This window comes from Triturus cristatus, chromosome 3_1 (genome assembly GCF_964204655.1).
Source record: "Triturus cristatus chromosome 3_1, aTriCri1.1, whole genome shotgun sequence".
NCBI lineage: Eukaryota > Metazoa > Chordata > Amphibia > Caudata > Salamandridae > Triturus > Triturus cristatus.
This window is the reverse complement of record NC_140583.1, coordinates 372,707,517-372,995,874: the sequence shown is the minus strand read 5'-3', so window position 1 is coordinate 372,995,874 and position 288,358 is coordinate 372,707,517. Positions and strand designations below refer to the sequence as shown.

Genomic DNA, 288,358 nt, shown 5'->3' with positions numbered 1-288,358 from the left:
AAGATTTGTATTTAGACACTGCTAATTATATGGAACTATTTTGCTACCAACATTATGGCAATCATTTCCTACATAAAGCCAATACTTTTAGAAATTTTGTAAATTATACGCAATGGGAACATTGTCCAGCACCAATGGAAGGCAGCTCCAGCACATTAGTGAACACATTTACATATTTTACTGATTTCAGTGTTTCTAAGCCTGAGGCCATTTATTTTAAAGTGGTGGCAGAGTCAGCTTCGAGGGTTAGGCTAACCCACACTAAATTATTGTATTCCAAGTCCTTTATGGATGAATTGGCTATCGGGGGTTATGAGCTGTGGAAAGATACTATTGATCTTAAATCTGTTTGGGGTTCTAAGAAATGGCAGGTGCAAGGGACTGAAGCTCTGCAACGTGCTTGCCTTATCCCAAACCATGTTATTTTTGAATTCTACTATTTTTCAAACCACCTGTTTTGGATTGGCTACTACTAAAAAGACAAATTCCCCCTCTGTTCCTGATCTGGGTGCTTATCCTAATTGGGATAATCATACAGATCTGTCCCTTGAAGAGTTGCAGTCGTACATTACTAAAACATCCTTCAACATTTCCGATTTAGATCGTGAAGGATGGTTCATATGGCAGAAGAGTTCAGACTCCTGTCAACATCGGTTTCGGGGTCAACACCCTGGGTATAACCAGGTTCGAGTGGACCCCCGCTTTGAATCTTCCCATTCAGTTACTACCTACTCTGTAGGGAGGTTATGTCAGAACTGGCTGCAACATTCCACCTTGGCATCTGTTAAACTTAATTTATCAAAATTACATGACAAAATAGATTTGAATGATTTTGTTAAGGGTCCTGTGGGGGGCAGGTCCAAAAGGTGGGTGTATGCTATTTATAACGAGGTTTGGAAATTATCGCAAATTGAAGCTGCTTCCAGATTGAGAGCCATTGATCAAGCTAATTTGGAAAAAGTACTAGCTGTTATCGATAATAGCATTAACACCCTTTCTTCCAGAATATACACATTAGATAATATTGTTTCATCTGTTGTGGATATTGTGCAGGATGATCTGTCTGTGTTATATCATGGTCAAAAGCAATTGCGTTCTATAATGCAGTTTGCATAGACTTTGCAAACATTGAAGACTGGGAAAGTTCCCTGGGACTACATGAATACATCTTCTTTATTCCTTCCATTTAATTTGACTGCGAAACAACAGTTCATCTCCATGAAAGATGCAACATATTCATTACTGCATATTGAAAAGTTAGAACCTTTGCCTTTCTCTATGGCCGAGTTGAACTCCACTGTGTGGCTTATCCACGGGTTAATCACATTACCATTTCCTTTGTTTAAGTTCAGTTCGTGCATGAAACATTATGCCCTCTGCAGATATGAGCCGTTGGGTACTGCTTTCCTGCATGAAATTTGGTCACTCCCATTTACATACAGGTGCATGAGAGATGGTAAAGAAGTTTATTTGAAAGGTGAGGAATGCACTTCCACACCAGATCACTCAGTAGTCTGTGGGCACATCCAATTGCATGGCGCATGCAACGTTCATGCACCGAATTTAGCTTGCGTCCTGAAAGGGATTCCAGTGCCAGCTATTACACCCTCTTTTATGTTGTTAGCTAATGGTAGTTATTTGCTTTTAAATAACGAGGCTTGCTGCGGGATGCTAGTGGGAACTCCCTACATTGTGACTGTATCACAACGAGTAGTCTGCTGTAAAAATGTCCTTTTCCCACCCCGCATGGGTGGCTGGATGTCTCCATCCGGCCTTCCATCCCAACCTTGAAAGCAGAGTTCAACAAGATGAGCAGAATAAGGGCTCTATTGTCTCAAAAAGAAGTCGCTCTGACTTTCTCCCATGAAACATTTGTCCTTCACGTAGCAAACACCTGCAACGAGGTGCATGCGCTTTTAAATACTGATCTCCCCCTTCATTTCGGTGCTCTGATTCACACTATATTTAATGCCTTGTCAACAACTGACTTGGCAAATTTTTTCAAAGTTGTGAGCTCCGGCCTCGAGACCTCCTTCCAAACTTTCTTTGGTGTGATACCGGCATTTTTTCATTCCATTTTTTCCAGCGTCTTTGGTGGGCTCCCATTGATTCTTGCCCTCACGGCTGGTGAGCTGCTGTTGGTCTGCTTACTGCGCAATGGCTGCATAATTTGTGTCGCACGACAGCCTGTCCCGGCTGCTCCAACTTCGTAACCGGATGCTTGAATATTATGGAACATTACCACTGGACACCTTAAGCATAGGTATGGCTTGTCCTTCCGGTTTTCCTACTTAACTTGCATGCAACGTGTATTTCATTGCCTAGATTGCCCTTTCGAATGGGCTCTGGATTTGTGCTTGTCGAACTCGGTGTCTCCAGCCCCGGATTATGATCGACTGATGAGTCCCTTAGTGGCTCATGATTTGGACTGTTCTGGAATCAGGATTATGGCCTGTGGGGCAGCACATGGAGTCCTAGGGAATTGGGACAGCTGTACGGCAGCATATGACTTCTTGGCGAGAAGTTATTTTGAAGAACACACCAGTGATTGTGCTAGAGGCTCCGGTTCATGTATGTTCGTTTACCTTGTTAGACTAGATGGTGGAAACCTTTACAGAACATTCTAATGACTTCCTCTTGGAGGCTGTCGCTACCTATTGTGCTTACACTTTGATGGATTAACTTGGATGTCATCCAACTTTCCTTGTACGAACTACACATTTTTTTTTAGTTCGACATTTAGGCTCGGCTGAGCCTTTGCAAGATGTTACATATTTTTCCTTTTTCTTTTTTTCTTTTCATTTTTTACGCTGGTTTCTCGAACTTTCACTCCCATTTATATGGATTTACAATACATGCACTTGGTTCTGTTGCTGTCGAACTTGAACTCTGCGTTCCTCAATTGTATCCCTATTTGTTCGTGGTCCGATCAAGGGAGGGTGTAGTGGAGATGGAGTTTTAGATACACACATTGCTATGTTAGCATAAGCGTCCTAGAAGTTAGGAACGCCATCTTTTGCTGCTTTTGCACATGACACTGAAGATCGATGTTATTATATGAAAACTGCTTGCCTGCCTTTTCTTCACATGAGAACGGTCTGTTGTTCACATCCCAAGACGTGCACCACGACCTTGGTCTGAACATTGTGTGCATAAACAGTCAGGGCCAACAAACAATGTATGCTTTTGAATTCAGGTTGATCGGCCCACGCTCTAGCCATAACACGCACACAGCTGCAAATATTTGAAACTCGAGCGCCTTTAATATTGCAGTTTGCATGCATTAGACACCCATTCTGGAGAAGAACTTTTCCAGGCACAGAGCTAAGCTGATCCTGTGATGTGATTCACCTAGGCTGATATATACGGTATGGGGTTCCCCATTCAAACCTAGAGACCTTCTTTTAGTCTAATAATATTAGCTTACTAGCGAAGGGAGGGTGGTTGTACTCCACTATCATTTGTAATATGATTTCTCCCTTCATTTTCTATGGTATTGTAACAATGCTGATGGCTTTATTTTTAATCATGTGTCTGCTTATGTTAGCCAAAGTACTGCATCTTAGGACACGTAGTTTATAAAATAAACGTTTTAAACTTTACTGTGTCTCTGATTCCCACCATTCCTGAGAATACTCTAAGTCGCATGTTCTGGGTTGTCTAATCATTGGTAGCTTCGAGATGATATGAAGAGCAAATGAGACACTGATGCTAGTCGGATAGGGGTTCTGGGTACTGAGGTGAGTTTTTGGTACACCGCAATTCACTGAGGTCCTGGTTTCCTGCGCATAGTTCTGTGCATGAGCAGAATCCCTGCAACAAGTGTTTGTTAAGTGCGACTACTCACCCGTAAGGGTCTCAAGGTGCTAGGGGGTGGGAGAGTCACAGGTTCCAGTCCATCAAGGAGGGGGCCTGTTGAAGAGCCAGGTTTTGAGGTTTCTTGCAAAGATGGGGAGCAATGTTGTCTGTCTGAGGTGGAGCGGAAGGTCGTTCTGGTTGCGTGGAAGGAGAAGTAGCGGACTTCTGATCTGGTCTTTCTGGTGCGAGGTACCACGGCATAGGAGAGCTGGGCTGATCGTAGGGTCCGTTGGGGTACGTGGAATTTGAGTCGGCTGTTCAGGTATGCTGGTCCGGTGACGTGGAGGGCCTTGTGAGCGTGGGTTAGCATCTTGAAGGTGACTCTAGCTTTGATGGGGAGCCAGTGGAGTGTGAGCAGGTGCTGGGAGATGTAGCAGTGTCTTGGCAGGTTGAGGACCAGTTTTCCAGCGGCGTTTTGGATGTTCTGTAGCTTGCGGGTGAGGTTTTTGTTTATCCCGGCATTTAGTGCGTTGCCATAGTCGAGCCTGCTGGTGACCAGGGCGTGAATGACGGTCTTTCTGTGCTTGAGGGGGATCCATTTGAAGGACTTACATAGGAGGTGGAGGGTGTGGAAGCAGGAGGACGAGACGGAGTTGATCTGGTGGTCCATTTTGAGCTCAGAGTCCAGGATGATTACCAGGTTGCGTGCGTGTTCCGTGGGGGTGGGCGGGCTTCCGAGGGCGGGGGGCCACTAAGTGTTGTTCCAGGCGTCGGGGTTTGGGCCCATGATGAGTACTTCCATTTTGTTGGTGTTTAGTTGTAGGCAGCTGTTTTTCATCCATTTGGCAACAGCTTCCATGCCTTCTCAAAAGTTGTGTCTGGCGGTGTTGGGTTCGTTGGATAGGGAGAGGATGAGTTGGGTGTCGTCTGCATATGACACAATGTTGAGTCCGTAGGTTCTGACGAAGGGGTGAGCGGAGCCTTGTAGATGTTGAAGAGAGTAGGGCTGAGGGAGGACCCCTGTGGGACTCCACAGGTGGTAAGTGTAGGGTCTGAGAGGAAAGGGGGGAGTCTGACCAGCTGCGTTCTGCCAGAGAGGAATGAGCGGATCCAGTCGAGGGCCTTGTCTTCGATCCCTGCGTCGTGGAAACTGCGTATTAGGGTGCGGTGAGAGACTGTGTCGATGCCGCTGAGAGGTCGAGGAGGATGAGGGCTGCTGTTTCCCCTTTGTCCAGTAAGGTGCGGATGTCGTCTGTTGCGGCGAGGAGGGGTGTTTCCGTATTGTGTTTTTTTCTGAAGCCAGATTGGGAGGAGTTGAGGATGTTGTGCTCTTCGATGAATGTGGCGAGTTGGCGGTTGATGGCTTTCTCTATGACTGTAGCTGGGAACAAGAGCAGGGATATGGGTCTGTAGTTTTTGAGGTCGATGGGGTCCGCCGAGGTTTTATTCAGGAGGGGGACGATCTCAGCGTGTTTCCAGTCATTGGGGAACGAGGCAGTTGCCAGGGAGCGGTTGATGGTGTGGCAGAGCATGGGTGCGATGGTATTGGCGGCTCTGTTGAAAATGTGGTGGGGCAGGGGTCCGTGTGGGCCCCAGAGTGGATTGACTTCATTGTCTTCAGTGTGTCTTCGGTGGTGAGGGCTGTCCAGTTGTCGATCGCTGGCTTCAGGGTGTGGGGGGTGGTTGGTGAGGGATCAGTGTGTTGGTTGTTTTCGTCGAAGTTGTCGTAGATGCTCTTGATTTTGTGGTGGAAAAAGGTGCTGAGTTTGTAGCAGAGGTCTTGTGAGGGAGGGATGTCGGTGGACTCTCTGGTGGGTCGGGAGAACTCCTTGATGATGTTGAAGAGTTCTTTGCTGTTGTGTGCATGAGTGGAGATCCTGTCTTTAATCGCTTTTTTCCTCATTTTTCTGATGAGTTGGTGGTGGGCGTTGGTGGCAGCTCTGAAGTTGTTGTGGGCTTCTGTGGATTTGGTGTTTCTCCAAGCCTTTTTGAGGCAGTGGCAACTGCGTCTGGACTCTCGAAGTTCGGTGGTGAGCCATCTAGCTTTCTTGGCGTGGGTGTTGTTGTTTTTCTTTTACGGGGCTATGGTGTTGGCGCTGTCGGAGATCCATCTGTGCAGGGTTCGGGCTGTGGTGTTAGGGTTGTCGTTTTCCACGATGGTTGAGGTGGAGTTGCTGAGTTATGAGGTTAGCTGGTCGTCGGTGATTCTGGTCCAGTTTCTTCATGGGAGCAGGTGCTGGTGTCTGTGGATGGTGGGTGTTCTGAAGGTGAAGTGGACGCATCGATGGTCAGTCCATGTGAGTTTGGTGGTGTGGCTGAAGGTGATGGAGGTTCCTGTTGTGAAGAGGGGGTCGAGGGTGAGTCCTGCTGAGTGTGTGGATTAGGTCACGATCTGGCAGAGTCCAATGTTGTGGAGGTTGTCCAGGAGGGCTGTGGTGTTGGGGTCCAGTTGGTTGTCGAGGTAGAAGTTGAGGTCTCCCAGTAGAGTGTAGTTGGTGGATGCAATGGCATGCAGGAGATGATGTCGAGTTGGCGAAAAGTCTGCGGGGTCCAGAGGGTCAGAAGATGAGGGTTCCTCGGAGGGTTGAGGTAGGGCTGGCCAGTATCTTGAAGTGAAGGTGTTCCATCAGGTCTGTGGGCTCATCGGGGAGTGTGCTCAGGCAGAGGGTGGATTTGTGGATGATGACGATTCCTCCTCCCGGGCAGGTGGGGTGGTCGTTCCTGGAGATCTTGTATCATTGGAGAATGGCAATGGCAATGTCTGGTCCCGAGGTGGTGTTGGTCCAGGTTTTGGTAAATAATGCTACATCTGGGGTGGTGCTGTCGAGGAGGTCCCAGATTTCAGTGGCGTGTTTGTGGAGGGATCGGACGTTGAGGAAGATGTATTTCAGGGTCTTCGGTTCAGTTGTGTTCTTGTGGGCAGGTTGCGCTGGGTCCGTGGCCTTGGTGGTGCTGCAGGTGTGCCAGCAGCGGTGACAGCTGAAGGGTCCGTGAGTGTTGGCTGGTGATGCTAGCTCGCAGTGGCGGGCCAGCAACGGCGGGAAAAAACAGGCTGAAAAAGGCAAAAGGAAAAAGGCAAAAAGAGAGAGAAAAGTGCAAATAAGGCAGCAAAAGTGTAAGAAAGAGTGGAGGAAAGACACAGAGGACACAGAAGGAGAGTGAAAGGGGGAGATTGAGATGAGGGTAAAAAACTAGTAAAAAAAATAAAAAAATAACAATGATAAGCAAGTAATGGAGCAGTAAAATATGCCCAGGAAAGAGGAGATAGTATAGCAAATAAGTTCACCTGACAAATCGAGGCGTAAAGCACAAACCAGCATCATAGACATAGTCAAAAGCATCGGCCCCATACTGACAGTAAGTGACGTCAAACAAGATCTTTCATCCATTGGGCTTTCAGGTCTTTTTTGAATGAAGTCGTAGAGGCAATCAGTCTGTTGTGCGGAGGCAAGGAGTTCCAGTTTATCGGGGCAATTCCTGAGAACGCCCCATTGTGTACGTTTTCTTTTTCTGGAATTTTTGAGGTTTCAGCAGCAGAGTGCTAGAACTCCTAGAAGATCTGATCCCTCCAGTTTTCGGGCTGGGTACAGAGGGGTGTTGAATTGGAGGGCCTTGTGCGTCATGCACGCAATCTTGAGATGAATCCTAGCCTCCAAATGCAGCCAGTTTAAGGATTTCAGTACTGGGGTGATGTGGCTATTTCTTCTGGAACCTGTGATGAACATTGCTGCTGAGTTCAGGGAAGCCCTGAGTAGAACCAACTTGTATCTGGGTAGCCCACAGAGTATTGTGCAGCCATAGTCTAGCCTGGATATTACTAGCGCTTGAACTGCAGACTAGAAGTCGTCTGGGGGAGGAAGGGTTTTATTTTTCTTAGACTACTCAAGTGGAAGTTAGCCCCTTTGGTGGCTGAGCGAATCTGTTCCTGCATGCTCAATGACTTGTCAAATATAATTCCCAGAGACCTAGCAGAGTCAATGATGTGTGGGGTACAGTTGAGAGCTGTTAGGTGGTTCAGGTACTCAGCGATAATGGCAGTCTGTTTGGATGGTGCTATCAGGAGGAATTCCGTTTTGGAGGAGTTGAGCTTAAGATGTTGGGAAGTCAGACAGTGTTGAGATTTAAGAAGGGTAGAGTTGAGTGATATGATGCCGTCAGAGGAGGAGATTTTCAGGTGAAGTTGGGTGTCATGGGCATACATGTGATAGTGAATGTTGGATGAATTTAGTAAATCCGTAAGAGGCTCCACGAACAAGAGCGTGGGAGAAAGTGCAGATCCCTGAGGGATTATAAATATTGGTGAAAATATATACATTTGTACACACTCACCAGTCACTGTCATACACTCATATATGTACTCACAAACTCACTTAGACACTTATACACCCATTCACATACCCACTCACACGTTCATACATTCAGTCACATACCCACTCAGATACTCATGCACCCACTTGCAGACTCATTAGGAGAGTCAGGTACCCATGTACAGACCTACTCAGAGACTCATACTCCCACTTACAGACCCACTTGCCCACTCACGTATGTACTCACAGATCCACTGAGACACTCAGACACTCATATGCCCACTCATATGCCCACTCATACAGTCAATCTCACACTCAGTCACAGACTCACAGAGTCTTATGGACTCATTCACTCACTCATATACTCAGAAACACACACACCCACTCACAAATTCACTCAGATATACATGCACACACTCACTTACTCACTCAAGGCTCATGCATCCACTCACAGACCCACACAGACATTCGCCCTCACAGTCACAGACCCACTGAGACCCCATGCATTCATCCATTCACACACCCACTTAGACACTTACACTCTCAGTCACATACCCATTGAGACACTCATACACCAACTCACAGATCCACTCAGACACCATGTATGGACCCACTCAGACATAGACACACCCATACAGCCACTCACACACCCACTAATAGACCCACTCAGAGACGTATGCACCCAGTCAGTTATACACTCAGAGATTCATTTACTCGCTAACAGTTACACTCAGAGACCCACACACCCACTGACAGAACCACTCAGACATTCACGCTGCCAGTGATAGACCCACTGAGAGGCCTTTGCACTCACTCACAGACACACTTAGACACTCATGCACCCACTGACTCGCCCACTCAGTCACCCACTTAGACACTCATGTATCCATTCACAGATCCAGTCAGACAGTTATATACGTACTTACAATTGAACAAAGGCACTCATGCACCTACTCACAGATTGAGTGAGAGACTTATACAATCAATCACAGACACATTGTGACACTGATGCACTACTCATAGATGCACGGAGGCAGTCACACAGTTCGTTACAGAAGCACTGATAGACTGATGCAGCGTCTTACAGATTCACCAAAATACCTGTACAGTGAATGAGAGACTTAATGATACAGTGATGCATGCATATATAGATTACACTGAAAAAGTTATGGACTGTGTTATAGAGATATTGAGGGAGTTGTACATGCTATTATACAGTCATTTAGATAGTAATGTGTTTAGTCTGTTGGTTATAATCCATTTTGCAGTTATAGGTTTTGAATATGGTGGTGGCTATTGAATGTCTGCATTAATTTTGTCATTTTGCGACATATTCGTGGGGAACGCGGCTACAGATATCATCGCTATGCCCGACGTCACCACAATAATCGGTTTAAATGAATGTTTTTGTACAAACTCCTTCCAAAAATAACCTCTAGTGTCAAAAATACTGTATAATGTATGCATATATGTGTTTTACACCTCTTAAAAAAGGTGCGCTCGTCGCAGTTACAAAAGTGATCATGACTCTTGGCTTCATTATGAAAACAGGAAGTAGAGTTCAAACACAGTTTTTAAAAAAGTTACTACAAATATATGTGTACACACACAGGACAGGTTTTAAGGTGAATATCACAGTTGGTACTATGAAAGACAGTGAATATGCATGTGTGCTGGTGGTTTGAAAAAACCTTGGGATTGGATGAGGGACTATGCAGGTCAATAAAATTAGGTTGCATTATAAAACACCACTATCACACAAACTCAAATACAAACTCTACATTACTAAACAACTTGTGCCGGCTATTAAGTAAAATCTGTCTATATATATGTTTAAGACTTCCTCAAAAAATATGCGCCTTTCACGATGTCACCATGGGTATCGTGACATTGTTGCAAATATAAAGAATGTAAACAGAAAAAAAACTACGCTTATTAATCCACTGAAGAAAATACAAGGTTATAAACATACACATTATAGAGCCATTTTAGATAGAAAATACAATTTAAAAAACCTTAAAAATTCAATTGAAAAATCATAGGTTACCAGGATGTTATAGTTAGGAAAGAGAATTTAAAAAAAATTGAAATTCACTGAACAACTAACTATTACAGGGACATTATAGTTAGAAATTAGTATTTGAAAACCTTAGAAATTTACTGAAAAAACAAAGTTACAGGGACGTTATAGTTATGAAATGGAATAAAAAAACATAGAAATTCATTAAAAACACCAAAGGTTGCAGAGACGTTATAGTTAGGCCTAGGTTTCAATCATACAAAAGCAGTGAAATTCAGCAGTTCTGGTAAGCTGAGCTAACTATAACATGCGCCCCTGCAATACTGCTAATGACCTAACATATTAGATCACTCATGACAAGTTTAGTGACATCACTGATGACATCTCAAATGACATCACTGATGTCATAATCCACAGAATCTCTGACACACCTACTCACACCCCCATGCAACCTTTAATACACCCACTCCAACTTCCATACTAACATTCTCAAAACCATTTAAACACACATACCAGTACTTAGGTCTACACACACATCCACTCAGTTATCCATACAACCATTCATACACCAACTCACTCACTAATACAGCCACTGATATATCCACTCATACACCCATACAGCCACTCACATACTGTCAGTCACTCAAAGAGCTACTCACATAGCTACTCACTCATCTATAGAGTCCATCACACAGCCATGTATTCACCTATGCAGTCATACACACACCCACACATTTATTCATACAGATACAAACACATACTCACTCACCTATATAGTCACTCACAAAAGCACACACTCACACATACAGCCACTATCACAATCACTCACTCACACATACAATCACTCATATACTCCAATACTTACCCATAATGCCTTTCATATATCCAGTTACTCACCCATATACATATCCATTCAGTCACCAACATAGTCATACACACACTCAGTCACCTATACAGCCACTGACTCACCCACTCACTCATCCATGCACGCAGTCACACATGCTCTCACCCACCCATACATACACTCATACACCAATACAGGTACTCAGACAACCAATCAATCACCCTCACAGCCACTCATGTACCCATTCACCAACCCATACAGACACTTAGACACCATATGACAGACTGATACATCACTCAGATAACCTAGTCAGTCAACCATGCATTCACTGAGATGCCCAATCACTCATCTATACAGTCAGTCACACACTCACTAAATCATCCATACAGGCACTCATATGCTCACTGATTTATCAATACACCTTGGTATATATATATTTAACACTCATAACCATTTTAAAAACACTCATAGTCAATGGATTATGTCATCAGTGATGTAATTTGAATTATCATCAGTGATGTCATTAGTGATGTCACTGACCATGTCGTGAGTGATGTGATAAGTGAGGTCAGAAGCAGTGCATTGTGGGGGTGCAAATTATAGTTAGCTCAGCTAACTATAACTACTGATTTTCACTGGTTTTGTACGATTAAAACCTTAGCCTAGCTAGAACGCCTCTGTAACCTTTGTTTTTTTCAGTGAATTTTTAAGGTTTTTTTTAAATTTCATTTCCTAACTATAACATCCCTGTAACCTTTGTTTTTTTTTTAGAATATATATATATATACATATGTATAGGTGTATATATATTATCTACTGGGGTCGCCAGTAGGTAGTTATAGTTAGGACCTTGTTTCTATTTAAAAAGCGTTTTTTCTTTTGCCAATATCTTTGGAGCCGTTTGACGAATCTTTAAGAAATATTCAAAACTAATGGCCCGCTCCAATCAGCTACTGTCTTTAAACTTTGGGGGTGATTTGTCAAGCGGGGTCGAGAAAAAAGGGGGTCCCAAAATGTGTTTTTTCCATGTAAATTTTCATAGGAAATTTTGGAACAGGCTACAGCCCAATCTGCTGAACAGAATAACACCACATTTGGCAAAAAGGTAACTATTGGTTCAGAAAGAGGCCTCTTTTTTAAATGGTGTATATCCGTTTAGTAGTTATAGAGAAATTCAAGAAATAAAAATATCGATTTCTGAGCACCGAGGAGGAGTCGCGACTCCTCCCGAGCACGAGCAGACTTCTGATTGACTGCCAACATTCTAAACCAGAATGTGTTGGCAGCCATCTTGTTACTCGGTAACTGAGTCACAAGAAAACACTGGAAAAAAGGTTAAAAAACAAGAAAAGGGGACAGGGTAGAAAAACCCTGACCCCCTAGGCCTGCTCAGGACGCCCCACAGAAAAAGCAGAATTCACACTGGGTGCGCTAAACGGGCAGAGAAAAACAAAAAAAATGAAGTGCGGTCTCCCACGCTTCGTTTTGTATAAGCCCCCGGGTAGGCCAGATCCCGGGGGCAATGCACAGTTAATTTGAGGGGGGTCTGCCACCTCCCTGGGCCTTTATACATTATGTGCGGGGGTCACTGCTGCAGCGGGGACTGACACCTCCCCAGGGCTTCTAAAAAAATGCATTGGGGGCTCCTGCCCCCCACGCTGCCTTGGGGACCGCCACCTCCCTAGCACATTTACCAATATGGGTGGGAGGACTCATGGGCCCCCTCAAGCCCCGGGGACCATGACCTCCCCGGGGCTTAAATTAAAATAAAAAAGTGGGGGGGCTCTAGCCCCCCACAGTGCCCCAGGTACCCCTGGGGCATACTGGTGGTGGGGTGATGAGGTCCTCTTTTGTCCTGAGTATCTCAGGACACAAGTGGACTTCATCCTCCAAGCAGCAGCACGCCAGGAGCTGCATTTGCAGAGTGGTGTAACAAGGTGTCATGGCCTCGGACCACTCTCAGCAATCCAGCTGTGTGGGGCTTACTGGAGGTACCTGGTGGGCTAGTTGGCCCCCAAGGACCCTCAGGAATGAAGGGGGCTTAATACCCCAACTTAGAACATGCCAGGAGGCACATTTGCAGAGTGGTGGAGAAAGGGAGTATGGCCTGCGTCCACCTCTTGGCAATCCCACTGTGTGGAGCTTACTGGAGGTAAGAGGTAGGCTAATTGGCCCCAAAGGACCCCCAGCAGCAAAGGGAACTTCAATCCCCTTTGAAGAGCATGCCAGGGAGTGCATTTACAGAGTGGTGGGCAAAGGGGGCGTGGCCTGCTATGAGAATTTAGCAATCCTGCTGTGTGGGACTTACTGGAGGTAATAGGAGGGGTAGTTGGCCCCAAGGTTGTCCTTGGGGGCCAACTACCCCTCCTGTTACCTCCAGTAAGTCCCACACAGTGGGATTGCTAAAATGTCTATGGAGGCCACACACCCCCTTTCTCCACCACTCTGCAAATGTGTCTCCTAGCAGACTACGGGATGGGGGATGAAGTCCTCTTTCCTCCTGAGGGACTTTGGGGGTCAAGAAGCCCTCCTGATACCTCCTGTAAGTCCTACACAGCGGAATTCCTGAGCACTGGTGGGAGGCCCAGCACCCTTTCTCCACCACTCTGCAGACGCATCTACTAGTTAAAGAAGTGTTTGCAATGCGATAGCTTTCGCATTTGCGAGAGTTATAGCTATTGGCGTTGTGAATGTTAAAGTTTTTTACTAATGTTTTTGGAGTGGAGTGGATGTACGTTGCGTGTAGTGGAATTATGTGGTAAGTTATGCAGTGAAAATATGCGGATAGAAAGTATGTGGTATATAGTGTGTAGGAATTATGTAGAGTGGGATTATGTGTTATGGAGAGTAATTATGTGGTATGGTAGTCTTTGTTGTGGAGTGGTAACCTCAGGTTTAGTCTTCCTCGTTTCCATAGATGCTCATCTATGAACTCAGTGAGACAAAAAAGAAGGACTCACTGAGGAGCAATTATGGACTTAGTCAGAGGTATGAGCAGGGCCATTGGAATTATGCGATTGTTTGGCTGCAAAGACTTTCGCACAATTATACATTTTACGCATTAGCCACATAATCCATCATCTGCTCCCTAATCTGCAGATTTGAACAAAAGAAGCGAAGGGCCCGATTCACAGAACTAACTTAAGACAAAATCCTAAACTTACTACCATTTTGGTATTCACAGAAGGCACTTACTCATTTTGGTATTCACAGAAGGCACTTACTCATTTCGGTATTCGCAGAAGTTAGGAGTCCTAACTTTAGGACTCCTAAATGCCTTCTGTGAATACCGAAAGTCTTAAAATTAGGATTTTTCTCAGTTTAGTAGTAGTATAGTTAGGACTCCTAACTTTAGGACTCCTAAATGCCTTCTGTGAATACCAAAAGTCTTAAAATTAGGATTTTTCTCAATTTAGTAGTCCAAAAATCCTAATTTTAAGACTTTTGGTATTCACAGAAGGCATTTAGGAGTCCTAAAGTTAGGAGTCCTAACTATACTACTACTAAACTGAGAAAAATCCTAATTTTAAGACTTTCGGTATTCACAGAAGGCATTTAGGAGTCCTAAAGTTAGGACTCCTAACTTCTGTGAATACCGAAATGAGTAAGTGCCTTCTGTGAATACCAAAATGAGTAAGTGCCTTCTGTGAATACCAAAATGGTAGTAAGTTTAGGATTTTGTCTTAAGTTAGTTCTGTGAATCGGGCCCCTTGTTTTTAGCTCAAACGTTACCAAAAATTCAGCGACAAGTGTTACAGCGTGGTAGAAGGCCCTTTGCAAACCTAGAATTTATTGCTAAATGTGGGTGTTAAATTGGTACTAATGGTGTGCAAGCCACTCTTACTTCCTTCTGCACCTCTCTTGCCTCGTTCTGTATTTCTGTTGCTTCTTTCTGCACATTTCTTTCTTTTTCTGCACTTCTCTTGCTTCTTTCTGCAAATCTCTTTTACTTTCTGCACCCTTCTTGCCTCTTTCTGTACCCCTCTTGCCTCTTTGTGCACCTCTCCTAACTCTTTTCTTTTTACACTTCTCTTGCTTCTTTCTGCACATCTTTTGCACATTCCTGTATCTCCTTGCCTCTTTCTGCATACCTATTCCCTCTACTGCACTTTTCCTGCCTGTTTCTGCACCTCTCTTGCCTCTTTCTGCACCTCTGTTTCTTCTTTCTACACTTGTCTTGCCTCTTTCTGCACCCCTCTTGCCTCTTTCAGTGTCTCTGTTTCTTCTGTCTGCACTTCTCTGGCTTCCTTCTGTACCCCTCTTGCCTCTTTCTACACCTCTCCTTCTTCTTTCTGTACCTCTCTTGCCTTTTTCTGCAGTTCTCTTGCCTCTTTCTGCAACTCTTTTGCTTCTTTCTGCACTTCTCTTGCTTCTTTCTGTACCTCTTTTGCAAATTTCTTAATCCCTCTTGCCTCTTTTTGCACCCCTGTTCCCTCTTTTTGCACCTTTCCTGCCTATTTCTGATCTTCTCTTGCCTCTTTCTGCACCTCTGTTGCTTCTTTCAGCAATACTCTTGCCTCTTTCTGCACTTTTCTTGCTTGTTTCTGCACCTCTCTTGCGTCTTTCTGCACCCCACTTGCCACTTTCTGCTCTTCTCTTGCCTCTTTCTGAACCTTACTCCTTTCTTTCTGTACCTCTCTTGCCTCTTTCTGCACCTCTATTGTCTCTTTCTGCAACTCTGTTGCTTCTTTCTGCACTCCTCTTGCCTCTTTCTGCACCCTTCTTGTCTCTCTCAGCACCTCTGTTGCTTCTTTCTGCACTTCTCTTCCTTCTTTCTGTACCCCTCTTGCCTCTTTCTGTACCCGCGGTGCCGCAGCCAGGGCGAGTGACTCCGGAATCTGGGGATCACGGTTCGATCTCCGGAGCCAGTGGCAGATTAGCCCAGCACCATGTGACTCTGGGCAATAGCTTGCTTAATCTTCCTGATGGCCCCCAGCGCCTAGAGACCCTTACGGGTGATTGTTCGCGCTTTACAAATGTGGATTATTATTATTATTTGTGCACCTCTCCTACCTCATTCTGCAACCCTCTTGCCTCTTTCTGCACATCTGTTGGTTCTTTCTGCACTGCTCTTGCTTCTTTCTGCACCTCTTTTGCAAATTTCGGTATCCCTTTTGCCTCTTTCTACACCCCTGTACCCTCTTTCTGTACCTTTCCTGCCTGTTTCTGCACCTCTCTTGCCTCTTTCTGCACCTCTGTTGCTTCATTCTGTATTTCTCTTGCCTCTTTCTATACCTTTCTTGCCTCTTTCAGCACCTCTGGTGCTTCTTTCTGCATTTCTCTTGCTTCCTCCTGCACCCCTCTTGCCTCTTTGTGTACCTCTCCTTCCTCTGCATCTGTCTGCACTTCTTTCCTCTTTCTGCACGTCGCTTGGTTGTTTCTGTACCCCTCTTGCCTCATGCTGCACCCCTCATGTCTCTTTCTGTACCTCTCCTGCCTTTTTCTGCAGTTCTCTTGCCTCTTTCTGCACCTCATTTGCTTCTTTCTGTACTTCTCCTGCCTCTTTCTGTACACCTCTCGCTTCTTTCTGTACCTATTTTGTAAATATCTGTATCCCTCTTGCCTCTTTCTGTACCCCTGTTTCCTCTTGATGTACCTTTTCTGCCTGTTTCTGCACCTCTGTTGCCTCTTTCTGCACTTCACTTGCTTGTTTCTGCACCCCTCTTGCCGCTTTCTGCACCCCTCTCCCCTCTTTCTGCAACTCTAGTGCCTCTTTTTGCACCTCTGTTGCTTCTTTCTGCACTTCTCTTATCTGTTTCTGCACCTCTCTTGCCTCTTTATGCAGTTCTCTTGCCTTTTTCTGTAGTTCTCTTGCCTCTTTCTGCACCTCATGTGCTCCTTTCTGCACTTCTCTTGCCTCTTTCGGTACCCCTCTTGCCTCTTTCTGCACCTCTGTTGATTCTTTCTGCACTGTTCCTGCTTCTTTCTGTGCCTATTTTGCAAATTTCTGTATCCCTCTTGCCGCACCCCGTTCCCTCTTTCTGCACCTTTCCTGTCTGTTTCTGCACCCCTATTGCCTCTTTCTGCACCTCACTTTCTTGTGTCTGCCCCTCTTGCCTCATTCTGCACCCCCCTCCCCCCTTTCTGTATCTCTCTTGCCTTTTTTGCACCTCTCTTGCCTCTTTCTGCCCATCTCTTGACTCTTTATGCACTTTTCTTGACTCTTTCTGCACATTTCTTACTCTTTCTGCACCTCTCTTGTTTTTTTCTGCAATTCTCTTGCTCCTTTCTGTACTTCTCTCACCTGTTTCTATATTAAAATGGGAAGTGCAAGCTGTCAAGTTTAAAGTTCTGCTTCTCTTATAGGTGGTCAAATCTTCTTAGTTCTGCGCTGTCATTCGGTTGCACAGGCAGACATGTCTTATGTATATATGTGTTATAGAGCCCCTCAAATATACCACTGAATACCCTTGTGCCCTGTATTATGAGCAGAAAGAAATGCATGCACCTTTTTTAACACAAATTAACATGTATGCTGTTTTAAACACAGGTATTCAAGTGTTTGTATGTTTATTTTCATTTACCATGTCACGAGGTAAAAGGATAGACACGCATGCATACCTTCACAAACTTGGTCAGACTTACAACAGTGATATGCTTAGGATTGCTGTTTTATATTTGGTAGGCCTAACAATCTAAGCCGTTGATTATTAGTGAAACTTCATGAAAAAAGTGAGGTTTAAGACATCTTTGGAGAAGGATTAGTGATTAGGGTACTTTGTATGAGTCTGTTGTAAGGTACAGTCTAAGTAGGCCTATTTCTGCACCTCTGTTGGTTCTTTTTGCACAACATTCTGCCATCTGATTGGCTGAGGCGTTACGAGCACAAGCTTGCTGCTTATTGGCTGCGAGCGGTGAGAGCAGTTGCAACTAGGAAGTGTTGGCAGCCATTTTGTGATTCAGTTAAAGCGAGTAAGGGGAATAAAGGGTGAAAAGAGCAGGAAAGAGGAGGGTAGGAGCACTGTGAGGTCTGTGGGGTGGTTAGGGTGTGCTACACAGGGAGTGTGAAGCAATGTATTCACCCCTACCAGTGTGAAAGTGCTGTTTTGCCCAGAGTGAGATGGTGCTGAGGTGAGGTGCTGGTACACTCGGGGATGAAACCGTGAGCTGATTGCTGTAAACTGATGTGCTCTGGGTGCTGTAGCATACTGGCCACCGTAGCATAGCTGTGCAAGGGGTGTTAGTATGGGTTTAGACTATAGCGCTGTGAGCTCTGTGGGGTGGTTAGGGTGTGCTATACAGGGAGTGTAAAGCGAAGTATTCACCCCTAGCGGTGTGAAAGTGCTGTTTTGCCCAGAGTGAGATGGTGCTGAGGTGAGGTGCCAGTACACTCGGGGATGAAACCGTGAGCTGATTGCTGTAAACTGATGTGCTCTGGGTGCTGTAGCATACTGGCCGCTGTAGCATAACTGTGCAAGTGGTGTTAGTATGGGTTAAGACTATAGCGGGAGTGGGAAGCAATCTACTCACCCCTACCAGTCTGAAGACTCGAATGGAGTGTTTTCAGCAAGCAGGAATAAAGAAATAATCGTGAAGAATATAATGCAGAATGTGTCAATGCCACAGAAGACAAATGGTGAAATCAGGTGTGTTTAAGAAAGTGGCTGTGTGGGATAAAGCGATGGAGTTTGCCAGTTATATAAAAAGTGTCTTTATTTAAGTGCCATAAAAGGACCCACTGGTGCAAAAGCTAGGGCATCCAGCTGAAGCAAACTCCAACCTTCTGCTTCTGCTGTAGTCAAACCTAAGCTCCTGCATCAGTCAATTCCACATTACATGTTACAGTTCCATGTGACATAAACAATACCTATTAGACTTGAATGACTGTAAATTGTAGAATGAAAATAAAGGTAGGATATGATTACCACACTGTGCCAACCAGTTCCTAAACAATGCCGTGTTTTTTTATCTTGATCGCCAGCTCGTGAGCAGAGGCTGAGGATAAACTGATTTGTGTGAAAGGGCTTCGTGGATAACAGGCAGGCAGAGAGATGTGTGTACAAAGAATAGACATGGTTTCAAAATGGAGGTCGAGTTTAGGCTCATATAGCAAGTAAATAGCGTATTTGCATAGGCCATACATCATCCATCCCTGGTTAGTCTGGAGATGTAAGGGCCAATAATGAAAACAGAGTTCAAATGCCTAAGCATACTTAGAAAGTTATTATATGAAAATAGTTCAATAGAAGTGTATTAAAAAATGTAATAGGAAAAATTCAAAAAAGTTGGAAAAAATCAATCCAATAATAAAAAGAATTTCTTACAAGTCTTGGAGATTGCAGTCCGGAAGTTCTTCAGTGGCTTGAGATGCGTAATGTTCCAAGAGGCGATTGTTGCCATCGTGTGAGAAAAACGAAGCGATCCAATTCATATGCTTGATGGGACAGTAATGTTCCTTGAATGTTGGAGCGGCAATTTGAATTGGCAGGCAATCTGCGATGTTGTCAAATGTTGCACGTTGCAGGAGAACTTTCGCGGCTGCGCAGATTTCCCATTCCACCAGGATACCTTTTTGCGTTGCATCCGCCATTGCTCCACTGCCCGAACAATCAAGTTCATGGTTTTCAAGATACTCCATTACCTGCTGGATATCGGGAGCGTTTGCTGGGATGTTAGAAAGGCATAGATCCATTCGCCAGTCGATTGGGCAAGTTTTGCAATAAAAAGATGGTTGCACGCAGATTGTGTATGTATAAATAAATGTCATGTTGTAGCTGGCTCCGATAATAGATAGAGGCAGGCAGCCGAAAAGTTGTTCCATTTTTTCACGGTATTGATGTAGCTTCACGTAGAGGCGTATTCTGTCGGACATGCTTGTTACCACAGGGAGCGCGGCCATTTTTAACAAGCTAAAATAGTTCCTGTTATTCCAGAGATGATCGAATGAATAAAGTCTGGTATTAGAGTAAAAACAGTTTGAAAACCTGTGACAAGGCCGGAGGAGACAGTGTTAAAAAGTGTGCCAGGCCTTAAATGTCAGATGTGTTGAAAATTGTGTAACAATTCACAAAGTGTAATGGGAGGTTCGTATTTAAAAGGGAGTGTATTTTACTTGAAGTTCGTGCTATCTGCAGTCGATAAATTACTTTTGGAGAAGTGAGGGACACTTCTGTTTGAAACAAAAGCACTTTCAGTTTGCTCCGTTTAATAAAATTTGTTTTCAAAGTAGGTATTGAAGGCCAAGTTGAACTTTGGGAATTACTTTGTGTGGGTGGGAATAGAGATTGCCAGAGGAAGTTATCTGGTTTGAAACAGTAAGGACATACGGTATGCCAGCTCACATTGCGTAGCAGTCCATGTTATTAAGAAGCAGATAACTGCCATTAGAAAGCTGTGTGAATGTTGGTCTGATTGTTGGAGTTGGCATGCTTTTAAGAAAGCATGCAAGACTGGGGCTGTAAGCTTAGAAGCATTGTGCAGTTGGAAATTCTTGCATAGTAATGAATGACTGCCATTGTGGTCCCACTTTTCACCTGTGAGAAAAACTTCTGTATCCTCTTTAAGACAGCGATATGTAAATAGGAGAAACCACTGCTCGTAAATAAACGCGCTACCTTATATAATCACATACAACATGGCAAACAACATGTACACCTAGCAGTCACAACGACACTACGTACTGTGGGAACCGTGGCTAGCCATGTACACAAACCAAACATCGCACCTCTGCCACACAATGCAGAATGCGGGGAGAGATAGGAGCAAAGTATGTGCGAAGGTGGCCAGTGATTCTCGATTATAAAAGTATACAATGCAAAGTGTTGAGGGGATGTGCCGGACAGACTTGAGTATGCAGAGCACAGACATGTACATGTCAACATCCACTGATGGTCTATTGAGTGAAGTAGACAGTGGACGCAACCATGATAGTACAATCAGTAGGGAAGATTATGAAAAAATTGCGTGTACATGCCTCCTCCCCCCCCAAATCTTTAGCGTAGTTGGTTGGCTCGGCATACGCAAGGCTAGCGTAGGGATATGAATAAAAGGCACGTTTCTCTGGGTGTGGTTCTCTTCCAGAATGGCGAACATGTCTGTCAGGTCTGCGCAGCTTACACCGCCACGAGTCTGACGCCGTGAGCGAAGGTGGCTGCGGGAATAATGCTCTCAGCCTGCTGGTACCCAGAAACCATCATGGCAGCTGCGACGCACATATGCCCCACAGTTCACCTTTTGACACCGCCGTATGTGAAAGCTTTTGGGCCGAGGTCTGCGAGCTGGGAAGGCTCATGAGATCAACGCTGGCTACCGTGACACATGCAGACAGCGCCCAGCCTGAGGCCCAGCACCATGGAGTGCTCTGTATACTACTAACACAGCAGTTCAACAGGTACCAACAGTGGAACGGTGTCCTGATCCCACAATGGATGATGTTAGAACTGCATCTGAGAGTGCAGATGAAGGTACTCCTTTCAACCAGGTGTAACCAACTCTAGGTCCCAACAGTGGAACGGTGTCTGGATCCCAGAATAGCCGCTGTCCGATATTACCTGCTTCTTGGTTTTCACAGAACTCCCTCCGTTGAGGTGCATCAGACTCTGTGCTACCGTAGCTAATTGCTGCACATGACTATTGGGTTGGCTGACTGCAGTTGCTGGAGTACACCGCGGTACAGCAGGTCCGAACAGTGGAACGGTGTCTTGATCCCACAATGGACGATGTTAGAACTACGTCTGAGAGTGGAGATGAAGGTACTCCCTTCGACCAGGTGCAAGCAACTCTAGGTCCCAACAGTGGAACGGTGTCTGGATTCCAGAATGGCCGATGTTAGAACTACATCTGAGAGTGGAGATGAAGGTACTCCCTTCGACCATGTGCAAGCAACTCTAGGTCCCAACAGTGGAACGGTGTCTGGATCCCAGAATAGACGATGTCCGATATTACCTGCTGCTTGGTTTTCACAGAACTCCCTCCGTTGAGGTGCATTAGACTCTGCGCTTCCGTAGCTAATTGCTGCACACGATTATTGGGTTGGCTGACTGCAGTTGCTGGAGTACACCGCGGTACAGCAGGTCCGAACAGTGGAACGGTGTCTTGATCCCACAATGGACGATGTTAGAACTACATCTGAAAGTGGAGATGACCAGGTGCAAGCAACTCTAGGTCCCAACAGTGGAACGGTGTCTTGATCCGAGAATGGAGGATGTCCGATATTACCTGCTGCATGGTTTACACAGAACTCCCTCCGTTGAGGTGCATCAGACTCTGTGCTTCTGTAGCTAATTGCTGCACATGATCATTGGGCTTGGCTGACTGCAGTCGCTGGAGTACACCGTGGTACAGCAGGTCCTAACAGTGAAACGGGGTCTTGATCCCACAATGGACACTGTTAGAACTGTATCTGAGAGTGGAGATGAAGGTACTCCCTTCAACCAGGTGCAACCAACTCTAGGTCTCAACAGTGGAACAGTGTCTTGATCCCAGAACGGACGATGTCCGATATTACCTGCTGCTGGGTTCTCACAGAACTCTCTCCGTTGAGGTGCATCACACTCTGTGCTTCCATAGCTAACTGCTGCACATGATTATTGGGCTTGGCTGACTGCAGTCGGTGGAGTACACCGTGGTACAGCAGGTCAGAACAGTGAAACGGGGTCTTGATTCTGTGATTGAGGATGTCAGAAGTTAAAGTCTGTGATGATTTGTGTGTACCCCCTCCGATCAGGTGCAACCAACTCCATGCTTTCGAATCCAACAGCACGTGGCTGTGACACATTAATGACCACTGCCTCTGGCCTACACTGCGGTCAGCAGGGCTCACAATACAGATCGAGTGGTGATTGTTTAATTACAGAATCCAGTACGCAACTAACTACAACGTCTATTGAAATATACACAATAGCCTTTTAGTATACTTGCTTGAAAGAACTTTTTAAAGATGACTTATAGGTCTAGTACAATGACCAAATTCTTCTTGGTAGTGGTAAAGAACACTGAATAACAGTGTACACAGTGGACAGCAGAGATCGCAATTCGAATTGTTTTGATTTATTCATTGCAGAGTTTTGTGTAATTTATGTTGTTGTATTTTGTGAAGAGGAAGTGAGAAAAAGTATTCATGGAAGACTGCTCATTACTGCGATCAATTTACTCTGCAGACAGCAGTTTTCACATTTCAGATCGAGTCGCTATTGTAGATGATGCAGTCCTGTAGGCAAAAGACATTGCTCCAGTGCGCTCTGTCCGCACCACGCATACACATCACCACAGAGTCTGCATCCGGTTTTTGTTGCTTCTTGTACGGCAAACAGGACAGCTCAAGTCAACGCCACATGGCTGTGGGCCCTTGCTGACCACTCTCTGGCCTACACTGCAGACAGCAGTGTTTACAATTCAGATTGAGTCGCTATTGCAGATGATGTAGTGTTGTAGGCAACAGACATTGCTCCTAGTATGGCCCGCCCGCAGCACGCATCATCGCTGGCTGTGCACATGCTGAATGCTTTTGATGTGGCTATCTGAGTGCACTAGACCTGATGGACCCTTTGTGATACAATCTTTTTGTGTATTATTTTAGATCTGCTGCCTGTATCTCAGTATACCACAAGTTATGGTTCTTTTACGATAGAATCTTTTCTGTATTATTTCACATTTAGTGTCCCTAAATTACTGCAGTACAAACTATTGACCCTTTTATTATTGAATCTCTGTGTGTGATCCAATGAATACTGTTTTAGTTGATGCTAGCAGCAACCATTCCCTGAGGGTTGGTTTACACTCACCCCACACGCATTCAGCACAGACATCACTGGATATGTGACCCTGGTGATAGAAAAGAGTCGAGCGCACGTGCCCGTACCCACTTCCACTATCTATCTGTGTCCGTGTGTTCATTATCTATGCATGATACTGCCCCTGGGCTGTACCACATTACATTGTGCTGTGGACAGCGTATGCAACCATGTAACCTCTGGCAGTGGGGAAAAGTTCTGTTATATAGCTTTTAGATGCATGGCTATCACAGGTGGAAGGCTACTTTACAGAGCATGAATATTGATGAAGATGATGGTCGCATGTTGTGTGTAGTGTCAGATATGTGTACATAGCAAAAAGTTTTCAAAACAGCTCTCAAAGCAGAAGAGGAGTCTCTCATCAAACGCTGTAGAGAGAATGACTAAAATGGGTGGGGTCCTCCAACTGTTACAATGGGAAATGTTATAAACCAATCAAATGCTTTTCTTTAAGATCACTTCGCAATTGCGCAGCGAGTGTGCAAGGAGGCCGCACCCGATGCGATTTTGAGAAAATATATTTTATACGTTTATTACAGTTAGAAATATATAAATGTTTAAAATATTTTAGATAATCGCTTGTTCTCATATACACTTTAAACTTATTTCGATATCGTTTTGAGACAAAATAAAAAAATGAGGGAATTGCGTACCCGGCGCGACACCATACGTCTATGATGTAACACAGGGCCTGGCAGCGTGCACTCGTCGCATACGCAACGCGCAGCGGACGTGACCCCATACATACATGACGTAAGGCGCGGCTTGGTACTGCGTACCCGTCGCATACCAAAGTAGCAGCTGGCGCGACCACATACGTATATGAGGTGCGGGATGCGGTGCCACGAAACCGTCGGATACAAAATGCGCCTCCTTTACGAGTTTAGTAATATGGCGGATAGGATTCGCGTGCTGCTGGAGCTTGGTACACTACCGGTAAGGAACTTCAGTTGTCTAAAAAAAAATAATATATACATAGATACTTGTTTTTTGAAGATATAAAACATTACATATTTTTTAAAATTAATTAAAAAAAGGATAATAGAGTTCCAAAATATTACAAAAAAAAATAGAAAAAATATAGGTTTCATAAATATTAAAATATGAAATTCACTGAAAAAAACATAGGTTTTACAGACATTATAGTTAGGAATTAGCATTTAAAAAACCTTTGAAATTCACTGAAAAAACCATAGGTTTCAGGGACGTTATAGTTAGTTGGACATTTGACTCATATAAAACCAAAGAAATTCGCCTTTTATAGTTAGTTGAGCTAACTATAACTCGCGCGCCCGCAATGCACTGGTGATGACATCACATATTACATCACTCATGACATGGTCAATGACATCACTGATGACATCACTGATGACATCTCAAATGACATCACTGATGACATCATCCAGTGAATGTGTGTTTCTGTAAAGTTTAAATATCTTTCATATATATCTATGCCAAGGTGTATTGAAGAAAGAGTGGATTTACAAGTGCCTGAATGGATTATTGACTAGGTGTGTGATTAACTGTATAAGTGAGTGATTGAACATGTGCTACTAAATGTATGGGTAAGTGACTAAACTGTGTGAAAGTCTGTATTAGTGTCTCAGTTGGTGTATAAGCGGCTGCATGGATTGGTAAAGGTAAAGGAGGATTTTTGGTATGTTATCTGGAAGCCTCGCACCAGAAGCACTGACCGCCCTGCCAGGGTTCAGGCTCCCTGCGTGGCAATGGAGTTGGTGATTGATTGTTGAAGCCTGACCTGCTTGCCCCCTGAGAAAATATTCTCGGAGTGTGGAAAGTAAGGAAGCAGAAGGAAGAATTTCCAAGACTGCAGGTTTTTGCTGCTTTCAAAGAGAAAGTGGAAATGTTAATAACGGACTGTGCTGAGAGGGACACTTTATTTTATTTGTGCAAAGGAAAAGACGAATATGAGAAAAGCATGCAGATTATTCAATCAAGGACTCTGTTTTAAAGCAGTACTCTGCATGCATGTAAAGTAGTGAAAGTGTTCCTCTTCGCATTCTGCAACAGAATATGGCCTGCGTGTTTTAAAGGAGAACCACATGGGCAATTCAAATGTCAGAGAGACTGCCTCCCGTGATCAAGGCTATGGTGAGCAGAAACGTTGGGAACAGTGAGCATCTTTGCCTCCGTGTCTTTCCACGAATAAAAAGAATTTGAAAGCAACATTACCAGAGTCAATGCGCCTCTTTCAAAGGTAGATAGATAGATAGATAGATAGATAGATAGATAGATAGATAGATAGATAGATAGATAGATAGATAGATAGATAGATAGATAGATAGATAGATAGATAGATAGATAGATAGATAGATAGATAGATAGATAGATAGATAGATAGATAGATAATTACCTACTGGCGCCGGTTGTCGAATCTTTGTGAAATTTTCCAAACTAATGGCCCGCTCCTTTCAGCTCCTGTCTTAAAAGTTTTGGGGTGATTCGTCAAGCGGAGGCCGAGAAAAAGGGGGGTCCCAAAACGCATTTTGCCCATGTTAATTTCCATAGGAAAAATTAGAACAGGCTACAGCTCGAACTGCTGAATGGAATTACACCAAATTTGCAAAAAGGCAGCTCTCGGTCAGGAAAGCGACCTTTCTTTAAATGGTGTAAATCCGTTGAGTAGTTGCTGAGAAATTCAAAAAATAAAAATATCGATATCTGAGCTCTGAGGAGGATTCGAGAATCCTCCCGAGCTCGAGCTTCATTTAGATCAGCTGTCAACACCAAACCAGGAATTGTTGGCAGCCATTTTGAGACTCTGTAACCGAGTCACAAGAAAAAGGGTGAAAAACCATCAAAAAACAAGAAAAGGGGGCAGGGTACAAACACCCTGACCCCCTAGGCTTGCTCAGGGGGTCCCACAAGGACCTTCTGAAAAGGGTGGTTCCTGCCAGCCTCTACATTGGTAGAGCCCTGGAAGAGGCATGGGTGGCCACTGGGTGGGTGATATCAAATTATTGGTGCGAGAGGTAGATTGTGCTTGGGCAGTTCACTTTTAGAAATGGGACGCGCAGATCACACATCTTGTTTCTTTAGGACACCAGACTCGCAACAAGGTGCTCATTTATGTCTGCTTAATTTATTAAATGTTCGGACATGGCCATGACTCCTGCTCTCACAGTGGGATATGGACACAAACTGTGATCAGCAAGAAGGGCTGGTGCAGTGAATATGTAGCATGCCTACCAATCCGTTCCCGTTGTGGAGATTACAGAACTCCCACGAAGACCCTACCTGAAAAAGTCTGAGATCTTGGCCACCATGATGGAAACGGACCTCTCTAGGTGCAAAAAGACAGGGGGTTCTCCACTGGTGCAGCACACATCCGAGGTGTCTGTCTGTATTAGTGCATGTACAAAGGTGAGTGACTGCTCCAAGGCATGGGTGTCCCGCAAGCACGTGTCTAGCACACGTGCCCCCAGGGTCACGTTGGGGAGCAGGTCCAGATCAGCATCGATTTGGTCCAGTACATAGAGCATGGCCTCCAGGCACTGCACACCAGCCTCTCTTCTGATGTCCCCGCATGGTAAGCCCAGTGTCCCACGCCCATGGACAGGGAAAAGCAAACCAAGGGTGATGTCACCCTCCAGGCGAATGGAGTGTGGTGCATAAAGCTCCTGGGACCTCGCACTGGCCAGCAGGGGGAGCAGGACCAGCAGGGGGACCATGGCCAGGTCCCTGCACGGGCTCGGACTCCCACCCCAGGCACAGCAGGGCCCTAGCATAAATCCATCCTGAAGGCTCTAAAACAGTGTATCCCAAAATCCAATCTCCAACAACAACCTTTGCACAGTTCACAACTCCACTGATGCCTCCACTAGCGTGAGGATAGGAAAATCTGAAATACTTTGTACTGAGGAAGGCGCATTTGCTGAAACACATCTGCAATAAAGATATTAGTATATTGACCCCGTGAGTGCCCCGCATCTTTTTGGAGCTTCATATTCAACACGTGAGTCCTACCCTCACGCTGGTGGAGGCACCCGCCTTTGAGTTCGGCAGCCACCGGTTGGTTTGGGGCTGTTTTATGTGTGTGTGTGTGTGTGTATATATATATATATATACACACACACACACACATATATATTACCTACTGGGGGTCGTCAGTAGGTAGTTATAGTTAGGACCATGTTTCTTATCAAAAAGCATTTTTTCTTTTCCCAATAACTTTGGCGCCGGTTGATGAATCATCGTGAAATGTTTAAAACTACTGGGGCGCTCCGTTCAGCTCCTGTCTTGACAGTTTCGGGGTGATTTGGCAAGCGGGGGCTGAGAAAAAAGGGGGGTCCCAAAACGTGTTTACTCCATGTTAATTCCCATAGGAAACTTTAGACACGGCTACAGCCCAAACTGCTGAATGGAATTACACCAAATTTGGTAAAATTGTAGTCCTTGGTTCAGAAAGAGACCTTTTTTTTAAATGGTGTAAATCTGTTCAGTAGTTGCTGAGAAATCAAAAAATAAAAGTTTTGATATTAAGAGGTGCAGTGGAACCACGCACCCTGCCGATCACGAGCTTTATTCTAATTGGCTGTCAACACTCCAAACCAGGAAGTGTTGGCAGCCATCTTGTGCCTCGGTAATCGCGGCACAAGAAAAGATAAAAAGAAACGTGAAAAACAAGAAAAGGAGGCAGAGTACAAACACCCTGACCCCCTAGGCCTGCTCAAGGGGTCCCACAGGGTCCTCTAGGGCCAAAAAAAGCATTTTCTTTTTTTTAAAAATCGTCCAAATTCACGCTGGGTGCACGTATCTGGCCAAGAAAATAAAATAAAAAAAGCACTTCATTGTCTTGAAGCCCCCGGGTGGGCAGGGTCCCGGGGCAGTAAAAAAAAGTATGGGGGGGACCCAATCCCCCCACACTGCCCCAGGGAGTGACTGTATGGGTGAATGAGTGGATGTGTGTATAGATCTAAGAATTAGTGAGTGGATATGTACTAACTGGTATTGGTGTGTTGATGGTTTCGAAAATGATACTCTGTATTTTAGAGTGGGTGTATAAAGGGTTATATAAGGGTGTGATGAGGTGCATCAGATTTTCACGTGGATGATGTCATTAGTGATGTTATTTGAGATGTTATCAGTGATGTCACTGACCATGTCATGAATGATGTAATATGTGACATCATTAGCAGTGCATTGCGGGGGCGCGAGTTATAGTTAGCTCAACTAACTACAACAGGGGAATTTTTGTGGTTTTGTACGAGTGAAATGTCCAACTAACTATAAATTTTCCTAAAGCCTATGTTTTTTTCAGTGAATATGAAAATATATATATATATAATTCACTGAAAAAACGATAGGTTTCACACATGTTATAGTTAGGAATTAGCATTTAAAAAACCTTGCAAATTCACTGAAAAAAACATAGGTTTCACACACGTTATAGTTAGCCGGACATTTCACTCGTACAAAACCAATGAAATTCCCCCGTTATAGTTAGTTCAGCTAACTATAACTCGCGTGCCCGCAATCCACTGCTGATGACGTCACATATTACATCACTCATGACATGGTCAGTGACATCACTCATGACATCACTGATGACATCTCAAATGACATCACTGATGACATCACTGATGACGTCATCCATTGAGTATGTGTTTCTGAACAGTTTTAATATTTTTAATATATATAGGGAAAGGCCTGTTGAAGAATGAGTGGGTGTACAAGTGTGTGAATGGATGATTTGCTGTGGTGCGTAACAGACTCTATAAGTGAGTCATTAAATGTATCTTACTGCAGACTAGTGACTTAACTGTGTAAATGTCTGTATGTGTCTGTGTGTAGGTGTATAAGTGGCTGCATGGTTTTGTGAGTAGCTATATGAGAGTCTATATAGGTTATTGATTGGTTGTCTGAGTATCTGTATGGGTGTCTGAGTGTTTGTGTGGGTAGGGTGTGTGTTACTCTGTGCATAGATGTGTGAGTGGGTGATTCTATGGGTGCATGGTTTTAAGAGTGCATCTGTGAGGGACTGTATGGTTGGATGAGTGTATGTATGGGTGTGTTAGGGATTGAATGTATATCTCAATGGTACATGTGTGACTAACTACATATGTGAAAGGCAGTATATATGTGTGTAAGAGTATATAAGTGGGTATATGTGAGAGTGTGATTGTGAGAGTGGCTGTATGGATGCGTGTGTGCTTGTATCAATGATTGTATAAGAGCGTAAGAATGTGGTACTATTTTTATGAGTAAGTGAACTTGAGTGTGTTTAACTGTATAGGTGAGTAAATTGGACTGTGTTTAATTACTTGCACGACTGACTAGGTGTGTCAGTACCTCAATGGATGATTGGCGGTGTGTGAGTGTCTATATAGGTGTATAAATGCATATGATAGTCTTGTATTGAGTGACTGTAAGTATGAGTGACTGTACAGGTGAATGAGTGGAGTTGTATGTAGACCTAAGAGTTAATAAGTGAGTATGTAGTTATTGGTATTGGAGTATGTATGGTTTTGAGAATGGAACTCTGAAATTTTCAGTCGGTGTATGAAAGGTTATGTTAGGGTGTGAGAAGATGTGGTAATTTATCACATGGATGACATCATCAGTGATGTCATCAGTGATGTCATTTGAGATGTCATCAGTGATGTCATGAGTGATGTCACTGACCATGTCATGAGTGATGTAATATGTGACGTCATCAGCAGTGGATTGCGGGCGCGCGAGTTATAGTTAACTGAACTAACTATAACGGGGGAATTTCATTGGTTTTGTACGAGTGAAATGTCCAGCTAACTATAACGTGTGTGAAACCTATGGTTTTTTCAGTGAATTTGCAAGGTTTTTTAAATGCTAATTCCTAACTATAACGTGTGTGAAACCTATGGTTTTTTCAGTGAATTTGCAAGGTTTTTTAAATGCTAATTCCTAACTATAACGTGTGTGAAACCTATGGTTTTTTCAGTGAATTTGCAAGGTTTTTTAAATGCTAATTCCTAACTATAACGTGTGTGAAACCTATGGTTTTTTTAGTGAATTTGCAAGGTTTTTTAAATACTAATTCCTAACTATAACGTGAGTGAAACCTATGGTTTTTTCTGTGAATTTCAAAGGTTTTTTAAATGCTAATTTATGAATGTATTATTATATTATTTATTTATTTTTTCAACAATATGCTACCTATGTATATAATTATAGATTTACTGTATCCTGCAATATGGAATGGCTCACCTTTTAAAAAAATTTTTTAGATATAGTTGAACAGCATAGTTAATATCGTCTACAAACCTCTAAACATTGTTTTTTTTTTTTTTTTAAGGGTTTTTGACCGTGCGCGCACCGTAGGCTTACGGTGCGCGCACGGTACGGTACAAGTATGGTGCACGCACGTGGTTTGCATGTGTACGTGCTCCGCGTGCGCATGCGTACATGATTTACATACGCATGCGTACTTCGTCCGCAATGCGTACGCGCGTGCTCCGTACGCGCATGCGCGCGTGTTCTTTTTGCGCATGCGCGCGTGCTCCGTACGCGCATGCGCGCGTCTTACGTACGCGCATGCGTGCTGGTACCGTGCGCGCACCGTAAGCGTACGGTGCGCGCACGGTAATTCATGTGATCAAGAAACAACACTTTTCATTGGTTTAAAGTAGTTTCAGTTCCAGAAACTTCCAACACCACACCCATTCCCCTCATTATTACTTCTGATTCCCTGAGAGAAGGAGCTGAACTGTTTTTGTGATACAATGGCAGAGCAGCAGTCATCTTCTGGGAGTGAGCAGGAGAGCCTTGTCAGACAGAGACAGAGGAAACAGAAAGATTCTTTTATCTGGCAATTTTTTTCATTTCCAGAGGGGCAGAAGAAAGTGAATGCTCCCAAAGTCACCTGCACTCTTTGTAAACGTGTCTTATCTAGAGGAGATCCTAAGAAGAAGTACTCTTTTAGTATCTTCACTATGATCATGCACGTTAGGGATGTACATCCTGTGGCTTATGCTCGAGCTGCTAGAGAAAACCCTCCTGCAGCTCAGCCGAGCACATCCGCAGCAGCTCAGCCGAGTACATCATCGGCAGCTCAGCCGAGCACTTCCTCTGCAGTGGCAGCTTCACCTTCTTCTGCTCCTCTGGACATTCACCCTCTGTTTGAGAGGGTGCATATACGGTGTAATACGTGTAATGCTCTTCTTGTTTTGGGGGAGACCAGCATTCCCCTAATAGATATCAAGATACAGCAGCACACGTGCGACACCCTATAATTCTTGCCATTCTTTCTTTCCTCTGTCCCTCTATTAACACAACGGTTCTTTTTAGAGCCACCTAACATCTAAACATTTATTTATTTTTTTTATCATTTTTTTAAAAAAAATGTCCCTTCAGGGACCTCCTGTCAAAAGTTAGGGGGTCAGGAACTCTGTACCCTGCCCCCTTTTCACGTTCTCCACCTTTTTTTTAAATTGAAACACACATTTTTTTTTGTTGCATATTTTAACCCTTTCTAAATGATTTCTACCCCCAACATGACTTCTGCCTGCTAGCATAGCATTAGATCATGTAACTGTTGTGTGTGCAGAGACGTCAGAATTTCAGTACATAATGTTTCTAATCCAAAGAGCAAGAGTACATTTCACATATGAAGGGAACAGAGTCTTCCTCTTGATCTTTAGACACTGGATCGATACTTACTTATAGGTACCAAAAAACACTCAATTAACACAATGGCTCTTTTTAGAGCCAACCAACACCCAAACACTTAAACTTGTTTTTTAATTCTATTTTTTATACAATTTTTTTGTCGCATCTCTATACTTCCCCTGCGCAGGCTCCCTTGCACCATGGTACAAGGATGCCTGCGTGGTGGAGAGATTGTTCTTGTGCAGTAAGGGACACCTTCCTGCACAAAAACAATCACAAGAGGCTTTTTCCTCTTTCAATGCGTGCTGTAGAATGGAGGACGCACTAAAAGAGGAAAAAACGAGGAGAAATAAAAACATTTCTCCTCGTTGTGCCTCTCAACACCACCTCTAGGGTGGCTTAGCATTCACACACATCTCCAGAGTTACGATTTCTCGTAAACCTGGAGATGTGTCTAGTTCTTTGTGTGTTGCGTGGGAACACCCAAACCAACACCCATGGAATGTCCCTTCAACACACAGTGCTGCGTGTGAAGAGGCTGTATTTATGTGGAGAGGAAAAGTCACGTAGGGTGGCTTTTCCTCTCCTTGTAAATATGAAGGAGCTACCTGCGCCACCAGTACGTTATGAAAAGTGACGTAGTGGTGGCGCAGAGGCCTTGTTAGTCTGCCCCAGAGATGTAATGGAAATTAAGGGTAAGACAGACAAAGGGAGAGAGACAGAATCAGAGACAGAGAGCAAGGAACTGAGAAGGAGTAAGGCAGTTAGATTGACTGAGACACATGGAGACAGGGAGAGATACATGGTTGAAAAAGTAGTGATGGAGGCAGTAAACCTAGGGGAGTAGTAGAGAAGGAGTGAGGGAGTTACGAAATAGCAGTAAAGGAAGAAGACAGAGAGAAGGGGAATGAGAAAAGCAGAGTGAGGAGAAGTGAAAAAAAGGGAGCATGAAAGTGAAGAGGTGAGAAATACAGATATTTCAAACTTACCTGACCAACAAAATAACTTAATTATAAATAAATGTTTTTTTTAATTGCTAGAAAAAAGGATTACATTTCCTAAATTTTCTTTCTTGATCTGAAAAAAAAGAAAAAAAGTATTAATATTTAACAATACATTTTAGAATACAGTACACATATTTTCATATTTAACAAAGTAATTTTTTGCCCTTTTTTTGCTGTTTTCAGAATATATTGAATTTCACTGCAAATTGTGAAACCAATTGCATTCATCACTTAACAGCGGGCAAAAAAATTAACAATCTGAAAGATTGTTTAAAAAAAGCCCTGAATCTCTTCTCAGTAAAACATACCTTGATAGAAATGTAACATATATATTAAAAATATCTTCTAAGAACAATAACTATTTGCAATCAATAACGTCTGTAAATCTTGTTGCTTAAGCACATACACCAAAATAATATCTGTCAAAGAAGCCCACAATAGAAATGTTTACCTTTCCATGAGGCCAAATGGTAATTTTTAAATTCTTTTTTGGTGAAATAACCAATGGTAATCCAATAAAATCGAAATAATGGTTTGTTCAGATGCTGCAATTTGTATCTAAAATTTTGGTTTTAGAAAAATTAAGTAGGAATTTGGTAATTTTGCAGGCAAACGTTGCTTGAAAATCAATTGAGAATCATTACACAGTGTCCAGCCTTTTTCACATTTTAGATAAACTGTGTAATGACCAGAAGTTATAGAAGGTCCATCATGGAAAATTATTGCAACTGCAACAAAAGTTTTTCCAGATATTGATAATTGATGTCCTGTAAACTTCTTTATTAAAGTGTCCAATTTTGTACCATCAGCTCTACAACGTTGCATCATTAAAATTACATACGGTCCATATTTATTTAAAAATAAAGTTGATAACATGTCTGATTTACATTGAGAACATTCCATGTTGTGATTGGCATCTTTAACTAATTTACTAAAAGTCACTGATTTACTCTCTGCTAATGTTAAATATATGAACCTTTCAGAATCAACATTAGAGCTGCATGTGTTCAAACAGTTTTCACAACTATGTTCCCATTTATAAGAGAGACCAAACATATTTTCTATTTCTACCCCTTCATCTTCCAGTACCATAAGCATATACATTAAGAATTCCTGTGCATCTTGCTGGACATTTTGAGTAAACTGTTTACATCCTGAACATACATCTAAAAGATTTCTAACATCAGAAGCACTTTCTATTTTAGTTTTATCATTACTCAGCTTCTCAAAAAGAAAACTCAGCAGAGAACAGAATCTTTTTTCATGATTTAGTATTATCTGCTCTTGTAAACTTTCAAGATAAAATACAACATTCAGCACTACATTAGCGTAGCAGTTGACACCAGAGCTATTTTCAAAATGACAACCAACAACCTCTTCAACATTGTCCTTTTTCTTTTTGCTTGGAATCACATCACTCTCCTTTTGTTTTATATTCTCAATTCTCCTTTTCCGACAAACAACCCGTTTTACAAACACAGGATACTGACCTAAATGAGGAGCATAGCTTCTTCTTAATCTATTATATTCCTTTGCACAGTTTGCATCAGCACTAACTTTTGACTCATCAAAGTCTATCATGAATAAACCAGATATTTTTTTCACGCGTGACAAAGCAACATATGCCATACCTTCTTTAAACACAGTAGATCCAATGTTTACAAAAGCACTATCTACAGTTAATCCTTGAGATTTGTGAATAGTTACAGCATATGCTAGAGAAAATGGAAACTGCTTCCTACGTACATATAAGTCTTTCACAAGCAAGAAACGAACTGAACAACGACAAATGTCTTTAACCTCTTCAATCTGATCAAATTTTATTTTTAAAAATTCTATTCCATCTTTTTTCTGGTAATTAACAAAACCCACAACTTTACCCATAGCTCCATTCACTAAACCTTTTTCTACATCCAAATTACGTCTTAAAATTACTCGACAGTTCAGACATACATAAAGATTTTTTTCTAAACCAGCTGTTTTCGATATGTTTTTCTCTAGAGAATCCAATTTAGTTGTCAATTTGCTCGTCAATATAATAGTTATTCCTTCATGTTGTATTTTATCCACAGCTTCCAGTTTTACAATCTCTTCATTTTCCAATTTCAAAAGTTCTTGATTGAATATAGAGCATTCATGTAGTGTTGGCATTAAGCAGATTACAGTATTTTTTCCAGCAATTTTCTTGTATATTTTCTCTGGAACAATTTGTTCTGTTGGGAACAAATTACATAGCAGTCGACTCTGTAAAGCTTTTCTGCCATGTTCTGTGAGTAGTCCAATTCTGATATCTTTGAGAATACTTGCATAATCATCATCATTTGCTTGCCGCATATTGGTAATGAGTTCTTTATACTCAAAGTATGTCCAAATATTCACATTACCTATACTTCCTAACGACTTTTTCGTGTCTTCATGTGTAAGAGTTTGAAATACTGGTTGTCCTTTAACTGGAGTGAGCTGAAGTAGATCCCCAAAAACTATAACATGTTTTCCTCCAAATAGCAAGTCATAGTTTGTCTTTAGAATTTGTTGCATTCTTAAATGCACAAAGGCAAGCATTAAGTTTGATACCATGCTTACCTCATCAATAATGAGAACTTTCATTTTTTTCAATACTCTTGCAACTTCAAAACATGCTTCTCCTGTTAGCTTGTGGTATTGTATTTTGTTCTCATGCTCTACTGGTAACATTAGCAAACGATGGAGGGTAATTCCTTTTATGTTATATGCTGCTAACCCAGTTGGAGCAGTAACAACACAAGACAAAATTGAATCAGTTTTTTTCTGAAGGTAGCTTCTAATTACTTTAATCAAGAAACTTTTTCCAGTTCCAGCTTGTCCACTCACATACATTCTGATTGGTTCACATGATGTGCATGAGCACTCTTTATTTTCATGTAGTAATCCATGATCAATTTGTTTTGTGACTTCCTCATAAATTTGTTGTTGTTCATCATTCAGTTGCTGTTCTAAACTTGGTAAGTTTATTAAATCTTCCTGAGCTTGATTCATAGCTGTTTCCACTGCAGTCATGGCTATTGCAGCTTCATTTTCTACGATTGGTTGTCCTAGGGGATCTTGACTGAGCGTCCCAGAGCTTTGACTGTCTTGAGAACTGTCTCTAGCTACTTCAGCTGCAATTGTTGCTTCTTGTTCAATTTCTTCATTTAACATTTGTACATAAGTTGTGAAAGTACTGCATTCGATGGTATCTTTGCATGCATTAAAGGAATCTTCATAGCTTTGAAAATGTCCAAGTAATTCATCCTCTGAGCGCCATGGTTTAAACAACTGTAAAAGTGCTAAGTGGTAAAATTCCTTCTTGTCAGTAGTGTCGCAACTCAGCTTTCTGTGATTAATCAAACTTCCTTTTGTTTGTTTTACCAAACATCCTTCTTCACCAATGACTTTATATTTTCCTTTGTTGATGTCTTCTGTGGCATTCCGTTTATAAATGTAGTTCTGCAGCACTTCATAGAGACACATGTTCTCAAGATGATGACTTCTGTTTGGGTAATATGTGTCCAACATGTTTGTTCTTAAAATGTCTGTACTTTCAGGTTCGTACTCTGCTAAATATTCAATTTCTCGAATAGATTTCAGTACCCGATTTTGCATTCCTGCAAGGCCTAAACTTACCCAAATTATTCTTCTGGATTTGGAGTACAGACTTGCAGATGATAACCTATCTGAGCATTCGTAGGATCCAATTTCTCGATGCGATAACATCTTTAAACTGAAACTGTATAGCTTTTTACTGACTGTCTTCTCGTGAGAAATCTCTTCCCACATTTCTTTCAATTTTGTTTTCTCAGATTTAGTGATGTAAGATGTGACATACCGAGCAACAGCAATAGAATTGTCAGCAACATACTGTATATCCATGTTAGCATTCCACATGGATAAAATTACTGGTATGTAGTCATTTATATATTTTGACTCTTCTTTTCTTCTTAGGTTGTAGGTATTCTTAGGCGATTTTCTTGTAATAGTATGTCGCACAGCTGACATAAAACTGTTTACTCTTCCTTTTGAAAGAACAGGTCGTGGAAATCCAAATCGACATTTTGTGTAGAATTTATCTTTACTCTTGTACTTTCTTCGACAGTATTTTCCACACTGATGACTTTGAAAACGTAAAACTTGCTCTTTTAAGTTTTTTTCTTCTGTGCTTTTAGGTATAGCACATGTTGCATATCCTACAATGAAAGATAAAACTGCACCATCAGAATCTGTTCCAAATTTTGGGGCATCCTTGATCCACAACAGCATATGAATATGAGGAGCACCTCTTGCTTGGTACTCTTTTCTCCAAAAGAAATCCACAACTTCTCCAAGAGGTGGATTTTTTTTATTGCAGATGAAGGACATCATAGCTTCAAATCTATGATTGAAATATCTGCAAACATTAACCGGATCCAATGAGCACAATTCTCCTGCTGTCTTGTATTGGATGTTTTCAATATTTGAATTTGTCTCTCGAAGAAAATCCAGTAAATCATCCCAAGCGTACTTTGCACAGCTTAGGGTAAGGAACCATGTAGGAGTTCCTAAATTCCGTAACATACATTTCAATTCTCCATGGCGTCGGTACCAATATTCATTAGTCCCACGCTGACAAGCCATTAGATTAATCAATTGAGATTCCAAATGATCATCTCGCTGTTGCACTTTGTTTAGAAAATCCTTTGCAGACACATTATGTAGATGTACTCCAGTTTTCAAAATGTGATTTACTGCATAAGATAGTGCTGATAAGCCACTTTCAAATAAAAGATGGAACAAATAAGGAATACGTTGACGAAATCTTGGATCTTCTGCATATAATCTTGTAGTCCGATACTCAGAAGCAGGAATCTGTACTGGACGTTCATCATATCATCCACCTTTTCCTGTAGGAAACAGCTGGGGAAAACAACGAGCTTCCAAGCTCTCCTCCCATACACTCACGGGAGTTCCTTTTGCTTTTTTCATCTGAAAGAGATCAATAGTGTCTCCCATAACTTCTTTAGAATGAAGAGGATGTATGCTGAAATGTTCATAAATTTCTTCTTTTGACTTATCCACTTTTTCAATTTGCCCAGTTGGTATTCCTGTGTCTGCTAGTAAATCTTCTTCATCTTTATCCATATAAATTGATTCATACCATTTAATATTTCTTTTTTCAAATATAAATTTGCTCTTTGTACTTTTAGTACATCCACCAGCTCCTGCCAAATTTTCTTATTCTTTGTAAGTACACCATTAACCAGAATAACTAATGATTCAGTTTCCAAACTATCTGCATCAATTGTTTCAATATTTTTTTTCAAATCTAATGGCAAATAGACAACTCTTTGTTTTAAACCTCTTTGTATATCTGTAGGAGGTAATTTGCCTGTTTTGGGCTCCATACGAACTATCGTCTGAAACGGATGCACACATTGAATGAGTATAGACTCATACGTATTTAAATCACTAAGTTCTGCAGGAATATCAAACAATTCTAAATTATTATGTACAGCTCTAGCAGGCATTTTATTTTCTTCTAACTTGTTATAACAGTATTTACAAATACGCTGATCTTCACCTAAATCAAAACAATTTTCCAGAAATAAATATGTAGCAAAATCCTTCCACTTAGAATTATTTTCTTTATCACTTTTTTTATAGAGATCAACCTTCCTTGTTTGATTTTTGTAATGGCTTCTCCGGCAACAAATACAAGTAATATTTGGTCTTTCATTAGAGATGATAGTAAATTTTGTCATTTGATCTTCAAATGTTTTACTAACAGTGGGTTCTATATTCTCTTCCACATTTTCTTCAATAACTGTGTCATTTCCTGCACTTTCTTGCTCTGGACGAAACAAAATTCAATATCCTCACAAACCGTCTTCACATCTGTTACAGATCCACGGAACAGAGCACTATTCAACTCATGTAACTTTAGTGCTGGACTTTTAGCAAAATACAATCTTCTCACAAACTTTCTCATTTCAGTATGATGAACTGCCAACATCCTAAAATGGTGAAAAACACTTTGACAAACTTTCCTAGAAAGACAAGCCATAGAATGTCCTTGCAAACCAGTATTCTCTCTCACTCTGCATGGATCTAGTCTTTGAAGCACCTTAATCTTCTGTTTAACACTTTTTTTACTATATTCTCTTAGAAAGTCACAAAATTTATCAATAGATTCCTGTCGTACACTACAAATACTAATACAATTCCAAGTGTACACTGGGGCTTTAGGACGTCTCCCCATAACCTCATCAGCTAACACTTCTTCCTCATTTCTTGGAACCATTTTCTCCTTTTCCATTTCACAACCATCCTTAACTTCATATGCTCGACCACTGGTGTCAACTGCATGCAGCAAACTATTACTTTGAAGATAACTCTCTTCATTAAAAAATGGTTCAGTACTTGAACTATGCTTCCATTCTCCTAAGAACATTTTACAAAAGTTTTTTTTTCACTTCTCTTTTTCTTTTGCTTTTTGACTTCATTACATTCACTAATTTATCTAATGTACGGATCCCGTTCAAAATTAAAATGAATAGTTTCCTTTTTAACTCCAAAGCCTTGGCAACAATTGTTTCAATATGTTTCTTTTTCTTATAAAATTTGGCTTTCTTCCTATATTTTTTCACAACCTTTAGCAAATTGAACATCACTCTTCTCTCAAACATTTTTCTAAGAATGTTTTTAAAATCTATTTTTCTTTTTAAGTCATTCTTTCTTACTTCTGTTTGTACATTAGCATTTAGTATATTCTGTCGATTGTCTGGTTGTTTTCTACTTGAAACACTATTTCCAGTGGATATATTTGTTACATTTTTTCTTTGCTTGAAGATATTTAAAAAAAAATCCTTAGTCTGCTTACCAGAAGGCTTTTTCTTTTTTCCAACATGAGGTTGTTCAACTAATTTTTTTTGTCCATTTGTCTTCAAATATAGATGTTGTTGCTGTTCTTTTCTCTTTCTTGATTTTATAGGCATCTTTAATTTATTTCAGTCTTGTTCAGCAATACCTGAAAGAAACTAAAAAAAACACCTTTATGTAATTTATATATATTACTATATTTTTATGAGCTTTTCAAAACATATCATATGAGCTATCCCTTTCCTACGACTGCAAGTTTTACACAATAAAAGCTACACAAATTAAATCTCTGACAACAATTCCTGTGTGCACACAGACTCATGGTGTGATTCTAGGCAGAAACCAATATTTGATTGGCAATTTCAAAGCACATTTACTACTGGGGTTGAGCAAGTGATAATTACTGTAGCAGCCTGACACATTTTCCTTATAGTTTAGAGAGGCAGAAAAGAGCACATGTCCTAACAGCTACTTGAGAGCATGAGCATGTGGAACCTGAGTGAGTGATTAGACTAGAGCAAAAGAAATGAGCCTTGGTGATGTTGAATGTCGTAGCGTTATACAGTACAATCTGAAATACCACACAGTGCTGAATACTTAGCATGGGAGTGCAGGAGAAGCAACTGCCTGTGTCCTAAGAGCGTGCTTCTGGAGACTGTGTATTGTCAGGTGCAAGAGAGATCTGCATGGACGCTTGCAGAACTACATGAAGACTGCAGAGTTGTATGTAAGAGTACATGTAGGGTAAGGGTTAATTGCAGTTTTGAACATGTAGGATTGCCTCACCCATGGCAGGAGTGGAAGGAAAATCTACCCTGTTGTTTTCAAATGTGTTAGCATTTGCCTCTCATTTGTCAGATAGTGATTTCTGCTGAATGCAAACCATCACAGTTCAAGAAAACAAGCTGCCCCTTTCCTACGAATGCAAATCTTACAGAACCAGGCCAACACTAATTAAATCTCTGACAACAAATTCCTGTGTGCACACAGACTCATGGCGTGATTCTAGGCAGAAAACGTTTTTTCTTTGGTAATTTCAAAGCACATTTACCGCTGTGGTTTTACAAGTGATAATTACTGTAAGAGCCTGACACATTTTCCTTATAGTTTAGAGAGGCAGAAAAGAGCGCATGTCCTAACAGCTACTTAAGACCATGAGCATGTGGAACCTTGGTGAGTGATTAGACTAGAGCAAAGGAAATGAGCCTTGGTGACATTGAATGTGTTAGCATTACACACTACTATCTGAAATACCACACAGTGCTGAATACTTAGCATGGGAGTGCAGGAGAAGCAGCTGCCTGTGTGCTAAAAGTATGTTTCTGGAGACTGTGTATTGTCAGGTGCAAGAGAGATCAGCATGGATGCTTGCAGAACTGCATGAAGACTGCAGAGATGTATGTAAGAGTACATGTGGGGTAAGGGTTAATTTGAGTTTTGAACATGTAGGTACTACATCACCCCTGGAAGGAGTGGAAGGAAAATCTACCCTGTTATTTTCAAATGTGTTAGCATTTGCTTCTCTTTTGTGAGATATTGATTTGTGCTGAATGCTAGCCGACACAGTTCAAGAAAACAAGCTGCCCCTTTCCTACAAATGCAAGTCTTACAGAACCTGACCAATACGAATTAAATCTCTGACAACAAATTCCTGTGTGCACACAGACTGATGGTGTGATTTTAGGTAGAAAACGATTTTTTATTGGCAATTTCAAAGCACATTTACCGCTTTGGTTTTGCAAGTGATAAATACTGTAACAGCCTGCCATTTTTTCCTTATAGTTTAGAGAGGCAGAAAAGAGCACATGTCCTAACAGCTACTTGAGAGCATGAGCATGTGGAACCTGGGTGAGTGATTAGACTAGAGCAAAGGAAATGAGCCTTGGTTATGTTGAATATGGTAGCGTTACACACTACTATCTAAAATACCACACAGTGCTGAATACTTAGCATGGGAGTGCAGGAGAAGCAACTGCCTGTGTGCTAAGAGCGTGCTTCTGGAGACTGTGTATTGTCAGGTGCAAGAGAGATCTGCATTGACGCTTGCAGAACTGCATGAAGACTGCACAGATATAGGTAAGAGTACATGTGGGGTAAGGGTTAATTGCAGTTTTGAGCATGTAGAATCTACATCACCCATGGCAGGAGTGGAAGGAAAATCTACCATGTTGTTTTCAAATGTGTTAGCATTTGCCTCTCATTTGTGAGATGGTGGTTTCTGCTGAATGCAAACCATCAAAGTTCAAGAAAACAAGCTGCCCCTTTCCTATGAATGCAAGTCTTACAGAACCAGACCAACACGAATTAAATCTCTGACAACAAATTCCTGTGTGCACACAGACTCATGGTGTGATTCTAGGCAGAAAACGATTTTTCATTGGAAATTTCAAAGCACATGTACTGCTGTGGTTTTGCAAGTGATAATTACTATAAGAGCCTGACACATTTTCCTTATAGTTTAGAGAGGCAGAAAAGAGCACATGTCCTAACAGCTACTTGAGAGCATGAGCATGTGGAAACTGGGCGAGTGATTAGACTAGAGCAAAGGAAATGAGCCTGGGTGATGTTGAATGTGGTAGCGTAACACACTACTATCTAAAATACCACACAGTGCTGAATACTTAGCATGAGAGTGCAGGAGAAGCAACTGCCTGTGTGCTAAGAGCGTGCTTCTGGAGACTGTGTATTGTCAGGTGCAAGAGAGATCTGCATGGACGCTTGCAGAACTGCATGAAGACTGCACAGATGTATGTAAGAGTACATGTGGCTTAAGGGATATTTGCAGTTTTGAACATGTAGGATCTACCTCACCCATGGCAGGTGTGGAAGGAAAATCTACCCTGTTGTTTTCAAAAGTGTTAGCATTTGCCTCTCATTTGTGAGATAGTGATTTCTGCTGAATGCAAACCATCACAGTTCAAGAAAACAAGCTGCCCCTTCCCTACGAATGCAAGTCTTACCGAACAAGAGCAACACAAATTAAATCTCTGACAACAAATTTGTGTGTGCACACAGACTCATGGTGTGATTCTAGGCAGAAAACGATTTTTCTTTGGTAATTTCAAAGCACATTTACCGCTGTGGTTTTATAAGTGATAATTACTGTAAGAGCCTGACACATTTTCCTTATAGTTTAGAGAGGCAGAAAAGAGCACATGTCCTAACAGCTACTTGAGAGCATGAGCATGTGGAACCTGGGTGAGTGATTAGACTAGAGCAAAGGAAATGAGCCTTGGTGACATTGAATGTGTTAGTGTTACAAACTGCTATCTGAAAAACCACACAGTGCAAACCATCACAGTTCAAGAAAACAAGCTGCCCCTTTCCTACGAATGCAAGTCTTACAGATCCAGACCACCACAAATTAAATCTCTGACAACAAATTCCTGTGTGCACACAGACTCGTGGTGTGATTCTAGGCAGAAAACGATTTTTCTTTGGTAATTTCAAAGCACACTTACCGCTGTGGTTTTACAAATGATAATTAATGTAAGAACCTGACACATTTTCCTTATAGTTTAGAGAGGCAGAAAAGAGCACATGTCCTAACAGCTACTTGAGAGCATAAGCATGTGGAACCTGGGTGAGTGATTAGACTAGAGCAAAGAAAATGAGCCTTGGTGACATTGAATGTGTTAGCGTTACACACTGCTATCTGAAATTCCACACAGTGCAAACCATCACAGTTAAAGAAAACAAGCTGCCTCTCTCCTACGAATGCAAGTCTTACAGAACCAGACCACCACAAATTAAATCTCTTACAACAAATTCCTGTGTGCACACAGACTCATGGTGTGATTCTAGGCAGAAAACAATATTCCTGGGTGATACCAATACACCTTTACTTATGGTGAAGACATACTCCATAATATCTGACAAGTTCAAGGCAGTTAAATATCTTCCAAAACATAAAATGTAAAACACAACTTTAAAACAAGAATCTCATTTACATTTTTTTTTATCAAAATGCACCACATACATCCCCTCTCAAATTCATAACTCACCTTTAAAAGTAGTTAGTTGAGAAAGAAATGTGGCACTCACACAGCAGATTATAAGAGCCAGAATCTCTGAACTGTACACCTCTCAGCAGAACCAGTAAATGGCAATGTTTCCCTCTCTTTTTTCACACATATACATGTTAACTTCAAATCACAGTGCTTCCCACATTTTTTCAAATGGAAACACACATTTCTATTGGTTCCAAATTTCAACCCTTTCCAAATGATCCCTACCCCCAACATGACTTCTGCCTCCTGCCATAGCAACAGGTCATGGAACACTGGTGTGAGCAGAGAGGTCAGAAGTTCAGCACACAATGTTTCTAATCCAAAGAGCAAGAGTGCTTGACTTTTCAAACCTAACAGCAAATCTAAAGTAATGTTCTGTGGGTACACATTTTTCTGAACCAATAAAAAACATGCTTTTAAAAATGTAAACTTACAGCCTAGTTTTTAGTGTAGAATGATCTCAAACAGCCAATGAGCTCTTTTTATTAAAAAAAAGTTTGTAAGCCTCCATTTTACAACTATCTTTCTTTTCTTATTGCCATTCTACTGAAAGACACCTTCTGAGTGCATCCAGATCTCCTTGAAAGATGTTCACAGTGTGGATTGTAGGTCATAGCTATGTCTTCTGGAGTGAAAAGTATGCAGAAAAAAGAGGTATTTTCAAAGACCTTGCTTTGCCAAATGTAGACATTAAATGGATTGGTCAGAGAGGGTTAAAGTGGCACCAATTAATGCCTTTGGTGAAATCCTTTCTACATCTTCCACAGCCTGACCTTATAATTTTGCACTGTGGTGGAAATGACCTAGGCACTTTAACTGGGGTAGGTCTGGAAATGCTTGTTAAGGACACCTTTGTGCAATTGATGTCACTTTTTCCACAAACTACCTTTGCATATTCTAATATATGCCAAAGGCAAAAGTGGAACTGGTCCAACCAATATTATCCGCAGATTGACAAAGCAAGAAAGCACGTCAATAAGTCTGTTTCTGCTTTCCTCAGAGACTATGGTATGGGGTCTATATACCACAACAACTTGCGTTACAACATGCAAGGCATTTATAGAGGAGACGGTGTCCATTTCACAGATGAAGGCAACAGAGTCTTCCTCTTGAACTTTAGACTCTGCATCGGTACTTACTTGTAGGTACAAAAAAACACTCAATTAACACAACAGTTCTTTTTAGAGCCAACCAACATCTAAACACTTAAACTTGATTTTTTAATCTATTTTTTTAATGTATTTTGCCACCATGCGCGCACCGTGCGCGCACCCCGAGATATATATATTTTTTTTTTTTGGAGACCTAAGAGGTCTTTCATGGTCCCCCTGACAAGGCCTAGGGGGTCAGGGACTCTCTACCCTGCCCCCTTTTAACGTTCTCCACTTGTGTTTTTAGCTCTCTTCTACCTCTAAAACTCAAAATGGCAGCTGGGGGTGTGCGCACCATGCACGCACCCCGCGATTTTTTGAAAAACAAAAATAAATGTTTTTTTCACCCTTCGAGGTCCTTCAGGGACCCCCTGACAAAGGCTAGGGGGTCAGGAACTCTCTACCCTGCCCCATTTTCACGTTCTCCACCCTTCTTTTTCCCTGTCACACACCAAAAACACAAAATGGCGGCCGACACTTCCTGATTTCGACCGATTCGAATGTTGACTGTCATGAATCCACCAATCAGAATTACGCTCGCGCACGTTGGGGTGCGCGCACGGTGCGCGTACGGTGCGCGTACGGTGCGCCGCTATAGATATGTATGTGCTTTTAACTGCAATTTTCTCAGGAACTACTGAACAGATTGACACCATATATGCAAAAGGCACATCCCTGACATGAGGACTACCTCTTTGCCAAATTTCAAGAAATTCTGTTCAGCCGTTCGGGCTGTACCTTCGACTAAAGGTTCTATGGGAAAATGCATGGGGAAAACGCATTTTGGGACCCCCCTTTTTTCTCGGCCCCTGCTTGACGAATCACCCCGAGACTTTTAGGGTAGGAGCTGAGCGGAGCGCCCCATTAGTTTTGAAAATTTCGCGGGGATTCGTCAACCGGCGCCAAAGTTATTCAAAATAGAATTTTCAGATTTCCTATGGAAACACGGTCCTAACTATAACTATCTACTGGCGACCGCCAGTAGATAATATATATATATATAATATAGATATATATCTCTATATATCTATATATATATATATATATATATATAAAATGAACAACAACATCGGTATCTATAGCCGAAATTATTGATTTGACCACAAGTTATCATTATATGCTCTACGGTCTTTATTTTAAATCAATGAAATATAATCACTATTGACTGTGTGATATTGATTAACAACAATAATGAATTGAATTAAGGTTGTTTTGCACATTTAAATATGGCGCCCATGAATTACGGGGCAGTCCTTTTCTGTTTTGATGTACCGTATCTTTATTTACATTCGCCTCAGCGACGCGAGCCAACACTGACGAAGGCTACGGCTGAAACGCGTCTGTTTCTGTAATTATTGTGTACCGAATAAATCCTTGACTGGGTTGACACCAACGAGAGTGCTGGTCCTTTCTGTCGTGTGAACTGCAGTAGAGCGCTAATTTGTAAGTGGCTCGCCACCGCTGGACCGGGCACACGCTCCACCAAGAGTGCGGGTTTCAAACGGCGAGTTTGGAGCAAGGGAAATTTGAGACGAACCCGCACCGCCAGAACAAGCTGTTACTCTACCACCGGGGGAAGCTGAGCAGGGATATCTAGGCTCTATGCGACTCGGAGGTAGGGAGCCATCACTATCACTAGTACTATCAGCTTGTATATTAAGGCACGAGCGAGTTGGGGGTGCGTAAAATGAAAAGTACAAATGTACAGTGAAACGGCACGTCGAGAGGCGGCGACCGGAATTTTCAAGACCCGTCCCAAGGGGGACACACAAGGTGCCAACCAAACGGAGAGTGCTGCCCAAACCAGCACAAGAACAAAGTATCAACAACTAGAGAGACTCCACGAAAGGGAAATCAGGAAGTGGTGGGAAGCTACCTCTTTGGAGAACTATGTCGAAGTGAAGAGGATTCCACGCGGGTTACGGATATATACTGTTCCGGCGTAAGAAAACCCGGACCCTGACGTTCTAAGTGAATGGGCGGAATATACTGCGGAATCTTCACATGGAATGCTCAAGATTTTAATTAAATTTGCTTGGAGAGACCGGGAAAAAGCTCTAAAAGATATAGAGCTTCTTGAAAACAGCATCCTTGAAACTGTAGAAGCGAACAAACATGAGGAAGAAAAACGCATCATAAAAAAACGTCTAACTGCATACGAGCAAAAGATTCAAACAAGAAAGCAACAGAAATTTGAGAGAGACACCCGTGATTACGAACAAGGAAGGGTATTAACCTTCGCGAGGAGGTATGATATACCACGTAGAGATCTGAAACTATCAAAACAGAAGGCATCAGTCACCAGAGATACCTCAGAATCAGAAATCACCAGTGCAGAACAATCTGAGGAGGAGGGAAGCAGTATATACGTGCAAACAAATCAGCCTTCTTTTCACGAGGAGTTCAATCTCATCAGACAGACATGGCTGAGAGGGGGGAAAGGACGACCCCCGGACCAGTCACAAAAAGCAAACGAAGCACAAGAAGAGGTGGCAGGAAGCACTGGAAGAGGAAGGCCTGCGAGATCGCGGAGAGGCCGGACCAACAAGGAATAGAGGACAATCTCACAATTGTCAATCTATCTTCCAGGATACTAACACCAGACGAAGAGAAGGTATTGCAACTTGGTTTGTCATTCTGCCCGACAAACAAATATGAATACACCCAAACACGTATCGATCTTTTCAAATTTATTCGGAAGATCAAGTTGCTAAAGTTCTTTAAATTAAGGACTCTGGGTGATCAATCAATGAGGAACATTAGAGAAGATCGAACGGGAACAAAGGAACCGGAACCATTCACTATCCAAGATTTGAAAACATTAGCAGCTCTTGAGGAATTAAGCAACGAGGGCAGGACACAACCAGTTACCCAAATAGATGACATTATGAGAGCTGCAGAAAAGGGGATAACACAAGTGGGGGAAAAGAGTCCCTTTAAACCAGCTTCACGTTTCTGCCCACAATTACCAACTGATGCAATAGACATTTTTTTGTATGCTGTAATCAAGGAACTACAGGTCCTGAGAAAGGACGAAGAAAACTCAAAAGGACTTACAAAGTGGAATCTAACACACAAACAAAGGAAAGCCTTAGAAAGCCTGGAGCAAGACAACACTATTGTAATAAAACCATCGGACAAAGGGGGCAATATTGTCCTCCAATCCAGAGATGATTATTACAAAGAGGCCATACGACAACTTGAGGATAGAGACAATTATGCCCCCACCACAGAAGAAGAGTACAAAAGAAGTATTCTAGAGTACGCCACCCTGATTAAGAAATGGCATGACAGAGGAATCTTATCTAGCGGAGAACTACTATTCCTACAGAACCGACATCCGCCGCTACCCACCTTCTACCATCTGCCAAAGATTCATAAGGATGCCTCTAGACCACCAGGGAGACCCATTGTGTCGTCGATTGGAGGACTAACGGAGAACATGTCTAAATTTATTGACTATTTTCTGGCACCATTTGTTAAACAACTAAGCTCCTATACTAGAGACACTAAGGATTTTCTGAAACAAATTCAGAACATTGGTTGGGAGGAGGACTTGATTATGATTACATTAGACATCAGTAGTCTCTATACGAGCATCAGACATCAAGACGGTCTGGAGGCTGTTAGGAGCTTTCTAAAACTGTGACCAGCAAAGTATTTGGAACATAGTGAAATGTTATTAGAATTTATTACATTCTGTTTAAATAATAACATTTTCACCTTCCAAGATCAGAAGTACCGGCAAATACAGGGTACGGCGATGGGCACCTGCTTCGCCCCCAGTTACGCGAATTTATTCGTGGGCTGGTGGGAGAAGCACGTGGCCTGGTCCGACAATGAGAATGAGTGGGTGGATAAAATAATCTGTTGGCGGAGGTATATTGATGATCTCTTCATTATTTGGAGAGGGTCATCTGCATCAGCTGAACAATATATCTCCGCCCTCAATATCAACAACTTGAATCTGAAATTCACCAGTGATATAAGCTCAAAAGAAGTGAATTTTTGGGATTTAAGGGTTTTTGTTAATAAAGGCATGATAAAAACGGCCCTGTACCGTAAAAAAAAAGCAGGGAACTCGGTTCTACATGGGCGTAGTAGCCATCCAAGGTCTCTTATAAAGAGCATCCCTTATGGAGAGCTACTCCGTATTAAAAGGAATAGCTCTCAAAGAGTGGACTATGAAGTAGCTGCTATTGATAGCATTAATCGATTTAAAGTAAGAGGCTACTCATGAAAAACACTGCAATTGGCAAAAGAAAAGACTGACATCAAAGAAAGACAAATTTTACTAAATGAAATAACTGTTAGGAAACCAGAAGAGGATATGGGTAACTTGAGATTGATTACTCGTTACTCATCAGCAGCAAATAAATTGAGAATAATTCTCAATAGGAACTGGAAAATCCTGAAATCTGACAATATAGTGGGGAAAGAACTTACGGATTACCCATTAATAACATTTAGAAAGGCAAGGTCTATCAAAGACCGTTTAGTACAAAGCCATCTCCCGAAACAGATTTCTGGCACCAGCTTACATAACCTTCACGGTTCTTTTCCATGTGGAAAGTGTAAAGCTTGTAGCTCCAGTAAAAGAGTCCTTCGCTATGAAATACCTGGATACCAACACAGTAACATAATTTCGAAATTTATGACATGCACCACGACATACGTGGTATATTGTCTAGAATGCCCATGTGGCTACCGCTACGTAGGCAGCACTGTCAAGGCAGTTAAAATGCGGGTACTCGAACATCAAAGGGCGATTGCTAATAAGGATGAGAACTATCCTGTTGCCCGTCATTTTGCCAGCGATCACAATAGCAACAGATCTCTTTTGAAGTACTTCTGTCTAGACTGTGTTTCCAAAGATATCAGAGGGGGAGACAGGGAAAAAAGGCTGCGACGTCTGAAGTCAAGATATATTATTGAACTCCAGACTAAGCACCCTCACGGGCTCAATGCCGGCGAAGAACTGATAACTCACCTTTGAGATGTTTATTAATGAATGCAGCATTACCTAACACCTTGGCACCTAGAAAGAACATAAAACGATAACATCATAACAATGTAAGCCCATCCAGGGCAGTATAACGAACAACAACATCGGTATCTATAGCCGAAATTATTGATTTGACCACAAGTTATCATTATATGCTCTGCGGTCTTTATTTTAAATCAATGAAATATAATCACTATTGACTGAGTGATATTGATTAACAACAATAATGAATTGAATTAAGGTTGTTTTGCACATTTAAATATGGCGCCCATGAATTACGGGGCAGTTCTTTTTCTGTTTTGATGTACCGTATCTTTATTTACATTCGCCTCAGAGACGCAAGCCGACACTGACGAAGGCTACGGCTGAAACGCGTCTGTTTCTGTAATTATTGTGCACCGAATAAATCCTTGACTGGGTTGACACCAACGAGAGTGCTGGTCCTTTCTGTCGTATAAACTGCAGTAGAGCGCTAATATATATATATATATATAGAGATATATCTCTATATATATATATATATATATAGATATATAGATATATATATATATATTTCACAAAGTTTGCCACAATAGAAGAGACCACAGGTAGGTAATTGCCGCAATATTTATTTGAAAGCTGCAACAAATTGAAATGTCCAGTTCTCTTTGATTCTGCTGCCAGACACGTTTCGGATGTTATCTTTCTTCAATGGCAGCAGAGTTGTACCCAATACGGAGTGATGCAGCTCAATTCCTTTTCAATTCGCCTGGTCCCGCCCAAATGGGCGTGGTCCCACTTCTCTCAGCATTCTGGCAATCGTAGTTGCATACTCCCTCCAGTGAGTCCGTTTCAAGATGCACTCAATGTTTCAAATAAAACCACAATGGGGTGAGACAAAGTCCATTAAACAAACAGGTTGCACTTTAGTGCTTACAAATTCGCACTAACCCCGTTCACAGGTGGCACTCGGTGGCTTCTTCAAGGGTCTGCGTTCTCGCGGTGGATTTTCTCCGCGGCTTGGCAAGCCGCTCACATAATTTCACAAAGTTTGCCACAATGGAAGAAACCACAGGTAGGTAATAGCTGCAATATTTATTTGAAAGCTGCAGCAAGTTGAAATGGACAGTTGTCTTTGATCCTGCTGCCAGATGCGTTTCGGATGTTAGTCCTTCTTCAATGGCAATAGAGTTGTACCCAAGACGGAGTGATGCAGCTCGATGTCTTTTCAATTCACCTGGTCCCGCCCAAATGGGCGTGGTCCCACTTCTCTCGTCATTACGGTAATCGTAGTTGCATTTAATACTCCCTCCAGTGAGTCCGTCTCAAGGTGCACTCAATGTTTCAAATAAAACCACAATGGGGTGAGACCAAGTCCATTAAACAAACAGGTTGCACTTTCCAGCTTACAAATGCGCACTAACCCACGTTCACAGGTGGTGCTCGTTGGCGTCTCCACGGGTCCGCGTTCTCGCAGCGGGTTTTCTCCGCGGCTTGGCAAGCCACTAACATCATCTCACAAAGTTTACCACAATGGAAGAAACCACAGGTAGGTAATAGCCGCAATATTTATTTGAAAGCTGCAACAAGTTGAAATGTCCAGTTCTCTTTGATTCTGCTGCCAGACGCGTTTCGGATGCTAATACTTCTTCACTGGCAGTAGAGTTGAACCCAAGACAGAGTGATGCAGCTCAATGTCTTTTCAATTCACCTGGTCCCGCCCAAATGTGCGGGATCCCACTTCTCCCAGCATTCTGGTAATCGTAGTTGCATTTAATAATCCCTCCAGTGAGTCCGTCTCAAGGTGCACTCAATGTTTCAAATAAAACCACAATGGGGTGAGACAAAGTCCATTAAACAAACAGGTTGCACTTTCCTGCTTACAAATGCGCACTAACCCCCGTTCACAGGTGGAGCTCGGTGGCATCTCCACAGGTCCGCGTTCTCGTGGCGGGTTTCCTCCGTGGCTTGGCAAGTTGCTAACATCATATGTATATTACCTACAGGCAATCACCAGTAGGTAGTTATAGTTAGCACCTTGTTTCTATTCAAAATGCGTTTTTTCTTTTGCTAATATCTTTGGCGCCGTTTGATGAATCTTTGCAAAATTTTCAAAACTAAAGGCCCGCTCTAGTCAGCTCCTGTCTTGAAAGTTTTGGGATGCTTCGTCAAGTGGGGGTCGTTTTGCCCATGTTAATTTCAATAGGAAACTTTGGACACGGCTACAGCCTGAACTGCTGAGCGAATTACACCAAATTTGACAAAAAGGTAGCTCTTGGTCCAGAAAGCAACCTTTTTTTAAAATGGTGTAAATCCATTCAGTAGTTGCTGAGAAATTAAAAAAATAAGCGCCACACAGCTGGACTGCTGAGAGGTGGTCCGAGGCCCCGCCCCTTTTTACACCACTCTGGAAACGCTCCTCTTAGCACACTGTTGGTGGGGCGATGAGGTCTTCTTGTGTCCTGAGGACTTCAGGACTAAAGTGGACTTTAGCCGCCAAATAGCAGTGCGTCAGGAGGCTTGTTGGCAGAGTGGTATAAAAAGGAGTTGTGGCCTTGAACCACTCTCAGCAATCGAGCTGTGTGGAACTTACTGGAGGTACTTGGTGGGCTAGTTGGCCCCCAGGGACCCTCAATATCCAAGGGGACTTAATCCCCTAACTTAGAACACACCAGGAGGGGTGTTTGTAGAGTGGTGGAGAAAGGGAGCATGGCCTGTGTCCAGCTTTCAGCAATCCCACTATCTTGGACATACTGGAGGTATCAGGTAGGCTAGTTGGCCCCTAAGGACCCCCAGTAGTGAAGGGGACTTTAATCCCCATGCAAGAGTACGACAGGAAGTGTGTTTGCAGAGTGGTGGGGAAAGGGGGAGTGGCCTGCTATGAAAACTCAACAATCCTGCTGTGTTTTACTTACTGGAGGTAATAGGAGGAGTAGTTGGCCTCAAGGATATCCTTGGCGGCCAACTACCCCTCTTGTTACCTCCAGTAAGTCCCACACAGTGGGATTGCTAAGATGTCTTCGGAGGCCATGCCCCCCTTTCTCCACCACTCTGCAAACGTGCCTCGTGGCAGAGTACGGGATGGGGGATGAAGCCCAATTTACTCCTGAGGGCCAAGAAGCCCTCCTGGTACCTCCTCCTGGTAAGTCCTACGCAGCGGAATTCCTGAGCGCTGGTCGTAGGCCCAGCACTCTTTCTCCACCACTCTGCAAACGCGACTACTAGTTAAAAAAGTATTTGCAATGTAATAGGTTTCGCATTTGCGAGAGTTAGAGTTATGGGCGATGTAAATGTAAACGTTTTTTTAATACTTTTTGGAGTGGAGTGGATGTACGTTGTGTGTAGTGGAATTACATGGCATGTTGTGCAGTGAAATTATGTGGATAGAAAGTATGTTTTCATTATTTTATAGGAATTATGTAGAGTGAGATTATGTGTTATGGAGAGTAATTATGTGGTATGGTTGTCTGTGTTGTGGAGTGGTCACCTCAAGTTTAGTCTTCCTCGTTTCCATAGAAGCCGAACTAAGAACTCAATGAGACAAAAAAAAAGGAATCACGGAGGAGCACTTCTGGACCTAGTCAGAGGTATGAGAAGGGTCACTGGAATTATGCGACTGTTTGGCTGCATCAACTTTTGCACAATTATACATTTTCCCCATTAGCACATAATTCATCATCTGCTGGCTAATCTGCAGATTTGAACAAAAAAAGCCTTGTTTCTAGCTCAAACAGATCAAACGTTACCAAAAATGCAGCGACAAGTGTTACAGCGTGGTGGAAGGTCCTTTGTAAACTTAGAATGGTCACCTGTTGCTTATTGTTAAATGTGGGTGTTAAATTGGTACTAATGGTGTGCAAGCCACTCTTGCTTCTTCCTGCGCCCCTCGTGCCTCTTTTGTCAAGATAAGCACCCACCTGGATCTCCTGCTCTCTGTTGGCGATGAGTGAACCCCAGTCTCCCTGGAAACTTCCCGAGCCACAGAAGCTGGTATTAACTCTGTCACTCAGAAAGGTCCCAGGGGTAAAGGGGGAATGGGAGTGAGAGAAAAGAGATGAAGAATCTTCTGTGCGAATGTGATACCTCTGTTTTCACTGACCGATTTCTTCGGTTCTATCTTGGGGATTGAAGTTCACTCTAATGAATTCTGGCAGATTTCTTTTTATGTCTAAAATGAGATATATAATGATGCCAGTGAAATAACTTAGCTGTTGATATAATAACGCTTAGTAAAATGACACAAGTGATTATTCTTCCAATACCTAATATAACATTCAAGGACTCCTGAATGATTTCTCTCTGAATTTTGGGTTGCTAAATGACTGCGTTATTTGTTCTGTCATTTTAGTCCTGTAGATAAACAAATAAACAATGTCCCAAGGATTCTGATTAATTACATACTAGGTTACAACTGTTGCGCTACAATTGCATTGGGTAAACTCGGAGTTAGTAAACTGTGATACCTGTTTAGAATACTTTAAAACATATCAAAAGTCCAAAAACTTAAAAGTATTTGAGTCCCTTCGAAAGTTCCTTGAGCACTTGCTATGCGCTCTTTATTATCCCTCCATTTAAAGAAATGAATTTGACATCTTAGCAAAAGTTTGTGCGCCCTTCTTTTACTAAAAGCAGTCTTTTCTTGAATGACTTTTTCCTTTTTAGCACTTCCTTAAACAAATAAACAATGTACTCACCGATAGATGCCTTCTATCAGTACAGGGAATTAACTTCACCTTTGTCAATTTACTCTTCCTAGGATCGCGATACCGGAAGGGGAACGAGGAGGGAAAGATCCGGTCTTTGGAGGAGAGGGGAATTCCGGAACCAAGGCCGCCATGGGAGATTGCCTGAACTGAAGATGGGGGTTGGCGGCAAGGAGAGGCAGGAAACAACCGGAAGGTCGCAGAGGATCCAGGAGCTGAACCGGAGCGAAGAATCAGGTAAGTGCTGGATTTGCCGAGACGAAGACGAGACCAAGTGCCTCATGATAGCGCGGGCGGTTAAATACTTCTCTAGCGCTCGTGCTGATTTCCATGAACGCGTGCATCATGTTTCAAAGTTTGCACGTGGAATATTAATAAACATCTGTTTGGGATTAGCGCTCACGTGTACTTCTTTTTTTTGTTGTAAATCTTTTATTAAACAAACTTCAGCTTATTAGTTGCAGTACAGAGGATGCAATGAAGACTGGCATTACGGTGACAATGGGTGCAATCAAACATAGCAATATATCACTTGGAAAGACTATGGGGAGGGGGGTCATCATAATAAACAGTGTGAGGCAGTTGGCATATATCACCACGGTAGGAATACCACAATCCCCACACGCGGGTCCACTTTCTGGAACAGCCTCGAGCCACATATACTGTCTTTTACCTATACATGGACCAATCAAGGTTCTTCTTCCAGGCCTCTACTGTGGGAGGGTGAGATGCTCCCCATAACTGTGCAAGGTTCCCCTTGGCAAGCATTAGCCCCAGAGTGACCCACTGTGTCAAGAAAACATTCAGGTCTGTCGGTTCCCATATATACAAAAGGCATCTACGGGCTTCAAGGAGGAGGTGTGTGGATAGTACCATGTTAATAGTGTCATGTATCTCCCGCCAGTAGGGTCGAATAAGGTCAAATTCCCAAATGAGGTGCATAAAAGTACCCCCTTGTCAGCAACCTCATCTACAGTCCCCCCCGTCAGCTCTTCCCATCTGCACCAGCCGGGGTCCTGTAATGTATATCCTATGGAGGATTTTAAGCTGAACCAGTCTAAGCCATGCTGGGATAGCCACGACTCTTGGTGAGGATACTGCCTCCTGCCATTCCTTGTCGTCCATCTCGATACCATCCCCCGTCCATTTCTCCCGCAATAAATTAAGAGGATCTGGCATGTTGTTTATAATTTTTTTGTAAATCAAGGAGATAGTTTTGTCGGGGAGGTGCTCATCTAGTATTCTATCCTCTAACGTTAGAGACTCTGGAAGGGTGGTGCCCTGCGGCAGAAGGGACCGCAAGGCATGCTGGATCTGTGTATAGCGGAAGTGTTCTGTGTCAGGAAGGTCAAAGTGCTGTTGCATGGTGATAAACGATCTGACAGCCAATTTCTCCCAGAGGACCCTGATGTGTGAAATCCCAGTAAGGTCCCACCGGTCAAACCCCTTTGATCACAAGAGTCTACCCAGTTGTTCGGAATCCCACAGGGGGTTGCCATTGGCATTTAGTGGCGGTATGCCAAACATGCACCGAGTGCTGGGTAGGCCCAGTCAATTTAAAGTGTTGAGGTTTGGAGTAAAGAACTCTGGAGTAGGATATAGGTGCCGTGGTTAATGGCAGCTAGGTGAGCCGCCCAATAGTATTTTTTGATGTCAGGGAGGGTGATGCCTCCATCGTACCAGTTCAGGGTGAGCTTAGTTAAGGCAATACTCGGCTTCCCGTCCCACAGCAGGTAACAATGGAGGCCCTCAACCTCTTTAAAATAGGACACTGGAACTGGATCCATAGAATTCTGCAGGCCGTACAAAAAATGGGGCAAGGACATCATTTTAAAAAGGGCTGCCCTGCCTAGTAGGGAGAGAGGGAGAGACTTCCAGTTAGCTATTTCCCTCCGCAGCCTAGCCAGGGGCGAGAGTAAGTTCCGAGAATACCGAAGTGACGGGTCTAAGGAGAGAAAACCCCCAGGTACTTGAAGCCCTCTGTGTTAATTTGTATAGGGCAGCCCTTTGGTGGAATGGGCGGCTTGCCCGCTAGAACAAACAGCAGGGACTTACCCCAATTAGCAGAGTATCCAGAGAATCTGCCGAAATTCGCCAGGATATCTAAGATCACTATAAGGGACCGTCTCTGAGAGGCCAAATACAATAGGATGTCATCCGTATAGAGTGAAATGTGGTCTTCCCACTCCAGGGACCAGCGTAGCCCTCGTATAACTGGCTCTCGACATATCCATGCCGCCAGAGGTTCCAACGCTAAGGCGGACAAGAGAGGGGAGAGACTCAGTTCAAAAGTGGATGACTTTTTATTGTTCACCACCACTTGCGCCAAAGGTTTAGCGTATAGGAGCTAGCTCTTGGATGACAGATATTCGGACTAATACCCTGTGAACTCTACGCAGATTGAGAGCTGTGTTGCGATGAGGGATAATGCCGGACTAGTCCGGATGGACTAGTTTCCCAATCACCATGACCAGCCGATTGGCCAGGAGCTTGGCCAGAATCTTAGGCTCAGCATTCAAAAGAGAGTTCAGGCGGTACGACGCACAGTCAATTTTGGGTTTCCCTTCCTTGTGAATAGCAACTACGGTGGCCATTCTCTGATCTCTAGGGAGTGGCCCTTTGTCTCTGGATTCTTCAAACATGGACTGCAGATGTGGGCCAGTTTGTCCAGCCGAAGATTGTATAGTTCGATAGGAAGACCATTGGGACCAGAGGCCTCCCCAGCTTTTAAGGATCTAATCGCCTTCGCTATCTCGTCCGGTGAGATTGCGCTCTCTAGAATGTCGCAGTCCCCCACTGAGAGTTTGGGGAGTACAATACCCGCCAACAGCTCACAGGAGCCTTCTACCTAGTAGGGGGCGAAGGCAGAGTAGACAACACTAAAGTGATCAGCAAACATGTCCACAATGCCCTGTGGATCTGTGAGAGGGTCACCTCCTTTTTCGCAGAGTTCAGGCACCAACATGCTCACCCATTTTTTTTTTATCAAGCCAGGCTAATAACTTACCTGCCTTATCCCCTAGGTCGTATTTCCGCCCTTGTTTATTTCTCCCCATGGTTTTGGCCTGTTCAGTTACTAGAGCTATATACTCCTGTTGTCGGAGCTTCAAGTAATGGAGTTTGTCCGGTGTGACCCCCAAATCAAGGTCAGTCTCCAAGCGACTTATCTCGGTCTCATTGTTAGCGATCTCCTTCTGGTTTTTTTCTTCGTTCCGGAGATCAAAGACAAGGCTTGATCACGGATTACCGTCTTAAAAGCCTCCCATAACGTCTGAGTGGAGGCCACAGATCCATCATTCTCCATAAAATAGTTATCGATTGCTCTGGTGAGTTCAGTACGAATTTTGGGATCTTGTAGGTACCATGGGTTGACAGGGGCCACTCTCCCCACCTGCTTATAGTTGAGAACTAGGTGAAGCCAAGCCAGAGATGGATCTGAAATACTACTGGCCAGGTGCCTATTCGCGTGTATGTGTGTGGCCTGAGACGCAGGTACTAAGAAGTAATCTATGCGAGAGAGGCTCCCATGGCCCCCGAGTGAAAGGTGTATTGCATTGTGCTTGGGTAGAAGGTCCGCCATCTGTCTACCAACCCCATGGTGTCAAGGAACTCAGGGAGCCAGTGCAATGACGTTCCCACCTCCCGGGGAGTGCCGGTCGAGGCCGCCCGAGACCACCGAGTTAAAGTCGCCCCCTAGTATTAACAGGCCCTCTGGAAGAGTGAGCAGGATATTTCCGAGGTCTATGAAAGTGGTGGCTTGTAAGCTGGGTGGTACATAGACCGACATGAGTGTAATAGGGTGCCCTCCCACATGCCTGAGACTCCGATGTATCTACCCCTATCGTCTGTCCAAGTGGCATGCGCTGCGAGCAGAAAGGAATTCCTGATCATGATTCCCACCCCTCTCGAACTGGAAGGGAACCCTGCATGAGCCAACATGGTGTATCTCCATCTGTGCATGGTCTTACATGTGTTACCGATCAAGTGGGTTTCTTGAAGCAATATGATATCAGTGGTCTGACGCTTGATGTATTGGAGGACAACGCTGCGTTTGATTTTATCCCCCAGCCCGTTGACATTCCAACTCAGTATCTCAATACCTTTGTCCCATTGTGTAGCCATGATAGGTGAGAAAAAGTCGCCATGTCCTCAGTGTATACTGTCGCATGTTGCTGATGCAGTACTGTAACTAAAACCAAACAAAGTTCCCCCTCCCAACAACGCCCCACCCCACTGCCCTGCACTCTGGGCATAGAACTGCCCATCAGAAAACTTGCAGAGTGCCTGTCGCCCTTGTAGAGAACTAAACATAGAAGAAAAAGAGGGGGTGGAGTATTCCGTCACCCCGTCCGCGGTTGACTTAATTGTACTTCCCCCAATAAAGATGTAGGCACCAACTTCGTAGGAGTCAATAGTTGTAAAAAATCACAATAGCAAAACAACACACCACCCGATCCAACCTCACCCTAGGTGCGAAATGCTCAGTTCTGGTTCAAATGAGGGCTCGGCCTCATAGTCAGTGGAGCAGCGGAGTAACTCCCTCCCTTTCACTGCAGTCGTGCGGGCTTCCGTCTTCTCTGTTTGAGATCCAGTCTGCCGCCTCTTCCTGATGGACGAAAAACCAAACCCTCCCCTCCACCTTGACTCAGGGACGTGCTAGGAATAGCATTGAGTATTTCAGACCCCTCTCTTTTAGATCCCTCTTCACCACAAGGAAAGTGCGTCTCTGCTTTTGCATCCTCTGTGTGAAGTCCGGGAAAAAGGTGATATGTGCATTTTCGTAGCGGACGGGGGCCCCCAATCTGGCATTCTGGAGGATAACATCCCTGTCACGAAAGTTCAGGACTCTAGCCAGCATCGGGCGTGGAGGAGCCCCAGGCCTGGGACGGCTGCCCAGAACCCTGTGGGCCCTTTCGATAACAAAAAATGTGCTGAGGCCTTTAGGTTGCAAATGCTTCAGGATAAGGTCCTCAACAACAAGGTCCGGGGATTGTCCCTCCGCCTTATCAGGAACTCCCAAAAAGCGCAAGTTATTGCGCCAAAGGCACCCTCGTAATCATCCAGCTTTAGTTCTCAAGATTTACGGAAATTCTGAAGGTCCTGGACTTCACCCTGAAGTTGCATGACATCCCCGATCAAGCTGGTCGTGGTGACTTCCACTTGTTTGACCTTTTCATTCAGTTTAGCCAGGTCAGCCCTGATGAGGTTAACGTCTATCGCCATGGTGTCCATTTTGTTCTCCAGGGAGGTCTTGATGCCCGTGATAGCGTCCATAACATCTTTCAGCGATAGTTCCTGATCTGCATCGCCCTGTTCACTTTGGGAGGCGCCTCTGGACTGCAGCATGTCTTTAGGTATGGCGTAGCAGTCCAATTTGTTGGATTGCGACATTTTAGGCCCTCGGGTCCCCGCGGTCTTGCTCTTATCCATTGCTCTGATATGTGTTGATACTGGCGCTTGCAAAGTTCAAGCCAGGCAGATGGAGAGCACTATAAGATGGACCTGGTCTAAATGTGTCCCGCTGGGCTGATAGACACCTGCCCGCCGTGTAGATGATGCCAGGATATGATGCACAACTAAAAGCCGCTGTAGGCCAAAACCTGCTGCGCCTCCTCCTCTAAGGCCGGGATTCTGCGCTTTTGCCTACTCTGGCACCCAGGTCCTGGCAGTGATTGTAGGCTAGGCTCTGTCCCTGGGTGAATGGAAAAGGGGGGGGGGGAGGGTTCCGTCAATATCCCCGCTCCCGTGTGCTGATCGTAGTGGGGAGAGCTCAGATAGCGGAGGGGTTGATCTCCCCTGTGCACCAGTTCAGTGCGGTGCCCCCAGGACCCCTGCTCCTCACTGCACCTTAAACCGTACAATAGCTGGCTGCCTCCGTCAGCGATATCTCAGTCAGGGATGTTGCAGCCCGGTTTCTCACCCTGCACTGGGCACTTGCCGGCCGCCAGCTTCCACCTCTGCTGGTCGTCGAAATGGCGCCCGGACTCGGGGCTCTCCAGCCCGATCCTGGCTCGTTTTGGACCCCCAACAGCACCTGACCCACTCTGCCATCAGTCTGCATGCGGGGATTGTGCACACCCCACACCGCTGCGGCCGGGCCCCGAGTCGACTGCAAGGCCCAATGCCACCACAGGAGGCCAAGGACACCGCCGCATCAGTATCGCGGCACCCAGTGGCACTGTGAGTCCCGGCGTCAACAATGCGGGTAGGCCCCAATCTACGGGCCACCGCAACCTCGGCCACAGACGGCGGTTGGAGTGGGGGTGGTAGGATCGGTGCTGCCGAACCTCCAATTCACCTTTTCAGCCTTGGGGAGTGCAGATACAGGTAACGGATAGATGTGGGGAGAGTCAGGGTGACGGAGCTACTCTCTAAGCGGCCATCTCGGATTGATGCTTGGCCATGCCCCCCTCACGTGTAATTCTTGTTTTCTGACTTGTGAGATGAAACGCTGCAAACTGCACAGAGTCCTCATGATCTTTCCAAGAGTTTTGTCTTTTAAAACAATCATATGCTCTCATTCTATCATGTGCAGTTCTTTCATAATAAGTTTATCTCTATAGCAGAGATACACCATATCAGGGTTACATAAGACATAGCTAAACTGGTACAAGAAAGGAGCTATGCATATAAACATAAACCAATGAAAATAAGAAACATTGGTAAAACAATGAAATAAAGAGTTTGACCAATTGAGCGCCAGGAAGGTTTAGCATGGATTGCAACCTGCTAAGAGGGTTTAGCATGAGTGAGGACTTTGGGGTTCATGACAATTCTCCCCCGCAACGGCCGTCCTACAGGTCGTGGTTTAGCGGGGTTAAGTCAGTCAAAGCGTCTAACTAACCTAGGGGCAATCACATGGGAAGCCGGTTCCTAGGATCATTCAGATTTATCATGCCCTTTCCAATCAATCAGATAGTACAATTTTTTATTTATTCTTTTTGCATCGACAATTCGATTGACTTCATATTTAAGATAATCGCCTATGATGATTGGAGGTGGTGGGTTATCTTTTCTAGTTCCTGGATAGTGAGGTTTCAATAGAGAAACGTGAAATACTGGATGGATTACATACGTATCTGGTAATTTTAGTTTCATAGTAACTGGATTTACAATTTTTTGAATGGGAAATGGCCCTAAAAATCTCGGTTGTAATTTTCTTGGACCATCTAGTTGGATGTTGCGAGTAGACAACCATACTAAATCCCTTACTTGATATGAGGGTTCAGGAGATCGGTGTTTGTCGGCCTGTGTTTTTGTGTTAATTGTTTTCTGAGCCAAGCGTTTCCTAGCTTTTTCTTGTATTGATTGTAATTCCTTTATTTTATCGGATACAGATGGTGCTAGAGTCTGGGTGAATGGAGTATGTGTAGGAATACTACGAGGCTGGTAACCTGTGGAAAAATAGAATGGGGAACAACCCAGAGCTGAATGGATACTGTTGGACTTGGCCCTTCTGGCAGGTTCACCCCTGAACTTTTTTGCTTTTTACTGGTGACTTGGTGTGGTGATTTTTTGGTTTCTGCGCACTTTCCCTGTGTCCCAGGGTAAAGTGCGTGCGCGCTCTGAGTGCATGTGGTGAGATAGGCCTGCCCTCCCATAGGAATGCATGGGGAATGTATGTGTCCCTAGTAGTTCCTGATGCGTGGGGTGTGCAGGCCCGAGTTTGGTATGTGCGGACTCGTGGGAGTGAATGCTGCGCGATGATGTGTGCGGCGTGCATGTACCTAGTATGGAAGTGCCACTTCTAGAAGTGGGCACTTCTGTGTGCAGTGTGTCTGTCGCGTGCTTGGCTGGTCATGTCATGTGACGGGCTAGGGATTCCCCAGAGTCAGGATGAGTCACCCAGTGGTGAATGGGGAGATCAGCAGCTAGATGGGTGGGAGGAGTACACCTGGGTCCTGAATAGGGCAGGGTTTTCCACACACAATGCTGGCTCCGCCCCCTGTGGTGCGACTGACGACCCTAGCCCTGCCAGTGAATAGAGTGAGGGGCTGAGCACATCAAGGGTGCTCCCCAACCAGCTGCGACTGGTTTTCCCCCTCACCCTGAACCAAGAACAAAGACTTTTACTGTATAAAAAGGGGCTGTGTCCCCTTACAAGTTGTTCTCTGCCAGGATCTTACCTGAGGGGGCTGCTGCTGCTGGACCAGAGGACCGCCACTTGGATTACCTCCCTGCCTGGAGGCCCAGTGAGCTGGCTCTGGGTCCAACCTTGCCCCCACCCCTGCCCTGCTGCATGCAGGGGAAAACTTTGCTGGACTTTGTTGGGATCGTCCTTTAAGCGCTGGGAGCGCTTTATTTTCCCCCTAGGGCGCCTGAAAGCGCCTTTCATTCGCTTATAGCGCTAGGAGCGCTTTAATTGGGTCCAGCAGCGCGGCGCTGCAATTATCAGCGAGGGAACCCCCACGTAGGGATTCCCCACTATTTTGCAATATTCGGAGCGGGTGCCCACCCCGCATTGTGTGCTTGTTGTTAAATATTCCTACGGCGGGTGCCCACCCCGCCGTATACTGCATCACGAGGGAGCCTACCCCTCTTATTGCCGAGTTTTGAAATCACCGCCGCGGCAGGGCTCACAGGAAGTCAGGCGGCCGAGGGCGGGCCTCCGGGACACCCAGGACCGGAAGTAGGAGGGCGGGAGCCTACCCCGCCTCCCACCGAGGACTCGCGTTTTTTTGCAAGCCCCGGAGCCGGCAGGAGCCTACCCTGCGCCCCGGGGTACCGAGGAGAGAAGCGCCGTCCGGACCGGGGAGAGAAGCGCCGCCATCCTGAGTCCCCGAGCGGGACTCCACCCTAACGCGGCCGGTGACTGAGACCGGCACCTCCTTCCCAGTGAGTGGGGCTCTGGCCGGGAGGGCGTACGAAGCAGCCAAGGAGGTTGCTGAGCGCGGGGGCGCTCCCACGAGGCACCCAGTGTTTGATAAGAGCCCAGGGAGGCTCTAAGCGAACAGGGGCATTTGGGTTGAAGAGTCCCCCGTGTGGGACTCCAACGTCGGGGGCATTTCTTTCGCACCCAGAGCGGCCCCGGAAGACAGCGGGCCGCTCCCACGCCTACGGGGGCACTTCTTCCGTGTTTTCGAGTGGCCCCAGATGGTAGCGGGCCACTCCCACCTTGCCCCCATTGTTTCTCGAGCCTAGAAGGCTCTAGGAGGCATTTCCTGGTTCACGAGCCCACGAGGCTCCACGGGGGCAGAAGTTGTGTAGAGCACAAAGGCTCCGACGACGGGGGCATTTCTTTGATGATCTTGAGTCCCTGAGCAGGACTCCAACAACGCCGTGGTTGTTTGATTGAAGCCCACAAGGCAGCCCCATTGTCATAGCTCAGAGAGGGCTCCAAAGGCACAGTAGTGCCCTCACTCATTTTGTCCAGCTGCCCAGCACTTAGTGGGCAGCTGCAACGTTTAGGTTGTACATTGTGCGCCTGGCTTGCGCAGTCGCGCCCTGACATTATTGGATTGGTCATTTCTGCACCCCTGAGAGGCCAGTTGGCCTGGGGACAGTTTTTCTGTATTGTGCCCTCCCCTAGGGTACCTGGTGATTTGCATATAGGTACTTTTGCGCCTGCGCAATGTCCTCATGATATTTTCCTTCCTAACTGTGTTTATACATTGGAGATTGTTTTACTAATAGTAGTCATGCTAGTGTGTTCATGTTTCCCTGCGTGATATATTCCTAAAGGTGGTTAGGGTTGCGTAGGTGGTACTTACCCGATGCTAGTGTGATGACGCTGAGGTCATTATTGCGCCAGTAGTTACTGGTTGTGTGCTATATATTCTATCTTTAGTGCTACAGTGATTGTATGTGCTATGTTCTAAAATATTATTCCTACGTTCTAAGTGCTATTTCTACAAGGTGCTAATTCCTGACAGTGGTCCATGTGGCCCTGTCCCCTGTATATATAATCCCTTGTAAATTCTGCCCGTGCCTGTTGGCACATTGTAAAGTGTGTGTTTTTATCTAATGTGTTGTGTATAATACAAAGGTTATTTTTATATAATACCTTGTGTGGAGTTTCCTTTGTGGTGGGCCTTGGGTGTTGTTGCTGGGTGCGCGCTCAAACGCTTTACACATCGCCTCAGAGATAAGCCTGACTGCTCGTGCCAAGCTACCAAGGGGGTGAGCAGGGGTTATCTTTTGCGTGTACCTTCCTTGCCCTGACTAGAGTGGTGGTTTCTGCCTGACTTAGGCGCAAGCCTTAGCCAACCAGAAATCGCCATTTCTAACATTGGTGATCAGCGGTGGGATTTGGACTTGCGTTTGCGCTGTACCGCAGCGGCAACTGGCCGCACTACAAAACTCTGCATTTAGATAAATCACATGGTATAGGGATTATTGTTCTAAGTTTGTTTTTAATTGTCATTTCTTTGGAAATGTGTTTTTGTGCACTGTGAGTTAGGTGTCCCTAGCTCGGGAGGGTAGATCATCCCCCTTAGTGCATTGTGTTTTCTGGATTCACCAGAGGGTGGGATCCAGTGGTGGCAGCGTAATAGTGTCCAGTACATTTGTCCCCCGCCCTGCGCCCAGAGTTGGTACCTGTGTCACGTGGTGGTCAGGTTGAGGAATCAGGGGTGGTAGAAACTGTCTTACCAGTCCGAGGGGAGGGTTGTGTGTGGATGAATGGTGTGTGGCACTAGGCAAGTGAGTGTGAGTTCTCTGGGATAGAGAGCTTGCTGAATCCTTTGTGAATTGTGTACTCCTGTGTTAAACACAGACCCCTAGGTTCCCTGTGTGATCTTTTCTCTAGAACGTCTGCCAGAATGGAGCCTGATTTTGATCCCAGTGATCTAGTTTATTACGGTATGCAGGAGTTGGAAGGGTTCTGTAGGGAGAGAAACATAGGGGTGAGAGAGTCAGACACTGTGTACGAACTGAGGAACCACATGATTAGATGGCAAACAGGTGAATGGGAACGTGAGCGCAGGGAGGAAGAAAGGGCCCGGGCCTCACACCTGGAGGGTGGTGGGTCTGTGGGGAGCCCTGAAGATTCAGAAGGAGATGACAGTACCTGGACGCCAGTAGAGAGTGAGGACCCCGTAGGTAGGGAGTCCCTTGCTGGGTCCAGCGTAGGAGCTAGTGCCTCATTCTTTTCCCTGTCCCCTGAGCACAGTGGTAGTTTTCTGGATTCCCCAGTGAGGGTGGAGTCCAGTGGTGGCAGCAATATAAAGTGCAGTATAGAGAGTCCCAGTCCCAGTTCCCCGAGTATGGTACCTGTTTCCCAAGAGGAGGAGTATAGGTTGAAATTCAGGGGCAGTAGGAAACTGTCTCACCAGTCTTGGGAGGAGTTTTTGGAGGGATGTAATGAGGCACTGTCCGATTGGGTGGAGCAGTACTCGGAACGTACGTATAACAGCCTGTATGATCTGGTTCTCAAAGAACACCTGCTCAGTTGTTGTGTGCCGGGGTTGCGCCAACACCTGTTGGGGTGTGGATTGTCTGAGCCATTTGAGCTTGCAGAAAAGGCAGACCATTGGGAAAGTGCTAGAGGTCCTCTAGTGTCATTAGTGAGTGATTCCAACAATAGTGGGTCAGAGATCCTCCAGCCCAGCGTGGTGGAGGAGGCTCAGTGTAGCCCAGCTAGGTCCCAGGATAGCGAGGAGGGTGTAGGGGCTCACTGCCTGGCTCAGTGGAGCAGGAGTGAGGGGGTGACCGAGGGTCCCCAGACGCCCGAAACCCTGCCTCAGGACTTGGATGGTTTCATGAGGGAACACCAAGTTGGGGACCTAGGCTGTCCTGTTAGTCCACTTGAGGAAGATCTCTTAGTGAGTGGAGGACCTGGAGCGCCTGTAAACAGGGCTCCTGTGGTTCTGGAGTCTGGCAGTACCGCTCCGGTAGGGAGGGTACAGGAGTCCAGCGTGAGTGATTGGAGGATGAGTTCCCCAGTGGAAGAGCCGGTGGGTCAGGGACTTCCCAGTTGGGCTAGGATCCCGTGTAGTGACCAGGGTGACACCACTTCTGTTCTGGGGGATCTCCGTGCACTGTCAGGTGGACAGGGGACGGGAGATCAGTGCCAGACAGACAGTCGCTCGACATATGTGTCATTTGATAGCCTCAGGGGGATGGAGTGTAAATACCCCAAAGTCCTGGAGTGCCAGGCGATTATTCCACCAAAGGTTCTAGGCCGGAGGTTGGAAGGCCAGGTTCGGGATCAGCCTGACCTGAAGGGTGGGACGTCTGTAACCAGCGTCCCGACCGGTTCTTCTTCCAGAGGTACCGCCCCAGTTGGTAGGGAGCAGGGTTCTGGAAGGGGGTGCAGAGGGTGGGAGAGCCCACCTCTGACCCCGGTGCAACCTGAGGGATTAAACCCTGGGTTGGAATGGCGTTCTAGGTGTACCCCTCGCCGGAGGAGGAGGAACCCTAGGAGAAGAGGTAGGGGGAGGAGAGCCTTCCCTGAGACTCCTGGTCCGCCTGAGGGTGTAGACCTTAGGCTGGAGAACCAGTGGCAGTCTAGTCCTGTCTTGCAGAGAGGAAGAGTGGAGAATGGCCGCTATGTGCCAGGGGTTACTACCCCCCTCTCTGTGATTAGGCAAGGACCGGTGGCACCTGGGTGGCCTAGGGCCTGGTCTTGGCCGCGGACGGCCTGGGAGTACCAGTGGGGTAGCCCAGTTGGTCCAGACAGTGGTGTTAGAAAGAATTTCATGGGTTCACCGTGGCGTAGAACCGGAGGGTGTCCCTGCAGTTGCGGGCCCGCGTCCGTGTTCTATCGCCCCAAGCAGGGAAGTCCATCACGGTGGTGATTGGGCTGCCCTGCGTTTTGGCTGGAAGGGGGTTGTGTTGGACTTGGCCCTTCTGGCAGGTTCACCCCTGAACTTTTTTGCTTTTTACTGGTGACTTGGTGTGGTGATTTTTTGGTTTCTGCGCACTTTCCCTGTGTCCCAGGGTAAAGTGCGTGTGCGCTCTGAGTGCATGTGGTGAGATAGGCCTGCCCTCCCATAGGAATGCATGGGGAATGTATGTGTCCCTAGTAGTTCCTGATGCGTGGAGTGTGCAGGCCCGAGTTTGGTATGTGCGGACTCGTGGGAGTGAATGCTGCGCGATGATGTGTGCGGCGTGCATGTACCTAGTATGGAAGTGCCACTTCTAGAAGTGGGCACTTCTGTGTGCAGTGTGTCTGTCACGTGATTGGCTGGTCATGTCATGTGACGGGCTAGGGATTCCCCAGAGTCAGGATGAGTCACCCAGTGGTGAATGGGGAGATCAGCAGCTAGATGGGTGGGAGGAGTACACCTGGGTCCTGAATAGGGCAGGGTTTTCCACACACAATGCTGGCTCCGCCCCCTGTGGTGCGACTGACGACCCTAGCCCTGCCAGTGAATAGAGTGAGGGGCTGAGCACATCAAGGGTGCTCCCCAACCAGCTGCGACTGGTTTTCCCCCTCACCCTGAACCAAGAACAAAGACTTTTGCTGTATAAAAAGGGGCTGTGTCCCCTTACAAGTTGTTCTCTGCCAGGATCTTACCTGAGGGGGCTGCTGCTGCTGGACCAGAGGACTGCCACTTGGATTACCTCCCTGCCTGGAGGCCCAGTGAGCTGGCTCTGGGTCCAACCTTGCCCCCACCCCTGCCCTGCTGCATGCAGGGGAAAACTTTGCTGGACTTTGTTGGGATCGTCCTTTAAGCGCTGGGAGCGCTTTATTTTCCCCCTAGGGCGCCTGAAAGCGCCTTTCATTCGCTTATAGCGCTAGGAGCGCTTTAATTGGGTCCAGCAGCGCGGCGCTGCAATTATCAGCGAGGGAACCCCGACGTAGGGATTCCCCGCTATTTTGCAATATTCGGAGCGGGTGCCCACCCCGCATTGTGTGCTTGTTGGCGGGTGCCCACCCCGCTTATTTAAATATTCCTACGGCGGGTGCCCACCCCGCCGTATACTGCATCACGAGGGAGCCTACCCCTCTTATTGCCGAGTTTTGAAATCACCGCCGCGGCCGGGCTCACAGGAAGTCAGGCGGCCGAGGGCGGGCCTCCGGGACACCCAGGACCGGAAGTAGGAGGGCGGGAGCCTACCCCGCCTCCCACCGAGGACTCGCGTTTTTTTGCAAGCCCCGGAGCCGGCAGGAGCCTACCCTGCGCCCCGGGGTACTGAGGAGAGAAGCTCCGTCCGGACCGGGGAGAGAAGCGCCGCCCTCCTGAGTCCCCGAGCGGGACTCCACCCTAACGCGGCCGGTGACCGAGACCGGCACCTCCTTCCCGGTGAGTGGGGCTCTGGCCGGGAGGGCGTACGAAGCAGCCGAGGAGGTTGCTGAGCGCGGGGGCGCTCCCACGAGGCACCCAGTGTTTGATAAGAGCCCAGGGAGGCTCTAAGCGAACAGGGGCATTTGGATTGAAGAGTCCCCCGTGTGGGACTCCAACGTCGGGGGCATTTCTTTCGCACCCAGAGCGGCCCCGGAAGACAGCGGGCCGCTCCCACGCCTACGGGGGCACTTCTTCCGTGTTTTCGAGTGGCCGCAGATGGCAGCGGGCCCCTCCCACCTTGCCCCCATTGTTTCTCGAGCCTAGAAGGCTCTAGGAGGCATTTCCTGGTTCACAAGCCCACGAGGCTCCACGGGGGCAGAAGTTGTGTAGAGCACAAAGGCTCCGACGACGGGGGCATTTCTTTGATGATCTTGAGTCCCTGAGCAGGACTCCAACAACGCCGTGGTTGTTTGATTGAAGCCCACAAGGCAGCCCCATTGTCATAGCTCAGAGAGGGCTCCAAAGGCACAGTAGTGCCCTCACTCATTTTGTCCAGCTGCCCAGCACTTAGTGGGCAGCTGCAACGTTTAGGTTGTACATTGTGCGCCTGGCTTGCGCAGTCGCGCCCTGACATTATTGGATTGGTCATTTCTGCACCCCTGAGAGGCCAGTTGGCCGGGGGACAGTTTTTCTGTAGTGTGCCCTCCCCTAGGGTACCTGGTGATTTGCATATAGGTACTTTTGCGCCTGCGCAATGTCCTCATGATATTTTCCTTCCTAACTGTGTTTATACATTGGAGATTGTTTTACTAATAGTAGTCATGCTAGTGTGTTCATGTTTCCCTGCGTGATATATTCCTAAAGGTGGTTAGGGTTGCGTAGGTGGTACTTACCCGATGCTAGTGTGATGACGCTGAGGTCATTATTGCGCCAGTAGTTACTGGTTGTGTGCTATATGTTCTATCTTTAGTGCTACAGTGATTGTATGTGCTATGTTCTAAAATATTATTCCTACGTTCTAAGTGCTATTTCTCCAAGGTGCTAATTCCTGACAGTGGTCCATGTGGCCCTGTCCCCTGTATATATAATCCCTTGTAAATTCTGCCCGTGCCTGTTGGCACATTGTAAAGTGTGTGTTTTTATCTAATGTGTTGTGTATAATACAAAGGTTATTTTTATATAATACCTTGTGTGGAGTTTCCTTTGTGGTGGGCCTTGGGTGTTGTTGCTGGGTGCGCGTGCAAACGCTTTACACATCGCCTCAGAGATAAGCCTGACTGCTCGTGCCAAGCTACCAAGGGGGTGAGCAGGGGTTATCTTTTGCGTGTTCCTTCCTTGCCCTGACTAGAGTGGTGGTTTCTGCCTGACTTAGGCGCAAGCCTTAGCCAACCAGAAATCGCCATTTCTAACAGATACTATTATTATAGTAAAATTGGGCTAAGGGAAGAGCTTTATCCAATTGGGAGGTTAGTGTTGCTGCGGAACATCGTAAGGTTTGTTCTACATACTTGTTTACCTTTTCGGTATGTCCATCCGTCTGGGGTTAGAAGGCAGATGATAAAGCCACTTCAATACCCATTTGCCCACAGAGATTTTTCCAAAACTTAAAAATGAATTGTGGGCCTCTGTCTGAAACAATTTTGATCGGCAAGCCATGTAATCTAATTATATGTTTAATGAATATGTTGCTGAAATCTTTTGCTGTGGGTACCTTCTTCAGGGGGATAAAATGACCCATTTTGGATAGTAAATCAAGAAAAATTGCAATGGTTGTAAAAGAATTTGAGGTAGGAAGGTTGGTTATAAAATCGACACTAATAGTATGCCAAGGGATTAATGGAATTGGTAATGGCTGCAAGAGTCCGGCTGGGGCAATGTGCATAGATTTATTAAGGGCACAAATGGGGCACCTTTTTAGATATTCCTGAATGTCTTTTCTTATAGTATCCCACCAGAAATTTTGTTCACATAAGTCCAGAGTTTTTTGGATACAAGGATGTCCTGCGAAACCTGAATCATGATGCCACATTATGATTTGTTCTCTTTTTTCTTTAGATGGAATAAATAGTTTATTTTTATGGAACAGATACCCATCCTTGATTGAATTATGTGCCTTAAGTTTCCAATCGTTCTGATTATTCTTTTGAGATTCAATTTTACCTTTTGTTAGGAAGGAGTCAGATTGAGTCAAAGCCACAATGCGTTCAGTTGGTATAAGTTGTTGAGCTTGACTTCTAAGACCTTTCAAGTCCTTCTCATTTAGTCGGGATAAGGTGTCTGACAATACTTGTTTCTTCTTCAGTTTTTGAAAAAATAAGTATGTCGCCTATGTAGACTATAACACTGATGTCGAGGAGATCATGAAAGACTTCATTTATAAAATTTTGAATTGCCACTGGGGTGTTACATAAACCGAACGGCATTACTGTATATTCAAATAATCCAAACTTTGTTTGAAACACTGTCTTTCATTCATCACCCTCTTTGATGCGTATCAAATGATACGCGCCCCGAAGATCCAATTTAGTTTAGAGTGTTCAACCTCTAGAAGAACAGGAATCAGAGTAGGAGGATAAAATTTTTTACTGTGGCTTTATTCACTGCGCCGTAGTCTTTACATGCTCTAAGATCTCCTGATTTTTTAGACACGAAAAAGAGTGGAGATGACACAGGAGAGGTGGAATGCTGAAGAAATCCTTTTTCAAGAAGATCATCAAGATAGCTTCGTAAATACTGGGTTTCAGGTTCTGTAAGAGCGTATATGCGACTAGAGGGTAAAGGGGCTCCAGGTATTAAATCAATCCTGCAGTCGTAGACCCTATTAGAAGGAAGCTTGGTAGCTTGGACAGGGTCAAAGACATCTGAATATTCTTTATAGATATTAGGTAAGGTGTCTTGCTCTACTTGTGCACTAGCACAGTGTATAGTGTATATAGGATCTTCCTGATAATAATGGCTCCGGCAAAAATTGAATCCAAACTCGTAGTTCTTTGAACCCAGTCTATACTAGGGTTATGTTTTTCTAACCAAGGTATCCCTCGAATAATTCCAAAGGTTGGTGTATCAATCAAATCGAATATTATTTGTTCAGTGTGACCATTTTTGCTTACAATAGTGAAGGGTATTGTATGAAATAGAATCATTCCGGAAGATAGGGCGGAACCATTAATAGCTCTCACTGGCTCTGGTTTGGACTTAGGTATTTGTGTAATGCCTAGTTTCTGTGCTAACTGGATATCAAAAAAGTTTCCAGTAGCACCAGAGTCTAGTAGTATGGGAAAAATGTGTCTTTGTTGAACTGTGATTATTACAGTCATTAACCCGTTCCCCGCTCATGACGGAACCACTCCGTCATGAGCCACGGGTGCCGTGTGCTCATGACGGAGTGGTTTCGTCATGCTGCGGCCGTTGGCGGCCGCTCTTCCCACGCGGCGCTAATTCCCCGCCTGTGCGGGTGATTAGCGCAAGTGGGTGGAGTCATGACGGAACCACTCCGTCATTAGCACAGCTTGCCCGTGACTCATGACGGCGTGATTCCGTCATGAGCATAGCGGCGCCGCAAACCCCCCAAACACCCCCAGCGCTGCAGTGAAGGGGTTAAGAGCATCATGTGTCTTGGGATGTTTTTATTATTGCTTATGATGTGGTTTGAGATCTGTTTATTTCTTTTTCCCGAAGAGACGATCTCCTCCTTCTTCAAGACAATTAGTTTCACGATTCAGATTGTTCTGATTTCAGTGACACTGCAATTTTCTTACTCTGAGGTTTTACTGTGCATTCCTTGGCGAAATGCCCTGCCTTACCACAATAGAGACATAACTTTTTCTTACGTCTCCTTTCTTTCTCTTCAAGAGTCAGTGGACCTCTAATGCCACCTATCTTCATAGGCTCTGGTTCACTACTTTTAAGTTCCTTATCCTTTCTGTCTGACTTAAATACAAAGGGTCAGAAGTCTGTCTGGGTTCTTTCACACTTACTTTCACTCAATATGTGATCTAGTCTGACTACATGAACGATGAATTCTCCATAGTCATCTGGTAAATCAACTATGTGCGCCAGGGAATCTTTTAGATCATCTTTTAAACCTATATAAAACAGTGAGGTACGCTTTTCCTCTGGACAACTTGTTTCGGTAAGAAGTCGATTGAATGTAGTAATATACGTAAGAAAGTCTTTGGTTCCCTGACGGAGATTTAAAAGCTCATTGTCACTGGATTGCACAAAAACATGACGAGAAAATAAACGTGTCATTGCTTCTTTAAATTTATCAACATTTTGCAAAAGGGGGTCATGTAAACCGTTCTGGATTTGCAAAAGGAACTGGGGTAGGTGACACTACTGTTACTTGTATGTTTTGATCAGGCTGTTGTGAATTAGTACTTAAGGAATGTGGAATGAATTTAGGGTGTGTCAAAACTGGTCGTGTGTCTGAATCCTTTGGTTCTCTCCATTGTGTGAACTCTGCCCTACTCTTAGTTAGTTCATCCATGAGAATTTGATTCTCATGTTTAACTTGCTGCATCTCAGCTTGTAATTCTCTAATAACCTCACTGAGTTGTGAAAGTTGTGATTTCTCCCCAGGAAATTCCATGTTTGATCGTCGCCAAAAGGAGCGTAGTGAGGCTTGGTCCTCTGTCAAGATAAGCACCCACCTGAGTCTCCTGCTTTCCGTTGGCGACGAGCGAACCCAAGTCTCCCCAGAAATGTCTGGAGGCACAGAATCTAGTATTAACTCTGTCACTCAGAAAGGTCCCAGGGGGAAAGGGAGTATGGGAGTGAGAGAAAAGAGATGTAGAATCTTCCGTGCGAATGCGATACCTCTGTTTTCATTGACCGATTTCTTCAGTTCTATCTTGGGGATTGAAATTCGCTCTCCTGAATTCTGAAAGATTACTTGTTATGTCTAAAATGAGATATACAATTATGTCAGTGAAATAACTTATCTGTTGATATATTAACACTTAGTAAAATAACACAATTGATTATTCTTCCAATACCTAATATAACATTCAAGGACTCCTGAAGGATTTCTCTCAGATTTTTGGGTTGCTAAATGACTGCGTTATTTGTTCTGTCATTTTAGTCCTGTAGATAAACAAATAAACAATGTCCCAAGGACTCTGATTAATTATATACTAGGTTAAATAAAAACTGTTGTGCTACAATTGCATTGGGTAATCTCGGAGTTAGTCAACTGTGATACCTGTTTAGAATACTTTAAAACATCAAAACGTTCAAAAACAAGTGTCTCTTAAAAGTATTTGAGTCCATTCAAAAGTTCCTTGAGCACTTGCTTCGCGCTCTTTATATTGCTTCCTTTTAAAGAAATTAATTTGACACCTTAGCAAACGTTTGTGCGCCCTACTTTTTTAAAAGCAGTCTTTTCTTGAATTAGTTCTTCAAGAGTTACTTTTTCCTTTTTAGTGCTTCCTTAAATAACTAAACAATGTACTCACCAATAGATGCCTCCTATCAGTACAGGGAATAAACTTCACCTTTGTCCTTTTACTCTTTCTAGGGTCGCGATACCGGAAGGGGAACGGGGAGTGAAAGATCCAGTCTTTGGAGGAGAGGGGAATCCAGGAACCAAGGCCGCCACGGGAGATTGCCTGAAGACGGGGGTTGGCGACAATGATAGGCAGAAAACAACCGGAGGGTTACAGAGGATCCATGAGCTGAACCAGAACGAATAATCAGGTAAGTGCTGGGATTTGCCGAAGACGAGACAAAGCGCGTTATGATAGCACGGGCGGTTTAAATACTTCTCTAGCGCTCGTGCTGATTTCCATGAACGCGTGCATCACGTTTCGCAGTTTGCACATGGAATATTAATGAACATCTGTTTGGGATTAGCGCTCACGTGTAATTCTTGTTTTCTGACTTTTGAGACGACACGCTGCAAACTGCACAGAGTCCTCGTGATGTTTCCAAGAGTTTTGTCTTTTTAATACAAACATATGCTCTCATTCAATCATGTGCAGTTCTTTCATCATAAGTTTATCTCTATATCAGAGCTACATCATATCAGGGTTACATAAGACATAGCTAAACTCTTACAAGAAAGGAGCTATGCATATAAACATATGTCAATGAAAATAAGAAAACAATGGGAAAACAATGAAATAAAGAGCTTGACCAATTGAGCACCAGGAAGGTTTAGAATGGATTGAAACCTGCTAAGAGGGTTTAGCATGAGTGAGGACGTTGGGGTTCATGACATCTTTCTGCATTTCTGTTGTTTCTTCCTGCATCTTTCTTTCTTTTTCTGCACTTCTCTTGCCTCTTTCTGCACATCTCTTCTACTTTCTGCACCCCTCTTGCCTTTTTCTCCACCCCTCTTCTCCCTTTCTGCATGTCTGTTGCTTCTTTGTGCACTTCTCTTGCCTCTATCTCCACCCTTCATCCCTCTTTCTGCATGTCTGTTGCTTTTTTCTGCGATTATCTTGTGTGTTTCTGTACCTCTCTTTCTTATTTCTGTACCCCTTGTGCATCTTTCTGCACCCATCTTCTCTTTCTGCACCCCTCTTGCCTCTTTCTCCATCTCTCTTTCCTCTTTATGCACGTCTAATGCTTATTTCTCATCTCTCTTGTTTATTTCTCCACCCCTCTTCCCTCTTTTTGAACCCCTCTTCCCTCTTTCTGCACACCTGTTCCCTCTTTCTGCATCCCTGCTGCCTCTTTCTGCACCTCTGTGTGAGAAGTTGGCCTGGTATATGCTGTCCACTATTTATAGTGGGCACCCTGTACCAGTCCAAACAACCCCTTCTTGGTTATAGGTAAAAGACAACCTTTATTGAAAGCTATCCTAGTGGTAGCTATGGAGAGCAGCCTTCAGGCTAAGTCTTGAAGGAATGTAAAGCAGCTTGTTTTACCAGTCTATAATCTCTTTAGTGCCTAAATGAAAGACAACCACACCAGGTATATAAATAAAATATATGTATTTATTTCTAAACACACCCTCCTAGACTTTTTATGAGGCTAGAGGTCAAAACACATATGTTACACTTCAAATAGGACAGTAATAAGCACAAATACACGTCAAGGCCTAGGGGCGAGCCAAACCATGTATTAAAATAGTGGTATAAGAACCACGACTTAACTAGACACGAGGCCTAGAGGGATGTATGTCATTACAACGCACACTTTTACAACGCATGCACTTACAACGCATTTTTTACAACGCAACTTCCACTACAACGCATTCCATTACATAGCATGACACTACAATGCATGTTTAAAAACTACCTTTACAACGCATTCCATTACATCGCATACTACCTTTAGAACGCATACCATTACAACGCATAGTATAGGGGTAAAAATTACTATTCTAACTCCAGGGGGTGCAACAGTAGGGTAAGTGTTGGATTGCGTTGTAATGGTATGCGTTGTAAAGGTAGTATGCGATGTATGGAATGCGTTGTAAAGGTAGTTTTTAAACATGCGTTGTAGTGTTATGCTATGTATTGGAATGCGTTGTAGTGGATGTTGCGTTGTAAAAATGTTGTTGTAAGTGTAGTGCGTTGTAACAGTTGCGTTGTAAAGGTTGTTCACCGGCCTAGAGCCTGTAGAATCGCTGGGACCCCAAGGAACCACCCAAGGTAGTGACACAGGGGACCCACGGGGGACGTGTACAGTGTAGGAACACTGCCGCAAGCTCCCGTTAGCTTCTATGGGGAAAGTCGCGGTTCGATTTTTAAAGATTAGGGACACTTAGAGTTGAGTCAGGATCAAACCCTTGGGACTTAGGAAGTTCTAAGGTCCACACCCACGGGAGTACCGAAGTACTCATGTTACTTCACCCAGGGAAGCCGGGTGCATAGATGTCAAATGGTGTCGGGTTGCGTTGTTGATTTCAGTGGGAGCTGGCGAAGAAGTGCTGTTGCCGGGAAGATGCGAAGTGTCCGAAGAGATCCAAGCCTGGATCAAAGATGAGAAGAACCTGAAAGCAGAGGGGACAGAGTCTGGGTCACTAGCCAGTGACCAGGAAAGCGATAGGCAGATGCCCACTGATGTCGGGTGATTTTAGGTGAAGAAGGTGAAGCTTGACTCTTCAGCCATGAGGACCAGGAGGCGTCGAGGACAACCAGGAGCTGGATTCGAGCTGCCCCACAAAGGATGTCGAGTGCTGCAGCATAGGTGCCCGGATTGGGCACAACAAGCCTTGGCAACAGCAACCCATGCAGAAACAAATATACAGCAAAATAGGCAGTTTGGGAAAACAACAGCTGCACTACCCTCCTATACACAAGGTGTAAGTAAATTTCTAGATTCATGTTGCCCACCTCTCTGGTCCACTGCCTTAGGACCATACACATCTAGCACATATAGATAACACAGAGAGAGGCAACACTCCAATATGCAAAGACTGTACACTAGACATTTCAGTCCAAGTTTTTCATTAATACATGATATGTTCTTTAATGTCGCAAGATGATCATATACAGCAGCAGCAATACAGCCAACGCGTTTCCTCAGGGCAAAATGAGAAAATAGTCCAATCTTGTACAGATCAATGATGTGCCACGATCGCTACTTGATTTGCTTCGCAATCATACAACAGTTCTTCTTTAATTTCCAATATTGCAAGAGAAGGAATTCTTCAGTTAATCCCAATTTTGAGGTAAGTGTTCCACCAAAAAGCTGTGACCGTATTTAGTCCACAAATCGCGTTTTAGAATCCAAATGTTTAGGACACTCACGAACGTTCACTACGATTGGTGAATTTTCTGAGCATTAAAAGTTACTCCATAACTGGCCCCGTAAGACGCAGAGTCCCTCGACCCGCCGACAGCCTTCAAACATAAAACGGAGTCCGAGTAACTTTTAATGCTCAGAAAATTCACCAATCGTAGTGAACGTTCGTGAGTGTCCTAAACATTTGGATTCTAAAACAACCCCAGAGAAGAGATTCCGAAGGCTGCAGAGGGCCTCAGCTCATGCTTGGGTACCCTCTCACATATAACCAAGCACTCTGCCTTCAGGATTGTTAAGGCTTGCCATAGGAGTGACTGATAGGTTTATATGTGCATTGATAGCTGAGGTATAGGGAACCTATACCTCAGTAAGGGGTGCATGCACCACCTTACCCAGGCTGCAGTAGCAGACCTGTGGTGTCATTTTGGGTGGCTTTCCAGGGGTGGCATAATACATGCTTCAGCCCCTGGTAGGCCTCTGGGGTACCTATCCCCTGGGTACATAGTGTACCATATACTAGGCACTCACAAGGGTACCTCAGGATCCAATCTGTGGTGTACATGCAATCAATTTAGAGAGGAGGCAGCTAGGATGGGGCCCTGGTTAGCAGGGTCCCACCCAGACTACAGTCAAAAAACAGTGAAACACCAGTACTACTCTCCTACACTCTGTTCCTTCTTTCTGCACCTCTTGTTTCTTTATGTATTCCTCTTGCCTCTTTCTCCACCCCACTCTCCCCTTTCTGCATCTCTGTTGCCTCTTTAGGCACTTCTCTTGCTTCTTTCTGTACAACTGTTGCTTCTTTCTACACTTCTCTTGCTTCTTTCTGTCTCCCTTTTTGCCTCATTCAGCACCAGTGTTGGTTCTTTCTGCACTGCTTGTGCTTCTATCTGCTAATTTTTTCCACATTTCTGCCCCCCTCTTGCCTCTTTCTGCACATCTCTTGCCTCTTTCTGCACCTCATTTGCCTCTTTCTGCACCCCTCTTTTCTCTTTCTGCACCTCTTACCACTTTCTGCACCCCAGTTCCCTCTTTCTGCACCTTTCTTGCATGTTTACGTACCTCTCTTGCCTCTTTCTGTACCTCTGTTGCTTCTTTGTGCACCTCTCCTACCTCTTTCTGCACTTCTCTTGCTTCGGTCTGAACCCTTCATGCCTCTTTCGGCACCTCCATCGGTTCTCTCTGCACTGCTCTTGTTTCTATCTGCTTCTCTCTTGCACATTTCTGCACCCCCTTCCCTCTTTCTGTACCTCTCTTACCTATTTCTGCACCTCACTTGCCTCTTTCTGCACTTTTCTTGCTTGTTTCCACACCTCTGGTGCTTAATTCAGAAATTCTCTTGCCTCTTTCTGCACTTCGCTTGCCTGTTTCTGCACCTCTCTTGCATCTTTCTGTACTTCTTTTGCCTCTTTCTGTACCTCACCTGCTTCTTTCTGCACCCCTCTTGCCTCTTTCTGCACCCCTGTTCCCTCTTTCTGCACCTTTCTTGCCTTTTTCTGCAAGTCTCTTGCCTCTTTCTGTACCTCTATTGCTTCTTTATGTACTTCTCTTCCTTCTTTCTGTACCCCTCCTGCCTCTTTCTGTACCTCTCTTACCTCTTTGTGCACCTCTCCTACCTGTTTCTGCACCCCTCTTTCCTATTTTTGCAACTTTGTTGGTTCTTTCTGCATTGCTCTTGCTTCTATCTGTACCACACTTGCCTCTTTTTGCACTTGTCTTGCTTCTTTCTACACCTCTGTTGCTTCTTTCAGCAATTCTCTTGCCTCTTGCTGCACTTCTATTGCTTGTTTCTGCACCTCTGTTGCTTCTTTCTGTACCTCGCTTGCTTCTTTCTGCATTCCTCTTGCCGTTTCTGTACACCCTTCCCTCTTTCTGCACCTCTCTCGCCTCTCTTTGCACCCCTGTTCCCTCTTTCTGCATATTTCCTGTCAGTTTCTGCACCTTTCTTGCCTCTTTCTCTACCTCTGTTGCTTCTTTCTCGGCGTTTCTTGCCTCTTTCTGCACCCTTCATGCCCCTTTCAGCACCTCTATTGCTTCTTTCTGCACTTCTCCTTCTTTTTTTACACCCTCCTGGCTCTTTCCGTATCTCTTGTACCTCTTTGTGCACCTCCCCTACCTCTATGTGCACCCTTCTTGCCTCTTTTTTCACCCTTGTTAATTCTTTCTGCACTGTTCTTGCTTCTTTCTGTACCTCTGTTGCTACTTTCTGTACCTTTCTTGCCTCTTTCTGCACCTTTTGAGTCTCTTTCAGCACCTCTGTTGCTTATTTATGCACTTTTCTTCCTTTTTTCACCCTCCTGCCTCTTTCTCTACCTCTATTGCCTCTTTGTGCACCTCTCCTTCCTATTTCTGCTACTCTCTTATACATTCCTGCACTCTTCTTGCCTCTTTCTGTACCTCTCGTGTCTCTTTCTGAACCTCTCTTGCCTCCTTTTGCACTTCCCTTGCTACTTTCCATAACTCTGCTGCCTATTTGTGTTCCTCTCTTACCTCTTTCTGTACCCCTCTTGCTTCTTTTTGCACATCTGTTGGTTCATTGTGCACTGCTCTTGCTTCTTTCTGCACCTCTGTTGCTTCATTAAGCAATTCTCTTGCCTCTTTCTGCACTTCTCTTGCTTGTTTCTGCACCTCTCTTGCGTCTTTCTGCACCTCTGTTGCTTCTTTCTGTACCTCATTTTTTTCTTTCTATACTCCTCTTGCCTCTTTCTGTACCCCTCTTCCCTCTTACGGCACCTCTCTTACCTCTTTCTGCACCTTTTCATTCTGTTTTTACACCTCTCTTGCTGTACCTCTGTTGCTTCTTTCTGCACTCTCTTCCCTCTTTCTGTACCACTCTTGCCTCTTTCTGTACCTCTGTTACTTTTTTTCTGCACTTCTCTTGCTCCTTTCTGTCTCCCTTTTTGCCTCATTCAGCACCAGTGTTGGTTCTTTCTGCACTGCTTGTGCTTCTATCTGGCAATCTCTTCCACATTTCTGCCCCCCTCTTGCCTCTTTCTGCACCTCTCTTGCCTCTTTCTGCACCTCATTTGCCTCTTTCTGCACGTCTCTTGCTTCTTTCCACACCTCTGTTGCTTCTTTCAGAAATTCTCTTGCCTCTTTCTGCACTTCTCTTGCTTGTTTCTGCACCTCTCTTGCGTCTTTCTGTACTTCTGTTGCCTCTTTCTGTACCTCACTTGCTTCTATCTGCACCCCTCTTGCCTCTTTCTGCACCCCTCTTTTCTCTTTCTGCACCTCTTACCACTTTCTGCACCCCAGTTCCCTCTTTCTGCACGTTTCTTGCATGTTTACGTACCTCTCTTGCCTCTTTCTGTACCTCTGTTGCTTCTTTGTGCACCTCTCCTACCTCTTTCTGCACTTCTCTTGCTTCTGTCTGCACCCTTCATGCCTCTTTCGGCACCTCCATCGGTTCTTTCTGCACTGCTCTTGTTTCTATCTGCTTCTCTCTTGCACATTTCTGCACCCCCTTCCCTCTTTCTGTACCTCTCTTACCTATTTCTGCACCTCACTTGCCTCTTTCTGCACTTCTCTTGCTTGTTTCCACACCTCTGGTGCTTAATTCAGCAATTCTCTTGCCTCTTTCTGCACTTCGCTTGCCTGTTTCTGCACCTCTCTTGCACCTTTCTGTACTTCTTTTGCCTCTTTCTGTACCTCACCTGCTTCTTTCTGCACCCCTCTTGCCTCTTTCTGCACCCCTGTTCCCTCTTTCTGCACCTTTCTTGCCTTTTTCTGCAAGTCTCTTGCCTCTTTCTGTACCTCTATTGCTTCTTTCTGTACTTCTCTTCCTTCTTTCTGTACCACTCCTGCCTCTTTCTGTACCTCTCTTACCACTTTGTGCACCTCTCCTACCTGTTTCTGCACCCCTCTTTCCTATTTTTGCAACTTTGTTGGTTCTTTCTGCACTGCTCTTGCTTCTATCTGCACCACACTTGCCTCTTTTTGCACTTGTCTTGCTTCTTTCTACACCTCTGTTGCTTCTTTCAGCAATTCTCTTGCCTCTTGCTGCACTTCTATTGCTTGTTTCTGCACCTCTGTTGCTTCTTTCTGTACCTCGCTTGCTTCTTTCTGCATTCCTCTTGCCGTTTCTGTACACCCTTCCCTCTTTCTGCACCTCTCTCGCCTATCTTTGCACCCCTGTTCCCTCTTTCTGCATATTTCCTGTCAGTTTCTGCACCTTTCTTGCCTCTTTCTCTACCTCTGTTGCTTCTTTCTCAATGTTTCTTGCCTCTTTCTGCACCCTTCATGCCTCTTTCAGCACCTCTATTGCTTCTTTCTGCACTTCTCCTTCTTTTTTAACACCCTCCTGGCCCTTTCCGTATCTCTTGTACCTCTTTGTGCACCTCTCCTACCTCTATGTGCACACTTCTTGCCTCTTTTTTCACCCTTGTTAATTCTTTCTGCACTGTTCTTGCTTCTTTCTGTACTTCTGTTGCTACCTTCTGTACCTTTCTTGCCTCTTTCTGCACCTTTTGAGTCTCTTTCAGCACCTCTGTTGCTTATTTATGCACTTTTCTTCCTTTTTTCACCCTCCTGCCTCTTTCTCTACCTCTATTGCCTCTTTGTGCACCTCTCCTTCCTATTTCTGCTACTCTCTTATACATTTCTGCACTCTTCTTGCCTCTTTCTGTACCTCTCTTGTCTCTTTCGGAACCTCACTTGCCTCCTTTTGCACTTCCCTTGCTACTTTCCATAACTCTGCTGCCTATTTGTGTTCCTCTCTTACCTCTTTCTGTAACCCTCTTGCTTCTTTTTGCACCTCTGTTGGTTCATTGTGCACTGCTCTTGCTTCTTTCTGCACCTCTGTTGCTTCATTAAGCAATTCTCTTGCCTCTTTCTGCACTTCTCTTCCTTGTTTCTGCACCTCTATTGCGTCTTTCTGCACCTCTGTTGCTTCTTTCTGTACCTCATTTTTTTCTTTCTATACTCCTCTTGCCTCTTTCTGTACCCCTCTTCCCTCTTACGGCACCTCTCTTACCTCTTTCTGCACCTTTCCATTCTATTTTTACACCTCTCTTGCTGTACCTCTGTTGCTTCTTTCTGCACTCTCTTCCCTCTTTCTGTACCACTCTTGCCTCTTTCTGTACCTCTGTTACTTTTTTCTGCACTTCTCTTTCTCCTTTCTGTCTCCCTTTTTGCCTCATTCAGCACCAGTGTTGGTTCTTTCTGCACTGCTTGTGCTTCTATCTGCTAATCTCTTCCACATTTCTGCCCCCCTCTTGCCTCTTTCTGCACCTCTCTTGCCTCTTTCTGCACCTCATTTGCCTATTTCTGCACGTCTCTTGCTTCTTTCCACACCTCTGTTGCTTCTTTCAGAAATTCTCTTGCCTCTTTCTGCACTTCTCTTGCTTGTTTCTGCACCTCTCTTGCGTCTTTCTGTACTTCTGTTGCCTCTTTCTGTACCTCACTTGCTTCTATCCGCACCCCTCTTGCCTCTTTCTGCACCCCTCTTTTCTCTTTCTGCACCTCTTACCACTTTCTGCACCCTAGTCCCCTCTTTCTGCACCTTTCTTGCATGTTTACGTACCTCTCTTGCCTCTTTCTGTACCTCTGTTGCTTCTTTGTGCACCTCTCCTACCTCTTTCTGCACTTCTCTTGCTTCTGTCTGCACCCTTCATGCCTCTTTCGGCACCTCCATCGGTTCTTTCTGCACTGCTCTTGTTTCTATCTGCTTCTCTCTTGCACATTTCTGCACCCCCTTCCCTCTTTCTGTACCTCTCTTACCTATTTCTGCACCTCACTTGCCTCTTTCTGCACTTCTCTTGCTTGTTTCCACACCTCTGGTGCTTAATTCAGCAATTCTCTTGCCTCTTTCTGCACTTCGCTTGCCTGTTTCTGCACCTCTCTTGCATCTTTCTGTACTTCTTTTGCCTCTTTCTGTACCTCACCTGCTTTTTTCTGCACCCCTCTTGCCTCTTTCTGCACCCCTGTTCCCTCTTTCTGCACCTTTCTTGCCTTTTTCTGCAAGTTTCTTGCCTCTTTCTGTACCTCTATTGCTTCTTTCTGTACTTCTCTTCCTTCTTTCTGTACCACTCCTGCCTCTTTCTGTACCTCTCTTACCTCTTTGTGCACCTCTCCTACCTGTTTCTGCACCCCTCTTTCCTATTTTTGCAACTCTGTTGGTTCTTTCTGCACTGCTCTTGCTTCTTTCTGTACCACACTTCCCTCTTTTTGCACTTGTCTTGCTTCTTTCTTCACCTCGGTTGCTTCTTTCAGCAATTCTCTTGCCTCTTGCTGCACTTCTATTGCTTGTTCCTGCACCTCTGTTGCTTCTTTCTGTACCTCGCTTGCTTCTTTCTGCATTCCTCTTGCCGTTTCTGTATACCCTTCCCTCTTTCTGCACCTCTCTCGCCTCTCTTTGCACCCCTGTTCCCTCTTTCTGCACATTTCCTGTCAGTTTCTGCACCTCTCTTGCCTCTTTCTCTACCTCTGTTGCTTCTTTCTCGACGTTTCTTGCCTCTTTCTGCACCCTTCATGCCTTGTTGGACAGGCCTCACAGACGGCTTGCTCCCTCCCCGCTCGACAGGGCCCGGACTCCGGCCCACCTGGCATAACCCCGCGACAAGCACCTGTACTCCGTCTCCCGACGGACCCTTTGCCCTCGGACCCTTACTCATCACGGGGTCCAGCCCCACCGGCTTCCCCGGCCGGGTCAAGCCGCCATCTTGGGCCCTGCACCACGCGGCCGCCTGGCCTCCCCTCGACCCTAACCCCGGGCCTGGCCGGCCCCGACATCCCGGCACCACCATCCACCCAGGAGGTGAGCGGACCACTTGGCAGGTCAATGGGAGAACGAAGTGTCAAGGGCTCTCCCCCGCCAGGTGCCGATCGCCCCCAGCTCCCCCAGGCACTGGCTCCACCCCCTGCTGGGTGTCTGGACAACTTCATCCCGGACCCTCCGACCTCCAAGTGCGAGGGCCCGGACATCAAAGGGCACCAGCCCTATAACTGAGGCAGCTCCGGAGCAGGAAGGCAGTTGTATCCTGGAGTCGAGAGACACCGAGTGAACTCATCCGTGACGGTCTACTGGCGCTGCCATAGCCCGCTCTTGTGAACCATCGTCCTGCCTGCTGGCGCTGCCGCGGCCTTCTGCAACCTTCATCTTCCTGGGACCTGCTGGCGCTGCCGCGGCCCGTTGTAACGACCATCCTCACCGGGACCTGCTGGCGCTGCCGCGGCCTTCTGCAACAGTCATCTTCCTGGGACCTGCTGGCGCTGCCGCGGCCTTCTGCAACAGTCGTCTTCCTGGGACCTGCTGGCGCTGCCGCGGCCCGTTGTAACGACCATCCTCACCGGGACCTGCTGGCGCTGCCGCGGACCGCATATCCTCCGGGGACCTGCTGGCGCTGCCGCGGCCCGTTGTATCGACCATCCACATCGGGACCTGCTGGCGCTGCCGCGGCCCGTACCACCAAGCTCGAGGATTGTGAGCTCACCATCATCTCATCCGAACTACCTGATTGGTAAATAGACTGTCCCGCTACCCCCTTCCCTACCTTGCGAGACTATAATCGAGGGGACCCCTGAGTCCAGACCTCCTTGTACCATTCAACCGTACCTTAAATAAGTGCTTATAAAGAACACTGAACCTTATCCGTGTGTGATATCTGTCTGTGGGGGGGGAAGTTACTTGTCTGTACGATCACTGGAGACGGCTCTCCCCGGAGACCTCTCCTCCTGACCCCGGCCGACCCTCCCGGTCCGTCTACCTTTTCTAACATTGGTGGCCAGCGGCGCGATCCGAATCAACGCGTAATCGTACAGAGAGTAGCTCACCCCACGACAAAGCACGATGTCGACCAAAGATAGCAGCTCCACCGAGAAGTTCCAAATGGAGAAATTAGAAGAATACAACCACCGCGAACTGAGACAATTTTGCATAGAACTTGGCATTGCTACCACCGGCCTGAGTACCAAGGATGATCTAAAGCGCGCTCTTGAGTCATGGACAGAAACTGGGGTCGCAGGACCCTCCGACCAAAACAGCATCACACCAGAGGGGAACGCCACGGCTCCCGAGGAGCGGGGAACGGGCCTCTCGCAGGAGGAGATACGAGAAAGAGACAGAGTCAGATTACACGAATTAGAGATGGCACGACTCAAGATGGATGGGGAACTCAAGTTAGCTGAACAGAAACTCAACCTCGAGCATATGCGGCTTCGAGAGGAACGAGAGGAAAAGCAGAGACAGAGAGAGCTGGAAGAGAAAAAAATAACGCTCGAGCACGAGCGCCGACTGGCGGAAATAGAACTGCGCAAACAGAATAAGGAACTGGGGGTGCCTGAGCGACCACACACCCCGGGGCCAATTGAGAAAAAAGTTCACATCCCCAAGGATGTGGTCCGCGAGTATGTCCGAGAAGACGACATACAACAGTGGTTTAAAGCCTATGAGATCGCAATGACCTCCCACCGGATCGACCGGAGTGATTGGGGAGCCGGACTTTGGGGGAGATTTATCAACGAGGGTCGCGATGCCCTGCTGCAGCTCCCCGATCACCAAATGTCGTCCTACGACCACATGAAGGCTGCCCTCCTCACCCGCTACGGCCTCACGCCCGAGATGTACCGCCAGAGGTTCAGAGATTGCACCCGGATCCCAGGTACAACTTGGGTAGAGTACGTGAACTATTTCAGCCGGGCCTTCGAGGGTTGGATCAAGGGAAGTCAGGTCACCACCTACGAACAACTCTTCAACCTTATGGTATGGGAGCACCTGTCAAACAACTGTTTCGTCGAGCTCAGGCAGCACCTACTCGACAGTAAGCTGACTGACCCCCGGCAGCTCGCCGCCGAAGCTGACCGATGGGAAAGCACCCGAGTGGGCCGGAGGGGGCCACACGAACAGAACAGAAACAACCAAGGCCAGCACCGTCCTCGGGGAGGAGGAGGGGGCCAGGGGCGAGGGAGAGACGCCTTGCCCGGAACACCCGTGGCCAGCACCCCGGCTCCGGCCGGCCGGGGCAACCCCCCGTTGCGGCCTGGGTACCGAGCCAACGTCACGTGCCACCGGTGCCAGCGACTAGGCCACTACGCCAATGATCCGAACTGCCCGCTAAACCAAACACCCAAGCCCCGCCAGGTAGCTGCCGCTGCCCTAGGGGAAGAGCAATCATCGGAGGGACCCGAAGAGTATGAGCCGGCCCAGCAAGGGTGGGAACCGGCCGCCATGGTCCTGGCATGCTTAGGGGGAAGAGACATGGTTCCGCGGGCCCCCCTACCCGCCAACACCAGAAAATACGGTCAGTGGGTGACCATTAATGGACAGAGAGCCGAGGCCTTGCGTGACACCGGCGCCAGCGTGACGGCCGTCCGCTGTCACCTGGTGAAGCCCGAGCAGATCCTACCGAACATTCTCTGCCCCGTCCGCTCGGCAGACAACTCTGAGAGCATGTGTAAGATGGCCTGCGTCCCGTTTGAATGGGGAGGGGTCTCCGGCCTACTGAAGGTGACGGTCCGGGACGATGCCCCCGTGGACTGCCTCCTGGGGAATGACCTCGAGAGTTCCCCGTGGGCCACCGTCGAGAGAAGAGAGCACTTGGGGATGCTGGGCCTCCCGGACTGGGCCTGCATAACCACCCGATCCATGGCCGCCCGTGCCGCCCCCCGATCAGAAGAAACCGAATGGCCAGCACCTCCGCCCCCGGTTGCCCCTGTAGAGGACAACGGCGAGTCCGACCTACCGGACCCGACTACCGAAGAAGACGCGCCACACCAGGACCTTCCGGATCTGGCTCAGAGGCGGCAAGAAGGGGGGCCCACCCAAGAACAGTTCCGCCAGGAACAAAAGACCTGTCCCTCCCTCGAGGGACTCCGCCAACAAGCCAGCACCCAAAACGCCGGGGACACCACCGGAACCCACTGGGTCTACTGGGATAACGACCTGCTCTACAGCGAGCAAAGAATCGCCGAGCTGGGGGCCGGTCGAGTTCTGGTGGTACCGCTCCGCTTCCGAGACTTTCTGCTCAACCTGGCCCACGATGTCCCCCTGGCTGGACACCTGGGCCAGGACAAAACGTACAGTCGCCTGGTGACCCACTTTTTTTGGCCGAAAATGAGGAATGACGTCCTGAACCACTGCCGATCTTGCCCCACGTGCCAAGCCAGCGGGAAGAGTGGCCGGAAGCTGAAGGCCCCTCTACAACCCTTCCCGGTGGTCACCACCCCGTTCGAGAGGGTGGGGATAGACATTGTGGGACCTCTGGACCCCCGCACAGCACAAGGACACAGGTTCATCTTGGTACTAGTGGACCATGCCACCCGCTACCCCGAGGCGGTGCCCCTACGGACAGTGACCGCTCCGGTGGTTGGCCGGGCCCTGATGGGGATCTACTCCCGGGTAGGCTTCCCCCGAGAAGTCGTCAGCGACCGGGGTACGAATTTCATATCCAAATACATGAAGTCCCTCTGGCAACAATGCGGGGTCACCTACAGATTCACGACCCCCTATCACCCCCAAGGGAACGGACTAGTGGAGCGTTTTAACTGCACTCTCAAAGGGATGATTGGGGGATTGGAAGAGCCTCTCCGTCGCCAGTGGGATGTACTGCTCCCGTGCCTCCTCTTCGCCTACCGGGAAGTTCCCCAGAAGTCCCTCGGTTTTAGCCCCTTCGAACTCCTATACGGGCACCCTGTGCGAGGGCCCCTCAGCCTAGTCAAGGAAGGTTGGGAGATGGCCCCCCTAACGACCCCTCCAGACGTCTTCAAATACATCCTGGCCTTACGAAACCAGACCCGGCGCTTCAGGGAGATGGCCAAGGCGAACCTCGAGGCCAGCCAGGAGGACATGAAGAGGTGGTATGATCACAATGCCTCCTCCGTTGAATTCGAGCCTGGGCAGCAAGTATGGGTGATGTCCCCCACCGAACCATGTGCCCTGCAAGATAAGTGGACGGGGCCCTTCAAAGTGGTCGAGCGCAAAAGCCCCGTCACTTACTTCATCGACATGGGGTCCTCCCGGAACCCCCTTCGGGTCCTCCACACCAACCGGCTCAAACCACACTTTGTGCGCTCCGAACTGAGCCTCTTGATGGCTACAGACAGTGGCACAGAAGAAGACTCCGAGCCCCTCCCGGATCTCCTGAAGACTCAGGAGAAGGACGGCTCCGTGGACGGGGTCCGGCTCTCTGACACCCTCACTTCGGAGCAACACCAGGACTGCCGGGACCTCCTGCTGCAGTTCGCTGCCCTGTTCTCCCTCACCCCCGGGGTCACCCCCTGGTGTTTGCACGACGTAGACACCGGGGACAGTCCCCCTGTCCGGCACCGGGCCTACCGCGTACCAGATCGGGTACGGGCCTGCATACAGGAGGAAGTGGCCAAGATGCTCACGATCGGGGTCATCGAGCCCTCGGACAGTCCCTGGGCCAGTCCGGTTGTATTGGTTCCCAAAGCCGCTGCCCCCGGCACCGCACCTGAACTGAGATTCTGCGTCGACTACCGGGGCTTGAACGCTGTCACCCGGACCGACGCTCATCCCATCCCCCGGGCAGACGAGCTGATCGACCGGCTGGGGGCCGCCCGCTACCTTAGTATCTTCGACCTAACGGCGGGCTACTGGCAGATCGGCCTCACACCCAGGGCTCAAGAACGGTCAGCCTTCTCTACCCCCGATGGCCACTATCAATTTAAGGTCATGCCCTTTGGCATGAAGAATGCCCCCGCCACGTTCCAACGCCTTGTGAACCAGGTCTTGGCGGGGCTTGAAGAATTCAGCGCTGCCTACCTGGACGATATCGCTGTATACAGCCGCCACTGGTCCGACCACCTCCGTCACCTCCAAGAGGTCCTACAAGCCCTCCAGCGGGCCGGCCTCACCATTAAGGCCGGCAAGTGCCAGATTGGCCAAGGGTCTGTGACCTACCTTGGGCACCAAGTGGGGAGCGGGCTGGTGGCCCCACTACAACTTAAGATTGCTGCCATCCAGTCCTGGCAGCCCCCCGTCACCCAGACCGAGGTCCGAGCCTTCTTGGGGCTCACCGGCTACTACCGGCGGTTCGTGAAGGACTACGGCAGCATCGTGGGGCCCCTCACGGGTCTCACATCCAAGAATCAACCGAAGCGGGTCAACTGGACTCCTGATTGTCAAGCGGCCTTCGAGGAGCTGAAGGCCGCCCTGTGCACCGGCCCGGTGCTCCAGGCCCCCGATTACAGTCGGGAATTTGTGGTGCAGACCGACGCCTCCGCCCATGGCATCGGAGCCGTCCTCTCTCAGTTGAACCCCGAAGGTCATGACCAGCCGGTGGCCTTCATCAGTCGACGTCTCCTGGCCCGAGAACAGCGTTGGAGCACCATCGAGAGGGAGGCATTTGCAGTAGTGTGGGCCCTCAAAAAGCTCCGACCCTATCTCTTCGGTACCCACTTCCGGGTACAAACCGACCATCGACCCCTGCAATGGCTGATGCAGATGCGGGGGGAGAACCCAAAACTCTTGCGCTGGTCCATTTCCCTGCAGGGAATGGACTTCACCGTGGAGCACCGACCAGGCCAAGACCACGCCAACGCGGATGGCCTGTCCCGCTTTTTCCGCCTCGACTAAGAGAGTCCCCAAGGAGATGGGTGACTCTCCCCGCCTTCAGCTGGGGGGGACGCATGTTGGACAGGCCTCACAGACGGCTTGCTCCCTCCCCGCTCGACAGGGCCCGGACTCCGGCCCACCTGGCATAACCCCGCGACAAGCACCTGTACTCCGTCTCCCGACGGACCCTTTGCCCTCGGACCCTTACTCATCACGGGGTCCAGCCCCACCGGCTTCCCCGGCCGGGTCAAGCCGCCATCTTGGGCCCTGCACCACGCGGCCGCCTGGCCTCCCCTCGACCCTAACCCCGGGCCTGGCCGGCCCCGACATCCCGGCACCACCATCCACCCAGGAGGTGAGCGGACCACTTGGCAGGTCAATGGGAGAACGAAGTGTCAAGGGCTCTCCCCCGCCAGGTGCCGATCGCCCCCAGCTCCCCCAGGCACTGGCTCCACCCCCTGCTGGGTGTCTGGACACCTTCATCCGGACCCTCCGACCTCCAAGTGCGAGGGCCCGGACATCAAAGGGCACCAGCCCTATAACTGAGGCAGCTCCGGAGCAGGAAGGCAGTTGTATCCTGGAGTCGAGAGACACCGAGTGAACTCATCCGTGACGGTCTACTGGCGCTGCCATAGCCCGCTCTTGTGAACCATCGTCCTGCCTGCTGGCGCTGCCGCGGCCTTCTGCAACCTTCATCTTCCTGGGACCTGCTGGCGCTGCCGCGGCCCGTTGTAACGACCATCCTCACCGGGACCTGCTGGCGCTGCCGCGGCCTTCTGCAACAGTCATCTTCCTGGGACCTGCTGGCGCTGCCGCGGCCTTCTGCAACAGTCATCTTCCTGGGACCTGCTGGCGCTGCCGCGGCCCGTTGTAACGACCATCCTCACCGGGACCTGCTGGCGCTGCCGCGGACCGCATATCCTCCGGGGACCTGCTGGGGCTGCCGCGGCCCGTTGTATCGACCATCCACATCGGGACCTGCTGGCGCTGCCGCGGCCCTACCACCAAGCTCGAGGATTGTGAGCTCACCATCATCTCATCCGAACTACCTGATTGGTAAATAGACTGTCCCGCTACCCCCTTCCCTACCTTGCGAGACTATAATCGAGGGGACCCCTGAGTCCAGACCTCCTTGTACCATTCAACCGTACCTTAAATAAGTGCTTATAAAGAACACTGAACCTTATCCGTGTGTGATATCTGTCTGTGGGGGGGGAAGTTACTTGTCTGTACGATCACTGGAGACGGCTTGTCCCGGAGACCTCTCCTCCTGACCCCGGCCGACCCTCCCGGTCCGTCTACCTTTTCTAACATGCCTCTTTCAGCACCTCTATTGCTTCTTTCTGCACTTCTCCTTCTTTTTTTACACCCTCCTGGCTCTTTCCGTATCTCTTGTACCTCTTTGTGTACCTCTCCTACCTCTATGTGCACCCCTCTTGCCTCTTTTTTCACCCTTGTTAATTTTTTCTGCACTGTTCTTGCTTCTTTCTGTACCTCTGTTGCTACTTTCTGCACCTTTCTTGCCTCTTTCTGCACCTTTTGAGTCTCTTTCAGCACCTCTGTTTCACCCTCCTGCCTCTTTCTCTACCTCTATTGCCTCTTTGTGCACCTCTCCTACCTATTTCTGCTACTCTCTTATACATTTCTGCACCCTTCTTGCCTCTTTCTGTACCTCTCTTGTCTCTTTCTGAACCTCACTTGCCTCCTTCTGCACTTCCTTTGCTACTTTCCATAACTCTGTTGCTTCTTTCAGCAATTCTCTTTCCTCTTTCTTCACTTCTCTTTCTTCTTTCTGCACCTCTCTTGCGTCTTTCTGCACCTCTGTTGCCTCTTTCTGTACCTCACTTACTTCTTTCTGCACCCCTCTTGCCTCTTTCTGCATCCCCTTTTCTCTTTCTGTACCTCTCTTGCCTCTTTCTGCACCCCTGTTCCCTCTTTTTGCACCCTCCCTGCCTGTTTCTGCACCTCTCTTTCCTCTTTCTTTACCTCTGTTGGTTCTTTCTGCATTTCTCTTCCTTCTTTCTGCACCCTCCTGCCTCTTTCTGTACCTCTCTTGCCTCTTTCAGTACCTCTCCTACCTTTTTATGTACCCCTTTTGCCTCTTTTTGCACCTCTGTTGGTTCTTTCTGCACTGCTTTCGCTTCTTTCTGTACCTCACTTACCTCTTTCTGCACTTCTCTTGCTTCTTTCTACACCTCTGTTGCTTCTTTCAGGAATTCTCTTGCCTCTTTTTCTACTTCTCTTCCTTCTTTCTGTATCCCTCATGCCTCTTTCTGTTCCTTTCTTGCCTCTTTGTGTACCTCTCCTACCTCTTTTTGCAGCCCTCTTGCCTCTTTTTGCACCTCTGTTGATTCATTCTACACTGCTCTTGCTTCTTTCTGCACCTCACTTGCCTCTTTCTGCACTTCTATTGCTTCTTTCTATGCCTCTGTTGCCGCTTTCAGCAATTCATTTGCCTCTTTCTGCAGTTCTCTTGCTCGTTCTGCACCTCTCTTGCTGTCTTTCTGTACCCCTGTTCCCTCTTTCTGCACTTTTCCTGTCTGTTTCTGCAGCCTGTTGAGCATCAGTCAGCACCTTTGTTGCCTCTTTCTGCACTTCTCTTCCTTTTTTTGCACCCTATCCTGCCTCCTTCTCTACATATCTTGCCTCTTTGTGCACCTCTCCTACCTCTTTCAGCAATTCTCTTGCCTCTTTCTGCACTTCTCTTGCTTGTTTCTGCACCTCTCTTGCGTCTTTCTGCACCTCTGTTGCTTCTTTCTGTACCTCATTTTTTTCTTGCTATACTCCTCTTGCCTCTTTCTGCACCCCTTTTCCCTCTTACGGCACCTCTCTTGCCTCTTTCTGCACCTTTAAATTCTGTTTTTACACCTCTCTTGCTGTACCTCTGTTGCTTCTTTCTGCACTTTTCTTGCCTCTTTCTGCACTCTTCGAGCCTCTTTCAGCTCCTCTGTTGCTTCTTTCTGTACTTCTCTTCCTTTTTTTGCACCTCTCCTACCTCTTTCTGCACCCCTCTTGCCTTGTTTTGTACCTCTGTTAGATCTTTCTGCACTGCTCTTGCTTCTTTCTTTACCTCACTTACCTCTTTCTGCACTTCTCTTGCTTCTTTCCATAACTCTGTTGCTTCCTTCAGCAATTTTCTTGTCTCTTTCTGCACTTCTCTTGCTTGTTTCTGCACCTCTCGCGTCTTTCTGCACCTCTGTTGCCTCTTTCTGTACCTCACTTGCTTCTTTCTGTACCCCTCTTGCCTCTTTCTTCACCCCTCTTTTCTCTCTCTGTACCACTCTTGTCTGTTTCTGCACCCGTGTTCCCTCTTTTTGCACCTTCCCTCCCTGGTTCTGCATCTCTATTGCTCTGTCTTTACCTCTGTTCCTTATTTCTACACTTTTCTTCCTTCTTTCTGCACCCCCTCCTGCCTCATTCTGTACCACCCTTGCCTCTTTGTGCACCTCTCTTTCTTATTTCTGTACCCCTCTTGCCTCTTTTTGCACCTCAGTTGGTTCTTTCTGCACTGCCCTTGCTTCATTCTGCACCTCACGTGCCTCTTTCTCCACTTCTCTTGCTTCTTTCTGTACATCTGTTGCTCCTCTCAGCAATTCTCTTGCCTCTTTCTGCACTTCTCTTCCTTCTTTCTGCACCCCTGCTGTCTGTTTGTGTACCTCACTTGGTTCTTCCTACAGTCCTCTTGCCTCTTTCTACACCCCTCTTACCTCTTTCTGCACCTCTCTTGCCTCTTTTTGCACCCGGTTACCTCTTTCTGCACCTTTCCTGCCTGTTTCTGCACCTCTCTTGCTGTACCTCTGTTGCTTCTTTCTGCACTTTTCTTGCCTCTTTCTGCACCCTTCGAGCCTCTTTCAGCACCTCTGTTGCTTCTTTCTGCACTTCTCTTCCTTTTTTGCACCCCTCCTTCCTCTTTCTATACCTCTTCTGCCTCTTTGTGCACCTCTCTTGTCTCTTTCTGTACCCCTCTCGCCTCTTTTTGCACCTCTGTTAGTACTTTCTGCACTGCCCTTGCTTCTTTCTTCATCTCACTTACCTCTTTCTGCAACTTCTCTTGCTTCTTTCCATAACTCTGTTGCTACCTTCAGCAATTCTCTTGCCTCTTTCTGCACTTCTCTTGCTTGTTTCTGCACCTCTCTTGTGTCTTTCTGCACCTCTGTTGCCTCTTTCTGTACCTCACTTGCTTCTTTCTGCACCCCTCTTGCCTCTTTCTGTACCCCTCCTTTCTCTTTCTGTACCTCTCTTGCCTCTTTCTGCACCCCTGTTCCCTTTTTTTGTACCTTCCCTGCCTGTTTCTGCACCTCTCTTGCCTCTTTCTGTACCTCTGTTCCTTATTTCTGTACTTTTCTTCCTTCTTCCTGCACCCCCTCCTGCCTCTTTCTGTATCTCGCCTGCCTCGGTCTGCACCTCTCTTTCCTTTTTCTGCACCTTCTTGCCTCTTTTTGCACCTCATTTGGTTCTTTCTGCACTGTTCTTGCTTCTTTCTGCACCTCACTTGCCTTTTTCTGCATTTCTCTTGCTTCTTTCCACATCGCTGTTGCTTCTTTCAGCAATTCTCTTGCATCTTTCTGCACTTCTCTTCCTTCTTTCTGCACCCCTCCTGCCTGTTTGTGTACCTCTCTTGCCTCTTTGTGTACCTCTCCTACCACTTTCTGCATCCCTCTTGCTTCTTTTTGCAACTCTGGTGGTTCATTCTGCACTGCTCTTGCTTCTTCCTGCACCTCACTTACCTCTTTCTGCGCTTCTCTTGCTTCTTTCTACACCTCTTTTGCTACTTTTAGCAATTATCTTGCCTCTTTCTGTACTTTTTTTGCTTGTTTCTGCACCTCTCTTTATCTTTCTATACCTCTGTTGCTTCTTTCTGTACCTCACTTGCTTCTTTCTGCATTCTTCCTGCCTCTTGCTGCACCCCTCTTCCCTCTTTCTGCACCTCTCTTGCCTTTTTCTATACTTCTCCTACCTCTTTCTGCACCCTCTTGCCTCTTTTTGCACCTCTGTTGCTTCTTTCAGCAATTCTCTTGCCTCTTTTTGCACTTCTCTTGCTTGTTTCTGCACCTCTTTTGCAAATGTCTATATCCCTCCTGCCTCTTTCTGTACCTTTCTTGCCTCTTTCTGCACCTCTCCTACCACTTTATGCACCCCTCTTGCCTCTTTTTGCACCTCTGTTAGTTCTTTCTGCACTGCTCTTGCTTCTTTATGCACATCACTTGCTACTTTTTGCACTTCTCTTGCTTCTTTCTTCACCTCTTTTGTTGCTTTCATCAATTCTCTTGCCTCTTTCTGCACTTCTCTTCCTTCTTTCTACACCCCTCCTGCCTCTTTCTGTACCTCTCTTGCCTCTTTCTATACCTCTCCTATCTCTTTCTGCACCCCTCTTGCCTCTTTTTGTACTTCTCTTGCTTGTTTCTGAACCTCTTTTGCCAATTTCTATATCCCTCCTGCCTCTTTCTGCACTCTCTTCCCTATTTCTCCACCTCTCTTGCTTCTTTCTGCACTTCTCTTGCTTCTTTCTGCACTGCTCTGCTTCTTTATGTATCTCTCTTGCAAATTTCTGTATCCCTCTTGCCTGTTTCTGCACCCCTCTTCCCTCTTTCTGCACCTTTCTTGCCTGTTTCTGTACCTCTCTTACCTCTTTCGGCACCTCTGTTGGTTCTTTCTGTACCTCTCTTGCCTCTTTCTGCACTCTCTGACTTAGAGGTAGTTTTAAACCCCTTCCCTATTAAGGGGAGTTCATGCCGATCACAGGGGTACCCCAACCCAGAGTGTACCTTAGTGTATGTAGGTGTTTTCACTGTATTCTAAGTGCCTTTCAGGATAGCACTGGCTCCGGGCCTGGTTAGTCAGAGTCAGTTATCACCAGTACCAGTCAGCAAAAAGTTGGGGGCACAGGATGACTTTGCAACAAGGCCTCTTTCTGCACCTCTGTTGGCTCTTTCTGCATATCTCTTGCTTCTTTCTGCACCTTTGTTCATCTTTCTGGACTTCTGTTACCTCTTTCTACATTTCTCTTGCTTCTTCCTGCACTTTTCTTCCCCTTTTTGCACATGTCCTACCTCTCTAGTAATAGTTAGAAATTAGCTAAGCCTGGACAAAGCACTACGCTACGCTCGTGTAGTTTGCGAAGTTTGCGCTACTTCGCACTACGCAAATTGAACGTAGCACAGTGCGAACACGCGTAGCGTAGTGTTGCGGTCATTTTTTGCTTGCTCGCGGTCCTTAACGTCAAGTTGGTGACCGCGAGCAAGCAAAATGACATCCCGGCGAGACTTTTTCCTTGTTTGCGATCAGCAACATCAAGTTGGCGATCGCGAGCATGGAAAATAAACCTACCGGCGAGATTCCCAACGCGAGGAGGTCAGGTTTCTCATTGCGAGTGGTCGCGTATGCTCGCGACCGCTTGCGATGAGAAACTACCAGTTCGCGTTGAGAAAGCTGCCGCTCGAGTAAAAATCTACTCGAGCAGCAGAAAACTACAGCTCGCACTGTGCAAGATGCCATTTTCAATGATTGCACAGTGCCGGTTGCTTGTCCGCACTGTGCATTCATTGAAAATGACATCTGGCACAGTGTGAACAAGGTACTACGCAGTTCGCGAAGTGCTACGCGTAGCTCGCGTAGTGCGAAGTGCACTTTGCGTAGCTTCGCGAAGTGCTACTTCGCGAACTACGCCCAGGGTTAAAATTAGCATTTAAAAAACCTTCAAAATTAACTCAAAAAACCACAGGTTTCAGGGACGTTACAGTTAGTTGAACATTTCACTTGTGCAAAACCAGAGAAATTTCAACCGTTATAGTTCGTTAAGCTAACTATAACTTGTGACCCTACAATACACTTCTGATGATATCACATATTACATCACTCATGACATGGTCAGTGACATCACTGATGACATCACTGATGACATCTCAAATGACATCACTGATGGCATCATCCACGTGATAATCTGATGCACCTCCTCATACCCTAATAGAATCTTTGATACACCCACTCTAAAATACAGACTACCATTTTCGAAACCATAGACACACTAATATCAGTTACTACATACCCACTCACTGACTCCTGGGTCTACACACGCATCCACTCATTCACCCATACAGTCAGTCATACATGCAGTCACTCACAATACAGAACTATCATATGCACTCATACTCCTATGCAGACAATTACACACCACTACTCACCCATAGAGGTAGTCACACACCTAGTCAGTCATGCAAATAATCAATCACATTCCCATTTACTCACGTATACAGTTATACACAGACCACCTCACTTGTTCATAGAGATACTTACACATACTTACTCTCTTATACAATCAATAACACAAACACGCACTCATCCACACAGTCACTCTCAGAATCACTCACACATATAGTCAGTTATATAATCCAACTCTCTCATATACTGCCTTTCACATATGTAGTTAATCACACATATATCACTGAGACATCCATTCACTCACCAAGATACCAACACACACACTCACCCACCCATACAGCTCTTCACAGATGCACTCTTAAACCCATAAACCCAGTGAATCACCCACTCACACATTTATGCACAGAGCCACACACCCACCACCCACCCACACAGACACTCAGGCACCCATACAGATACTCAGACAACCAATCAATAACCCATATAGATACTCATGTAGCTACTCACCAATGCATGGAGCTGCTTACACACCAACTGACAGACTGATACAGACATTCACATAGTTTATTCACTAACCTATGCATTCAGTAAGAAATGTTTAGTCACTCACTTATACAGTCAGTAACGCACCTACTAAATCATCCATTTAGACACTTAGACACCCACAAATTCTTCAATACACCTTGGCATATATATAGATATATATATAATAGAGATTTTAAATTTCCAGAAACACAGTCACTGGATGATGTCACCAGTGATGTCATCAGTGATGTCATTTGAGATGTCATCAGTGATGTCATCAGTGATGTCATTGACCATGTCATGAGTGATGTGACATCATCAGCAGTGCATTGCGGGGGCGCAAGTTATAGTTAGCTTAATTAACTATAACGGCCAAATTTCTCTGGCTTTGTATGAGTGAAATGTCCAACTAACTATAAAGTCCCTTGAAACCTGTGTTTTTTTCAGTGAATTTCTAAGGTTTTTTAAATGCTAATTTCTAACTATAACATCCCTGAAACCTATGTTTTTTTAGTGAAAATAAAATAAAATATATATATATTTATATATATATATATATATTCCAAACGACATCGCTCTCCCATTCAGGAACAAGCAAAACAAGCCACACCACCGTCCTTCGTGACCAACTTTATTTCGGCAATGACAGGTACCATGCATGACGCGTTTCAACTCTAACGAGTTTTCCTCAGATGCATTCAAACAGAGTGGTAGCTTCAGCTTTTTAAATACAAACACATGAACAGCAGTGATGAGGGTCACGTGACTAACTCAGTCTTTCAAAATTTTTAAAGAGACATAGTTCATAATGGCGGTCCTTTGAGACAAATGTCTAAAATGTACTTGGATTCAGTGCAAAGTTCATTTTTACAATCTTCACATATATATTAGAACAGTTCATTTGATAATATTCACACTTTGTTTGCACTGATTTTCGTTCCACAATGTTAAGGGACCACATTATCCATAATGCATCTGTGATGTTTACACTAGTCCGTGTTCCTTTCTCTCTCTTATTTACGATCCTTGATAGAATATATTATTTTTAGCCTTACTTACTGTTCCTCATTTCTTCCTTTAAGCATTAAATTCCATTTGGAGCTGAATCAACCTGCAAGTAAGCTTCGGTCTTGCCACTCGTTGTGGAACTGTTAACTAGATTTCAAAATCCTTTTGCCTTTCACTCTTTTCCTCAAAGGCACAGCGTGCAAGGATAAAATACCCCCGCAAATCCTGGCTGACATTTTCAAGTTTCCAAAATTCAATAGTGCGGGCCTGCATCGCTACCACTCTGTTTGAATGCATCTGAGGAAAACTCGTTAGAGTTGAAACGCGTCATGCATGGTACCTGTCATTGCCGAAATAAAGTTGGTCACGAAGGACGGTGGTGTGGCTTGTTTTGCTTGTTCCTGAATGGGAGAGCGATGTCGTTTGGAATATTTGGGAAGTAACGCGTCCCTACAAGCCCCGGTCCGACAGGCAGAAGCGTCCTGCAGCGTTGCCGTTCATATTGAGTTTATGTACAGGATGCCCGCCGGCTGAACATCAACGATGTTGACGAGAAACGATTGAAGCTGGGCCAGCAAGAGATGCAGGCCCGCACTATTGAATTTTGGAAACTTGAAAATGTCAGCCAGGATTTGCGGGGGTATTCTATCCTTGCACGCTGTGCCTTTGAGGAAAAGAGTGAAAGGCAAAAGGATTTTGAAATCTAGTTAACAGTTCCACAACGAGTGGCAAGACCGAAGCTTACTTGCAGGTTGATTCAGCTCCAAATGGAATTTAATGCTTAAAGGAAGAAATGAGGAACAGTAAGTAAGGCTAAAAATAATATATTCTATCAAGGATCGTAAATAAGAGAGAGAAAGGAACACGGACTTGTGTAAACATCACAGATGCATTATGGATAATGTGGTCCCTTAACATTGTGGAACGAAAATCAGTGCAAACAAAGTGTGAATATTATCAAATGAACTGTTCTAATATATATGTGAAGATTGTAAAAATGAACTTTGCACTGAATCCAAGTACATTTTAGAAATTTGTCTCAAAGGACCGCCATTATGAACTATGTCTCTTTAAAATTTTGAAAGACTGAGTTAGTCACGTGACCCTCATCACTGCTGTTCATGTGTTTGTATTTAAAAAGCTGAAGCTACCACTCTGTTTGAATGCATCTGAGGAAAACTCGTTAGAGTTGAAACGCGTCATGCATGGTACCTGTCATTGCCGAAATAAAGTTGGTCACGAAGGACGGTGGTGTGGCTTGTTTTCCTTGTTCCTGAATGGGAGAGCGATGTCGTTTGGAATATTTGGGAAGTAACGCGTCCCTACAAGCCCCGGTCCGACAGGCAGAAGCGTCCTGCAGCGTTGCCGTTCATATTGAGTTTATGTACAGGATGCCCGCCGGCTGAACATCAACGATGTTGACGAGAAACGATTGAAGCTGGGCCAGCAAGAGATGCAGGCCCGCACTATTGAATTTTGGAAACTTGAAAATGTCAGCCAGGATTTGCGGGGGTATTTTATCCTTGCACGCTGTGCCTTTGAGGAAAAGAGTGAAAGGCAAAAGGATTTTGAAATCTAGTTAACAGTTCCACAACGAGTGGCAAGACCGAAGCTTACTTGCAGGTTGATTCAGCTCCAAATGGAATTTAATGCTTAAAGGAAGAAATGAGGAACAGTAAGTAAGGCTAAAAATAATATATTCTATCAAGGATCGTAAATAAGAGAGAGAAAGGAACACGGACTAGTGTAAACATCACAGATGCATTATGGATAATGTGGTCCCTTAACATTGTGGAACGAAAATCAGTGCAAACAAAGTGTGAATATTATCAAATGAACTGTTCTAATATATATGTGAAGATTGTAAAAATGAACTTTGCACTGAATCCAAGTACATTTTAGACATTTGTCTCAAAGGACCGCCATTATGAACTATGTCTCTTTAAAATTTTGAAAGACTGAGTTAGTCACGTGACCCTCATCACTGCTGTTCATGTGTTTGTATTTAAAAAGCTGAAGCTACCACTCTGTTTGAATGCATCTGAGGAAAACTCGTTAGAGTTGAAACGCGTCATGCATGGTACCTGTCATTGCCGAAATAAAGTTGGTCACGAAGGACGGTGGTGTGGCTTGTTTTGCTTGTTCCTGAATGGGAGAGCGATGTCGTTTGGAATATTTGGGAAGTAACGCGTCCCTACAAGCCCCGGTCCGACAGGCAGAAGCGTCCTGCAGCGTTGCCGTTCATATTGAGATTATATATATATATATATACATATATAAAACACATATGTATACATGTCAATATAGTTTCAGTTCAGTTTAGTACTTTATTACGATCTCAGAGATCCAAAAAAGTGCATAACAGTACAAATATATAAAACACCAAATTTCATCAAAGTTCCACTACACTTAATACAACAATTCATTTTCGAGTTAGCAGCATATATAAAACCCATGGTTAAGATTCATAAAATCCTAAAAAGTTATAAATCAAACAAAATTCTTCACTACCCAAGTAGCAGCAATTCATTATCAAGTTTGCACAGTCATGCTAACAGAAAAATGGCTAAAGTAAATTCATTGCATTAACTTCCCCCGCCTGATCCACATGGCAAAAAGAAACCGAGTAATACCAAATACTATCAATCTACGTGTATCTGTTGATAATAATCTTAAGATTTCTAAATAATGTCCTGGACAAATGGATCGGCACAGGGGTGTTATCCATTTTTTCCTTAACAATGCACAGTGAGGACAGAAAAAGAGTATGTGGACAATAGATTCAGTGCAGGCTTTGCATGCAGGACATAAATCATCTACCAAAGGACTCGCGATCCATCCTGAACAAAATGCCTTGGTCGGTAAGGTCTTATATCTAAACTGTAAAAAGAGCTTTCTTGCCACTGGAGGAGTAATTTCTTCTATTGATGCTTCAAACAGTGGAATTGTTTTATGCAGCAAAAAAATCTTTTGTGAGCCCTGTGGAATATCCTGTTAGTTCTAGTTGGAATATTGTTTTCCAGTACATTCCTTTCAGCTCTTCCCTCGAAATACCACTCATGGAATCAGGGCTGAACCAAAAGCTGTCCATCTTTAACCTCCCAAGTAAATTGCGTAAGCAAGAGAACCATCTCAAAGTCTCTACCTGGGGAGATCTTAAGAGGTCATTCAAAGCCTCTCGGTATGGGTCCAACTCTGCTACCGTCCAGAGCCTATGCCAGAACGATAACATTTTATAATTTACTTTATGCTTTAATTGTTTATGTGCTGTATCGAGGTAAAGAGGCACCAAGGGAGTACCGGTGGAAAGATCAACCGGTGATCTTAAAAATCGATTTTCTTCTGTAGATAGAGAGGCTATGGTAGTTGTGCCCCACCCAAAACCTTAGTTTTATAAATCTCGAGGGCAGGGGCAATCTGCATAGAAACTGTCTTCCTGTAAATTTTACTTATATGTGCACATTGGCGTATTAAATGTAATTTAGATTTTTCTACCTGTGGGTGCCAATTAATGGACGGAGAAAGCCGAATCCCCAAATAGTCAAATGCCTCCACTTGTTCCAATTTGGTTTTGCCCGCCCACATTGACTACTCTTCTACCCCTATTAACAATCATGATTTTGGTCTTTGTTTCGTTTAGACTAAGCCCTCTTTCCTTGCAATTTTTTTTAAAATCATTTAAAAGTTGATGCAACCCAAGCAGAGACTTGGAAATTAAAAGGGTATAATCAGCAAATAATAATGCCGGAATTCTTCGTAGCCCTATCTTTGTTGCGTCACAACCATCTCTATCTAGAAACTGGACAACCCCATTTATAATAAGAGCAAAAAGGGTCAGTGCCAACGCGCATCCCTGTCTCACTCCGCGTTTGACCGGGAAGGTTTCTGTTACTTGGCTATTAGGAACCCACCTGACCTGTGCTGAATTCTCTGAGTGTAAGCAAATTAAAATGTTTAAAATATTTGTTGGAATGCCCATATCATAGAGAACCCTCCAGAGTATTTCACGTGGTACTAGATCAAATGCTGTACGCAGATTGACAAAAGCCACATAGAGCTTTCCACCCTTAATAGCCACTTCTTTCCATTAGATACAGATTAAGCGAAACACCTGATCCTGTGTACTAATTTTAGGGCGGAAACCCGCCTGAAAATCACTCAGAATGTTAGCCTCCTTTATCCATTTCTGGACTCTTCCTGGTACCTGTTTGCCCAAAAATGTTTGCAGTGAGTCTATAAGGCTGATTGGCCTGTAACTCAGTGGTGAAGATCTACCCCCCTTCTTGAAAATAGGTACTAATTCAGCTATCCTCCAAGAGGGGGGAATAGGGGCACCTTTCAATATCAAATTGGTCACCAAATTTATATACACACCCCATAGCATTCTGTCTTCTCTAAAGAGATCACTAGGTATTCTGTCAGGTCCTGGGGCATTTGCTGGGACGCAAGATACTATTGCCGTTAGTGTTTCTTCTGGTGTAATGACCAGATTACTCTCTTCATGCACCCGGGATAAAGCCATCTCTGCTGATACCTCACTAACTATACAGTGGTCTTCTCCGTAGAGGGAACCAAAATACGCAATCCACCCCTCAGTTTGAACCGTATATTCAAGAGTGGGACGTTCCCCCCTCAACCAGAGTGTAACTTGTCTCCAGAACCCTTTAGGATCTCTATCTGTTAGGGCAGTGTGTAGAGAGGTCCATAAGGAACCCTCCTACTCTTTTTTAGCTCTATCAATAGCCCTTTTATATTCAACTCTGCAGATGGAAGTTTCTACATGGAACCCTTGCTTTAGTGCAGCAATCAGTGCCCCCTTTGCCTTCCTGCATTCTTGGTTAAACCAGGGACACTTAGTATCACACTTTCTGGCAACACATTGGGCCCCTTTACTGCTTGGGTTTTTAGGTTGACTCAATAAAGTTCTAATCTCATTAAAAAAACGATCATGGGTGGACCCTACTGTCAAGACGGCGTTGTTAAAACAAAGAACACTCAGATCCTTGATTAGATGCCTCGCTTTTTACTTCACCATTTCTAGGGCTTCCGGATGGCTTTCTACCCACGACCACTTCAAGGCTTTCTGATTATAAGCCCAAGTAAGTGTACCCATTTCCACTTGTGTCATATTGTTAGATTTCAGCAGACCATCTATAGTCAGCGTAAGGGCATGAGCATGGTGATCACTTTCCGTTCTTTTCACCACTGACATATCGACCACAGAAGGCCAAAGATTTGGGGTAATAAGACAATAGTCAATTTGACTTGTTTTGCCAGGCCTTGCCTATTATACGTATGTTCCCCTTTCAGGTCTGACTTTGCCCTACCATCGGTAGCTCTTAGTTCGTGTTGTAAAGTAAACGTAAGAACCTGTGTGCCTCTCTTTGACCACCTTACTGGTGGAAGGTCTAGAGGAGGAATAGACCATAAACTATCCCAATGCTCCGTTAAATCAAGAGGAGTAGAAATAAGGGGTTCAAAGGTGCAGTTAAAATCTCCTGCCACTAAAGTAGGGATATTATCTGAATATTTCAACAGGGTTTCGTCTAACCTGTGTACTGTGTCTGTTTCCTCCTTTGCACTGTCTACTCTGTTGTAGACATTAAAAATTCTGGCCTTCCACCCTGAGTACAAGGTCACTTCAATGGCCAGGATGTCCAGTGTATCCACATTAAGCAACCTAACTTTGGCCCCTAGTGTAGTTTTCACCCAAATTACAAGGCCTCCAAATGGTCCGTCCTGCTTTTTTCTTTTGGCATCGATTGCATAAACTGAATAGCCACTTCTATAGGGGGTGTCCAGACTCCAGGTTTCCTGAAAGAGGCTAAGATCGTAAGAATCCACAAAACTACACCAATCGGGGTGTGATTGTAATTTCTGAATCCCAGCCACATTCCATTCCAAAACCTGAAAGTCAGAGACAGAGATTATCCCGTCTTCTGACTCCAGATCATTGGCCGTGTCACCTACCACACTGGTCAGATTGCTGTCTAGGACCCGGGGGAACAGTGGCCCTTTAGCCTTATTCAGTATATTTTGATTTGGAATTTGTCTATATAGGATATACATAAATTAGCTTTTTCATATTAAAAAAGTAATTATTTATCTATGTGTGCATATATATTATGTATGCATGTAGCTTACATAGCATACAAAAAACAATTACCTTTTTGTTTATATACACACATTTAATTATATATATATAAAACTAAAACATTCATATTTATAATTTATATTAAATATATATTTGAAATTAATATGCAGATTCATTACATACCAAATATTTTTCTAAAGAGAAAAATAAACAATATATATGTCTATATATACACTCACGCACACACATATAAACTTATTTGTGATGTTATGCTGCCTGAAAAGTAATAAGTATAATATTCAAACGCATTTTTAGAAAACAATCCTTACCTAACCCTGTCACTTCCACTCCCAGCTGGTCTAGCAGGTCCTGCTACGTGTGGATTATGTCAGCCCAGAGGTGCGTCACTTGCTGCTGGGTGCAGGAGAGCCTGGTGTGGTGTTGTATGCAGCACCGCACTCTCCTCCACTTCAGCTGACCCTCTGCTAAACTGTAGCCCGGGACCAGCCTTACACCCACTGTCAACATGAGGGGGGAGGAGGGGTGCTGCCCATAAATACTAGTACTGCCACCTCTGCCTTGCTGGAAATGTGGTGCGTCACACCTGTGCGCCTGTCTTTGCCATATCTAGGGCAAGGTTTATTGGAATGGTGCAAAATACGAAAACATACTAACCAGGGAAAGAACATGTAAAAGAAACACACAGGGCAGTAGGAAACTAATATAAAGTGAAAAATAATTTTTTAAAGGGTGACAAGTAGAGCAGAATTGGGTAGACTGGGTTGGATGGGGGTTACAGAGTAGGAAACACAAGGGGATGACTAGGCAGGAGCAGGCCTTAGAATAAAAAATGGCAGCATGCTTGTGCACAGCGACATGCTGTTCACGCTTATTTTCTTAGTGTGAACAACTTCACTGGGGTCATTGTTCTGATGTGACGTGCACAAGACTCATCTGGGGTAATTCTGTGTAATCTTGCAACATTTCGGGGTATTTCCTCGTGATTTCACTACGCATGATTACACGAGTGATGCCCAGGCCTATTCTACAGTACTATGAAACATGGTATTACTAGATTGTGCAAACATGGAGGATATTTCACAAGACACAGGTTTGGAATTACAATGTACATTGGTACAAAAGCACTATTTTGTATGTGTGATTCCCCATTAAGTAGGGCCCTAAATGGATTAACATGTAATTCCTGGATACCACTTAAACCCACAATTACTGATATCCCAGTGTCAGTAAGACTGAATGCTGTATTAATGCTTCACAATTACCACTTGAAACTTATGCATTCTAAGACTTTTACTTGCTCTCTTTTACTTCTTTTAATTCATAAATGTTGGTGTGAATTGTATGAGTTATTATGTAATGGAATTAACAGGAACCTGCTTCATCAGAGATAGCAATAAGTATGTTCACACTGTTGTTTTGGGGTATTTGTTATGCATTCACTGTACGTTGTTTGCAATTTGACTGGGTGAAGTGTGCAACCTACTCCTGTTTTTCCTGATATTTTTAAAAAATATATGCTAGTTATAAAATACATTTTCCTTAGCTTTCTTTCTTTGTATGTTTATTAGTAGAAATGAAAGCTGATCACAAAACACACTCCCAACTGACTTTTTCTATTTTCTACCCAAATCTGTATTTAAAACAATTAAATTCCGCAACGTAGCTTGAGGGCAAAATGTACTTTAGTTTCTGCAATGCCACATGGATATTTCTCTCCAATTCATATAAGAACGGAAACAATGTGGATTCAGTCGCACATAAGTCCGTCTTCTGGATTGCAGAAAGAGCTGACAGGGCTTTTAGTGTTTTGTGACATTTTTAATCAGGCTCACAATCATATCTCTCCAGTTCCAATTAAAATCTCTATTTCATCTCCCATAATCATTTAAATGCTGTTAATATCCATCTTGGTAATTTACATATTTTCATAAGCTTATTTCATCATTAACTTCAGAGACACCAGGGTCTCCATGGCAAAGAATTGTTCCTGTACTCAATAGCATCGCTCTTTATTTTCCTCTATTATCTTGGCGATTGTTTCAATGTACTTCTAACTAAAACTTACTTCTCTTGTCACTCATAGATCTTAATGGTAAGTGCTGCACCTCTTACACAAGTCATAAATTAGGATACGTGTCCAAAGGAATTAGTAGTTAATAGCAAAACTTCAAAATCACCCATCTTTATAAAGTTCCAGGAATTGCAATACAGGGTGCAACTATTCTGCTTTTTATATGGGGAGGAGCTATCTTCTAGTTGCTATATTGCCAGCACTGGTACATGCCTACTGTTTTCATGCATACTGAAATACTGTTGCGCCTAAGGGGTGGTGATGCCCAGAAGATGCTAATACACTTAGGCATCCCATTAGGCATACCACATTAGCATAAATGCATGCGCCCAGGCATAGAATGAACGCATCCTTGGGAGAACAAGAAAACCTTATGCCTAAGTGTATTAGCATCTTCTGGGCATCATCACCCCTTAGGCGCAACAGTATGCATGAAAACAGTAGGCATGTAACTCCTTACGCATTGTATCAGCATGCGTCACATTGGGTATAAACACATTTGCATAACTCACTTTAGCATGGAGCCTAAACACATTAGGTCAGGCATGAACCACCTGAGATCATCCTAGTATGACATTAGGCCTGAACATTAGCTTAAAGGCATGGACACAGAACCTCATATCAGGCATGCACATTAGGCATGAAAAACACCACAGCATGAAGTGGGCATAAAACCTCATTGGCATAAGTGTCGGGTCCTTAGGCATACATCATGAGCATAGAGGCAACCCCAGCATAAGCAACACATAAGGCGTAACGTCAGATATGAACCTCATTAGCCGTGGGCATGGCACAGCCTGGCATCCCAAACAACAATCCCACTGTGGCCAATTAGTCTTTGGCGCCACCGTGCCTGGGGAGCCATTTTGCTGGGCCTCTGAACACCGACTTGAATAAACGTTGCAACTGCCCACTGTCCAGCGGGGTAGTTGTATGAAGTAGAGTCAGCCCAGGCACTTACAGGGCATTTGGGGAGCCCCGCTCTTGGGCTCTACACACCAGGAATCACGCCCTCATTGCAGCTGCCCGCTTCGACAGTGCAGCCGTGATGCCAAAAAGAAACCCTCCAGACGGCTTTCCCCAAGCAGGGGGAGGCGGACATGGCTTCCACCAGGCTCCGCCCCTAACCGGGCAGACTACCTGGCTTCTTTCCCTCAGCGCTCGGGCCGCGGCGGTGCTTTGCGGTGGTGATTTCTTTGGTTGGCGTCAGTGCGGGGTGGGCACCCGCCTCATTTTCGAAGGCAGGCAAGACGCGGGGTAGGCACCCGCTGTGGGAATAAAATACAAATGCGGCAGAAACATGGGGTGGGCCCCCGCTGTTGAAATAATAATGTGAAGCGCCGCAAAAACGCGGGATAGGCACCCGCGAAGGCTGCAAAATGCGATACAACAGCGGGGTGGGCACCCGCTTGCGAAAACAGTATAAATGCGTTGTGGGCACCCACTCCTTTGGAAAAATGTAGGGGGGAATCCCACATGCCGGGATTCCCTCGCAGCACAGTGCTCCAGGCACCAGCTCCTTCCTCCTCCTGGGCGGCACAGATAAAGTGCTCTCCTCATGCAGGAGTAAAGTTGCAGCGCTAAGTCCAGGAATGCAGGACTAAGAGTCCTGGGGGCTGGAAAACAGTTGTAGCACTTCATGAGGCGCTAGACAGCCAGCAGAGCACAGTCAATACGAATATAGCACTCTGGCAGCACAGCGCTGCAGGACCCACGCACCTTCTTCTTCTGAGAAGGGGCTGGAGGCAGAGCTCACGAGGCGCTAGATGGCTCACAGTCCCAGGGTCCCACCCGAGGGAGTAGCGCCCACGCTCCTCACCTCCTTGGAGTGCATGCAAACAGATGATAGCGCTCCCGAAGCGCTAGGGCAGGAGAGCAGGCAGGCAGTGCTGGGCAAGATCAGCAGTCAGTGTGCACTCATCAATACAGGACAGCAGTTCCTAGGAATGGTCAACCCCCATAAGGTTGCACTCCTCCTGGCAGAGCAGTCTTCACTCCAGCAATGGGCTCTCACTAGCCCTGTGGACAGCAGAGGGGTCCAGATGGGCTCAGGGGCCAGCACACAGGCCCCTGCGGCGGTACCTCCTGGCAGAGAATGTCCCCTCTCAATCAAGTCCACGCTCAGTCTGTCTCATGGAGACACAGCCCCCTATATATACACCCCTCACCCCACCTACCAGAAAGAGCCAGAAGCTTCTAGAAGGCTCCCTGGTAATCCGGTCCCAACTGCTTTTGGAGGAGGTATAGAGCACCTTGCCTGCCAGGCTTCCCTCCAAAAGCTGGGGGTGCTGGGAGACAGACAACTAGACCGCCACCCCACCTTAGACAGGCAGGCACAAAGCACACCAAACAGGGTGACATTTTCAAAGTGACATTTTTAAACAGCGTAAATAAACCTCTGCACATCATTGCGCATCATTCCACCACACACATACAGCAAAAAGGCTAGGGGGAAAGGCGAAAAAGTTTGGGATGAGCTTGCAAGCAGGGCCAAGTCCAACAGGCAGGGACCTTATAAAATATGTTTTATATATCCCTGATGAGGAAAAACTGCCCATTTTATTTTCCCCATTGTAAATACTTAGCCCCAAAGGCTAACTTTGTAATTTTTTATTAGGATATAACTATTGCTAGGAAATGAGTAAATATCATTCAATGACTTAAACAATTGGTATTGATACAGTCAACAACTTGCCCCGGTTGAATCTAACTAGTACAGAAAACAAGTTATAGAACTTTCTTTTCTGTAAGCTAAAATCCAGCTTTCTTGTGGTCTCAGCTGATTGGTCAGTGTTGACAGGCTCAGCCAGGCTGCTTTCATTAGGTAATAAATGACCTGGTCTAAGCAGAGTTTATCTGATGGAGAGAGATCTGAAGCTGAAGAGGATGGGTCCTGCAGAGGGGTCCAGGTAAATAAAAGTGAGCTCAAAGAAAGAGAATATTAGTAAGGAATGCCAGGAGTTCCTACCCCCACATCCTGTGCCCCAGCTAGATGGCAGGCTTAGGATAGGAATATGAAGAGGTCAGGGGGAGGAGAGATAATGGAAATGAGCATCACTGTGGGTTGGTTTAGCTAGCTCTTACTCCTCTGGAAAGATATGCTACCTGCAACTACTTGGAACAGAAGGACTGCCCTGCTGACTGACTGTGCCCTCTGCACAATCTGATACTACAGCCCTGGGCACTGAGCCTTGCTTCAAAAAGGATTAAGGAGTGGACTCCCTGCAAGCTACAGGTTAACAAAGCTCACCTGCATCATCTCCACCAAGGGTCCCCATCCCGGACTGCATTCAGTGGACTTTTAAGGATTTGTCCAGGTGCAGTGTGTGAATTGTGGTCCAGGCATCCCAGTGATCATCTAGAAGATTCCAGAGCTTTGGATTGGTTATTTGAATACTTTGAACCTACAATAGGACCTTCAGGAAGCACCCCTGAAGTTTGGAGCACTTTAGAGAAATTTTGAGAAAAAGCACCATAAGGTGACCGACTCGATGCCGATAGTCAAACCAGCCACCTTCAACTGCGTCCCAGCCAGGATTTCAGGTTTGTCCCAACTGAAAGCTCTGGACTTCCAGGATTCGACTGGGTCCTTGCAGAAAGGCAAGCCGGCGAACCCTCTCTGAATCCAGCCTGCTGTGAAGAGTCGAGCAACGTTGGATCAGGGCTCCATCACGTTGAGCCTCAAATTTTGACTTTGTCCCAGTCAAGCACGATCAGATGTCTCAGTGTGGTGCTACAGGCTTTTAAGCACTATAAAGTGGTTAATATTTAAAAATTCATATCTCCTGTTTTGGTGTCTATTTGTTCATATAAATATTTCCTATTTTTATAAATTAGTGTGGGATTTTTATTGTGCATTGTGTCCTACTTGTTTGATGCATTGGTGTTTTTAAATACTTTATATTCCTGTCTCCTAAGTTAGGCCTAACTGCTTGTTATTAGCTACCAAGGGTAGAGCAAGGGGCTCATTTACTGAGACTTTTACTGGACCCATTACCGTGTTAGTGGCCTTATTACTAGTGGTAGGTGCATTCTTACCCTACCAATATCCCACTTTCCAATAAAAGGACACTGGTGATTTGCCTTTGACACTCCCACACACATGCCCAGCACCCAGAGCCAATTTTTACAGACGCCTTGGACTTTCACCATCTTGAAAATGCTTTGACATATGAGATTTTGCAGTACCACAAATTAGAACAACTGCAAAAGTGGTTAGGGTGAGATCTTTAACCACATTGATTAGACAGTGCCCAGATGTCACCCAATTCATTAGCTGGTGCAACGCCTAAATGTGGTGACTCCAGGCACTCAGTTATTTTTATTTATTTGAAGAGTTTTATAAAGCGCGAACATGACCCAAACAGGTATCAGAGCACTGTACAAAGGAACATATGTTGATGTGAAGTAACAGCATTAGTACAGTACAATATGGAAAATAAGAGGTACCTGAAACATAAAAAGGTCATCGGGGAGCACGGAGGAAACAACATAAAAAAGGTGATCCAAGGCACTCTCTGGTGCTTTGAAGTCCTGCACTGGGGGCACACTTGGTGTCCCTGTGCATAGTCCAGTTCAAACCGGTTGCAGGGGCTAGCTGCCCCTGCTCTGGTGCAAAACTGGACAAAGGAAATGGGTGTAACCACCCCTCTTTCCAAACCCTCCCATCGGTGGGTCCCTAGAGTATGTCCAACCCCCAAACTATGTATAAGTATGGGAACCCAGTCCTTGCGACTTAAGATTACCCTGGACGAAACTCTGCAATATATATCCTGGACTTTCGACGTTCTACTTTGACTAGAAGACTGAGGAAATCTCCTTTGTGGTCAAGGAGTGACTCTCTTGCTTGGCAGGCACCAAAGAAGCAACTGACCGATCTGCATCGCTGAAGCTCCCGCCAGACGCCGAAGTCTTTGCATCACCAGAGGTGAATTTCCAGACTTCCCCGAGGTTAATCTGAGTTCACAGCAAATCTGAGGCCCTTGGCTATCGTGGGTGATGTAGAACCGTGACCCCTGGACACCGTGAACTTTTGCAGCACTATCATCTTCCTGGTCTTGCTTGAAGTTGTGCTTTGGGCTCTGAGTATCCCCAGCCTTGAGCATCTCCTGCACCAAAGATTCCTGGCCTCCACTCCACGAGTGACCCGTGGGCCAGTTTCCAGTGCGACCGCTCGAGGCTCCTTCGCGATCGCTAGCCTGTTGGCCAGTAGGTCCCCAAGAAGGCAACTCCTCTTCTGATTGGGCTTTCCTGGTTGCTCCAGACGTGCCCCGACTTACCCTCACTGGGTGAATCCCCCAGACCTTGCTGGTCTGCACCGACATCCTTTCTCTGCTTTCAAGTAACTTACCGTTGCCGAGGCTTGTTGGGTCCAATCTGGTCGCCGACACCGCAGCACTCAACAGACTTCGTGGGACAGATTGAATCCAGCTCCTGGTAGTCATCGGTGCCTCCTGGACCTCGTGGCTGAAGAGTCAAGACACCTGTCAACTCAACTGAAGCACCTGACATCAGTGGGCATTGGTCCATCCTGCCCTTGGTCACTGGTAAGTGACCCAGACTCTATTCCCTCTGCTTTCAGGTTCCTTCCATCCTAGATCCAGGCTTGGATCGCTTCGGAGGATCTCTCCTTTGCATATCTTAGGGTCTTATGTTCCATTAGGAAGCTGAAGACAGGCAAAAGCCCAACCACCCAGCATCTCATAAAGATACTCAAGCTGGATGATCTCCCAGGACCTAGTGGGTCTGGTGGGGTAGGAAGAGTGGGTGGGGCAGCAGCTGAGGGTGGGCCTAGGTGTGGAAACTCCCCTGAACGTACCTCTAATGCTGACCAGACTGATGACAATGATCAGGATTTGGTGAACCCAGCTCCCCTGGATGAGGATGTCAGCAATGCTCCCCTTTTTGTTCCTCCAGGAAGAGTTGAAAGTAGGGCTAGAAGGGATAGATCTCTCTCAAGGGGATCTGTCCAGTCTAACTCATCTGTAGGGACCTCTGTTTCTTCTCACAGAGGGAGGGAAACCTCCCAGGAGAGGAGAGAGAGACTGCTAAAGTATGAGCAAGATAAATTCAACCTCAGAAAGCAGCAGATGGCCCTAGAGCTCTACAGAGCTAGTAAAAAGGAGGGACTAGAGTCCCTTAGTGGCAGCAATTTCCCTAGAGATAGGGAGAGGTCTTATGACCATAAAAGCCTAAGTAAGATTGTCCCTCCCTACCAGAGTGGGGATGACATCCACAAATGGGTATCTGCCTTGGAGAGAGCCTGTAAAGTACAGAAGGTCCCTCAAGGTCAGTGGGCAGCAATCTTATGGCTCTACTTTGCAGACAAAGGTAGAGATAAGCTCCTCACTTTAAGAGAAGAGGATGCTGATGTTTACCAGGTCTTGAAAAGTGCACTGATAGATGGGCTTGTAAATGTAAATCCAGTATTTGTAAAGTGCACAGCTACCCGTAGGCATCCCGGCGCTGGGGGCCGTCGGGAAGATTAAGCAAGCTATTGCCCAGAGTCACATGGTGCTGGGATGACCTGCCGCCAGTGCCGGGGATCGAACCGTGATCAGAGATACCCAAAAAGCACATAATCAAGACTCGGTTGACTTTGTTGACTGTGCTGTTAAGGCTCTGGAAGGTTGGTTATTGGGCAGTAAAGTGTGTCACTTCATAGGATTGTACAATCTAATAACGAGGGAGCAGATTCTTAATAACTGTCAAAATCAGCTGTTGCATCAGTACCTGGTAGACTCTGATCTGACCTCTCCCCAAGAATTGGGAAAGGAGGCAGACAGAACCTTGTCAGGACCAGGGTGAGGCAGAAGGTACAGAACCGAGGTAGTGACCCAAAGAAGCAAGATGCTAAGAACTCTGACAAGGGTGTGGACAAGGCTAAAGACCAAAAGTCTTCTCAAGGGCCCCAAAAATCTTCTTCAAATGGGGAATCACAGTCTAACAAGGGAAAATGCCAAAAGAAACCTTGGTGCAAAATCTGTAAACAGAAAACTCACTGGACCAGTGACTGCACCAAGTCCAAAGAATCTACTCCAACCACCATTGCCACTAATGCAACGTTCCCCTAGTACAGCTACAATAGGTGGTGGCAATGTCCAGAATAAGGGTGTAGTAGGGTTGACCATGGGTTCTGAGATGGACTCTGGCCTAGTCAGAATTCCAACTCAGACTGTGCTTGTCAGTGATGGGGGCATGGATATGTCCCCCCTTTGTGAGTCCCAGTAACCTGGGCAAATACAGACAACAGCCTTTGATAAATGGAGTAGAGGCTTGGGAATTCAGGGACACAGGAGCAAGTGTCACCATGGTGACAAAAGATCTTGTGGATCCTGGGCAGATTATACTTGGTGAAATGTACCAAGTGACCAATGGTAGCAATGTCAGAACAGACCATTCTCTGGCAGTTGTTAACTTCTCCTGGGGAGGGGTAACTGGCCTTAAGAAGGTTGTGGTAAGTGCAGACCTACCAGTACAGTGCTTGCTTGGCAATGATCTAGAGACTTCAGCTTGGGCTGAAGTGGAGCTCAGGACACATGCAGAAATGTTAGGGATCCCTGCTCAAGTCTTTGCTGTGACTAGGTCAGATGCCAAAATGTCTAAAGCTGGACAGGCCCTGGATTCTGGAAAAATGGACCAGTAGCCTCACAAGAGGAGGAGCAGTAGAGTTAAGGCAGAGCCTTCCCACCTGACTCAGAATGCTGATCAGTCTCCTCAGGGAGATGATCTTGAGCCTAAAGAAGGAACTGTTCCAGAGGAGCTTGAACCTGACCCGGTTGAGTTCTTGGGGACAGGGGGCCCTTCCAGGTCTGATCTGAGCCAGGAGCAGAAGACCTGCCCCTCTCTTGAACCCCTCAGAAAGCAGGCTGCTGATGAGGCTGCTGGGAATGCTAGTGGCACCCATAAAGTGTATTGGGATGATGGACTCCTTTACTCAGAGAGTAGAGACTCCACGCCTGGTGCATCCAGGAGGTTGGTTATACCTCTGAAGTTTAGGGGCTTCCTATTGACACTAGCCCATGATATTCCCCTAGCAGGACACCTGGGCCAGAACAAGACTTGGGACAGAATTGTCCCTCACTTTCACTGGCCCCACATGTCTGAAGACACTAAGGAGTTTTGTCGCTCCTGTGTGACCTGCCAAGCCAGTGGCAAGGCAGGTGGAACCACAAAGGCCCCCCTGATACCACTACCTGTGGTGGGGGTTCTCTTTGAGAGGGTTGGGATTGACATTGTTGGATCCATGGATCCTCTAACAGCATCTGGGCACAGATTTATACTGGTGGTGGTGGATCATGCCACCAGGTAACCAGAGGCAATTCCGCTAAGGACCACTAGAGCACCTGTGGTGGCAAGAGCTCTCTTGGGTGTATTCTCAAGAGTAGGCTTTCCTAAGGAGGTATTATCTGACATGGGTGCAAACTTCATGTCAAGTTACTTGACTGCTGTGGAAGGAGTGTGGAGTGAACTACAAGTTCACCACACCCTATCACCCACAATGCAATGGTTTAGTTGAAAGGTTAAAAAAAAACCTTAAAGGGCATGATTGAAGGACTCCCAGAAAAGCTTAGGCGAAGATGGGACATACTCTTGCCCTGCCTTTTATTTGCATACAGGGAGGTGCCTCAAAAGGGGGTTGGTTACAGCCCTTTTGAACTTTTGTTTGTTCACCCTGTCAGAGGTCCATTGTGTCTGGTTAAGGGAGGATGGGAGTTACCTCTCAAGCCCCCCAAACAGGTCATAGTGGACTATGTACTTGGTCTCCGCTCCAGGATGGCTGAGTATATAAAAAAGGCAACGAAAAACCTTGAGGCTAGCCAGGAATTACAAAGAGCCTGGCATGACCAAAAGGCTGTACTGGCTGTTTACCAGCCAGGGCAGAAAGTGTGGGTGTTGGAGCCTATGGCCCTAGCAGCCCTCCAGGACAAATGGAGTGGCCCCCATACAATAGTTGAACAGAAAGGGGAGGTTACGTACTTGGTAGACATTGGAACCCCTAGGAGTCCCCACAGGGTATTTCATGTCAACAGACTTAAACCATATGTTGACAGGGCAGAAATGGGCTTGCTCATGGCTACTGACAGGAGGAAGAGAGTGACCCACTCTCTGACCTGCTTTTTCAGAACCCTGATGATGGGTCAGTTGATGGTGTAGCCTTGGCAGGCAGCCTCACTGCCCAGCAGCAAACTGACTGCAGAAACCTTCTCAGCCAGTTCAGACATATGTTTTCTTTGACTCCAAGTCAGACCAGCTGGTGCACTCATGAAGTGGACACTGGGGACAGTCTACCTGTGAAGAATAAGATCTACAGGCATTCTGATCATGTCAGGGACTGTATAAGGACCGAAGTCCAAAAGATGTTGGATTTGGGAGTGATTAAACCCTCAGTTAGCCCTTGGGTTAGTCCAGTAGTCCTGGTACCTAAACCTCACACCACAGATGGCAAGAGAGAAAATAGGTTTTGTGTAGACTACAGGGGTCTCAATGGAGTTACTAGGACTGATGCCCATCCCATCCCCAGGGCAGATGAGCTAATAGATACTTTGGCCTCAGCCAAGTTTCTAAGCACATTCAACCTGACAGCTGGCTACTGGCAGATCAGACTAGCTGACTAGCTGATGATGCAAAGACAGCATTTTCTACCCCCATTGGGCACTATCAGTTTGTGGTAATGCCCTTTGGTTTGAGGAATGCACCTGTCACTTTCCAAAGGTTGGTGAATAAAGTCCTTACAGGCCTGGAAGACTTTAGTGCAGCATATCTAGATGATATTGCTGTCTTTATCTCCACCTGAGAGGATCACCTGGTCCACCTGAGGAATGTTTTGGAGGCCCTGCAAATAGGGCAGAGTCAGGTTGTGTACCTGGGCCACCTTGTAGGTGGAGGCCAGGTTCAACCATTACAGAGCAAAATCCAGACCATAATGGACTGGGTTGCTCCAACTACCCACACTCAGGTGAGAGCCTTTTTAGACCTGACTGGGTACTATAGGAGATTTGGCAAGGGGTATGGATCAATAGTGACACCCCTGAATGACTTAACTTCTAAAAAGATGCCCAAAAAGGTTCAGTGGACAGCTAGCTGTCAAAAGGCATTTGATGACCTGAAGCAGGCCATGTGCACTGCTCCCACAGAGTCCTGACTACTCCAAGAAGTTCATTGTTCAAACAGATGCATCTGAATTGGGGGTAGGGGCTGTACTGTCACAATTGAATGATGAAGGTCAGGATCACCCAGTAGCTTTCATAAGCAGACGGCTGACCGCTTGAGAGAAATGTTGGTCAGCCATTGAGAGGGAGGCCTTTGCTGTGGTTTGGGCTCTGAAGAAGTTGAGGCCATACTTGTTTGGTACTCACTTCCTTGTTCAGACAGACCATAAGCCCCTCTTATGGCTAAAACAAATGAAGGGTGAAAACCCCAAACTGCTTAGGTGGTCCAGTTCCCTACAGGGGATGGACTTTACAGTGGAACATAGACCTGGGAGTAACCATGCCAATGCAGATGGACTCTCTAGGTATTTCCACTTAGAACATGAAGACTCTACTGGTCAAGGTTAATTTAATGTCCCTGCTTTTGGGGGGGGGAGGGGGTTGTGTAGGAATATAGGACCTGCTTCACATTTTTGCTGGTGTTTCACTTTTTTTCGACCTTAGTCTGGCTGTGGCCCTGCTAATCAGGACCCCAGCCTAGCTGCTTCCTCTCTAAAATGGTTTCCATGTACATTAGGTACATTTCTAATTGGATTCTGGAGAGTCTTATAAGCCCCTAGTGTATGGTACACTATCTACCTAGGGCATAGGTACCTCAGAGGGCTACCATGGGCTGAAGCATATATTATGCCACCCCGGGGAAGCACTCCAAAATGACACCACAGGTCTGCTACTGCAGCCTGGGTAAGGTGGTGCTTGCACCCCTTACAGTGGTATAGGCTACCTATATCACTACCATTGCCCACACATATAAAACCTATAAGTCACTCCTATGGCAGGCCTTAACAATCCTGAATGCAGAGTGCTTGATTTTTATGTGAAAGGGTGCCCCTGCATGAGCAGAGCCCCTCTGCAGCGTTCGTAGTACCTCCTCTAATGCTGTTTGTGGTGCAGCCTGACCATATACTCTTAAGTGCATTATAACTACGCGGTAAATTCTAACTTTGGGATGGCTGTACGGAAACATGTCGTGTTTGGGGTCAAACGCTTTGGAACATACCCCCCGCCAGTTCTGGTGGCGGGGGTAGCATTCTACCCTTCTAGAGGGAGAGACATGTTCACACTGGTCTAACCCAGTAGGACTTTCTACAGCCCTGGCATCACAAAATGGATGCCTCTGCCACAGACACGGGTCTGGCCTCCTGCTGCTGACTGAAATTCCGGCAGGGGAGGCCTGGACAATAGGTTTCCTGTCCCAGGTGGTTAGACAGGCAGGTAAGTATGGGGCTGGGCGGGAGCACTCTCTGGTGCTTTGAAGTCCTGCACTGGGGGCACACTTGGTGTCCCTGTGCATTGTCCAGTTCAAACCGTTTGCAGGGGCTACCTGCCCCTGCTCTGGTGCAAAACTAGTCAAAGGAAATGGGTGTAACCACCCTCTTTCCAAACCCTCCCATAGGTGGGTCCCTAGAGTATGTCCAACCCGCAAACTTTGTATAAGTATGGGAACCCAGTCCTTGCGACTTTAGATTACCCTGGACGAAACTCTGCAACATAAATCCTGGAACTTCGATGTTCTATTTTGCCTAGAAGACTGAAGAAATATCCCTTGGGGTCAAGGAGTGACTCCCCTGCTTGGCAGGCACCAAAGAAGCAACTGACCGGTCTGCATCGCTGAAGCTAATGCCGGACGCCAAAGTCTTTGCATCACCAGAGGTAGACTTCCAGACTTCCCCGTGGCTACCCTGACTCCACAGCAAAGCTGAGACCCGTGGCTATCGTGGGTAACATGGAACCGTGACCCCTGGACACCGTGAACTTTTGCAGCTCCATCATCTTTCTGGTCTTCCTCGAAGTTGTGCTTTGGGCTCCAAGTAGCCCTAGCCTCAAGACCTTCCTGCACCAAAGATTTCTGGCCTCCACTCCACGAGTGACCCGTGGGCCAGTTTCCAGTGCGACTGCTTGAGGCTCCTTCGCAATTGCTAGCCCGTTGGCTAGTAGGTCCCCACGAAGGCAACTCCTCTTCTAATTGGGCTTTCCTGGTTGCTCCAGAAGTGCCCCGACTTACCTTCGCTGGGTGAGTCCCCCAGACCTTGCTGGTCTGAACCGACATAATTTCTCTGATTCCAAGTGACTTGCTGTTGCCAAGGCTTGTTGGGTCCAATCTGGTTGCCGACACTACAGCACTTGACAGACTTTGTGGGACAGCTGGAATCCAGCTCCTGGTTGTCATCGGTGCCTCCTGGACCTCGTGGCTTAAGAGTCAAGACACCCATCAACTCACCTGAAGCACCCAACATCTGTGGGCATTGGTCTATCGGGCCCTTGGTCACTGGTAAGTGACCCAGACTCTGCCCCCTCTTCCTTTAGGTCCCTTCCATCCTAGATCCAGGCTTTGATCGCTTCGGACACTTCTCCTCTTCACGACAGCAGCACTTCTTCGCCAGCTCCCATTGAAATCGATGACGCGACCCGACACCAAAAGACACCTATGCACCCGGCTTCCCTGGGTGAGGTAACACGAGTGCTCCGGTGCTCCCGTGGGTGCTAGCCCTAGAAATTCCTAAGTCCAAAAGGGTTTGGTCCTGACTCATTTCTAAGTGTCCCTAATCTTTAAATTTCCAACCGCTGCATTGCCCATAGAAGCTAACGGGAACCCGCGGCTGTGTTCACACACTGCACACGGCCTTGTGTCACTACCTTGGGTGGTTCCTTGGGGTCCCAGTGATTCTACAGGCTCTAGGCCTTGTGTCTAGTTCAGTCGTGGTTCTTAAACCACTTTATTGGTATATGGTTTGGTATGGCCCTAGGGCCCAAACGTGTATTTGTGCTATTACTGATGATTGCTAACTTGTAACGTACTTCGAACTCCAGTCTCATAAAGAGACTAGAGGGGTGTGTTTTATCTTAAATACATATATTTTAAATGTATATCTGGTGTGGTTGTCCTTTCATTTGGTCATCCAAGAGATTATAGACTGGTAAAACAAGCTGCTTTACATTCCTTCAAGACTTAGCCTGAAGTCTGCTCTCCATAGCTACCACTAGGATAGCTTTCAATAAAGGTTGTCTTAAACCTATTTACCATAAGGGATTGTTTGGACTGATACAAGGTGCCCACTATAATTAGTGGACAGCATATATCAGGCCAACTTCTCACAACATGCAACCCTACGGCACACCATTGACATGCCTGTCTGCGCATGTCTACAAGCCAGAGTACGAAACAGTGATGATGCTGAACAGAATGTGGCCGGCCACGTGTGTGTCGGCCCGTTGCAAGGAAAGTGCTGACACAGATGTAGATTGTAGAACACCTGCCTGGCTGAACTCGACATGCCGTTGAGGGTACATCTTTGGCTCAGGCTGGTCTAATAGCGACACACACAACAGTTGGCATATGTGATCCTTGACCCTGAGCGGGCATGCCCTCCCCCATGTACCCCTGCAGCCGACCACGCACACCGGGAACATGCCACATAGCAACATTGTCGATTGCATGACGGGTGGCCCAGACACTACAACAGAGACACACGCATCAGCCACATCCTTGGCAAGGCCCACACTGGACCACACCCAGAACCAGTACTGTGTACGCCTGTCCACCCGGCTTACGCTCACATGAAGCTACGACACGGTTACATGTCCCAGCTCTACACCACTGCCTGCAGTGACATGGTTGCGCATGCTGTACAGCACAATGTACTGTGGAATGGCCCCGGTCCCACACGCATATATAATGACCACACAGACACACTGAGTGAGTTTCTGGGACTGGCTATGGGCTTGTGCACCTGGCCCCTTTTATTGCCAGGGTCACATCTCCAGTGAAGTCTGTGCTGGATGGGTGTTGGGTAGTATAAGCCACCACTCAGGGGTTGGTTGGTGCTGGCAAAAACTACAAAAGAGAGCCGACAATGCACAGTGGCCGGCACAGGCACACTGCCACGGGACAGTGACTTGCGGTGCACTGAGGTAGGGCCACGCAAGCTGACTGTGTACTCATCCATGTCCAAGGGGAATGTCGCAGAGGGTAGCAGGGGACAGTGGAAGGTGTCCCTCCAGGGCATGATGCAGAGGGCAGAAGCAAGGAGGAACAGGCAAATTGCGGAGTTGAATGCTACTGACTCCACTTTTCCACCTTGTCAGTATCAGCTACATGTAGAGAAAGACAACCTCCAACCCATGGGCCCTGACGCCACAGACGTACAGTCAGATATCGATCATGAGTTTCAGGGCACACACTCAGGGGCAACAGAGATGGAAGGGGATGCAGTATGCGATGAGGCCTGTACAATGACATGGACTCTGCCATGTAGAGGGCATGACTCTGTTCCAAATGTCTGACCTACTAGTCCACTGTGTATGCCGGTGGAGTACGTCAACGAGAAAGGAGTACTGTGCCCCTGTGTCGCGGAGGCTGTGATGGTCTGAGGAGGCTGCCAAGGTCGCGGGCTTCGGGCTTGGAGCTTGCACCGGCACATGGTGGTCCCTCTTCGACACACGCCGCTATCGGCAGCTGGGCATTGAGGGCTGGGTTTGCAGGGGCAGGCAAGACTGGTTTGGGAAGCAGCTGCCTGGGGTGCATCAGGCCCACAGGATCGCAGGCAACACCACTCACAACGATGGCCTCGTGTCAGGGCGAGAGGCGCCGCCCTGGCAGAGACTTTGGGCATTCTGGAAGAGGACCATGCCCAGAGTTACGTGCCTTTTATTCATACCCCTACGCTGGCCTGGCATACACCGGGCCAGCCCACTCCACTCACGCTTACAGGGGGGACGTCACAAGCTACATTTCCGGGATCTTCCCCACTGGCTGGGGTGACATGGTTGCGTCCACTGTCCACTACACTCACACCGGCGGTGTGTGCCGACATGGATATGTGTGTGGTCTACATACTGCAGTCTGGCCAGCACATCCACGCCACACTTGACATTGTGTACATGCTTATTAATGGGTCACTTGCCTCCTTCGCACATTCCTGGTTCCCACCTCTCCCCACAACCTGCTATTGTGTGGCTGAGGTACCATGCCGTTGATGGCTTGTGTACATGGCCAGCCCAGGTTACCACAGTAAGTTGTGCTGTCATGTCTGGTAGGTGGGCATGTTGTTTTGTTGTAAATTGAAACCACGATGTGATTAAGCATTTACTAAAGACATGAATTCTCCTGCCTTACACATGTCTCTTTCGTTATGTTGACTGAAGTTTGGACTCCATTTTGTATTGTCATGTCTCCACGTGCTCAACACGGGAAGAGTCCTATCTTCGTGTTAGTTGCTCTTGTAATCTGCCTAGTAACAGTCTATAAATAGTTCCTTTGTCCGCCTGGCGCATGCCCAGGCTTGACCACATCTGTTATCAGTTAGTCCTTGCTTGACCATGTTTTCGCGGGCTCAAGGAGTATGTCGGCTCCGCCCACATATTGATCTTGTATCGAAAATGTCCATAAAAGGTAACATTCCTTGCCTCATGCTGTATCCTCCCACTTATGAGCCCCTCTGTTGTGTATAAAAGGGGACTGTGTACGCAAGTTCTTTGTGCTACTCTATGCAATACTGAAGGGTATTGTATGGATTGTAGGACCACCCTTAAGGGTTAATAAACCTTGTCTTTGTACTTTGCAGTTTCCGTGCCAACTTCCTTATAGATTCCATTGCAGGACAGCGAACCCTTGTGTCCTGCGGGCCTAGCTGGGGCCTGTATTCATCAATTGGCGCCCGTCACGTGGGGCTCATCGGCGACTCGGATGCTCGAAGGATTGGTTGCGACGAAGGTGAGGAATTTGGCCGGGGATGTGATCACTGCCAGAGGCATTTTAGTCCTGGCATCCCGAGGTTTTTCTTCCTTCCCTTCCGAGCTGACCATCTGGGTGGCGCCGGTCCTCGACTGAGACCTCTTCTGTCGGTCCTGCCGTGACAGCCGTTTGGGCGAATTTTGGAGCTTGGCAGTTGGAATCTGGACTCTTGATTGGTAAGAACCGTTGTACGGTACTTGCTCCGAGTTTTTGAAGCCTGGTTTGGCTATTTGACTTTGATTTGTGATGACCGGTCATATCTTGTATTGATTATTGTGAGAATATATGCGTTGCAACACATATAGGCAGGTAATGTGGAGATATTTCTCCGGAACTGTGTAATTTTGAACGGCGCAACGTTTAAGTGCCATTTTTTGATAATACTGCATATTTTGCATTATTTCTGAGCATGCCTGCTTTTAGCGCACTCCGTAAGTGGTGCTGCTGCTTTGGAAACCGGTTAAACCTCGAGGAATCTGCTCCAGCTCCCCCAGAGGGGACTCCTAATAGGGATATGTATGTGAAGCATGGTCTTTCTTCCATAATGTACAGCACAGTATGGAGGAAATTTACCAGAAAGGATCCTGAGTTACGGTGGCCGTTGTATGGGTCGTTTGATATGCGTAAGATTGAGTATGTGGAACAGTGTATGTGTAAACGGCGTGCTCGTCAAGACATGTTTGAATGTGTGCGATTATGGGTGAAGGAAGTGCGTGAGCGAGAGAAACGTGAGAAAGCGCTGTTTGATAAAGAGCAACGAAAGAATGATCATGTGAGAGCGCAGGAAGCAAAGCGTCGGGAGGAAAAAGAACAGACGGAGAGGCAAGAGAAAGAGCGTAGGTTACAAGTCTCGGGTCAATATGCTGTTCGTCAGTCACTCTATCCTGTCCTTAATAATCATGACGGTGATTTTTATTTATTAGATCGTTCTCCGCCTCCTTATGTCGGCGCGTCTGCCCCGAGGCCACAAGATTCTGGATCGGGTTCGGGTAAGGTAGACACGCGGTCCATGTTATCGGCTGAGCGAATGGGTGAGCTTCGGCAAGTTTCCTATCGTGAACTTAAGGGCAAGTTATCCCTTGCTGAGTTGTTGGATTCTTGGGAGTTGTGGCAGGATAGAGAAAGGTTGTATTTTTTGGGCCACTTTTCTGAGGAAGTGATTGCTGCTTTCCGGAAATATTCCAGTGTCTTTGAACCTGACGATGTGGTATTAGATGCTAAAGCATTGCGTAATGGTGTTTTCTCTCCCTCTAAGGCGCCTGATGCGGTTCGGCGACTGTTTGCGTTGCGGGATGCGGCGAAAGACCTTAAAGAGAAAGCACGCCAACAAGTCGAGGAGGAGAAGCGGTCGGCTTCGCGTACCGGAGATGGCCATTCATCCACCTCTCAATCAGATAAGAGCGATCTAGTGCATGCTAAACCAATGCGAGAGGCGGCGCCTTTGTATGTTCCTCCTAAAGGAGCGGGGACTAGCTCGGATATTACCTCCGCCGATGCTAAGGGATATTTTGTGTATAATTGGGTTTATACTCCCTGGCACAGGGCTGACGTCATGGCGTTAAAGAATGCGTTGCCTGATCCCCGCAAGAATCCAGCGGCCTTTTACGAAGAAGTCGAGGGGGCCTTGAATTCTTGTACTATGACCTTAGCAGATATAGATTTGTTCTTTGGGCTTATTCTACCACCAGATATGTGGCGATCTGTGCGGAAGGTGGACGATGCTGCCGCTTTTAAGGCTCGATGGTCTGAGCTTGAGGATGAGGATAGGGAGAGAAAGCCCGCGCAGAAACCACCTCAGATTATCTTAGATCTCCCTGCTGCTATTCTGGCTAAGTTGAAGACAATCATTCCCCCTAAAAAGATTGACTGGAATATGCTAGCCTCGTGCAAGCAGAAAGTCGATGAATCAGTTGCAGATTTCTTTACGCGCTTTGAGGAGACGTTTCATGATTTTAGTGGTCAGTCACTTACGGACAATACGGGTCGACACCTCTTTGCTGATAAATATGTGGCGAATTTATTACCGGCGATCGCAGCCCGCCTAAAAGCGAGTGAAAGCTCTTGGTCCACTGCGACCCCGACAGCCCTCCTGACTATAGCTCAGTACTATGAGCGCCAGGAGCAAGAAGCGAAGGGGCAGGAGGAGAAGAAATCGAAGGATTTAAAAACGAAGGTGATGTTAGCACAAGTATATGGTCCGCCCCGACGGGGTGTAAATAGAGGTAGGGGAGGATTTTATGGTCCTCCCTCGGGCCGATCTGATTTGAACAGGAATCAATGTGCGTATTGTAAGCAATCGGGACACTGGGCCAGAGATTGCCCAGCGTTGCATGCTTTGCGTCAGGGACACAATCAGGGTGGTCCGAGAGGTAGAGGGGGTTTCTCGAATTTTAGAAGGAATTCTGACGATCACGCTCGTTTTGACCCTGCCGGGCAGCAACGAGATAGGCCTAATGTTTTCGATCGACAAAACCAGTATCAAGTGTCGGGGATTGACCGTTCTGGGTACCATGATTCTCAGCATGCATAGGAATGCGTTGGATGGGGGTTAGAATCAGTTGAGGTGCCGGTTGATCAGAAGGGTCCTTACGTATCAGCTGAGGTTTTGGGCTCTACTGATCAGTTCCTAGTGGATACAGGAGCGACTCGTAGTGCGCTGTCTAAACAATTGGTTCCGAGGGCTCCCCCATCTGGCTTAATGGTTACATCGGTAGGGTTTGATGGTACACTCTCCCGAAGCCCTCTTTCGCGGCCCCTCACATTTCAGGTTGATTCCTTTTCTGCACCCTGTCCGTTTCTGCTTGCCCCGAACACGCCGGACAATATTATGGGCCTTGATATGTTGAAACACTTCAGGGCTACGATCCGCTGCTCCCCTGCTGGAGTGCGGGTGATATTAAATGACAATTACCCTCTGTCTGAACGGATGTGTGTGGTTGCAGAAGATGCTGTGTTAGCTACCCTCCCTTGTGCTCTGTGGGCCACCTCGGATACTGATGTGGGACAGATGGTGATTCCGCCTGTTCACATTAGTGTCCAGGAGGGGGCGGTGTTACCACGCCTTCCACAGTATTGTATTTCGCAGGAGGGGGAAGAGTCTCTTATACAGATTGTGCAGGATTTGATTAAGGTGGGAGTAGTGGAAGAAGTTCCCTATAACGTCTGTAATAGCCCGATTTTACCCATTCTGAAAAAGGATACGGATGCCAAAGTTTATCGGTTTATAATTGACTTGAGAGAAGTGAACAAGATCGTGATACCTCAGTACCCAGTGGTTTCTGATATCACGACGTTGCTTACTTTGGTCCCGCCTACGGCGACCACGTTTTCAGTTATTGATTTGAAAAATGCCTTCTTTTCAATTCCTATTCATCCCGATAGTCGATACCTCTTTGGTTTCACTTTAAATATTAGGTCTTATCGATTTTGTAGAATCCCTCAGGGCTACACAGAAAGCCCTAGCATTTACAGTCAAGCTTTGAAAAGACAATTGGATTCCTTTGTTCTGCCCGAGGGTGTCGCCCTCATTCAATATGTCGATGACATCTTGCTGGCGGCCGACACTCCGGAGTTGTGTGAAACGAGTACGTTGTCTTTGCTTTCCTTTTTGGCATCCCACAATCACAAAGTATCTCGGAAAAAGTTGCAATTCTGTAGACCAAAGGTGACTTATCTGGGTCACCTTTTGTCTAAGGAGGGGCGTGCACTCACACCAGATCGTGTCCAAGTAATTCTGGACACGCCGACGCCGTCCACACAAAAGGACGTGCGTGCATTTTTGGGTCTTGTTTCGTTTTGTAGGCAATGGATACTAGGGTTTTCACACATAGCTAAGCCATTGTTAGCCCTTTTGACAAAAGACACACCTATTCCGCTTCCTTGGACGAATGAGTGTGACACTGCCTTTCAGAAATTGCGACAGGCCCTCTGTTCAGCACCAGTGTTAGGGACTCCTGATTATACCAAACCTTTTTCGCTGTATGTGCATGAGAAAGATGGATGTGCATTATCAGTTTTAGTTCAGATGCACGGCGACAAGCAGCGCCCTTGTGCATATTTTTCGGCTGTACTTGATCCTGTTGCCCGAGCATTGCCTGGTTGTTTTCGCTCGGTTGCGGCAACAGCTGTGTCAATACGCCAAAGCGAGGGAATTGTGTTATCTCATAAGCTGTTGGTATTAGTCCCCCATGCTGTTGATGCCCTGCTTAATCAGACAAAGACGCAGCATTTGACCAGTGCCCGTTTAACGGGATATGAGCTGACGCGTTTGGCTCCTCATATCACGTTAAAGAGGTGCGTGACGTTAAATCCGGCCACATTGTTGCCATACCCCGAGACTCAGTCTGAGGCACGGAAAGCACATGATTGTATCCTTGTGACTGAGGAACAAACAAAGGGTCGTATTGATCTCCAGGATACGCCCTTTCCAGATGTAGATGGAGAACTGTGGGTGGACGGGTCATGCCTGAAGCTACCAGATGGTATGACTTCAGCAGCGTATGCAATTACCACATTGCAAACAATAGTGGAGACAGCACGCATACCACAGAAATCAGCTCAAGCAGCGGAACTGATAGCATTAACACGAGCATGTGAGCTCAGTACAGGATTGTGTGTGAATGTTTATACAGATAGCCGCTATGCCTTCGGAGTAGCGCACGATTTCGGCCTGCTCTGGAAGGAGAGAGGGTTTTTAACGTCACATGGAGTACAAATAATGCATGGGGAGTTAGTTCATAATCTTTTAACTGCATTGACATATCCGAAGAAAATTGCCATCATTAAATGTAGCGCCCATAGGAAGGTAGTCGATAAAGTTGGAGAAGGGAATGCGTTAGCAGACCGGGTGGCACGGGAGACTGTGATGCAGCCCAGTGCTACTGCCATGTATGTAGTGAAGTCACAAGTAGAGAGATGGCATGATGCGAAGGAAGAAGTGCGAGAAATACAGAGGACCGCTTCTGATAAAGAACGGGAGCAATGGTCCAGTGAAGGAGAATTGGATGATGAGGGTTGCTGGAGAAATAAGCAGATGGATAGATGGAAATTACCCACAGCTTTTGTACAACCTATGGTTCAGATGGCACATGGGCTAGCACATGTTGGAGCTTCCGCAATTGTAAAATTGCTTACTCAAGTCTGGGAGCATCCAGAGATTGCTAGCACGGCAAAGAGGGTGGTGCAGACCTGTATGATCTGCCTGAGGTACAACCCAGGAAAGGGTACTCGAACCCCAGCAGGAGGATTTGTAACACCTACTGCACCCTTTGAGGTTCTGCAGATGGATTACATCCAGCTTGAGCGCTGTAACAATTTGAAGTATGTTCTAGTAGTGGTTTGTGCCTTTAGCAAATGGGTTGAGGCATACCCTACGAAAGACAATACTGCAATGACTACCGCCAAGATGCTGTTGAAGGAGTTCTTCCCTCGATATGGCGTTTGTAGACTTCTGTGGAGTGATAACGGACCCCACTTTATAGCGGATGTTATAAAGTATGTTTTGAAGGGTCTGGGCATCACCCAGAAGTTTCACGCAGTATTTCACCCTCAGTCTGCAGGACTAGTCGAGAAGTATAATGGTACACTGAAGCTCAAGATCGCTAAAATCCAAGCTTCGACGTCTTTGACTTGGCCAGATGCTTTACCGCTGGCGTTATTGTCAATTAGGTCGGTACCGCACTCTCGAACCGGTCTTACACCGTACGAGATTGTCTTTGGACGTCCAATGAATATTTGGGGTCCACCAAAACCTAAGACTGTGTATGATGTACCTTGTGTAATGATGAATGATTATCTGGCACAGTTAACGGATAACTTGGTTTCTATTCATCAACAGGTCCGGGAGGCGCTCCCTGATCGGTCCACCGGTGAAGGACATGGTCTCCGGCCTGGCGACCATGTCATGATAAAAATCTTTGACAGGACGAACAGCCTGGAGCCGAGATGGGTTGGTCCTGAGCAAGTCTTACTGGCAACGAGGACGGCTGTGCGAGTTTCCAACAGAAAGAATTGGATCCATTCCCTGCACTGCCGCAAAGTACCGCCCGGATTGGTGGAGCCTGCTGTATTGACCGATCAACGAGAGATTCTGACCACAGAGAAAGGCCGTGCTGTGGAATCGAACGACGCTGAGGAGCTCTTTCCGGACCACGCGACTCCTGGAGGAAAGCGATATCATCTGAGGCCAAGAAAGTGAATCCTTCAGTATCGGGACATGTTGTCAGAACGGCCCTTGGGTTAGTGAAACAGAGAGCCAATGAGGCAAGGGGGGGGCATCAGCCCTGCATTAGTGTAGCGACACCCGTCTTGGCCCGTTGGTGAAGAAATCGACCGCTGCCTAAGGGGAAGAGTTCTGACAAACCTTTTTAGTTTCAGGAAGATATTGATTCTTTATCTTGACATGGAGAAAAAGAAGATCCTTTGTGCAACAGGTTTTGTGCTCACAGTAGCTATTGTTGGGATAACCACATGGTTTGTGGAGGATGTTATTCCTGCTCGAGAGTTACTTGTGTTGACCACTCCAGTGCCTGAGGAGCACTACTTCTATACCCTTCCGTATCAAGAATTGAAGCATCGTCAGTCTTATTTGAATAACACTTTCATCCAGATGCTGCATCATACCCACGTTGCCACGAATGCTACGAACTGTTGGATATGTGGTATGATGCCAGCTCATCAGAAGAAAGGAGGAACGCCATTCATACCTCTTCCTTTCTCTCATAATGGCTCTTGTAGAGCATGGTACACTTTGCTTTTTGCCACTCGGAAACCCACAGTGGGACGATTACTCTTCAGACTCAATAAAGAATGTCATCAGGATAAAGATGGATATCCGCAAGCGAATGGGACAATTTGGGAATGGGAAGAGTATCGACCAGACAATGAATCGATTCCTTATATTTTCACGAACACCGGAGACACTGTGGGAAAAGACAAATTTGTGATTCAAGTGGCACAAGCTCAAGCGGACCTGTGTGTCCAGAGTGTGGGTTATATTCCTGTTGGTGTTAGCGATTGTATTACCATATTAAACATCGACGGGTTGAATAACAGTACTTTCTTAGCATCCCATAATACATACTTCGTATGCGGGAATAAAGGTTATTACCGTTTGCCAGCCGGTTGGTCCGGAGTATGTTATGTAGCATTTCTATTGCCTCCTGTATTTTTGGCACCTGCATCCTATCATAAGGATTTGAAGTTGTTAAATAATGTGACTGTAAATAGGTATAAGCGTACTCTATCAATTGATGACGTGGATCAGACTGACACCAGTCTGCAGCAGTACATTGATTTTAATTTAGGATTGTTTTTCTTCGTTGGAGCTGCCCTAAATAGTAGGAAAGTTCGAAGGTTAACGAGAGTGGTAGAGGCTGTGACAAACCAAACCGCTGCTGCTCTTGGGAATCTTACGGAAGAATTGCAGATTACCAGAATTGTTGCATTGCAGAATCGTATGGTGTTAGATGTTATGTTAGCTGATCGAGGTGGAGCTTGTAAAATTATCGGGAGTAGTTGCTGTGTGTTTATCCCTGATCACACACCATCAGTCTATAATGCAATCAACAGGTTGCATAAAATTGCAGCTGAAATCCATACAGAAAACGGCACTTGGTCCTTTTCTGGATGGTTTTGGGCATTGATTACTGCTTGGGGTTGGAAGGTTTTAACTGGTCTCTGTATAATTATAGCAGTTCTGTTTTCTTGCTGCATCTGTGTCCAATGTGGTCCTTTGCTCTGTTCCTTATGTGTATCATTCTGTATTCCCGATAAGAAAGCTATTGCCAATGTCACTTATCAGAAACGTTTAGCTAAAGAAGTAGAAGAAATGATGACAATTGACATATACGATGATTATCCTAACAAACCGGATGTCTTCAGTAAATGCTGAAAGGGTCGTCTGTTGTAAATTGAAACCACGATGTAGGAATCATGCACACTGCCTGGGTAGTTGGCGACAACATTGGTGAAGAGTCCCCAGTGGACCACTATTGCCTGCACATTGATGGAATGCATGTGCTTTCTGTTGCAGTAGTTGTGTGCAGTGCCGGCAGGGGGAACAAGTAGGACATGTGTGCAGTCAATTGCCCCAACATGTGAGGGAATGCAGCTTGGTCTCCAGCTGTTCCTGCGCAGTGTGGGGGAAGGCTAGGTACTGGTTTACCAAGCTGATGATGGCATCTAGGACTGGTTTGAGGAACTTTGATAGGGCTGGCTGTGAGACCCCTCTGACTCCGGCGGTTGTTGGCTGGAAGGTAACAGAGGCCAACAGGTGAAGCACAGCCAGCAGCTTTGTCTGAGGTGAGATGTTGGTTATCTGCTGTGTTGGTACCGTCAGCCTGTGGGCAATGATGTTCAGGATGCGGAGGATGGTTGTCCTTTTGAGCCTGTAGTGGGCAATGACATATGCTGTGAGACCGGTGCGTTTTCAGAAGGTCCGCAGTCTGTGTCTGCGCTGCCTCAGTGGTGGTCCGAGGGGGTGGTGCAGGGTGGTCCGGGGGGTGGTGGCAGGCCTGGGGGTGGTAGTGGTGGGTGTTGTGGGCCTGTTGGAGCTCCAAGCTGTATGATGAGTAGCTACTTGACATTCTTCAGGTGTGGGTGTGGGCTGGGCTCCCTTTTCTGGTGGCGGCTGCCATCCAACTTTACACCAGGTCAGAGCAGGTGTTAGTTTCTTGCTGCTAACGCGCATTATCGCATATTTCGTGGTCTTTTCGCAGATGTGGCCGATCATTGAGAATGTTAAGGAGTGGTGTTGTTGCGGCTTTTTGCACGGGAATGCCTACTCTGCATCTCATTAGCGATAGTTTCCAGGGCCATCTGTGGCGTTGTTTTTAGCGCTGCTATGGCGGATAAACTGATGTTATGGGCTGTTGACACCAGCTTGTGAATGGTGTGATAAATTTATCGCAACTTTGGCTGTGATGAAGTGCTGTTAACTCGGCGATAGCTCCTTGAGAATATGGCCCAAAGATCTAGCAGAGTCAACAATATGAGGGGTGCAGTTGAGTGCGGAAAGTTGTTTGATCCAGTCTTGAGTAGGTGCCGAGTGGTTACAGGGGACAATCAGGAGGAATTCTGTTTTGAGGGTATTTAACAAAAGATGATTATCGGTTAGCCATTGTTGAGTTTTTAGGAGCGCACCATTAAGAATTTGTATGTCATCTGGAGAGGAGATCTTCAAATACAGTTGAGTGTCATCAGCATACATATGGTATTGAATGCTAGAACAGTTCAGAATATCAGAGAGAGGTTACATGAAAAGGTTGAAGAGCGTGGGTGAGATTGCCGAACCTTGAGGTACTCCAATAGTGACCAGGGTACTAGCAGCAAGTGATTGGTTAACTTTAATTCTTCGGGTGCGGTTCTGTAGGAAAGAGGCAAACCAATTTAAGACAAGGCCAGATAAACCCATCCTTCATTGAAAGAGCAATCAAGTTATTATGCTTGATCTTGTCAAATGCTGAGGACAAGTCAAGAATGATCAGAAGACAAGGAACATTTTGGTCAATAGATCTCAAAGCGTCATCAACAATGTGCATTAGAGCTGTTTCTGTGCTGTGCCCCACTTTGAAACCTGACTGGTAGAGGTCAAGGAGCTGAAATTTCTCAATGTGGTTGCAGAGCTGTGTGTGAATGCATTTCTCAAACAGTTTAGCTAAAGTCATGATGCTGGTGATCGGACAGAAATAGTTGGGATCCGCTAAGTACGCATTAGGCTTCTTGGGGATGAAAGTGACTTGCCCCATCTTAAGCAGCCAGGAATCCTCCTCTGCAAGAGAGATTCTTGAATGATCCCGGCCCAGAGTGGAAGAATGGCTGAATTGAGATGTTTGAGAAGCTTAGTGGGTAGATGATCGCTGAAGTGATTGGAGGGTTTTACAGAGGCCAAATAATGTATCAGCTCTGCATCATCAGAGAGCAGGAAAGAATTCCAAGAGGCGTTGTTTTTGGGAGAGCAAACTGTAGTGTAGAAAGGTGCACTCGCTGTTGTAGGTACCACAGAAGCAAGGGAGCTCAGAGACCGCATTTTAGGAGCGGCACATTGTAGATCAATTAAAAATGTTCTTGACTTTTCTGAGAAGTGAGCTGAGAAGTCCTCCTCACTGGGGCCAGAGGTCCTGAGTACCGAAATAGGATTAGTAGAGTGGTTAGCTTGTTGTTTTATGATTTCAAACAATTTCTTGGGTCGGTTTTTAGAGCTGCCAAGCTGAGCCTTGAAATGATCTGTTTTAGCACTGTGAATATGTTTGTTATAAGCGCTTCTCATCCTCCTTAACTGTTTGAGACTTGTAATGGAGGTAGAATTTCCTCATAGTTTCCCTGAAAGCCTAAGTTTGCGACGTTCCTCATTAAGAGAACCGTTGAACCAGGGTATGGATTGTTTGATTGGAATCCTTTTGAGTTGCTTTGAAGCAAAAGAGTCGAAAACACTTGACATAGAGTTGATGTAATAATCCGTCAGGTCGTCCACGTTGGTCATGTTAGGGGGAGGTTCAAGAAGATTCTTGCTAATGCTTGTTAGATTATTGATGTTGATGTCTCTCAGATTTGGAACCAGCTGGTTGGTTTTAAGTGGTTGACCTTGTCTGAGAATGACCTTTTCCAAGATGTGAAAGGAGATTTGGTGATGATCCGACCAATCACATGGTATAATGTCATCAAATTGAATGGTGTTGTCTCCAGCTATGATAAGGTCAAGGGTAGTGGCCTTGTTGAGGGTGGGTCCATTACAGGCCTGGATGAAGTTGAGGTTGAAGAGGAAGGCCTTCAAGGAGCAAGCTAATGGATCATATGTGTCATTCCAGTGAAGGTTAAAATAACTGAGGAAGATATGGCAATGGTGAAGGACCGAGCAGGAGGAAATGGACTCCTTTAATTTGCTCTATGAAGCACAGGTTATCCCCGGGTGGATGATATATCATGTGGAGCACACAGACAATCTTGCCATTGTTCCAGATTTCGGTGACTAGGTACTCACAGGAGGACATCAAAGCATTTTGAGCCTGTTTCAACATGAGGCTGGAGCGATGGATGCAGGCAATGCCCCCATCAGTTTTAACATGTCTATCAAGTCTGACAATGTCATAATGAGGAAGGGATTAAGGTGTCGATCATTGGGGAGGAGGATTAATTGAGCCACGTTTCAGTAAGCATCAGGAGGTCCAATTCTTGTGAGATGATGAGTTCAGAGATATCCGCTGCGTGTTTCACTGCTGATCTGCAGTTGAGAAGCATCGATTTGATATGAGAGTTGGTAGTGGCCGCTTCTAGGTGAGACCTGGTAATCTGAAGTAAGTTATTCCTATTCACAGATCTAATGTTAACACTTGGTTCTCTACCAGGGTCAGAGGAGATAGTAGGTATGTTGATTGGAGAGTCAAAGGAGACACACCAAGAGCCATTGTACGACAGCAGCAGTGCGAGCGTGTTATCAACCGACATCTGAGGCAAGAACCTAAGGGGCCTGGACTGGTGGTTAGTTAGAGGCCAAGTAGTCCAGCGTGGGCTGTGTGGGTTAGTGTGAGAAGTCCTTTCTTCCCCGCATTGTTTAATACTTGATGGAAGAGTAGGTAGAGCAGGCCCAAAGGAGGGACAGAGTTTGCAAAACTTCTCCATCTTCAAGGAGCAATGTAGAAGAGTCTGCAAGTTATTCTTTACAGTAAGGAGATCCTGCTTGAGGTCAGCCATGTTCTCCTCAAACAAATGGAGGCTATCATAGCCAAAATCCAGCCCAGAATAAGATAATGGATCGGGCCCCTTACCCTGACAAAGATTGCAGGGGGAGACAGAAACCTGCTTGAGTTCAGTCATATTATCCACTGAGAGTGGAGGATTAGTATAGAGGATGTCCAGACTCTGTGTAGGTGGTTGAAGAGAAAACCTTTGAGGCAGAAAGGTGGAGAGCATGGTGACTATATTCTGTGATATGCGGAGAGAAATAAGAGAGGAGATAGGTAGGAGAGGGTTTGAAGGTAAGGTACTGAGGTACAAAATTGGGTGAAGAGTAGAAGAAGTACTAGGATTGGAGTTACGGGCACTTGGAGATGGAAATTCCGGGGTATCAGGTTTGGAATTGTAATTATTACACTCATTAACCGTAGTCAGAGGAGGTAACAAAGTGGTTAATCGTGATTGAAGGGGAGATGGAGGGGGATGGAAGAAAGTGGGAGGGAGCAGAAGGTTCAGCAGTTGTGGGGAGACTAAAATGATCTAGACTGGCAGGATTAGGGTTGAAGGTAAGGTTGAAGGGGGAGGAGAAAAATTAGGAGGGAGCAGAAGGTTCAGCAGTTGTGGGGAGACTAAAATGATCTAGACTGGCAGGATTACGGTTACTAGGTGTATTTTTAATCCTCATAAAACTTCTGTCAAAGCAATTAAGAATCAGGTCAGAGGCTTGAATAAGGATGTTGCCATTATTGTAGAGAGATATGGCCAGATCAGCATTGAGGACTGGAGAAGGTATGATGATTATACAGAACCCGTGGGGGTTTTTGCCCAGAGCTTTGGAACGGAGCGTAGCAGTTAGGGCTCTTCTCCACTGGGCTCATTTGGTTGTGTAGAAAATAAGGTCCGTAACCACTAAACCCTTTGGCGTGCAAAAATAGGTATCAGAAATAACAGTTTCAGGACAGCGTTTGAGTAGATTGTGTTTAAAAGTCTTTGCTGCTTTCTTCGAGAGGTTGGGAGGGTAGACAGTCTTGAACGGATTGATGCCTACCCGTGCCAGGAAGTTAGAGGAGCGAGTAGTAGGTTGCGCCATGGTGAAGATAGCAAACAGAGTAAAGGGGTGAGGAAAGGACACGGTCCAATATAGTTAAGTCTACTCTAAGCGAGAAGCAGTAAGCCAATTTTTGGGGTGCAATATTCAACTCTTGGGTTTCAAGTTCGACAGAGCAATGTGCAATATTGAACTCTTGGTTTTCAAGTTCAACAGAGCAATGTACAAGGATGCTCTTGTTAGTTGTTAAGATGTCACCAGAGGTTAGTGAACTATTGCACTCCTTGGTACAAAAACAGTGCATAGTGACTTATTGCAATCAGACTATTCCAAGATGGCCACTACACAAGATAGAACAGGAGGTAAGTCCTACCTTTCTTTCTCTGCCCAATCTGATTGGAGTTCAAAGTGCCTTATTGCAGCCAGACCATTCTAAGATGGCCACACCCAAGGTAGAACATGAGAGAAGTCCTACCTTTCTTTAGTTTAGGATTCTTTTTCCACCTGTGGAAGTTCAGAAGAGGAAGGGAACTGCTGCCTGTGACCTCTTGTAGCCAGAACAAAGAAGTGGACTCCAGTGGTCAGTTGACTTACCTCTGGTGTGGCTACAGTGAAACAACAACATGCAAAAGGTGTTTGTGGAAGTACCTACCTAACTGGTGACAACTGGACCCTCCTGTTGGCCTCTGGGGGACTTTAGGAGTGTACTCCTGTGGTTATTCTGGCATCACAGGAAGGGTTGGAAACCTTTTAAAAATCATTCCTCCAGACTAGTGGAACTTAGAAACCTTTTCAGCTTTTTGACTTTCCAGATTTTTATTGTGACTAATCCACTTGTTGTATCTGATACAGACTCCATCATGGTGGGCCTGAAATTGCACAACGGTCCGAGTCTAACTAATTTAAACATTCATATCTCCAGTTCCCCTTATGAGATTTTTGTAATTTTGGCGTTAGTTTCGTATTATTCTTTACTCCATTTTTCTAATTCAGTTTGGGATTTAATTGTTTGCCATTTTGACTTTGTGACTGTTTTGGTACTGCATAAAAACTTTACACATTGCCCTAAATTAATCCTATCTGCTCTGTTGTATAGTTAGTAGGGGATTATGTTTAGGATTAGTTTAGTAAGTTTGAACATCCTGACAAGGGTTGTGAATATTCCTTGAAGTGCGCAGCGACTTACCTCAAATAATATTTCAATGTCTTACAAGAAGTTACAGCTAACTGCATGTTTCCCTACTGCAGGATTCATATTTTGGAGGTGAAGAGAGTGAAATCTCCTCAGACCACTCACAAATCTCTTTAATTAAATGTAATACGTGCTTAGAATGAGGGGAGCACATTTTATGTGTCTGTTTCTTTTGCCACTATTAATTGTCTTGGTTAGCTGAGTGCTGATTTTGTGGTATACTACTAAAGGGTGTCCTAGTAAGTGTGGTAAAACAACATGGCAGCTAGATATGTCAGTGAAGGCAATAGGAAATGTACTAAAAAGATAGTAGTTTGCATGAGGTGGCATGAAAGGATTTGATTATGAGTCTTTTGGAAGAGTTTGTGGTATTCACAACATCCAGTAAATACTGATACCCCCAGGATGAGTAAATGCTGTTCTCTACTCTAAATACTGCACTTATCAGAATCTTTCTGCATTTTTCCTTGATTGATTCCAGCAGGTGTATTTATTTATTTGAGGTTTTGTAGAGTGTGCATTAGAATGAGATCTGTTTGGGCAAATAATAAAGGTTAAAGTCTGAAAGCGGAGATGAATGTAAGGGATCTACATATTAAGTAGCCGGGTCTTGATTTTTTGCTAATTTGGAAAACAACAAGTATGGAACTTATAAGACAGGAAGAAGATTCTACATTTTTGCAGCAAGTTGGGATAAAGATCTACACCTTTAAGCAACTGCACATTTTAGGCATAGCTGCTCAAAACTGTGTGGCACAGTAAGGATAACGAGAAGGAATGTACCAACACAGTTTCTGAAAGATGTCCATAAAGTGCTCTTAAAAGAAGCTTAAAAAAATTTAGCTTTGCTGAATGGGAGACTATTGCAGAACTTGTTGATGTTGTATGATAGTTTACTAGCCAGTAAGATGAGCGTCAATCTGATGGCAACGTCCTGAACTAGCTGGAATTAGCTAGTCAAGTAGCCAAGTATATATCATACGAGGTGGGGATCAAAGCATGGATACCTGCACCAGTCTTAACATCCCTACTTATCTGAGCAAAAAAAGGTGCAAAAAGGGCTTGAGACACAATCCCCTAGGTCTCAATGTGAAGAGACCAAAGACAACCCACTTGGTCTCCCCAATACCATACAAAAACAAACAGCCTGCACACTTATGCGAGGTCAAACATGTATAATACACAGATGATAATTTTTGTCTTCCCAAAGAAAGGTTGATGTCATCTTGTGCTTTTTGATTTTATCCTTTATTCATTTTTCTTAATCGCTTAAAAACGTTTTTTGCAACCGCCAACGCGTTTCGTCCACAATCGGACTTCTTCTTCGCCAAACACTTTTTCAGCCGTGACGGGTACGTGAAGACGAATCGCCGATCTACTGACATATGGTTATCATTGTAAACCTCTGAGTGGATACAACTTTACCGCCCAGAATATTGTTCTAAATTAACTGGCCCTAATACATTGGCATAAGAAAATGAATTATAACATATATTGTGAGCCCTGAAGAAGTCTGATTGTGGACGAAACGCGTTGGCGGTTGCAAAAAACGTTTTTAAGAGATTAAGAAAAATGAATTAAGGATAAAATCAAAAAGCACAAGATGACATCGACCTTTCTTTGGGAAGACAAAACTTATCATCTGTGTATTATACATGTTTGACCTCGCATAAGTGTGCAGGGGTGTTTGTTTAAGTAGCCAAGTATAGCAATGTGCCAAAATCAGGAAAGAAGGAGACAATTGACTGAATCATAGTTTTGCTCACTGTAATAGGGAGCAGGGGTAGACGTTTGTGTAGCAGATGCAACACATACAAGCAGGCCTTGGCCATTTCGTATGAGGAGAAGCTCAGTTTGTTGTTGAAAATATCCTCAAGGTTACCCGCTGAATTTACAGGTGTAGAAGTAGCCCTAGGTTGGAATGGCCAACTGGCTGGGGACCAGAATTTGGAGCCATTACTGAAAATGAGAACCTCAGTTTTATCACTATTTAGTTTGAAAAGGTTAAGACTCGTCCAGGTAGCAACTGCTTCATACAATTGTTGAATATGAACGGTGTAGTGGCAATGTCTTTGGTGATGCAAAAGATGATGTGGGAATCATCTGCATAGGATGATACACAGACACTATGATATTTTACCAATTCTGCCAGAGAGGCCACATTGAGGTCGAATGTAGTTGAGCTTAGAGAGGTTCACTGTCAAAATTCAGAAGATTGAAACTTGATAGAAGGTAACTACTTGGCTTCTGTTGCTAAGAAAGGAGCAGAACCACTTTGGGCCACCTTTTGAATGCGGAATGTTATAAGCCAGGTGAGCAGCGTATGGAGAAAACTGTATCGAGGGCTGTGGAGAGGTCCAGTGGGATCAGGGCTGTGGAACCACCCTGGTCTAAGATACAGCTACTGCCACCAATGACACGGGGCGGAGCAGTTTAAATGCTGTGAGCTTGTCCAACACTAGACTGGGAGATGACAAGGATGTTCTTGTTTTTAATATAGGTAGAAAGCTGGGAGTTAACTGCATTCTCAATGATTTTGGCCAGCAGAAGGAGTAGGGCGATAGGTCTATAATTAGATGGTATCAGGAGGTTGGCAGTGAGTTTCTTGAGTAAAGGAACCACGGGACATATTATCAAGACACAGCGGTAAAATTATCGCCGCTTTAGCGGCAGAAAACTGCCGCTAAAGCGGCGATAATGGGCTTGATAATATGCCCTTGTGAATTCCCATAGAAGCCCATGTTCTGGTGTCAACATGGTCTTCTATGGGAATTCTCTGCGGCATATTATCAAGCCCATTATCGCCGCTTTAGCGATAATTTTAACGCCGTGCTTGATAATATGCCCCCACCATTTTTTTCCAAAGGCTAGGAACAGTAGCAGTGGTCAAATACATATTACAAAGTCCAGCAATACTGGAGTATTTGTGTAATGTGGCAAGCTGAAGAATTTTCAGGGTATCAGGCCTAATAGAAATCTAGATTTAGTACCACTGAGCAGATATAAGGTGCCAGTTTCCATTACAGAAAAGAAAGTATATAAAGATGAAGCCAACCTTGATAAGGTCTCATTTTCAAAAAAAGGACAAACAGAATCACTGTCAGTGGAGAAGTGCAAATAGTAAAAATTCTGGACTTTGTCTGGAAGGAATGAAGCAAGATTATTCCAAAGAATTTGAGAAGGTAGAAAGGAGATGTTTGATACCTTAGAATGAGTGATGTAGGAGAGTAGGATCTGCTTCACATGGTTACCCCCACTTTTTGCTGGTGTTTCACTGTTTTTCGACTTTTGTCTGGCTGGGACCCTGCAATATTCAGGACCCCAGCCTAGCTCCTTCGTCTCTAAATTGATTCCATGTACTTTAGGTACATTCCAGATTGGATTCTGGTGTACCCTTGTCAGTCCCTAGTATATGGTATATTTTGTACCCAAGGCATAGGTACCCCAGATGCCTACCAGGGGCTGAAGCATGTATTATGCCACCCCTGGAAAGGTCTGCTACTGCAGCCTGGGTAAGGTGGTGCATGCACCCCTTACTGAGGTATAGGTTCACTATACCTCACCTATCAATGCACATAGAAATCTATCAGTCACCCCTATGGCAGGCCTTATCAATTCTGAAGGCAGGGTGATTGGTTATATGTGAGAGGATGCCCAGGCATGAGCTGAGCCCCTCTGCAGCATTCAGAATCTCTTCTCCGGGTTTGTCAGTGGTGCAGCCTGACCATATACTCTTTAAGTGCATTATAACCAAACGGTAAATGCTAACTTTGGACTGGCTGCACGGAAACATGTTGTGTTTGGTGTCAAACAACTTGGAATCATACCCCCACACCAGTAACTAGTGTGGGAATATGATCCCACCCTTCTAGAGGGAGAGACATGACAGCATCGGTATACCCGGTACCAACTTAAAAGATTCCTGGCATCACAAAATGGATGCTCCTGCTGCTGACCGAAACTGTGGCAGGGGAGGCCTGTACAATAGGTTTCCTGTCACAGGGTGGTGCAACCACCTCCCAGGCTGATGTGTATTGGGGCTGGGTGGGAGCACTCTCAGAGTGCTTTGAAGTCCTGCACTGGGGGCACATTTGGTGTCACTGTGCATAGTCCAGTTCAAACCGGTTCTGGGGCTTCCATCCCCAGCTCTGGTACAAAACTGGACAAAGGAAATGGGTGTAGCCACCCCTCTTTCCAAACCCTCCCATAGGTGGGTCCCTAGAGTTGGCCAACCCCTTCCTTAGGTGTAAGTAAGGAACCCCTGGCAACAGGACTTTAGATATCCCTGGATGAAACTCTGTAGATGAATCCTGGAACTTCGATGCTCTACTCAAGACTAGAGGACTGAAGAAATCTCCCTTGGGGTCAAGGAGTGACTCCCCTGCTTGGCAGGCACCAACAAAGCATTTTGCCGGTCTACATCTCCGAAGCTCCCGCCGGACTCCGAAGTATTTGCAGCCCAGGAAGAGGATTTCCAGACTTCTCTGAGGCCATCCCATGTCCCCAGCAAAGCTGAGACCTGCAGCCCTCGTGAGTAACTTGGAACCGGAACTCCTGGTCACCGTGCTCATTTGCAAGTGCATTGACTTCCCGATGTTTCCCAAAGTCGTGCTTTGGGTTACTTGTAGCCCGAGCACCGTCTGCACTGAAGATTGGGGGCCTACACTCCACGAGTGTTCCGTGAGCCCGCTTCTTGCATTTCAGTTTGAGGCTCCTTCGCGATCCCTGGTCCATCGACTGGTGGGTCCCTGTGAAGGTAACTTTGATTTTCCTTGGGCTTCCCTGGTTGCTCCAGATGTGCCCTGACTCCCCACTGCATGGTGAGTCCCTCAGACCTTGCTGGTCCGCACCGAAGCATCTTTCTCCTTTCTGTGTGGGTTGCTGTTGCCAAGGCTTGTTGCGTCCAATCCGGGCACTGATGCTGCAGCTCTCGACATCCTTTGTGGAACAGCTCAAATCCAGCTACTGGTAATCCTCGACGGCTCCTGGTCCTTGTGGCTGAAGAGTCAAGCTTCACCTTCTTCACCTGAAATCACCCGACTTTGGTGGGCATTCGCCTATCGTGTCCCTGGTCACTGGCTAGTGACCCAGACTCTGTCCCCTCTGCTTTCAGGTTCTTCTTGACTTTGATCCAGGCTTGTATCTCTTCGGACACTTCGCATATTCCCGGCAGCAGCACTTCCTCGCTGGCTCCCATTGAAAACGATGACGCGACCCGATACCATTTGACACCTATGCACCCGGCTTCCCTGGGTGAGGTACACGAGTACTCCGGTGCTCCTGTGGGTGTTGAACCTAGAACTTCCTAAGTCCCAAAGGGCTTGGTCCTAGCTCACCTCTAAGTGTCCCTAATCTTTAAAAATCTAACCGCGACTTTCCTCATAGAAGCTAACAGGAGCTCGCAGCTGTGTTCTCACACTGCACACGGCCTCTGTGGGTCCCCTGTGCCACTACCTTCGGTGGTTCCTTGGGGTCCCGGCGATTCTATAGGGTCTAGGCGGCCTTGTGTCTAGTTAAGTCGTGGTTCTTATACTACTATTTTAGTATATGGTTTGGCTCGCCTCTAGGGCCTAACGTGTATTTGTGCTATTTTACTGTAATATTTGAAGTGCAACTTATGTGTTTTGACCGCTAGCCTCATAAAGAGACTACTAGGGTGTGTTTAGAAATAAATACATATATTTTATATATATACCTGGTGTGGTTGCCTTTCATTTAGCCATTTAAGAGCTTATAGACTGGTAAAACAAGCTGATTTACATTCCTTCAAGACTTAGCCTGAAGGCTGCGCTCCATAGCTACCACTAGGATAACTTTCAATAAAGGTTGTCTTTAACCTATCATCAATAAGGGGTTGTTTGGACTGGTGCAAGGTGCCCCCTATAATTAGTGGACAGCATATACCAGGCCAACTTCTCTCAAGTGAAGTCACAAATTAAAGAGAATACCGCAGTGTAAGAAATTAGGTAACTAGTTGAGAGGAATGACAGCCCCACTCAAGTAACGATAACAGTCCTTGTCAGTGTGAACCACAACAGTCACTAAATAAACCTGCGCATTAACCTTCTGGTAGCATTGGCAGAAAAGCAGTCAGCCTTAATTAACAGGCAATGTGTATATATTTATGCAGCACTCAAACAGTAATAATGTGATAAACACAACACAAGAAAAATCCCAAATCAATTAGAGGAAATAGATAGTAAATTAATAAATGAATTACACTTGTTAGATCTGGGGGTCCCTAGTTGGCAGAGGTAAGAACCTTTGTCCAAATAGGGACCCTTGCTTCTAGTCAGGGTGAGGGATGCACACTGTTGATAACCCCTGCTCACCCCCTTGGTAGCTTGGCACGAGCAGACAGGCTTATCCCCAAGGCAATGTGTAAAGTATTTGTACCAACACTCACAGTAATATAATGAAACACCACAAAAGGACACTACACACGTTATTTCTAAAAATATAAATCACTTTATATAGATAAAAACAACATAAAAACCACATACACTATGAATTTCTTCTTAAAACTGTTCTCTTGTGGGTAAAATTCACTTTGCCAATGTTCTCTTTGTTAAAAAAATGTATTGGTGTGCACAAACACATGTGTGGGCTCAATATGGCTGTGAGCCTTTCTTTCTAGAGTGTGGAAGTTACTTAAATAATGCAACTAGGGTGCTCCTCAACAATGCCCCGCTTTACTTTCAATCAACAAGAGGACGCTGTCCTTAAACACTGCCTTTCCAATCAATACGAGGTCGCTGTCCTAAAATATTGCCCTGATGTAGCACGGTATGTGCTACCCTCTTTTGTTCACTTTCCATTAAAAGTGCAGGCGCGCGCTGGTCGCAACAATGGACGTGGTCTTTGAATATGGCCTTCAATCACCAAGCTGCCCCTCTCTTTCACTGGGAAGCGGGAGGCCGAGAGAGCTCTACCGGAGACCAGCACTCCACGTCCCCAAAGGTAACACTACTCCACTCCGTCACTTGATCGGAGCTGTTACCTGGGTATGTGGTCTCCTTCTGTCTTGCAACAGCTGATCGCCGGGACACGCCGCTTCCTGGATCTCGGCGTGGCGCTCATAACGGACGAGCCCCTCGCTACTAGGCAACCCACGACGGCTTGCCGTGACGTAGGCGGATGATGGAGGATCAATGCCGACGAAGCTCCCGGGCCGGCGGCGGTGATTTTTCTTTGCACAGCGCTTCGCTTTTGCTCTGTACCAGGCCGGTGGTGGTCATCTTGGCCCCCCTTTGTTCACGGTCTCGAGTAGCGCACAAAGCACACTCACTCCCCCCGGGCGGACGGCAGTAAAATCAATGCACACACAGCAATCTGGGGCAAAGCAGACGCCCCGCAGATCCTCAGCGGCACGCTAGTCTGCATAGAACGCTAAGGGCACGATCCTGGGGCAGATCGCGCTTGAGGCAAAGCAGACCTCACGACAGGCCCCAGCTCTGTGCCGAAGACAACACCGAGTCCAGGGCACAAGGGAAGCTTCAAGAAGGCACAGGCTCAGGAGGCCACAGTCAGGGTACAGAGACACGCACTCAGCGTTGATTAAAATGGTTTCTTCTTGTAAACTTTTGTGTCACTGAGTTTACAACAGGAGGCCAGCACTTCCCAGGCCCTTGGAGATAGGGGGACTTCAGAGGGGGAAAAGCACACAGCACAGCTCCTCTTCAAGTAAGGGGGACACAGCACACAGCAGACAGTCCCTTGGTCCTCTTCCTCAGCAATCACAGCAACTGCAGGGCAGGTCCCAGACACTCAGCAGGGACAGCACTGTTCCTCAGTCTTCCTGGCTGTTCTTCTTTGGCAGGGATTCCTTCTTGATCACAAAGTTTCCTAATCTAATTTTACAGGGGTGTCAGATCTACTTTTAGACCCCAAAAGTCTTTGTTCTTTCTGTGTGAGGGGTCCTGGACCCAGTCCAAACCAGTTCTGGGTGCACTCTGCCAGTGCACACCTTCCTGTGTGAGTGTGGGCCAGGGCTATCAGACGCACCACAGTAGGTGGAGCCAGCATTGTGGAAGGCAGGCACAGCCCTATTCAGACCTAGGTGGTACTCCTCGCCACCACTGTACATGCAGATGGGTCTATTCAGCCTAGCGCTGACTCACCCAGTCTCCTGGAGCCACCCAGCCCCTGTCACTCACAAACCAGACAGTCAATCTACAAACAGGCAGAGGCACACAGAAAGGTTAACAAGAAAATAGCCACTTTCTAAAAGTGCTATTTCCAAACTGAGAATTTAAAAACCATTGTCACTAAAAGATGTGTTATCAAATTCAGGGATACCAGATACCATATGTCTATCTTGCCGTTATGGGAAGATATGCAGGTAAACATGTTACACAGCATTCCCCATGTTATCCTATGGGAAAGATAGCCTTTCAATAGTGAAAAACAAAATTGGCAGTATTTCACTATCAGGACATGTTACCCACACAAGCACATGTTCTACCTTTCACATACACTGCACCCTGCCCAGTGGGGTACCTTGGGCCTACCGTAGGGGTGTCCAATGTGTAAGAAGAGGGAAGGGTCAGGCCAGGCAAGTGTGTACACTGGCCAGGAAAACATGGCAGTTCACAGACTGCGCACAGGCACTGCCATAGTAGGCCTGAGATACCATTTTAGGGCTCCTCATGTGGGTGGCACAATCAGTGATGCAGGCCCACTAGTAGCATTTGAATCACCAGCCCCGGCACACTCAGTGCACTTTACTAGGGACCTACTGGTAAAAAAAATATGCCAATCATGGATAACCAATCGCAATAACAATTTACAGAGAGAGTATATGCAATTTAGCACTGATCAGCAGTGGTAAAGGGCCCAGAGTCCTATAGCCAACAACCACGGGTCAGGAAAAAATAGGAGGAACAAGCAAAAAGTTTGAGGATAACCCTGCAAAAAGGGCCATTTCCAACAACTCTAAAATGACAATAATCCAATCAATAGAAGCAGAGATATGAATTTTTAAAGTTTGAAGTGAAAATAGTGCCAAAAAGCAACAACCACGGTTATCTGGTCACGAACAATGGCTGCAAAGTCAGAATTTATGATTGACTGTGATCGAGTGCGGGTCAAAAACAGGGACCCGGTTTATCCCAGTGGAAAGGTTTGCCTAAGCACTAAGAAACCTTTGGGGAATTAAGTCCTAGTCAACTGGGTCATTGGCAGGTCAGACTGTGGGCTAAATTCAGAGAGTCAACAGCTGGTTGCAGATGCCCTAGTCTTCAGTCAGAAGTTTGCATTGGTTGGCAGCACAGGCAGTTGACTGTTGATGCGAAGAGCTCACTGCATGTGAAGTCTGGGCTCCTTACCCGGGAAGGTCTTATCAGCAGTCGGATGCAGTTTCCGCATTGACCTTGGTGAAGTCCTCCCACATTTGCCAGGCGACTGGGTACAGATCGATGCAAGGACTTCTGTGCAAGACGTCCAAACAGGGGAATCCAATAAGTGATTCGTCGATGGCGGCTGTGGTTTCAACTGCGTCCCTGTATGGACCAATTTTTGGGGGGGCTAATGTTCAGCAAACGTTTTTAAGAGTCCATATTCACAGTTTCTGGACAGGAGGAGTATATTCTAACAATAGTCAATGGTCCAAGACCTTGGGAGGCACCTCTTGCAGGTTTGGACTCACTCCTGCAGAGGCCAGTAGCAAGGAACAGGCCAGTTCCAGTTGAAACTGGTCATCTTGGAAAAGCAGAAAAGTTGCAGAAAATGGTCTCTGGAAGTTTGCCCCCTGTAGTTCACACAGGAAGTTATCCAACTGAACTTTAGTGTAATTTTCTGGGGTCCTGTGTTCAAAGCAAGCAGGCCCATTCTTGTTTCAGGCTTCAGACAGCAGGGAAATCATTCTTTTGAGTCTCCACAGACCCAGAAGTGTTCTGACTTCAGGTTTTGAGTGTGTACCTTTAATACCCAGTGGAAGCCTGTGGATGGGTGTAAGACCTGCCAGCCTCAGGGTGGTCTTTCTCCAAACATTGTGGCTACCTAGCTCCATTTTTCTGCTGAAATTCATTTGTGTTGGGCTTAGGACTCTGTGCACGTTAAAAATGCTAACCGGTGCTAAAAACCCTTTTCAGAGTGAACCATGAAAGTCGCTAAATAAACCTGTGCTCAACCCACTGCACAAAAGCAGTGAGGCTTAATTTACAGGCAATGTGTAATTATTTATGCAGCCCACAAACAGTAATAAAGTGATAAACAGCACAAGAAAAATCCCAAACCAATTAGACAAAATAGAAAGCATTTAGTAAATTACTATGGTTATTTGGTTGCGCTTACTGTGGTTTCAACAGCATCCCTGTATGAGCTTCTTTCCCCTACCTCCATTTTTCTGCAGAAACTCTATGCACTTTATCACTGCTAACTAGTGCTAAAGTGCCTGTGCTCATTTCCTTAAATATGGTTAAATTGGTTTACACCTGATTGACATATTTAATTTAGTCTCTTGTAAGGGTATACTATATAACCAGGGCCTGTAAATAAATGCTATTAGCAGGCCTGCAGCAGATATTGAGTCACCCGCATAAGTAGCCCCTTAAAACATGTCCCAGGTCTTCCAATGCTGCTTAAATGCAGTTTTAAACTGCCAATTCCACTGGGCAATAGAACCCCCTAGTTAAACTCTAAACTTTCCTTTTATTACATCTAACTCATCCCAAGGTACACCCTCGGTAGCTCACATGGCAGGGTGCATTGTAATTGAACGTTTGGGCTTGTACTTTTAAGTTTTACATGTCTTATTAGTGAACGACTCCTTAATTTGTATTTCATTACTGTGAGGACTAACTGTCCCATAGGTTAACATTATGTTGCCTTATTAAATATAATAATTGCTAACATTTGATTGGAACCACGTAAGCATTTCCTGTTTGATATGTATGAAATTGCAGTGAACAATTCTCCTTAATGGTAAAGTCAGATTTTAAATTACAATTTTGAAAATGCCACTTTGAGAAAGTTGACATTTTTCTGCCCTTAACAATTAGGTGATTGCAGCCTCCGCTGGGTCACATAACTGAGGGTAACTGAAAAACTTTGGGAATTCCTTCCAGACAGTTACACAATAGAGGAATTAGGTGTGCCTGAATTGGCCACCTGCTTTTCAGAATAGGGGGACAAAGCTGGGCACAGCCCTACTTGCAACAGAATAGGCTGTGCTCTGCCTTCACACAAAGAGATTGTCACATCCACATTGTCACTTCAGTCTGCTTGGAGCCCGGGCAGAAGAGTCAGGAAATTCCAAGCACTTCAAAGAGAAACCTCTATATATGAATCTAAGGAGTGGCAAGATGGAGGCTGTGTGTTCGCGGCCGCTCGGAGCCCTCCTGCTTGATCCATCCCACAACCGCATTTTCCATCTCTCCTGCATGCATCATGCCACAGAAGACAGCCAGCACGGAGCAAACAGACCGCGGCGGGAGAATTCTCTAACGTCTTTTCACTCACACAGCTCAAGTTTGACACTTTTGGAGTCGCCTTGCCTACCGGCGGGTCTCCTTCGCAAGCGGTACTACTGCTGCTTGAAGAGGGATACTTCTGTTTGGTACTCCAGCAATGCCTCCAGCCAAGGTGGCTAAAGTTGTCAAAAACCACTTGGAGGCTCAGCTGGGAAGAAATCTTCAGTGAAGGCAGACTTGGGCTTCACTACAAAAGGAACAGCGGCATCAGCACCAGAATTGAAAGGAACTTGGCCTGTTTTTTTTAGAAGCCCCCTATGTACTACTATGAGGGAGTCAGGAAAGACGCCCAATAGGAAAGCATCTTTGGTGCCAGATGTCCCTTCCCCCGCCATCTCAGCAAATGCAGCCCCACAAGACGCAAATAATGGAACCAGCAATCTACATTTGACGAACGGCACACCCTCCAAAATAAATCCATAGCTGACCCCCATGGATGTAGAGGTCAGAAAGCCTTGAAGCCTTGAAACTGAAGTGGGACAAGGGGCAATTCAGGCTCCAGTAGGGTCTGGTGGCAAAGGGGAGAACGCCCTCAACAGAATAAAGATGATTTATCTACAGCTGGGGGGTCCGAGCTGTGTCAGGCGCCTGTTCCTATTGATAAGGTAGATGTGGATGGGTCAGGTAGAGAAGTTACGATCACCCGAGGGCATGAAACAGAAGGCGGGGATAAATTCTTCACCCTTTCAGACATCTCAGATTGGTCCGATTCAGATAGTCAGGGCCATGTGTCGGACTCTAGCAATTCAAATGAGGGGCGAGATAAGGCTCCAGATAACACTGCCACGGTCAAGAAGAGGAGGAATCCTCATGATAGAAGCAGCAAAAAAAAAATGAAATAAAGACTTGTGGCCTTCTCTGGGACTATTCTATTTCCCCAGTATTAGAAAGGAATATTTCAGCAACAGGCAATACTACAGGAACAGCCAAAACTGCCTCTTTGGAATCTATATACCAGTGCATCATGTCCCATAGGGATGAAATACACACTGAGAGTCGAAGAGTTTAGACAGCCTGTAGGAAGATGCAGGGAAATATTCGAAAGATCTCTAAGACTTACTCTGTGTTTGTGGAAAGAATGAATGAGGTGGAGAGCAGAGTGAATACGCTAGAAAATGAAGCCTCAACTCATAGAGAAATGACAGTGTCATTTGAAAATCAGATGTCAGATGCCCGGTGGAAACTAGAGGACTTCAAAAACAGAATGAGACGGAATAACTCAAGGATCTTGGGTATCCTGGAGGAGGTGGAGGGGGGCAATACCCTAAAACTTATGGTCGATCTCATTAAGGTGGCTCTCCCTGAGCTAGAAAACTGAGACTGGGCTTGGGAAATACAGCGCACACACAGGTTCCCATTTAAGCAGAAGAAGCCTTCATTGTCAACAGGGAACAAACCCCGGGCTATTCTGATTTATTTAGTGAATTTTCTCCTGCGCCAAGCAATTTATGATCTAGCCCGGCCAGATCAACAGCGTTCTTTCAGTGGGCATACTTTTATTGTAAGGCCAGATTATTGCCATTCCACAGTAAAAGCTGCTGGTGATTTCGCCAACTGATCCAACCTTTTCAAAGCAAGGGGGCTCAGATTTTTTTATTGAACCCAGCCAGGCTTAAAGTAATTTGGAGAGGAAACCCCTCATTTTTTCTCATCAGAAATTCAAGCTAAAGATCTTTTGCAATCTCTTGACTAAATTCTATCTATGCCGGGGGGGTTAATGTTAACCCTGGTGCTGCTCTCTTTCTTTCTTTAGCCATAAAAAGTTCCTTTTTTCTCTCTCTTCTTCTTCTTTGGTAATTAGCGGTAGAATCACGGACGGGGTGGTAATGCGGGAGGGCTACCACTGCATCACCGGACCTGGAAGGTCTAGTCGCTTGTGAGAGGTGGTGTGGGCAGGGGAGGGGAGCGGTGGGTGGAGGTAGGCCATGGGTTGGGGAGGGCAGGGGGAGGAGGTGGAGGGTTAAGCAGGTGTGGGTTGATTTTTTCTTTTTATGTGTCATGTCACTCTTATTCATGTAAGGAGGAATGAAATGACATCTATGATTGTGCATTGTCAAGAGGAACGATCTAATATTAAGAATGTCAAACACAAAGATGACGGGTAAAATTTGTATTTGCTCATTAAATAGATGTTACCTAAATGATAGAAAAAAAGGGGCATGTTGGCTAAGAACCTCCGATTTATGCGGATTGATTTAGTATGCCTTCAAGAGACCCACGTACCCTGGAGCAAACGATGGTGGTTGAGGGATTTTGGGTTTCGATTTGATAGCTTGCACTCTGCAAGGGACAACAACTAAAGGGGTGGCGATTTTAGTAAGACATGGTATGGGAATTTGTAAACAAGTCAAAGAAGACAAGCTGGGGCGTTGGGTCATCGTAGAATATAATTTAGCAATAAATAATGCCCCTGTCTCAATTTGCTCTGTTTATGGAGCTATTTAGATGATCCTGATATATTAAATCACCCAAGTGTAGAATTTTTCCTTATGGCCACACCCTCTGATCCTCTGCGGTGATCTTAACATCCACTTAGATAGTAATTTTAACTTGAATGCTGATCTGCCATACCAGGGAAGGAAAGTTAGAATTATCAAGGCCCTTCAAGGATTGGTAAGGGAACATGGGCTTGCTGACATCTGGTGTAAGCATAGATCAGTCTATCCAGGGTTTACCTTTTATTCGGCCACTCGTAACAAACTAGTCCGGCTGAACTTTTTTTTTATCTCTAATCAATTGGCCGAAATAGCTAAAATTGAGAGCTTCCCAAAGATCATTTCAGACCACAATCCTCTAGTAACTGAAATCCCATTGAAGGGTATTACAAGAGTTCAGAGGTCCTGGACCTTTGAATGAAAGCTTCTCTACGATCAGTCATACTGTGAGCACATGGTTAAGTGGATTGTGCAATTCTTTGATATTAACAGAAACACAGCTTCCGAAGTCACTGTCTGGGATGCTTTCAAAGCAGGAGTTCGAGGCGAGACCCTGAGCTTTTCTATATCTCGACAGAATGTGCTACTGGAGGAAATCCAGATGTAGGTCGAGCAGTTAAGGACAGCCAAGCTTGAACTTCTGAGAAGATTAATGGGGTGTCAAAATATAGAAGATTGACAACAGTTAATTGCTATCACTAAATCTAAAATCCATCAACACTTTGGAGCGGAGCTGGCAGCCAAATATTTGAAGTATAGGTCAGAGCTACATGATCTTGGAGAAAACAATGGGAGGGTTCTGTCTAAATGGCTGCAATAGCAGGAAGTGACCAATCAAATCTGTAAAATTAAAGATCATTTAGATCGGGTTCAGGACTCCCCGGCAGAATTATTTAATGTATTCAAAAACTACTATAAACAACTGAATACTGAGGGAGTGACTTTTCCAGGGGTAGAATTCCCAGAAGATCTTTTTAATGATTTAGAAGCAATTGAGGTCACACATGATAAAAATGAAATCCTTGCAGCTCCGCTAACTTGGGAAGAATTGGGAACTGCCATAACTTCTCTAGCTACGGGCAAAGCCATGGGCCCTGATGGCATCCCTCTGGAGTTCTATAGAGCATTCCTGCAGCCTTTGCGGCAAGATATAATGCAATTATTCCAGCTGGCCCAAAAGGGCTATATCCCCAATTCATGGCTGAAGACAGCTATAGTCGTGTTCAGAAAAAACTAATTCCAGCTTCATATTGACCCATATCACTTATAAACTGTGACAGCAAGATATATTCGAAAATATCTGCAACCAGGTTGGGTAAGATCATCACTCCTCTGGTTTCAATCCGTCAACAAGGGTTCATCCCTGGCAGGGATACGACAGATCATGTACGCTGTGTCATAGCCCTTCTTGACTGGGCCCAAGCCAGGGAAACACTGCTGGGGGTAGTCCTGTTGGACGCCGAGAAAGCGTTCGACAGGGTCTCATGGTGGTTTCTGTAGTCTGTCCTCGAATGGAAGGGGATATGTGGGGTATTTATCCAGGCTGTTAAGGCACTGTACTTATCTCCAAAGGCTGCAATTCGTATTTCAGGGCAGGATTCAAATCTGTTCGATATCAGCAGAGGTACTAGGCAGGGTGCCCGTGCTCTCCTTTGCTCTTCCCTCTCCTCATTGACCCTTTTCTTAAAAAACTAGAGCTGAATGTGAACATCAAGGCGGTGAGGGTTAATGATGTCGATTATAGAGCACTGGCATATGCTGACGACATTACGGTACTTACCACTGATGTCGTCTCAGCACTTCCTGAGGTGAAGGCTCTACCCGAACAGTTTGGTATCCTCTCAGGATATAAACTAAATAAGGAGAAAACCCAGATTCTTTGCTCAGGGAATATGTGCCCCGTAGGACTCCCAGTTGTTCAAGAGGAAACTTATTTGAGGGTCAAAATTACAGCTGTGGTAGACATATTCCTAATAATGGAAAATGTTAATAAAAAATTGGAGAGGCTAGACCACCTGCACCTCTCATTATATGGGTAAACCAATGTTATCAAAATTTCGGTCCTCCCCAAACCTTTATATCTTTTCAGAACTATCCCTCTAGAATTCTCCTCATCTTGCCTAGCAAGGATAGGAAATGCTATAGATTTTTTTGGTGGTAACGCATACCAAGGAGAGCGGCTAAATGGATGACCATCCCAAGACAGCGGGGGAATGTGCCTTACCCAGCTTTCTTCTTTTCCACTGGGCATCTATTTTACAACATATAGGCATTCTGCTAGTGAGGGATAAGGCTGAAATCCTGGTGGAAGCCGGACCGACTATATATGAACTATGGTTGGGGAGCAAAGTTAAGGGCTGTTTGGTCAGGGTATTGGAACTCACTTATTATTAAAAGACCACATTTAAAATATTGAAAGCTGCTTATGAGGTGTGGAGACAGATACAGAAGAAACTGAAGATTCCAAACTTGAATGTATATACTCCACTCTCTGCTCCAGGCACTCTCCCACCAATTTTGCAGGATCAAGTCACCTTTAGATGGGGGAGCAATGGAACTAACTGTCTTGGTGATTTTTTCAGGGAAGGCCAACTTTTATCATTTACGAATCTGCAGGAAGACTTTGGGTTGGGCAAAAGAGATTTCTTCAAATATTTGCAGATACAGAGCTAAATTCAGACCGGCTGTGAATTTATAAAAAATACCTTTAGTGGAGACAGTATGGAGGAAGTCCCAGATTGGGAAAATGTATCAAAATTTGCTTGAAGCTTTCCCATATGATATTGATGCTCAGAATGCAAAATGGGAGAGCAAGCTTGGAGAGGCAGAAATCAACATTGAGGACTCATTGGAATTAGCGACCCACATGCTGTTAATTAGGAGTCTCAGAAGCCAACAATTTATGTCTGTCTTCTACCTTTCTTACACCCCAGCAAAGATAGCTAAATGGGGGGGGGACGAGGGGAGGGAAATGCAATAGATGTGGTTTGCAGGCGGCCAATACTATACACATGTTTTACTTTTCTCCTAAAATGGATGTTTTCTTGCGGGATGTCGAGGCATTTTGAACTACAGTTCTAGGAGTTTCTGTGTCAATTACACCAGCTCTTTTAATCCTGGGATTATTAAATAACACAAAGATAAATAAGAGGGCGAGGTCAGAGATAGGGTTTGTGTTTATTGCAATGGCCATTGCCCACTTATGTATTACCTCTCAATGGATAAGTAGTGACCCCCTCAATTTTCTCTAGCTGGCGGTCGAAGATGCTGGCTATTTACAATATTGAATCCTCGGTATATAAGTCAAGAGGACGAAGGAAAAAGAGGTAGGGTTCCTATTGCAGGATTGGTGAATCAATAATGGTCAGCTAAAACGAATCCGAAATACACAGTCTTTATATATATTTCAGGGGAATGGTAGTAAGGGAGTAGCATGCCAAGACTGTTAGGGACAACGAGACTCTGTTCTTATTCTGCGATGCTCCCTGATCATCATGCTAATCAGCGAATCAGTAAATTCTATATCAGATTACTATATTTATTGCATTGGCATTTTTTCTCTGTAAGCACTAATGGATGGGGTGATATTAGATGCTATTCCTTGTACATATTGAATTACCTGAATGGTTTTAACTTACAGTCTTACATTTGATCTCTTCCTCTTTTATCTACGGACTTTAATGTGTAATTTATTATGTGAAGAAATGCCATGACATGAATTAATTCATTTTTGCAAAGGAAATAAATCAATATTTTTTTTATATATTTATATATATATATATATATCGAATCACACCGTCAGTCAGTAAGCTTCACGCCATAGACGGAGACGGACCACAGGTAGGTGCCAAAAGTGCGTAGTTTATTCGCCTGTACGGTCTTGCCGCGTTTCGGTTCGAAAAGAACCTTGATCACATGAAAGGGGTACAGAGTGACCTTACGCTATTTAAAGTGACAGTGCAATAAGGCAAGCATAAACATAGTAAAAAGACTGTGCATAGCCGACGGCTACTTGCAACATATCTTAATAACAGATACTATAAATCACTGATCGAATCATCATCTTGCTGAACAAATATAGATGCATGTCACGACAATAGATATTATGAATAATAACAATTCTTTCGTTTCAGCAACATTCAGTTGTGTGACAATATTGAGAGTCTTAAACCTTTATGTTTCGCTTCCACACTGTAGTGCAATTTAACAGTAAGGTGCAAGGAAAGTGTCATAATGAATAAAGTGCAAGTGCTAAAAAGTATAAATGTATATATATGTATGATCGGATACATATATTCTTAGATATCTTAAGGTTTCATCTCATATTACATAAATTCATTAGGTCTTAGTTAGAGTATACAGGTATTCATGTTGTTATTGCGTGTATGTATAATACATTTATCAAAACATTTTTCATATGCTGAACATAAGCATTGTCTATAAACAAACTATTGTCGTCTAAGGGAAATCACAGTGTTGATATGTTGTAGAGGTGCATAATATGAATAATCTATCATAATAATAAATATTAATAATAAATAACATGGTATAATAGTTACTCATTTAAAATCTAATAAATTAGTTGTATTAAATATCCTAAAATTCCAACGTAATAAATTTAAATATCATAAAAACCATTCTGATAAAAGTCATTATATATATTGTATGCAATGTTGTACTCCTCATATCAATTATTGTAAACGTGGTGTTATTCTTATATTTGTGGACATTTTAATATGTCTATACAATACTGTGTTACCCGCAACTACTGAGAAGTATAAAGACAGTAACTTTGTGTTGGGAGGAGACTTGTGAAGACAGGTTCCTAGATTGAAATTGTCTTTGTGTATATTGCCAATTAATATCTTTTAAATTGTTAGTACGATTGAATATTTGTTTTTCTAAAGGCAAGTGTACAAGTCGTCCGTGATATTCAAACCATTGGGATGTTTGGTATCCAGCTCGAGGATATAATGCGTTTCCAATCGTCTAAGGGCACTCTCTCTGTTGCCACCTCGTCTACTAGGTGGTATAGCGTCAATGATAAAATATTTAAGTTCTTTGTTATCTGATGAGTGGTACTCTTTGAAGTGGCGTGCAACAGGGTACGTATTATCTTGGTTGTTAATTGCCCTGAGATGTTGCAAAATACGCTTATGGGCAGGAAGTTTGGTACTGCCCACATATGACAGATTGCAAGGACAAGTAAGTACATAAATTGCGTGATCGGTTTTACATGTCAGCAATTTACGTATAACCCGTTTTTTGTCGCTGACAGGGGTTTTGTATTCTGACATATTGACGCCTTGTTGGCATGCCTTGCACGTTTTGCAACGAAAAAAACCCTTATGTTGAGAGAGCCAACTAGAGTTTTCGATTGTTTCTGGGTTAGTTGAGACTAATCGGTCTCTCATGGACAGGCCTCTACTGTATGTTACCAACACTCTAGATGGTAGTTCAGGTCCAATAATTGGATCATTTAATACCAATGGCCAATTCTTCTGTAGAATTGCTTTGATTTGTTTGTGTTGGCTACTATATTGTAGGACAACTCTCAATGTATTAAGTTTAGCTGTTATATTCTCAGTGTCTGATGTAGTGTAGTTCTCGAATGTGTATTTGTTCTTTTCCTTGAGTAATTCAGCTCTCGATTGAAGCATAGATTTGTTAATTGCGGCTTCAATAATTGTGTGGGAATACCCTCTTGCCAAAAATCTCAATCTACTTTCTTCCTGGGCATGTTGTAAATCAGTATCATTACTGTGGAGTCTTCTCATCCGCGGCATCTCACCATATGGAATACTGTTGATGAGGTGCTGCGGATGTGCGCTCCTTGCATGGAGAGTCGAATTCCCTGAGGTAGGTTTCCTGAAGATTTTTGTCTCTATTCTATTTTGGTTGATATATATCTCAGTATCAAGGAAGGTTACAGACTTCTCACTAATAGTGGCAGTGAAGTGTAGATTAAGATCATTGTTGTTGATGTCTGCTACAAATTGAAAAGCCGACTCTTTAGTTCCTCTCCATATAACAAACAAATCATCGATATATCGGAGCCATGATATCACTCCCTTGTTCTTTTGCAGTAGTTGGTTGAGGACCAGCTCCTCCCATCTCCCCATGTGGAGACATGCGTAGCTTGGGGAGAAGCTGGCCCCCATAGCCACACCTCTGATCTGCCGATACAAAACATTATTAAACATAAATATGTTATTGTTAAGACAGAACCTTATCATATCAATTAGCATTTTTTGATGTCTCTTACAATGATCTTGTTCCTTGTTCAAATAATGTTCGATTGCTGTAGTACCATCTTCATGTCTTATACTGGTGTATAGTGAGGACACATCCAATGCCTTCATGATGTAGGTTTGATCCCATTCAATGTTTTGTAGTTTGTTGAGAAAATCACTGGTATCACGTATATAGGAAGGTAGTGATTTTACATGGGGCTGGAGAAAATGATCAACGTATTGAGATGTGTGTTCAAGCAAGCTGTTACGCGCTGAAATGATAGGTCGCCCCGGGGGCTTCACAGGATCCTTGTGTGTTTTAGGAATAAAGTAAATCGATGGTATTACTGGATGTTCATTTCTTAGAAATTTGTATTCCTGGGAAGTTATTAGGTCCTGTTTAAGCCATAGGTGTAGCATCTGTTGGTATTGTGCATATATCGTTTTCAAGTTGGTACTACTAATTCTTGTGTTGCACTCCCTGTCATTCAGTTGCACATACGCCTCTTTGTTATATTCAATTTTACTCCAGATCACTATATTTCCTCCTTTATCAGAGTTTCGTATGATTATGGCTTTGTTTTCTTTAAGTTTGTCAATGAGCTCATTATATCTTTTGTCTTGCCATAGATATTTGTTTTTTTGTCCTTGAATTTTATAGTTTAGTTTCTTGATTTGCTCAGTTACCAGTTCATGAAAAACATCAATGGAATCTCTTAACATGATAGGGTTAAAAGTAGATTTGGGTTTAAAGTTCGTTCTGTGTTTTACTGTTTTATTGGGGGGGGGTAGATATCTCATGGCTCACTGTGGGTTCTTGTGTTGCCTCTATTTCTGATACGTTCTGTGGTTGAATCCAAAGTTCTTCTAGGATCTCCACCAGGGAACTGTCACTTTGTGTTGCATATTTCGATGTTTCTCCATGAGATGGTGTTTTGGCTTTGGTAGCTGTTTTGTGGAATTTCCTTAGTTTGAGCTTCCTCACTGTTTTATAGATGTCTGTGCGAGTTTTGACATAGTTGAAATTGATAGACCTAAACCCAATATCTTCTGTTCTTCATCATTGAGATTGATATTAGATAGATTTATAATGGTCTTGTCAGCATTACCTGTATCATTATCTACCAACGACGCCCTCTTTGTTGCCTGGTTCTCTGTCCCTTTCCTGTTCGCTTTTCTTCTTTGTCGCCTCCTGTAGTTCTTGTTTCTTCTTCGTTGCTCCGTGGTTTCCTGGGGCGTAGTGTTTGCCTTCGATCTTGGTATAAAAAAGACAGTTCTTGTACCAGGGTATTGGGTTTGGCTGTGTTTCTTCCTGTATTTTCTGGAATTTCGTTGTCTGAGCCACTTTCAGCCAGGGAACTGAGGTCAGAGATTGTTGAATTAGACCCTGTGGTACCAATTGAATTTATTCCTATTTTAGGTGGTATTGCTGTTTTATCCTTTGATGAGCGCATTGCTTCATATCTTTTGGCAAAAGTGAAGATTTGGCCACGTTCGTAATCATTTTTGTCTCGATTAAATTTAAATTTTTTGCGTTCTTTTATCAAATCTTCCTCTTTGATTAGTCTTGTTGTCATTTCCTTGCGTAGTTTGGTTCGATCTTCCACTGTGCCCATTTCTTCTATCTCCTCATTTAGTTTATTAATTTCCTCCAATAGAGTAGCTCTGTCAATGTCTGCATATTTAATTAATATCAGAATTAGACATTTGGAAGAGTCAAGGTTGCATTCTGCCCAATCGCGCATCATTTCTACATTTGGATTTTCATAGCTCGGTGCAAGGAATATTCTTAAGCCTCGAAGAACTCTCCCTACATCAATGTAACGTTGAAGTGACCGGGATTCCCACCATTTGCTTTGTTCAGCCGTACTCTTTTTTTCTAATATTTTGAATTTATCTTTCAAAGTGTTGGAAGGATTAATCTTCGATCTGACAGTGATGTCTTGACTGTCGGTGGCAGGTGTAGAATCGCTAAAAATATCTATTGCCGCTGCTTCTCTGCTCCGTACCGTGTCATCCGACATGGCTATAATAAAATTGGTTATTGCTTGAGGGGGAAGACTATCCTGATTTCATATGTCTTCATTAAACACCGTTGACTCGATGTAACCCCTCTGATGGCACACCTCTCTACCCCAATAATGCCACAATCTGTCCTACCTGGTAAACTGCTCCGCACCGTGGGTCCTACGACTCGTGGTGTATCGTAGAATTTGCAGGCCTTACGGTGATAGTTTGGCTGTGGGGGGTCAAACGCTCAATTCCTTCCCAGGAAGTTCCGTTGATTCTGGTTCCGGGTAGCCTCGTAGCCAGTCTCCTCCTTGCTTGCGTTAACCAAGTCCAGAGAGGGGGTCCGTCGGTAGTCGTTGGAGGTTCGTCGACTTCAAAATATCGAATCACACCGCCAGTCAGCAAGCTTCACGCCATAGACGGAGACGGACCACAGGTAGGTGCCAAAAGTGCGTAGTTTATTCGCCTGTACGGTCTTGATGCGTTTCGGTTCGAAAAGAACCTTGATCACATGACAGGGGTACAGAGTGACCTTACGTTATTTAAAGTGACAGTGCAATAAGGCAAGCATAAACATAGTAAAAAGACTGTGCATAGCCGACGGCTACTTGCAACATATCTTAATAACAGATACTATAAATCACTGATCGAATCATCATCTTGCTGAACAAATATAGATGCATGTCATGACAATAGATATTATGAATAATAACAATTCTTTCGTTTTAGCAACATTCAGTTGTGTGACAATATTGAGAGTCTTAAACCTTTATGTTTCGCTTCCACACTGTAGTGCAATTTAACAGTAAGGTGCAAGGAAAGTGTCATAATGAATAAAGTGCAAGTGCTAAAAAGTATAAATGTATATATATGTATGATCGGATACATATATTCTTAGATATCTTAAGGTTTCATCTCATATTATATATATATATATATATAAAAAATACCCTTTCAGGCATAGAGTGACGAATAAATTATGCCAAAAAAAAAGTAGAGAGCTCTGGGTAGTTCTCAAGTTTAGGTGAAAAGCAGCTCCTGTATAGAGCACTCTCAACACCAGTGACACCCTAGATCTGCTCACCTCAAATGTCTGCTTTTCTATCAAAGTCTAATTAGAGCTCTTCAGAGAAGTATAGCTTTGTCCAGACACAAGGGAGCACCCAGTATAAGTAAAAAAAATACCCTTTCAGGCATAGAGTGACGAATAAATGATGCAAAAAGAAAGTAGAGAACTCTGGGTAGTTCTCAAGTTTAGGTGGAAAGCAGCTCCTGTATAGAGCACTCTCAACACCAGCGACACTCTAGATCTGCTCTCCTCAAATGTCTGCTTTTCTATCAAAGTCTTTAAGCATAGGATTAGCTCAGTGCTATCCACGCCGAGATAGAAATGGACAAAGTCTTTTGCCATTTCTACAGCAAAGTCTTTAAGCATAGGACTAGCACAGTGCTGACCTTGCCGAGCTGTAAAATGACAAAAGCCATTTACCACTCCAGGCACAGTATTACAGCTTTGAAATGGTAAAATACCAACCAAGCCAACCTGAAATGAGTAAAAGTAACCCCTGGCACAGTGTTTCGCTCTAATTAGAGCTCTTCAGAGAGGTATAGCTTTGTCCAGACACAAGGGAGCACCCAGTATAAGTAAAAAAAATACCCTTTCAGGCATAGAGTGACGAATAAATGATGCAAAAAAAAGTAGAGAACTCTGGGTAGTTCTCAAGTTTTGGTGGAAAGCAGCTCCTGCATAGAGCACTCTCAACACCAGCGACACTCTAGATCTGCTCACCTCAAATGTCTGCTTATCTATCATAGTCTTTAAGCATAGGATTAGCTCAGTGCTATCCATGCCGAGATAGAAATGGACAAAGTCGTTTGCCATTTCTACAGCAAAAGACATCAGTTTCAGGCACGTTATAGTTAGGGCGCGCGAGACATAGTTAGCTGAACTAACTATAACAGGGACATTTCTAGAGTTTTGGACGAGTGAAATGTCCAGCTAATTATAACGCCCCTGAAACCTATGTTTTTTTCAGTGAATTTCTAAAGTTTTCTAAATGCTAATTCCTAACTATAATGTGCCTGAAACCTATGGTTTTTTACCGTGAATTTCAGAGGTTTTTTAAATGCTAATTTCTAACTATAAGGTGCCTGAAACCTATGGTTTTTTCAGTGAATTTCAAAGGTTTTTTAAATGCTAATTTCTGACTTTAACGTGACTGAAACCTATGGTTTTTTAATTGAATTTCTAAGGTTTTTTAATGCTAGTTTCTAACTATGCCTACAGAGATAGGACATGTGAAGAAAGAATTAAAAACGCACAGAAAGAAAAAAAGAAATGCAGAAAGAAGCAACAGAAATCCTCAAAGACGAAGAAAAGTGCAGAAAGAAGGATGATGTGCAGAAAGAACAAACAGAGGAGCAGAAAGAAGCCTTGTTGCAAAATCATCCTCTACCCTCAACTTTTTCAGATGGGTACTGGTGATAACTGAGTCTGTCTAACCAGTCCTAGAGCCAGTGCTATGTTAAAAGACACTTAGAATACAGTGAAAACACCTAAATACACTAGGGAACACTATGCGTTGCAGTACTCCTGTGATTACCATGGCCTCCTCTGTAGGCCCCTAGTACATAATAGGGCAGGGGGATAAAAACGACCTCTTAAAACGCACCATATGGCACGTTTGCACACTGGTGAAGGGATGGGGGGTCTGAGGTGACATGTGTGCAAACACGCCCTGTGGCCATATTAATTTGGTGGATAAAGTCCCCTTGAATCCTGAGAGTCCCCAACTTAAAATGCACCACAGGGCATGTTTGCACATGTCACCTCAGGCCCTATCCCCTCCCTTCCCCACTGTGTAAACGCGCCCTGTGGCATTTTTAAGTTGGGAAATTAAGTCCCCTTGAATCCTGAGCGTCCCTAGGGTCCAATCAGCCCATTAGGTACCTCCAGTAAGTGCCACAGAGCTGCGTGGCAGAGAGGTGTAAAAATGGGCACGGCCTGGACCACCTCTCTGCAACGCTGCACAGTGGCGCTTACTGGAAGCACCTGGTTTGGTAGTTAGCCCCCAGAGGCCCTCAGGATTGAAGGGGAATTATTTCCCCAAATTAAAACGCGCCACAGAATGTGTTTGCACACGTCACCTCAGGCCCCATCCCCTCCCTTCCCCACTGTGTAAACACGCCCTGCGGCCATTTTAAGTTGGGAGATTAAGTCCCCACGAATCCTGAGAGTCCCTAGGGTCAAACTAGCCCACTAGGTACCTCCAGTAAGCGCCGTTGCAGAGAGGTGTAAAAAGGGGCACGGCCTGGACCACCTCTCTGCAACGCAGTGCAGTGGTGCTTACTGGAAGCACCTGGTGGGCTAGTTGGCCCCCAGGGGCCCTCAGGATTGAAGGGGAATTATTCCCCAACTTAAAACACACCACAGGGCGTGTTTGAACACGTCACCTCAGGCCCCGTCCCCTCCCTTCACCACTGTGTAAACGCGCCCTGTGGCCATTTTAAGTTGGGAGAGTAAGTCCCCTTGAATTCTGAGCGTCCCTAGGGTCAAACTAGCCCACTAGGTACCTCCAGTAAGCACCACAGAGCTGCGTTGCGGAGAGGTGTAAAAAGGGGCGTGGCCTCTGAACACCTCTCTGCAGCGCAGCTCCCTGGCACATACTGGAGGTCCCTGGTGGGCTAGTTGGCCCTCAGAGACCCTCAGTATTGAAGGGGACTGAATTCCCCAACTTACAACTCACCAGGGGGAGCGTTTGCACAATGGTGAAGGAAGGGGGCGGGGCCTGAGATGACATCTCTGCAAACACGCCCTGTGGCGTGTTTTAAGTTGGGGAATTAATTCCTCTTCAATCCTGAGGGTCCCTAGGGGCCAACTAGCCCAGCAGGTACCTCCAGTATGCGCCAGAGAGCTGCGTTGCAGAGAGGTGTTCAGAGGCCACGCCCCTTTTTACAACACTCTGCCACGCAGTTCTGTGGCGCTTACTGGAGGTACCTGGTGGGCTAGTTGGCCCCCAGGGACCCCCAGTATTCAAGGGAAATTAGTTCCCCCTCTGCAAATGCGCCAGGGTTTGCGTTTGCAGAGTGCTGCAGGGAGGGGGCGGGGCCTCCGGCGCGATGCCAGTCTTTTTAAAAAAAAATTTTTTATGAAGGGGGCTACTTGGCCCCCCTTCTTTTTCTGATTTATTGGCCCTGGGGACCCCATCCCCCAGGGCCTGACCCCTATTTTATTTATTTTCAATAACAATTTTGAATGGGGCTGCGTGGCCCCCCTTCGGAGGCAATAATTGGCCCCGGGGGCCCCATCCCCGGGCCTGGGGGGTGGCCCTGGGGGGTGGCGGTCCCCAGGGCCATCAAGGGCTCCAGGAGGGGGGCCGCCTCCCAACATTTACAAAGCCACAGGTGGTGGTGATCCCTGGGGCTTGGGGGTCCTTAACGGACCCCCAAATTTAAATACTTAGTGCCCCAGGGAGGTGGCGGTCCCCGGGGCATGTGGGGGGTCAAGCCCCCCCACACAGGAATATTTATTTTAAAAAAGCCCCGGGGGTGGCGGTCCCCGGGGCAGCGGGGGGTCGTGTGCTTCCCGCTATGCAATTGGTTTATTAAAGCCCCGGGGGGTGGCGGTCCCCGGGCTTTGGGGGGCTTGGATGCCTCCCATGTTAAAAATTAAAGCCCCGGGGGGGCAGTCCCTGGGGGTGTTGGGGGCTATGTGCCCCCGCAAATATTTGAGCAAATCCCCGGGAAGGTGGCGGTCCCCGAGGCAGTGTGGGGGGATTGGGGCCCACCCACACTTTTTTTTTCTCTGCCCCCAGGACCTGGCCCACCAGGGGGCTGAACAATAACGAAGCCGGGAGCCTGCGCTTTGTTTTGTTTTTAAAATTTTGGCCCAAATTCGTGCTGGATGCGCGAATCTCACCGATGTTTTTGAAAATAAAATGCTTTTTTGGGCCTTGGGGGTCCTTGTGGGACCCCCTGAGCAGGCCTAGGGGGTCAGGGTGTTTCTACCCTGCCCCCTTTTCTTGTTTTGCGCATTACTTTTTCTTTTTTCTTGTGCCTCGGTTAAGATGGCTGCCAACACTTCCTGGTTTGGAGTGTTGACAGTTAATTAGCATGCAGCTCATGATCGGGAGGGTGCGCAGATCCTCCGAGGCCATAGATATCGAAACATTTTTAATTATCATTTTCTCAGCAACTACTGAACGGATTTACACCATTTAACAAAAAAGGTTATTTCTGAACCACGAATTAACTTTTTGCCAAATTTGGGGTAATTTCGTTCAGCAGTTCGGGCTGTAGCAGTGTCTAAAGTTTCCTATGGAAAATTGCATGAGAAAAACACGTTATGGGACCCCCCTTTTTTCTCGGCCCCCGCTTGCTGAATCACCCCGAAACTTTCAGGATAGGAGCGGATCGGAGCAGGCCATTATTTTTTTTAATTTTGCAAAGATTCGTCAACCAGCGCCAAAGTTATTGGGAATAGAATGTTGCGAATTTCCTATGGAAAATAGGGCGACCGCCAGTAGGTAATATATATATATATATATATATATATATATATATATTCACTGAAAAAACCATAGGTTTCAGGCCTGAGATAGTTAGGAATTAGCATTTGAAAAACCTTTGAAATTCACTGAAAAAACCATAGGTTTCAGGCCTGCTATAGTTAGGAATTTGCATTTAAAAAACCTTAGAAATTCACTGAAAAAACAATAGGTTTTAGGGGTGTTACAGTTAGCTGGACATTTCACTCGAACAAAACCATTGAAATTCCTCCGAAATAGTTAGTTGTACTAACTACATCTCGCACGCCCGCAATCCACTGCTGATGATGTCACATATTACATCATTCATGACATGGTCAGTGACTTCACTGATGACATCTCAAATGACATCACTGATAACATCACTGATGACATCATCCAGTGAATGTGGTTTGGTTCGTTATTTAAATATGTATTATATATATATATCAATTTGCATTGAAGAATGAGTGGATATATAAATATAAATATCTGGATGGAGGATTTAGTAGCAGTGTGATTGACTGTTTACTTGACTAATTTATAGTGTCTCAGTAAATATATTGGATAGTGACTAAACTGTGTGAAAATCTGTATCACTTTGTCACTTGTTGTGTAAACTGCTGCACCAATTGGTTACTAGCTATGTGAAAGTCTATATTATTTATTGATTAGTTAACTGACTATTTGTATGGGAGAGTGAATGTGTGTGTGGTTCGGTGGGGGGTTTGTGACTGCCCAAAGATGTGTGAATAGTTGATTCAGTAGGTATATGAAGTTAAAACTACATGTTATAACAGTTGTTTGGGTGAGTGAATATCTTTAGGGGTGTGGCGATGAGCAAATATATGTCTCACTGGTACATGTCCAACAAACTAGAAAAATAAAAGCCAGTGTATGTGTCAGTTGTTGTATATAAATAAGTATACATAAGACTCTGTGATTGTATGAATAACTGTATAGTTGTAATAGTGATTTTATGACACACCAAGTATGAGCTATTATCTATATGATTAGATGAAGTGGTGTTTTTATAAGTGTATAGCTAAGTAAAAGTAAGTATGATCTATTGTTTGCATAAGTGAGTAGGATGACTTCATAAGTGATTAGGATGTATGCTGGTGTGAATGTCGATATAGGTGTATAAGTATATTTGAAAGTGTTCTATTGATCATTGACAGCATGTATGAGTAAATCTATAGGTAAGTGATTAGATGTGTGTATAGATCTAGGAATCACTAAGTGGGTGTTTAGAAACTTGTATTGGCGTGTCAATGGTTTTAAATGTGGCACTCTGTATTTTACAGTGAGTGATGAAAGGTTTTACTGGTGTATGATGAGGTGTATCTGATTGTCACGTGGATGATGTCATCAGTGATGTCATTTGAGATGTCATCAGTGATGTCACTGACCATGTCATGAATGATGTAATATGTGACATCATCAGTAGTGGATTGCGGGCGCGCGAGATGTAGTTAGTACAACTAACTATATCGGAGGAATTTCAATGGTTTTGTTCGAGTGAAATATCCAGCTACCTCTAACACCCCTAAAACCTATTGCTTTTTCAGTGAATTTCTAAGGTTTTTTAACTGCTAATTCCTAACTATATCAGGCCTGAAACCTATGTTTTTTTCAGTGAATTTCAAAGGTTTTTTAAATGCTAATTTCTAACTATATCAGGCCTGAAACCTATGGTTTTTTCAGTGAATTTCAAAGGTTTTTTAAATGCTAATTCCTAACTATATCAGGCCTGAAACCTATGTTTTTTTTAGTGGATTTCAAAGGTTTTGTAAATGACAATTTTTAATGTATTAATTGTTATACTGATTTTTTTTATACTGATTTACTACATTTTTTAAACTGTTTATTTTTAGATATTTTATTTTTTTAATTACATTATACATTACAATACAAAATATACTTTCTCAGAATGAATTACTTTAGTTTAAATACTTTGCAAATAGGCAATAGACTTTTAATTACAGAAGTTACAGTTGTTGCAATGAGCAACACAATTTCAAACACAAAGCAACATTGAGCTCAATGTGAATTTCTAGTCAAGTGCAATTAGTTACTTTATGGATTACTGTTCTAACCACAGGACTGGATCCTAGATTCAGTCCTTGGACATCTCCTGTAAACAGTTGAGTAAAAGCGTTTTGTTTACAGTAGTGATTTTCAAGGATTATTATTGTATTTTAAAAGTTGACACCGAAAAGATTTCACATAGAATCACCAATGTTATCCTATGGCAGAAAATTCACTTAGCAGGTAAGTAGTGTTATCGTTACTTTTTTTTACTCAGTGGTGGATCCTGGATCCAACACTGGCCAATCTCCTGTAAACAGTTGAAAGAATGTGTTTAAGTCATACAGACGATTTTGTAGGAATATTTTTAGTTTGTGAAAATAGACACTTAAAAACTTTTCTGCTCAAAACCACACACTGGATTCCTATGGAAGGAAATACAAGTTACTGGTAAGTACGCTTAGAATTACTTTTCAGGGCCAGTGCTGGGCTAAAAGATGCAGCCATGGGTTCTGTCCTGATAACACGTGAGTAAATCAGAATTCGCAGTTCGGCTGATTTTAGAGGAATATTTGTACGTTTCAAAATTGGACACTTAGAAACTTTTCTGGTGAAAACCACACAATGGATTCCTAAGGAAGGAAATATAAGTTACTGGTAAGTACGCTTAGAATTACTTTTCAGAGTCAGTGCTGGTCTAAAAGATGCAGCACTGGGTTCTCTCCTGACAACAGGTGAGTAAATCGGAATTCGTAGTTCGGCTGATTTTAGAGGAATATTTGTATGTTTCAAAATTGGACACTAAGAAACTTTTCTGGTGAAAACCACACAATGGATTCCTATGGAAGGAAATACAAGTTACTGGTAAGTACGCTTAGAATTACTTTTCAGGGTCAGTGCTGGTCTAAAAGATGCAGCACTGGGTTCTCTCCTGATAACAGGTGAGTAAATTGGAATTCGTAGTTCGGCTGATTTTAGAGGAAAATTTGTAAGTTTCAAAATTGGACACTTAGAAACTTTTCTGGTGAAAACCACACAAGGGATTCCTATGGAAGGAAATACAAGTTACTGGTAAGTACGCTTGGAAATATTTTTCAGGGTCAGTGCTGGGCTAAAAGATGCAGCTCTGGGTTCTCTCCTGATAACAGGTGAGTAAATCGGAAATCGTAGTTTGGCTGATTTTAGAGGAATATTTGTACAATGGTGAAGGAAGGGGGCGGGGCCTGAGGTGGCGTTTGCAAACAAGCCCTGTGGCGAGTTTTAAGTTGGGGAATTAATTCCCCTTCAATCCTGCAGTCCCCTGGGGGCCAACTAGCCCACCAGATACCTCCAGTATGCGCCATGGAGCTGCATTGCAGAGAGGTGTTCAGAGGCCACGCCCCTTTTTACAACACTCTGCAACGCAGCTCCGTGGCGCTTACTGGAGGTACCTGTTGGGCTAGTTGGCCCCTAGGGGACCTCTGGATTGAAGAGGAATTAATTCCCCAACTAAAAACGCGCCACAGGGCGTGTTTGCACACATATCACCTCAGGCCCCTACCTTCACCACTGTGCAAACATGCCCTGTGGCGTGTTTTAAGTTGGGGGATTAAGTCTCCTTGAATCCTGAGGTCCCCTGGCGGCCAACTAGCCCACCAGGTACCTCCAGTATGCGCCAGGGAGCTGCGTTGCAGAGAGGTGTTCAGAGGCCACGCCCCTTTTTACAACACTCTGCAACGCAGCTCCGTGGCGCTTACTGGAGGTACCTGGTGGGCTAGTTGGCCCCTAGGGGACCTCTGGATTGAAGAGGAATTAATTCCCCAACTTAAAATGCGCCACAGGGCGTGTTTGCACAGTATCACCTCAGGCCCCGCCCCCTACCTTCACCACTGTGCAAACGCGCCCCGTGGCGTGTTTTAAGTTGGGGGGTTAAGTCCCCTTGAATCCTGAGGTCCCCTGGCAGCCAACTAGGCCACCAGCTACCTCCAATAAGCGCCACAGAGCTACGTTGCAGAAAGGTGTAAAAAGGGGTGTGGCCTCATTACACCTCTCTGCAACGCAGCCCCCTGGCGCATACTGGAGGTTCCTGGTGGGCTAGTTGGTCCCCAGGGACCCCCAGTATTCAAGGGGAATTAGTTCCCCCTCTGCAAACGCGCGTTTGCAGTGTGGTGTAAGGAGGGGGCGTGGCCTCCGGCCCGATCCCGTTTTTTCTTTTTTCTTTTTTTAGAAGGGGGGCTGTGTAGCCCCCCTTCTTTTTCTATTGTTTTGGCCCTGGGGACCCCATCCCCCAGGGCCTCCCCCAATTTTTATTTATATAAAAAAAAAAAATCGGGAAGGGGCCCGCGTGGCCCCCCTTCCGAGGCCATAATTTGCCCCGGGGACCCCATCCCCGGGGCATGGGCCTTTTTTTTAAAAACATTATGGAGGGGGGCTCCTCAGGCCACTTTAAGGCCCCGGGGAGCTCATCCCCCGGGACCGGCCATTGTTATTTATTGATTTTTAATGGTGGAGGGGGGCCGCGTGGCTCCCCTCCCAGGCCACTTATGGCCCCGAGGACCCCATCCCCCGGGGCCTGGCCTTTGTTGGGGCCCAGGGGGGTCCTGGGGTCCCCCACGCTAACATGCTGCTCCCCATGTGGAAAAGCAATCAGCTTTGCTTCATTGAAGCGAGAGCAGGTTTCCCTGCTCTCGCTTCAATGAAGCAAAGCAGTTTGCAATGACAGGGTGCAATGTGGGTGGGCACCCTGGGACACTGCAGGAGCTGGCCCTGGGGGGTGGCGGTCCCCAGGGCCTATACAAGGCTCCAGGAGGGGGGCCACGTGGCCCTCCTCCTACATTGACAAGTTGCCCGTGGGGGATGGCGGTCCCAGGGGCTGGGGGGGCCTGAGAGCCCCCCACTCCAAATTATTTCAAGCCCCGGGGGTGGCGGTCCCCGGGGCTGGTGGGGCTGGGGGGGCTGAGAGCCCCCCCACCCATGTTGAAGAAGCCCCAGGGGGTGGCAGTCCCAGGGGCTGCAGGGGGGCCGTGAGCCCCCCCGGATATACTATCTTCGAGCCCCGGGTGGCGGTCCCTGGGGCAGTGTGGGGGGATTGGGACCCCCCCACATTTTTTTTTTCCAGCCCAAATTCACACTGGGTGCGCGAATCTCGCCGATTTCTTTATTTTAAAAATTCTTTTTTTGACCCTGGGGGTCCTTATGGGACCCCCTGAGCAGGCCTAGGGGGTCAGGGTGTTTCTACCCTGCCCCCTTTTTGCATTTTTCGCATTTGTTTTTTAGGTTTCTTGCGACCACCAGTAGGCAATATGAATCTAAAATCAACATTTCATATATATATCATGCTAAAATGTGTTAATAAATTAAATTTAAAAATAAACGTATAATCAAAATCAATGAGAAACCTCTAGAAACTTCTCCCAACATCAAAGGATCCGTTAAGAAGGTATGGACCTCAAGCCAACTCTTCAGTTAACTTTCTAGACCTGAGGAAGAACTCTCAGAGGGCTGCCAGCTTCTATGGCATGCTGTGTACTACTTTGTTGCACCCGCAAGGACGGCTTTGCTGCCTGGAGCCTGCCTTTCACCTTTAGAGGACAACCCCACTGTTTGAGCCCTGCATCTTCACCTGAACCCAGGGCAAGCAGAGTGACTCCAAGGGCTGGTTCGCCAAACTCTAAGCCCCCTTAAGAGTACAGGAAGAAAATGCTACTACCCTCTTACATCAGTTCTTTTATTGCATGGGCTTTATTAAAGCCATACAAGCTAGCATCTGTCACCAAAATCGATCAGTCATTCACATTAAAGGGCTTCAAATTCACTACATTCACATGATTCGTTAGAAAACACTTTCACATATTGGGTCTACTCAAACCTCACATTTTTCTTTATATGCCCCTGTACCTCCTTGATTAATTTAGAAAAATACATGATGCATTTGGAATTATACTCTGTCATTCTGAGGAAAGACCTCAATTGCTCTTTGTTAGATGGAGATGCCACACTCGCAATAGCTTCCACTCATAACTTATTCGGTCTCACACCTCTTTCAGAAATGTTATGCCCCAAATACTGCATTTGTTACTATGCAAACAGACATATTCTCAAACTTATTTTCAATTCCATATCATTCAGTATTTTCAACACCTTCTTCAACAGTGAATAATGTTTATATAAAACCCTATTCCACACCAGAATATCCCCCTGGAAATATTTTATTCCGGATTAATTAACTAATAACTTGCATAATCCTTTGGAATATTGTGGAAGCAGAAGCAAGTCCAAATGGCATCCGTTCAAACCTTTACAAGCACTCTGGTGTTATAAAAGATGTTAAGAGTTTAGATGATGTGTGTGATTTTATCTGATGATGTGCCTGGGACAGATCAAGAGCTGAAAACAATTTGGCCTCCCCCATTGCCAATAAGATTTCATTTAAGACAGAAATTGGATACCGATACACCCAAAGGAAGATCTCTGAGGTTGATACACATATACATTTTGCTATCTGTTTTTTTCCGCAAAAATCACTGGACTTCCCCATTCCACAGACTCTACCTGTCCAATAATACTTTTAGTCTCCAACCGGTTCAACTCTTCCAGTGAGGCAGTTCTCATAACCATGGGGACATCTCTATTAAACAATAGGTAACAACCCCACCCATGTGGGGTGTCTCCCCGGGCACTGGACTGTGATGAAAATAAGCTTATCGTAGTTGTCAATGAATGCTTTACTCAATTATACGTTTGAATGTTTAGGGTTGTTTTAATTTTACAATCGAATCTTCATTGATCCATTGGAAAAATTCATTTCCCAAAATGCAACATGTTAATTTCACAACATCGTCTCAATCGACGTTCCAATGCATTTTGGCGTAATGCCTTCATCAGGGAACATCTAAAACAAAAGATTTAAACTGTATATAGTGATACAAGAAAGATATACATGATACACAGTCCTAGTCGCATACATTGTGAAGATGCTAATCAGGTGATGTCTGAATGTGTTAGCGTTTTCTCACGGTTAAAGAGGCATATATACTCTGTATACCAACTGCAAGAATGGTGTGTGTGGGGAATGCGTCAATGTGTAGATAAACGGCGTGTCTAAAGCGGTTGCTAGCATTGTGAAAATATTTACTAGTTCTATCAGAGTGTTTAAATAAGGCGGATATTAGAAATTCAATAGAAAGTCTAAGGTGGCCACTATATGTGGTTACTAGCAAGTGTCAAGATCTTACCGATGCTGTAAACCGTCGATACGCTCAGGGGTCTTCCGTGAATGTACTGCTGATTCTAAATCGCTGTTTGGTGTGGTATTTAACGTAACTGACGTGCTTGCGTGTGGGTGCTAAAAGTCGAAAGAGGACTGCATGAGTGTGTGCGAAGGGGAAAATAAAGTTACTGAAAAAAGTAACAATGTCGAACGTGGCAAAGTATACTAGTGGTGTGGAACATGGTGTGATATGTTACCAACAAAAGTCTGTATGGATATTACAATTGGTGAGTTCAAAAATGTCACAATCAATCAAAGAGGAAGCGGCAGCCTTCCGATATGGTACCCAGGGACAATGTCACTGGTAGATGAGCCAGCTTGTAGGGATGTTCATGATTTATAGATAACATGAGAATTCCACCCTATCATTCATACCATGCGGTTGTAATGAATTTAAATGGTAAATCCAATAGTTTTCTCTTTGCAGTAATGAGGTATGGTTATCTTTTCCTTCTCGTTTTTCCACAACCTCTAGAATACAAGCTTTTAGTTGGCTGTTGTGGTGTTGGGCTTCAATGAAATGGTGGGCTACCGTTGATTTGGTTTGTTTTGTTCTTATGTTGCTTTTGTGTTCATTCAACCGAACTTTTAATTTACGTTCTGTTTGCCCAACATAGACTTTCCCACACGGGCATTTTAGCAAGTAGATTATGTTGGAAGTGTCACATGTGGCTGTCACGTGCAGTTTGATTTTATGACCTTTCATGGGATGCGTGATATAAGTTCCCTTAATAATATTGTGACAGTTACTACAATTTAAACATGGTCTCGTGCCTTTGTTGGTAGCTTGAGATGACTTTGCAGATGGGTGTTTAATGAGTTCTCCAATATTTTTGCCACGTGTGTAAGCAAATACTGGTTCACGGATGAAGGTGTTTTTGAAATCCTGTTCCAGTTAAACAAAGTCCAGTGTTTTTTGACTGACTTTTTCAAGTGTTGGCTCATAGTAGAGAATTTGCTTACGCATGTTATTCTTTCATCCGTAGTTTTGGGTCGTGTCGAGAGTAGTTGTTGTCTGGTAAAGTTGCTGACTCGATCTTTAGCTTGTGTCAATATGTGTTCTGGGTATCCTCTCTGTCTGAATCTTTGTAGCATGTCTTCTTGTTGTTCAGTAGACTTGACGCTGTCTGAGACAATCCTTTTCACCCTCAATAGTTGGGAGTACGGTAAATGCTGTTTGAGTGGTTGGGGGTGGAAGCTGTCATATGTGAAGGTGTTGTTTCTGTCCGAAGTTTTTCTGTACAGGTTAGTTTCGAAACCTCTCAAAGTTTTAGTGACTTTTACATCCACGAAGTTGATCGTGTGTTCACTGATCTCATGGGTGAATTGACTACTTTGGGATCCTTTTTTAGATATTGCAAATATGAGAATAGGGCTAAAAACATTAGAAGTGCCACAGCCTTAAAAACAATAGTTAATATGGGCAAACAAAAGGGTGTTGACTGACAGCGGAGAGATCTCTTGCATACTTCTTAGCAGGTAGTCATTAACAATTGGATGCATTGCCCACCTTCTGACCTCTCAGATGCAGTTCAATAGTGGGCCATGGGAAACCTTCACTCAGAACACTTTAACTATGGTGGGGCTAGTCCACCTGGCATTCCTCCCACCACTTTCACAGTATTCCAAGCGTGGCGAAACATCTTGAAGGTGATCAATTGGCAAGGCCAGATAACTCAAGAGACACCGACTGGATGGGTGCAACTTTTAAGGACACTCACTCTCTGCAGGGTTTTAGAGGATGGATTGCCATTGTTATCTCCACCTTGGGGGACATTGCCACCTACAGTATTATCATCTAATTTGTGGATCTCCAACTAGAGCTTCGCCAACATAAACAATTCTATAGATAGCTGCAGCTTCACCATGTCCTATTTCAATACATGAGAAACCTGGATGGAGTATGAGATTGTAACCAGCACCAGGCCAAGTTAGATCCTGATGGTAGAAGAGGATAAACATATGATATCACTATATCACTATTTTACCACTCATTGGTGCTCAACACTCTAGACTCCTCCCTGGCACTATGGGAGGCCTGAAAGGAAGGCTTTGGCCCCCTGGTGGCAGAATAGTGGTGGGGCAGCTTGATAACTTTAGAAGAAACTGCCCTGTTGACCCAATTAAGACTGATTCAGTTCCAATATCTCCATTGAGATTATCTGCCATATAGAAAGCTTTGGGCTAACCAGAGAGACACATCTGCAACATGCTTGAGATGTGAAGATGCAGAGAAAGACTATGGGGCAGATTTATGTTGCACTTGCGCCACTTTTGCGCCGCCGTTGCGTCACTTTTGTGACGCAGCAGCGGCGCAAATCCTGCGCCATGGTGCGGGGTATTTACAACGTGACGCATCTGGGAGATGCGTCACGTTGTAAAGCCCTGCGCCACATGTAGGCGTTCCAGGGCAGGTGGGGGCGTTCCGGCGCAGGAACGCCTCCTAAAAGTGGCTGAGTGAAATCTACAAGATTTCACTCAGTCACTTTTAGGCCCATGCTGTGTCAAAACCCTGCGCCTGCTTGAAGCAGGCGTAAGGATTGACGCAGCATTGTGCAGATAGGGCCCCCCAGAGCATTGCTGGAGCTGTGTCACGCTTGGCGCGCAACTCCAGCAATGCGCCACTTTTACGGCACAGATGCGTCACGCATCTGTGCCGTTTTTGCCCCATGGTGCGCCGCTTTATAAATGCGGCGCATCCATGGTGGCGCAGCTGTGGCGCATAATAACTGGCGCATCCCTGCTGATATGCAGGGATGCGCCAGTTATCATAAATCTGCCCCTTTATTCCCACTTGCTGAGCATACAGTCCTTCCTGAAGGGAGTGCGCCATCTGACATGGTGGGGTGGAACTAATGCCTAGGATGACCCTACTTAACATCTTATCAGACCTGAATGCCAATAGGTGCACTCATGATTTTTTTTCTCCATATTGGCCTCAATGTTGCTAAATATGATATTGGATATACATTGCATGCCACAGAGCCTCCCGACCTGCAAAGATGAGAGCTAGCTTTAAATTACTGAATGGTCATTGAGACACCCGTATACCAAATTAGGGTTTGCTCATAAAAAAAGACTATGCGGAGTCTAGTGAACACTTATAGGTCTTGTATCATAATACTTGAAGGTTAGGGGGTCATTGTGGAATCATTAATGTCATGGGCTTGGCACATACCTTAACACGCTGTTGTCTATGCTGCACATAGTGTAACTTTCCAAATGCACTTCTTCAACTTGTCCTTGAATAATGTAAAATAGATGATGCATCTCATAGCTTGAGTAGAAAGTGTCATCTCATGCTGCAATGACCATGCGTTTCTTTAAGACGTTGAATAAGGACTTTATTTGAAAAATGCCAATAAAGTTGTTTATAAAAAGAAAAGACTTTTCAAGCATCAGCACATGATCTAGGTCACGTGACTTCGGTGAGCCCCTGCGTTGGGTTCATAATGGAGAGTTCGTAAGTGCAAATAAAGTTGTGGCTGACTCAAACGTTCACACTTCTTAGGCAAATTAAATAAGACTGTAACCATGACACCTTTTGTTAATAATGCTATAAAACGAGGTAATCGGTAGTGGTGCGCACCATGCAATCGATAGTCGCACGCACTCTTCAGAGGGCACGTAACTGTTATTATATTCATCTGAACGAACCATACCTCGTTTTGCTGATACACAGCTCGTGAGCTCCTATCTACTAAACATAAATACTGCTTGCAGACCAATTGTCCAGAAAACGAGCATACAAATACAAATACAGAATAAATACATATCCACCGTTCCCCCTGTTTAACTAATAGGGACAGGACATCAGAACCAACATAGTACAAACTATTTTTGCATTGTGATGATAATGCAAAGTCACGAAAATACATTTCCCCACTTTTCAAATCGGAAAGTTTATGTTTTGCTCAAATTAACTACAGTTTGTATTTCATAAGTGGGTAAAATAAATGTAGTGATTAGTTTTCTCCATATAAACGAAAGGGTTTCCATGGTATATATTTTGATTTAAAAAAAAATTCATTACTCATTTAAGATTCTGATTATGCAGTATATTTGTCACATATTATTTTACAGTCTGTTTCCTGCCTTTATTTCTTAGTATAAAAATCTTTAGTTAATATGGACTGGTGGAAAATATGTTTGATTCTTGCTCCTTACTATGCTACACATGCAGCAAAAAATGGAGCGAATGGATATTTCCTGTGTTTACGCGTCAATGCAAAGGTTCCGTAAAAAGACCGCAGTTTGGTTTCACCCTGAAACAGTCACACTCAACTTTAAGAACTGAATCCATAAGACTGGCCCATTAAAGAGAGCACAGGGAACACACAAAGACCAATAGCTCCAGCGATAAATATATATGCATCTATAAATATTCGTTTTGCTATATGTGTAATACAACGACGGCTTGTGTTTTCTTTTTGTTCTACTTAATGTTATGGTGAATCTGGGAAGAAAAGGGCATCTGTCTGTCCCACTGAGATGCAGATACACCTCTCTGACGAGCTCCAGTGAGGGTGAACCCAGTGTGATTGTCTAGCTCTCCAGACTCGCCTGCTCTTTGTTTGTCACGTAGGCCGATGCGCAGTGATGGGTTTCCCGTGTAATGTCGAAGACACCGTCCGAATGCAGTATTCCCAGTGCATTCAGTGATTGTTCTGCCTTCATCCATTGCTACACCATAAAAGCATATTACCAGTGACCTTCATGGATTGCAGTTGTGAGTCGTGAAGGCCTATCCCCAGAGGCACCCGCACATGAGCACTAACTACAACATGCAAGACAGAAACTGAAGATGCCAGTATTCCCTTGAGCTAAACATAGAAGATCAGGAAATCCTCAGAACCTCTGTCATTGCTTATTTTAAAGGACAGCCTGCGTGACAGTTCCCTTTATCGGTCTCCTCTGAGTTCTGCTTGCTTCTTCAACAGAGCAGAATACTAACCCATGTGGACCACTTCACTAACGTCCATGAGTGGCTTGGAAAGGACGCCCACTAAGGATGTGTAGGTTGTCACCGAATGGACTCTGGACCATCTAGCACCGCTGCTCTTTGCAGCCCAAGACTGAGGATTGCTCTACTCTTCTCCTGTGGGGGGGGGGGGGGCGGGAGGGGTGGTCTATATTGACCTACATCATGGTTGGTCTGTCTAGTGCAGTCTGCACACTGTCTGATATCACCCACCGCTATGACTGGCTCACAAGGTAGATCGTCCACAATGAATGCATGCCATGGCCTTCTGTACTCGCCCAAGGGTGAATCCTAAAGGGCGGCATAGCCAGGTATGGTCAGTCAAAGTCAATTAATATTGAAAATGTGCTATATCTTTCACATCTCCTTCTCCCGTTTATGCCTAGATACAGCAGCCTTACACAAGAGAAGAGCGCCAATCTGGTCACTTATGCACAAGTACAAACAACCTCCTACAAGGGCCTCCCTGTAAGATCAAAACTCTTCCAAACAATCACTCTCTAACGGTGTAGTATGCAACTCTTCTACTAATGGCTTCAGTTCCTCATTAGGAGTGGGAAACACCACGTAAATGGAGCTATGCTAGAAGCGTCTAGCACATGTTTTAGTTTTGGCTTTGGAGGTCACCTGAATCCAGTAGGCTAGCCATGCACCTGTATTTGCATTGTGTATAGAAGTGTTTGCTTTTGAAGCCACGTAGAAGAATGCCCGGGACCAAGTAACACTCACAGTAAGATAAAACTGCATTAACGATAAGGGTAGAACAAGGGTACAAGACCATTGCAGGGGAACTGTGCATATAGCTGAAGTCTTCTGATGGTGACTTTATGGGGAGTTGGTTCAGCCCAGGAATGAACTGCACAACCGACACTCTATGTACCTTCTTGACTGTGGACAGTTTGAGCTAGATCAGTAGAGATTTATTTATTATTTATTATTTTAATTGATAAGGCGCAACAGCTACCCAAAAAGGGTTTCCCGGCGCCAAGCGGACTAGTGTAGCTAATAGAAGGCAGTAATAGAAGGAGTTACTGGTTAAATAACCAGGTCTTGAGTGATCTGCGGAAGCGTGTGTAAACAATCTCTTTGCGTATGGCGATAGGAAGGGTGTTCCACAGTGATGGACCTAGGTAAGTGAAAGATCTTCCCCCCATCCTGGATAGTTTGAACCTAGGTACTGTGAAATATCCAAGAGTGGTAGATCGTAGATGGCGAGTGGGGGCATAGGGACGGACAAGAGAGTTAAGATACTGTGGTGCCTTTCCCATTTTGATCTTGAACATATAGCTCAGGGTTTTAAACTTAATGCGGGTCTGCACCATGAGCCAGTGAAGGTTACGGAGGTAGCCAGATATCGGGGTGGCTTTGGGAACCTTGCAAAGTAATCTTGCTGCAGTGTTCTGTACTAACTGCAGTCTTCGAGTCACTGCTTTGTTTGAGCCAAAGTAAAGGATGTTTCCATAGTCCAGCCAAGAGGTGATGAGGGCATGGACCACTGTTTTCTGGGTGTCATCTGGGAGCATCCAGATGATCTTCCTGAGCCATTTCAAGATGGTAAAGCAGATAGCTGTGACCTTTACTGTCTGAGGGTGCATGGTTAGAGAGTCATCAATAGTTATCCCCAAATTACGGACATGACTGGAGGGTTTGGGGAGGGCGCCCATCTCAGCAGGCCAATGTAGTGGGCCCCACAGATCTTTATTTTTGCCTAGGATGAGGACTTCCGTCTTATCACCATTTAATTTCAGGTGATTGCGGTTCATCCATGTAGCAATTTTCCCTAGGCCTGTCTGAAGAAGGGATGTCGAGCCGCGGTCAGTACTGGAGAGGGAAAAGATGAACTGGGAATCATCTGCATACGTAAAAAGAGTTAGGCCTGCTTGTTCTGCTATGTCTGCTAGAGGCCTGACATATAAATTGAAAAGAAGAGGACTAAGTATGGAGCCCTGGGGCACACCATAGGGTAATGGGTAAATGTTGGAAGTGTCTGTGACAGAGAAGATCTGGAAAGTGCGGTCGGTTAAAAAAGAAGTAATCCAGTCCAAGGCTGAGACACAGATGCCCAAAGACTTCAGTGTGTTGATTAGGACTGAATGGGAGATAGTGTCGAATGCCGCACTAAGGTCTAACAGTATCAGTGCGACTGTGTCCCCAGTGTCGAGATGATGGCGCAACTTCTCTGTGACCCCCAACAGTGTGGTTTCCGTGGAGAATCCGGTTCGAAAGCCGGATTGAGAGGCGTGGATGATTTTGTGAGTTTCGACAAACTGAGAGAGATGGGAGTGAATGTGTCTCTCAAGAATTTTGGAGAAGGCAGGCAGGAGTGAGATGGGCCTATAATTAGAGAGGACACTAGGGTCGGCAGAAGGCTTTTTCAGGAGAGGGGTTACCATGGCGTGTTTCCAATGCCCAGGGACTGTGGATTCGAGCAGGGAAGAATTCAGAGCATTCAGGATGACGGACAGATGAGAGAGGTCCATCTGTTTTAGTGTGGAGATTGGCAGGGGATCCTTCGGGGAACCGGATTTGACCTTTCCAAGGATGGTTATCAAGGAGTCTAGGTCAAGAGGGGGCCAAGAGACTAGCTGTGAAACCGTTTGGGGCGGGACAATGAGGTGTGGTAAGGATAAGGTCTGGGGTAAGATGATGGATTGAGACTGTGGGGTATTGCTTATATGTGAGTTAGCAATTTCAAAATAAATTTTCTCTATTTTTTGCGTGAAAAATTGGGCAAGATCGTCACATTGACGTTTAGTTAAAGGCAGAGGTTTTGCTAGGGTCTCAGAGCCGGCAAGCTCTTTAACTAGGCCAAAAAGTGTTTTTGAACAGTTAGTGGCATCCAAGATGGTTTTGGAGACAAAGCTAGCCCTAGCGGAGTTACAGTTGTTGTGGTATAATTTTAATTCTTTTTTGTAGATAACTTTGGAATCAGGTGTGTAGTCTCTCCTCCATCTCCGTTCCAAGGCTTTACATTTAGATTTCTCAGCCTTTAGAGCTTTGTTCAACCAAGGGGCTGGAGGTCGGTGGTTATTTATTTTTTTATTTTTGAGGGGGAGGCAAGAGTCAAGAGCATCTAAAAGCCAATCGGATATGTTTCTTGAACGTACGTCAACCGTAGAATCGGATGTGGGTGGGTTGGCGCATAAGAGCTTGTTGAGGACACCTATATTCAGTTGTTTCCAGTCTCTTTTGGGGACCTTGAGGGAAGGGAAAAAAGGGGTAGGGGAGGAAAGGGTCATTAGGCAGAATTTGGATACAAAGTGATCTGACCAGCATTTGGGTGTTGCCGGGGCACAGTGGATGGGAGGAAGGCTCGAAAAGATAGGGTCAAGCAGGTGGCCGGCACTATGAGTGGGGCCTGTATTTAGTAGGTTAATATTCATAGCTGCGAGGTCAGAAATTAAGTTGCTGCAGGTAGAATTAAAGGGATTGTCAAGATGTAGGTTTAGGTCGCCTAGGACTGAGAAATTCTTGGAATTTAAAAGGAAAGGGGTTATTATGAGGTTGGGAAAGGATGAGGCCCAGTTGGTGGGGGGTCCTGGTGGGCGGTAAACTAAAACACCGGAAAGTGTGAAATTGGGGTTGAGGGATATTTTAAATAGGGCGGCTTCGCAGTTGGGAAAGTCTAACAGATCAAATTTGCATTGAAAAAGATTTTTAAAGATGATGGCTATCCCCAGCCCAATTTTTGTCACTCTGTCCTTCCTGACGATGGCATTATTGGGAGGTAGTGCTGCTGCCACATCAGGGCAGGGACTCTCATGGAGCCAGGTCTCTGTGAGGAACAAAGCGTCAGGTTGTTCGTCTAGAAGAAGTTCAAGGATCTCCATTTTATGCTTGGGTAGTGATCGGCAATTTAGACTGAGGAATGTAAAATCTTTGATGGGTCGGACTGACGAGGGAGGGTAGGATTCAGTACCAGGAGAGATGAGGCAGAGAACCTGTGAAGTGACAGGGGCAAAGTTGCAGCAGGGACAGATCTTCACAGCTAGGCTGTCAGCATTGAACCGGGTGCATGTTGGGTTAACTGGGGGGCGGAAAGCTAGGAGTTGTTTAGAAGAGAGATTCAGCCGATTTATGCACTTTTGACCAGGGGTCATGGCTCCTGGCCCCGTTTGGGAGCGGATGGGCGCAGACGAGCTTGCCTTTGGCGCACCTGCGGCGCGCCCACTGCGCACGTCCGCTGCGTGGGAGACGTGGCATTGGATTTAAGTAGAGAGGAGGTCTAGGTCACGTGACCGTCAGAGCGCCGCCTCCCCCAAGCCTGAGCAGCTGATAGCAATTAAGGAAAGCGTGCACACGCCCACACCCTCCACAACAATCAGGGTAGAAGCCCTGCCTCCACCAAGCCATTGCAGCTGATAGCAATCAAGGAAAGCGTGCACACGCCCACACCCTCCACAACAATCAGGGTAGAAGCCCTGCGGTGGACCGAGGTGAAAGCGCGAATTACCACAAAGTGCAAATAAAATGCTGAGTGAAGTATGAGGTTATATTAAAAACAAAGGACAGAGACTCGTTGTTTTTTTTTTTAAATCGCCAGAGCGCAACAATTAGTCAGCAGCAAGCCTCCGCTTTACTTTCAGGATCTCACCCTTCAATTACTGCGCACGTCCGCTGCGCGGGAGAAGTGGCATTGGATTTAAGTAGAGAGGAGCTCTAGGTCACGTGACCGTCAGAGCGCCGCCTCCCCCAAGCCTGAGCAGCTGATAGCAATCAAGGAAAGCGTGCACACGCCCACACCCTCCACAACAATCAGGGTAGAAGCCCTGCGGTGGACCGAGGTGAGAGCGCGAATTACCACAAAGTGCAAATAAAATGCTGAGTGAAGTATGAGGTTATATTAAAAAACAAAGGACAGAGATTTGTTTTTTTTTAAATCGCCAGAGCGCAACAATTAGACAGCAGCAAGCCTCCGCTTTACTTTCAGGATCTCACCCTTCAATTACTGCGCACGTCCGCTGCGCGGGAGAAGTGGCATTGGATTTAAGTAGAGAGGAGCTCTAGGTCACGTGACCGTCAGAGCGCCGCCTCCCCCAAGCCTGAGCAGCTGATAGCAATCAAGGAAAGCGTGCACACGCCCACACCCTCCACGACAATCAGGGTAGAAGCCCTGCGGTGGACCGAGGTGAGAGCGCGAATTACCACAAAGTGCAAATAAAATGCTGACTGAAGTATGAGGTTATATTAAAAAACAAATGACAGAGATTTTTTTTTTTTTAAATCGCCAGAGCGCAACAATTAGACAGCAGCAAGCCTCCGCTTTACTTTCAGGATCTCCCCCTTCAATTACTACGCGCGTCCGCTGCGCGGGAGAAGTGGCATTGAATTTAAGTAGAGAGGAGCTCTAGGTCATGTGACCGTCAGAGCGCCGCCTGCCACAAGCCTGAGCAGCTGATAGCAATCAAGGAAAGCGTGCACATGCCCACACCCTCCACAACAATCAGGGTAGAAGCCCTGCCTCCACCAAGCCTGTGCAGCTGATAGCAATCAAGGAAAGCGTGCAAACGCCCACACCCTCCACAACAATCAGGGTAGAAGCCCTGCGGTGGACCGATGTGAAAGCGCGAATTACCACAAAGTGCAAATAAAATGCTGAGTGAAGTATGAGGTTATATTAAAAACAAAGGACAGAGATTCATTGTTTTTTTTTAAATCGCCAGAGCGCATCAATTAGACAGCAGCAAGCCTCCGCTTTACTTTCAGGATCTCACCCTTCAATTTCTGCGCGCGTCCGCTGCACGGGAGAAGTGGCATTGGATTTAAGTAGAGAGGAGCTCTAGGTCACGTGACCGTCAGAGCACCGCCTCCCCCAAGCCTGAGCAGCTGATAGCAATCAAGGAAAGCGTGCACACGCCCACACCCTCCATAACAATCAGGGTAGAAGCCCTGCCTCCCCCAAGCCTGAGCAGCTGATAGCAATCAAGGAAAGCATGCACACGCCCACACCCTCCACAACAATCAGGGTAGAAGCCCTGCGGTGGACCGAGGTGAGAGCGCGAATTACCACATAGTGCAAATAAAATGCTGAGTGAAGTATGAGGTTATGTTAAAAAACAAAGGACAGAGATTCGTTTTTTTTTTTTAAATCGCCAGAGCGCAACAATTAGACAGCAGCAAGCCTCCGCTTTACTTTCAGGATCTCACCCTTCAATTACTGCGCGCGTCCGCTGCGCGGGAGAAGTGGCATTGAATTTAAGTAGAGAGGAGCTCTAGGTCATGTGACCGTCAGAGCGCCGCCTCCCCCAAGCCTGAGCAGCTGATAGCAATCAAGAAAAGCGTGCACACGCCCACACCCTCCACAACAATCAGGGTAGAAGCCCTGCCTCCCACAAGCCTGTGCAGCTGATAGCAATCAAGGAAAGCGTGCACACGCCCACACCCTCCACAACAATCAGGGTAGAAGCCCTGCGGTGGACCGAGGTGAGAGCGCGAATTACTACAAATTACAAATAAAATGCTGAGTGAAGTATGAGGTTATATTAAGAAACAAAGGACAGAGATTTGTTTTTTTTAAAAAAAATAGCCAGAGCGCAACAATTAGACAGCAGCAAGCCTCCGCTTTACTTTCAGGATCTCACCCTTCAATTACTGCGCGTGTCCGCTGCGCGGGAGAAGTGGCATTGAATTTAAGTAGAGAGGAGCTCTAGGTCATGTGACTGTCAGAGCGCCGCCTCCCCCAAGCCTGAGCAGCTGATAGCAATCAAGAAAAGCGTGCACACGCCCACACCCTCCACAACAATCAGGGTAGAAGCCCTGCCTCCCCCAAGCCTGTGCAGCTGATAGCAATCAAGGAAAGCGTGCACACGCCCACACCCTCCACAACAATCAGGGTAGAAGCCCTGCGGTGGACCGAGGTGAGAGCGCGAATTACTACAAAGTGCAAATAAAATGCTGAGTGAAGTATGAGGTTATATAAAAAACAAAGGACAGAGATTCGTTGTTTTTTTTTAAATCGCCAGAGCGCAACAATTAGACAGCAGCAAGCCTCCGCTTTACTTTCAGGATCTCACCCTTCAATTTCTGCGCGCGTCCGCTGCACGGGAGAAGTGGCATTGGATTTAAGTAGAGAGGAGCTCTAGGTCACTTGACCGTCAGAGCACCGCCTCCCCCAAGCCTGAGCAGCTGATTGCAATCAAGAAAAGCGTGCACACGCCCACACCCTCCATAACAATCAGGGTAGAAGCTCTGCCTCCCCCAAGCCTGAGCAGCTGATAGCAATCAAGGAAAGCATGCACACGCCCACACCCTCCACAACAATCAGGGTAGAAGCCCTGCGGTGGACCGAGGTGAGAGCGCGAATTACCACATAGTGCAAATAAAATGCTGTGTGAAGTATGAGGTTATATTAAAAAACAAAGGACAGAGATTCGTTTTTTTTTTTTTTAAATCGCCAGAGCGCAACAATTAGACAGTAGCAAGCCTCCGCTTTACTTTCAGGATCTCACCCTTCAATTACTGCGCGCGTCCGCTGCGCGGGAGAAGTGGCATTGAATTTAAGTAGAGAGGAGCTCTAGGTCATGTGACCGTCAGAGCGCCGCCTCCCCCAAGCCTGAGCAGCTGATAGCAATCAAGAAAAGCGTGCACACGCCCATACCCTCCACAACAATCAGGGTAGAGGCCCTGCCTCCCCCAAGCCTGTGCAGCTGATAGCAATCAAGGAAAGCGTGCACACGCCCACACCCTCCACAACAATCAGGGTAGAAGCCCTGCGGTGGACCGAGGTGAGAGCGCGAATTACTACAAAGTACAAATAAAATGCTGAATGAAGTATGAGGTTATATTAAGAAACAAAGGACAGAGATTTGTTTTTTTTTTAAAAATAGCCAGAGCGCAACAATTAGACAGCAGCAAGCCTCTGCTTTATTTTCAGGATCTCACTCTTCAATTACTGCGCACGTCCACGTGCAGATTTGTGCAGATTCATGCACAAATCTGAGTAACACTTGAGACATTTGCTTTTCGCATCTCATGGTATGGAATATTTCTTGCTACTGCGAGGAATGACAAACAGTATAAGTAGCAGCACCTAATACAGAAAAATGTGAGGGTAATGAGATCTATGGGGTTTTACTCTTGCAACACGTGAGGACCACATGGCCCAGCCAAACCTGGTGTCTACATTGAAGGATTTTGTGGCCCATTGAGTCTGCCTATATGAGATCAAAACCTCATCTATGTAATACTTGTTGTCTCTTCACTTCTGCTATGGCACCAGTTAAATTTTCCCATTGAAGTAAGGTGCTTTCTGAATGCACTTTGGCACCTTAGTTGTGCAAAGGTTATTTTGAAACGAGGTAATTCCCTTTTACGTGGCGAGGGTACCACGAGCCATAATGCAAGACAGGAAATGGGCCCTCTGATGCTCAGTGGGGTGGCGCTAAGCAATCTCAATTGACGACCAGGACGCTGAAGGCTGGAGGCCCCATGTACCATTGTGCCCAGGGCTACTAAACTTGCTGCACTGATAATAGCTTCACCGCTGGATGTTGCTAAATCTAATAAGCCTCCCTCCTACACCTTCATAGACACATACACCAATTGTTCTAGGTATGGAATGAGTACAGACAGCAGGAATTGTGTCAAGTAGTGTCAGTTTGATGAAGCATTTAACAAAGGGTGCACCTTAGACTGCGATTACAGTTTCAAGTCCTGAAAAAACTGCTAGAAGACTCAGATTTACAATGGGCCAACCCACACATGCAAGGCACTGGTTTCACAGGGACAGTTGTAGGAATGCAGAAAAGTAGGACTTGTTGTGCATCATACACAGGATAGATATCGGAATTTCTGACATACAATGAAAATATTGCTGGATACTTCACACCCGACTAGCAACATAGAATCCACCCATCCAGGCCACACTAGTGCCACACTGTAGTGCAGAAAATCTAGGTTTTTTCATCTAGCTTGGAAAGGTCCCCCTATATGTTAGATTGCTGGCATAAAATAATCAGAACTGTTTCTGAATAGATGGGTGACACTAATACTGTTCATTTTACGTTACAAGTTGATTCCACATGGGACAAGAAGATTTGTGGCGTTGGAATTGCTGATGTCTGAGAGAACAGTGTCCATGAATTGACAGGAAGATATGCCCAAAAAACACAACTAATCGAAAGACTTGATGATATGTAATGATAGAAGTTTAACATATGCCATCCATCAATCTCCCAGGTCAAGACCCAAACCAGGGTTTGTTCGTAAAAAGCAACAAACTCTGGGGTCTGGGAAGCATGTATAGGGCTTGTATTGCAATACTTGGAGGTTAAGGGTCACTCATAGTGGCCCTGGGCTTACATAAATCCCCTATCTAGATCTGAGTGTGACATTTCCATGAAATTTACTTTGAACGAAGCTATTACTGCAATTCTAATGGTGCTAATTGTAAAGCTCCTGGCCCAGATGGAGTCCGACTGGATCTTTATAACTCCCATATTGCATTCTGGTGCCCCTTAATTAATAAGGTAATGAACTCTGGGTGCAAATCTAGCAAGGTTCTTACTTGGTCACAATCTGTTATTATAACTCTATCTATACTGCCCCAGTTGATTTGCCCAATATTCTTACTGGATTCCCATCGTTAAGGTTTTGGGGTGTGTACTGCCTTTCCAGATAAATGGGTAAATTTTATTGTGGTGGGTAAGTGGAAGCAGCCCGTTAATAATTAGTGATGACTGTAACCTCTCGTATTGTTAGCTCTTCAAAGCTGGGTCTTAAGCCTCTGAAACAATTGGCCACAATTTATCAGGCAAAGGTGTTTTTCAGTGGCTACAATTGGGGCGGGTATTTGGGGGGATGTCAAGGCCCTGAGTTCTCAGATTTGGGAAAATGCCTGTTCATGGAGAATGTTGCCTCTGCCTCAGAGCATGGTGTCCTTTCTGTGTCACAGAGAATTCATTGGGTTTGCCATTGATTGGAGATTCCATTAGGCTTCGTCCTTTATTAAAGTGCCCCAGGGTTTGGACTAATGAGGACGTTAAACTGAATAGATGAATAAGGATTGTTTGACTTTAGATCAGGTTAACGATATTCCCTGGCTGATGAATATCAAAACTTTAACTGTTAACCTGCAAAAACCAGAATTGTTTGATAACCCATCACCTTTAGCTACACTAAGTACGTTGGAGCTCAAGCGCATTTAACTGCAGCAGTTTGTAGAGAAATGGGAGAATATAACTTAATCCAAGACATCTATTTTTTAATTTCAATCTAGGTTTATTATACCCTCAATGGCTCTGGACTCCCACCAGATATACTTAGACCTATATTGGCACTCGTATGGTTACATTCCGCAATTTTAATGATTAGTAGAGAACTCTTTCCAAACGACCGTGCGACAATTGTTCTACTCAAGACATATTTCACTTTCGTTTTTTTGTGCTTTTATAATGTGCCTAGAGCCACTCCTTTAAACCCCTTCTGAGGAAATACCTGTTCAGAAACTGCACCCCTGCATTACCTTTTCTTTAGCAATTAGAGTCAGCCCAGATGTGTTTTTAGGTCTTGCCTAGGCAGCACTTGTGCTATCTCTTCAAGACATGCTGCATCTAAGATATGGACATGAAAAAACATCCATCTTTTTCATTGGTTCATAACGCTGTCCTTTAGAAATTCTGTTTTTTATTTGGAGAATACACTTAGTAGTCCCTCCTTTTTGAATTTTATATCCTATTATGAGGACTGCCCCTCTTACATGTGTTCTTACTGTTCAGCTTATTTATACTCTTTTTTTAATTGGCCTGACTCTTTGCTTGTTAACTGCTCTGTTTACTTGTGCAGTGAAACTTTTGTCGCATCATTTGCTTGCCTTCCCTTTATCTCAGTGCCTCTGCCTCACATAACACTGCTTTGCTTCACATCCTAATCTCCCCATGCCTCCCACAATGCTGCTCGCAGGCCCCACCCACCCATCTGAGGCCACTGCTGTTTTACTCGTTCTTTTCTACTTTACAAATGTTTTTATTTATATAGTGCCCCTAGGCACGGGCCCTGGGAACTTAAACAATCAGCCCAATATAACATGATTTTAAGCCTCAAAGCAGACTCGAACTGGGATCCCCAGCTCACCCGTCTGAAGCTCTCACCACTGCACCATATCCTTTGGGTACTCATCTTGCAGGGTGCAGGACCATAACTGGCAACAAGAGGTCCCAAGGGACCACTTGTGACAACCTGCAGTAGTGCACCCTCACAACATTTATTGTTTGAATTTTTTTACTGCTGTTACCTTACCCAGGTTCAGCATCTCTTCTTGACCCTGCCCACTTCTTGCTCCTCTGATTCCGTTTCTTTTCTCCCTTATGTGGTACTTGTTTCCAAGTGGGAGGCTGTACAGGTGGGCAGTTAATGCACTGGGCACTGGGAATTGCAAGGTGAGTCTTCCATCCTCCAATGCACCCCTTTTGCACCTTTCCTTGCACACAAGCACTGCTTCCATGACCCCTATCCTTCCCAACCCCTCCTGCTTTGTCGCAGCCTCTCTCTCTCCAGTCCACCCTGTCCCTTGTTTACTAACCTTGAGACATATATAACAAATCCATCATCCCTTTTACTAGATATGATATCAAATCAATGTCTAGCTTATGCACCTACATCCCGAGTATCTACTTACTCAAAAATCCGTAAAGCGCTCACACCTCACAAGGGGTATGGAGGGCGCTATACTTCAATAATAATACTAGCATAATAAATCTTTGGTCTGAGTTGGCGATAGGATAGGATATATGTTTGTATAGCGCTCGAATGCCGCGACGTCTTGGCGCTGGTGTGTATGGAAGTGGTACAGCTTATGTTACAGGAGCTAGATTGAGGTAAACAGCCAAGTTTTCTGATCTTTCCTAAAGGATTGCCGATTTGACTGCAATCTCATGGCTGTTGGCATTTTGTTCCATAACTTTGCTGCACAGTTTGAAAAGGTTCTTCCACCCCATATCACTCGCCTAATCCTACCAATTTGGAGAAGGCCCAGATTACTGGATTTTAGGGTGCGAGCGAGTGGTATAGGGCATAAACATTTTTTGGATGTCCTTTGCCCCTCCCCCGTACAATGCACCCTTTTTGCAACAAAAGGACCAGATTGAAAAGAACTTTTGAAATGACCTCTTCCTCTCGATATGTAGACCAATGAAACAATCCTTATAAAGTTTCTAACAGCTTTTTTGTACGCTTTTGCTTTCAAGCAACTGTTCGGATCGTCTGTTGTCTTTCAGTGTATCAAATAACTTTTGAGTGTCGGGCAGAGCTCAACATGGTGTTTGGCACAAAATGAAAGTTTTTATCAGAGCTTTTAATTTTGTGTAACGCACATCCTCTGTGGGTAATGGGAGAGGGAGAATTAATTCTGACCTTATTTGTTTTGCTATGGTGGATTTGGGCGAAAAGCAGCATATTTGGCATATTCCTGCTGCTGTCTGCTCTCTGAAGCTCATCTCTACCTCAGTATATTCTTCCGCTACACAGCTGGAATCAAGACCCAATCAGAATGTTCACACGCATGCTTGGATTGGTAAACTACTGCTCAAAGAAGAGATAATACATTAAATGAGTACAAGCAGTTCACAAGTATAATAATATATCTTTTATCCAAGAAAAGCATATCCTTCGTTAAAAATGGTACAAAATGTTTTGTCTTATTTTATCTGCTTTCTTGATTGGAAATAGAAATAACTGATGCATTCCCTCCATTCCTTACTAAGTAAATACAGCAAAAATACTTCAAAATCATTAGGCACCATTTTTTGCTCTGAAAGAAAATTTTAACACCAGACAAATCACGTTTGCTCCATTTTACATTACATATGTAGGAAAAATTGAGTAAATTAATGTTGTTCCCTCTTTTGCCCCATGTAAAAGTCATATTTAATTTAGCAATTAAGTTCTTATCTTCAGAACTGTGGCATATGTTTTAATTGGGTTCAATCATTTTAAACTGTTTTGTGATCCTTGGAATCTAATCTACCGCCGGAGACTACCCCGTGTACGGTGGTCCTGGCAAATGTACCTTTCTTTCCACATATTGACTGTGAGCACTGGTCTGCTTTAAAGAATAAGTCCTTACACTTTTTGACCAAAAGGACTGGCCTGGATAGTCTTTTTTCGGACTTTAAAATGGTCCGCAGAATCAGATGGGTGGGTCCTACCCCTAAATCATTCAGCGGAGATTGCATTGTTCTAACGTTTAGGTCACCCCAAACAGTTCACACTATCCTGGGAAGGGGAAATAATGGATTTATTTACCCTAACAACATTAATATATTACCGCTTGGATATTTTTATAGGCCAAGTAACCCATTGCATCGTCACGTTCCCATGTTGGCAGGCGATAAATGCAGAGGCTTAAGGCAATTTAGTTATCCTGTTCCAACATACAATCGCTTTGATGTTTTTAACCCTCTGGAAGATCCCGACTGACTAGATTTTGGAAATCTTTGTTCCCCACTCATACATGGAAAGGGGAATGACCCCAAAATGCCAATGGGGGACAATGAGTTCCTCATGCCCATACACACTGTCTACAACATAGTAAGGCCTAGTGGACTGACTAATTTGCTTCCTGAGACACAGGCTGAGTGTGAGGTTTCCTTTAATATCTACTAAAAAATCCCTCCCATAAGTATAGTTCCAACCAATGATTTTCTTTTAAATAAAGAAATTAAGGCACTAGGATCACTGACCCTTGCACAAGAACTCCTGGTCGACTCTGCATGTAATCGTAACATCTCCCCGACATCTAGATTCCCACCAAAAGAACTAAGTAGCACGTCCACTTATCCAGAAAATTCTACTCAGGGCAGAAAATCCTTAAATTGTAACATTGTTTCATGGAACATTTCTGGGATTAGTTCTAAGCTGAGTAATCAACAATGGTGGGACTTCGTCATGCAGTTCGAGATTTTGTTACTTCAGGAAACTTGGTCTAAGGAAGCGATACATGTGAATGGGTTTAGGACCTACCACACTCCAGCAGTCAGTGTCCATAGTGGCCGGGCAAAGGGAGGTTTATGTACTTATATCGCAAGCACTCTAAATGTAGAGAATATCAGGATGCTCGCCAGCGAGGATTACTTTCAATTGATTAAATTAGACATAGACCCTACACGTTCAATAGTTCTGGCCAACTTTTATAATAATATCCTGTCAGGACAAACTGGCATAGTTATGTCCAACATCTCGAAATCCCTGAATTCATTGGGTAGTGGCAAGACGAACGATATTATGTTAATACTAGCAGGAGATTTTAATTGCACCCTATGCCAGAATGCAGGAGAGAAGTCGTGTGGAGTCTCAAGAGAAGATGATGTTTGTTTGTCACATTTTAGCCATAATGTCCTGGGGGAACAATTCAATGAACTCATTTTTAGCCAAAACCTGGGATTTGTACATGAGCTATGTCCATCTCCGGCCCCTTTGTCTTGCACTTTTAATGGGAGAGGATATTGCTCTATAATTGATTATGTTCTTATATCATGTACCCATGCACACAGTCTTCTTTCTTTCCATGTCTCTGATAATCCACTTAGTGCCCACTTCCCTCTTTGTTTGACTATTTTATTACCTGCAAGGAATCTACCAAGACCCCACAATATTAATGATCAGCTGTTAGAAAATCGAGCAATTGGCAGCAATAATGGTTACTCGATTAGTTGGGCTCTGGTAGACCAGGTAAAACTGGTCAGCAACGTGGTAAAGAAATGTAAATCTGATATAGATTTGTGCTTGAGCGAAGAAGCTGCCCCTGACCAGATTTTAGCCTCATTTATGGCCATATCTACAGCAACAAGTAACTCCCTTATCAGGCAGAAAAAGAACATCGGATCATCACAGGGCTGGTTTGATACTAACTGTTTTCGAGCACATTCCCAGCTAAAGAAGGAGCTACAGAAAACTCCTAGAAACCTGATTGCCACCAGGTTGGCCAGAGGAGTCTACAAACAAGCACTAAGGGACAGAAAGTCAAAAATGAAGCAGGAGGCTTGGGAGGCCCTATATTTGGCCTCAGTAACGAAAGACAGTGCGGCATTCTGGAAGGCAGTTAGGGCTCCTTTCTTAGCTGGTGATGGCGGCCCGTCGCTTGAGATAGCGATCCCGGAGGAACAGTGGATTAACCATTTCTCCCAAGTATACAATGGCGAAGACCCTGCTCTTACGATCGATATGCATGCCTGGGAGACACTGGGGGAAAATTGTTTTTTGCAACAGAAGGAGTTATGGTTCACCCTAGAGGAGGTGGAGAGGGCCCTTCACGCAAGTCAAGGAGGAAAGGCCCCGGGCCATGATGGGGTCCCCATTGATATATTTAAATCAAACGTTCCCATGTGGGGGCCCCTGTTGGTGCAAGTACTTAATGCAAGTTGCAGTACAAATTTTTTATCTACTTGGGTACTCTCAACCATTGTGCCAATTTTTTAAAAGGGGAATAGACAGGATCCAGGATGCTTCAGACCAATTTCCAAGCTAGATGCCAGAACAAAGGTAGCAGGTAGAGTTCTACTTGAGCGTCTTCAGGACTGGGCCGAGGAGAGCTCCATCCTGTCAGACTTGCAATATGGATTCCGGCCCGGCCTGGGGACCGTAGAGCAGGGTTTAAATCTCTCTCTGTTGGTGGGGAAATATACCAGGGCAAGGAATGGGCACCTGTTTTTAGCATCCGTGGATCTCACAGCCGCTTTTGACTGTGTGGTCCTCGCTAAATTGTGGTCAATTTTAGAAGTTATGGGAGTCGATTTAAACATTATTTACTTTCCTAAACGTTTTTATTGTGACGCTAGGGCCTTTGTGCGTTATGGCACAAGGGGTGAATGCTCAGAAGCTTTCCAGATCAGGAGCGGAGTCAGACAGAGATGTGTCTTGCCTTCGTTCCTTTTTAATCTGTATATCAACGGGTTGGGGGAGGCGCTCCTGAACGACAATCAGGACTTCCCTACAGTAGCGGGCCGTCCGATTCCAGCGCTTTTGTACGCGGACGACGCGGTGCTGATGTCCCGTACTCAAGTTGGCCTTCAGCGAGTCTTAAACAGCTTCTCCCATTTTATGAATCAGCTAGGCCTAAGGGTGAACACAAATAAAACCTTTATAATGCGTTGTGGTAAAGGCATCAATAAACAAAAGGATATGTTTATGGGACGCCAAAAAATCAGGGTCACTACAAGATTTTCGTACCTTGGTATTCTTTTTGCTTCTAATGATGCATGGGTACAAGTAGTCTCCTCTAAAAATTGGCACTTGTATGCACCACTTCTGCTCTAATTGCCTTCTCAAGAAAACTGGGCAAAAGACCACCGGTGGAACTTTTAAAGATCTACAAGGCTAAATGTGTCTCAGTGGCAATTTATGGGAGCGGAGTCTGGGGATATGCTGACCCTTTACCAATTCAAAGAGTAGAAAACTTGTTTTTAAAATATATTTTATCTGTACCAAATAGCTGTGCCACAAGTGTTTGTCATGCTGAATTAGGCCTGTCATTTATTTCTGACCTAATCAAGATTGAACCCGTGCTCTTGTGGCACAGATTGTGGCTTAAAGAAGAGGCCAAATTGAATAGAGACTTTCTCTCAGACATTATGAAATTGGAGGAAGCAATGAGGATACCATGGCTTAAATATGTTTTTAACTTTTTAAACAACCTCGGCCACCCAGAATTTTTTACTAATCCTAGTACCCTCTGCACTATATCAAGAAAGAACTAAAAAAAGAGGGTTTGTTTCTGTTAGAGTATGCCAGAATGACCACAGAGATTCTAAAACCAACAGTCTTGCATAATCAGATGGTTTTAAGTACTTTTAGTATTCAACCTTATTTCATTATTGTTCAAAGCGCCTTTGAAAGGTTTTTGCTGCCTCGCTTTAGGATGAGAACTTTTCACCGCCTTGTTACATTTCCCACAATGAACGATTGGTCTTAAAATCTTTCACCTTGCCCTTGTGATAACATTTCATTATACACCATGATTTATGTTATTCTTTTCTGTAAATACTATTCTGTATTACGGACCACATTTTTAAAACCTATTTTTAAACAGTTTGGATTATGTCAATGCCGACCTGCCTTATTGGCCTTGCAATTACTTGACAATGAGTACAGAATTTATAGTGTCACTATTTTTTCGAAAAAAACTCTCTTTTATAGGAAACAATTGTTCAATATTTGATTAATTCTTATCAAAAGCTCCTTAAGTTTAATACTATTATATTCACAAAATGTTTTTAATGAACTGTGTAAAGACTTTTTTTTTCTTTTCATTGTGCTTTTATGATTGTTTTTGCTCAAACATTCGAATAAAGCTTTCTTGATTGATTGATCCTTGGAATCACTTTCACTTTTTGTGCCTCAGGTCCCTTACTCAATTTTCCACAATTAGTAACGCTAAAAACTAAGGGGGACATTCACAAGAACGTGTGCTAAACATCACCAAGAAATGCAAACGCAACTTTACACATTGCAGCCTATCGGGGGAAAATAACCCTGTGTCAATGTGGAATTCACAACAAGGCGGTACCATGCGATAGTCTACCGAAACCGCGCCCAATGACCGCGATAAAACCACCTCGACAGAGATAAAAACACAAACCTCAATGCGAAAAAACATGCGATGGGCCAAAGCGTGATGAGGAAATCAGCGATAAGCAGCACCAGGCAATACACACATGGCAGGTGGGGAAAATCACTATAGAAGTAGAAAAAACACACAAACACAAACACAAACTGACCAACACCCAAGCACCATGGAGGCAGCCGGTGCAGGCACAGAGGACGAGCGCAACCCCACAAGCACCCCGGACAACCAGTCTGGGACCTCGGGACAGGGAAGGGCAAGGACATTAAGAAGAGGAAGACGAAGTTCAGTCCGCAGGAAAACAGGATCCTAGTCACGGAGGTGATGGAACACCATCAACAACTGTTTGTCACCTCCAACGTGTCATTGGGCACCAAAAATGGAACATGGCGGGACATCGTGGACAAGGTGAATGCCGTTGGAGAGCACAAGAGGTCAATGGACGAGGCCAAGAGGCGATGGATTGACATCAAGCACAAGACCAAGGAGAAACTTGCAGCCAACCAGAAGGCAGCAATGCAGACTGGAGGTGGGAGCCCAGTGCCACAGCTCGTGCTGGATGACATGGAGGAGCTGGTGTCGACAGTCATCAGTGTGGAGACTGTGGCCCGGAGTTGGGGGACCAGACACTGCTCGAAAGGACACAACACAACCGCAACAGGGTGAGTGACCACCAGGTACTGGGGGAACGGGTGGAGATGGCCACAATGGCACACATGCACAATCAAGCAGAGCACAGTGCACACCCACAATGGCTCTCGGTCATGGCCCTGAGCCAAAGACTGTCACAATGTACAATACCATGCTGTCTAAATGTCAACATGTACCATGCGGCTACATACATGTGGACACATTGTAATACATCTCTCCTTCACATTTCAGGGGCATGGTCAGCTCCGCCTGCAGAGCAGTCCCAGCCACTCTTCACTGACACACCCAGCATTGATACCCAAGCCCTCCAAGACATCATTGACATCATCCGCAACTCACCTCAAGTACCAGGGCAGCCCAGCTGCATTGAGGAGATCCCACCCACTACCCAAACCATCCAGCAGGAGGCACCCACAGCCCCGGTAGTCTCCCAAGACCCCCAGGAACAACACATGGCCTTCCAACGCCGTGTGCTGGAGGGCCGGAGGGAGACAGCTGAGCAGGTGTGGGTAGAGTTCGCCATCATGGCTACCAAACTAAACGCCATCCATGGGTGTCTAGGTTCCATCAGGGACCAGCTCCAGTCCCTAACGGACACCCACGGCCTGCTCCATGGTCTCCAACGAGCCCTGACTGACATCGCTGGAGTCATGACGCGGAAAGAAGAACACCTGTCTGCTCAGAGTGGCTCCAGCGATCCCAGCCGCAAGCTGGCACACATGCAGAGGCTCATGGAGGACATGGTGCGGATGGAGACGGAAAGGATGGCAGCCACCGCTGCACATCAGCGAAATGTAGCTGGATCTACCATGCCCTGCAGATCTTCATCATGGCATTGCTGCCACAAGGTGTGGCGCTGATGAATGCTGCTGCCCCCACACCATCCACATCCCTGCTCCCTGGTGTGTCAGTGTCTCACAGTGCCGTAGCCGGTACTGCAACACCCACAGGTGGGACGAGGACATGGATGGGTTTGAGTTCAGAAGGAGACACTAGCATTCATTTCGGCCACCTGGCCTGTTTCTGCTTGGTGCCGCACATGGCCCCATGACCTTACACTGACCCCCGATACACTCCGCTGCACTCACCTTGGACCGCAACATGGACTGCCATATCCTGTTTTATGACCAATGACACGGCAACCAGACTGCGGACTGTACCCTTCCTCTTCCGCAGGACTTGTCATCCCTGGATGGACTCAGATTGGCCCTCCACGGGTCGTTATTGTGAAGTGTGCTTGGCATGTCCCTGTACCGCTCTAGCTGCAAAACTCCACTGGATGTGCAATAAACAACCAGTAAAGCACTGCTGTGTCATGTCTTTCATCATTCATGTATGAATGTGTGGATGAATGTAGGGACCATGATTCCCCTTACGTCAATGATGATCATCTAGTGGTATGCCAGTCACAGTGTGCTACATTGCCTATTGTGTTCCGGGTGCTGTGGACACTACAACAGGGACACACGCATTAGTCACTTCCTTGGCCGGACATGGACTGAACCACGCCCAGAGCCCCTGAGTGATTGTTGCAAGCCTTGTGCTGGTCCGGCGTACGTCAGGCCAGACCACTCCGCTTACGCTCCAAGGGGGGGGCCCAGATATCTACCTGTCACAGGCATACTCGCTGGTGGTGTGCAGGTCACTGGTCTGGTTGTCAGCATGTCATGGCCACTCCCTGAGGGCAGGTTTGCACACACACCACACCCATCCGGCACAGGCGTCACAGGTCATGTAACCCCGCAAATATAAGGGGCCGACAACGTCGCATTCCCCTCTGCCAGTGGTGACTGGATGACGGACACTCTACGGTTCATAAATGGCCCATGAGTTGTTGCGCACAGGGTCAGTGGCACCGATGCCTTGCAGCCGTCACAGGCCTACCACCACGTGGCACTGACTGGGGTTGCACAGGGTTAGGTGCACCTGAAGACTTTTGACCATCACGGGCTAACCACCACATGGAGCTGACTGGGGTTGCACAGGGTTAGTGGCACCCGAAGCCTTGCGGCCGTCACAGGCCGACCACCACGTTGCGCTGACTGGCATTGCACAGGGTTAGTGGCACCTAAATAGCTGACCGGGTGTATAAGCACAAAGAGGAGGGTAGAGGCTGATTAAATCCGCACCCAACAAATATCAGTGGTTGCCGTAATAGATCAAAGATAGTGCGCGAAACCAGAGAGTACTTCCCTCTTTACTCTCAAAAATGTAGGATCAAATCCTACATCAACATACAAGTACACATCTATTGCAGACTTCCACCATACACATTTACTTGCGACCTTATATGATGAGGAGGAGGTTGGGGACGTTAGACAGATAGCTAGTCATCTAAATATTGCACAGGATTATTCAATTGATAGTGGCTTACGCTGTAGTTCCAAATTTATACCACCACAAATGAGGAATTCGGCCATTGATGACTTTCATAAAAGTGTAACAAAAGATCTTTATGCATTAGAAGACTCGTATTACAGCAGACGGAGATGTACATACTCCAACAATCTCAGCAAGGCTGAGAGTGAGGTATTACAATCCTTAAAAAACGATAAGGAATTGGTTATAAAAGAGGCTGATAAGGGTGAAAATATCGTCCTTATGAATCGAACAGACTATCTTCAGGAAATAGAAAGGCAATTAAATGACATCAATTGCTATGACAAACTTAAAACGAATCCCTTATCTAGAATAGAGGGAAACATCAATGCACATCTATGGGATTGGCATGAATCCGGTCTTCTGATGGATCATGAATACAAATTTCTACAGGCACACCATTCTCGGTCACCTTGCATCTATGTTTTACCTAAAATCCACAAAGGGGGCCCTTTTCCAGCAGGGCGCCCCATTATTTCTGGGAATGGTGGACCGACTGAAAATATTGCCAAATATGTTGATAACTTCCTTCAACCCATTGTAAAGAACCTCCCTTCTTATCTTAGGGATAGCTCTGACCTCCTATGCAAACTCGAGGATTTTAAATGGGATCAGGATAATTTGCATTTTGTTACTATGGATGTGGAGAGTCTCTACACCTGCATTCATAATAGGGAAGGAATGAGAGCACTTAAATACTTTCTTTTTAGGAGAGGCGCACAACATCTAGAACACACGGACATGCTCTTGGGCATGGCAGAGATGATTTTAACACATAATGCTTTTCTGCATAATGGTGAGTGGTTCTTACAGCGACGCGGTACTGCGATGGGCTCCAGATTTGCTCCATCTTATGCTAACCTCTTTATGGGGCTGTATGAGGTGGAGCATGTCTGGGGCCCAGGAGCCCAGACTTGGGTTAACAATGTAATTTTCTACGCATGATATATCGATGATATGGCATGGTACAATTGAACAACTAAAGGGGTATCATGCCTATCTGAACACAAACAACTTTAATGTAAATCTCACCATCCAACACTCTGAAACTAACATAGAGTTCTTGGATTTTAAATTATTTGTCATGGATGCAAACATACACAGTGACATATATAGGAAAAAGACTGCTTGTAACAGCTATTTGCACACTACTAGTGCGCATCCACGGTCTACCATAGAAGCCATTCCATATGGAGAAATGGTTTGCGCTAGACGCAATTGTAGTCTGGAATCAGATTTTAAAAGTAATATCAGTAAAATCAAAAGTAGGTTTATACAGAGAGGCTACAATCAAGCATGTTTGAATAAGGCTGAAAAGAGGGCCATGACCCTCAAAAGGAAGGAGCTACTGGTTATGAAAAGGGAAAGCAAATTGGACAAAGAGAGAAATGAATCTGGGATACTCTTTATCACAGAATATAACGCTCAGAGTAACCATGTATACAACATTTTAAAGAAAAACTGGCATCTTCTTTTAAAAGATGGCTCGATAAATACAATAACATCTAAAATACCGAGAGTTGTTTATCGTAGAAGTAAGACTTTAAAAGAAGTCTTGAGCCCGAGTTACATCAGGGACTCTCAAATTCCCATGCCCACTTGGTAACCTGATAAACCATTAGGTTTCCACATTTGTGGCAACTGTTGCATATGCCAATTTGGCATCAATAAGAATAAGAAATTCAACAACATTTCAAGGGAATATACGATAAATTGCTTTATCAACTGCAATACTGAATTCACGGTATATATGATTATATGTGCCTGCCAGAAAAAGTATATTGGGAGCAGTATACGCAGTTTAAAATTGCGTATACAAGAACATGCAAGAGCCATTAAGAATGGCAATGACAAATATCCTGTGTCGATACATATACAATGTGAACATCCAAATGACAAGAATTTTAAATTCTATGGCATAGATCATGTTAAGACACCGGAACGTGGAGGTGATAGGCAATTGATCTTGAGACAACGGGAGGCGTCATGGATATGTCGTCTCAGAACCGTGCAATTTGGCCTTAATGTCAATGATGAGATGCATCATTTTCTATGACACTTTTGGGAATGGGATTGAACAATGAGGACGTTATGGACATGTCGCTGTAGAACTGCATAACTTGGCCTTAATACAGATGATTGAAATAATATACTGACAATCGATGTACCAATGGTGAAACTGATGCTATGTATGGTTGAATAATAAGAGACACTATGTGATAGTTACTCATATAAATATGGCTTTGGGACTATAATATACAATTCTAATGAATATGATTGCAATAAAAGATTAATATACTTACGTGCGAATTGATACAATATATATATATTGTTGAATCAATTAAACATGATTGAAATTATATCACATGTCATATCTGTACACTATGTGACGGTTAATTATGATCTTGGGACTGTGATATACAACTTGGGAATGAATATCATTGCAACCCAAGACATTCGACATTCGAGCACGTATTGATACAACGTATTGCCGAATCATTCAAATATGATCGCAAAAACATTTACCACTCTTAATTGGTACTTATCCATATATAGAGAATAAGAAACATCATAATGGGTTTATTTGACCAGCTAAAGATGGCCGCCATAGCTGTCAATCTCGTTATAGTTCGCATACATTTGAGTACATGCATACAAATTGTTAATAAATATAAAATGATATGATGTGGCAATGACCAAGTCTAATACTGTTTCAAACAAATCTGTTATTTTTAATTCCCATTGATTCACACTTAGTGACGCTATCAGTATATTGGATGTTTTGGTCGTTTAAAGATGGCCGCTTTGATTGCTCGCTAACACATTTGCCAATACATCATGCGTCACGTTGGTCACGTGATATTGTTACCATCGGGTGCTGAACTTAAAAAGCCGAGATCAACGTACATGCGGCTTTGCCGAAACTATGACCTGAGTATGCTGAATAAGTCAAACACTGTTCCAAACAAACCTTTTATCTTTAATTTCCATTGATTTACGTTTAGTGACGCCATGAATATATGGGATGCTTTGGTCATTCAAAGATGGCAGCTTTGGTTGCTCGCCAATACATTGGCCAACACACTATGCGTCACGCTGGTCACGTGTTATTTTCACTATCGGGCGCTGAACTTTAGCAGCCGGGATTAATGTACATGCAGCTTTGCTGAAACTTTGACTTGAATATGCAGAACAAGTCAAATATTGTTTTAAACAAATTTGGTATCTTTAATTTCCATTGATTCATGTCTAGTGACACTATGAATATATTGCATGTTTTGGCCATTCAAAGATGGCCGCTTTTGTTGCTCGTTAATTCATTTGCCAATATACCATGCGTCACGTTGGTCACATGATATTGTCACTAACGGGCGCGGAACTTAAAAGGGCGAGTTCAATGTATATGCGCCTTTGCTGAAACTATGACCTGAATATGCTGGCTATCAGACTGTCACAAGTAAGTTGGTCAGACACCTAAATGTTGCCAAACTAGATGTTATATGGGCTCGGGTTCACGTAAATTCAAGTGGGAAGCATTTTGCTTTCTCAATGTTTTGCCATAGTTTGGCTTGCGCCACTCTTAATATATGTGCTCAGTTTACTCCTGTCTTAGATAATCATAAGTTTTACGATTTGCACACGGATTAAAACCTCAAATAGAGCTCTTATTTCTGTTATAGCTGGGCTTACGTTATTCTAAACACACTTCAACGACACTTTGTTCGTTTTATTTTTGTCTTGAATATTTATGAGACGCATAATTTGCACTAGGGTTGCTACCTTAAACAGAGCCCCTATATTTATCCGTTATTTCACAATCAATACATGGACACTATTACTTGCGATGCTAACCTTGATCGGTTGTTCACCGTTTTTCGGAATGAATATAGGAAATAACATAATGTGTATCTTTGATAAGGCTACATTATGACATCACAGTATTTACGCATATATATATATATAACGCGAAGTGGAGATAGCTTATAGGATACAATTATTGGGTCGACCGTCTCGTATAATACAACAATACATAACCATGTGGGTATATTCAGCAAGTTGCTATTAGGAACATTGTCATCAATACTTATCTGTATCACACTACATGCCTTAGGTTACAATCTAATGACAATGATCTTGTATACGGCTATATTACATTACTGCACTGTTGGCATCGTAGCACTGAATGCACAAATGATGTATCAGACAAAAAATAAAATAATATTGGGACTGATATCACATGGTTTCTGTAAATATATTTTTTGTAGAATATTGGGTGATTTAGAGAAATGCTCATCACTGAATCTACACCGTAGGAACGTCTAAACAAGAAAGAATCGTACATATCGTACTTATGAGGTATGCGAAATACATATGGCCTTGTTAAATGTAAGAAAATAGTGAGCCTTATATGCACCTGCAGCATTCTTCATATTTTCTAATGTAATATGACACTGTTTGTTTTAAAATATGATATTGAGAATGTGATTATGAATGTATTTGGAAATACTATTGTGATTAATTTTAATGACCAAATTAGGCAATGTAGAATAAGAACATTTTGTAAGTTTTTATTGCAATATGATATTGCTTTTAATTCATGACATCGACATTGACCATGTGATGTTGAATGGAAAGCATCTGGAAATACTCTTTTTGATGAACCCAGATGTGTCTAATTAGGCCCCTTAGAATAAGAATATATGTATGCTTTGAAGTCTAGTATGATATCACATATTTGTGATTTTATGTGCTCATTAGCACATCTATGAAGCCAAGAATGTAAAGAAAGATATGATATATATCGGTTATTGTAAAAATAAAAAAAGAGAAAAAATTGCATTTTCTTTTGCTCTCTAAAGTTTAGGCCCTCTCTTTGTGTTGGTTACGTGTTTTTCTGTTTTGTAAATGACATAGTACACGCAGACTTGTTAGAGATGCTTTGATTTTTAAAGAAGTAACAATTTTTAAATATGATTGGAGATATTAATATAAAGGAAATTCTGAAAACTTTTCATGTATGTTTTTCTGATAGCCCTGAAGAAGTCTCATGGTGAGACGAAACGCGTTGGCTATGGCTATGTGAACATGAAATGTGAAATACAAGAAATCTTCATTCAAAAGCAATAAAGAAGAAAATCTCCATATCTTGTGTCACATGCTTTATCAAATGGCTGATGTTACTTGGTGATCACGCAAAAGTGTATAGCTGAATGGGTTTGCAGCCTGCGATGATGACGTGTGCACTGATTTGGTCTCCACCATTGATGACTCAGGACTCAGCGTCATGTGTGGGACCTGCTGGACCGCCGGGTGGGTCTGCATGATGTGGGCAATGGTGGTGGGACAGGGGCCTGGAGCTTGCATGGGCATGTGATGTGCCCACTGGTGGACACACCGATGGCAGCAGGTGAACAGTGGGGCCTGGGTGCGCAGGGGCTGTGGTGTCTCTCTCTCTCTCCCTTCCCTCTTGCTCTCTCTCTCTACCTTCCTTTCCTTCTCTCTCTCTATCTCTCGCTCTCTCCCTCTCTCGCTCTCCCTCCCTTCCTTTCCTTTCCTTTCCTCTCTTTTTCTCTCTGGCTTTCTTTCCTTCTCTGTTGCTCTGTGTCCCGCTCCTTTGATGTGTGCATGACACATGTCCTGATTTTGTGCTTTATTTTCCAGGCTGTGACTTCGAGATTGTCCCTGACGGACCCGACAGGAGTCTTCCACGTTGGTGTTTTGTGTTGTATTTCAATAAAATTTTTGGTTGTTACTTCAGTGCTGTGTGACTGTTTCTCGTTCTTCTGGCCACAAATGTGTGTTTTTTTGGCAATGTGCGTCATCATGCGCTTTTTGTGGCTCTTGTGTCGTGCACGGTATGTGTATGTCCGGGGGTGTGAGGGAGGCTGGGGATGGCGGCAGTGGGTGTTGTGGCCCTCATGGGTATCGGAGCTGCATGATCATTGTCTCCATGGAATCTGTGGGTCTTCAGGTGTGGCTCTTGGCTGGGCTCCTTTTCATGCTATGGGTTGTTGCCTGTTTCTGGTTCGCTTCACAGATCTGGCAGTTTGTTGTGAAAGTGGTATTGTGTTTTTTTAATGTGTTTTTGCACGGGAACGCCTACTCTGCATCTCATTAGGGTAAGTTGGTGGTGTCCACCATGGAGATACATTTTGGGGCAGTTATTGTGGGAATACTGGCGTTGTCTGCAGTTTGCACCTGCTTGTGAATGGGGTGTTAAATCTATCTCCACTTTTGATGCGTTAAGGTGGAGATAAATCGGAGATAAGTCCTTGTGAATATCCCCCTAAGATAAGCTACAACATGATGCAGAGTAAAGTAAAAGAATATATTGTGACTGCAGGTCAGAGTCAAAAAGTAGTACAGAAATGCATCAAGATCATTTAAGGAATTAGGCTCACCACAAATCTGCACCTGATTGAGTAGGCTACAGTCAAAAAGCACAAAAGAAGGGATCCAAAGTTTTGTGGCATGTGGTATCTTGTATCCTGGGACATACACACTAAAGCTAGCAAATAACTCTGAAAAGGCATACTGTACGCTGTTCAGCAGAGGGAAAGGCTCTTTAGAGGTGTCTGCTCTACAAATCTTAGAGCCTTCCATTATAAGATTATTAATAGGCAACAACTTGCAGCTTCCTGTCCCTCTATAGACAAAGGGGCGCATCAGTAGAAACTCCTTCTCTGTACAAGCAGCAAAGCTCTGGAACTCTTGCTCATCAATAACAAGGACCCTGCACTTTGATTTTTGAGCCCATAATTTACAAATTTTAAACCTACACTTTACCAAAAAGAGAGAACTGGCCGAAATGATCACACGTCTCAGGGGCTACTTAGCAGTCTCTTTCACAAATTTCTTACTCCCACTGCCTGGCTGCTACATCTTTTATGTCCCAATGTTGTTTTGTTTATGGTTCTGTGCCCGGTGTAAGTCAATTCTTATGTCTGCCTGGAGCCAAATTCCCAGGGCTGTAATCTCTTTAAATACTTTGCTGTCATCTTTTTCTTTCCTGTAATTTGTTTTTCTCCCCACTGCTTGTCTCTTTCATCTGCCTATGTCTGCCTTGTGTTTTTATTCTGCTTCTACTCGCTGTTATCCGATGCTTATCTGCTAGTTGACTCTTTTTTCTGCACGTGCCTAGCTGATGTGTCTTCTGCCTGCTCATCGCCACCTCCTCTTCTCCCCTCTTTCCTTGATGGTGAATCGTCCCCTACTTGGTTGCCATATCACGCTACCTTGGTCCTGTCTCGTTTATCTGTCAATTATAAGTCTCTTTCACCTGCTTGGCTGCTTTCTCCATCTTCCTCTATGCTGTTTTATATATGTGAATGCTGTAACTTGTCCATTTCTTGGCTGCTGGCTCTTTCATCTTTCCTATCTGCTCTCCCTTTCATATGTCTCGTAGTTTTCTTTCTGCCTCTAGCCACATTAGTTCTGTCTCTTTGTCCAGCCTAGTTGATAACTAATTTATCTGCTTTCAAGCTGTCTGTTTCCTCTGTCTGCTCTTTCCTTTGTTTCTTACTTTTTTTCTTAACCAAAAGCTAATGGACCAGATCCTAATCATATGAGGAATGTCTCTATTCTTTGGTAGGGGAGGATGCATCATTTCTTGCCATCAGCACATACATGCTTCCAGACCGTGGGCTCAGAAGTGCACAACAGATGGAGGAGCAGTGGCAAGCCTTGCATGACTTTCATGAGAAGTAAGTGTACATGCCTGTATCTGGAGGGATGATGGTGGCCGTGTGATCACAGCCGATCGGTGCTCCTCCAAATATGGGTTTCTCACAGCTTACTGCCCCAGACTCAGTATGGAGCCAGGGCATGTCGGGAGGCTCTCTGCCGCTGTTCTCCCGCATCCTGATATTCGGCAAACAGCAAGCGTCGAGGTGTGCTATGCCGTTTGAATGCGCTGCCTGTCTGCTTGCTTATGGCGAGGTGCACTGGACTTCTTTGAAAGCTGGACGTATTTTGAGATACAGGACATTAGAGATGCCTCCGAAATCTGCAAAATCTTTGGGGTGCCGAGTTACTGGATAAATACCTGGTGCGGATGCAGGATTGCAGAGTGAAAGTGCAGCGAGGAAATCAGGCGATGATGGGGGTGAAACCCTGGGTGTAGGAAAGAAAGCTGCAACTTCAGAGGCTGCAGGAGCAATAGCAAAGATTTTAAAGAAACCAGCACCAGGCATGGATGGAGCAATCTCCTGCTCAGGACCTCTGAAGAGCTCCAGGTGTACGACGCACAAGATGTGAATACTAAGTCTGCGATAGTGACTGAGGGTGCTGCTATGGGTGGTGCAGAGGATGTTTCTGGTAAGATGGTCGACATGGGGACTGATACATTTATTGCTAGCCAGACTCCCCACACTGCCAAGATAAAAGAGGGGCATGAAGGGAGCACAACTGGCCAAAACCAGGGATCTACAAAGCCTAGAACGTTCAAGGCTGGTTAAGGAAAATGTCGGTTTGGCTAAGAAAGTACAGAAGGAAGAGCAGTGTCCGACAGTGATGAAACAGGCTGAAGCAGATTCTGGTGACAGATTGTTTTCCCTGTCAGATCATTCAAGTCTGTCTGGGGAAGAGGAATTAGATTTTAATTAGACACAAGGGAGAACAGACTAAATAGCATATTAAGTGACGGGAGTAGCTTGGATAAGAACCGAACATCACAACCAGATGGAACAGGTATGGAAATAGACGGGTATGGTCAATAAAGTAAAACAGACCAGAGCACCCTAAGATGGAGCTAAATCGAAAGAACTCCTTTGGGATTATACCGGCATGCCTAGTTTGGAGGAGCCTACCTCAGAAGTAAGGGCTACCATGAATGAGACCTCTGAAAAAGTATTATTGGACTTAATTTATCAGAGTATGATCCTTCATCGTGATGAGACATGGGCATAGAGTTAGAAAACTCAATCTACAGGTCAGAAAATACAGAATGCTATTCGCAGAGTTGCTAAATAATGCAAAAAAATTGTAGAGAGAGTTGGGGAAGCTGAAAATAGAATTGGGACAATGGAAAGTGACTTGCTGGCTCAGAAGGAAACAGTCACAATGATTGAATCTCAATCTGCTGACATACAATGGAAACTAGAGGACTTCGAAAATAGACTTTTAAGGAATAACTTAACAGTCTTGGGTATCCTTGAAGGAGTGGAAGGGGATGTATTATTGAACTTAGTAAAGAAGCCTTTCCTGAACTCCCCAGCTGGGACTGGGACTTGGAAGTTAAGAGTGCACATGTATTCCCTTTTAAACAACCCCAGGGGGAGCAAGGAGACTCAAAGCCAAGAAAAATATTGATCTACCTGGGTAATTGCCTGCTTCATCAAGCCCTTTTTCAATTTGGCTTACCCGGATATGAAACGTGGTGCTAAGGGACATCAGAATGGATTTTTCTCATGTCACATTTGAGAGGAGATGGCGGCTTCGCCAGATGATGCCGCTATTTCAATCTAAAGGTGTACAGGTTTATTTACTGAACCCGGCTAAGTTGAAAGAGATTGTTAAGGATAAGGCACATTTTTTTGTGTTAGAAATCAAGGTAAGGGAATCTCTTGAAACACGGAGTATAGTATGAAGAAATAGCTTTCTCTCCCTCTAGGAAATGACTGGGGGCAAAAGAGGGAGAGGCAGTATACATGCATGAATAGGAATAGGGATAGTAGGCAAAGACCTTGCCTGACAGAAGCACACACCATCAGTAATGGACCCTATTGGTCCTGCAACCTCTGGGAGTAGGAAGGGTGAGGGGTGGGGATATACTTTGAGGGAAGGGAAATGGGCTTTGGGAGGGGGCAGGGGTGTGGGTAGGGCAAGGGGTGGCAGGGGAAGTGGGTGGTGGCAAAAAAGAGATACAGGGGAGACTGTAAGCAAGCCAGCAGTATTGTTGATAACAATCTATGTATGAAGCATTTAGGGAACGAAAATGGGCATGTATCACATAATACTTGATGAATAAGATTATGCAGGTCGATAGAAAAAATCAAATTAGCATGATGTGTCTAGCTATGAAATACCAGAGTATATATATAAATGGAGCATACGGTGCAAGTCTGTACAGATAATATCTGTGGCCTTAATGATAGGGGAAAAATAAATAGAATGGCTCTAAGTTTAAAAGTAATGCAGACAGACATAGCCTGTGAGCAGGAAACCCATATCCCTTGGGGGAAGCGCAATATGTTAAACAACCTAGGCCTAAATATTTTAAGCATCTACACAACAGGGCATAATGTCATGGGGGGTTGCAGATTTCGCCAAGAGTCACTGCTCTGTTGAGCACAGATTAGCTGATAAGTAGGATGATGGATAATTGTTGAATGAAAGGTAGGATCAGCTAGATTTACTTGATGTACAATTTATGCATCCAATATGATGAAGCTGACACCTTTGATTTATTAAATATAAACCAGCCCTATGGCCTTGTCCCTTGGTTTTATGTGGTGATTTAAATATTTATTTAGAGGAGGGACAGTCAAATTTGGAAACAGGAGTACGGGGGTAGAAAACCTAAAGTTCTTAAAGCTCTCCAGCAGCTGTTGGTGTATCATGGAATAATAGATATCTGGAATGAAAAGAGTTTCCTAGACGCTGACGTATTACTCTATTCCGTACAACAAATTAGCATGTTTAGATAATTTTTTTTATTTCAAAAGGTAGCTTTACCTACAAAGAGTCGAAAGCCCTGTTAGCGTCAAGCAAGGCAACGATCAGTTACCCGTCGGAGGCCTCGTCGTGGCCAAGTGAGCGAAACTTAATTATGTGGTGGAACTTTCTTTTGCATTATCCTTTGTTTCTATTCATTGCAACATTTAATTGAATACTACTAAGGGACTATTGAGAAAGTTACATTTTTGATTCCATATTTATTAGGATCCTTAAGAACAATTAGAAAATATGTCAAAGTAAGTACAGCAATTGATAATGATTTACATATGAAAATGATTTTATAAGACTGACATTCTTAAGTGCTCTATTGTGTATATATTTTGAAAAAAGTATGAAAATATATTTTCATCAGGAAATGAATAGCTAAAACAGGAGTAGTTATTTTAAAATGTGATGCTGACAGGTATATTTTGATAGGATTGACAAAATTCAGTATTAAGAACATGAAATTAATGATTTTCCTTTTTCAATTAGGTCCTGCAGTGAGGCTTAACCCAGCTGGCTATTTGTTCTACTTCCTATTCCCTTTTCCCCTGAAGGCACCTAACTCTTTGCCTATGAATAAATAAGTGGCTGGGAGGACTTGGGTGGAGAAGTGATTGGAGCAGCATTGGTGTCCCTAAGATCCATATGTTGGAGCTCAGGTAGAGTACTTCCAACAATCCCACTATGGGCAACCCCAGAGTTGTATGAACGTCTTCCTTTTCCTAACTCAATTTCTAGGGCATAATCAAAAATGCATTACTATCATTGATATCTAATTTTTATTCTTTAGGTTTACTGATAAAGTGATGCATGGTAGAAACCCAATGAACAGTTTTTAAATGTCACAAATCAATCAATTAATCTATCAGGGGGTTTAAAGTGTGCAACTCACCCGTGAGGGTCACTCTCAAGGCGCTAGGGGGGTGCAGCCGAAGAGCCAGGTCTTGAGGCCCTTCCTGAAGGTGTGCAGAGTGGGAAAACATCTGATGTTGACTGAGAGCTCGTTCCAGGCTTTGGCAGGCTCTTCCACCCGCTCTGGTTCTGCGGATGCAAGGGGTATCTGCCAGGGCAAGGTTTGTGTAGCCAAGGATACTTTGGTTATGTGGAAGGAGACTCTTTTGTTGAGGTATTTGTATCTGATGTTGTGCAGGGATTTGTAGGCATGGGTAAGTATATTCTCAACAGGGAGCCAGTGGAGGTCTCGCAGGTGTTGGGTGATGTGCTCATGCCGTGGGATGCCGAGGACGAGTCTTGCTGCGGTGTTCTGGATGGTCTGGTGTTCACGTAGCAGGGATTTGTTGATTCCAGCGTAGAGTCTGCTTTTTAAGAGAGTGTGGGTGATGGTCTTTCAGTTGATAACTCTGGGGATCACTTGTTTATGGACAACCAACAAACACTATATATATCTGAAACTGCCTGGTGGATGTAACAGAATAATACTTCTGTAGATCTGCCTTCTGTGCAAAAAACTTCACAATTGTTTTAATTCAATGACCAGTTTCTCTGGGAGAATCAGGAGTGATATATAAAAATGGCTCCTTGCTGAATTAAGAATATTTGCTACTTTTCAGTAATATAGTGCTTTCTTGTTTCACTCATTGGTTTCATACCTCTTTCCCCCACACACAGCAAGCAGGTAGAAACCACAAAAATAGGAAGACACCAATCAGAAAGAAAATTTTTAAAGCTGTTCTTTAAAAAGGTGGTTTTTTAAACTAATTGTTACTGAAAAGAGTGCAATTTTAGCCGAGCAAACCTTCTGTTGATGCCATTTTTAGTTTTAAAAAGCACAGACCGTCTTGCACAACAATTTCTCTCTATTAAAACATGACTATTGTCTCTATTAATAGTTGCTATTAGGGGAATCCACAAACCCTGGGTACCTTCAGAATCACCAACATGTTGAAAAACAGATAGACATTTGACTTGGTTATCTTTTGCAGAAAAAAGTCATGAAGGCTTAAGCATGAAATGCACAATATCCAAAAAGGGCTCAGTACTGGGGGAAGCCTTAACATTTAATGGGTGAAAGCAAATAACTATTCATGTATGGTTGTACTTTTTCAACATTTGAGAAATTATATTTTGTGCTGGTTATTTTGATGTGTCTTTTATACTGAGTCCCAAATGAACGACGCTGCTCTCTTTCTCAAGAGTGTGTAATTTACTATGCTTTTCTTTATTATATGATAATGTAGTAGTTGTGGGAGCACTGCCGATTGACTCTAAAAAATCCCCAGGTTTTTCCTGCTGCTTCTTTGAAGAATGCAATGTCTAACAAATCTAAAAATCAAACACACATTAATTGTAAATGTCTTTCTTTTAACAGTGACTAATGCAATGGAATTAGGCCAAAGAACCCTGTTCATTCGTTTTGCCTCATGGCTCTGTAGATCTGGATAATATCTCATGATTTGGGTAATACTGCCTACTCATTGATTAGATTGATTATTTTGATATGCTTTGGAGTTCTCTATTCAATGTCTGGTGCATTAAAGTCAAACAAATCTACCATTTGATGACTTTCTCAAACATTGTTCTCTCATTATTTATGAAATAATTCATTTTTTTTGGAGTGCACATTTCCCAATCATATACCATTTAAGTGATCCTGTCACCATTAGAAGAATTTCATGCATTGCCTTGAGCACTTAATACATCACATAAACATGTTTCCTTCTCTTTCCATGAGTCCTTAGCACCTTCATGAAAAATTACTTAGGTTAATAAGAAATTGTATGCTTGTATTCTTTCATTTGGTTATCCCAGCCGCTCATTCACAGTGCTTTTGACATGACTCCGTAGTTTCGTCTTCAAAGCTCACAATAGTTTTTTTTCCATATTAACCCTCACATGCAACCACATCTATCCCGTTATCACAAGGCAGATTATTTATTTACTTTGGTGGGTACTCTCCAATTCATCTTCATATTCTGACTACATACATATATAAATATGTATATGTATATATATATATGTATATATTATCTACTGGCGGTCGCCAGTAGATAGTTATAGTTAGGACCGTGTTTCCATAGGAAATCCGCAACATTCTATTTGGAATAACTTTGACGCCGGTTGACGAATCCTCGCAAAAATTTCAAAATAGGTGGGGCGCTACGCTCCGCTCCTACCCTGAAAGTCTCGGGGGGATTCGTCAAGCGGGGGCTGAGAAAAAAGGGGGGTCCCAAAACACGTTTTCCCCATGCAATTTTCCATAGGGACCTTTAGTCCAAGGTACAGCCCGAACGGCTGAACAGAATTACTTGAAATTTGGCAGAGAGGTAGTCCTCAGCTCAGGGAAGTGCCTTTTGCAGGTCTGATGTCAATCTGTTCAGTAGTTCCTGAGAAAAACAAAAGTAAAATCATATATATATGTGGGTGGAGCCTAACCACACATCTCATCCTGAGATCTGATTGGCTGTCAGCACTTCATCCAAGAAGTGTTGGCAGCCATCTTGGGACCAATATACATGATAGCACCTCATTAAAAAGCATTGCAGTTAATAGAAGGTTTTAAGACTTTAGTTACATTATAAATCATTTGTTGATGGTACCATACTCATTTTAGGAATTGTGGTGTGTTCTAAGGTGATTTTACCATGTGAAAAAGCCTTCTGCTGTGATATCATGAATCATGTTTGAGAGAAAAATATTTTCTCATGCTTTTCCCACAGAGGTTTGGAAGGTGATCTATAAGCTAAACTGAGAGCTTATTTTCTGTAAATTCACATTATCTTTCTCAGTCATGTGAGAATGAAGTCTGATATTCTCAGTAACACATGTACATCCAACAAGGGCAGAGACTGTCAGTTGATTCCTTTGTGTTCTACTGCAGCTTCCCAGAGTGTTCCAAAGAACAACTAGAGCGCTAACAGTCCTACTTATGATAAACGTATGGCACACCTGAAGCCATCTTGCTTGGATTAAAGTGGTAACTCTTAAAACATTTAATTTAAAAAGGAACAAAATGACGGGGTTCATTTTTCCATAACAAGTATGATTAGTGCTGCAGAAAAATAAACTAGGGTACATTTTGACTTCTGAAATCCTCTTTTATTTCATTAAAAAATTCTGACATGCAGACTGAAACATGCACTTTCAATACCAGCAGCAGTTTTCCCTGGTGAGCAGTAGCTTTACTACAGTGATCTAATGAGCAAAAAGTGTGCTAACATTCTGAATTTATGGCAAATGTGTTACACATCTGAATGCCTTCTTGATGGAATCAAAGTAAAAAACTGAAAGTATTTCCTACTGAGGAGACTGCAGTAAATGAGGAAATTAGGAAACTTCATAACAAATAAGTCTCCCAAGATGGCCACCAGAGACAAAAGAGCCCAAATGTAGCCCAAATATCACCCAGATGTAGCCCAAGTATAGCCCAATGACAGAATGTCCTAGAGTGTTCTTCAAAACAACTAGAGCGCTTACTGTCTTCATTATGACAAAAGTATGGCACACCTGAAGCCAACTTGATTGGAATAAACTGGTAACACTTAAAACACTTAATTTAAAAAGGAACACAATGAGGGGGCTCATTTTGCCATAGAAATTATGATTAATGCTGAAGAAAGAAAATGAGGGCACATTTTGAGTGACTTCTCAAATCCTCTTCTATTTCATTCAAAAATTCTGACATGCAGACTGAAACATGCACTTTTAACACCAGGAGCAGACTTCCATGGTGAACAGTAGTTTTACTACAGTGATCTAATGAGCAACTAGAGTGCTAACTTTCAGAATTTATGGCAAATGTGTGACATATCTGAATACCTTCATGATGGAATCAAAGTAAAAAACTGAAAGCATTTCCTACTGAGGAGACTGCAGTACATGAGGAAATTAGGAAACTTCATAACAAATAAATCTCCCAAGATGGCCACCGGAGACAAAAGAGCCCAAATGTAGCCCAAAATCACCCAGATGTAGCCCAAATATAGCCCAATGACAGAAGTGTGCAAAACACTTATTATTTTGTGTTTTTGCAGTGTTATATAGTGCAGACTTGTCAGGTATTGGAGTGCTTTACATGAGCATTGGTTACATCACACAAGAACAAATTCATTTTGGTTGTAGACATGGGGAGACTAAGTGATTTGACCAGAATCACAGAATGTCGAGCTGAAGCAGAAACTCCAACCTGGTTCCCCAGTTGCAAAGTCTGCAGTTCTGGAAGTAACACCACATCCTCTCCCCTAAGTGCAACATTTAATCAAGTGGTCAACTGGATAAAAAAACATAAAGATAACAAATAATTTAAAAGTGCTTTGTCGCTATTTGAAAACTCAGAAAATATGTCCTTATTTTAGTCTTTTAGAGCACTAACCATAATTTTGATGCCAATAAGACCCTCTCATATATGTAATTTCTAAAGGAAATGCTCTAGGTATTACAGTTTTGATTACATCAAGATGACGTCAGGCGTTCCACACTTTTGTAATAAATATAGAATGTTAGCAATCTAGTTGTTCATTAGGATACTGTTGAGAGGCAGAGGCCAGGGGCACGGACTGTGAAAATTGAAGGCAGGTAGGAAGGTGCAAAGGCAACTATTTAACCACACTGAGCAGGCAGGAAAGGCCGTGGCAGCACAACAGACTATGGAGGGCAGTGGAAAGGGGGGCAGGGGCAACAAACCAACAATACAGGACTTGCAAGAGAGGCTGTGGCAATGTAATAGACCATTGTGGGCAGAAGGAAGAGGCAATGGTAGTACAACCATACATGCCAACAGACCCGATTCAGCCAGGAAACGTCCAATGTTTTTAAGCTCAAATGGACTTTATTTGATCTGTCTCCTGTCTACAATCTCCTCTTTTTCAATGTAACTCAAAGGGGAAAATCAATACCACAGTTTTTTTTCAAAATCTCCCTCTTACCAAGTTCAAAATGTTCGCAAGTATGGTACATTGGATCATGGAAGGAAATGGGGTAGGGACATGGACTTGGATAACAGAGGACAGGAGGGACATGGAGAGGTGCACCAAACTGACCCTGCAGGGCAGGCATCAGGGTTTGCAGCAGCACAATACACCACACAGGGCATGCGGGACGGGAGTGCAGCACAACAATCCATAGAAAGCAATAGGGAGGGGACAGGACCATGCACATGGACAACAGTGAACAGAGGGGCAAGAGGCAATGGTAGCTAGCTGACCATAATGGACAGACAGGAGAGAAAGCTGCAGTATAACAGACCATAAAGGGCAGGAGGGACGGATCAGGGGCATTACAATGGAACAGACAAGCCAGGAGGGAGGGAGTAGGGGTCTGCACATGTAAACAGAGGGCTGGGGGCAAAGGGGCAGGGCAGGAGCAGCAAGATAGCCATGGAGGTCAGGCAGGATGGGCACTAGAAGCAAGACACACCATGAAGAGCAACAGTGAGACTGTGATGGCATACACACAGACCATGGAGGGAAGGTGGGAGGGGGTCAGGTGCAGCTAACTGACCACACAGGGAAGGTGGGAGGGGCCATGGTAGCACAGAAGACGATGCATGGCAAGTGGGAGGGTTAGTGGCAGCACAATGGCTATGATGGGCAAGAAGGAGGGTGCAGGGGCATGCACAAAGGACGATGGAGGATAGAAGGGAGGGTCAGGACCTGTGCACAGACAAGAAAGTTCAGGGGAAGGGGCCTCACAACAGACCGCACGGGGCAGGCAGGAGGAGCAGTTGCAGCACAACAGACCACGGAGGGCAGAAGGGTGTGGCAGTACAATGGACCATGTAGGACAGGAGGAAGAGGATAGGGGCATGGCATGTGGACAGGCAGGGTGGAGGTGGCAGGGACAGGTTACAGTCATCTGACAATGCTAGGCAGGTGGGAGGGGAGTGGCAGCTCAACAGAACACTCAGAGTAGATAGGAGTGGCAGGTCCATGGAACATGGTGGGAAAAAAGGATGGAGCAGGGGCATGCACAAAGACATCAGAGGGCAGGGGGAAGGAGAATAGGGGCAGCAAGCTAAGCACAGAGTTTAAGCAGGAGGTCAATGATGGGGCATAGAATTGGGCAATGGAGGGCAGGAGGAGGGGACTGGTACATCATACTAAATTGAGGGCAGTGGCCGCACATCAGACCAAGCATGGCAGGAGGGAGGAGGCTAGTCCATGGATTCACACAACAGAGAATAGGGAGGAGGGGGATGGGGCAGCAAGCTAACTGTTCAGAGAAGGCGGGTATTAGGAACTTTATTGTTTTTAAAACGTGTGTCTGTGCGAACTACTTAAAATATGAACAAGTATGCAGCATAATCTCACTTTTATTCAGGAAGAAGAGGACATTTGTGACTGTGACTCCGGGCTCACTTGACAGAAACACCCCCTGACCCTCCATCCCCCATCGCAAAATGTAATGCCTGTGAAAATGGTAGGTGGACGCAGTGTTATATTGAACATAGTCCTGAGAGCACGTTTAAAAATGACAAATAGATATAGTATATGGTATAAACTATGCACCAAAAAGTGTGATATAAGATGAACCGGTGCGTGAAATATAATATGCAATACATTGTGTGCAATGACAGATTCATTGGAGAGCGTGAGATAGCACAGGCACTAGCGCGTGCTATGCGATGTGCGCCTTGGAGTGTAATATGCACAGGGCAGTGTTGTGTAACCTAACTAGTCTCTAAAGTTGTAATATAAAATATGTGCTGGGGAGTGTAACGTTGCATATGCACTGTGACAAAGATATGGATCCCAGATTGTAATATGCATGTCATAGCACTGTGCGTTATAACAGAGGCATCGAGGAAGGCACGTTAGATGGGGCAATATAACCCGTGCGAAGACAAGTGTGGCATGACATATTCACGGGGTGGTGTTACTGTGCACATGGGCTAGAGAGTGTCATAGCATATGCACTAGCTGGTGGAATACAACACAGAGTTGTGTGGCACTCGGCAGGCAATGGTGGGTGTAACACAGCATTGGGCTCTGCCAGGAGCACGCTGTGACTCTCAAGTGATGTTCGTCCCCTTTCCAGAGTGTAAAATAAAAAGTATTACACATCCGGCAGTGGATGTGTGTTTTATTAACCGTGAGGGGGGTTTCTTACATAGTTTTTGTCTAATTTTTGTCGAATCCCCTTTGAATGGCTTGGTGTGTATTAAATGTGCCCGTCAATAGCTACCCATGTTTGTATAAATAAACGACAAGGGTGTCTACCGGGATTAGGCACGGTAGGGCATCAGACATGTCAGAGCTTCACTAGTGGTGTAAATACATTCCATGTGGATTCATTGTATGCATAGTCGCCTTTTAATGAATATCACTCAGATCGTCATGGTGATAGGTACGTACGGTTTGTCCAGCATGTCCTAGGTGTGTCTATAAATATATATTTTTAAAAAATAATAAAAAACAGTGGCCGGCCCTGGGGATTGGGGTCAAAAAAATATAATTAGGAGACAGGCCCTGGGGGATGGGGTCATCAGGGCCAATAAATTAGAATAAGAAGGGGAACCACACAGCCCCACTTCTTAAAAAATTAAAATAAATAAAAGACTGGCATCGTGCCGGAGGCCACGCCCCCTCCTTGCAGCACTCTGCAAACGCGCCCCCTGGCGAGTTGTAAGTTGGGGAATTAATTCCTCTTCAATACTGAGGGTCCCTGAGGGCCAACTAGCCCAACAGGCATCTCCAGTATGCGCCAGGGAGCTGCGCTGCAGACAGGTGTTCTGAGGCCAAGCCCCTTTTTACACCTCTCTGCAACGCAGCTCTGTGGCGCTTACTGGAGGTACCTAGTGGTCTAGTTTGACCCTAGGGACCCTTAGGATTCAAGGGGACTTAATCTCTCAACTTAGAACAGCCACAGGGCGCGTTTACACAGTGGTGAAGGGAGGGGACGGGGCCTGAGGTGACGTGTGCAAACACGCACTATGGCATGTTTTAAATTGGGGATATAATTTCCCTTCAATACTGAGGGCCCCAGGGGGCTAACTAGCCGACCAAGTGCTTCCAGTAAGTGCCACTGAGCTGCATTGCAGAGAGGTGGTCCAGGCTGTGCCACTTTTTACACCTCTCTGCAACGCAGCTCTGTGGCACTTACTGGAGGTACCTAGTGGGCTAGTTGGACCCCAGGGACCCTCAGGATTCAAATGAACTTAATCTCCCAACTAAAAATGGACACTGGGCGTGTTTGCGTACATTTTTCATGAATTCTGGCGTACGTTATTTACGTACGCATACATACGTTTTACTGCGCGCTCGGAGCGCGGACCTAGTACGTTTGCGTACATTTTTCATGAATTCCGGCGTACGTTATTTACGTACGCATACATACGTTTGACAGCGCGCTAGGAGCGCGCACCTAGTACGTATGCGTACGTACGCATGCTTACGTGCGTCGTACGTACTCCACGCGGTACACTTCCGTATACGCGTAGAGTACACGCGCTGACGTTTACGCATACGCGCGTGCTGCGTATGCGCGTTACATACGTGAATAGTACGTAAGCGCATACGCGTTCGCGCATGCGTAATTGTATCGTGCGCGCAGGGAGCTTGCTCGGTGCGCGCATCTCGGGGTATGTGATGAATAAAACAACACTTTTAATAGGTTTTCATAACTTTCAGTTTCAGATTGTTTCAACACCACACCCAATCCCCTCATGGCAAGTCATGTGATCCATAAACATCACTTTTCATTGGTTCCAAGTACTTTCAGTTCCAGATTCTTCCAAAACAACACCCACCCCCCTCATTGTTAGTTCTGATTCCCTAGGAGGAGCTAATCTGTGTGTTGAGATACAATGGCAGAGCAGCAGCCATCTTCTGAGAGTGAGCAGGACACTCTTGAGAGACAGAGGCAGAGGAAGCAGAAAGACTCCTTTATATGGCATTTTTTCACTTTTCCAGAGGGACAAAAGAAGGTGAATGCACCAAAGGTCACCTGCAAACTGTGTCAGCGCGTCTTGTCACGTGGGAATCCTAACAAGAAGTATTCTTTTAGTATTCATACTATGACGAGGCACATTGAGAAAATGCATCCAGCGACTTTTCGTCGAGCTTCTGGAGCTAACCCTCCACCTGCTCAGCCGACGACATCTGCAGCAGCTCAGCCGAGCACATCTTCGGCAGCTCAGGCAAGCACTTCTTCAGCAGTGGTGCCTTCACCTTCTACCACACCTCTGGATATTCGTCCTTGTTTTTTGAGGATGAGTACTCACTGCATGGATTGTGGTCGTCTTATTACTTTGGGTGAGAGCAGTATTGATCTCATTCAAAGAAAATTTGAGGAGCATCCTTGCGAGAGGCCATAATTTTCTTATTTGTTTTTCGTTTTTCTCTTCCTCGGTCCCTACATTATCTCAAGGGCTCTTTTTTTTAGAGTGCGCGCACCCTGCGTGCACCCAATGGGTTTTTTTAAAAAAAAAAAAAAAAACATTTTTTTTCACCTTTAGTAAACCTTCAGGAACTCCCTGAGAAAGAGAGGGGAGTGGCAAAGTAATTAAAAAAGAGATGGTGTACATTTCACAGATGAACGGAAGACAGTCTTCCTATTAAACTTTAAGCTCTGCATCAGTATTTATGTATAGGTACCCAAAAAACATAATAGCTCATTTTAGTGCTGCATTTGAATTGGCTGTATTTACAAGGAGAGGAAAAGACACACAGAGAGGCTTATCCTCTCCTTGTAAATATGGAGGAGCACCCTGCGCCACTAGTTCGTCAAGAAAATTGACGTAGTGGTGGCGCAGGTGGCTTGTAAATGTGCCCCAGAGATGTTAAGGAAATTAAAGGTAAAACAAACAAACCAAGAGTGACAGATACAGACACAGAGAGCAAACAACTGACAAGGAGTAAGGCAGTTAAAAAGACTAAGATATATGGATACAGAAAAATAAACATGGATGAAAAATTAGTGATGGAGGTAGTAAAGGTAGGGGAGTAGTATAGAAGGAGTGAGGAAGAAACCAAAGAGTAGTAAAGCAGGAAGAGAGACTGAGAAGAGAAATGAAAAAAATAGAGTAAGGAGAGGTGAAGAAAAGGAAGCATGAAACGAAACCAGTGACACATACAGATATGTTAAACTTACCTGATCATCAAAATAAATAATTTAGAATTAAATATTTTTATTTAATTGCAAAGATAACTGAATAACATCTTCTAAATTTTCTTGATAGTTCTGAAAAAAAGAAAAAAAGTATTAATATTCAACAAAACACTTTATTAAACAGTACATGTTTTTTTCATATTTAGCAAAGCAATTTTTTGCCCTTTTTTTGCTGTTTTCAGAATGTTTTGATTTTCACTGAAAATAGTGAAATCAATTGTATTCATCATTTAACAGCGGGCAAAAAAAAAAACAATCTGAAAGATTGTTTAAAAAAGCCCCAAATGTATCCTCACTGAAACATACCTTAATAGAAATGTTAAAAATACCTTTTAAGAAGAATAACAATTTCCAAAAAATAACGTCTGTAAACCTTGTTGCAAAAGAACATTTTCCAAAATAATATCTGTCAAAGAAGTCCACAAATGTTTGTTTTACCTTTCCTTACGGCCAAATGATAAGTTTAAAATCTCTTTTGAGCGAAATATCCAATTTAAATCCTTTTAAATTTTAATAATGCTTTCTTCCAATGATGATGTTAGTATTTAAAATTTGGGTTTCAGAAAAATTAGGTAACAATTGGGTAAATCATAAGGCAAACGTTGCTTGAAAATCAATTGAGAATCATTACACAGTGTCCATCCTTTTTTACATTTAAGATAAACTGTGTAATGACCAGAAGTTATAGAAGGTCCATCATGAAAAATTATTGCAACTGCAACAAAAGTTTTTCCAGATATTGATAATTGTTGTCCTGTAAACTTCTTTATTAAAGTGTCCTATTTTAAACCATCAGCTCTACAACGTTGCATCATTAAAATTACATACTGTCCATATTTCTTTAAAAATAACGTTGACAACATGTCTGATTTACATTGAGAACATTCCATGTTGTGATTAGCATCTTTAACTAATTTACTAAAAGTCACTGTTTTACTCTCTGGTAATGCTAAATATATGAACCTTTCAGAATCAACATTACTACTGCTTGTGTTCATACAGTTATCACAACAATGTTCCCATTTATAAGAGACACCAAATACATTTTCTACTTCTACCCCTTCATCTTCCAGTACCATCAGGATATACATCAAGAATTCTTGTGCATCTTGCTGGACATTTTGTGTAAACTGTGTACGTCCAGAACATACATCTAAAAGATTTCTAACATCAGAAGCACTTTCTATTTGAGTTTTATCATTACTCAGCTTCTCATAGAGGAGACTCAGCAAAGAACAGAATCTTTTTTCATGATTTAGTGTTATCTGCTCTTGCAAAAATTCAAGATAAAATACAACATTCAGCACTACATTTGCGTAGCAGTTGACACCAGAGCTATTTTCAAAATGACAACCAACAATCTCTTCAGCATTGTCCTTTTTCTTTTTGCTTGCAGTCACATCACTATCTTTTTTTTTCCTCTTCTGTACCTCCTCATTACAGATATCCTCAAATCTCCTTTTCCGACAAACAACACGTTTTTCAAACACAGGATACTGACCTAAATGAGGAGCATAGCTTCTTCTTAATCTATTATACTCCTTTACACAGTTTGCATCAGCACTTACTTTTGAGTCATCAAAGTCTATCATGAATAAACCAGATACTTTTTTCACGCGTGACAAAGCAACATCTGCCATACCTTCTTTAAACACACTAGATCCAATGTTTACAAAAGCACTATCTACAGTTAATCCTTGAGACTTGTGAATAGTTACAGCATATGCTAGAGAAAACGGAAACTGCTTCCTACGCACATATAAGTCTTTCACAAGCAAGAAACGAACTGAACAACGACAAATGTCTTTAACCTCTTGTATCTGATCAAATTTTATTTTTAAACATTCAATTCCAACTTTTTTCTGGTAATAATAAAACCCACAACTCTTCCCATAGCTCCATTCACTAAACCTTTCTCTACATCCAAATTCCGTCTTAAACTTACTCTACAGTTTATACACACATAAAGATTCTTATCCAAACCTGCTGTTTTTGAAATGTTTTTCTCCAGAGAATCCAATTTAGTACCCAATTTGCCTGTCAATATAACAGTTATTCGTTCATGTTCTATTTTATCCACAGCTTCCAGTTTTATAATCTCTTCATTTTCCAATTTCAAAAGTTCTTGATTGAATACAGAACATTCATGTAGTGTTGGCATTAAGCAGATTACAGTATTTTTTTCTGCAATTTCCTTGTATATTTTCTCTGGAACTATTTGTTCTGTTGGAAACAAATTACTCAGCAATCAACTCTGTAATGCTTTTCTGCCATGTTCTGTGAGTAGTCCAATTCTTATATCTTTCAGAATACTTGCATAGTCTTCATCATTTGCTTGCCTCATATTGGTAATGAGTTCCTTATACTCAAAATATGTCCAAATATTTACATTGCCTATACTTCCTAATGACTTTTTTGTGTCTTCATGTGTAAGTGTATGGAATACCGGTTGTCCTTTAACTGGAGTAAGTTGCAAAAGATCTCCAAAAACTATGACGTGTTTTCCTCCAAATAGGACGTCAAAGTCTGTCTTCAGAATTTGCTGCATTCTTAAATGCACAAAGGCAAGCATTAAGTTTGATACCATGCTAACCTCATCAAATAATGAGTACTTTCATTTTCTTCAATACTCTTGAAACTTCCAAGCATGCTTCTCCTGCTAGTTTGTGGTACTTTATTTTGTTCTCCTGCTCTACTGGTAACATTAGCAAACGATGTAAGGTAACTCCTTTGATGTTATACGCTGCTAACCCAGTTGGAGCAGTAACAACACCAGACAAAATGGAATCCATTTTCTTCTGTAGGTAGCTTCTAATTACATTAATTAAGAAACTTTTTCCAGTTCCTGCTTGTCCACTTACATACATTCTCATTGGTTCAAAAGATGTGCATGAGCACTCTTTATTTTCATGTAGTAATCCGTGATCAATTTTTTTCTGACTTCTTCATAAATTTGTTTTTGTTCTTCATTCAGTTGCTCCTCCAAATATGTTAAGTCTACTAAATCTTCCTGAGCTTGATTCATAGCTGTTTCCACTTCGTTCATGGCTATTGCTGCTTCATTTTCGATAATCGGTTGTCCTAGAGGATCTTGACTGAATGTCCCAGAACTTTGACTGTCTTGAGAACTGTCTCTAGCTACTTCAGCTGCAATTGTTGCTTCTTGTTCAATTTCTTCATTTAACATTTGAACATAAGTTGTGAAAGTACTGCATTCGACGCTGTCTTTGCTAGCATTGAAGGAATCTTCATAGCTCTGGAATTCTCCAAGTAGTTACTCCTCTGAACGCCATGGTTTAAACAGCTGCAAAAGTGCCAAGTAGTAAAATTCCTTTTTGTCAGTTGTGTCGCAACTTAGCTTCCGGTGATTTATCAAACTTCCTTTTGTTTGCTTCACCAAACATCCTTCCTCACCAATGACTTTATATTTTCCATTGTTGATATCTTCTGTGACATTCCGTTTAAAAATAAAGTTCTGCAGCACTTCATAGAGACACATGTTCTCAAGGTGATGACTTCTTTGTGGATAATATGTGTCCAACATGTTTGTTCTTAAAATGTCTGTACTTTCTGGTTCGAACTCTGCTAAATATTCAATTTCTCGAATAGATTTCAGTACCCGATTTCGCATTCCTGCAAGGCCTAAACTTGCCCAAATTATTCTTTTGGATTTCGAGTACAGACTTGCAGATGATAACCTATCTGAGCATTCGTAGGATCCAATTTCTCGATGCGATAACATCTTTAAACTGAAACTGTATAGCTTCTTACTGACAGTCTTCTTGTGAGAAATCTCTTCCCACATTTCCTTCAATTCCGTTTTCTCAGATTTAGTGATGTAAGATGTGACATAGCGAGCAACAGCAATAGAATTGTCAGCCACATACTGTATATCCATGTTAGCATTCCACATGGATAAAATGACTGGGTTGTAGTCATTTATATATTTTGACTCTTCTTTTCTTCTTAGGTTGTAGGTATTCTTAGGCGATTTTCTTGTAATAGTATGTCGCACAGTTGACATAAAACTGTTTACTCTTCCTTTTGAAAGAACAGGTCGTGGAAATCCAAATCGACATTTTGTGTAGAATTTTTCTTTACTCTTGTACTTTCGTCGACAGTATTTTCCACACCAATGACTTTGGAAACGTAAAACTTGCTCTTTTATGTTTTTTTCTTCTGTGCTTTTAGGTATAGCACATGTTGCATATCCTTCAATGAAAGATAAAACTGCATCATCAGAATCTGTACCAAATTTTGGGGCATCCTTGATCCACAACAGCATATGAATATGAGGAGCACCTCTGGCTTGGTACTCTTTTCTCCAAAAGAAATCCACAACTTCTCCAAGAGGTGGATTTTTTTTATTGCAGATGAAGGACATCATAGCCTCAAATCTATGATTGAAATATCTGCAACATTAACCGGATCCAATGAGCACAATTCTCCTGCTGTCTTGTATTGGATGTTTTCAATATTTGAATTTGCCTCTCGAAGAAAATCCAGAAGATCATCCCAAGCGTACTCAGCACAGCTTAGGGTAAGGAACCATGTAGGAGTTCCTAAATTCCGTAACATACATTTCAATTCTCCATGGCGTCGGTACCAATATTCATTCGTCCCACGCTGACAAGCCATCAAATTGATCAATTGAGATTCCAAATGATCATCTTGCTGTTGCACTTTGTTCATAAAATCCTTTGCAGTCACATTACGTAGATGTACTCCAGTTTTCAAAATGTGATTTACTGCATAAGATAGTGCTGACAAGTCACTTTCAAATAAAAGATGGAACAAATAAGGAATACTTTGACGAAATCTCAGATCTTCAGCATATAGTCTTGTAGTCCGATACTCAGAAGCAGGAATCTGTACTGGACGTTCATCATATCGTCCTCCTTCTCCTGTAGGAAACAGCTGGGGAAAACAACGAGCTTCCAAGCTCTCCTCCCATACACTCACGGGAGTTCCTTGTGTTTTCTTCATCTGAAACAGATCAATAGCGTTTCCCATAACTTCTTTAGAATGTAGAGGATGTATGCTGAAATGTTCATACATTTCTTCTTCTTTTGACTTATCCACTTTTTCAAGTTGCCCAGTTGGTATTCCTGTGTCTTCTAGTATTTCTTCTTCATCTTCATCCATATAAATGGCTTCATACCATTTATTATTTTTTTCAAATACAAATTTGCTCTTTGTACTTTTCGTACATCCACCAGCTCCTGCCAAATTTTCTTATTCTTTGTAGGTACACCATTAACCAGAATAACTAATGGTTCAGTTTCCAAAGTATCTGCATCAATTGTTTCCATATTTTTTTTCAAATCTAATGGCAAATAAACAACTCTTCCTTTTAAACCTCTTTGTAAATCCGAAGGAGGTAATTTACCAGTTTTTGGCTCCATACGCACTATGGTCTGAAACAGATGGACACATTGAATGAGTATAGACTCATACGTATTTAAATCAGAAAGTTCTGGTGGAATATCAACCAATTCTAAATTATTATGTACAGCTCTAGCTGGCATTCTATTTTCTTCTGACTTGTTATAACAGTATTTACAAATACGCTGATCTTCACCCAAATCAAAACAATTTTCCAGAAATATATATGTTGCAAAATCTTTCCACTTATAATTATCTTCATTTTCACTTTTTTTATACAGATCAACATTCCTTGTTTGATTTTTGTAATGGCTTCTCTGGCAACATATACAAGGAATATTTGGTCTTTCATTAGAGATGATAGCAAATTTTGTCATTTCATCATCAACATTTTTACTAATAGTGAGTTCTACATTCTCTTCCACATTTTCATCAATAACTGTGTCATTTTCTGCACTTTCTTGTTCTGGACCAAAGTAACAAAACTGAATTTCATCAGTAACCTTCACTACATCTGATACAGAACCACGGAACAGAGCATTATTCAACTCATTTAACTTTAATGCTGGACTTTTAGCAAAATACAATGTTCTCACAAACTTTCTCATTTCAGTATGATGAACAGCCAGCATCCTAAAATGGTGAAAAACACTTTGACACACTTTCCTAGATAGACAAGCCAGAGAATGTCCTTGCAAACCAGTATTCTCTCTCACTCTGCATGGATCTAGTCTTTGAAGCACCTTAATTTTCTGTTTAACACACTTTTTACTATATTCTCTTAGAAAGTCACGTAATTTATCAATAGATTCCTGACGCACAGTACAAATACTACTACAATTCCAAGTGTACACTGGGGCTTTAGGGCGTCTTCCCATGACCTCATCAGCCATCACTTGTTCCTCATTTCTTGGAACCATTTTCTCCTTTTCCATAACACAACCATCCTTAACTTCATAAGCTCTACCATTAGTGTCAACTGCATGCAACAAACTATTACTTTGAAGATAACTCTCTTCATTAAAAAATGGTTCAGTACTTGAACTATGTTTCCATTCTCCTAAGAACACTTTACAAAAGTTTTTTTTTTACTTCTCTTTTCCTTTTGCTTTGTGACTTCATTGCATTCACTAATTTATCTAATCTACGCATCCTGTTCAAAATTAAAATGAATAGTTTTTTTTTATTTCTAAAGCCTTTGTCACAATACTTTCAATAAATTTCTTTTTCTTATAAAATTTTGTTTTTTTCTTATATTTTTTCACATCCTTCAGCAAATTTAACATCACTCTTCTCTGAAACATTTTTTGACGAATGTTTTTAAAATCTATTTTCCGTGTTAAGTCACTCTTCCTAACTTCTGAGTCTATATTAGCCTTTTCTTTTTGCTGTCGACTCTGTTGTTGTTTTGTACTTGAAACACTGTTTGAATGTATCTTCCGATCATTTTTTTTATTTTTGAAGATATTTTTTAAAAATTCTTTAGTTTGCTTACCAGAAGACTTTTTCTGTTTTCCAACACGTGCTTCGCCTCCTATTTTTTTTTTATCAGTCGTCTTCAAATATAGTTGTTGTTTCTTTTCTTTTCTTTTTCTTGACTTTATAGGCATCTTTATATTTTTTCACTGTTACTCACCAATACCTGCAAAAAACTAAAAAAAAATACCTTTTTGTAACTTAAATTCATTACATTTTTTTAAAAAAAACTTTTCAAATCCTATCACATGAGCTGATCCTTTCATACGAGTCAAACTCTTACAAAATAAAAAAACATGAATTAAATCTCTGACAACAATTCCTGTGTGCACACAGACTCATGGTCTGATTCTAGGCAGAAAGCGATATTTCCTTTGGCAATTTGAAAGAACATTTACTACTGGGGTAGAGCAAGTGATCATTACTGTAACAGCCTGACACATGTTCCTTCTAGTTTAGACAGGCAGAAAAGAGCACATGTCCTAACAGCTCCTTGAGTCCATGACCATGTGTTAGAGGGTGACTGATTAGACTAGAGCAAAGGAAATGAGCCTTGGTGATTTAGAATCTGTTTGCGTTACACACTGCTATCTGAAACAGCACACAGACCTGACTAATACACATGGGAGTGTAGCAGAAGCTGCTGTGTGTGTGCAAAGAGTGTGTTTCTGGAGACTGTGTATTGTCAGCTGCAAGAGAGATCTGCATGGAGACTCCCACAACTGCATGAAGAGTACAGACATGTGTGTAAGAGTACATGTGTGGTAAGGGTTAATTGGAGTTTTCCACATGTAGGAACCACCTCAGCCATTGCAAGAATTGATGAAAAATCTACCATGCTATTTTCAAATGTGTTTGCATTTGCGTCACATTTTTGAGATACTGATTTCTGCTGATTGCTAACCAACACATTGGAAGAAAACAAGCTGAGCCTTTCCTGAATGTGCAAGTTTTACATAACAACAGCAACACAAATTAAAACGCTGACAACAATTCCTGTGTGCACACAGACTCATGGTCTCATTCTAGGCAGAAAGCAATATTTCCTTTGGCAATTTGAAAGCACATTTACTACTGGGGTAGAGCAAGTGATAATTACTGTAACAGACTGACACATGTTCCTTCTAGTTTAGACAAGCAGAAAGGAGCACATGTCCTAACAGCTCCTTGAGTCCATGACCATGCGTTATAGGGTGACTGATTAGACTAGAGCAAAGGAAATGAGCCTTGGTGATTTAGAATCTGTTTGCGTTACACACTGCTATCTGAAACAGCACACAGAGGTGACTAATAGAAATGGGAGTGTAGCAGAAGCTGCTGCGTGTGTGCAAAGAGTGTGTTTCTGGAGACTGTGTATTGTCAGCTGCAAGAGAGATCTGCATTGAGACTCCCACAACTGCATGAAGAGTACAAACATGTGTGTAAGAGTACATGTGTGGTAAGGGTTAATTGGAGTTTTCAACATGTAGGAACCACCTCAGCCATTGCAAGAATTGATGAAAAATCTCCCATGATATTTTCAAATGTGTTTGTATTTGCGTCACATTTTTAAGATACTGATTTCTGCTGATTGCTAACCAACACATTGGAAGAAAACAAGCTGAGCCTTTCCTGAATGTGCAAGTTTTACAGAACAACAGCAACACAAATTAAAACGCTAACAACAATTCCTGTATGCACACAGACTCATGGTCTCATTCTAGGCAGAAAGCAATATTTCCTTTGGCAACTTGAAAGCACATTTACTACTGGGGTAGAGCAAGTGATAATTACTGTAACAGACTGACACATGTTCCTTCTAGTTTAGACAAGCAGAAAGGAGCACATGTCCTAACAGCTCCTCGAGTCCATGACCATGTGTTAGAGGGTGACTGATTAGACTAGAGCAAAGGAAATGAGCCTTGGTGATTTAGAATCTGTTTGCGTTACACACTGCTATCTGAAACAGCACACAGAGCTGACTAATAGACATGGGAGTGTAGCAGAAGCTGCTGCGTGTGTGCAAAGAGTGTGTTTCTGGAGACTGTGTATTGTCAGCTGCAAGAGAGATCTGCATGGAGACTCCCACAACTGCATGAAGAGTACAGACATGTGTGTAAGAGTACATGTGTGGTAAGGGTTAATTGGAGTTTTCCACATGTAGGAACCACCTCAGCCATTGCAAGAATTGATGAAAAATCTACCATGCTATTTTCAAATGTGTTTGCATTTGCGTCACATTTTTGACATACTGATTTCTGCTGATTGCTAACCAACACATTGGAAGAAAACAAGCTGAGCCTTTCCTGAATGTGCAAGTTTTACAGAACAATAGCAACACAAATTAAAACGCTAAAAACAATTCCTGTATGCACACAGACTCATGGTCTCATTCTAGGCAGAAAGCAATATTTCCTTTGGCAATTTGAAAGCACATTTACTACTGGGGTAGAGCAAGTGATAATTACTGTAACAGACTGACACATGTTCCTTCTAGTTTAGACAAGCACAAAGGAGCACATGTCCTAACAGCTCCTTGAGTCCATGACCATGTATTAGAGGGTGACTGATTAGATTAGAGCAAAGGAAATGAGCCTTGGTGATTTAGAATCTGTTTGCGTTACGCACTGCTATCTGAAACAGCACACAGAGCTGACTAATAGACAAGGGAGTATAGCAGAAGCTGCTGCGTGTGTGCAAAGAGTGTGCTTCTGGAGACTGTGTATTGTCAGCTGCAAGAGAGATCTGCATGGAGACTCCCACAACTGCATGAAGAGTACAGACATGTGTGTAAGAGTACATGTGTGGTAAGGGTTAATTGGAGTTTCTAACATGGAGGAACCACCTCAGCCATTGCAAGAATTGATGAAAAATCTACCATGCTATTTTTAAATGTGTTTGCATTTGCGTCACATTTTTGAGATACTGATTTCTGCTGATTGCTAACCAAGACATTGGAAGAAAAGAAGCTGAGCCTTTCCTGAATGTGCAAGTTTTACAGAACAACAGCAACACAAATTAAAACGCTAACAACAATTCCCGTATGCACACAGACTCATGGTCTCATTCTAGGCAGAAAGCAATATTTCCTTTGGCAATTTGAAAGCACATTTACTACTGGGGTAGAGCAAGTGATAATTACTGTAACAGACTGACACATGTTCCTTCTAGTTTAGACAAGCAGAAAGGAGCACATGTCCTAACAGCTCCTTGAGTCCATGACCATGTGTTATAGGGTGACTGATTAGACTAGAGCAAAGGAAATGAGCCTTGGTGATTTAGAATCTGTTTGCGTTACACACTGCTATCTGAAACAGCACACAGAGCTGACTAATAGAAATGGGAGTGTAGCAGAAGCTGCTGCGTGTGTGCAAAGAGTGTGTTTCTGGAGACTGTGTATTGTCAGCTGCAAGAGAGATCTGCATTGAGACTCCCACAACTGCATGAAGAGTACAAACATGTGTGTAAGAGTACATGTGTGGTAAGGGTTAATTGGAGTTTTCAACATGTAGGAACCACCTCAGCCATTGCAAGAATTGATGAAAAATCTACCATGATATTTTCAAATGTGTTTGTATTTGCGTCACATTTTTAAGATACTGATTTCTGCTGATTGCTAACCAACACATTGGAAGAAAACAAGCTGAGCCTTTCCTGAATGTGCAAGTTTTACAGAACAACAGCAACACAAATTAAAACGCTAACAACAATTCCTGTATGCACACAGACTCATGGTCTCATTCTAGGCAGAAAGCAATATTTCCTTTGGCAATTTGAAAGCACATTTACTACTGGGGTAGAGCAAGTGATAATTACTGTAACAGACTGACACATGTTCCTTCTAGTTTAGACAAGCAGAAAGGAGCACATGTCCTAACAGCTCCTTGAGTCCATGACCATGTGTTAGAGGGTGACTGATTAGACTAGAGCAAAGGAAATGAGCCTTGGTGATTTAGAATCTGTTTGCGTTACACACTGCTATCTGAAACAGCACACAGAGCTGACTAATAGACAAGGGAGTGTAGCAGAAGCTGCTGCGTGTGTGCAAAGATTGTGCTTCTGGAGACTGTGTATTGTCAGCTGCAAGAGAGATCTGCATGGAGACTCCCACAACTGCATGAAGAGTACAGACATGTGTGTAAGAGTACATGTGTGGTAAGGGTTAATTGGAGTTTCTAACATGGAGGAACCACCTCAGCCATTGCAAGAATTGATGAAAAATCTACCATGCTATTTTTAAATGTGTTTGCATTTGCGTCACATTTTTGAGATACTGATTTCTGCTGATTGCTAACCAACACATTGGAAGAAAACAAGCTGAGCCTTTCCTGAATGTGCAAGTTTTACAGAACAACAGCAACACAAATTAAAACGCTAACAACAATTCCTGTATGCACACAGGCTCATGGTCTCATTCTAGGCAGAAAGCAATATTTCCTTTGGCAATTTGAAAGCACATTTACTACTGGGGTAGAGCAAGTGATAATTACTGTAACAGACTGACACATGTTCCTTCTAGTTTAGACAAGCAGAAAGGAGCACATGTCCTAACAGCTCCTTGAGTCCATGACCATGTGTTAGAGGGTGACTGATTAGACTAGAGCAAAGGAAATGAGCCTTTGTGATTTAGAATCTGTTTGCGTTACACACTGCTATCTGAAACAGCACACAGAGCTGACTAATAGACATGGGAGTGTAGCAGAAGCTGCTGCGTGTGTGCAAAGAGTGTGTTTCTGGAGACTGTGTATTGTCAGCTGCAAGAGAGATCTGCATGGAGACTCCCACAACTGCATGAAGAGTACAGACATGTGTGTAAGAGTACATGTGTGGTAAGGGTTAATTGGAGTTTTCAACATGTAGGAACCACCTCAGCCATTGCAAGAATTGATGAAAAATCTACCATGCTATTTTCAAATGTGTTTGCATTTGCGTCACATTTTTGACATACTGATTTCTGCTGATTGCTAACCAACACATTGGAAGAAAACAAGCTGAGCCTTTCCTGAATGTGCAAGTTTTACAGAACAACAGCAACACAAATTAAAACGCTAAAAACAATTCCTGTATGCACACAGACTCATGGTCTCATTCTAGGCAGAAAGCAATATTTCCTTTGGCAATTTGAAAGCACATTTACTACTGGGGTAGAGCAAGTGATAATTACTGTAACAGACTGACACATGTTCCTTCTAGTTTAGACAAGCACAAAGGAGCACATGTCCTAACAGCTCCTTGAGTCCATGACCATGTATTAGAGGGTGACTGATTAGATTAGAGCAAAGGAAATGAGCCTTGGTGATTTAGAATCTGTTTGCGTTACACACTGCTATCTGAAACAGCACACAGAGCTGACTAATAGACAAGGGAGTGTAGCAGAAGCTGCTGCGTGTGTGCAAAGAGTGTGCTTCTGGAGACTGTGTATTGTCAGCTGCAAGAGAGATCTGCATGGAGACTCCCACAACTGCATGAAGAGTACAGACATGTGTGTAAGAGTACATGTGTGGTAAGGGTTAATTGGAGTTTCTAACATGGAGGAACCACCTCAGCCATTGCAAGAATTGATGAAAAATCTACCATGCTATTTTTAAATGTGTTTGCATTTGCGTCACATTTTTGAGATACTGATTTCTGCTGATTGCTAACCAACACATTGGAAGAAAACAAGCTGAGCCTTTCCTGAATGTGCAAGTTTTACAGAACAACAGCAACACAAATTAAAACGCTAACAACAATTCCTGTATGCACACAGACTCATGGTCTCGTTCTAGGCAGAAAGCAATATTTCCTTTGGCAATTTGAAAGCACATTTACTACTGGGGTAGAGCAAGTGATAATTACTGTAACAGACTGACACATGTTCCTTCTAGTTTAGACAAGCAGAAAGGAGCACATGTCCTAACAGCTCCTTGAGTCCATGACCATGTGTTATAGGGTGACTGATTAGACTAGAGCAAAGGAAATGAGCCATGGTGATTTAGAATCTGTTTGCGTTACACACTGCTATCTGAAACAGCACACAGAGCTGACTAATAGAAATGGGAGTGTAGCAGAAGCTGCTGCGTGTGTGCAAAGAGTGTGTTTCTGGAGACTGTGTATTGTCAGCTGCAAGAGAGATCTGCATTGAGACTCCCACAACTGCATGAAGAGTACAAACATGTGTGTAAGAGTACATGTGTGGCAAGGGTTAATTGGAGTTTTCAACATGTAGGAACCACCTCAGCCATTGCAAGAATTGATGAAAAATCTACCATGCTATTTTCAAATGTGTTTGTATTCGCGTCACATTTTTAAGATACTGATTTCTGCTGATTGCTAACCAACACATTGGAAGAAAACAAGCTGAGCCTTTCCTCAATGTGCAAGTTTTACAGAACAACAGCAACACAAATTAAAACGCTAAAAACAATTCCTGTATGCACACAGACTCATGGTCTCATTCTAGGCAGAAAGCAATATTTCCTTTGGCAATTTGAAAGCACATTTACTACTGGGGTAGAGCAAGTGATAATTACTGTAACAGACTGACACATGTTCCTTCTAGTTTAGACAAGCACAAAGGAGCACATGTCCTAACAGCTCCTTGAGTCCATGACCATGTATTAGAGGGTGACTGATTAGATTAGAGCAAAGGAAATGAGCCTTGGTGATTTAGAATCTGTTTGCGTTACACACTGCTATCTGAAACAGCACACAGAGCTGACTAATAGACAAGGGAGTGTAGCAGAAGCTGCTGCGTGTGTGCAAAGAGTGTGCTTCTGGAGACTGTGTATTGTCAGCTGCAAGAGAGATCTGCATGGAGACTCCCACAACTGCATGAAGAGTACAGACATGTGTGTAAGAGTACATGTGTGGTAAGGGTTAATTGGAGTTTCTAACATGGAGGAACCACCTCAGCCATTGCAAGAATTGATGAAAAATCTACCATGCTATTTTTAAATGTGTTTGCATTTGCGTCACATTTTTGAGATACTGATTTCTGCTGATTGCTAACCAACACATTGGAAGAAAACAAGCTGAGCCTTTCCTGAATGTGCAAGTTTTACAGAACAACAGCAACACAAATTAAAACGCTAACAACAATTCCTGTATGCACACAGACTCATGGTCTCATTCTAGGCAGAAAGCAATATTTCCTTTGGCAATTTGAAAGCACATTTACTACTGGGGTAGAGCAAGTGATAATTACTGTAACAGACTGACACATGTTCCTTCTAGTTTAGACAAGCAGAAAGGAGCACATGTCCTAACAGCTCCTTGAGTCCATGACCATGTGTTATAGGGTGACTGATTAGACTAGAGCAAAGGAAATGAGCCTTGGTGATTTAGAATCTGTTTGCGTTACACACTGCTATCTGAAACAGCACACAGAGCTGACTAATAGAAATGGGAGTGTAGCAGAAGCTGCTGCGTGTGTGCAAAGAGTGTGTTTCTGGAGACTGTGTATTGTCAGCTGCAAGAGAGATCTGCATTGAGACTCCCACAACTGCATGAAGAGTACAAACATGTGTGTAAGAGTACATGTGTGGCAAGGGTTAATTGGAGTTTTCAACATGTAGGAACCACCTCAGCCATTGCAAGAATTGATGAAAAATCTACCATGATATTTTCAAATGTGTTTGTATTTGCGTCACATTTTTAAGATACTAATTTCTGCTGATTGCTAACCAACACATTGGAAGAAAACAAGCTGAGCCTTTCCTGAATGTGCAAGTTTTACAGAACAACAGCAACACAAATTAAAACGCTAAAAACAATTCCTGTATGCACACAGACTCATGGTCTCATTCTAGGCAGAAAGCAATATTTCCTTTGGCAATTTGAAAGCACATTTACTACTGGGGTAGAGCAAGTGATAATTACTGTAACAGACTGACACATGTTCCTTCTAGTTTAGACAAGCACAAAGGAGCACATGTCCTAACAGCTCCTTGAGTCCATGACCATGTATTAGAGGGTGACTGATTAGATTAGAGCAAAGGAAATGAGCCTTGGTGATTTAGAATCTGTTTGTGTTACACACTGCTATCTGAAACAGCACACAGAGCTGACTAATAGACAAGGGAGTGTAGCAGAAGCTGCTGCGTGTGTGCAAAGAGTGTGCTTCTGGAGACTGTGTATTGTCAGCTGCAAGAGAGATCTGCATGGAGACTCCCACAACTGCATGAAGAGTACAGACATGTGTGTAAGAGTACATGTGTGGTAAGGGTTAATTGGAGTTTCTAACATGGAGGAACCACCTCAGCCATTGCAAGAATTGATGAAAAATCTACCATGCTATTTTTAAATGTGTTTGCATTTGCGTCACATTTTTGAGATACTGATTTCTGCTGATTGCTAACCAAGACATTGGAAGAAAACAAGCTGAGCCTTTCCTGAATGTGCAAGTTTTACAGAACAACAGCAACACAAATTAAAATGCTAACAACAATTCCTGTATGCACACAGACTCATGGTCTCATTCTAGGCAGAAAGCAATATTTCCTTTGGCAATTTGAAAGCACATTTACTACTGGGGTAGAGCAAGTGATAATTACTGTAACAGACTGACACATGTTCCTTCTAGTTTAGACAAGCAGAAAGGAGCACATGTCCTAACAGGTCCTTGAGTCCATGACCATGTGTTATAGAGTGACTGATTAGACTAGAGCAAAGGAAATGAGCCTTGGTGATTTAGAATCTGTTTGCGTTACACACTGCTATCTGAAACAGCACACAGAGCTGACTAATAGAAATGGGAGTGTAGCAGAAGCTGCTGCGTGTGTGCAAAGAGTGTGTTTCTGGAGACTGTGTATTGTCAGCTGCAAGAGAGATCTGCATTGAGACTCCCACAACTGCATGAAGAGTACAAACATGTGTGTAAGAGTACATGTGTGGTAAGGGTTAATTGGAGTTTTCAACATGTAGGAACCACCTCAGCCATTGCAAGAATTGATGAAAAATCTACCATGATATTTTCAAATGTGTTTGTATTTGCGTCACATTTTTAAGATACTGATTTCTGCTGATTGCTAACCAACACATTGGAAGAAAACAAGCTGAGCCTTTCCTGAATGTGCAAGTTTTACAGAACAACAGCAACACAAATTAAAACGCTAACAACAATTCCTGTATGCACACAGACTCATGGTCTCATTCTAGGCAGAAAGCAATATTTCCTTTGGCAATTTGAAAGCACATTTACTACTGGGGTAGAGCAAGTGATAATTACTGTAACAGACTGACACATGTTCCTTCTAGTTTAGACAAGCAGAAAGGAGCACATGTCCTAACAGCTCCTTGAGTCCATGACCATGTGTTAGAGGGTGACTGATTAGACTAGAGCAAAGGAAATGAGCCTTGGTGATTTAGAATCTGTTTGCGTTACACACTGCTATCTGAAACAGCACACAGAGCTGACTAATAGACAAGGGAGTGTAGCAGAAGCTGCTGCGTGTGTGCAAAGAGTGTGCTTCTGGAGACTGTGTATTGTCAGCTGCAAGAGAGATCTGCATGGAGACTCCCACAACTGCATGAAGAGTACAGACATGTGTGTAAGAGTACATGTGTGGTAAGGGTTAATTGGAGTTTCTAACATGGAGGAACCACCTCAGCCATTGCAAGAATTGATGAAAAATCTATCATGCTATTTTTAAATGTGTTTGCATTTGCGTCACATTTTTGAGATACTGATTTCTGCTGATTGCTAACCAACACATTGGAAGAAAACAAGCTGAGCCTTTCCTGAATGTGCAAGTTTTACAGAACAACAGCAACACAAATTAAAACGCTAACAACAATTCCTGTATGCACACAGACTCATGGTCTCATTCTAGGCAGAAAGCAATATTTCCTTTGGCAATTTGAAAGCACATTTACTACTGGGGTAGAGCAAGTGATAATTACTGTAACAGACTGACACATGTTCCTTCTAGTTTAGACAAGCAGAAAGGAGCACATGTCCTAACAGCTCCTTGAGTCCATGACCATGTGTTAGAGGGTGACTGATTAGACTAGAGCAAAGGAAATGAGCCTTTGTGATTTAGAATCTGTTTGCGTTACACACTGCTATCTGAAACAGCACACAGAGCTGACTAATAGACATGGGAGTGTAGCAGAAGCTGCTGCGTGTGTGCAAAGAGTGTGTTTCTGGAGACTGTGTATTGTCAGCTGCAAGAGAGATCTGCATGGAGACTCCCACAACTGCATGAAGAGTACAGACATGTGTGTAAGAGTACATGTGTGGTAAGGGTTAATTGGAGTTTTCAACATGTAGGAACCACCTCAGCCATTGCAAGAATTGATGAAAAATCTACCATGCTATTTTCAAATGTGTTTGCATTTGCGTCACATTTTTGACATACTGATTTCTGCTGATTGCTAACCAACACATTGGAAGAAAACAAGCTGAGCCTTTCCTGAATGTGCAAGTTTTACAGAACAACAGCAACACAAATTAAAACGCTAAAAACAATTCCTGTATGCACACAGACTCATGGTCTCATTCTAGGCAGAAAGCAATATTTCCTTTGGCAATTTGAAAGCACATTTACTACTGGGGTAGAGCAAGTGATAATTACTGTAACAGACTGACACATGTTCCTTCTAGTTTAGACAAGCACAAAGGAGCACATGTCCTAACAGCTCCTTGAGTCCATGACCATGTATTAGAGGGTGATTGATTAGATTAGAGCAAAGGAAATGAGCCTTGGTGATTTAGAATCTGTTTGCGTTACACACTGCTATCTGAAACAGCACACAGAGCTGACTAATAGACAAGGGAGTGTAGCAGAAGCTGCTGCGTGTGTGCAAAGAGTGTGCTTCTGGAGACTGTGTATTGTCAGCTGCAAGAGAGATCTGCATGGAGACTCCCACAACTGCATGAAGAGTACAGACATGTGTGTAAGAGTACATGTGTGGTAAGGGTTAATTGGAGTTTCTAACATGGAGGAACCACCTCAGCCATTGCAAGAATTGATGAAAAATCTACCATGCTATTTTTAAATGTGTTTGCATTTGCGTCACATTTTTGAGATACTGATTTCTGCTGATTGCTAACCAACACATTGGAAGAAAACAAGCTGAGCCTTTCCTGAATGTGCAAGTTTTACAGAACAACAGCAACACAAATTAAAACGCTAACAACAATTCCTGTATGCACACAGACTCATGGTCTCATTCTAGGCAGAAAGCAATATTTCCTTTGGCAATTTGAAAGCACATTTACTACTGGGGTAGAGCAAGTGATAATTACTGTAACAGACTGACACATGTTCCTTCTAGTTTAGACAAGTAGAAAGGAGCACATGTCCTAACAGCTCCTTGAGTCCATGACCATGTGTTAGAGGGTGACTGATTAGACTAGAGCAAAGGAAATGAGCCTTGGTGATTTAGAATCTGTTTGCGTTACACACTGCTATCTGAAACAGCACACAGAGCTGACTAATAGAAATGGGAGTGTAGCAGAAGCTGCTGCGTGTGTGCAAAGAGTGTGTTTCTGGAGACTGTGTATTGTCAGCTGCAAGAGAGATCTGCATTGAGACTCCCACAACTGCATGAAGAGTACAGACATGTGTGTAAGAGTACATGTGTGGTAAGGGTTAATTGGAGTTTTCCACATGTAGGAATCACCTCAGCCATTGCAAGAATTGATGAAAAATCTACCATGCTATTTTCAAATGTGTTTGCATTTGCGTCACATTTTTGACATACTGATTTCTGCTGATTGCTAACCAACACATTGGAAGAAAACAAGCTGAGCCTTTCCTGAATGTGCAAGTTTTACAGAACAACAGCAACACAAATTAAAACGCTAAAAACAATTCCTGTATGCACACAGACTCATGGTCTCATTCTAGGCAGAAAGCAATATTTCCTTTGGCAATTTGAAAGCACATTTACTACTGGGGTAGAGCAAGTGATAATTACTGTAACAGACTGACACATGTTCCTTCTAGTTTAGACAAGCACAAAGGAGCACATGTCCTAACAGCTCCTTGAGTCCATGACCATGTATTAGAGGGTGACTGATTAGATTAGAGCAAAGGAAATGAGCCTTGGTGATTTAGAATCTGTTTGCGTTACACACTGCTATCTGAAACAGCACACAGAGCTGACTAATAGACAAGGGAGTGTAGCAGAAGCTGCTGCGTGTGTGCAAAGAGTGTGCTTCTGGAGACTGTGTATTGTCAGCTGCAAGAGAGATCTGCATGGAGACTCCCACAACTGCATGAAGAGTACAGACATGTGTGTAAGAGTACATGTGTGGTAAGGGTTAATTGGAGTTTCTAACATGGAGGAACCACCTCAGCCATTGCAAGAATTGATGAAAAATCTACCATGCTATTTTTAAATGTGTTTGCATTTGCGTCACATTTTTGAGATACTGATTTCTGCTGATTGCTAACCAACACATTGGAAGAAAACAAGCTGAGCCTTTCCTGAATGTGCAAGTTTTACAGAACAACAGCAACACAAATTAAAACGCTAACAACAATTCCTGTATGCACACAGACTCATGGTCTCATTCTAGGCAGAAAGCAATATTTCCTTTGGCAATTTGAAAGCACATTTACTACTGGGGTAGAGCAAGTGATAATTACTGTAACAGACTGACACATGTTCCTTCTAGTTTAGACAAGCAGAAAGGAGCACATGTCCTAACAGCTCCTTGAGTCCATGACCATGTGTTATAGGGTGACTGATTAGACTAGAGCAAAGGAAATGAGCCTTGGTGATTTAGAATCTGTTTGCGTTACACACTGCTATCTGAAACAGCACACAGAGCTGACTAATAGAAATGGGAGTGTGGCAGAAGCTGCTGCGTGTGTGCAAAGAGTGTGTTTCTGGAGACTGTGTATTGTCAGCTGCAAGAGAGATCTGCATTGAGACTCCCACAACTGCATGAAGAGTACAAACATGTGTGTAAGAGTACATGTGTGGTAAGGGTTAATTGGAGTTTTCAACATGTAGGAACCACCTCAGCCATTGCAAGAATTGATGAAAAATCTACCATGATATTTTCAAATGTGTTTGTATTTGCGTCACATTTTTAAGATACTGATTTCTGCTGATTGCTAACCAACACATTGGAAGAAAACAAGCTGAGCCTTTCCTGAATGTGCAAGTTTTACAGAACAACAGCAACACAAATTAAAACGCTAACAACAATTCCTGTATGCACACAGACTCATGGTCTCATTCTAGGCAGAAAGCAATATTTCCTTTGGCAATTTGAAAGCACATTTACTACTGGGGTAAAGCAAGTGATAATTACTGTAACAGACTGACACATGTTCCTTCTAGTTTAGACAAGCAGAAAGGAGCACATGTCCTAACAGCTCCTTGAGTCCATGACCATGTGTTAGAGGGTGACTGATTAGACTAGAGCAAAGGAAATGAGCCTTTGTGATTTAGAATCTGTTTGCGTTACACACTGCTATCTGAAACAGCACACAGAGCTGACTAATAGACATGGGAGTGTAGCAGAAGCTGCTGCGTGTGTGCAAAGAGTGTGTTTCTGGAGACTGTGTATTGTCAGCTGCAAGAGAGATCTGCATGGAGACTCCCACAACTGCATGAAGAGTACAGACATGTGTGTAAGAGTACATGTGTGGTAAGGGTTAATTGGAGTTTTCAACATGTAGGAACCACCTCAGCCATTGCAAGAATTGATGAAAAATCTACCATGCTATTTTCAAATGTGTTTGCATTTGCGTCACATTTTTGACATACTGATTTCTGCTGATTGCTAACCAACACATTGGAAGAAAACAAGCTGAGCCTTTCCTGAATGTGCAAGTTTTACAGAACAACAGCAACACAAATTAAAACGCTAAAAACAATTCCTGTATGCACACAGACTCATGGTCTCATTCTAGGCAGAAAGCAATATTTCCTTTGGCAATTTGAAAGCACATTTACTACTGGGGTAGAGCAAGTGATAATTACTGTAACAGACTGACACATGTTCCTTCTAGTTTAGACACGCACAAAGGAGCACACGTCCTAACAGCTCCTTGAGTCCATGACCATGTATTAGAGGGTGACTGATTAGACTAGAACAAAGGAAATGAGCCTTGGTGATTTAGAATCTGTTTGCGTTACACACTGCTATCTGAAACAGCACACAGAGCTGACTAATAGACATGGGAGTGTAGCAGAAGCTGCTGCGTGTGTGCAAAGAGTGTGCTTCTGGAGACTGTGTATTGTCAGCTGCAAGAGAGATCTGCATGGAGACTCCCACAACTGCATGAAGAGTACAGACATGTGTGTAAGAGTACATGTGTGGTAAGGGTTAATTGGAGTTTCCAACATGGAGGAACCACCTCAGCCATTGCAAGAATTGATGAAAAATCTACCATGTTATTTTTAAATGTGTTTGCATTTGCGTCACATTTTTGAGATACTGATTTCTGCTGATTGCTAACCAACACATTGGAAGAAAACAAGATGAGCCTTTCTTGAAAGTAAAGTTTTACAGAACAACAGCAATACAAATTAAAACGCTAACAACAATTCCTGTATGCACACAGACTCATGGTCTCATTCTAGGCAGAAAGCAATATTTCCTTTGGCAATTTGAAAGCACATTTACTACTGGGGAAGATCAAGTGATAATTACTGTAACAGACTGACACATGTTCCTTCTAGTTTAGACAAGCACAAAGGAGCACATGTCCTAACAGCTCCTTGAGTCCATGACCATGTGTTAGAGGGTGACTGATTAGACTAGAGCAAAGGAAATGAGCCTTGGTGATTTAGAATCTGTTTGCGTTACACACTGCTATCTGAAACAGCACACAGAGCTGACTAATAGACATGGGAGTGTAGCAGAAGCTGCTGCGTGTGTGCAAAGAGTGTGTTTCTGGAGACTGTGTATTGTCAGCTGCAAGAGAGATCTGCATGGAGACTCCCACAACTGCATGAAGAGTACAGACATGTGTGTAAGAGTACATGTGTGGTAAGGGTTAATTGGAGTTTTCAACATGTAGGAACCACCTCAGCCATTGCAAGAATTGATGAAAAATCTACCATGATATTTTTAAATGTGTTTCCATTTGCGTCACATTTTTGAGATACTGATTTCTGCTGATTGCTAACCAACACATTGGAAGAAAACAAGCTGAGCATTTCCTGAATGTGCAAGTTTTACAGAACAACAGCAACACAAATTAAAACGCTAACAACAATTCCTGTATGCACACAGACTCATGGTCTCATTCTAGGCAGAAAGCAATATTTCCTTTGGCAATTTGAAAGCACATTTACTACTGGGGTAGAGCAAGTGATAATTACTGTAACAGACTGACACATGTTCCTTCTAGTTTAGACAAGCACAAAGGAGCACATGTCCTAACAGCTCCTTGAGTCCATGACCATGTGATAGAGGGTGTCTGATTAGACTAGAGTGTTACAAAAAACAAGCTGCCCCTTTCCTGCGAGTGCAAGGGTAATAGAGCAAGACTAACCGGAATGAAATCTCTCTTTACATTTCCTATGTGCTCACTGTCTCATGGTATGATTCTAGGTAGAAAACAGTATTCCTGAGTGATACCAGTACACATTAACTTATAATGGAGACATACTCCATAATATATAACATGTTCAAGCCACTTAAATATCTTCCTTAACATAAAATGTAAAACACAACTTTTAAAGTGGTTTGAAAATGTACCATACTATTTTCAAATGTGTTTGCATTTGCCTCTCACTGATCAGTAAATGATTTCTGCTGAATGCTAACCATCACACTTTAACATAACAAACTACCCCTTTTCTGCGAGTGCAAGGCTAACAGTACAAAAGCAACACAAATTAAATCTCTGTCAACAAATCCTGTGTGCAGACAGACTCATGATGTAATTCTAGTCACAAAACAATATTCGTCACTAATACCACTACACCTTAACTTACAGTGAAGACATACTCCATAATATCTTACAAGTTCAAGACAGTTAAATTTCTCCTAAATCACAAAATGTAAAACACAACTTTAAAACAAGAATGACAATTCTATTATTTATATCAAAATACACCACATACTTCCACTCTCAAACTCATAACTCACCTTTACAATTAATTAGTTGAGAAATAAATGTGGCACTCAAACAGCAGATTATCAGAGCCAGAATCTCAGAGCTGTACACCTCTCTCCTCTCAGCAGAACCAGTAAATGGCAATGTTTCCCTCTCTTTTTCCCACATATACATGTTAATGTAAAATCACAGTCCTTCCCACATTTTTTCAAATGGAATCACACATTTCTATTGGTTGCAACTTTCAACCCCTTTGCAAATCATCCCTTCCCCCAACTTGACTTCTGCCTGCTACCATAGCAACAGTTCATGGAACACAGGTGTGAGCAGATAGGTCAGAAGTTCAGCAGACATTGTTTCAAATCAAAAGAGCAAGAGTGCTTGACTTTTCAAACCTATCAGCAAATCCAAAGTAATGTTCAGTGGGAACACATTTTACTGTACCAATCCAAAACATGCTTTTAAAAATTTAAACATACAGCCTAGTTTTAACTGTAAAATGGTTTAAATCAGCCAATGAGTTATTTTTATTAAAAAAAAGTATGTATGCCTCCATTTTCCAACTGTGTTTCTTTTCATATTGCCATTCTTCTGAAAGACACCTCCTGAGTACATCCAGATCTCCTTGAAAGATGTTCACAGTGTGGATTGTAGGTCACAGCTATGTCTTCTGGAGTGAAAAATTTGCAGAAAAAATGGTGAGAGACCTTGCTTTGCCAAATGTAGACATTAAATGGATTGGTCAGAGAGGGTTAAAGTGGCACCAATTAATGCCTTTCGTGAAAACCTTTCTACATCTCCCACAGCCTAACCTTATTATTGTGCACTGTGGTGGAAATGACCTAGGCACTTTAACTGGGGTAGGTCTGGAAATGCTTATTAAGGACACCTTTGTGCAATTGATGTCGCTTTTTCCTCAATCTGCCTTTGTATATTCTAACATATGCCAAAGGCAAAAATGGAACTGGTCCAACCAATTTTGTCCACAGATTGACAAAGCAAGAAAGCACGTCAATAAGCCTGTTTCTGCTTTCCTCAGAGACTATGGTATGGGTTCTATATACCACAACAACTTGTGTTACAACATGCAAGACATTTATAGAGGAGACGGTGTACATTTCAGTGATGAAGGGAACAGAGTCTTCCTCTTGAACTTTAGACTCTGCATCGGTACTTACTTGTAGGTACCAAAAAAACACTCAATAAACACAACAGCTCTTTTTAGAGCCACCTAATATCTAAACACTTAAATTTGATTTTTATTTCTATTTTTTTAATGTTTTTTTTTTCGGGTGCGCGCTAGGTGTGCGCACGCCGTGATGTTTTAAAGGTTTTTTTGGGTACGCGTAAAGTGCGCGCACCTCGCGATGTTTTTTAAAAAATTAAAATCTTTTTTTTTTGCCCTTCGTGTTCCTACTGTGCCCCCCTGACAATGGCTAGGGGGTCTAGAACTCCCTACCCTGCCCCCTTTTCACGGTCTCCACCTTTCCTTTTTAGTGTGACAGACAAAATGGCGGCCGACACTTCCTGATTTCGACCGATTCGAAAGTTTACTAACATGTAACAACCAATCAGAATTACGCTCGCGCACGGCAGGGTGCGCGCACAGGGCTTGCTCAGTGCGCGCACGCTGCGCACGTATAGATATTGATATGTTTTTAAATGCTATTTTCTCAGGAAATACTGAACAGATTTACACCAGACCTGCAAAAGGCACATCCTTGGCCTTATGGCTAACTCTCTGCCAAATTTCAAGTAATTCTGTTCAGCCGTTCGGGCTGTAGCTGTGTCTAAAGGTCCTATTGAAAAATGCATGGGGAAAACGCGTTTTGGGACCCCCCTTTTTTCTCATCCCCCGCTTGACGAATCACCCCGAGACTTTCAGGGTAGGAGCTGAACGGAGCGCCCCATTAGTTTTGAAAATTTCGCGAGGATTCGTCAACCGGCGCCAAAGTTATTCAAAATAGAATTTTGAGATTTCCTATGGAAGCATGGTCCTAACTATAACTATCTACTGGCGACCGCCAGTAGATAATATATATATATATATATATATATATATATATATATATATATATATATATATATATATACATGTATATATATATATATATATATTGATATATATATATCATCACAAGGTTGCCCTCATTAAAGACGCACTCTCAAGACAGATGAACTCGGCAGAGTCCTTTATTTGAAGGAAATAGCATTTTGCATTTCAGAAAGAATTCATTCGCCTTACACGTTTCGAATCTCACGATTCTTGTTCACAGGCATTTCTGAATAGATCTTGAAACACTGCAGGACTTCACTCTCCTCTGCATGCTGATTAAATAATTGCCCTCCGGTGGGCCTCTCCAGTGTGTTTATTCTCACAAGGCATGCTGGAATTCGTAGTCCCTGATTATTTATTTTAACCCTCCAGTGGGTGTGGGCCAGAACCATTCCAATCATGATTATTTTTAAGCCCTCCAGTGGGCCCCTCCATGAAAAATACTGTTTGAATGTCCATTTATCTGCCGTACCTTAGCTAAGCTCTGAAAAGTTCAAGGCCTCCTAATATAATAATATAATATATATATTACCTACTGGCGGTCGCCAATAGGTAGTTATAGTTAGGACCTAGTTTCCATAGGAAACTTGGCGCCGGTTGACGTATCTTCGCGAAATTTTCAAAACTTATGCCCTGCTCCAGTCAGCTCCCATCTTGAAAATTTCGGGGTGATTCGTCAAGCAGGGGCCGAGAAAAAAGGGGGATCCCAAAACGTGTTTTCTCCATGTTATTTCCCATAGGAAATTTTGGAACAGGCTACAGCGCGAACTGCTGAACGGAATTACACCAAATTCTGCAAGAAGGTAGCCCTTGGCTCAAAAAGAGACCTTTTTTTAAATTGTGTAAATCCGTTCAGTAGTTCCTGAGAAAATCAAAAAATAGAGGTCAAAAAATCTATTTGCCATAGGAAACTTAAGACACAGTTATAGCAAAAACTGCTGAACGGAATTACACCAAATTTGGCAAAAAGGTACTGTTTGACTCAGAAAACGTCCTTTTTAAAAATGGTGTAAATCCGTTCGGTAGTTTAAGAAATAAAGTTATCTATGGCCGCGGTGGATCCACGCACCCTCCCGACCACAAGCTTCATGCTAATTGGCTGTCAACACTCCGAACCAGGAAGTGTTGGCAGCCATCTTGTGCCTCTGTAGAATTGAGGCACAAGAAAACAGAAAAAGAAACATGAAAAATAAGAAAAGGGGGTAGGGTAGAAACACCCTAACCCCCTAGGCCTGCTCAGTGGGTCCCACAAGAACCCCTAGGGCCAAAAAAAAGCATATATATATTTTTTTTTTAAATCAGCGAGATTCGCGCACCCAGCGCGAATTTCGCCTGACATTTTTAAAAAATGAAGCGCGGGCTCCCATGCTTCATTTAATTAAAGCCCCCGGGTGGGCCAGGTCCCGGGGGCAAGCGAAAAATTGTGTGAGGGGCCCCCAATCCCCCACACACAGCCCCAGGGACCACCACCCCCTGTGGCTTTATTTATTTATGTGTGGAGGGCCTCCAAGGCCCCCCCAAGCTCCGGGGACTGCCACCCCCCGGGGCTTTTATTAATTATGTTGCGGGGGGCTGTCGGCCCCCCTGCTGCCCCAGGGACCACCACCCCCGGGGCATTTAAAAAAAATACATATACCTGTGTGGGAGGGCTCAAACCCCCCCCACATGCCCTGTGGATTGCCACCTCACCGGGGCACTAATTATGTAAATTCGGGGGTCCGTTACGGACCCTGGGGACCACCACCTTCTTTGCCAATGTAATGGGAGGGGGCCGCACGGCCCCCCTCCTGGAGCATGTGATGGCCCTGTGGACTGCCACCCCCCCAGGGCAGGCTCCTGCAGTCCCCCGGGGTACCCACCCCTGGGACACTGCTGTTTGCTATGGCAGGGCGGGAGCCTCACGGCTCCCACCCTGTCAAAACAAACTCTGGTTTGGTTTTTGGAAAAGAGAGCAGGAAACCTGCTCTCTCTTCCAAAAACCAAACCAGATTGCTTTTCCACACGGGGAGCTGCATCTTTATGGAAAAGCAATGCCGGATCCTGCAGGAGGCGGAGAGCCGGCGGGACCGTGGGGGAATTGGGGACCCCTCACGGTCCCCAACGATGTGGCCAGGGCCCAGGGGATGGGGTCCCCGGGGCCAGACGTGGTCAGGGAGGGGTGCCACATGGCCCCCCTCCCCAAAATTAAAAAAATATATATATTTTTTTAAAAATGCAAAGGCAGGCCCCGGGGGATGGGGTCCCGAGGCTATAAATGGCCTCAGGAGGGAGGCCACGCAGCCCCCCTCCCAAAAAAACAATTCAATAAACAAAACCACTGGCCATGCCCCGGGGGATGAGGTCCTTGGGGCCAAAAATGGCCTTGGGAGGGGGGCCATGCGTCCCCTTCTGTTTAAAAAATGTTTTTAAAAATGGGGCAGGCCCTGGGGGTGGGGTCCCCAGGGCCCATAAAATAGAAAAGGAAGGGGGGCCACATCAGTGATGTCATCAGTGATGTCACTGACCATGTCATGAGTGATATAATATGTGACGTCATCAGCAGTGCATTGCGGGGGTCAGAGTTATAGTTAGCTGAACTAACTATAACAGGGGAATTTCACTGGTTTTGTACGAGTGCAATGTCTAACTAATTATGACTTTCCCTAAAACCTTTGGTTTTTTCAGTGAATATATATATATATCTATATATATATTGATATATATATATATATATATATATACTGCAAACATCTTCCCACTTCAGAGAAAGAGACCGCACTGCGGGACAGAGTGAATCATCGCTGTTTATTGGTCACTCCGGAAAAACAGGACACGTTTTGGCTGCGCAGCAGCCTTGATCACCTGAAAGGGTTTTATCTTGTGACAAATATATACTTACTCAATGTGTAAACATAAACAAAATACTTAAATAAATGTTTGAATAAAAAACGTTTGAGTAAAAACCTGTTAACACAGTTCATAACCGTAAAAACTCTGTTGACTCACTCAGGGTGGTATTAAAATGTCCTCGTGAATAATACATTACGTTAAACAAATGATTCAAATAATTCAAATAATTGCGAGATTCAAACTGTACAAGAAATTAATTCAGAAAAATACACGACGATCACATCATGAAAAGTAAATACGAGACATGCAAAAAATTGACAATTTAACAAAAACGCCCTATTTAAGTTCAAGTTATTGAGCATAAAATGCAAGTGGCCACAGATCTTGCGATTGAATAGGCACTATGGAACATCAGCAAAGCATTGAAAGTTTGTATTTTCGCTCAAATAGCCATAACCATATGCCCCTTCAATTCGAAAAGCCTGAACCTCTAAATAGTCAATATAGAGTCACTCTGTCACCCCTGAGAGCAGAATCCGTACCAATCCGTCATTATAATGTACTGTGTTAATTCTTAGATACAAAACAGCTCGTAGCGGAAGCTAGCAGTTCACAGACAGTCCGTAATTGAAGATGAAACGTCATTGAAAATGAGAACTGGATAACCGTTGGCAGTCATTACCTCATTGTTTGGTGCTGCATGTATCACCGCTACTGCCTCTGGGGTTCCTTAATTACACGTTGAAGCTTCCGTCCTAGGGTGACCAACTGGCATTGGTGCAAATTCTGGACGGTGAGTGTAAAAATTCAGGACAAAGGGTCAAAATTCAGGACACAAATTCAGGACAGGAGGTCAAAATTCAGGACAAAACGTCAGGACAATAGGTAAGTTTTACAGACACATCAGAGGAGGTGGCGCAATAGTATATAAGTAAGCCCAGCCATGTCCAAACATATTCAACCATTTGCAAACCTATCCATCATGTATCCTTCCATCTATCATTACACTCATCCATCCCTTCATCCATTCATCCATTATCCATCAATCCACCCTTTCACCCTATCCATCTGTACACTCATCCATCCACTCTTCTACCCATCCATCCATTCACTCATCCATCCAGCCATTTACCCTTTCACCCATCCAGCCATCCTTTCACTTACTCATCCATCCACCCAGTCACTCATCCTTCCACCCATCCACCCTTTCAGTCATCCATCCATCCTCCCTTTCTCTCTCCATCGACCCTTTTACTTAGCCATCCTTCCTTCCATCCATCCACCCACCCACCCATCCTTCTACTCGTCCACTCATGAATCCATCCATTGACCCTATCACTCATCCATCCTTTCTCTCATCCATCTATCCTTCCACACCTTCACTCATCTATTCATCCTTTTATCCATCTACCCTCCCTTTCACTCACTCATCCATCCTTACATCCGCCTTTCACTCATCCCTCCATCCATTCACCCTTGCACTTATCAATTCATCAGTCCATCCATCATTTCACTCATCCATCCACCCACTCACTCATCATCCACCTTTTCACTCATCCATCCACCCTTTTGCCCATCCAGCTACCCTTCCACCCATACATCCAGCTATTTACCTTTTCTCTCATCCATCCTTGCACTCACTCATCAATCCATCCATCCTCTCTCAGCCATCTATTCAATCTTTCATTCGTCCATTCACCCTTTCACTAATTCATCCAGCCATCCACCCAACCCTTCACTTACTCACTCGTTCACATTTTCATATTAATTTTTGAGCTGAGCCTTTTTGAGAAGAGGCCCATCAAGAACTTCACCCTCGCTGCAGGAGCCATTCCAGGACTGGTACGGAAGCCACCCAGGGCGGAGACGGGATCAACCACAGGGGGGGACAGGAGCCATCACAGGCGGAGGGGGGGACAGGAGCCACCACATGGGGGGGACAGGAGCCATCACTGGGGGGGAGGTAGGAGCCATCACAGGAGGGGGAACAGGATCCACCAGGGTAGGCACAGGGGTGGGCATGCAGTATTCTAGTATCATCTTGGTCTCTTCCAGGGTGGGGTAGAGCTCCTCACCCCCTCCTGGACAAGACAACAAGAGGACAGGCTCTCTTTCTAAAATGTTAGTTTTGCCACCCCCACTGTGATGTACAGTACTTAAAAGAGATACTGGAAGAGAACTGACTTAACTGATTGTCCTCCATACTTTGTTAATCAGTGTTGGTGCGATTGTGACATTTCTTTATTTTATTACATTATACACTGCATGTTTGAAGAACCGAGGTTTGCTTACAATTTACTGACAGTAATTAAGCTCTGTGAAGAGAACCACGTGCTGCCTGGTGTAATCAGGGCCGGTTCTAGGGTGTTTGGGGCTCTGGGCAGAAAGGGAATGTGTGAGGCCCCTCTAATTTGCAGAGACATGATGCATTCCGGGCTGTTTGCATCTGAATAGATGCCCCTGAAGCTGCAGCCCCTCCCTCTCAGTTACCTTCAAGCACCTCTTAGCAGCTCATCAAGGGCGGAGGGTGTGAGGTTTGCCATCACGCTGCGCCTCCCCAATTCTGCTGGGGATCTGAGCTTTGGTGCTGCATCAGAGGATCGGAGTCAAGAAGGGAGGTGGGTGGAAGCTGTGCCAGCTTAGGGTGGTGCGACCGGTGCTGGTTAAAATTACGGACAAATGGCGTCCGTTAAAGAATCCTTCACGGACAACGGACAGACGGCCGAAATTACGGACTGTCCGTGAAATTTACGGACGGTTGGTCACCCTATTCCGTCCTTCACCGCTTGATAGATGTCGCAGAGCCCAGTTCCGAATCGGCTTCAAATCAGCTACATGGGACCTGATCGACGACAAAAGGCGCCACCGGGTGCACACACGGGCACTCCATGTCGGACCTTCGTTCTACCCCACAGGCCTCCACTTGACCATTGCAGTTCGGGGGCACGCCGATCATGCATACGACTTGCTATGTAAAAGTTGCAGTGGATGTCGGCGGGCTGCCAGATCGCTGGTGGTGCCTGATGAAAGCCCTGCCGCAAGCATAAATATATATATATATCTGCATCAGTACCTCTTTAGCATGAACTTAGCTAGGAAGCAATAGAGTGCTTAATAAGGGCAAGACTGCTACAGCATGATTCTGATTGGTTTACAATAATTATGGTAACTGGCTAAGGCTAGTGTGGGGGGAAGAGGTCATACTCCTCAAAGGATTTGTCTTCAGCTTATTTCTGAATTGCAGGATAGTCGGAGCTGTTCTGATGTTGATGGGGATGTGGTTCCATATCCAGGGAGCAGAACACTTCCTGTCCATTTTTTCCTTCTTGCACCTCTCCATCTCAGTCTGGTGTTATGATGGTGCCTGAATGGCAAATGTGTTAAGAACTGCAGCATATTGGTTTTCAATTAAGGATGAGTCAATGGTGACTGCTGACAATAAAAAGTGGCGGGGCAGCGATGGGGAAAATAATTTAGAAAAAAATAAAATACTCACCTGCTGCTGCTGGCCACTGCCTCAGTGCACCTCTGCTCCCGGCATTATGGTTCCTCTTGAGGGCTCCTGCTCTGTATGTGCGAAACCTGCATAAAGGCACTTCACCTCTTCCAGACATATTAGCACCCACTCCTACCTCCAACTTGGCAATAGTTAAACTAGCGGCCAAGACTTTCCCCCACCCACAAGATAGAACCCATGCTTGGGCCTTCTTGCATCTGCTGAGTCACAATGCAAGTTATGTTGGATGATATCTTTGTATTTTGTAATTTACATGTATTCTCATATCCTATGTCTTTTACATAAAAGAATATGGTACTTTTATTATCTAAGCCAGAAACACTTGATGACTGTTGTACTGCTTTTACTATGCACATATAATTTGCATTGTGTTAGCCAATTACCTTTAATAATCTGGAACTGTTATTAGCTTCCAGTTATGGATGGCTAGAAGTAATATCAACAATGTCATGCAATTTCTTTGTACCTTTTAAAACTGATAAAAAAAGTTTTACAAAAAAAATGAGGGTGTTCAGGGAAAAAAGGATGACTTTCTCACAGTGATGGGATGCGGATCCAACCAATCTGCCCCCAAATGAAAAGGTCCAATCAGGCCGAATCCGGTCTTTTGTTGTTTGTGTTACGTGGGTGTTGTGGTCACTGTGGGTCCTGTGGTCACTGTGTCACTTAGCATTTCTCCCATCAACTGTTGTGTGTTCCCGTAACAGGATCAACAAAACTGTTTAAACCAGGCCTCGAACAATGACGTTTTAATCTTTTCGTAGTGAAAGTTAGCCCAGAATGTCCCAACTGAACCAATTCACCACTCAATGCCTAACATTTTGTGTGAGAGAATTCTGGCACCACTCATAATAACGTCCCCTTCTATTCTAAACTCACTTTACTGCAAATATATAATTTATTTGTCAATTTGCTCAAATCTGACCAATCATTAAAGGTGGATCCCTGAGTTCCATGAATTCTATATCTTCTTTCTCTGCCACTTTCGATTACTCCACCAATACAGCTGTACCTAATTAATTGATGCCATCTACCACTTCAACTGCACATTCAATGTCATTGTCTAACACACGTTTACTATCTGAAGATAATGGAAACCTTGATAAGAGAAGAGCCCTCCGATTCTTTCGACCCAAAATAGTATGTTTTTCAAAATACATTCTTGGAGCAGGATAGTAATTTGATCACCTAGGACTTGCTTCACCTATATCATTTTTACCTAACATGAAAGTTTGAAGTGTGTGAAGATATACATATTTAACAACCCTCCCTGTATAAAGGTTTTGAAACATTCCACAGTCAAAACACAGGCTAATACCCCCTTCTTAATTGTGTTAACACTGTGTTGAAACCACCGACATATATTTAATTACCATATAATCTTTAACTAGATTTGAGTGAGTAACTTGACATTCTCAAAAGCCTTGTTTTCTGAATCTCCACACTCATATACGACACCTTTGTGAAAGAGGTTTTTAAATAGTCAATTTACCAAGGTAAAACCTGCAACAAAATGAGAAAAATTAGCATACTAATCCTATAAACCTAAAAATGATTTAATCTGATCTTTAGTGGGTGGTACAGGTGCTTGGCTAATAGCATGCAGGAGATCATTTTTTACAGTTGGTCCTTGTGGGATGTAATGAAGTGACTAAAGTACACTGTCAGAAATGTACACTTCTCTTTCTGTACAGTCCTTCAATGCTGTCTCAGACTGTTTAGAACTATTTTTCAGATATAATTGTGCTGTTCCACATATTTTGCAAACATAGGAATGTCATTTTAGCGTGCCATCTCATCTGTCTCATGCTCAAAATGCTAAACATGAACTTTTGAAAAGAGCTGCTGCCAAAGAAAGGTAAAATGGAATGTGTAAATATTGGGAAGCTCGAAAAGTTGTGATAATAGATGTTACTTATCTTGATTCATAGGTGAGTGGGTGCTACCTAGTGATTGTCCAACCATAAATCGATCAATGATAACAATTTGGCATTGCTCAATCATAAAACCAATTGCTGTTTGTTGGGTGAGGATGACAGTCAAATAATCTAGTTTTGCTCTATGATTAACGGTTATATATATATATAAGTGAATGCCTCCCGATTTTCATTTATCCACATCTATCGAAGATACTCACTCAGATGAGTCAATACTCTCAATGACTCCAACAACAAATAGTTGTTGAAGATTTGTTCTGTTCTCATCTCTAGCCTTGTGGACATCCAGCTTGATATTTACTTTAAAACAATCTTGTGCTCAAAGTCAGTTAAACAGAAATGCTGCTGTATATTTCCCACAGTTCCCAAAAGGCACTCTCCATCACGAGCAGAATTGACTTGGCATGTGCCCCATCCTATGAAGGCACAGAACACAGTTTCATTCCCCACACAGCTCAGCGCGCTGTGCAGAATATTACAGTATCAGCAATTCCTGGGGATTGAGATAGTGAGGCACTTACAGGGCCTATTTGCCTCATCTGATCTAAAGTGATTTATTTGTGTTTTTTTAATTAGCCTTAAAGAATGATCACATTTGCTCTTGGGTGACATCAATAAAGTTGGGGATTTTTGAACTCCAATACAAACCCTGAGAAGGGGGGTTCCCGTATGTGGAGTCAATAATTATACGAGTGCGTACACTACGTTAAAGAATATTGGTATTTAACGGAATACCAATACACATTCCCTCTTGTAAAAAGTAGCGATCGTAGCAACGTTGATTTTCACAGGATTGGGTGTCATACCACTTGGGACCACAATTCCCATCATTCCTGCATAAACGTGATATGAACGTGCCCGCCCCAGACAGTCCTTCAATGCTGGGACTCCTAATGGGCGTGTCATTTACCCGATTTTTAAACAGGATCTCTCCGGTCACTCGGAGCGCAAGCCAGGGGACCCATTGGGCAGGTATCGCCGTAGGGCAGGACCCTTGATGGCGTAAGTAAATGCCAACAGATAGCGTTTCCCACTTTAACAGGTATGTTTTGCAAAACGGCCAAAATGGTGTAATTTACCTCTGATATTGACCTGGCCGCTTCTGTTTTTTTGTCTTTATCTTCCATGCTGGCCATTACGTATTACTGCTTGGCATTTGAACAACACAGTGTTTGACTAACGGGCTACCCCACTAATTTCTGGAGTCCCCAGTGATGTGTTTACTCTCCCATTGAGGGGTAAGGGAGAGTGCTGCAAACTATATGAGTGAATGTTTAAACACGACGATTGATAGCAGCTTGATGCTGTTTGATGAGAGTGACACAGGTATGATTCCACACTGAGACTAGACACGCACAAGAGTGTGGTTAGTGACAGAATGCAATTCAACACTATATTTACCACCTAGTTGTAGGTGGTAATAATATACTATATTGGATACACATCCCAAACTGGTATGTTGAGTGATGTGTTCCCTGCACCCACCGGTTTGACAGCACGGGTGTATTCATGAGCACGACACATATGGGAATCAGTGAGGTTTTTTGACAACAATGTTGCACTATGATCTCTTTTCTTTCTTTTATTTTCAGATGGAGTAAGAATAAATGAAAGTTTAAATATCTGTTGCTACCGTCTCTGGAGCAGCTATCTGCCCTTACATAAAAGCAGGATAGGGACTCCCCTTTCCGCTCTATCCAGGAAGGATTATCTAATTCTCTGCCCTGAAGAAAGTCCAGGACCACTTTGGCCAATGAAGGACTGAAACATGTTGGCACTAGGGTCATAGGACCATAAAACTCCTGGCGACCCTCCCCTATTTTTGTATTTTAATATACCTGACAGTTCCATGAATAAAGGGACGCTGGGATATGTCGGCGGATTTTTAATCTTTAACTCCCCCATGCCTCATCTCATCAAGAGCTCCCTGGAATACGGTGTATTTACCATGCAGCAATTCACTGACCATGAAGCAATTCAAATCTAATAAATAAAAAATGGGTTCGAAGGAAACGAATGCCCAAGCAACAAAGTTTAGGAGCAGTATTTATTTGAAAAACTCTGAATTTGGGATTTCCCATACTATCATGTTTTTCAGTCAGCATCTTGTTCTATTTTGCAAACAGACTTTCAATTGAAAGCCAAAACTTGAGTGAAATGCAGTTGATAATAGCAATTGTTCTACTATTCTGTGTTCCCACATGTCTCTCGATATAATTAGTGCCCCTCTTATATGAGGGTGGACTGAAACCCATGGCACAATTTGGTTCCAAACACAACGTTGAGATATGACATTTTTGCCATGAAAAGCAGCCCATTTTTCTGATGTGGGTAGCTTCAGAATTTGGGCCCAGGCGTGTTCGCCACCCAGGGAAACCTACCAGAAGCATATACTATACTGAAAACTAGGCACACAGGGGAGTCCAGGTCTAATGTTTGTGGGTCCCACTATCTTTCCTTCCCCATCAAACTTTGGATGAAAATATGCATTTTTCTCATATTTCTGTGAGGGAATCTTCTGGAATCCGTAGGGATGCACAAGATCCTTGCTATACACTGTTCCCATATTTCTCATGTATAATACATTAAGCACTTTTGTGAATGAATCTATTGGCCATGACAGGAAAGGCTCCGAAGCACATTATGGAGACATCTCTTCCCAATGAAAATAGACCCTTTACGAAGATGTGGGTAGCTGTGGTATTTGTGCTCGGAATCAGCCATCACCCTATGAAACCTACCAAACATAGACATTTATGAAATGTAGACACCTATGAGACTTCAATGTAATGTGATTTGCCTGGATCCAAACTGTTTTCTTATTCAGAATGCCCTTCAAATCTCAATGTTTGGATAAATTATGAATCTTCCTCATCTTTCAGTAAAGGAAATTTCCAGAATCTGTTGGGATGCACAACATTTCTACCACTCAGCATTCCCCTGAATCCACATTTATGAAACAGAAAACTCTTGCAAAACAATTGAGATTGCTAGCAAGAACTGCAACATGGCACACATACTTGCCCTTGGATTCACTCTCACTTTCATTTCACGAACACTGTCAGCAGTATTGTCCACTCTTTTAGCAATTTCAAAAGCTCCCCTGAGAAACAGACTGTGAGATAATTTTTTTCTTCGCACAAGTTGTTAGTGCAATGCACTAAACGCCACATGTATTAAGCATTTTTCAGATCGAAACGGCTTATTGGTCCGTTTCCAACCGCAAAAATGCTTTCACATATGTATGAAACACAAATTGTGATTCGGTAACATGGTGCCGAATCGCAAATTGTGTTTGCGATTCGGTATTTGGAAAGGGCGTGTTCGGGGGCGTCCCTTTCAAATACTGAATCTGAATGGGATGTATGAATGTTTTGCGACCAAATTACAGTCACAAAACATTCATATTTTACCAACTCCATGAATGAGGTGTTAACCCATTCACAACTGGCAAGGAGTCCCCAGGGGTGCCCTTCCCCTTTCAGAATGGAAAAAATATATATTTAAAAGCAGGCAGTGGTCCCAGGGACCACTGCCTACTTTCAAAAACTGAACTGCAAAGTTCGATTTTTTCTTTTTAAATGCAATCAGTTTTCCTTTAAGGAAAACGGGATGCATTTAAAAAACAGACCGCTTTATTTCAAAGAAATCACAGACATGGTGGTCTGCTGACTTAAGCAGACCACCATCCCTGTGATGGCATAGATTCCTAAGGGATCACAAATGGAGACCGTTCTCATTAATATTATCATGAGATAGGCATACATGCGACCCATTAGGAATTGCTAGTAAAACTCAAAAGAGTCTCAAACATTAGAAAGAGCGATTACCAAATTGCGATTCGGAAGAAATCACAATTAGATAGTTGCTACTTGCTACTTGAAATAATTATACATGTGGCCCTAATTGTGCTACACCAACAAGTCACGGAAGGTACTAAATTCGATTGCATTAGACATTTTTCTCAATGACTAGTTATATATGTCACAAATTATTCTCCGTTCCCTTATACACAGCCAAAGAACTTGTGGCATTCTAAAAGAGCATGTATCCTTTGAACAACATTCATTTGAGTATTTTAATGAGGTTCTCAAATACATTCCTTGTATCATTTCTCTCTTTAAAAGTTTTATTTCAGTGAAACCTTTCCATATATGTGAATATATATGTTATATTTGTATATTGCAAATGTAGCCAAAAGATGGCACAGTTGAGAAACCTTCCTCTCTTCCATTCCAAGATTATCTAATAGGACATGTGAGGGGTAATTGTTCACATTCTATTGGAATTCAATTGGATTCAAATGATGCAATTCATTCCTTTCATGTTCCAATGCACCTGCCTCATTTAGAGAAAAAGATGGCTGTCACATTCTTGCTTCAGCCATTATAGGAAAGGAATACATATAATTGCTGAAGAAACTTTACAAAATAGACCAAAATAATTGACTATTACTTTAAGCCAAAAAAATATTTTAAAAATAATCACAAAATCAACTGTCTTCATTACCATATTATCACTATTATTAAGAAACTCCTCACTTGTTGAGTCTATTCTAAAAAAACAACAGTCTTTCATCAGCATATTATCACTCATATTAAAGAAAACTCCCACTTATTTGAGCATTTTCTTGCTCTGCAGCTGTGCCTTTTCCTATTGTCGGTAACAAGCTGTAGTGACTCAGCTGTTGTATTATATTGCACTGGAAAAAGCACAACTTCAATCCTCAGTAGGTAACTCTCTTCCATTTCCGTTGCATAGATTATGGTGTACATCACCTTGCTTCTTTTTTGGATATTTCTGTCAAGTTAGCAAAGTCAGGCTCCAAAGTGACAAATGCGGTCTGTTCACATCTTAGAACAAACTTGAGCAAAGTCGGTGACAGGCTTTCTCCACTTTTCTCCTTCCGGACAAGCACTTTGGCACTGAATGCAGGCTTACCCTGCCATAGAAGTACTGCATGCCTGGGATGTTGAGTACAACCGCCACACTCACTCCCCAAGCCTCATACAGCTAGCATGAAATATAAATAACTACATGTGGCTTAGGGTTGTGCAATTATTTCCCAGGCCTAGTTCAGAAGAGTCATTACTTCATGGACGTTGATTCAGCAAAATACCAGCGGTGGCGGAAGTGACTTTGCACGCTTTGACGCCTTCCCTCATGACTTCATAGGATGTGATTCACATGACCTTTGTCGCTGATGACATTGCTGGAAGTTTTGTTACATGACTGTTAACACTTTTGACATTACAGGAATTTACATCATTTAACTACCATAACACACCATACAAGCACTATAAATTAAATAAAGAGGAAAGATACTGTAACAGATACAACTCTATCTACATTACTACCCATAGAGGGCTGCCACGGTGTGGCATAGGTGTAAATTTGATAGAAGATGTGCAAGGCAGTCGTTTGCTCCTTTACAGTCATCATAGTATCACATGCACAATTGCAGCAACATAAGAGAATATGGGCAGGCTCTCATCCCTCTCACAACTAGTCTGCGAGCATGTTAAATGGGCCCTCAGGTTACACAGCATGCAGCATCATGTGGGTTCTACTCCTAGTAACTGAGCCTGTGCTTACAAAACTGGTGAATCTATTCTAGTGGCATCATTGTTTATTTCATCTCTGAATTGTTTAGCATATACATTCCAAATGCTCAGATAATTATGATAATGTGGTTTGACACACAAGTTTGACATTCATAGGACCACGATACTTGCGGTGGCGATCTAACCACTGCCACACTGTGGGCCCACCCAAAGTATTAAGAGTGTGGCGGTCAGACTGCTGCATCCGCTGGGGATCCAGGATCCTGTGACGGTGACGCAGCGGTCAGGGGCACCAATATGCTGGTGGTGTTGCTGCTGGGTCACCGCCGAGCATATTAGGAGTTGCCTGTCCAGTGCCCTTTTTATGGTGGTAAGCCACCATGAAAAGGGTGGTGGAGAGAATACTAAGGGGGCCCTAACAGGGCCCCTGCTGCTCCTGAGCCTCGGGATGCAAGCAGGGGGACACATGTTGTGTATCCCTGGAATTTCACTCCAGTTCCTGCATGATGTAGCATGAAGAACATCGTGGTGGCACACCCGGCAGGAATGTGCTGCAGGTGCTCCCATGGCAGCAGCATGCATGTGCGGCACTCCTATGAGCCTAACAGACCATCTGCGTGAGACCACAGCAGCACCGCCTGCCCACCATGGATTTAGCTCATAACATAATGGGTGGGCAAAACATGACTTTGGCAGTCCTTCTACAGACGGCACCGGGGCGTTATCGCAGAAGGACCGCCACACTTGTAATAAGGCCCTAAATCTGTTTGGTGGGGGTGTGGCTTTACCTGCCACAATGCCAATAGTGTTTTAGTCTGACTCCCATAGGCCCCGTGACCATCGTCAACCACCCTTGCCTGACAGCAAAGAACAGCAGCCCTCATCGAATCTGGCAGCCAGGGACACAAGGTTTCTTGCGCAGCCATCTGAGCTGATTTCTGCCGTGCCGCTGCCCAGACATACAGCCTCTGCAGAATGCGATCAAGAAGGTGACTACGCCTGTGTCACATCTTGGGTTTCACTGAGAAGCTCAGCTGGACCAGGGTGGGGTGAACCTCGCCTCCCTTCTATGACACTGATGGCTGGCGCGACCCGGATGACCGGCTCGGTGTCACAGTGAGGCTGCAGTCAGCCGGGCCTTAAAAAACATGTCCCTGCTGAACTCTGGCCCACGAGCGTGGATCCAGTCTGGCTCAATTATCACTGCAGAGACTGGGAATTGCCGGGAACCAACCTTGGCCCTGGAGGCATATGAAATTGAGGTGGGAGTGGCAGCCCGTGTGCTGGAGGCCGGCATTCTGCTCCCTCGGGGCCTCCCCCACCCTAGGACACCTGCAATGTATTTTGGCCTTTGAACTACATGAGGCCCACTGCTGCTTAGATTTGAGGCTGTGGGGGTCCTCTCGCAGCCTCTCCCCACTGGTTTCTCCCCTTCAGTGTGCTTTGAGCAGTGCAGGGGGTCACCTGGACTTGCCCTTTTGAACTCTTCTCGGGGGGACGGTGAGGAGTGGCCCTGGCACTGGAGGTGCCTTCCCCCCATCTTTTCCTCCATCACCACCTTCGACCACCTGGGGGCTGTAATGGAGATGGCAACATGTACATCGGCTCCTGAGGGCGGTAGGCCATGCTCTTGAAGTTTAGGAGGCTAAGGAGGAGGATAGGTCAACAATGAGAGTGAACTTGGCTCTCCAGCCTCTCTCCCAAAATATCCAATTGGGCCTCTTAATAACTTCCAGATGGCTTTGGCTGCGTGTGCTGCCCTCTTGGAGTAAGTAGGCCATTGGTAAACAAGTCACAGAGGGCTGACGCTACCAGTTGGCACATGCTTGGAGATGAGGCGTGACAGCCCCCTCACCAACACACACAAAAATGGACCAATTTACCAGGCCTGCCTTTGTTACCTGCGGAACTCCTTGTATAGGCCTATCTTCTTCACAAACACCAATATTAAGGTGTTTGTAAAGGTTCTGGTGGCTCGGCTAAGCCTGGCCCTCCCCATTTGATCTACCCAGATCAATTCAGATTGATGCCGAACAGAAGTACCTGCCGTTGTACACGCAGAGTCCACTTGGCCCCATCTCAAGCACACACATTAAGAGTCCTATGGCCTTGCTCCTCATTGACTTTGAGAAGACCATTGATACTGTTGCTCAGACCTTTTTGGGGGCAGAGCTGTTGAGGGCTGTTCTTGGGCCTTGCTGCCGCAAATTAGTGGGCTTTATCTAAGATAAACCCTTTTCAATTCATAATGGCACCCGACAAGGCCGCCCTCTTCTCCTCTTGTATTTGCCCTGGCGATCAAGCCTCTGGTGTGCCTCATCTGAAGCAGTGCCCGAATGCGGGGATGGCCCTGAGAGGGATGCCCAGAGGAGCATATAGCTCTATACGCAGATGATATCCTGCTGTTTCTCAAAGACCCGCAGTCTTCGTGCCCCCGAATGCATGGAGATTTTCCGTCTCTATGAGGGGGCTCCCTGGGCCAATGAATCTAAGTCTTTGCTAGTTTCATTTGAGGGCAACACCAGTGCACACTCCTGGTGTTCCAAGATCCCGGTATGCTGCCTCTCCTTCAAGTATCTGGAAGCCTACATATCCAACCTCCCTGAGCTGGTGTGGGGCATTAACTTCAAGTCCCTTATGACAAGACTGACCAGGGATCTGCAGCTGAATCCTGTAGGATAGGTGACTTTGGTTAAAATTATATTTCTTAAATAGCCTTGCAAACCTCCCTCCCCCATTTCCTAGGAGGTGGTTCCAGACACTGACATTGAAAACCACTGCCTTCTTCTGGGCAGGGGGGTCATCACTGAGTGGCCTTTGTTAACAGCAGACACCCTCCTTATGACAGAGGATTGGGAATGGCAGACCTCTATGGCCACTACCTAGCTGCTCAGATCGCAACTGGCTGGCTTAATGGTGAATAGGATGATCTCGCCTATCAGGTGGAGATATACCTCCTGGGCCTGGATGCTCTCCTAGGCCTGCTTAATGGGAAACCAATCTCAATCACTTCCCAATTGTAGCCGAGCAACCCTGCTTTGCTGGAGGGCAGCACTCCAATTTATCAATCAATCATCAATCAAGACGGCACACTTACTGTCATGATCATGCTATGGCAAGGAACATGATTGCAACATGTGGCTGGCTTACTGAGCTTTACAAAATGGGATAAATTAGGGATTAGTTATCTGGGAGATGTCTGGAGGGATGACATCCTGATGTCGTTCCAGGACATGCAGGAACAATTCTGACTCTCTCATACAAATTTTACTGCTACCTGCAACTACGCCATGCCCGATCGGAACACATACTTTCAGGCATACACATCCCAGACTTCAACCCCCTCGAAGCTAAGATCCTACTGGGGAGGCTGGGCAAAGGAGCCCTATCTGGGATCTATCAATCTATAGTTGTCAATGCCCCAGGCCACTTTTCTGACCTGCACCAGAGATGGAAGGAGTGGGTGGTGGAACAGGCTATATCAAGACTTAATATCATAACTCAACAATGATGATTGGCGCAAGGCTCGTATGGCCCCCAGAAAACTGACTACCCCTGCATGTCTCCTTGTGATCCAATACAGTTGCTTACATATTGCTTACCAGGTTGTCCAACGCTTAAGTCATGCTGGCAGAGCTCCCCAAGGTTGTTGTGCACGAAGCACTGTGCATTGAGCGGATTCATTCCAAATGGTAGGAAATTAGCTGTCTATGATCCTTGGACGTCCCATTGCCCTTACCCCCAGAGTTGCACTACTGGGGCTGCTGGATGAACTCGAGGGGTGCAGGATGGAAGGGACCTTTATTGGGGTAACCACATTGGTGGCCAAGCGGGACATTGCCCACAAGTGCAAGTCTCCAGAGTCCTCCTCACTCACTGAGTGGAGGAGGAGTGTGGACTGGTGTGGGCCTCCAAGAATAACCAATTTTTTAAGCACAAGGATGCCCTCCGAAACATGAAAAGATCTAGGGCAAGTGTTGGGAATACCCCGAGTTGGATGTTGAATCTTAATGGATGTATATTGCTTTTGTACGTGCAGTATTGACGTGTGAAACCAATTAACTGTGTGTTATTACTTCTAAAAATCAACTAGTATGATGAGTGAGATGTAGAGGATTTCCAGTTGTGGCTACATACATTTCACAAAGGTTTCTTCAGACAGCAGTTAGCCAGCTGAGCTACTCCTCCACTAACAAAGTTGAAGAAACATTGTCAAAGTGCGAGAGAAAGGGACAGACTTAAAACAGAGAACTTGCAGTAAGTTCCTAAAGGTCACACTGCAGGGCTCCTCATGCCACCAGACAATTTAGAATGATGAAGCACAGTGCAAAGTCATGCTTTGAAGCAGCAGCTCACATGTAAAAAAAGTATTTTAGAATACTGCATCACGGCGCATCAATCACTGTTAGAAATGTGACGCATCAAAAATGTGTGAGCATCTCATAGTGTTGGTGATTGTGGCTGCTTATTATTAGCAAGTATGTGCAGCAAACAAGTGTTGAGTAGAGAACATTTCTGCAAAGAGAGTTGGTTAACACATCATGAGAATTAGATATTTAATGTTTTCTAAACTTTGTGAACAGAGAATTCGAAAGTTGTACAAAGAAACAGACAACAATGACAAGTCACACTGTCTACAAAGAAGGAAATATATACCTAGAATTTCTCAACCATATATTTAAAAAATCACTACTGTTAGACCTGGCATCTTTGGCGTGGTTCCCCCTGACTTTTTGCCTCTACCCCCTGTATTTTTGACGCTATGCTGGATTTCGTTTTTGCTGGTTTAAATGCTTTGGGCACTTTGCCACTGCTGATCAGTGTCAAAGTGCAAGTGCTCCCTAGGTAAATTGTTATTGTAATTGGTTATCCATGATTGACATATTTGCTTCACCTGTAAGCTCCTAGTAAAGTGCACTGTGTGTGCCAGGGCTGGTGATTCAAATGCTACTAGTGGGCCTGCAGCACTGATTGTGACACCCACAGGAGTAGCCCTAAAATGGTGTCAGAGGCATGCCACTGCAGTGCCTGGGTGCAGTTGCTAACTGCCATGCTGACCTGACCAGTGTCCACACTGGCCAGGCCTATCCCTTCCCTTTCTGTACACATTGGACACCCCTATGGAAGTCCCTAGGTACCCCCCTGGGCAGGGTGCAGTGTATGTGAAAGGTAGAGCATGTATTGGTGTAGGTGACATGCTCTGGTAGTGAATTACAGCCTTTTTCGTTTTTCACTATTGAAAGGCTATCTTGCCCATAGGCTATAATGGGGAATGCTGAGTATAATGTTTACCTGCATTTCTTCCAATTGGAGCAAGATAGAAAGCTAAAGTCTGGTATCCCTGAATTCAGAATTTAATAACACATCTTTTAGGAAGGATGGTTTTTAAATCCTGTGTGTGAAAACAGCACTTTTAGAAGGTGGCTGTTTTCCTTTTCTGCCCTTTCTGTGTGCCGTGGCCTGTTTGTGAATTGACTGTCTGGTTTGTGAGTGACAGGGACAGGGGTGGCTCCCAGAGGCTGGATGAGTCAGCCCAGGGCTGAATAGGGAAATTCCCCTGTAGATGGGTGGGAGGAGTAGCACCTGGGCCTGAATAGGGCTGTGCCTGCCTTCCACAATGCTGGCTCCACCCCCTGCTGGGCGACTGACGACCCTGCCGTTCTCTCTCAAAGGGAAGAAGAAGCCAAGTAAACAGAGTGCTCCAGGACTGGCCAGAACTGGTTCTGACTAGGCCAAGGCCCCTCTGCCTACAGAGGACAAAGGATTTTGGAGTATAAGTATTGGGACCCAGACTACAGAAAATTAGATCATCCTGGAATCAAGAAGGAACCTCTGCCAAGAAGAAAGCTGGAAGACTGAAGAGGAAGGACTGGCCTGCTGCGTGTTTGTGGGCTGACCTGTAGTTGCTTTGCTGCCAAGGAGAGGGGAAGGACTTCGCTGTTGCTGTGTCCCCTTGCTTGAAGAGATCTCCAAGGGCCTGAGAAGAGCTGGCCTCCTGTTAAGAAAGCCCAGGAACAAAAGGACTTCACCCCCAGCTTCCCCCTGAACTCTGCTGAGTGAGTTCTGCCCTTCCTAGAGTGCTTGATCCAATTGTGGTGCCTCTGGAAGTTGTGCCTGCTGTTGGGAAGCTGACCAAGAAGAAAGAAGCAAAGGATCTACACTTTTTCATGCCCACGCCCGCTGCGTGCAGCGGGGTTGCCGCCTCGCCTCCCCAGGGTCTCAGGACTGACGCTGTTGCTTGTTTTTCGACGCCTGAGCGCCGCTAAGAACTTTTATCGCATCACCAGGTACTGTTGGCTAAAATTGACGCTAAGGTGAATGATTTTGTCGCTAAGCTAAGAACTCTTTTTGAAACCATATTCTTGAACTGTGTATGTTGGATTTTTGTCGTTTTAGTCTTGTGTAGTTTATATAAAAGTACTTTATTTATCTACACTGGTGTGGAGTCCATTTGTGGTGTTTTCACTGTGTTACTGTGAGTGTTGGTACAAATACTTTACACATTGCCTTTGATAAGCCTGTCTGCTCATGCCAAGCTACCAAGGGGGTGAGCAGGGGTTATCTAAAGAGTGTATCCCCCTTACCCTGACTAGAAGTAAGGGTCCCTATTTGGACAGTGGTACCTACCTCTGCCAACTAGAGACCCCCAGATCTATCAACTACATACCCAAGCAGGCCCAAAAAAACATTTATTACTGGCCAACTGGAATTTCGACCATGGCAATGATTTTAAGAAGACCGTTAATACTTTCACACAATGTTTACATTTTCTTTTTGCTAGTTTCAGTTTTTTTATATACATGGTACAGCCCTTTCAAAACTAACTGCATTGGAGGCAAATACTAAATAGAACAAATGCACACCAAGCTAAGGAGCATAAATGCTGTTTTCAATTCAGTGGTTTCCATGTTGCAGTCACTAGCTTAAGCTGGCAGCTGGTTTCCGTCGGCATTGGCACAGATTCAGCTTGTGGAATTGCAGCCACAGACATTGGCACATGTCGGTTTACAGCGCCTCTCATAGCATACTCCTTCATCATCCAGAGAAAAAATGTAGCACCTTCTGGACACTAGACAGTTAGATTTCTTTCGAGGGATACACCAATAGCAGTGGGAAGCTAAGGCACTCATTTATAGTACATCAGAATACCACCTTTGAAGAGCTAAGAAACCTGTGTTGTTGCCTGCTTAAACATGTGACCTGTGTCTATTCTCTGCTCTTGCAATATTGGCTGAAACCAGTGCCAGCTTTACCGTGGGTAGCGTCCAGTGTGAACATCTGTGTTGGAGCACCCCATTGACACCAATCATGGATTCCCTCCCTCACCACTCTCCAATAGTGCCTCTCAACTTTCATTTATAAATGCCAAAGCACTACATCCCAATACAGGGTGTCAGAGCACTTTACATCAAAAGCATACTATAAAGGTATAATAAGTTGTACAAGCGTGGAAATCATTACACCAGAAATTTTACTTAAGACATCATGGACTACAAGGTGTAGGAGTCACAAGTCATCCATACTGATAGACACTAATTGTTAAGAGTGCTTTCTCTGGACAAATGAAGAGTTAGATTTCCTGATTTTTCAGGCAACACAGTAGCCATAGTTGAGTGTTGCGTTATGTGAATAGGGGGAGAGCACAAATGCACCATATTTACTTAGATATGGTACTGTTACGCTGTCCTCTGGTACTGGCCACCTCATAGAGGGGCATATTATCAAGAAACGGCGTTAAAATTAACTGCAGCTAAAGCTGTGATAATGGGCTTGATAATATGTCGGTGAGCATTCCCGTAGAAGCCCATGTTCTGGTGTCAACATGGGCTTCTATGGGAATTCTCTGCGGCATATTATCAAGCCCATTATCGCCACTTTAGCGGCAGTTTTCTGCTGCTAAAGCGACGATAATTTCAACGCAGTGCTTGATAATATGCCCCAGAGTACCTTAGGCTGCCTTCCACCAATGCACACATGTACATGATGTCATGCATACACTTCATACTGGTAGGGTACCTTTCTAACACCAGATCCTATGCTTTGACAAAGTTTGACACTTTATCACTTTGCATGTGTGCTGTACAGTGCTCACATGCAAAGTTGGAAATGTTTGGAGAAAATAAATGTGTTCTCCAACTTTCCGCCTGCTTCGAGAAGGCTTATTCATTTGATGCAATTCCTTGTCTTCCATAGTCATTTGACAGGAGTTAGTGTTAAAATCCATGGGTGGGTGCATGGGAACAACCATGTACCACCCATGGTACGCCTCTTTGATGCAAAGTAGTGCATAGAGCTTCAGGGCTACTTTCCAGCACAATTTAGGGTTTGTGTTGTAGAGTAAATCCCAAAACAACACAGGTTTGTGGTACTTTTGTGATACAAACCAGGCACAAAGTGGTATTAATAGTGCACCTTCACGCCAGGATGTGAAACATAACACAATGCGATGATTGGGGGTGTCACACTTCTAAAACTGTATATGGCCCTCAAAGAAGCCCTTTTTAGCAACGTTATAATAACGAAAGGGGAAACAATGAAGGTTCTAAAACCACGGCCTTTCAGGCAGTTTGCATGTAGTGCTTTGATGCAGTTCATAGCTCAAGTGCTATATTAAAAGGATTCTGAATATTCAACTTCAAGTGACAAGGGGATCTCTTTGATAAAAACTATAACCCACTGATCTACATTGAAACCAAATCTGTCTTCTGCCTGTTAAACGTTTTGTTTTGCAGCGGGACCATTAACCCTCTCTGCTACTTTATCGTGATATAATGACATTACAGATCTCTCCATCGAGTGCATTACCCACCGGTGTTATCAGGCCATTGTTATTATACCCTGAAAAATGTTTCATGTCTGTACTCTTCTCTAATCTCTCCTAAGCCTGTTATGTAAAGGGCGCCTCCTTGAGCTTGCAAGTTGGTAGGTGGCACCATGTCACAACATCCTAAAGCTGGCATAATTGAAAGCAAAACCTTGTCTAAATCCATTCTCCTTTTTGCAAGCATGTGGAACAAAACAAAATAAAATAATGAAAATATGTTGCCACCTTAGACTTGGCATCCATATGCTTACAATTAAAAAACGGAAACATTTCTATTTTAATATACCAGTATGAGTGCTCCCTCAAAGGTGTACTTTGTACACCTGTGGAAACCTATTTAGATTGATTCCACATCAAGATTCTTATTGGTGCAGGGAAAATGTACTATTGATTATTAACCACAGCACCCACAACACAAAGTTTAAAGGCATAACTGTGACTAAACTGACTCAAAGTATCTTTCACTCACATGACCATAGCACACCTTCTTTAACACACATGCACAAAACTGCCAAACACACAATACTCGTATGTACATACACACACACACACACGGAAACAAGATGGTGATGATGGTGGTCTGAGTGGTAGAAGTAGTGTTACTTCTGATGATAGTAGTGGTGACAGTATTGCTGTTCTTGGTTATGCTGTGTGGTGCAGTGTGAAGGTATTGGTGTCAATGTTGCTTGTGGTTGTAGTCAGGGGTGTAATGAATTATCTTAAGCTGGTGCTGCCTCTGGGCCTGATGTCCTGGTGAACTCTGTCCCACTAAAACATAAATAGTTTTTTGTGAATCTCTTCTGTGGATAGACACAATGTTAACATGCATCACTGTTGGGGAAAACCATGACGTGATGAGGACTGTGGGCTTGGAATACACAGTAAAGAAAAGAAAGAAAGAGAGATGGTAAAAATAGTGGAACAAACACAGTGGAACAAACAGGAAAAAGCAACCATGCAAGAGAAAAGTAGGAAAAGGGAATAGTTTGAATAAGACAAGCAATGGATGAATAGAAATTAAAAACAAAAGGAGAAAGGAAGGAGATGTGAAAGGAAAGAAGTAAGAACACGTGAAAGGTATAACTGGAGGGTGAAAGAGAGGAAGGCTGTAAGAATGAATGGCTGGAAGGATGAAAGGATGAATAGATGGAAGGGTGAAAGGATGATTTGAAGAGCGAAAGGAAACATGGATGGATGGTTGGATGGATGGACAGATTCATGGGTATATTGATGAATGAATGGATGGATGGATGTATATATGAAAAGGTAAATGGGTGGATGGAAGATTATGGTTGTATTGAATGGATGGCTGGAAAGGTTACAATTGACAGACCAATGGTTTCAAGAGATAGAAATGAATAGGTGAAATGTTGTCTCAATGGTTGGACAATGAAAGTGTGCAGGGAAGTTTCCTAAGGAGGGCCGGGTTTGCTTGCTGCACATGACGTGTGTAATTAAAGGTTGATTAAAGTGGGAGATATCCTAATATTTTGCCTTCTTCACTATTGGTAGTAATAGTAGTGTTGGTGGCAATACTAGTGTTGGCAGAGTAATGGTGATGGTAATGTGGTAGTATTGTAACATACACTTTTTTTAAAACACCACCCCAATCTACTGCGGAGGATGTGTAAGTAATGCATATGCAGATTCTATTCATAATAGCATATGCAGCACAAAATAATGAGGTGAAAGAAAGCAAACTAGACAAGAATAACTGCTTCCATATTGCTTAAAAGGTTATTTATAATTTTCAAATCAATTTGGAAACAACACTTTCTCTTTAGCTGCTCCAATGACCCTACAGTCCCTTTGCAGTTCTGCTTCTCTTTGGAACATTTTGCCACAGTCTCAGTCTCATTCACTGCTCTATGGTGCTGGAATGCTGATTTCAGACAGCAAACAATAAAAAGAAACTCACCACTACAAGTATTGCGTTGTATTGCAGCATTTACAGAGTGTTTAATACCCGTATGTGGGGGACTGAACCGCTTGCCTACAGGGGCAGCATGACACGAGGCGTTGGATGTGTGGTTGGAAGGGTGTTGTCATTGTTTTGATCCTGTATGTGCAGTGTTCCATGTCATGCATGATGACCACCATGGTGCAGTTATCATGTTATGGGACACAGAGTTTAGCAGTGTGATGGATGAAGAAGAGTGAGATGGGTGCCCAGTGTGTGGCTTTCAGTGAGCTGGAAGCTTTGAGCAGCTCTGGAGGTCCCTTTATTGTATTTCTTATGAGCATAGTCCACTTAGCTGGAAATAGCACTGGGGTGTCCATTTTGAGATGTGTTTTTAAAGGTTTATGGCACTAAATAGTCAGGGTTGGAAAAATAAATGGTGTCGAGATCTGTTCGGTTGGACTTTCTTACTACCATCTCATTTCTATTTGTCAACGTGAGTTGTGAAGAAGCAGTCATGGTATCTATTTACAGTGGTGGGCTAGATTGGAGTTCTCCAGTTAGCCAGCAGTATGTGGTAGATATCTTGAGTCATTCCATCATTCTTCTGCTGGTGATGTCTGGTTTATGGATTTGTACAGATCTGTGTAATGGACAAGAACTGTAGCAGTGTGATAAGAGTGTGAGTGGTACAGGACTAAGCAGTATTATCGAAGGTATATACAGCATGCATGATCTACACATTTCTGACAACCACTGAGTGTTGTGTCTTTAGGGTTACTGTGGCAGACTTGTATTGTTTTTAGGTTTAGTGTTAGCCAAGGGCTTTTGATTTGACTAAAAGTATATGTACGATATACTTACTTATAGAGGTTTTCAGCCAGCTTCCAGCTGCAGCCAGACAGCAGTCTTCATTCATTGGTCCATGATTGTATCATTCTACTTTTCCCACCGCACACCACCGCATACAGCATGGCACAGTGGGTCAGCGCACTTCATACATTGGCTAACTTCACTGTGAGTGACGGAATTGTTCCCATTCACAAGGAGTAAATCTGCACGCGAAGGGGATGGAAATGGATGCTTTTCAATACTTAATTTTTTTTTTATTTAGATTTTTTACATATTGTTTTTAGTTTGATAAGTGCAGAGCAGCTTCCTAAACACAGTTTTGTAAAAACTAAAACCAAACAAGCATTAAAAAAAGCAAAAAGTAAGCAGCCAATTCCAGGGTTTGTATTCCAGGAGGCTAATCATTCAAGAGGCTTCTGAGCGTTGCCCTTCTCATCGCCCTACCGTGCTATCTCCACCAGATGTACTATTCTCCTGGCATGTGATAGCCACTTTCGGGGACAATAAACAACGTTAACATTGCTATTACGCTTGGAATAGGCTGCGGCATGTTTGCACAGCACTATTTACCTACCTGGACACCGGCTTGATGAAAGGAACAAGGGGGCGTGTTAGCCTCCATGGTCATCCGCTCATCTGGGGATGCAAATGCTGAATGGCCTTCGGTGTGAAAACGCTCTCCAGACACTTCCATATTCTTTCAATGGGTATGGTCAGCCACCGTCCAGCCTGTTGTTCCACTTAGAAGCTCCTGTGTTGTGGCCCTTGATAAGAGTCGTGTTTGGAGATGCCTGTCTCTCATTCGCCAATGAATGGTCCATGCGTCCATGCGATGAAATGGTGTTTTTCCGAGGGGCTTGCCCAACGCACTAGTGGTGCATACGCCCATCGTGCTTTCTCAGTGGGCCCCCTGCTCACCATAGAGAAGAAACGTTTGCCAGTTTGGACTCCACTGCAGATCAGCGGCCCTGTGAGTGGCGGGGGTAGAGATTGGCGAGTGTGGAAATCTGCAGGGTCCGGGAGGGGATGTCCGTTTGGGACACTGACCCTGGGATGAAAGTCTGTCACTACTGAGGCTTGCCTCACCACTGGGCTCCTCCCGAGCGGTGGCTAGCGAGTGACGTAACATGGCCAGATAAAGATCTCAAGCCCCCCAGACATGACAAAATGGACTTATACGAAGGTTGTGCCCCCTCAGTGGAGACAGAGCCGATCGGCCCAGCTGTGCTGGATAATGCAGCCCTATCACTAGCAATTCAATCCTCCCGGGAAACCTTAGGGGGTAAGATCGGAAAGGTCCAGTCAGAAGCATCTCTCTTACTGCAGGACTTATAGAATGTATCTGAGATGGTCACCACAGCAGAGAGTAGAATCTCGGAGGTGGAGGACATACCCACGGGCTAAGGAAGGAAGTATTGGAGTTCAGCGCTGTGGGAAAGGACCTGAACTGGAGGGTGGAAGATGCAGAAAACCGTGCTAGAAGGAACACTTTGTGGGCTTCCCGGAGAGGGTTGAGAGTCCCAATATGGGAGCTTTTCTGACCAAATGGCTGTAGGCCTCCCTTTCAGTGGAACAGTTCTCCTCCTGCTGTATAATAGAACACGCCCACAGGGCATTGAATTCTAAACCCCCTGCTGGCGCCCCCTCGTCGGTAATAGCCTGCTTTCGGAACTTCTTGGACAGAGACTTGATATTGAGAGAAGTCTGCCCTCTGGTAGGGGTGCTCCTTTTCCAGAGGGGGCAAGACCTAAGATATGCCAGCCTGGGAGAAAGAGGCAGGGCCGAGCTGATGGGCCTTGGCACGGGGTGACCCCGCTGACAAAGCCTGCATGAAAGCGGATGCCAGGGATACCCTCCGACACCGAGGGTGATGCACCATTGATCCCAAAAAAGTCCAAACCTGCTCATGAGCAGAGCGGCCAGACTGCAGATGTTACGGAAAGACTCACACCTATTGGTTAAAGAGATTGCACTCTTGGCACGGGGCAGAAGGACAATGCCTCTCCATGGAGAGCGGCACAGCGGAACAAGATGTGCTTGCCAGCTGAATGGTGCTATTGAGCCAATATCAGAGCTCATGGGGATGGCTGGAACCTTTCTATCACCCCTCCAAGGCTCTCAGAGGCTTCTGGGAGAGGGTTTTCTATTCTTCTATTTTCTTTTCTTTTTCCCATTTCTTTTGGTTCAAAGTTAACTGATATTGTTATCAGTATTTGGAAGTTGCAGGTTATTGATTAACGGAGGGCTACAGACCTCTCATACTCTCTTCATGTGTGCTCTGAACCTGAAGTTATGGTTCAGTGCTGGGGGTGCTACTGGGGAGTGGGGTGGGGAATGGTTGGGGGGACTTGTTATGTTTTATTGTTATTTGTTCGGTTGTTTTTGTGTGTATGCAGTCACGATCGTGCTTCACTAGATGCACATGCGGGCACAGAGAGATACATTTACTGACTCCTCTGAGAGGGCACAACATACCTCATTGGAGGACCCGACACTCGCGCTGCTGACCTCGATTGTCAGTGGTCTGGGCAACCTAACAAAAAGGGGTTTGGTAGCGCACTATATCAAGTGGATATAGCCCAAATCGTTTTCCGACAGGAAGTCCACTTACAGGGGTCACACTGCAGATTTGTGTGGCGAGGGCCTATACCACACGTGCATGCAGGGTTTTTCCAAGAAGGGTTCTCCAAGGGTGGCCATTTTCGTGCAAAGCACCTTCCCTTTTGGGTAAAGCAAACGTTGGTGGATCTCAATGGTAGATCAGTGGGAGTTCAGGGCTACAGGGGATAGACCGTGAAAACCCTGTTCAATGTGTACACCCCTCCTAGACTTCAGGCATCCACAATGGACAGGATAACTGATATTCTTTTAGATTCTGTACCCCTCAGACAACTGCACCTGCGCAGTTTTTGTATGGACTGGGACTGGGACTGGTCCACCTCTGGCGAGCCATACATCTTGCAGACAGGACGTACCCTAACTTTTCAGGTGCCTACACAGGGTATACTCAAGACTGGATGACATTTTCGTCCCCCAGAAAGAACTTGGGGAGATGCAACAGGCCGATGTTTTGACAAGTGCCTATCCGATCACTCACACTTACTGGTCCAGGAGGGACGCTTCAGGGACAGGCAGACAACAGGGTGGAAGTTAAACGCCTGGGACCTGAAAGAAAGGGAAGTAGCAAGGGGACTCAGAGTTGAAACCGAGCTACATTTAAGGAAAGTGAAGGGTCAGTGGGGTCCAAGATTGGGCTGTGGAAAGCATTTAAGACAGTGTTTCGAGATAGGGCCCAGATTCTGATTGCACAAAAAAAGAGGAGAGAGTAGGCAGAGTTCAACAGGTTGGAAACTCAGCTCCTGCAGCTCAAAAGGTCCCCAGGGATGGAGACTGATCCCTTGGTTCTCAGACATATTGCAACTTTACAAAAAGAATATAGGGGCATAGCAACAAGGGCTTTAACTCTGCTTGCTTTGCTTTGAAAGCCAGAAAAGCGAAGATAAAACCATCGCCCTATCAGCTACAGGGTGCTAACACGCAAATTCGCATGTTAGCACCCTTTTACTCTACGCTTCCCCTTGCATCTCTAATGAGATGCAAAGGGGGCGTTCCAGAGTAAAATAATAGGAGAAATGTTGCTAAGCGACATTTCTCCTATTATCAAGGATATCTCTAACCCTGTTAGCGATAAAAAAAGCAGCGCTAACCGCGGTTAACGCAGCTTTTTTACGTCTGGTATTTTTCTGACTAAGCCATGATATCCTGTGTAAGGTGGATATCATGGCTAAGTATGTCTATCCCTATCAGCAAGCTATCGCCAAACCTTGTGGGATTATCGCTGTATTTCCAGCGATAATCTCACAATTGGCAGTTTGCGCTCTGAATTTTATCGCTTTGGAGATAAGCGTTTCTGATAGCACGCTATCTCCGCGATAAAATTCAGAGTTGGCCGGCGATAATTATCTTCGCGCTAAGAGCGCTGAGCGATAATTATCGCCGGCCCTTGCTGATATGCCCCATAGGGATTTAGCACTAGAAGGGGCTTAAAAACAGACGAAAGCCATGTTGCACCGCCTCTACGAAATGGGATACAAGGCCAGTAGGCTCTTTCTGTGGCTGAGTGGGAGCAAACTGGAAGCTCGCTGTGTAAGGATAATACTCAGCCCCAATGTAACTTGTGACACTGACTCCCTCCTTGCTAGTGAATTCCCTTATTAATATGAGGAGTTTCATAAGGCTAGATCACTCCATGACTCAGAAGCTTTTGCACAATATTTGGTTGTGATTTACACTCCTGTGCTGAACTCGGAAGCACGTGACTCCCTAAAAGAAGAGCTAATGCTGAGTGAAATACAGGCCGCTATATCCAAACTGAGATCAGGGAAGACCCCAGGGCCCAATGTGACCCCTGCAGAATTCTATAACTGGTATTCCCGGCGCTGTATCCCTTGCATCCCCTGCGTCCCCTCCCGCCTATTCGTCCGCTCCCTCCTCCCAGCTGCCTCCTCCCTCCTACCTCCCCTTCTTATGGCGACCTAAGGCAAGCCCGTCTGCGCCCGTCCGCGCCTGGATCGTGCCCAGTGCCTGAACACCTGGCCCCTGCGAACGCCACGACGCCCGTCTCCGCTACGACTCCAGCACCCTCCATGCACTCAACGCCGGACGAGCTCTCACCTGCTGCCTGGCCGTCCCGAAGCACACCCAAGGCCCCTCTCCTGCCGGAACTGCAGCTTCTCCAGCATCCGGCCCAACAACCCATTGACCAGGAAAGAACCCAACCACATCAGCTGCATTCTTCTCAACACCCGCTCCGCCCGCAAACACGCTGTTGAAATCTGGGACCTGCTCGACTCAACCTCCCCAGACGTCGCCTTCCTGACCGAGACCTGGATGAACCCCTCCTCAGCACCCGACATCACCATAGCCATCCCGGATGGCTACAAGATCACCCGCAGGGACCGCACCAAAGGAATAGGAGGAGGAATCGCCATTGTCCACAGGAACACTCTCAGAGTCTCGACCAACACCGACGACACCCTCAGCACTGCCGAACACTTGCACTTCCAGATCCACACCGACCCCAACACCACCCTCAGAGAAACCCTCGTCTACAGACCCCCAGACCCTGACCACAGTTCAGCGCATCCATCGCTGACTGCGTCAGCACACACGCCCTTGCCTCTACGGACTACATCCTCCTCGGGGTCCTGAACTTCCACCTCAAGAACAACAACGACACCAACTCCACCACCCTGATCGACATCCTCACCAATCTCAGACTCAGACAACTCGTCACAACACCCACCCACTCCACCGGCCACACGCTGGACCCCATCTTCTCCGCAAGCTCCCACATCTCCTTCAACCACACCACCGAACTCTACTGGACCGACCATCGCTGCATCCACTTCACCTTCCAGAAACCCACCACGCACCACCGCACACAACAGACCCCCGCCACTGCTGGAGCAAAGACACCGAAGACCAGCTAACCACCACCCTCGCCCGGAGCCCACTTGCCGACCCAACAGACCCCGACACCGCCGCCTGCAACCTCAGACAGTGGATCGGCGACTGCGCCAACACCCTCGCCTCGATCAAGAAAACCTCCAACAGTCACACCAGCAAGAGAGCCAGCTGGTTCACTGAAGACCTCCAGGCATCCAAGCAAACCTGCCAAAAGCTAGAGAAGAAATGGCACCGTGAACAGACACCGGACAGCTACACAGCCCACAAGAACGCCACCCGCAGACACCATCACCTCATCAGATCCGCCAAAAGGGCCTCCTTCAAAGACCGCCTAGACAACAACGTACACAACAGCAAAGAGCTCTTCAAATTCACGAAGGAACTCTCCAACCTAAGCTCCAACACCAAAGACAGCCCACCTCCGCAAGACCTGTGCGACGCCCTTGCCACCTTCTTCCATCGCAAGATCGCAGACATCTGCGACAGTTTCAACGCCACGACCGCCCCGACAACCACTGAGACCTCTGCCCCCACGGCCACCATCCGCACCGACCCCCTGCTCTCCTGGACCAACATAAATAACAACGACACATCAAAATCATGAACACCATCCACTCCAGATCTCTGTCAGACCCATGCCCACACCACATCTTCAACAAAGCCAGCACCACCATCGCACCCCATCTCCGGAAAGCCATCAACATGTCCTTCGAGATAGCAACCTTCTCAGAGAGCTCGAAGCACGCTGAAATCAACGCCTTACTCAAAAAACCCAAGGCTGACCCCAAGGACCTCAAGAACTTCCGGCCATCTCCCTGCTCCCGTTCCTGGCAAATGTAATCAAGAAGATCGTCAACAGACAACTGACCCGCTACCTCGAGGAGAACAGCATCCTGGACCCATCCCAGTCCCGAAACAACCACAGCACCGAAACTCACATCATCGCCGCCACAGATGACATCAGGGCCCTGCTAGACAATGGTGAAACCGCGGCCCTCATCCTCCTGGACCTGTCAGCCGCCTTCGACATGGTCTGCCACTGCACCCTACGCACATGTCTCCACGACGCTGGGATCCAAGAGAAGGCCCTGGACTGGACCACCTCCTTCCTCTCCGGCAGAACCCAGAGCGTCCGCCTCCCCCTTTTCGCTCCGAAGCCACCGAGATCATCTGCGACGTACCCCAGGGCTCATCCCTCCGTCCAACACTGTTGAACATCTACATGGCACCGCTAACCCACGTCGCCCGACTGCATGACCTCAACATCATCTCCTATGCCGATGACACCCTGCTGATCCTCTCCCTCACCAAGGACCTCCACACCGCCAAAACCAGCCTCCATGAAGGAATGAAAGCCATCGCCGAGTGGATGAGGAACGGCCGACTGAAGCTAAACTCGGACAAGATGGAAGTCCTCATCCTCGGATCCACCCCCTCGGCCTGGGACGACTCCTGGTGGCCGACCGCACTGGGAACAGCTCCAACACCCACCGACCACGCACGCAACCTAGGGTTCATCCTCAACTCTACCCTCTCAATGACAAAGCAGGTCAACGTCATCTCGTCCTCCTGCTTCAACACCCTCCACATGCTCCGCAAGATCTACAGGTGGATCCCCACCGAAACAAGAAGAACGGTCACCCAGGCCCTCATCAGGAGCAGGTTGGACTACGGAAGCGCCCACTATGCAGGAGCCTCGGCCAAACTCCTGAAACGACTTCAAAGCATTCAGAAGGCGTCCGCACGCCTGATCCACGACATCCCTCGCCACAGCCACAGCCACATCACACCCCACCTAAGAGAGCTGCACTGGCTCCCCGTCAACAAGAGGATCACCTTCAAGCTCCTCACCCACGCACACAAGGCACTCCACAACACCGGTCCAGCATACCTCAACAGAAGACTCAACTTCTACACCCCCAACCGCCACCTCTGCTCTGCCGACCTCCCCCTTGCCACAGTCCCCCGCATCTGAAGAGCGACCTCCGGTGGCAAATCGTTCTCCCACCTCGCCGCCAAGACCTGGTACACCCTCTCCATCCTCCTACGGCAGACCCAGGACCTGCTAACCTTCAGAAGACTCCTCAAGACCTGGCTATTCGAGCAGTAGCAGCATTCCCCCCCCCCCAGCGCCTTGAGACCCTCACGGGTAAGTAGTGCGCTCTACAAATGTTCTGATTGATTATTATTATTATTATTTCCTTCCCCATCTTTGTCCAAACCATGTACCCAACTTAATTAAGCCTGGGTGGAGTTTGCAGAGTTTTACTCCGCGGAACTCCGCAAAGTGCTAGAAAAACTCTGCCGCATTCCACGAAGTTCAGCCAGCAGCGGAATCTGTTAAATCGCTCTGCTCGCACTGATTTCTAGCACCAGGAGTTCCTCTGGAGCTTTAAAATCAGCGCAAACGGCACTACGTGTTTACCAGAGGACGCTGCTGCTTTCTGCCAGCTCAAGCAGACATTCTACTCGAGCGGCAGCATCCTCAATGCGAATGGCAGATTTCTCAACGCGACTGGTCGTGACCAGCCGCGACCGACCGCGATTAGATATCACCCAGGGAGAAGGTCTATAGCGGGATTTTTTCTCTAGGGCGCTCACCAACTCACAGATGGCAAGCTGCTTGCGAGAAAAAACCCTTCTCTGCATCACTTCTTGTTTCTTTTTGGAACTCCGCACTCCAAGTGGGCAAAACTGTGAACCCTGCCAGCAGAGCGGAATTCTTCACCCACCCCTATTCGTAATACTAAAATTTAGATAGCCTATTGTTTGTGGATGCAGACAAAGAGACTGAGCTATTCACCTTATTATTTTGCCCCCATTTATTTATTCCTGGGTCCATTAATGGAACTGCTAGTTTGTCTTGTAGGCAGTTCGGAATCCCAGGTGAGTTCCATATAGGTGTAAAAGTGCCGTAGTAAGGTATCCTCCTAATCCGTCCAGCCTGGTACCAAAGCTCACATGCAACATTTAAGATCTTTAATCTAACCCTCTTGAAAAACTCTGGGTGCCTACATTTAAAGAGGCAAAAGTCATCCTGTGTGGAATGTTTTTCATCATAGCTTGGAAACTAGGAGGGAAAGAGGCAATGTTGGACAAAAAAATATATTTTTTACCTGAAAAGCCCAGCAATATAGAGGGAAATCTGGCCCTACCATACCTTCTTCTATTTTTTACCTTCAAAGTTTCTTCCAGGCAATCCTCACTCCCTTACATGACCAGATAACACTTGTTATTTCTCCTTATGCTTGTTTGATCCATTTTGGTCTAAACAATAAGGGGACCATGTAAAAGATGAAAGTAAACTTTGGCAAAATTGACATTTTTACTAAGTTGGTCCTACCTGTGTTTGAGAGCAGAAGACAGCTGCAAGATCTTAATAGAATCCTAGTCTCAGTCATTTTTTATCAAAGTTTACTTCTTAATCAAATTCTGAAGCACCTGGATCCCTAAGTATCCTATTTCTTGTTTTACAAGCATGCTATTCAATTGAGTGTTCCATGTGTGGATTTCGGTCTCTTGCAGATTAATTTTCCAGAAACACTTCCGAAATTGGTTAAGGTCTGCAGTAAAAATGGGAGAGAATCGTCAAAGTTTCATGTGTAGACTATCAAGTCGCTACTTGTTCCAGCCAACCATTACATTAAAAGGGATAATAAACTGATTTGTCAGTATTTTATTTGCAAGTGGCTCGATTTATAAATCGAACAGCAGAGATGATAGGGGATGGGGACACTCCTACCTTGTCCCTACCTTGCCCCTCTCTCCATTTTAATCTGTTTGGTAAAGTTACCTTTCACTATTAACCTGGCTGTTGGTTTTTTATAAATTGAGCTGATTGCTCTAGCGAAATTCTCACCCTGGACAAATTGGTGGATGACTTGAAGTAAAAAAGGCCAACTTACCCTAATGAAGGCCTTTGCAGCATCAGATGTAAGGGCAGTTTTATTCTTTATAGCTATACCTACCAAATCATGTGATAACTCATACAATTGATGTCCTTTGATGAAGCCCTTTTGATCTTCGAGACAGTTACTCTCTATAACCTCTTCACTAGGGCCTGCATATAGATTTTATAATCACAGTTCAGTAACAAAATCGATCTATATTATTCGCAACTCTTGGGCCTTTATTCGGTTTCAAAATTGAAATAATCGTGGCCTCATCCCAGGATTGTGGGATCTTATGAATCTCAGAAAAAATACCACTTACCAAGTATATCTTCCACTGGTTTCTTTAGATACTACCTCTCTGATTGCGTTTTTAGAATAATCTGCTCCCAACTTCCGGCAAGTAACTTCCTGCATCGCTCTCCATATTCGTAATAAGCTAATTTACTAGCCTCCCATTTACTTTGTAATATACCATTAAGAAAAATCTTCTAAATCAGCTCTTGCAATTCTAATCACATTATCTTTAACAGTCTGGTCTTGGGCATTTTGTTGTATACCTATCTCTTTCTGGTGTCTTGAAATTGTAGTTTCTAAAGTTTTTAACCTACTTTTTGTCTCCTTATGTTTTTTTGCCTCCAAGATTATTAACCTTGCCCTAACATTGGCCTTGTATGTGTCCTATATTATGTGTTTAGAAGCGGTTGAAGGCAACTCCTACCTACATCGTAATTAGGGCGTTAGTGTCCATCTATTAGGGGCTGATACGTTATCCAAATGTAGTTCTAGCCAAACAGCAGCTCCACTCTCCTAACTTTTTTAACCAATCTGATGTCCACCAAAAGGAAATCAATTATGTAGGTGTGCCCATACTTTTTATTACAAAAAGTAAAGCTTTGGTTTCTTTTAGCCCCTCTGATCTTTCCTCTCCAAATGTCTGTCAAGCCCAAATCTTCCATTAGCATCATAATGTAGGAGAGTTTGCTATTTTCCTTTTGGACAATTTATCTAGAGTTGGATTCAATAACACATTAAAATAATGATTGGTTGTATACATTCTCAATCCACTTCTGTTTCATCAAAATGTCTTTCCACTCATCTTGCATTAGATGGGTCTCTTGTAACATTATTATACCACAATCAGATTGTTTCAAGTATTGGAAAATTCTTCTCCTCCTACTGTCTACCCTAAGGCCATTTAAATTCCATGTTAGAACTTTCAGCAAAATGTGGTTTACTAAGTCAGACATTATATTTCAGAGGGGACTATCTTCTGCCATACATTCCTTATTTCTTTATTCCTTTACTCTATCTTTCTGCAATAGAGGACTCTTATCTTTTTTATATTTTCCCCAGATGCTCCTCATCCACTCAAATTCTAGCCAAACAACTACCCTTTTGCCCAAACAACAACCCCCTCCCTGGAAACCTTCAACAAAACTGATTTGGGTATTTTGGACTTCTTTACCCATTGGAGCCCTCTGCTGCTTCCGGCGTTTACCATTTTTGTTTCTGGTGAGATTTTTATCTGCTCTACTAGGAGTCCTAACTTCTTCGAGTTCCTTATATTATTCATCTTGTTGTCCAACATAATATTCAGTACAGCAGGAAATCTCATTTGGGCAGTGGCACCTAATGTTCCTAGCTCTGAAATGTATTTGCCCAGCACACCCTGTCGATCTTGTGGGATCCTTGAAATTACTGATCTAACACGAAACGAAACGTCCAGTGCCGCCTTGGAAAACCTTCCTGCTTTTGAGCCCTCAGATAGGACTTGTTCTTTCAAACTGTAATCAGGATTTTCCGCTGATTTTTCCTGTTTAAATTCTTTACAAAGGGGGCTTTGTGGACCCTCTGTATAGCTACCTCAAGTTCTGTAGTATCAATGGAACAAATGAATTCTTGAAATAGGGTTATATCAAAGCCCTTGAGGATCTCTCCTTCTAAACCTTCTGGAATGTTTAGGATGATGACATAGTTACACTTCACATTATTTTCCAGGGACTCTATTTTGTCAAGATGCCCCTTCTCCCAATTGTTTAGAACTTTGATTTCCTGGTGATTAACTACTAAATCCCTGATAAGTACTTCCAATGAAGCTTCCATTGTGCAGATTCTGTCCATTATAGAGGTAATTTTAGCTTCTAAAGTATCACAAGCTGCTTGGGGTTTCCCTTGATTTCTTTCTGATATTGCAAGCTTGCCCCTAATTTCTGCTGTTAGAGTATCTAGTATATGTTCAACGTCCTGCTGGTTATCACAATCTTTATTAGTCCGAGGCCCGGTGGTTAAAACTGGAATTTGGTCATTGTGCAGCTGCAGTTGTTGGACATTTACTGGCCCATACCAAGAACTTGAAATCTGTCACTAACTTTAATATCTGGTTACCCCCCGCTCCCTGCTTAACTATCTCCACTATGAAGGTGTTTCCTATTTCTTGGTAAGTCTGCCTAGGTCACAAATCACAGGAAATGATAACTTCTGCCTGAAGAGTCCTTCCCAATCAGCAAAATCAGGGCACAATCAGTGTTTTACCTAGTGTAGTCTGATTCCTGGATTTTTTGTTCACCTGTTTACACTCCACTTTCGCCCAAATACTCTGTACCAAGGGCAAATCCTGGGCTTGCTTCAGAAAGCAGCCTTTCACTAGACCGACGTTCTTATTTCTCAGTGCATATCTATTTGGGGCACTTCCAGAATCTATTCTCCACAGTCCACCCTCCCCTGATTGAACTAATCTTCTTTCCTTTGTTTTCCCACCAGAGTGTTTGGTTGACGCTCAGGATTTTTTCCACTTGACCGTTGGCTCGCCCTGGGCTCATGTGGCTCCTGCAAAGTTCATTGTGCTTCTTTCCTCTGAGTCGCTCGTTGGGAGTTAAAATCTGAGAATGCTGCCTTGAAGATACTCAGCCAATGCTCACACTGCTAGGAGCACTCTGGAAGCAAATTCGTGCTGAGGCCGGCCTATCCCAGTGAAGCCTCAAATCTACCTGTGGATACTGCTCTGCTACGCCGCGGTCCAGGGTCCGATGTACGCCACCCAACATCAGCTGATTGCTGCACATAAATCACACAGATGTCCACACCATCTGCAGTTACCCGAAGAAAGGGACAATAGTCACAATCCCCGTAATTGCACAAGCACTACCATAAGTGAATCGCCGGAGGAGCTCAGGAGCTTGCGACTGCCTTGCTTAGCCGACAGCCATGCTTCTGGATTAAATTATCTTTTAACGGACCACCAGTAGCTTCTCCTGATAAAAATGGTACTTCAGTTGTGTGAGTAGGCTTAATACCAGGGACAGGAAGTGGTCCAAAACACGACATGGATACATCACATTTACCAATTCAAAACTGACTCTTTTTTGAAAGGTGGGTAGCTGTGAATTTTGGGCCCTAACTCAGCCGGTACCTAGAAAAATCTAGAAACATTGCACATTTTTGAAAACTAGACAACTTTGGAAATCCAGAGTGGAATGGCTTGCATGGCTATAACCAAATGTATTTACCCAGAATCCCTTGTAAGCCTTAAACGTTGACTAAAAAACCTCATTTTTCTCCCATTTATGTGATGTAAAGTTCTGGAATCTGCAGGGAGCCACACACTCCCTTCCACCAAACATTCCCCCTAGTCTCCTGATAAAAATGGTACCTCACTTGTGTGGGTAGGCCTAGTGCTCATGACAGGAAACAGTCCAAAACACAACATGGATACATCTCATGTTCTCACTCAAAACAGACCCTTTTTTTGCAAATGTGTAGGTGTGAATTTTGGGCCCTAGCTCAGCCGGGCACCCAGGGAAACCTAGAAAACCTGCACATTTTTCAAAAACAAAACACATGGGGGAACCCAGGGTGGGTCACTTGTGTGGCTCTCACTGTGTTTTTGTAACTAGAATCCCTTGCAAACCTCAAACTTTGACTAATTAAACACATTTTCCTCAAATTTCTGTGATCTGTGAAAAGCTCTGAAATCTGCAGGGAGGCACAAACTTTCTTTTACCTAGAATTTTCCCAAGTCTCCCTATAAAAATGTTGCCTCACTTTTGTGGGTAGGCATAGTGCTCACAACAGGAAACAGACCAAAACGCAAGATGAACACATCACATTTTTACACTGAAAACTGACCTTTTTTTTCAATGTGGATAGCAATAAATGTTGGATCGAAGCTCAGGTGGCACCCAGGCAAATCTAGCAAAATATAATTTTTTTAAAAACTAGATGAACAGGAGAGTCCCGGGGCGCATGCCTTGCATGACTCTCACCAGGTAATTTTACCAAGAAGCCTTTGCAAACGTCAAACTTTGGTAGGAAAACACATATTTTCCTCACATTTCTCAGACTGAAAGTTCTGGAATCTTTGGGGAGCTGTAAATTTCCCACCACATTGAGTTCCCATAAGTCTCACAATAAGAATGGCATCCCACTTGTGTTGGTGGGCAGAGAAACCACGACACAAAAAGTCCTCAAGCACTACATTCACAGATAAGAAATAGGGATAGCTGTTGTATTTGGGATCGTGCTGTGGTGCCACCCATGTAAACATATGAACCAGAGACATTTTTAAAAACTTAACAACCAGGGGACCCCAAGTTGGTGTGCCTTGCATGGATACCACAAGGGTTCCTTACCCACAATGCTTTGCAAACCTCAAACCTTGCATAGAACCACACATTTTCTTAACATTTGCATGACTGAAACTTACGTAATTCGAAGAAATATACAAAATTCTAGCATCTTGCCCAGCATTACCACACTTGTGCCGATAAATATGCTGCCCTTCTTGTGTGGCTGGCCTAGTGCCCATAACAGAAATGGATCAAACCAAGGTCAATGGCGGCTGGTGATATTTGAAAGTAGTGGGTTTTAAAGTTGGGTATTACTTTTATGTAGCCAGCAAGCTTCATGGGCAATTATGGGTTCCGGAAGGATCCTTCTCCCGAGAAAGGATTTGAAAAAAAATTGTCATATGGTGTATGTAAAAGCAAATTAAGTGACTGAGGAATCAAGCTTTATAAAGCAGTGGGAATGTATAGTCTTGAAATATTAAACACATTAAAAACGGCCCCATATCATACTGCATTAATATGTTCAACAGTTACTGTAATGTGCAAATTGTACAGCTTGGCAACTTCAGGCCCTTGTTTTCTCAGTGTCTTTGCACTGCATACAACATCGACTTTGTAGGAAAATGCTTTAACTAGGCTTCGGGAAGCACCTACAGCGATTGGCTGCAATCAGTCATTTAGAAATGTGTGCAGACAGGTCTTTAAGTGGGATGAAAAAAAGTGGGGGTTCGCAAAAAGGGGCACCTAAAAAATATTTTTTTGATTTCCATGTGTGCCACCCAACCAGTATTTTGGTTTCCCTCTGAGATGTTATTGCATTCTGATATATAACACAACAACTGGCACAACTAAAACTTGCCAGTACTATTGGCTTTGTCAATGGGTGTTGGGTGTTTACGATAAAGGAGCAACAACAATGATTTGTTCAGCAGGGGCAGTCTTCAAGCACTCCTACACACGGGGGGTTAAAGCAGGGGGGTGTAAGTGCCGTATCGGAGCATGATGTTCTCAACACTGGAGGTCAAGTATGCAGCCCCACAACGCAGAAGATACCGACAAGGATAGAAGAGGCTGTGCCGCCCACTCCAATGGCTTCAACTGCCATACTCTCCAACACTTCCCTTTCCCTCCACCCTATTCTGCCACCAGCTTTAAGTTCAAGCACAGGCTTAAGCAGCAAGCAAACCATGATAGTTCCAAGCCATGCCCCAAGTCAAGCCCCAAGCCTAGAAGCCTCCCCGACCTCCCAAGAGGACGGCTTGCTGGCCCTTCCGAGTACTACAAAAGCAAATACGATAGAAGATATCCTGGTTACCATCCTACAGGAATTAAGAGACTTTAAATCCTCTCAGGCTCAGGAAATTTCACTTCTACATAGCAGGCTTACGAAGATGGAGGAGTGCTTTGGCAATATTCCCTTGAGGGTCTCTGAAGCCGAAGTTCGGGTATCTTCTCTAGAGGACTCCTTAACCATAATTCAGAAAGATCTCGTGGAGGCTAATAGAGAGAAATCACACTTAGAGGAAAAACTACAGGACCTCGAGAACTATAATAGGAGATCCAATTTACGACTTGTAGGCATACCAGAGGGCCTTGAAGATAAAGATGTAGCCAGGTGGTCAGACTCTCTATTGAAAAAAGCTATCCCTGATCTACAAGGTGACCTGACTATCACAAGAGCGCACAGAGTCCCTGCACATAAACCCAATAACTTGAAATACCCCCGTACAATTCTGCTTAATTTTTCAGACTTTAGGGTTAAAGAAAAAAAATTAAATACCGCTTTTTCTAAAAGAACTTTCAGTGTGGAGGGGGTGAATAATTTTCGAATCTTTGGCGATATGTCGGTAGCATCTGCCCATAGACGCAGGGACTTTGTGAAACTAATTGACTCCTTTAAGAGCAAGGGAGCCCAAGCAATGATAGTGCAGCAATCGAAACTCAAGGTCTTGGCTAAAGGAAAATTTGTTATATTCTCGGTCCTACATGAAGCTCAGACATTCCTCGATGGCCTCGAGGGATAATTAAATAAATTGCTGAATCTAGCTTTAGTTATCATTACCCTAGGGCGATCACTGGGTGGAAACAGGAAGCACAAAAGGATGCAATGAGATGGCATCCATAAAGAAGACACAGAGAAGGGCGGAAGTGGGTCACTGGGGTTTCCGTCCACTCAAGGGGGGAAGGAAAGGGGGTGAAGGGGGGTGTCGCAAGGGGGGAAAAAAGAGAGTTCAAAGACGATATGTTTTTCACACTTTATTGATTATGGTATGAGCAAGGTTATTTTTCTTTTTTTCTCATCTTGCACAAATAATATCTCGCACTCGTCACTTTTGTCTACCTGGATCATGTTAAGATGACAAGACCCTATAAGTTTATTTGCTTACTTTGCTCTAGGGGGGCTTAAAACCTTCAAGCCCGTGCTGCTATTGTACTATTTTTGCTGCTCATCTGCATATTTGCACAGACAATGGTATTTTTGCTTATCTGCATATTTGCACAGACAATGGTATTTTTGCTTTTGCGTTGTTTACGACGATATTATATATGCATACGGTCAGATTTTACAATGTGTTGATTATGTCTTCCATATTGAATGGTACGTTTTTTTAGATAACACCATTTCACATTCTTGCTGCTCATTTGCATATTTGCACATTGAAATCTAGACTTTGCATGTTTTGCTTTTTACTGTTATATAATCATATGTTTATTTATTATTTATTAGCTATAGATGGCGTTGCTGCTGTCTGTACATTTGCACATTTGCCCATTTGCACATCTGCATGTTAGCTGAGGGTTACGTCTATTATCTTGAACGTCAAATAACATGGTAAAATGTATCTCTTTAAATGTTAATGGCCTAAATACCGCTCGTAAAAGGAACGCTATTGAGTGTTGGTTGAAAAATCTTTTACCAGATGTTATTTATTTCCAAGAAACCCACCATAAAGACCAGGCAGAGTCAGCTAAACTCTTCAAAAGCTGGGCGGGCTATAACATATCTGCTCCTGCCGGGATGGCCCAGAGAGGAGTTTCCATATTAATAGGAAGACATGTAGGTTTTATCCTCGAAGGGTTGTCCATAGACCCTAGAGGGAGATGGGCAGTTGCATACGGTAAATTAAACAACGTTTATGTTATTTTTGCCACAATCTATGCACCAATTTTGGACGATCCTCAAACTATTCTACAGGTCAAGCAGGCATTAACCGGCCTTCCTGGACTGATAATTTGGGTTGGCGATTTTAATCTATTACAAAACCCCCGGTTGGATTCTTCCAAGAAAGACCGTCGACAGAACAAACCTCAAGTTGCCTTAGCTGTCCAAAGTTGTAAAACTGACCTTGATGTCACTGATTATTGGCGTATTTTAAATCCTTCCAAGCGCGAGTATACATGCCATTCAGCAAAATATAATTCTGCGTCACGGTTGGATTTTTTTCTGTCATCCCATGTCCTAGAATTTTATAATTACGCCTATTTACCTAATGCTTTTTCAGACCATGCAGCTCTCTGCATGGAGGTCAATTTGGGGAGTTATGAAGCAAGATGTACAAGTAGATGGTTTTTTAATAAAATTAACCTTCTTGACCAACAATGGTGCATGGAAATTAATGAAAAGATAGAGCAATTTTTTATACAGAATAGAGGTACAGCCCCATTAATCATAATCTGGGATGCATTTAAAGCCACTTTACGTGGAATAATTACATCTAAAGAAATTCCCAAGCTTAAGGCAAGAAGGGAGGAGAAATCCAAACTCCAAACTGAACTCTCGCAGGCTACCTTAGAGCACTACAGGGTCAGATCTATGATCTCTGGACATAAGTTGTATGAGGCGAAGCGCAGGATGAAGGATTTTTATTATGATTTAGGTGACATAAATAGTAATTCACAAGCACAAAAGACTTATGAGGAGAGTGAATATACAGGAAAGCTGCTGGCCTGGCAATCTAAAGAAAAGCAGGTGCGCAATAGAATAGATCAGTTAGTAGATCCCATCACTAAAATACGAGTTAAGACCACCACTTCCATCGATAAGTTATTTTTAAATCATTATGAGGGGATATATCAAGCAACTGAGGGCGCTACACCTGACTCTATCACGGAATTCCTACAGCCACTTGAAATACCTAAAATAGATGCTGAGGGTAAGGGACTACCTTACACAGGATTTTTCACTATTAGAATTAGATGCAGTGATAGAGGCCTACCCCAATGGCAAGGCCAATGGCAAGGATGGCCTTCCCATTGAATTTTTAAAAAAATTTAGGGGAACATTACGCAAGGAACTTTTGAAATTAATGAATAACTTACTTCAAGGAAACCCACCGCCGGACTCCTTTCATAAAGCGGTGGTGGTCAGTATTTTAAAAAAAGGAAAAGATAAGGAAAATATTAACTCATATAGACCGATTAGCCTTTTGAATACCGACTACAACATTTTTACAAAACTTTTAGCAAATCGATTAAATAAAATAGTAGGATCTCTGGTAGCACATGATCAGTGCGGTTTTATTGCAGGCAGGCATCTCCATTCCAACACTACATTTCGACTGGAGGCACTAGAATATTTTAAAACTAATAAGGTGAAGGCTCAAATTTGGTTTTTAGATGCGGAGAAAGCCTTCAATCTAGTGTCTTGGGATTGCATGTTTGCAATTTTACGCAGTTTTAATTTCCCGAACGTTTTTATTTCTCTTTTACATCAA

General features: G+C 44.5%; 1 long non-coding RNA gene across 1 annotated transcript; it reads left to right on the top strand.

The window, feature by feature from the left end:
• The first annotated feature begins 55,110 nt into the window (after positions 1-55,110).
• On the top strand, positions 55,111-202,932 carry LOC146860291 (uncharacterized). Its single transcript, XR_014979128.1, has 3 exons — positions 55,111-55,266; positions 74,719-74,897; positions 202,691-202,932. It is a non-coding gene; the product is annotated as an uncharacterized LOC146860291 (long non-coding RNA).
• The last annotated feature ends 85,426 nt before the right edge of the window (positions 202,933-288,358 follow it).